The sequence below is a fragment of the Cnephaeus nilssonii genome (genome assembly GCF_951640355.1).
Source record: "Cnephaeus nilssonii genome assembly, chromosome: 24".
NCBI classification, from domain to species: Eukaryota; Metazoa; Chordata; class Mammalia; order Chiroptera; family Vespertilionidae; genus Cnephaeus; species Cnephaeus nilssonii.
In genome coordinates this window covers 6,094,064-6,341,676 of record NC_137095.1, presented here as the reverse complement: position 1 = coordinate 6,341,676, position 247,613 = coordinate 6,094,064, and the positions used below count along the sequence as shown (strand labels likewise).

Genomic DNA, 247,613 nt, shown 5'->3' with positions numbered 1-247,613 from the left:
CCTTTTGTCAGGCCCTACCTTCCCTACCTCGCAAGGTGGTTGTGAGAGCTTAGCACGTACACACGCACGCACGCACGTGAGCACTTTGTTGTTAAACCATAAAGTGTAATATCTCTAAAGTGACAGCATTGTTGCAAATGTCTTTTTTTCCCCCCCGAGGAACTCTGGGTAATAATTCTCCAGATGTCTCATTTTCTCTCCTAACGACAGGCTTCCTTTTTCAACTTGTTGAAAACCTAAGGCCTGAAAAATGCCAAACCGCTCGCTGTGGATCACGTAGTTGACAGAAGAGCCAGACTGTGGCTGCAGATCTCCTGTCAGCAACACAGAACCGACCAGCTCTGGGCTCTGTCAGTGTCTCGTGTTCTATCCATCAGGCCGCTCTGAATTTGGAAATGATGGAGGCGCGTAGCCTAAGTTCCCGGGAGCTTTACAGGATTCTGGGCTGGGGGTCCTTGGTCCTGGAGGAGTAAGAGTGGACAGGTAAGGGCAGATGCAAGGGGTTAAGGAAGGTGTGTCTTGGGCGTTTAATACTCTAGAGCAGGGGTCCTCAAACTTTTTAAACAGGGGCCAGTTCACTGTCCCTCAGACCGTTGGAGGGCCGGACTATAGTTTAAAAAAAACTATGAACACATTCCTATGCACACTGCACATATCTTATTTTGAAGTAAAAAAACAAAACGGCAAAAACACCCGCATGTGGCCTGCGGGCCGTAGTTTGAGGATGCCTGCTCTAGAGGGAAAAGTCGTTGCCTGAAGGTTTTCTTAAAAGCCTTCCTGTGTTACTCAGACTAAATTACTACATCAGCCTTGGAACACTAATTTGTTCCCTTCCAGTCTGCAGGCTGACGCTCTATCCGCTGAGCAAAACCGCCTAGGGCAGTGGTCGGCAAACTCATTAGTCAGCAGAGCCAAATATCAGCAGTACAACGATTGAAATTTCTTTTGAGAGCCACATTTTTTAAACCTAAACTTCTTCTAACGCCACTTCTTCAAATAGACTCACCCAGGCCGTGGTATTTTGTGGAAGAGCCACACTCAAGGGGCCAAAGAGCCGCATGTGGCTTGCGAGCCGCAGTTTGCCGACCACGGGGCTAGGGCGTCTCTCCACTTTAAAACCCATGTCATCTCCAGGCCCTGTCAACTTTACCTGTCAGACTCCTCAGAACCATCTACCAGTCTCTCCATCTCCAATGCCACTCTCTAGTCCCGAATGACCACCATCTCTTACCTGAATCCCTGGAGTAGCCTCCTACTGATGCCCCAGATATTATTTTTGCTAATTTCTTCTCAGAGAAGTCAGAGTGATCTTTCAAAAACCTTAAATTGAATCATATCACCTAAATGCTTAAAATTGACAGCTTTTAGGATAAAGAACCAAATCTAAAAACAAGATCCACCCTGGCCGGTTAGCTCAGTTGGTTAGAACGTCATCTTGATATGCCAGGGTTGCGGGTTCTATCCCCGGTCAGGGCCCATACAAGCATTATCCATGAATGCATAAATAAGTAGAACAACAAATTGATGCTCTCTCTCTCCCTAAAAAAAAAAAAAAGAAAGAAAGAAAAAGAAAACAAAGGATTTATCAAAGCCAGGGTAGAGGTTGACTGAAATGAGGAAGAAGAATACTAAGTTTCTATTTCTTAAGCTGGGTTTTAAATTGTTTTTATTTAAATTAATTTGCATTCTTTATATCCTTTTTGTTTACAAGATATTTCACAAGAAAAAAGCGAATAGGGAAACAGAACACTCTGGCAGAGACTCACCCTTTCCACTCAAATCTCATAAAGTTGAGTTATACTGAGAAGAAAAAAAGGAGGGACGATCCACGTGCCTGGGCCTGGGCAAGCACGAGGCCAGTCCTTCCCCTTCTCTCTCCATCACACTTTCTCATTTTCCCTTCGGCTGCAAAACAAACCCTCCCTTTACGGAGCACAAAGAAACGTCCAGAAAGCTATAGGCCCTCCCGTCTATAATCAGCCAAGCTCGGACCTTCTGTCTGAATACAAGAGGCCCTGCTACATCAATAGACCTCTTGTGCAAACCTCCCAGAGAAAAATGTGTCCACAATTTGGAGGATTTCTACAGGGTGTGAACATTTTTACAGCTCTTGGTACTTCTTGCTAAATCGTTTTCTGAGCCAACTGTACCAACTGACCACGCTACCAGCAACAAATGAGCACCCGCGTCCCCACACCCTCATCCCTGGAAAACAGTTGTGCTCACTTAAGGGACAGGATTTGTACAGATGGTTTCCATTTGCATTGCTTTGATTAGCGGTGAAGTTGAACATTTTTTTTTTCATGTTAGCTTCTTTCTTTTATTTCTTCTGTTTGTCACTTTGCACTTAGCGTATAGGACCAGAATCCAAAAACTTTATTATTTGGCTTTAAGGAAGTCACTTGCTTTATTTCCTGCTCCCTTCCCTAGTCCCGAATGACCACCCTCACTTCTTCTTCTTCTTTTTAAAAATATATTTTTACTGATTTCAGAGAGGAAGGGAGAGGGATGGAGAGATAGAAACATCAATGAAGAAAGGGAATCATTGATCGGCTGCCTCCTGCACACCCCCTACTGGGGATGGAGCCCGCAACCCAGGCATGTGCCCTTGGTCGGAATCGAACCCGGGATCCTTCAGTCCACAGGTCGACACTCTATCCCCTGAGCCAGACCAGCGACGGCTCCCTTACTTCTTTATTACTTTTTTAGTTCATACATAATACATGTCCATTTTAGAAATATCAGAAAAATACAATTAAGCAAACCAAAAAATCACCTATTTTTATTCCACCTTGCAGAGATCACCACCACCATTTATTATATATCTTTTTAAACATTTTCTATAACAAAAATAGAAATATATCACCTAACCTTTCTGTGTATATAAAGAGAGAATACTCAAGTTGAGAATCAAATGAGCTAGCGTATGTGGAAGTAATTTATCAAGCGCAGGATGTTGTATAAGCGCAAGTTGGACACAAAATACCCTTTACTGCTGTTCTTATGATACAAATACCCTTTACCCCACCAAGCAGAGTGGGGACACGCCTTCCCTGAACACAGCCTGCCCTCCTCAGCACAGCTTCTTCTCAAAAATGACTTCCTGCCTCAATTTTTCCTACTGAACAGGTTTCCACTCTATTTGAAAAAATTCAATCTGTAAGATATATGGAAGGCATAAAGGGCAGTACAAACAGCAACCATGTATCTACCACACAGCTTAAGAAATAAAATTTTGACCCGAGCCGGTGTGGCTCAGTGGATAGAGCGTCGGCCTATGGACCAAAGGGTCCCGGGTTCAATTCCCAGTCAAGGGCAGGTAACTCCATTGGGTTGCAGGCTCCTCCCCAGCCCGGGCCCTGGACAGGGTGCATGCAAGAGGCAACCAATCGTTGTGTTTTTCTCACATCGATGTGTCTTTCTGTCTTTCCCTCTCTCTTACATGCTCTCCAAAAATCAATGGAAAAATATCCTCGGGTGAGGATTAAAACTAAATAAATAAATAAAATTTTGGCCCGGCCGGCATGGTTCAGTGGCTGAGCATTGATCTATATGAGCTAGGAAATCATGGTTTGATTCCTGGTCAGGGCACATGCACGGGTTGGGGATTCAATCCCAAGTGGGGGGCGTGCAGGCAGCAGCCGATTAATGATTTTCTCTCATCATCGATGTTTCTGTCTCTCCCTCTCCCTTCCTCTCTGAAATCAATAAAAATATATTTTAAAAATAAAATTTTGTCACCCTAATCGGTTTGGCTCAGTGGATAGAGCCTCGGCCTGCAGACTGAAGAGTCCCAGGTTTGATTCCGGTCAAGGGCATGTACCTTGGTTGCGGGCACATCCCCAGTAGGGAGTGTTCAGGGGGCAGCTGAATCGATGTTTCTCTCTCATCGATGTTTCTAACTCACTATCCTTCTCCCTCTCCCTTCCTCTCTGTAAAAAAATCAATAAAATATATTTAAAAAAATAAAATAAAATAAAAATTTGTCAACTACACTTTAATAAAACCTGAAAGAAAAAAACACACTTAGCCCTGGCTGGTTTGGCTCAGTGAATAGAGCGTCGGCCTGCGGACTGAAGGGTCCTGGGTTCAATTCTGGTCAAGGGCACATGCCCGGGTTGCGGGCTCAATCCCCAGTGGGGGGCGTGCAGGAGGCGGCTGATCAATGATTCTCTCTCATCATTGATGTTTCTATCTCTCTCTCCCTCTCCCTTCCTCTCTGACATCAATAAAAAAAAATAATAATAAAATAAAACACAGAAAAAACACACTATTTCCTGCAATTTGTAATTGTTTGACTCTTTCCTCAATCACAGCCCCTTCCCCAATCCTTCTTGCACTCTCCTGAATTATTTCTCACTCCTATGACTTTACACTTATTTACACTTTCTCTCTATATTTATATGCAAATATTGAGATGGATCCCTAAGTAATGTACAATATTGATTTGCATAAGTTTGTTTAAACTGTCTACAAATGGGTATCAAGGCAAGTATTCTATACTTTCCCTCCTCAATACTATATTTGTGAAAGACATCCATATTCAATGTAGTTGTCCTTCATTCATTTCCATGCTTTAATATTCACTATATAATCACACCACAATTTACCTGTTTTGTTTTGGTTTTTTAATATATTTTTGTTGATTTCAGAGAGGAAGAGAGAGGGAGAGAGAGAAACATCAATGATGAGAGAGAATCATTGATTGGCTGACTCCTGCACGCCCACTACTGGGGATCGAGCCCACAACCCTGGGCATGTGCCCTTGACCGTAATCGAACCTGGGACCCTTCGGTCCGCAGGCTGACGCTCTATCCACTGAGCCAAACCAGCTAGGGCTTACCTGTTTTTCTGATGATGGCTATTTAGATCACTTCTGGTTTTTGCTGTCACAGGCATTTCTGCGATGAGATTCTATGTCTGCTTGTGTACATGTGTAGGAGTATCTGGGTATGTATACCTAAGAGTGGAATTCTGAAATCATAGATTAAGTGCAAGTTTAACTAGATATTTTCAAATTATTCTCCCAAGTGGTTGTACTGGTTTCCATTCTCACAGTAGGAATTCCCTTCACTATTCTACCTTGCCAACTCTTTATTTCATCAGACTTTAAAATGTTTCTAATCTGATGGGTATGAATGACATTGCATTGTGGTTTTAATATGCATCTCTCTGATGAGCAGGGAAGTTGAACAACTTTTTACAAGTATATTGGTTGTCCATGTGACCACTTCAGGGAATTCTAGTTCACAAAGTACTCATTCTCAAAGCCCCTTTAAAACCCACCCTCTCCATGAAATATTCCAGATTTCTTCCATCAGGCAGATGGGATCTCTCTCTTTAAAATTTTTTTTAAAAATTGATTTCAGAGAGGAAAAGAGAGGAAGAGAGAAATAGAAACATAAATGATGAGAGAGGATCATTGATTGGCTGCCTCCTGCACACCCCCTACTAGGGATTGAGCCCACAATCTGGGCATGTGTCCTTGACCGGAATCGAACCCGGGACCCTTCAGTCTGCAGGCTGACGCTCTATCCACTGAGCAAAACCAAGTAGGGCAGGATCTCTTTAGGATCTCTGCAACCCTTTTTACATCTTGCATTACACTTACTTTTCATTTCATCTTGTAAAGTCATTCGTGTACTTGTCTAAAGGGCAGGGACTATGTTTAACTCAACTTTATGCCCTTGTTCGTACCTAGTGCAAAGCAAACATTTCATAAATTTTTGTTGAGTCAAATTATATCCCTCCCTGCTTTTAAAAACGTAGTTTCCTGTTAGAAGAGAGTTGAATGTCCTTAATGTAGAATTTAAGACCCTGACATGGGCTCTGGCGTCAACTTTCCTTTCCTGCTTCTTCTCCCGGTATGACCCTGCCTTCTGCCCCAGATACTAGAGTCTTTGTCCACAATGAGGTCCCAGCCTGCAAGTGTTTGGCTTTTCTGCCTGCGGCCAGGATGGCAGGTCCATCCCACCTGTTGTCGCTGCCCATCAGATTCTCTCGGAGACAATTCTAGGGATCCTGAAGCCAGAAGCTGGCTGTTATTACCAAGCATGGCTTCTGCTCTGAATCTGTCATTTGTGTGCTCAGTACAGGTTAGCTACTGTGGCTAGTGACCCACTGTCAGTCTATAGATGTTTAAATGCGTGCCACGAGGGAACCCTGCCCATCTCAGGATCGGTCTTGTGGAGGAATCTGGCGTTCTTTGCCCCATCTGCTTCTCTTTTCTGCATGCTTGGATCTGGCTTATGGTTCCTAACCACGTCTCTTGATGGATCCTTATAGTTACCCTTTGTCTTCAGCCTTGAGTCTGCAGCAGTGTCCTGTGGCCCATTCTAACCCCAGCCCGGAAACCAGAGCCCCAACTTCATTCTGGGCTGACTTCCTGGCTTCCTCCCACTACTGCTAGGTCTCTGCTGTCAGTTGTCTTTAGACCAGGACACGGGTGTTCATATGTGTTTGCTGAAGGCTTTTCAGAGACCATCTGGCATGGGCAGGAAGTGAATGAATATCTTCTCAGGGATAGGCTATCTATAAAGTGGGATGTGATGTTCGTGATATGCCAGAGATTTTAGGATCAGAAAGACCCGCTCTGATTCCTAACTCTAAATCGTATGATTTGAGCAAAATACCAAAATACCAAACCTCTGTGTGCTTGTTTTCTCATTTATAAAATGGGTCCTATGGAACCCTTCCTTCTGGGAAATTTCTACATAAGCGATAAAAAAGCAAATCTTAAAAATCCAACAGGAAGGATGTTACACTTGTTAACTATTCACATTGAGAGTATTTACCCATTTTTCTTCTTGGAGGTGTTTAGTGGTCTGTTGGGAAGCCTGGCCAGCTTGGCTCAGTAGTTGAGCATCAACCCAGGAGGTCACTGTTGGATTCCGGGTCAGGGCATATGCATGGGCTGCGGGCTCCATCCCCAGTGTGGGGCATGTAGGAGGCAGCCAATCAGTGATTCTCTCTCATCATTGATGTTTTTAATCTCTCTCTCTCTCTCCCTCTCCCTTCTTCTCTGAAATCAGTAAAATATATATATATATATATTTTTAAAAGGAAGATGGACAGGTAAATTGTAATTCAATGAGCTAAGTGCTTATAATAGAGCCATTTAAGGTGATACACTTCCTGAAATTGAAGACACCTTTAATTGTGGGATGCACCATCAATTTCCAACAGCTTTTTGGGACATTAAGAATACCTTACCAGCTGTAGCTGGTTTGGCTCAGTGGATAGAGCGTTGGCCTGTGGACTGAAGGGTCCCAGGTTCGATTCTGGTCAAGGGCACTTACCTCTCAATCCCGAGTAGGGGGAATGCAGGAGGCAGCCAATCGATGATGTCCCTCTCTCATGGATGTTTTTAACTCTATTCCTCTCCTTCCCTTTCTCTAAAAATATATTTTAAAAAAATCTTACCAAATGTATATGTTTTTTAAACATATGTTGTCTGATATACAACAGAAGAAATGTATCACTGGAGCCCTAGCTGGTTTGGCTTAGTGGATAGAGCGTCAGCCTGTGGACTCAAGGGTCCCAGGTTCGATTCCAGTCAAGGGCACATGCCACGTGCAGGAGGCAGCCTATCAATGACTCTCTCTCATCATTGATGTTTCCATCTCCCTCTCCCTTCCTCTCTGAAATCAATAAAAAAATATTAAAAAAGAGAAATGTATCACTGGAATTACTAGCCTCTTCTCTAAATCAATGTTGGAGCCAAGCTTTTTGTGAAGAGTCTAACTCTAGATCCATATAGTCATTCCTGAAATGTGAATCTGCCATCAATTCTAGCTCAGAAAGTTTTTTGACCTTTACCGATAATTTAAAGGTACACATCTGCAAGCAATGACAGTTATGTTACTTTTCCATTGACTTCCCTGTCTACCTGGTATCTGGTTAGTTTCCTTTAATACTGATTGTAAGACCTATCCTGATTCTGAAGTATTACAATGTGAAAAAAACTTGGGACTTATTTGTGAAGACAAATGGTTTTTGAAGTGCTCCGAGGGTCCTGGCTACGTAGCTCAGTTGGTTAGGGCATCGGCCCAATACCCCAAGGTTGCAGGTTCTATCCCTGGTCAGGGCAGGTACAAGAGTCAACCAATGAATGCACAAATAAGTGGAACAACAAATTGGTGTTCTCTCTCTCTCCCTCCTCCCTTCTCTCTTTCTCTGTCATCAATAAATAGTTTTTTAAAAAATATATTTTTATTGATGTCAGAGAGGAAGGGAGAGGGAGGGAGGGAGAGAGAGAGAGAGAGAGAGAAAAATATCAATGATGAGAGAGAATCATTGATCGGCTGCCTCCTGCAAGGGAGGCATGTGTCTTGACTGGTAATTGAACCGTGACCTCCAGGTTCATAAGTTGACCGTCAATCACTGAGCCACACCAGCTGGGCAATAATATATTTTTTATATTAATATATAATATATATATATTTTAAAGTGCTCCTGGGGGGGGGGGGAATAAAATAAAGTGCTCATGGGAAATAAACAAGGAAGTGATTAATTTAACCTGGGGGAGGAGGTGACATTTGAGTTGGGTCTGGCAAGTTGAGTAGGAGTTTCCCAGACAGATAAGAGGCTAAAGGGTATTCCAGGCCCAGAGAAGTCTCTATTATGATGCTTATCTGAAGTATCCTGTTCATATTGCTCCATTCCCATGAGTCTTGTAAATTCTTGAGGTCATGAACCAATTCCATCTCCCAAAATGACCGTGCAGCTCATTATTGCCATTTAATTTTATTTATTCATTTCATATTTACTAACTTTATACTTACTGACAAATAGTATTTCAAGTAGCTCATTGTAGAAAACTTGGTAAGTACAAATAAGTAAATACAGAAATCCTACACAAACCCACTTTAAGTTTACCACCTCAAGAAACCACTGTGACTATATTGCTTCAAGTTTTTCCCCCCTGTTCATATGCACATCTATATATATATATACTTTTAGAGCAAAAATGGTATCACAATCTATTTATTCGTTCATAATTTGTTATTTTCACTTAACCATCACATTAGAAATACTGATCATTGTTTGCCTACCCAGGAAGGAAATAATACCCATGGGGCTCATAGTTTTCTGTCCTTAACTGGCTGTATCCCCTGACCACAGTTAATTGAACTAAAAAGGATTGGTATCTGACCCAATGATTGGTATCTGAGACATAACCATGGGGTGAAAAAATGAGCTGGGTCAATCATATGACACTTGTTATGGAATTGGGCCACTGAGATTATCCTCAATGGAGCTGATGCTGAATTGAGACCATGGCAAGTCAAATAGAAACTGGAGATATGAGGGAGCATAAAAAACTAGAAGGGAGGAAGCTGGTTGTCAAAGAGAGGAGGGTCGAGCAGACCCATGGAGAAGCAGAGATGCACAGAGGGACAAACAAATAAGTCCCATGCCTTCAATCTTCCATTAGCCCTGTTTTTCCTGCTCCAGGTTCAGTCCGTGTATATCTGTCTGTATATATATAAAAGGCCAATATGCAAAGTGTCCCCTCAGGAGTTCGATTGCTTGCTATGACGTGCGCTGACCACTAGGGGGCAGCACGGAACATGGCAGGAAACCAGGGGCGCGGGGCGCTGATGGAGCGAGGGAAGGAGGAGGCGGGGAGGTGGAGAGGCCAGGACTAAGGGCCTCTAATATTTATTATAAACTAGCGTTCCCATTGCAGGAAAAATCCTGCAATAGGGTTTCCTGCTGCACTCTACCCCGCCCTGCCTCCGCTCCTCCCTTCTCCTCCCCCCCGCCCCCCCCCCGGCTTGCTTGCTTCTCCACAGCTTTGCTCCCTTCAGCATCTCTTGGCTTCTTTCTAAGCTGTCTTGATATGCAAATTAGCCGCCATCTTTGTTGGGGTAATTTGCATACTTGTCCTGATTGGTTGGTGGGCATGGCTTGGCTGGTGGGCGTAGCTTGGGCGTAGCGAAGGTGCGGTCAATTTGCATATTTGTCTATTATTAGGTAGGATGCCTCTCTTCTGGCCTTCTTTCCTTTAGAGATAAAACAAGTGAGTCTCTATTCCTTGCCAGAACCACTCATCATCACTGTTGTGGCTGTACAGCATTCCACTGTGTGGAGGTGCCATTAGATTTAAAAACCTAGCGATGGGTATTTCAGACATCCCCAATGAGTACCTTCATCACTAATTCTTTTCACAATGAAAAATAATGTTGTTACGATCTATTCCAACAGGTGGAATTCCCTGTTTGAAGGAGAACTGAATGATACCAAGTTGGACTTCAGAAAAGACTGTGCCAATTTACAACTCACCAGCAGGGCATGAGAGTGGTTCAATCTTTGCATATTGGCCTTTTATATATATACAGCCGGTCAATGAGTCTCTCTCATCATTGATGTTTCTATCTCTCTCTCTTCCTCTCTGAAATCAATATATATATTAGGGCTCTTCAGCAGTTTAAGGTAATCATGGGTAAAGTTACTCAGAAAGAGTGGACAAAGAGAAAAACGGAAGAGGTTCTGAGGACAGAAATCCGTCGAATAGCAATTATTTTAAGGGCAGCGCACAAGCTGCAAGGGAAAGAGCCCTAAAAGGGGCAAAAGTCACTTAAAAAGAAGAACGTGCAAAGATCAGTGGCAGGGGATGTAAGGGAAGTAAGTTTGGACAAATACAGCTCTCCTGCTTTAGCACCCACTTCTCAAATATTAGGAGGGTCAAGCAGTTCAAATCCGGTGACGACGGGCGCATCTAGGAGAGAACTGAGGCCAGACCGCCAGACCCTGCGGTCCCTCCTTGCGTCCAATGAGAACGCCCTGGGCCCCAGCAAAGGGCGCCCTCCTCAGAGGCCTTGGGTGCAGAGTTTAGCTCGGCAGGCAGGGGAAGGCACGGAGCCCACCTTTTCTATTTCAAGCCACCGCCAATGGCATCAGTTTTGTCCAAGATGCGGATGAGATGCCGGCCTTAGAGGGTAGGGCTCCAGGGCGGGGGCGGGCTTTCCTGGGCGTGCCGATCCGCTCGCGAGCCGGACTGGCGGGCAGGCTCTGCCCGCTTTCTTCCGCCTCTCGCCGGCCCCTAGAGGGCGCGGGGCGGGGCGTGGGCGGAGCTGGGGGCGGGGAATGCCTGTTAGTGCCCCGCCCACTTCCGCCTGCAGCCGACTGCGCGGCAGGGTGCGGCCGCTGGGGCGGGGCCTCCGGGGCGGGGCCGGCGATGTGGGGCGGGGCCTCGAGGTCCAGGGCGGGGCCTCGGGGTCCAGGGCGGGGCCTCGGGGACCAGGGCGGGGCCTCGGGACCAGGGCGGGTCCTTGGGGACCAGGGCGGGGCCTCGGGGTCCAGGGCGGGGCCTCGGGGACCAGGGCGGGGCCTCGGGGACCAGGGCGGGGCCTCGGGGTCCAGGGCGGGGCCTCGGGGACCAGGGCGGGGCCCCGGGGACCAGGGCGGGGCCTGAGGGCAGGGCAGCCCGCGCACTCTGCAGGAGCTGCAGCCACCGACGCCCGCGCCTCTGAGGTCTCACCGCTTCCTCAGCAGAGACCTGGGCTCGGCCGCCATGTCCGCCACGGACGAGGTTGACGGGCTGAGCGTGTTCCGGCCTCACTATGGCTGTGAGTACGGGGCTCCGTGGGGGGGGTTTGGGGGCAGGCTCTCTGCCTCCCAGGCGCCGTTTTCCCGGGGGGCTCGGCCAGGCGGGTGGGGCAGGGCGGCTGCGGGCCCGCGCGGACCCGGAAGAGCCGGAGCGGTGGGCGGGAGGGGTGCGGGCGGCGAGGCTCCCAGCCCGCGGCGCCCCTCGGTCTCCGGGGCGGCGGCGGTGGCGGCGGGGGTGGGGGGACCCGGGCGGCTCCCAGGCTGTAGCCCGCGCGCGGCGGCTGGAGGGCCTCCCCCCGCGCCGCCCGCCTCCCAGCTCGGCCGAGATTGAGGGGACGGCCTAGGCGAGGCTGAGGTGGCAGGAGGGCCGTGCAGGGCGTGTCCCGGGGACTGGAGACCGGGCTCTGCCCGTTCTTCCTGGGGAGCCGCTGCCCTAGGGCTGCTGCCGGCGAGGGGGGGACCCCGGGTCCAGACCTGCCCGGCCCCGGGCGAGCCGCGAGGTGCGGCCCTGGGCACGTCACTTCAGCTTTCTCCGGCTCGGTTCCCCCGGTCAGCATTTCAAAAGTAATAAAAACGAGAAAACCCTCCGACTTCCTCCTTTTCTGGAGCTGTGTCCCCGGGACGTCATTGCACCGCAGGCCGGGTAGTTCCCCCTGGCCCAGGGAGAGTCCTTTGGAGCCTGGAGGTGTTCGATTCTATTTTATGCTCTGGGAGTCATGTTGAGTTTTTAAGATAATTTTACGCATCCACAGTTAAATAGTGAGGCATTGTGTCAGGTGTGTGAAATTCAAGGTAAGACCCAGTCCCTGCCTTCAAAGAACATTTTAAATCAGAGAGACGGACAGGTGTATGTACCTCCCAGTGATGATAAGGTGCAATAAAGATAAAAGGTGCGTGAAAAAAAAAAAACTCAGCATAAAGAGGAGCATGGGTGAGGACCAGCCTGGGGAAGTGGGGGTTGGGGGGGGGGCGGGCATAGGTAGTGACATTTGAACAGAGCAGTATGCTGTCAAGATTGATGGGGCCATAGACGTCGCTTGAAAAGAGGGAAGAGCATAAACTGAGATATTGAACAGCAGAAAGGCACTGGGAATTATGGAGTGGAGTGCACGATGGTGGGAGGAGGGGCAGGGAGAGGGGAGGGAGAGTTTCCAAAAGTAGTTGGAGCTAAATTGGGAAAGGCCTTGAATGTCCACCCCCCCCCCCCAGGAGTTAGGAATTTATCCCGTACCCTGGGTGCCCAAGCAAGAGGTAGGTGGCTTCGAGGTGAAGCTCACACACGGGCTTTTGAGATAGGCTGCCTAGGTTTGAGTTCGGGCCCCACCACTGGTTAGCTAGCCGTGGGGCAGAGAGCACCCTGCCTCAGTTTCCTCATCTGTCAAATGGGCGCGATGATCACAGGACGGCTGTGGGGCTTCAGTGAGAGACTGCCTGTAAAATGCTCAGCACAATGACCATGCTCAGTGACTGGACTGAGGGCTTTGGTTATGAATGAAAGAGGGAAATGACATTTTCAGCTCTATTTAGAAAAAGTCTGGCGGATGGACGAGGACAGACTTGGCCCCAAATGTCAACTTACTATTTTTCCAAGTTATGCTAAGCTATAGTACATGTTCATATTATCATACTTTTTTTTTTTTTTTAAGGGTAAGATAGGTATAGTTGAAACCCCCTACTTCCTGTTTTAGGAAAGTCATTCTAGTACACCTGTCTATCCCCCCATCCACGGGTTACCCTGACTAAGTGACAAGCAGGAATGTGATGATGTGGCGTTCTTTTATCGCTCAGAAAGGTTACGGATTCTTTTGTTCGCATTCTTTCATGTTTTAGCTGTCCTGGATAACGAGAGACTCACTGCGGAGGAGATGGATGAAAGGAGACGGCAGAATGTGGCTTACGAATACCTTTGTCATTTGGAAGAAGCCAAGAGGTAAAGATCGGCTGGCTGGAAAAAAGATTGGGAGAAGGGAGCTGATAGGATGTGAATGCAGATAAAGATTTCTCTCAGTATGTTGTAGCTGTGTCTGAGGGAGGCTGGTGGTGTGAAGGAATAAGTCTAGTTAGGGGATTTATTCATGGGAGCAAGTAACCTTGGTGGTAGTTTATTCATGAAACACGGATGGACATTTAAAAAAAATTTAAATCCTTTATTGTTTAAGGTATTACATATGGTGGACGTTTTTGTTTACTGAAAAATGCCCAGATTTGTGTTGTTCTGATTTATGCCCATGGTGCCTGTTTGAGGCACTCCCAGCTCTGGGGGAAGAAAGAGCATTTTTAGGATTTGAAGTTCTTGGACTTTAATGTTTCACCAGTTCTTCATGCGTTTTGATTTATCTGTGAGTTGGGTTCCTTCTCTCCTTGAACCTATGCTACGAGTAGCGGTCCATCTGTTGGGCAATCCTCAGAGACAGCTTTCCAGAGGCAGCATCCTCTGCATTTTTTTAAAAAAATATTTTATTGATTTTTTACAGAGAGGAAGGGAAAGGGATAGAGAGTTAGAAACATCAATGAGAGAGAAACATCGATCAGCTGCCTCCTGCACACCCCCTACTGGGCATGTGCCCGCAACCAAGGTACATGCCCTTGACCGGAATCGAACCTGGGACCCTTCAGTCCGCAGGCAGACGCTCTATCCACTGAGCCACACCGGTTAGGGCCTCTGCATTCTTTGTGAAGTGAATGTACAGCTGCTCTTTTGCTCCATCAGCTGTCCGAGGCCTTTTGTGCCATAGTCTGAGAGTCTCGATTTGCTCTCCCCGTGGTTCATTCCTTTTGTTCCGGTGCCGTGTGCCTTTGAAGGTCCCGGGGCAGATAGATGTAATTACGGATCAGGTATCCTATAAGCGAGCTTTGGCGGAAAAGGCCAGCAAGGGATAATGACAGGTATTCGTGATCCATAGGCTGATGAAAATCATAGATGTTTTAAATGTGACTAATAAAGAAGATTTTTGTTTTGTTTTTGGTTTTAATTCTGAAAATATAAAAACACTATAGGAAAGTCCAAGGACAATACCGCACACATACATGCATTTCAGAAGGAACACATGTTAGCCCTTCAGATCTTTCTCTTTACTCTCAAAAAGACCCCGTCACTCTAACCGGTTTGGCTCAGTGGATAGAGCATCGGCCTGTGGACTGAAGGGTCCCAGGTTCGATTCCGGTCAAGGGCATGTACCTTGGTTGCGGGCACATCCCCAGTAGGGGGTGTGCAGGAGGCAGCTGATCGATGTTTCTCTCACATCGATGTTTCTAACTCTCTATCCCTCTCCCTTCTTCTCTGTAAAAAATCAATAAAAAATATATTAAAAAAAAAAAAAAAGACCCCATGGAGTTCCCTTTGTGCCCCTTCCTGGTCCTATTCCCCTTCGTCCTGTCCCCGGGGCTACCACTAACATGCATTTGGTGTATCCTCTTGAATCCAGGCTTTTTTTTTTTTTCCCGGAGCTTGAAGCTCTTCCAGGAGACGGTGGGATTAGTGATGATTTAGGTGGGGAGAAATGTTTTTCTAAATGGAAGGTTAGACACCAGGCGAGGATGTTATTATAAAAGGGGTTGGTTTCCCATACAAAGTTGGTAAGGACCTCTTGAACAAGAAGGTGCAGTCCTCTGCGCCTCCAGGTGTGGACTAGACCTAGCTTTGGAAGGTCAGGGAGTTCGCAGGCTGCAGCTGGTCTGAGAGACCAGGCTGTGCTCTTGCTGATTCCGTTGAGGTGAGCTGGGGATGAACAGGGAGACTGAGCCTCGACTCACCTTCCTTCCCGCATCCAAAGCAGTTCTGTTTTTTGTTTTATTTTATTTAAAAAATATATATTTTTATTGATTTCAGAGAGGAAGGGAGAGGGAGAGAAATAGAAACATCAGTGATGAGAGAGAATCATGGATGGGCTGCCTCCTGCACGCCCCACACTGGGGATCGAGTCTACAACCCGGGCATGTGCTCTTGACTGGAATCGAACCCAGGACCCTTCAGTCCACAGGCTGACGCTCTATCCACTGAGCTAAACCAGCTAGGGCTGTTTTATTTTTAAGTGTATTGACTTTTTGAGACAGACAGACAGACAGACATTGATTTGTTTTCCACTTATTTTAAAAAATATATATTTTTATTCGGAGAGGAAGGAAGAGGGAGAGAGAGATAGAAACATCAATGATGAGAGAGAATCATTGATTGGCTGCCTCCTGCAGACCCCCCCACTGGGAATCGAGACCACAACCAAGGCATGTGCCCTTGTCCGGAATCGAACTTGGGACTCTTCAGTCCGCAGGCCGATGCTCTAGCCACCGAGCCAAACCAGCTAGGGCTCCACTTACTTATGCATTCATTGGTTGATTCTTGTCCTGATGGGGGGCGAAACCTGCAACCTTGGTGCATTGGGACAATGCTCTAACCAACTGACTTACGGGCCAGGGCTCTGCTTTTTTTTTAAAAAAATATATTTTATTGATTTATTCAGAGAGAGGGAGAGGGATAGAGAGTCAGAAACATCGATGAGAGAGAAACATCAATCAGCTGCCTCCTGCACACTCCCTGCAGGGGATGTGCCCGCAACCAAGGTACATGCCCTTGACCGGAATCGAACCTAGGACCCCTCAGTCCACAGGCAGATGCTCTATCCACTGAGCCAAACCGGTTAGGGCGGGGCTCTGCTTTTGTTTTAATATTGGGTTTGACAGTAAAACTTCCTTGTTACACAGGGTGTCTTGGCTGACACCCCCTTTGCCACCACTAATCTAGTTCAACTGTCTCATTTCAATGAGGTAACTGAGGCTCGAGTTTTCATGGTCTGTGTGTAGTTTTCTTGGTTGAAGAATAATTGTCATCATTTTGTAGAGTGGTTCTTAACTAGGTGTGGGCATTAGCATCACCTAGGAAACTTCCCCAAAATACAGGTATCCAGGCCTTACAGAGATTCTGGTTCCGTAGATCTGGGCTGGGAGGTCCAGCCACCTGTATATTGTAAATGCTTCTAGTGGTTCTGATGGTCCCTCCTCGCTGAGAAACAAGATTTAAATGTTTTTAGAAGTCTCCATGCCCGGCCGTTGTGGCTCAGTGGTTGAGCATCAACCTATAAACCAAGAGATCATGGTTCGATTCCCGGTCAGGGCACATGCCCCGGTTGAGGGCTCAATCCCCAGTAGGGGGTGTGCAGGAGGCAGCCGATGAATGATTCCCTCTCATCATTGTTTCTCTCTCGCCCTTTCCTTTCCTCTCTGAAATCAATAACATATATATACTTAAAGTCTGCCTATGCTGGGATATCATAGCCTAAATAGAATGATGCTTTTATAATCACATTTCCTTCTTCAGTTGCTGCCCTAGCAAGGTATTTCATTTGTCAGGTGTTTTTTTCCAGTATAAGGAAGGTAGCCCATTTTCTTTAAAATCCCTCCAGGGGGCCATGATCACCTGGGGTGTTTTTCTAGTTGGGTGTTTTTGCATACTTAGTGAGACATTTGTGATAGTCTGTACTTTTTTATGCTTTGGCTATAAGAGAGAACAGAATAATGGCAATTACTTGCCCTGGTACACGCTGCCTGCTGGCCAGGCATTGTGGAAATGTGCTTGGTTTATTTAATTAAAAAAAACTTTTTATTAATTTCAGAGAGGAAGGGAGAGGGAGAGAGAGAGAGAGAGAGAGAGAGAGAGAGAGAGATATCAATGATGAGAATCATTGATCGGCTGCCTCCTGCATGCCCCCTCCTGGGGATGGAGCCCTGATCCTGGGCATGTGCCCTGACTGGACTAGAACCCTGACCTCCTGGTTCTTAGGTTGACGCTCAACCACTGAGCCACACTGGCTGGGGCGTGCTTGTGTTTTTTTTTGTTTTGTTTTTTTATGGAAGCAATCATATAAAATCTGGACATGGTGAATTTTTTGTTTAAAGGTTCGATTAGAAAATCAACTTTGGAAGCCCCTGTTTAGATTTTACAACTCATCAAGGTTAGGGAGAGAAGCCTGGAATGTCGTGCTGAGAAGAGAGGGCTGGATCCCTACCGGCCGGCACCCGCTGTGTTTGAGGTGCACAGCAGGCAGATCACATGCTCTTCCTCATGAGCTTGGGGCTTCAGCTCCAGTTGTATCTCGTTTATTTATCTACTCGAGGCGCCATGCACGAAATTCGTGCAAGAGTAGGCCTTCCTTCCCCCGGCTGCCGGCACCAGCTTCCCTCTGGCACCCGGGACCCGGGCTTCCCTCGCAGCCCCGGCTTCGTCCGGAAGGTGGAAGGACGTCTGGTGTAATTAGCATATTATGCTTTTATTATTATAGACTTATTTATTTATTTATTTTTTTAAATTGATTTCAGAGTTAGGGGGAGAGAGAGAGAGAGAAACATCAATGATGAGAGAAAATCATTGATTTGCTGCCTCCTGCACGCCCCCTACTGGGGGGAGGGGAAGGAAATCGAGCCCGCAAGCCGGGCATGTGCCCTTGGCCGGAATCGAACCTGGGACCCTTTAGTCCGCAGGCCAGCGCTCTATCCACTGAGCCACACCGGCCAGGGCCCCAGCTGTATCTCTTAACCTGGAGAGCTGGGCTGTCCCTTCTGTGCTGCCGGGGCCCCTCTTTCCCCCTCTAGCACAAGCCCCGTTCGCCTCTTTGAATTGGCCCCGTCCTGTTTTCTTTGTAACCCTCACTCCTCCCAAACTTGGAAGAGCCGCCGCCAGGGTCTGGAATTTACACCGGTTCCAAGGCCAGGAAGAAAGATCAGAGAGATCCCGGGGAAGAAAAGGTTCCCCCCTCTTTGGTTCTATTTATAAGACTGCTACTCCTCCCACTTAAGGCTCCACCTGGCAGTACAGTGGCCCCATTGTGTGGCCCAGGGCACGCCGTTTCCCCGTGTACCTGCCACAGAGCGCTTCAGGGGAAGGAGAGGCGGGTGTGCAGAGAGGGACTGTGACCGTGTGGAGACAGTGCGTGTACGTAGGAGTGTGCGCAGAGAAACGAGAGAGTGCTGTGGGTGCGGGATTGTGTTTCCCCGGAAAGTTAACCGGGAACATTTTAGGAGTGATTCCACAAAAGTACGCACTGGGAGTGGTTGGGAACTAGAAAATACAGAGTTTCTGCTTTCTTTATTGTTTGGACAGTAGCTCCAATGTGGAAGTTAAGTTATTGTCCTCATGAAATATTATCTAAGGATACAGAGCCGATCAAGGACTCTATAAAGGGAGCCATCTGAAATTCCCTGTGTATGCTTCAATGGAGGTTTATTTTTATCCTTTTGCCTGTTCTAATTGGGCTTTTCATTTGTTTTGGCTAAGGAGCCGGAGGAATGAACAGCATTGTCACTCAAGGGAAGGAGGGGAGATTTAAATATGTGAGGTCTTGCACAGGAAGAAGTAATAGATCAGAAAAAAATAGATCAGGTCGAAAAAAAGGAAGAGAACGTATCGGGTAGAGCAATCTGAAGATAAGGAGAGTAGGACCGGAAATGGGATTAAATTCAGGCCTGGCCGTCCTGGCTCAGTAGTTGAACCAGGAGGTCACGGTTTCATTTCCAATCAGGGTACAAGCCCGGGTTTCGGGCTCCATCCCCAGTGTGGGGCGTGCAGGAGGCAGCCAATTGATGATTCTTTCTCATCATTGATGTTTCTTTTTTTTCCAAATATATTTTTATGGATTTCAGAGAGGAAAGGAGAGGGAGGGAGGGAGAGAGAGAGAGAGAGAGAGAGAGAGAGAGAGAGAGAGAGAGAGAGAGAAACATCAATGATGAAAGAGAATCATTGGTCAGTTGCCTTCTGCACACCCCACACTGGGGATGGAGCCCACAACCTGGGCATGTGCCCTGACCGGAAATCGAACTCTGACCTCCTGGTTCATAGGTCAATGCTCAACCCCTGAGCCACGCCGGCTGGGCTCATCATTGATGTTTCTCTTTCTCTCTCTCTTCCTCTCTCTCTCTCCCTCCGCTCTGAAGTACATAAAAATATATTTTTAAAAAATTCCATTAGGTTAAAGGTCACAGGTGGAAGGTTAATTCCAGGTTATTTCCAGCACTCTCCCAGTTTGCATTGAGGATCCTTCTTTTAGAGGCTTGCTGGTGTGCCTTTTCAAGACTGTCACGAGCCCTGGCCGGTGTGGCTCAGTGGATCCAGCGTCTGCCTGTGGACTGAAGGGTCCCGGGTTCAATTCCAGTCAAGGGCACATGCCCGGGTAGCGGGCTTGGTCCACAGTAGGGGGCGTGCAGGAGGCAGCTGATCCATGATTCTCTCTCATCATTGATGTTTCTAACTCTCTCTACCCCTCTCTTTTCCTCTCTGAAATCAATAAAAATATATTAAAAAAAAAAAAAAGACTGTCCTGAGCCACCTTTTTCCTCCTCAGTCTCCATACCCCAGCTCCAGGAGTAGGGCACCCTTATATAGAGGGAAAGTAAGGGCTGTGGCCGGTTAGAGATGCTCAGAAACCACGACAGTAGCACTAAATAGAGGCACTTTACCTTCTGTAATGAAGGGGAGTTGGAAAGTGTCTTGGAAGGAAAGCAGGTCCCGAGAAGAAATTCTCTTCTGTGCATGTGTCTTTGTTGCTGGCATCGAACCTTTTCTGGGACGAACTCTTCAGATCTCCTCTCCGCCAACTGGGATCTGCATTTCAGTCACATCTGGCTAGATCCAGGCTGTGGCCCACTGTGATCCCAAAAACAGAAGTTAAAGACATTGAAGAGGCAAGGAAATTAAATGGCTAGGCGAGCCCAACCGGTTTGGCTCAGTGGATAGAGCGTCGGCCTGCGGACTGAAGGGTCCCAGGTTCGATTCCGGTCAAGGGCACGTACCTTGGTTGCGGGCACATCCCCAGTAGGAGGTGTGTAGGAGGCAGCTGATCGATGTTTCTAACTCTCTATCCCTCTCTCTCCCTTCCTCTATGTAAGAAATCAATAAAATATGTTAAAAAAATAAAATAATAAAATAAAATGGATAGGCGAGGTAACTAGGAAAGACAGCTTGCCCACTGGCTTCTAGCATTTTCCAGTGGAGGACTCTCACTTAAAGATGGAGGGGGACCGTTTTTAGGAGATGACGCAAGCTCTTCTTTAACAGATGAGAAAACCGGTTTCATCGCCTCGGGAGACCCAGTGTGATTAAGGGGCTACGTAGCTCGTGGCTACTTAGTGGCACAGCCAGCTGGATGCATTCATGTATGCATAACTATCAAGGGAGGAAGTATGGTGTGGGGTTTATTCTTAACTCTCTTTTAAAACGGCGACATAAATGAAAACCTCTGATCTCTCTTCTGAAACTTAGTGCAGCTGCATTCCATAGACTCCGTGGTAAGAAGTGGATTGCATTTAAATAAGAGTGTATTTGTTATAAAGTGACTCAAAAATTGAGAGTGCTTTCCACATAGTAACAATGTTATAAGTGCGAGGAGGTTAGTTCCTAGTGGCCTCAGAAAGCTTTTTACCTAACTGTGTAGCTGAGACTGTTAGCAAATTTATAATTAAGATATGTGAAGAGGCCCCAGCCGGTTTTGCTCAGTGGATAGAGCGTCAGCCTGTGGACTGAAGGGTTCCAGGTTCGATTCCGGTCAAGGGCACATGCCTGGGTTGCGGGCTCGATCCCCAGTAAGGGGTGTGCAGGAGGCAGCCGATCAATGATTCTCTCTCATCATTGATGTTTCTATCTCCTTTTCCCTTCCTCTAATTAAAAAAAAAAATATGTGAAGAGCAATCTGGTAAATATTAGGCAGTCAGCTAGTTAGTAGCTATCATTATTACTAAGAAAAGTTTTGCCCTAGCCTGTGTGGCTCAGTGGATAGAGTGTAGGCCTGTGGACTGAAGGGTTGGGTTTCGATTCCGGCCAAGGGCACATGTCCAGGTTGCAGGCTCCATCCCAGTGGTGGGGCGTGCAGGAGGCAGCCGGTCAATGATTCTCTCTCATCATTGTTTCTATCTCTCTCTCCCTCTCCCCCTCCTCTCTGAAATCAATAAAAATATATTAAAAAAGAAAAGAAAAGTCATATGACTATAATCTCATAATACTAAATACCAAGTAAAACAGAACTGGAAAAAGTCTGATTCAAACCTCTTTGAGAGTCTTGACTTCAGTGATACACGAAGTGAAAAGAATGAGAGCTTTCAGTTTTGGCAGGCGTGAATTCTGAGTCTGCTTTTGCACGTTGCTTTAACCTCAGGGATGAGCCTAAATGTGTCCTTTGCAAAGTGATCTCCCGTGCATCTTAGGAGTTGCTGTGAGCGTGAAGTGCCTGGCACAGTGGCTAAAGCACAGTGGGCATTCATGAAACGTATTCTTTATCCGGGTCCTTGCTGGCAAAGCCAGTTTACTATAAAGATGATGACGTATTAGTAAACTTTTCTGGGCACTTTCAAGGTCCTCAAGTTTGGCAGACCTGGTTTTTCCACTTCAGACTTAAGCGCTTGTCTTAAAAAGGAACACCAGAAACAGGTTACCTCTCTAGGAAGCAGGATAGAGGTGAATGGTCTGAGAGGACTGTTCCTTTATATTTAATGCCCTTCCGTATAGTTAAATTGCTTTTTACAATGACCATGAATCCTATCTAATAAAAGAGTAATATGCAAATTGACCATCACTCCAACACACAAGATGGCTGCCCCCATGTGGTCAAAGATTGCTGTCCCCATGTGGACACAAGATGGCCAGCAGGGGAGGGCAGTTGGGAAGGATCAGGCCTGCAAGGGAGGGCAGTTGTGGGCGATCAAGCCTGCAGGGGAGGGGAGTTGGGGGCGATCAGGGCTGCAGGGGAGAGCAGTTGGGGGGGACCAGGCCTGCAGGGGAGTGCAGTTAGGGGTGACCAGGCCTGCAGGGGAGGGCAGTTAGGGGTGACCAGGCCTGCAGGGGAGGGTAGTTAGTGGTAATCAGGCTGGCAGGGGAGCAGTTAAGCATCAATCAGGCTGGCAGGGGAGTGGTTAGGGGGTGATCAGGCTGTCAGGTAGAAACGTTTAGGGGCAATCAGGAAGGCAGGCAGGCGAGCAGTTTGGAGTCAGCAGTCCTGGGTTGTGAGAGGGATGTCCGACTGTCCGCTTAGGCCCTATCCTACTGGGATTGGTCCTAAACGGGCAGTGGGACATCCCTCAAGGGGTCCTAGATTGGAGAGGGTGCAGGCTGGGCTGAGGGACACCCCCCACCCCTTGCACAAATTTCATGCACCGGGCCTCTAGTTTTAAAATAAAAGAAAGAATTAAGAAAAGGGAAAAACAGTCTAACATAATTTTAACTTATTTATTATTTTATTTTAATTTTAAATATATATATATATATTTATTGATTTCAGAGAGGTAGGGAGAGGGAGAGAGAGCTAGAAACATCAATGATGAGATCTGGGGATCGAGCCTGCAACCCGGGCACGTGCCCTGACCGGCAATCTAAGTGTGACCTCCTGGTTCATAGATCAACGCTCAACCACGGAGCCATACTGGCCGGGCTGTCTAACATAATTTTTAGATTGTAATCACGCATTTAGATTGTTTAAATTGCTATAGTGCATATTTAATTACTATTTTCAATGGGTGCATAATGTTCATACTTTTATTTATTCCGGTTTAATATTATATTGCTTTGATGGCTGGAAAGGTTAAATATTTCCCTACATATTTGTTTACCAATTTTATTTTAGGTTGTAATCTTCTGGGGTTATGATGTTAACTTTTGTGAGTGCCCTTATAATATGGATGTCCTATGAGTTAATAATACTGTATTGCATTTTTGACAGTGGCTAAGACAGTAGATCTTATCTACTCATCACAGGAAACATATTTTCTCTGTAACCATGTACGGGCATGCGTGTTAACTAGACTTACTGTGGTGATCATTTTATAATATACGCAAGAATATAATCATTATGTTGTACCACTTTTTTTAAAATTACTTCATTGATTAAGGTATCACATATTTGTCCTCATCCCCCCCATTCCCATCCCAAACCCCTCCCCACGCATGCCCCCACCCCCGTATTGTCCGTGATCACTGGTTAGGCTCATATGCGTACCTCTTTTTTTTGAAGTGAACATATCGAGATCTTATTGTCATAATAAAACAAAATATGAAGCTTAGAACTGGATCCCTTGACCCTTTCTCTCCTTATCTCCTCCCAGTTGGAAATGCTTGCATCTCTTAATAGCCAGCATTCTCTTAGATCTGCTGTTGGGCTCAACGCATTCAAGCCTCAGCACAACCTTCTTTGTAGTTTTAGCCTTTTTTCGGAAAATCGGCTTAGTCTGCCCACCATGGCCACTCTGCTTCCTGTTTTTTTTTAAAACATATTTTATTGATTTTTTACAGAGAGGAAGGGAGAGAGATAGAGAGTTAGAAACATCAATGAGAGAGAAACATCCATCAGCTGCCTCCTGCACGCCCCCTACTGGGGATGTGCCCGCAACCAAGGTACATGCCCTTGACCGGAATCGAACCTGGGACCCTTCAGTCCGCAGGCCGACGCTCTATCCACTGAGCCAAACCGGTTTCGGCGATCCTTGCCCTTGCACTGTGTCACTTTGTGGGGTCGATGCTTCTTGCTGACAGTTCGGCGGGTTTTAGGGACGTTCACCACGTTTGCGAGTGCTATCGGCAGGGAAAGCATGTTGTACCTCTTGCTAATACAATGTTCTATGTCAGTGGTCGGCAAACTGTGGCTCACGAGCCACATGCAGCTCAAGAGCCGCGGTTTGCCGCTCTGTTGACTAATGAGTTTGCCGAACACTGGGATAGGGGCTTAATCACAAGGAACAACAACAGCCTGTAATTATTGGAATCAAAGTCTAGGTCAGTGGTCGGCAAACTCATTAGTCAACAGAGCGACAAACCCGACCACTGTTCTATGTCACTTATACCTCAATTTACAAAAAGAATCTGAACATCAACCTCTGTCATATTTGCTACCAAATTTCCCACTTTGTTATTTCACTGTACAGTTTTTTTTAATTGATTTTTTTTACAGAGAGGAAAGGAGAGGGATAGAGAGCTAGAAACATCGATGAGAGAGAAACATGGATCAGCTGCCTCTTGCACACCTCCCACTGGGGATGTGCCTGCAACCAAGGTACATGCCCTTGACCAGAATCGAACCTGGGACCCTTCAGTCCGCAGACCGATGCTTTATCCACTGAGCCAAACCGGTCAGGGCTCACTGTACAGCTTTAAATTTTGTCACTTAAATGTTAATCTTTCTGTTTATAATATCTTCTAAATTCAAAGTTTAGACAGTTTAACTTCTCTACAGCCCTGCTAAAATTTGAAGTTTTATATTCTGTTATCTTTTCCCTGATTTAGTGATTTAATGTTGTTTAAGAATCTAAGTATTTAAAATTCATGATGTTTCTAAATTATTCTGGTATCATTTAAAAACAGTGTTATTACTACCTATTAACAGTTGATTTCTGCTTTCTCAGATGTTAGATTACATATAGTTTTAGGCTTTTTATTGTTATGGTGAACTCTATTTCATTTTTCCTGAGAAAATAGATATGATTTAATTTTCTTGTACTTACTGAGAAATAATATCTGAAGCTAGCATGATTTTATTTATTATTTTTAAAAAAATATGTTTTTAGCCCTAGCTGACTGGCTCAGTGGATAGAATGTCGGTCTGCGGACCGAAGGGTCCCGGGTTCGATTCCGGCTAAGTGCACGTACCTAGGTTGCAGGTTCCTCCCCGGCCCGGGCCCTGGTCAGGGTGCATGCAGGAGGCAACCAATCGTTGTGTTTCTCTCACATGGATGTTTCTCTCTGTCTTTGCCTCTCTCTGAAAATCATGAAGAAGAAAAAAATTCCTTGGGCGAGGATTTAAAAGAATATATGTTTTTGTTGGTTTTAGAGGGGAAGGGAGAGAGAGAAACATTGATGTGAGAGAGAAACATTGATTGGTTGCCTCCCACACAAATGCACCTGGATCAGGAACCAAACCCGAAACCTGGGCTTGTGCCCTGACCAGGAATTAAACTGGTGTCCCCTCGGTGCACGGATGACACCCAACCAACTGAGCCACACCGGCCAGGGCCGAAGGGAGCTTGATTTTAGCTGCATGACAGGTAACTTCTTTTTACACTTTTCATGACTTGAAACTTGTGAAATTCTTGTTTCTTGAGGTTTTTCCAACTTATATATTAGAGTTGATGTCAGCTTAGTAATTCTGCTGGTAATGAGACTCTTCTTGGCTTATGATATCCTTTTTGTTTGTTTATTTTAGCTCTGGGAAATGGTCTGTTATACCTTGATTTGGTTCTGATTCATTAGTTCTGTCTTGGGGGTGCCTATTGTTAGGTTAGATCTGCACAGTCTGTTTTATGGCTGTTCTTCATTTTGTTTATCTTAGTTGAAGCAGCATTCTAGAAGTCTAACATATGTCTTCTGCCTCACTGACTTGATTTTCTACCATCTTGATTTTTTTCATTGGTTCGGTTAATGGTATTTGCTAAGCCATGTGGTATTGCAATTTTCTATTTGAACTATTAACTCCTTTTTCCTCTCTGCTCTTTTTAAAATTTTAAATATATTTTTATTGATTTCAGAGAGGAAGGGAGAGGGAGAGAGAGAGAGATAGAAACATCAATGATGAGAGAGAATCATTGATCGGCTGCCTCCTGCACACCCCACACTGGGTATTGAGCCTGCAACCCTGGTATGTGCCTTTGACTAGAATCGAGCCCGGGACCCATCAGTCTGCAGGCCGATGCTCTATCCACTGAGCCAAACAGGCTAGGGCTCCTCTCTGCTCTTGATAATTAATCACATGGTCTCTGATTAGTTCATGAAGAATAGTGTGACACATAGGAACCCTTTTAGGTGGAAAAAAGGGGATGGTAGCCAAGAGAATTGAACTTAATATTTTCAGTAAGTCTTGGAGTGGATATGACCACAGGAAACCATTGTTAACTGGCCAGGTTGAGTGTATGAATTGTTCACCAAAGTTGGGAAAGTCTGACTAGGCTAAGTGGATCATTAATTTGACCTAATTTGGCATATATTTCCTTCTGTTCTTTTGAGGTCAGAGCAATAATAGTGTAAATGAAAATATAGTAAAAAAATAAAAAAAGAAACAAAGATTTTAGGGCCTACGTTGGCATGTTCTAGGAACTTAATTTTCTGGCTTTGCTTAGTGAGCTGCCTCTGACTTCTGCAGAATTCCTTCTGCTTCCCAGTTAAGCAATTCTGCTGATCTGTAGGTAGTAGAAACTGAATTGAACATTTTAAAGCCGTGTGGTGTTTGATGGACTCCTGGTTGTTTCCAATTGTGGCTGCTAAAGAAATCCTCTCATAGGAAGAATTTGTGTAAGAAAGTGCTGGTAGGCAAAGTGAGACCATCCGGAAATGATTCATATTATTGGGGCTGTTTATTTAATGTGTGGCTTGGTTGCTTAGCGACTATCTTTGAGCAAGCCGAGGGAAGTGACACTTCTGTGGAGGTCCCGTTGCCTACCTGACCAAATCAGGACTCTGCTTCTTTTTTTAAAAAATATATTTTATTGATTTTTTACAGAGAGGAAGGAAGAGGGATAGAGAGCTAGAAACATCGATGAGAGAGAAACATCCATCAGCTGCCTCCTGCACACTCCCTACTGGGGATGTGCCCGCAACCGAGGTACATGCCCTTGACCGGAATCGAACCTGTGACCCTTCAGTCCACAGGCCGACGCTCTATCCACTGAGCCAAACCGGTCTCGGCAGGACTCTGCTTCTTGATTTTTCTTCTGGAAGAGCCCCTGGTAATCTGATGGATCCCGTGCTTTTACAGCGTGTGAATCAGACTCTTAAACATTCAAATGGAAGATCTGGTTAATGGTTTATTTTAAAGAGAGTTTAGTTGCTTAAGCTTGAATGTTTGTGTGTTTTTTTTTAAATTTTTGCTTATACTTATATGTTGGGAAAAATTAATTTATTTTTCAATAAGGCATTTTATTTTAGAAACCTTAATACTTCAAGTAAGCCATAAAAGCCCTCCCCCCAATACAAAAACCCAATCCTGCTGTTTGCGCCAATGTCAGTATTCTCCTTCTCCCTGTTTTCATCATTGTTAGCACCTGTATCATTTATTCAGCACTTCTTATGTGCTGGGCACTGTGCTAAGCACTTTATATGCATTGTCTAATTAGCTATTCTTGCAGTTCTAGGAGGTGCTTATTCTTATCTGCATTTAACAGAAAAGAAAGCCAAGCTCAGAGAGGCGGACCCGCCCGTCTAGTAAGTGGTTGATCCAGATTTCAGGTTTGGCGAGGACTCCAGAGCCCTCTTCGGTACTACGTCTGCTTCTAAAAATAATAATGACAGCAGCAGTAACCACCAGTGATTAACAGGATGATGACGTCGTAATTTACATACAGCATTACCGCGAGAGAGGCATTATTTTTTTCTTTATTTATTTTAAGTTTTCATTTCTTCAATTTCTTCTGGGCTGTCTTTTTTTTTCCTTCTGTGCAACCTCCTCTTCTGGTTTAGGAACAATATGCTCTTTTTCAGTAAGGATCATCTCTTTAAAAAAAAATTTATTGATTTCAGAGAGGAAGGAAGAGGGAGAGAGAGAGAGAAACATCAATGATGAGAGAGAGTCATTGATTGGCTGCCTCCTGCACGCCCCACACTGGGCATGTGCCCTGATCAGGAATTGAACTGTGACCTCCTGGTTCATACGTTTATAGGTTGATGCTCAACCGCTGAGCCACTCTGGCCAGGCGGCGTTATTAAAGAGGGAAAAAAATGAGTTCGTATCCCTTGTCTCAAGGTCGTGGAGCTCTGTGGAATTCAGACCCCGGTCTGGGTGACAGCACTAGGCGCTGGTGTCACCCTCTGTGGGCACCGACAGCCTTCCCCCTGCCGCTCTGACTGCCTGAGCCCAAGTCTCCCATTTCTGTGTTTCTGTGTCTAACTACATTGTTGGACTTTGTCATACACTTTTTTTTTAAATTCACTCAGAGCTAAAGACAGTGGCAGGCTTACCCGAGTAGCGGTTTGTTGATTGGTGAAAGATGTGTGCATCCGTGCTTATAAGAAATACAGCTCACGCAAAATCTCAGTGATTTCTGTGGGTGTCTAGAAACGTGGTGATTGGCCTCCGATGAATGTGTGTATTTCACTTTTTTGACCTCGCTTCTGCTCACTGAGGCGGTCTCCCTGCAAGCGGACGTGGAGGCAGTAGAGATTATGTAGTTACATACAGTGACTCGGGGAAGCTGCCGAGCTCCCGATCGGTTTTCTTTCTCATAACCTGGTATCTGCTCTTGATTCAGTTTAGAAAGGCTTTCCTTCTTGCCCTCCCCAGGTTGGCTCAGTGCACAGAGCGTCGGCCTGCGGACCGAAGGCCCTGGGTTTGATTCCGGTCAAGGCACGGGTCAAGGGCACGTACCTCGGTTGCAGACTCCTCCCAGGCCCGGGCCGTGGTCAGGGCGTGTGCAGGAGACAGCCAATCGATGTGTCTGTCTCACATCGATGTTTCTCTGTCTTTCCCTCTCCCACTCTCTCTAAAAAATCAATGGGAAAATGTCCTCAGGTGAGGATTTAGAAAACAAAGAGAAACAAAAAGAAAAAGAAAAACTTTACTTCTTCCCAGTTGCTTGTGTTGTGTGAGTGTGTGTGTGTGTGTGTGTGTGTGTGTGTATGTGTGTTTAATAATGACCGCATGCAGACAGGAGTGGCAAATTGGATTGGAAATTGCCTCGGATCGTTTGACGAGATCTGTATTTTTTAGTGTTGTGGGTGGAGGGAAGGCCCGTCTGAAGGCCTCTATTTCTTCTTTACTCAGAATACCTTCCTGTTGACTCATTGGAAATCATAACGAAAAGCAGAAGGGAGCCTTGGAGAGAGGCAGCTGCCAGCCCAGGGCGTGGCTTCTGTTAGGACAGATGCTTGGGGACTGAGAGGACTCTGGTTTTCAGAGAAATTGAGAGACTTTGTAGAAGAAGGAAATACTATTATTGTGCTATAAATAGAAAGTATCAGTCTGTTTGCTAAAGGCCATTAATTAGCAACATAGAAAACAAAAAGTATTTTTTTTGAATAGGATTAACGAGTGTTCCTAGAAACACTGAAGCAGAAAGAACTGAGTATAAAAAGAGGGAATGGGGCAAGATTAGCTGTCTGTGGAGGTTGTCCTAGTTGACATGTTCCTCAATAATATATGAGGGCTGCTTTCTTCATAATTTCATCAACTTAAGAGTATCCTATATAATAAAAGGCTAATATGCAAATCGACCGAACGGCAGAGCAACTGGTCGCTATGATGCGCACTGACCACCGGGGGGCAGATGCTCAGTGCAGCAGCTGCCCCCTGGTGGTCAGTGTGCTCCCACAGGGGCGTGCCGCTCAGCCAGAAGCTGGGGTCACAGCTGGCGAGCGCAGTGGTGGTGGCAGGAGCCTCTCCCGCCTCCGTGGCAGCGCTAAGGATGTCCGACTGCTGGCTTAGGCCCGCTCCCTAAGACGTCAGTCAGACATCCCCCGAGGGCTCCTGGACTGTGAGAGGGCACAGGCTGGGCTGAGGGACCCCCCCTCCCCCCACCCCCAAGTGCATGAATTTCATGCACCGGGCCTCTAGTTAGTTTTAAAAAAATATTTGTGAGTTTGTGAATTTTATAGGTGAAAATAGTATTTCATGGAAGTTTTACTTTTTAGATGATTTAATTCTGAGTGAAGCTGAGCATCTTTGCATATGACTAAAAGCCATCTGTATTTCCTTTTCTGTCCATTGTCTTGGCAGAGTCCTTTGCTCACGTAGAAAAAGGAGTCTTTTCTTCCTGATTTGTAAGGGGTCTCTATCTATTGAGGATACTGACCCTGTGGATGCCATATGTGTAGTAGATAATTATTCCAGTTTGCTCTTTAACTTTTGACTTTAAAGTTTTAAAATAGTTTAGAATCTTAAAACTCTTTGTTATTTTTAGCTTTTGGGCTTTATGTTACTTGTACAGAGTTCTTATCTATACCGAGACTTTACAAAAACATTCCCCCGTTCTTTCTTCTAGTATTTTTAGTACATAAAGAGTTTTAACAGTTGATCCATTTGGAATTTATGTTGGTGTGAGGAGTGAAGTAGAGATCCTGCTTCCCCCCCCCCCCCTTTCTCTATATGAGATTTGGAGGGTATCTTAAATGATGAGCATTATCAAAGGCTCCTTTATGAATGTGCGCTGGAGTTTGCCATACTCTCTAATCTATGAATTGAGACCTTAATTCTTTTCAGGACAAGGCAGCTGCAACTGTGGAGATTTTTGAAACAGATGGCATACATTTCCTTTTAGAGAAATTGACTAGAATTTTCCAGAGTGCCTTCAAGCAAGATGTATTGTGATGTTACAAAGATTAATAGTATGTAATGAAGTTGGCATTGAGAGAACAGGTTTCAAGAATTTATTTTAAAAAATTAAAAAAATATATTTTTATTGATTTCAGAGAGGAAGGGAGAGGGTGAGAGAGGTAGAAACATCAAGGATGAGAGAGAATCATTGATCGAGTGCCTCCTGCACGCCTCCCACTGGGGAGGGAGCCCGAAACCCTGGCATGTGCCCTGACTGGGAATGGAACTGTGACCTCCTGATTCAAAGATTGATGCTCAACCACTGAGTCACACTGGCCCGGCTATTTTTTTATTGATTGATTTTGGAGAGAGAGAGAGAGGAAGGGAGGGAGAGAGAGAAACACTGATTTTGTTGTTCCACCCATTTATGCTTTCATTGGTTGCTTCCTGTATGTGCCCTGACCAGGATCGAACCGGAAATCTTGGCATAGCGGGACGATGCTCTGACCACCTGAGCTATACTGGTCGGGAAGGGAACAGGTTTTAGATTAACCGCTTGCACATGTGTGCTGTGAAGAGATGGACAGACTGGCCAAGCTAACAGAATCCATTCTCTGTGTTGGGATTTGAATAGTGTGTGGCTGACTTTCTACGTCCCTCTTTTTGATGTGTATTCCATTAATGAGAGTTTGACATTAAGGAAGAAAGGGTTTCATGGTCAAATAAGTTTCAGAAATACTGGATTAAGCCCAGGTAAACAGATTGTTTAACCTGTGGGTATCTAGACTCTTTATCATAGGCTGCAAGTTCTGAGTCTCCAAGGAAGAGGCGAGTGTCAGACCCGTTCTCACAGATCATCTTTCTTAGGACTGGTGTTCCAGGGTACACTGGTTTGGGAAATACTTTTCTTGTCAGAGTAATGGATTTGAGGGACTATTTCAAGTAAGAATTTGGGACATGTTCATGGCCAGTTGTCACCAGTTTTATGTTTTATTTGTAGTTTTTTTTTTTTCCCCACTCTCCATTGAGTTCTTACATTCTTGGCTTATAGAGCTTAAATTAAAGCCATTATTGTACTAATTGTACAGGTATAATTGCCACACTGTTGCAGGATCTTAAAGGCATTGTGAAGAACAGGAATACATTTTTTAAAAATATATATTTTATTGATTTTTTACAGAGAGGAAGGGAGAGGGATAGAGAGTTAGAAACATTGATGAGAGAGAAACATCGATCAGCTGCCTCTTGCACACCCCCCACTGGGTATGTGCCCGCAACCAAGGTACATGCCCTTGATGCCCTTGACCGGAATCGAACCTGGGACCCTTGAATCCGCAGGCCGACGCTCTATCCACTGAGCCAAACCAGTTAGGGCAGGAATACATTTTTTTTTTAAAGTAGGGGAGTGCAAATGTACTAATTATTAAAAAGGAAAAGAAGACAATCACAGATTTCAGTCCAGTGAACTAGTCTCTGGCAAAATTTCATGGCATATTATGAAATGGCTGGCTGATGGGCACTTAGTGAGAAAAGCAGTGATGTGCAGGGGTCGACCAGGCCTCCCTGTAAAGGCTTTGTCAGAGTAACATCATTTCCCTCTGGACAGGGTCGCCAGATTGGTGACTCAGAGGAACACAGTAATGTCTAGATTTCAGTAGGGCCTTGGGGAAGTATGGCCTGTAATACTTTTGCAGGCAGGTTGGGTAAATGTGGACTAGATTGTAATGCAATTAAAGCGTGTCGCCAGCTGAAGAACCCGTATGCAGAAAGAGCTGCTGGGTGGGGAGTGGCTGCTGAGTGGGTGTGGGGTGTCTTCGCGGTGAAAATCTCCTGGAATTAGAGTCATGGTGGTTGCACAACTTTGTGAATAAACTGAACACCACTGCGCTTCCTACTTAACAATGGTTAAAGACGGTGCATTTATGTTACATGAATTTTGTCTCAATAGAAAAAGGCGCTGCTAGGTTTTTAATTCAAAGACAGCTCTTTTTTTTAAATTACTTTATTGATTAAGGTATCACATATTTGTCATCAACCCTCCCCCCATTCCCATCCCAAACCCCCCCCACACGCATGCCCCCATCCCCCGTGATCACTGGTTAGGCTCAGATGCAAGCACACAAGTCCTTTGGTTGATCTATCTCCCTTGTCCCCACCCTCCCCTACCTTCCCTCTGAGGTCTGACAGTCTGATCAATGCTGTTCTCGTTCATCAGTCTATGTTGTTCATCTTTTCCCCTAGATGAGTGAGCTCATGTGATACTAGGAATACACTTATAGGAACTGAAAATGAGATAAGCAATAATGGTTATGCTGAGAGGCAAATGAATCAGTCTATAGTGAGTTTCTTTTTGGGCCAACAGTTCTTTTGAGTCCCGATTTCTATGTCCAATAGTTGTTTATGTGTACATAACAGCAATGATATTTCAGTTCTGGATGGTGGACAAATGGTGGTAATGCATCAAAGACAGCTCTTTAGGGTATGTTTCATAGGAGACATTTTTAGTGGGACTTAAGAATGCATAAATGATGTGTTGATCACACTTGAGCTTGGCTTGTTACCTGAGGGATGTTTATTTTTGTTTATTTTATTTTTTGGTTAATCCTCACCTGAGGATGTTTTTCCATTGCTTTTCAGAGAGAGAGAGTGAAAGGGAGGGACGGAGAAAGGGAGGAAAAAGAGAGGGAGAGGGAGAGGGAGAGAGAGAGAGAGAGAGAGACATTGATGTGAGAGAGACGCATAGATTGGTTGCCTCCTGCACGCACCCTGACTGGGAGTGGGGAGCAAACCTGAAACCCAGTTGTGTGCCCTTGCCTGGGAATTGAACCCGCAGCCCTTTAGTGCGCAGGCCAGCACTCTCACGACAGAGTCGCACCGGCCAAGTGCCTTGAGGAATGTTTCATTTAATACGCTGCATGCCAAGTTCTGTTTTCAAAATACCTTGAGTCTTTGGGGTTCAAAAAATGGAGTGTCTAAGTACAGGCTAGAGACGTAGCATTCGTGGGAAAATCAGAGAAAAGGAAACAAATCTGAGGTGTGTATGAACTCGTGAACCGAATGTGGAGAATGCAGCAGAGGAAGGGATAGATGGTCCCGTTGGCCTCTGTGCTGATCAGAGGTCCCTGCAGTGGGAGGCCGTGCTTGAAGGGGGACATTGATCGTCTAGAGCAGGGATGGTAGCTGTGTGGTGGGATTCTCCCACACCCACGGCCAGGCGTGGTGCCTCAGGTGGGTGTTGGTCCACTCGTTGAGTTGGTTATTGCTGCAGGACTAGAGCATGCTGTGTGAGCAGGACCACGCTAATAGAGGCTCTCTACATTCTGATGGATGAGGGATCATGGAAAGGAATGAGATGACGTAACACAGAAACAAGATTCAGATTTATTATAGATTTATTATCTATAATTAATAAAAGCGTAATATGCAGAACGACTATCCCGACGACCACGCTATGACACCCACTGGCGCCAGGCCAGCCAGGGCGGGTGTGATGCGATTGGTCTGGGGCGGGGCCGTCGCCCTATGATCCGCCCCGCAGATGGAGGCCCAGGCCACCGACCAGCGGGCTGTGGGGTGATCCATCGATCGCGGGGCTCCCGGACTGGGAGAGGGCCTGCGACTGTGAGAGGGTGCACGCTGGGCTGAGGGATCCCCCCCTCTTTGCCCCCCCAGTGCACTGGGCCTCTAGTAGAAACATAGAATCTCAGTTCAGTCTATCAGCCTGTATAGTAATTCGTTCAACTGTTAACTTCGTGCCTACATTATTATTTTAAAATACATTTTTATTGATTTCAGAGAGGAAGGGAGAGGGAGAGAGAGATAGAAACATCAATGATGAGAGAGAATCATTGATGGGCTGCCTCCTGCACATCCCACAGTGGGTATTGAGCCTGCAACCCAGGCATGTGCCCTTGGCCGGAATTGAACCTGGGACCCTTCAGTCCACAGGCCAACTCTCTATCCACTGAGCCAAACCGGCTAGGGCTGTGCCTACATTATTAAAAAATTCCTGGAAAATGGAAGAGGGGTTCAGTTGATCGTGTGTGGTGTCAGGAACAGAACCAGACAATGGAAATCTGCCTACTAGGAGGAACTTTATAACAATAAGAAAATTCTTAAAAACGAAAGTCCCCAAAAGTGCTTTGGAAAAATCCATGTTGCAGGTTTTCAAGCATAGACTGTGTAACAGTGAGTGGAAGATTATGTTCTAACCCAAGTACTTTCTCTTGTTACTTAAAACAATTTTTATTTTCATTTCCTGTGTTATCCTTAAAAAGTATTTTTGTTTTGAGTGGCTTGATAATATTCCATTGCTCGTTCTCTATTGTTTTTTTTTCCTCTTTTCTCTGACATGGGGCTAAAAAAGTTGGAGAAAACACTTTCAGTGAAATGAAACGGGTAACACACAGTTCTGCGCCCCCCCCCCCCCCTCCCATCATTCAGGACCTTCTGGCGGGACTGGAGAAGATGTAAAAGTGTGACCCAGTCCTGCCCTTAGGGGGCTGATGGAGTGACTGGGCAGACAGGGCATAGCCATTTGAAAAGTTACTCAGCATCAAAGGATGAAGGGTCTCACTGGTGCCGGAAGGCAGTGTATGGTTGCCAAGGAAACGGTGCAGTAAATGTGTGAGCGTTTAGATGAGGGAAGGTGATTTTATGGCTGGGTTTGGCAGGATCAGCCGAAATGGTGTGGGAGAGAGAGGGAAAGCCCACGCACACAGATATTGGTCTTATTCTTTTGCGTTTCTTCAGGGTTGAGACCGTCTTTTTCTGCTTCTTGGTACCCACACCTCCTTACACAGGGCTTTCCCACCAAGGGGAGCAGGTGCTTAGGTATCTTGTTCAGTCGAAGTGGTGCAGTCAAGGGCACGGACCTCAGCTGCAGATTCCTCCCCAGCCCGGGCCCTGGTCCAGGCACATGCAGAAGGCAACCAATCGAAGTGTCTCTCTCACATCGATGTTTCTCTCTCTCTCTCTGTCTCTCCCCCTCCCTTCAGGAGGTCATGTGGGGGTTGTGGTGGTGGAGAGGATTTCAGTATTGTGCCTCGGAGAGCTTAGGGGAATTTCTATTTCTTTTATTATTTGGTAACCATGGAGACCAGAAACAGTCTGTGTCATTCAGTAGTTATTAGTAGAGCACCATGCTGCAAAGGTAAATCGGAAGAGGGTTCCACCCTTATGTATTTAAATAACTGCATTCAGTGGTAAGGAGATACAGAGTGCCACAGAAAAGGTGACAGCAAGTTTGGTGGAAAAAGAGATTATGTCCAATGGTAGATCATGGAAGAGTTCATGGAGGAGGTGACTTTTTTTTTTTAAATGTCTTTTGTAGAGTTTTTTCTTTAAAAAAAAAAAAAAATTATTGCCGAAACCGGTTTGGCTCAGTGGATGGAGCGTCGGCCTGCGAACTGAAGGGTCCCGGGTTCGATTCCGGTCAAGGGCATGTACCTTGGTTGCGGGCACATCCCCAGTAGGAGGTGTGCAGGAGGCGGCTGATCGATGTTTCTCTCTCATCGATGTTTCTGACTCTGTATCCCTCTCCTTTCCTCTCTGTAAAAAATCAATAAAATATATTTTAAAAAATTATTTTTTAAAAATCCTCTCCTGAGGACATTTTTCCATTGATTTTTAGAGAGAGTGGAAGGGAGGGGGAGAGACAGAGAGAGAGAAACATCGATGTGAGAGAGACACTTGATTGGTTGCCTTCTGCATGTGCCTGGACCAGGGCCCGGGCTGGGGAGGAATCTACAGCTGAGGTCCGTGCCCTTGACGGGAATCGAACCCGGGACCCTTCAGTCTGCAGGCTGACGCTCTACCCACTGAGCAAAACCAGCTAGGGCGAGGAGGTGACTTTTGAGAGTAACATTTGAATTGTCTGAGATAGATGAGGCTGAGCAAAACTTTTAGCCAAATCTTTTTTTTTAATGTATATATTTTTATTGATTTCAGAGAGGAAGGGAGAGGGAGAGAGAGACAGAAACATCAATGATGGGAGAGAATCATTGATTGGCTGCCTCCTACACGTCCCCTCCTGGGGATCGAGCCTGCAACCCGGGCATGTGCTGTGACCTCCTGGTTCATAGGTCAATGCTCAACCACTGAGCCTGCCGGCTGGGCTTTAGCCAAATTGGATTATCAGTAGGCATCTCCATTTCTAGCTTCCCATTTGATAGCTTGATGACCTCTCTTTCCTCTACAAACTCTCAGTTTTTCTCTCCCTAACAAATTTGCCCCATCTCATTTAACACACCATCTTGACCTCCTTCCCTGTAGCAGTGGGAGAATTATCTTTCTTCCTAAGACTTAGCCTTCCATCTGTGGTCTGGATCCTCTTTTTTTTTTTTTTGTCTCCTAGGGTTCCTGTTCCGTATTAGTTTCTTCACTGCCATTTCCATATTTTCCTTCGAATGCTTTCTCCTTAGCACATAAACATGCTGCCCCATTTAAGACGCACTCCCTTCATACGAGACCGCACTGCGATTACTGTCCCTTCCCTTTAGGGAGAACTTGTCTTGACTGCCTCCACCCTCACTGCTTTACCTCGGGGCATGTGGGTGTGATTCACGGGCCTTCCTTTCCCCCCACTGAAATTTCTCTCGCTGATATCACCCATGACCTAATTGCTGTAGCCACTGGAAAGCTGCAGTACTTTCTTTCTTAATCTCAGCGGCATATGACCCTCTTGTCTGTTCCCTTCACGAAATGTTCCTCCTTTTCACTGGGGAGCCTTTTATACTTTTTGAATTTTGACGTGTGTGTGTGTGTGTGTGTGTGTGTGTGTGTGTGTGTATATTTTTAAATACATTTCTTTATTGATTTCATAGAGGAAGGGAGAGGGAGAGAGAGATAGATACATCAATGATGAGAGAGAATCATTGATTGGCTGCCTCCTGCACACCCCCTACTGGGGATCGAGCCCGCAACCCAGGCATGTGCCCTTGGCCGGAATTGAACCTGGGACCCTTCAGTCCACAGGCTGATGCTCTATCCACTGAACCACACCAGCCAGGGCATGTAAACATATATTGCCTAAGAAAATAAATGCAGGTAGCACCTCCTGCAGGAAGCCTACCTAGATACCCACTCTTGTTTCTGCAGCACCCCCCACAATGTACCTTTATTGCAGCTTTTTAAAAAATTTCTTTTTTAAATATAAGTGCCTTATACTTTTCCTTAATGGACTGTTAGCCTCAGAGGGCAAGGGCCTTGTCTTTGATGAGTATCATCGTTAATCCCTCCTCCCGGTGTGTTCTTACTAGTAACTAGACCTGAATATGAAATTTTTGACCTAGCACTTGCTCTACAGGCTCTCCCTGTTCCCGTGGGCTCCAGCAGCTGCCAGTAGGCAGTGACGCTCAGAGAATTGCTTTCGCGAAGAAATATGTACCTGTCTTTCGCCTTGTGGAGGACTCCCCTGTTTCTTTTCTCCCATGCTGCTCACAACCAGCAGTGATTAGACTGTAGCTGCTGAGGCTTAGCTATCATCAACGTTTAACTCAATTTGAAGATTAAAATTTTTTTATAAATATATACATATATATATACATATATCACATATAATCCTATATAATAAAAGGCTAATATGCAAATTGACGGAACGGAGGAATGACCGGTCGCTATGACATGCAATGACCACCAGGGGGCAGACGCGCAACACAGGAGCTGACCTCTGGTGGTCAGTGTGCTCCCACAGGGCAAGCACTGCTCAGCCAGAAGCCGGGTTTAAAAAGTAAAAAGTCGGCAGCACTAAGGATGTCCGACTGCTGGCTTAGGCCCGCTCCCCATGGGACATCCCGCTCCCATCAGTCGGACATCCCCTGAGGGCTCCCAGATTGCGAGAGGGTGCAGGCCAAGCTGAGGGACACCCCCCTCCCCAACCAGTGCATGAATTTCATGCACTGGGCCTCTACTATCCTATATAATAAAAGGGTAGTATGCAAATAGACCGAACGGCAGAACAACCAAACCACCAATCAAAGCGTAATATGCTAATGATATGCTAAGGCTGCTCAGCCACTCGCTATGACATGCACTGACCACCGGGGGGGCAGACAGTCAACCGGTCGACCAGTCCCTATGACGTGCACTGACCATCAGGGGGCAGATGCTCCAACCGGTAGGTTAGCTTACTGCTGGTGTCTGGCCAATTGGGACTGAGTGAGGTGGGCTGGACATGCCCTGGAGCCCTCCCACGGTCCCTCCCTGGCCTAATTGTGCACTGGTAGTGTCCCTCAGCCAGGCCTGTGCTCTCTCGCAATCCAGGACCCCTTGGGGAATGTTGGAGAGCTGGTTTCAGCCCAATCCCGCAAGCCACTCCCCTTGGGAGGACGTCAGACACGGGGCTCATGGCTGGCGAGTGCTGCTGTGGCAGTGCGAGCCTCACCCAAACGGGATTGATTGGGCACGAGCCTATGGCAGGCACAGTGGGGCGCGAGCCTGCGGCAGGCACAGTGGGGCGCGAGCCCGCAACAGGCACGGTGAGCAGGAGTGGCAGGTAGGAGCTGCAGGCAGCGTTGGACTGCAGGTTTCGGCCCGGTCCCTGCAGGCCACCCAGAGGGACCCCACCCGTGCACGAATTCATGCACCGGGCCTCTAGTATGCACATATATACACACACACACACACACACACACACATATATGTATATATTTCAGAGAGGAAAGGAGAGGGAGAGAGAGCTAGAAACATCAATGATGAGAGAGAATCATTGATCAGTACGCCCCCTAACTGGGGATTGAGCCAGCAACCTAGGAATTGAACCGGATTCATGGATCAGCACTCAACCACTGAGCAACACCGGCCGGGCTTGAAGATTTTTTTGTCCTTTAAGGTTAAAAGATCCTTCTTGCTTCATGATAATGTGTTCAAGTAGAGCTGGATGAATAGAGAGCTCAAACATGGTACTGTTTCACTAGGCCAGTGATGGGCAACCTTTTGAGCTCGGTGTGTCAAACTTCGCCAAAAAACTGAGCATAACTCGGGTAGTGTGTCACTTTGAGGAAAAAACTAACTCCAAGACTCTAGTCGCAAATGTTTCATCCTCAGAAGCAGCAAATGTTTCATCCTCGGCATGCGGCCGCGTGTCATCAGAAATGGCTACGCGTGTCAGTGCTGACATGCGTGTCATAGGTTCGCCATCACTGCACTAGGCTCTGCATCTGAAGGCCTGGTCTGGGAGTAAATAGCCCAGGGAACTTGTAAAAAGCGTCATTGAAATATAATTGACATGCCGGAAAATTCTCCCATTTTTCATGTACAACTTAATGGTTTTTGGTAAATTTACTGGGTGGTGCAACTATCATCATAGTCTAGTTTCCATCACCCCAGTGGACTCTTCAGAATTATAACAATTAGATGTTTAATTTTGGCAAGTAGACTTGACATACCATGTCAGATTCAGAGAGTGAAATGATTTGCTCGGGGAAGGGTCTGCATTAGGCATCAAGAAACATAGAGCTTAAATAAGCTAACTTAAGGAGAAAGAAGTTTCCCTGTGGTGTCTCACTTATTACGATAGCTGTTCCGATTGGTGTGATTTATACTCAGAAGTTTCATTTAAAACAGATACCATCAGGATGTCTCATTTTGCTTAACATGGCTTGGGAAACAAGACTATATCATTTCTTGCCTGGATCACTGAAGCTAGTACTTCCTCAGCTCTTACTGGTCCTTCCTCCTAACCCAGTGGTCTGCAAACCGCGGCTCGCAAGCCACATGCGGCTCTTTGGCCCCTTGAGTGTGGCTCTTCCACAAAATTAGGAGTACCCTAATTAAATGAATAACAATGTACCTACCTGTATAGTTTAAGTTAAAAACATTTGGCTCTCAAAAGAAATTTCAATCGTTGTCCTGTTGATATTTGGCTCTGTTGACTAATGAGTTTGCCGACCACTGTCCTAACCCATACTGCTTGGAGTGATCCTTTAAATCAGACTCGATCGTTTCATTCCTGTTTCAGATCCTTCAAAGGGTCTGCACATTCTCCTCCCTCCATATCCCTGCATATCTCTCTCTCTCTCTCTCTCTCTCTCTCTCTCTCTCTCTCTCTCTCTCTCACACACACACACACACACACACACACACACACACACACAGTCCTCGGTGCCATTTTCCCTGGGAAACCAGCCCTAATCGCCCTCTCTCTCCATGTGACCAGGAATGCTTTACTGAATACTCCACATTCCTTTCTCTCAAGGCGTGTTCCTATCACACTGGATTGAAATCGCCAGGCTGTTCCCAGGGCCTAGAAGATGGTGCTCAGATGGATTAGTGGCTTCCAGTCCTACTTGCGAGGAAAGATGGCCCAACTTGGGGGGGGTGGGGGGTTAGCACCGAGTAACCCTGCCGTTTGGGGCATTGGCCCTGCCTGCGGGGCGTGGCGGCAGGGTGGTGCGCCTGGAGGAACCGAATGTCAGTGGTTTGGAGTGGTCAGTTCCGGCATTGGCAGGTTCCTCTTCCGTATTGCACAGAGCTGGGAAACCGCCGAAGTCATGTGCTCCGCGGAACTCGCTCAGCTGGTTTCCCCTGCACAGACCCCTCCTTCGCACTGATTCCGTTCTCCAAGTGCTCTGGGTCCGGACTTGTCTTGGGCTTACCACAGTGGAGTTCCCCACATAGTCATTTCTTTGTCTCCCCGAGTGACAGAATGGGTAGGGCCTCGTATGGCTGCTCCCTCTGACAATTGTAATCCGCGGGACCAGGCAGACAGGTATTATTGCACAAGTTCCTGGGTGTTCGACTCGAGGAGTAGGTTTTACCTCTGGGATCTGGCGAGCTCACACACATACTCGCAGACACACATACCCCAATGCAGGGCTGTCGTCACTGAGAGCCTGCTGGTGCTTGTGTGCATTCACTCCGTTAATCTTGACAGTAATCTTATGAGAATTAGGTGCCGCCCCTAATCCTGTGTTGTAGACGGAAAACCGAAGCTCGGAGAGGTTGGCTGGCTGGCGGGCATTCTTGCTCATTCTCATTTCCTTCCCTCTTTTCTCAGAGAAGAAGTGGGCATGTTCCTTGCCATAGCTGGCTGTGGGATCTTACTTTCTTTCCTTTATTTCTTGTGTCTTTAGTCCCTCCTTCACTTGTTCTTTTCTTGCAGGCTTCAAATTAGTCTTCTTCATGGAAAGAGGGAGAGAGAGAGAGATACTGTAAGAGAGACACTCCTTACTTTGACATACCACCTCTTCAGACTAACTCTTTCTTTCCTTTTTTTTTAAAATATATTTTATTGATTTTTTACAGAGAGGGATAGAGAGTTAGAAACATCGATGAGAGAGAAACATCGATCAGCTGCCTCTTGCACACCCTCTACTGGGGATGTGCCCGCAACCAAGGTACATGCCCTTGACCGGAATCGAACCTGGGACCCTTGAGTCTGCAGGCCGATGCTCTATCCACTGAGCCAAACCGGTTTCGGCTCTTTCTTTCCTTCTTAAACCTCTTGAAATCAAGAAGTCTACATTTGCCCTAGCTCTGCATGCCTCATTTATTTGGCCTGTGTTAGCCTTTGAGTTTGACATGCTTGCCCCCCGGTTGCGGGCTTGGTCCCCAGTAGGGGGCGTGCAGGAGGCAGCCGATCCATGATTCTCATCATTGATGTTTCTCTCTCTCTCTCCCTCTCCATTCCTCTCTGAAATCAATGAAAATAAAAAAGTGGAATCAAGGACATTTAAAAAAAATGAAGTCTACAGGTGCTAGTTCCCCACTGCGAGGTACTTTGCTGGTTAAGTAATCTGACTCCTTCGCCCCACTCCACTGAGACTCCCCTCATTGGGGTCACAGGTGACATTCTCCCTCCCGTGCCGTGTCCTTTTCTCCTTGCCACCCGTCTCCCTACAGCATTTGAAGTTGGCCACCTCTCCCAGCTTCCTGGACAATTTTCCTTCCTTGATGGCTGTCATGGGATCCTCTCGTGGTTTTCATTTTATTATAGCGACTTTTCTTTCTGTGCATTTGCCTCTTAAAAGTCATTGTTTTCTTTCTTTAAAAAAATACATGTTTATTGATTGTAGAGAGGAAGGGAAAGGGAGAGGGAGAGAGAAATAGAAACATCAATGATGAGCATCGTTGATCAGCTGCCTCCTGCACGCCCCCTACTGGGGATGGAGCCCACAGTCCTCGGACGCTCTGTCCACTGAGCCAAACCGGCTAGGGCACAGTCACCGTGTTCTGAGGCACAGTCCTTGACCATTTTTATTTCTCTGCCATCTGGGTCTCTGGCGAGCTCATCCACTCTCGTGGTCCCATTTTTCTTTTTTTTCTTTTTTTTAATATATTTTTATTAATTTCGGAGAGGAAGGGAGAGGGAGAGAGAGAGAAAAACATCAATGATGAGAGAGAATCATTGATCAGCTGCCTCCTGCACGCCCCCCACTAGGGATCGAGCCACAACCCAGGCATGTGCCCTTGACCGGAATCGAACCCAGGACCCTTGAGTCCACAGGCTGACGCTCTATCCACTGAGCCAAACCAGCTAGGGCTTTGGTCCCATTTTTCAAACTTGGGTTTCCAACCTGGTCTCCCTGAGTTGTCCAGACTTACAGTTGCACCTGCCTGCAGGATGTCATGATCTCCCCCCCCTCCCCCTCCACGCTTGCATTTCAACCTGGACATGTTTCAGGCATGAATTTAGCATTCTGGCCTGCTTCTCCCGGGGTCCCCAGCCTTGTTTGATGGCATCATTGTTTATTTAGTCATCCATGCCGCAAGTCACCAAATCATCGTTTAAAAATAAAGCAGTATTTTCCCTTTTATAGAAGTTTCTGCCGGTTCACTATAGAGGGTACATGTTGCCAGCTTTTCTCTGGAACTGTGTGAGAATGTGGGGTTTTCCCACATAAGGAATGGTAATAAGCTGCTATTATTCTTTTTTTTATCTTTGCCAGTCTGATAGCTGAAAACGGTGTTTTTGTTACTTTCATTTGCCTTGCTTTGATTCGTGGTGAGTTTATGAGTATTTCCTGTAATGACTGACCATTTATTTTTGTTAATCCTCATTCGAGGATATTTTCCCCCATTGATATTCAGAGAGAGTGGAAGGGGAGGGGTGTGAGAGAGACACACAGATTGGTTGCCTCCTCCCTCAGCCCTACCAGGGCTGGGGATCAAACCCAGGTACATGCCTTTGACCAGGAATTGAACCCAAGACCCTTTGGTCCACAGGCTGAGGCTCTAACCACTGAGCACACCAGCCAGGGCACCAACCCTTTATAATCTTTGGTGAACTGCCTTTTTGTGTTTCTAACCCATTTTTCCTAGGAGAATATTTGTTATTTTATTTATTTCAAGCATTTAAAATGTATGTAGAATATGAAGATTATAGGAGATTATTCGTTCTTTGTTATATGTTACAAATTTGCCCTCCGGTTTATTTCTCCGTTTGATTTTTAAAAATATTTTTATTGATTTCAGAAAGGAGGGAGAGGGGAGAGTTAGAAACATCAATGATGAGAGAGAATCATCCATCAGCTGCCTCCTGCACGCCCCCCACTGGGGATGGAGCCCGCCACCCGGGCATGTGCCCTTGACCGGAATCGAACCCGGGACCCTTCAGTCCCCAGGCCGACGCTCTATCCACTGAGCCACACCTGCTAGGGCCCATTTGTTTTTGTTTCTTAATTGACTTTTATAGACCTTTAGCTGCTTTTGGTGTAGCCAGTTGTTTCCCTCCTCCTTTATGATCTCTGCCTCCATGGTTTTGTTTGGAAAAGCAATCGTCCAACCATTCATCTATATTTTTTGCTTCCTTTTTCATTTTTAAAATCTCGAATCCATTTGATGTTTAATGTCAGTAGCGGAATGTGAGGTCAGGGGGTAACTGTTTTTTTGTTCTTTCCCGGTCGTCAGTAAAGCCTTCATCTTCCCGGATGCCCTTCTCACCCCCACTCCCCGCTGTCTAACAGGTCCCAAGAGGCTCCCCGCCTCCTCTGTGATTAGTCACCTTTTCTCTTTCTGTTCCCATCATCACCCTGGTTAGCAACCTCATTCTCTCTCACCTGGGCTCCTGACATAGTTGCCTAATATTTCTCTCTGGAATCTTGTCTTCCATGCTGTTGTCCTAGTTACTGTTCTAAAGTCTCAGATCTGACCAAGCCACTCCTTTTTATTAATGTATTATTTAATTAAAATTTTTAAATTATAGTTGGCCAAGTCATTCTTTTTTTTTAAAAAAAATATATTTTATTGATTTTTCACAGAGAGGAAGGGAGAGGGATAGAGAGTTAGAAACATCGATGAGAAAGAAACATCGATCAGTTGCCTCCTGCATACCTCCTGCTGGGGATGTGCCTGCAACCAAGGTACATGCCCTTGACCGGAATCAAACCCGGGACCTTTCAGTCCGCAGGCAGATGCTCTATCCACTGAGCCAAACTGGGCCATTCTTTTTAAATTTTTATTTATTGACTGATTTTAGAGCGAGCGAGAGGAAGGGAGAGAGAGAAACATGGATTTGCTGTCCCACTTATTTATGAACTCATTGGTTGATTCTTACATGTGCCTTGACCGGGGATTGAACCTGCAACCTTGGCGTAATGGGACCACGTTCTAACCAACTGAGCTATCTGGCCAAAGCACGGCCAGGTCATTCTTCTGTTTGAAAATGTTCATGGCTCCCATTGCCTGCAGATGAAATACCAGGCTCCAGACATCTCCGTCTCCACCGAGCCCTCCAGCACGATGCTCTGTCATTCCCTAAATATGCCATTTGTTTCCATGCCTTCGGGCCCTTTGCTTATGCTATTTCCTTTATCTCAAACATCTCCTTTCCCCATTGTTTACCTCTAAATACAGTTTATCTTAAACAAAGCCAGTTCAGCCATCATCTCCTAGGGTAGCCAGTTGGTTAAGCATCTCTGTCCCAAGAGGGTGATCTCTTTAAAGGTGAGGGCAGGTATTCAGCACATTTTATAAGCGTTGCACAGAGTGGTCCATTAAAAATGTTTCCTGAATGAGCTGGTTTGGCTCAGTGGCTAGAGCACCGGCCTGCGGACTGAAGGGTCCCGGGTTCGATTCCAGACAAGGGCACATGCCTGGGTTGTGGGCTTGTTCCCCAGTAGGGGGCATGCAGGCGGCAGCAAGTCAGTGATTTTCTCTCTCTCTCCCTTCCTCTCTGAAATCAATAAGAATATATTTTAAAAAATGTTTTCTGAATGGATGTGAGTAGATTTGTTTTGGAAAATTGATTTAAAATATGTATATAATCAAAGCTTTATAAAAGTAGTCTAAATATGAAAGGGATATAAGAATTATTTGTGAGAGCCCTAACCGGTTTGGCTCAGTGGATGGAGCGTCTGCCTGCGGACTGAAGGGTCCCAGGTTCGATTCCGGTCAAGGGCATGTACCTTGGTTGCAGGCACATCCCCAGTAGGGGTTGTGCAAGAGGCAGCTGATGGATGTTTCTCTCTCATCGATGTTTCTAACTCTCTATCCCTCTCCCTTCCTCTCTGTAAAAAATCAATAAAATATGTTTAAAAGAATTATTTGTGAGAGCCCTGACTGTGTAGTTTAGTTGACTAGAGGGTCATCCTGATGTGCCAAGGTTGCAAGTTCTAACCCCAGTCAGGGCCCATACAAGAATCAGCCAGTGAATGCGTAACTAAGTGGAACAACAAATCGATGTTTCTCTCTCTCTCTCTCTCTCTCTCTCTCTCTCTCTCTCTCTCTCCCTCTCCCTCTCCCTCTCTCCCTCTCCCTCTCCCTCTTCCTCTCCTTCTCCCTCTCCCTCCCTCCCTTCCTCCCTTTCTCTTTCTCTCTCACAAATCAATAAAAAATAATTATTTATGAGAATTATTATGTAATTATAGGAAAGACAAGCTTTTATATGAGCACTCATTTTTCACACTCATTGTGTCTGCTTCACCAGTGTTTAATGTTTAATATGGCGCTTGATAGAGTAGGACGGTGAATGAGGTCATGGCTTGTGGCGTGGGATGCTTCAGGAAGTCCCGTTTCAGAACCTGAGCATTTGCTAGTGAGTGTTCAGTAGGTGGTAGCTGTCATTTTTTAAAGAGGCAATATGTTGTAGCAATGGAGTTTAGGCTTTAGAAGCACACCAGCTTTGGTTCAAGAGTGAGCTTAGCCTGGCCAATGTGGCTCAGTGGTTGAGCGTCAACCTATGAACCAGGAGGTCATGGTTCAATTCCTGGTCAGGGCACATGCCCGGGTTTACAGGCTGGATCCCTAGTCGGGGGGAGTACAAAAGGCAGCCGGTCAGTGATTCTCATCATTGATGTTTCTCTATCTCTCTCTCTCTCTCTGAAATAAATAAAAATATATTTTTTAAAAAAGAGTGAGCTTAGCCACTTACAAGCTCAGTACTTTGGGAGAGATTATTTTACTTTTAGGAGTGCATGGTTTCTGTATCAGGAAGAGAAGAACAATATTACTACTTACCTTATGGCTTTTTGCAAGTATAAGTGAAGGTAATTCATACAAAGTATTTAGCTTATTATCTGCCATGTGGGGTTAGAGGTTATATTTTTAATGTTACTTGTATTGAAAATGAGCCATTGAGGAGGATAAAATGTTGAAAGTTTCTGTCCCCCCACCCTCCCCCTCATAGCAGGCGTCCTGCCCCGCTCCGCGCCTGCATATGCAAATTAACCTGCTATCTTTGTTGGGTTAATTTATATACTCACTCCTGATTGGCTGGTGGGCTTCGCGGAGGTACGGCCAATTTGCAAATTTCTCTTTTATTATAGATTGATTGATTGATTGATTGAAATAGATTGATTTCAGAGAGGAAGGGAGAGGGAGAGAGAGATAGAAACATCAGTGATAAAAGAGAATTTTTGATCAGCTGCCTCCTGCATGCCCCTACTGGGCATCGAGCCCGAAACCTGGGCATGTGCCCTTGACCGGAATCGAACCCAGAACCCTTCAGTTCGCAGGCCGACTCTATCCACTGACCCAAACCGGCTCGGGCTGATATTAATCTAGTAATCCCAGAGGAGAGGAAAGCCCACACAACTTTGGTAACTGGCTGATTCAGGCAGAAACACTTCCTGTGCTGTTGATTCATCGTCTTCCCTGTGTGGTCACCTTATTTTGAGAAGAAAAGTAATCTTTTCTTCATACTGTTACGTGGCAAAGAGCTGCTGCTGGCTTACACTGGAGTTGTTCTCGGGTGTCCCTGTTAATGAGGGCACAGGGTAGACTGCCCCCTGAGGGCTGGGTTGCCAGGAGCTGTTTGCTGTGTCCTTTCAGCAGGAAAATATTAGAGGGATGGCTGTCTGACGTTTGTCCTGAGACTACACCTATTTTTCCCTACCCATAACCTACACTGTTTTCCCCAGTGTCCTCTGGTCTCTAGGCTCCTCCTGAAGTAGAGTTTAGACTTTGTAACTGTTACAGATTGCTATCTGATTTAGGTACTCCGGCATCTCTTCTGGAAAACTCATTTGTTTCCTGGTGCCTCCCCCCCCCCCCCCCCTCCTCCCCTCATCCCTGACATTTAAATTCTACCTGAAAGAGAAGTCAGAAGAGAAAATGATTATCATTGAATTGAGGAAATGACCAGAAAATTCTCTGGCCCATTCATATATGCAGGCAGTCTTTATTTAAGGGTCGACTATGGGGCAGACAATATGCTGGCTGCTTTAAGAGTGTAACAGATTTGAAAATGAGGTTGAGTGACTATTCTATAGAACTTGAGAAAAACGGGAAATTGTTGCTTTTCCTTATTTTTAAAAAATATATTTTTATTGATTTCAGAAAGGAAGGGAGAGAGGGAGAGATAGAAATATCAGTGATGAGAGAGAATCATCAATCGGCTGCCTCCTGCACACCCCCGACTGGGGATCGAACCTGCAACCTGGGCATGTGCCCTGACCAGTCCACAGGCCGACATGCTGTCCACTGAGCCAAACTGGCTAGGGCTCCTTATTGTTTTTTAAAGATTCTGAGCAGTAGCCCCAGTTTGAAAAGGTAAAATTAATGCGAGAAATGTTATTCTTAATTAGGAAAATAACAATTTGTAAAAGAATAATATGCCCAGCCTGGTGTAGCTCAAGAGGTCACCGGTTCGATTCCCAGTCAGGGCATATGCCCAGGTTGTGGATTCGATCCCCAGTGGGGGATGTGCAGGAGGCAGCTGATCAATGATTCTCTCTCATCATTGATGTTTCTAGCTCTCTCTCCCTCTCCCTTCCTCTCTGAAATCAATAAAAATATATTTTAAAAAAAGAATAATATAAGCTCTATTTTATATATTTCAAGCAACTTTTATTAGAAAGAATTATATAGAAACATAGATAAGTGGGATCATAAATACATTTACATGTTATTTGGCCTGTTTTTCTATTGGTATGTTAGTGTTTTCATGGATTTATGTGCCTGTGTGTATATAATATGGCATATTTAAATGTTTCTTACAATTTTATTTGCCTTTTAAACTAAATTTCTATGCATCACTGCGCATTATAAATGTTTCATTTTTATGTTCTACTTGGCAGTAAATTTAGTTTTTACTTTAGTCGGTTGCATCTTTGGATTTTTTTCTCATTGGCTTTTCAAGATTTATCACTAGTGAAACAGACCAGGCCACATCTAGTGTGTAGATGTTTAAAACCCCAGGTTGGTAAAGATTGTAGGGATAGCATCAGCTTTGTAAAATTTGAGTAGAATAGTTTTAAATTAGGGGTTTTAATCTGGAGGTAAATGAAATCTCTGAAATATATATATAAGTATATGCACATTTTTTGGGGGGTGGGGTGGGGAGGACCTATAGTGTTCCTTTTTAAAAAATGTGTTTTTTATTGATTTCAGAGAGGAAGGGAGAATGAGAGAGAGATAGAAACATCAATGATGAGAGAGAATCATTGACTGGCTGCCTCCTGCACGCCCCCTACTGGGGATCGAGCCTACAACCCAGGCATGTGCCCTTGACTGGAATCAAACCCTGGACCCTTCAGTTCACAGGCCAGCGCTTTATCCACTGAGCAAAATTGGCTAAGGTGTCACTGATTTTTGGGATCATATAGTGTTTCTTAGATGTTCAAAGGATTCTGTGACTCAAAAAAAAAATGGTTTAAAATCATTGCTTTAAATGATTATTAGTTACATACCTTTCTGTTTGTAGAAAACATATGCAATTCAACTCTGATTTGTTTTATCTTGGGCTTCCCTGAAATCGTGCGAGAAGTGTTCGAGGGACAAAATATAGTTTTCCTTCCGTCTTTACAACCTCTTCTCCCTCTCTGAAAAGCACTGAAGAATTCATTTTTACTGCTTTCATTAGAGGTACCTTCAGTGTTTTAGCCAAGATAATTGACTATTTTGGCAACTCAAAACAACCATAAAACCTTAAACTTAGAAATTCACTGTGGGTTCTGAGTGCTAAAACCAGGAACTTCAGCAGTAAAACAGTGGAGATGGTGGCTCCAGTTACAAATGGTTTTTTGTAGGAGTTCCTTAAGGAGTAACCTAAGGACTGAGGGAACGGATCCCAGGTTCATGGGACAGTCAGGACCTGGCGGCCAGCTGGCTCTGTGGCCGGGAGAGGAAAGTAGGGTAGAGAAGAAGGTTGGCATTCATGCCCGAGAAGTTTTCCAAGTTCCCTGCCTCAGATCTGACTGGGCCAGGACAAAGTGTGTGAAATTGGATCTTTAAAAAAAATAAATAAATTTTTTTTTTTATAATTGATTTCAGATAGTCAGGGAGAGGGAGAGAGAGAGAAACATCAATGATGAGAAAGAATCATTGATCGGCTGCCTCCTGCACGCTCCACAAAGGGGATCGAGCCCACCACCCGGGCATGTGCCCTGACAGGGAATCGAACCCGTGACCTCCTGGTGGATGCTCAACCACGGAGCCACGCCGGCCGGGCTGAAATTGGATCGTAAAGGAGTGTTGCTTATGTTCATCCTAAGCCTCTCCCAAGGAGAATGGAAATTAAACTTGAATCTTCTGAGGAACGCTTCCGTCCTCCCCGCCTTGTCTCAAGTCCTCTCTCCTGTGCAGGTGGATGGAAGCCTGCCTTGGGGAAGATCTGCCTCCCACCACAGAACTGGAGGAGGGCCTCCGGAACGGCGTCTACCTCGCCAAGCTGGGAAACTTCTTCTCTCCCAAAGTGGTGTCCCTGAAGAAGATCTACGACCGGGAGCAAACCAGATACAAGGTGAGTCCTCCCCGGCGTGGTGCGAACGCGACCGGGAACTTGAGCGAGGTTAGCATACGTTCTCCTGTGTATGAGTTACTGAGAAATGCGTTTACGTGTGTTTGTTCCAACAAAAGTGGAGAAAATAGTGCAAAGTCAAGATATAGTAGTAGAGGAACTTCAGCGGTTTGTATTTCTGATACGTTTCTTACGATGGTGGGTATCATCATGGTCCTTGATGAAAAATTTTTTTTTTTTTTAATCCTCATCTGAGGATATTTTCCAATGATTTTTAGAGAGAGTGGAAGAGAGAGGGAAAAGACAGAGAGAAATATTGATGTGAGAGAAACACATTGATTGGTGGCCTTCTGCACGTGCCCCGCCCAGGGCCTGCAACCGAGGAATATGCCCTTGACCAGAATTGAACCCGGGACCCTTTGGTCCACAGGCCGACGCTCTATCCACTGAGCCAGACCGGCTAGGGCCTTGATGAATTTTTTATTTCTTAGAAGGTAGCGGAAGTAACTAGGGGAACTACTTTAAATCTAACTTTAACCAAGTCCTGAGATTTGTTGGCAAATTGAAAGCATTAGCAACTTTAGGGAAAAAGGATCGATCTGTGATATTAGAGTTCAAGGTAAATTGAATTGGAAAGCGATCCAATTTCAGGAAATGGAGGTAAGTGAAAGGGTTTGATTCCTGTGGCCCACGGCCCTGAGAAAGAAAACTGCTTAGTTCAGTTGACAAGGACCAACATTAGTCGTCTAAGAGCTTCGGTGGGAGCTTTCATGAGAGCTCTTATTTGAAATAAGGATGCAGATAAGATAGTGGAAGATTGCACAACCAACAGCGAATGGAAGAGCAGTTGACTGTAATAATGAGCTAAGGATGAAGATGCAATCAAAAGAGATTTTTATGTTCAAATTTAAAGCCAAAGCCAAATTAAAAATCTCAGATAGAAACCTTTCTTTTTAAAAAAATCTATTTGATTTCAGAGTTGAAGGGAGAGGGAGAGAGAGATAGAAACATCAATGATGAGAGAGAATCATTGATCAGCTGCCTCCTGCACGCCCCCCCACTGGGGATGGAGCCCGCAACCCGGGCATGTGCCCTGACCTGAAATCGAACTGTGACCTCCTGGTTCATAGGTCGGCACTCAACCATTGAGCCCCGCGGGCCGGGCCTCTCCGGATAGTTGTTAAATGAGAGGAGCGGAGATGTGGATCTGGCTTTTTGGGATTGGAATGTGAGCATAATGCTATAGACAGACCTTGAATTTAAGGGGACCTTGTAAAGTCTCTCAAGGAAACTTGCAAGAGAGTTTTTATTTAGTATTGTGTCACTATTGCCAATGGTGGTTTGTGTTTTTTTTTAATTAAAAAAAATTATTAAATTGATTGGGGTGACACTGGTCCACATGAACATACAGGTTTCCGGTGTGGGTTTCTATGTTACCAGATCTGTATGCCCACCACCCAAAGTCAGATCTTCCCCTGTCACCTTATACTAGGACCCCCTTCTCCCCCGCCTAATGGTCTTTTATTTGTTCTAGGCGACCGGCCTCCACTTCCGCCACACGGATAATGTGATCCAGTGGTTGAATGCCATGGACGAGATTGGCTTGCCTAAGGTACTTCACGTGAGAGTCATAGTTCTGGCCTCGCTCTGTCCTGGCATAAGGGTTCTCACTCTAGTTATGAAAGTATTCTTTATCTTCAGTGGAATCTTTGGTGATTTTTTTTAAAGAAGTACTTAAGATCTCTTTCTTCTGTTTCTTTTAGAAAATAGTTTTGTTCTTTTTGTTTTATATTCCTCATCCCTGCTTCACCCTGCCTTAGAGAAATTCCCTGCAATATCATTTACTTTTACTGCATCAGATTGTAGACTTACATTAAAATTCACTTACCATGATATTCTGCCAGACACCACAAGAATTTTAAAGTATATACTTCAGTGGTTTACTATTATTATTAGTAACAATGTTGTTTCATTAAAATTTGGCTTTCAGAAATATTTTAGAAATGTTATCTTCTAGCTTCAGAATAACCAAATATAGGGTGTTTGAAGGATCATTTTTAAAAAAATATATATTTTTATTGATTTCAGAGAGGAAGGAAGAGGGAAAGAGAGATTGAAACATCAATGATGAGAATCATAGATCAGGTGCCTCCTGCACCCCCCCACCCCCACTGGGGATCGAGCCTGCAACCTGGGCATGTGCCCTTGACCAGAATCAAACCTGGGACCCTTCAGTCCACAGGCCGAAGCTCTACCCACTGAGCCAAACCAGCTAGGGCTGAAGGGTCATTTTATATTTCAAATTATAGAGGCAATATAATGACATTGACTCTTATATCTAGTTTTGGTGATGGCTGTAATTTTTTTAGCAGGTTTATTGACGTATGATTGATGTACAAACAACCACATATATTTGATGTATGCAGTTTGATGAGTTTGGAATGATGGTTGTAGTGCTGATAATGGGAGTGAGCATCCCTGACTTTTTAAAAAATATATTTTTATTGATTCAGAGAGGAAGGGGGAGAGAGAGAGAGAGAGAGAGAGAGAGAGAGAGAGAGAGAGAGAAAGAAACATCAATGATGAGAGAGAATCATTGATTGGCTGCCTCCTGTATGAATCCCACTGGGGACTGAGCGGGAAACCCTGGCATGTGCCCTGACCGGGGATCGAACCGTAACCTCCTGGTATATAGGTCGACACTCAACTACTGAGCCATGCTGGCCGGGCCATCCTTGACTGTTTTGCTCAGGAGTTTATTTAGGGCTGCTCATAGTGAAATTGCCATCTCTAGCTACCCAGTCCCACTGGAACCCGTAAAGGCTATTCTATATGATCCTTCTTACAGGCCTGGGCATCTTTTCCCACTCCCCCACCCCATACCTTTGACCTAAGAGTCCTTCTAGGAAGGTGTCCCTCCACCATAATCAGACAAGCCCAAAAGATGTATATGTAAGGATTTTTCAGCCTTGCTTTTGGTAGAAGAAATTGATAGCAAACCACACGTTCCTTCCCTAGGGAATTAATTGTGATGCAGACAGTCCGATCCCAGTGCAGCCATAAAAAAGGATGACGTTACTCTGTATTGACAAAGGCCGTTGTCTGGGATGTGCTAAGTGGAAAAATAACGTAATAGGCTAAGGTTAGAAGAGTTTGTGTCCTGGCTAAGATGAGATCACTATTTTTGTGTAAAAATAAAGTGAATATTCTCGGGAAAAATCTGTTAGGAAATACAGTTTTCATTTCTGTGTGATGGGATTAGGGGTTGGCTTTTTAAAAGAAATATATTTTTATTGATGATAGAGAATCATTGATTGGCTGCCTCCTGCATGTCCCTTACTGGGGATTGAGCCGGCAACCCAGGCATGCGCCGAACCGTGACCTCAGGCTGGGCTGTTTTTTTCTTTTTCTTTATACTGTCCTATAGGCTAAATTTTTGTAAACAACAACAAAAAGTGAAGGGGCGGCCGAAACCGGTTTGGCTCAGTGGATAGAGCGTCGGTCTGCGGACTGAAAGGTCCCAGGTTCGATTCCGGTCAAGGGCACGTACATTGGTTGCGGGCACATCCCCAGTAGGGGGTGTGCAGGAGGCAGCTGGTGGATGTTTCTCTCTCATCCATGTTTCTAGCTCTCTATCCCTTTCCCTTCCTCTCTGTAAAAAAAAAACAAAAAAAACGTGAAGGGGCGAAAAGGGAGACGTGGAGTGTTAGGAAGTGCCTACAGCCGATTGTAAATGTATAGCACAGCGCTGACCTCACTGTTGCCTATCTGTCTGTTGAACCGAGTTAAATCCAGAGCTGAGTCTTTGCAGCAGACACGTTTTTGGCCTCGTTTTTTCAGAGCAGAGTGCTGAAGCTGTCTCCCCTGCACTGGTGTGTGTGAGAATTAGGCCCCACAATGTCAGGAAGTGCTGTGCGTCAAGTCCTGACAGCTACTTGGCCTTGCTGTGCACCTGTAACTTCCTGTTCCTGTTTTTGTGTGGTGTGCCTATTGGGCAATGATGACTTAACCTCTTTTGAACGGTACCCAGGGCCTTGTTAATATTTGCCGTTGCTAGTAGTCGTATTGCTATTATAAAATGCTTTTTTGTTGTTGTTTTTTGTTTTTCGGTTAATCTTCTCTCGAGGATATTCCTCCATTGATTTTTAGGGAGAGTGGAAGAGAGAGGGAAAGACAGAGAGAAACACCGATGTGAGAGAAACACATCCATTGGTTGCCTCCTGCACGAGCCCCGACCAGAGCCCAGGCCTGGGAGGAGCCTGCAACCGAGGTACGTGCCCTTGACCGGAATTGAACCCAAGACCCTTTGGTCGGCAGGCTGACGCTCTACCCACTGAGCCATGCTGGCCGGGCTAAAATGCTTTTTTCATGATTGACTTTTATTACCTCTTTTTGTTTACTAACAATAGTGCGTTGTCCTGGACCACAGTTACAGCAAACATGGAAACGCCAGGGCTTTCAGGGACAGAAGGGTTTTCCTGGCTGTCCGTTTTGAAATGTCCACCCTTCACGATTTAGGTCCAGAACACTTCTGAGTAATGTAGACTAAAGACACTCAGCCTGAAAATGTATTGTTGGCCGTGGTATAACATATGATATATAATCAACAGTACATATTTAGTATTTATTGGGATGTCTTTCCTGATCTCTTTATATGGTACACACAGGTTAATTATAGAAACTTACTGTGATAATATTTTGGTTCTTATCCTTTTTAAAAAAAATATATTTTATTGATTTTTTACAGAGAGGAAGGGAGAGGGAGAGAGAGTTAGAAACATTGATGAGAGAGAAACATCAATCAGCTGCCTCCTGCACACCCTCTACTGGGGATGTGCCCGCAACCATGATACATGCCCTTGACTGGAATCGAACCTGGGACCCTTGAGTCCGCAGGCCGACGCTCTATCCACTGAGCCAAACCAGTTAGGGCGGTCCTTATCCTTTTTGACTGTTTATTATAATTGGTACTATTGGCCACCTCCTCCTTGAAATATTTTTGTAATTTTGAGTTTGATTTTTTTAAAATTGTTTTTAATCTGCCCAACTAGTCCTCTGTTTTCTTCAACTATTCTATCTTCCATATCCTACTAGTGGGCATTCCTTAAGATGCAATCCTTATTTTAGCTACATTCTCTCATTCTCATGGTTTCAGTCATTTTTATTATTTAAAAAATATTCTTGTATTGATTTCAGAGAAGAAGGGAGAGGTAGAGAGAGGAGGTAGAAACATCAATGATGCGAGAGAATCATGGATCGGCTGCCTCCTGCATGTCCCATGCTGGGGATCGGGCCCGAAACCCAGGCATCCGTCCTGACCAGGAATCGAACCGTGACCTCCTGGTTCATAGGTCGACGCTCTACCCCTGAGCCACGCCAGCAGGGCGGTTTCAGTTATTTTGAAGACTCTTTGCTGTAAGATGAACACAGTATCTTCAAGTGGACATTTCTCCTCGGATAGCTTTCTAGCACCTAAAATTTCTCACGTCTGAAGCTAAACCTACCTTTTCTGGCACGTGAACATCCCCTCCTCTGTAATGAATGGAACCTTGTTATCATTTTCCCCGTTACCCAGGCTCCAAACCTTGGCCTTCCCTTGGCCTCCTAAATGCAGTTACTCCCCCAGCCTCCCTCCTTTATTTATTTTTTAAAATATATTTTATTGCTTTTTTTTACAGAGAGGAAGGGAGAGGGATAGAGAGTTAGAAACATCGATCAGCTGCCTCCTACACACCCCCTACTGGGGATGTGCCCGCAACCAAGGTGCATGCCCTTGACCGGAATCGAACCTGGGACCCTTCGGTCCACAGGCCGACGCTCTATCCACTGAGCCAAACCGGTCAGGGCCCTCCCTCCTTTATTTGAAGTGCCTCTTTTATCTGCTGACACAGCCTGCCAGCGGCCTCCTTCGCTTGCATCTCCTCACCGTTCTCTGCCTCCTGTGTCTTGTCTCCAGTCAGATCTTCCCGGGGCTCCGAGGCTCTGCTTTCACTCCCTGGCTCCAAAGTGAGGACTTCTCTGTGGCCTGCGTATCAGGTTCAGACGTGCCTGACTCTCCAGGGCCTCATAATCTGATTCCATCCCACCTGCCCCGCCTTCTTTTCCTGTTTCTGAAATGGATTCTCTGCCGTTTTCGGGGAGATTGCTCACTGTGACGGGGATTTTCACCTTTCAGGGGGAGGACATAGCTCAGTCTTGGGAAGTGAGCATGTGGAGCTGGAAAAATTATCCAAAAGGATGATTCTGACCCTAACCGGTGTGGCTCAGTGGATAGAGCATCGGCCTGCGGACTGATGGGTCCCAGGTTCGATTCCGGTCAAGGGCATGGACCTTGGTTGCGGGCACATCCCCAGTGGGGGGTGTGCAGGAGGCAGCTGATCCATGTTTCTGAAAGATGAGACAGAGGGCTGAAAACCATGACTATAGGCCTTATTAGAGGAGAAGGACCCCTGCCGGGCTGCCTCCCAAAGGAAGAGAGCGCATGTGCAGGGGTGAACACGCCTTTTGAGGGGAGGAATGGGACGGGATGGGGCTTAGGGTACTCGACACTCGCTGATTGGTGGTTTCATATAAGGCACATGATTAGCACTTAGGTACTTAGGAATCGGGGGCTTAGTGTATTTGGCAGGGGCGGATTGATGGTTCAATGTACAGTCCATATAAGGTGCCTGGTTAGGGGCTCAGGAACGTCTAGGCCGCAGGTGCAGTTTACCTCATACTCCGTCCATCAGTTGGGGGAAGGGAGGATCTATCAGTTTCTCTCCCATCGATGTTTCTAACTCTCTATTCCTTTCCCTTCCTCTCTGTAAAAAATCAATAAAACATATATATATTTTTTAAAAAGGATCATTCTGATACATCCCATTTCTTGGGGTGGGGGGCCGGGCAGTTCATTCCAGTGGAGAGGAATGATGATTGTGGGACGAGCATCAAAACAAAGAATTGGCCCTAGCCGATTTGGCTCAGTGGATAGAGCATCGGCCTGCGGACTGGAGGGTCCCGGGTTTGATTCTGGTCGGGGGCACATGCCTGGGTTGCGGGCTCCATCCCCGGCGGGGGACATTCAGCAGGCAGCTGATCAATGAATCTCTCTCATCATTGATGTTTCTGTCTCTCTCTCCCTCTCTCTTCCTCTCTGAAATCAACAAAAATATATTTAAAAAACAACAACAAGAAAAAAACAGAGAATTGAACACAATGTATTAAGTGCTGTAATAGATACCTAGTACTGTAGCATCTCCCACTGCCTTGTCAGAATTCTTCTAATCACCTTATAATTCAGCCTTTCACTTCTCCAATCCACTGTTATTCCTTCCCCACCAAATTACAGGTTGAGTCTTGTGTGGTGCCTCATTACCATGGGAATAGGTTTTGAACTTCCAGGCTATTCACGCTCTAAAGCTCCTCTGTTCCTATTCCACCTCATTCACAAATGCATCAAGTATGGAGCTCCTTCCATGACCTGGGCGCTGGGCTTGGCATGGAAGATCCAGCAGTGAGCAGCCCAGACCGGGTCCCTGCCTTCATGTGGCTTGTAGGCTGGTGGAGGAGTCAAGCAGATGATAGCCCAAGTGATTGATTGATTGTGCTAAGTGCTGCCAAGGAAAGCGACCCATCACCCACAGTCCCACACATGGACACCCTCTATTCTGGCTACTTCATCTCAGTATCTTCCCACTTCCCCCAAGCAGTATGGCACAGTGTAATGTTTTATCATTTTTTTCAGTGTCTAAATGTAGTGGTTTGTACAGATGGAAGCACTTCGTAAACGTTCTGTGGAATTCCTACTCAGTCTAGGCATGGCAGATAGTAACCGGGAAGATTACAATCCTTCAAAGCCAGTGTTTTATTTATTTATTTTAAATAATCCTTTATTGTTGAAAGCGTTACATATGCCACCTTTCCTCCCCATCGGCCTCCTCCAGCCTACCCCGCCCCCCACCCCAGGCCCTCACCTCCCCATTGTCCATGGCCATGGGCCATACATGTATGCATACAAGGTCCTTGGTTTACCCCCCAGTCACCCACCCTCCCCTGCCTTCCCTCCGAGATTCCACACTCTGTTCCATGCTTCCATGTCTCTGGATCCACTCCGTTCGTCAGTTTATTTTACTTAGATTCCACATATGAGTGCGATCATGTGATACTTGTCTTTCTCTGACTGGCTTATTTCACTTAGCATGATGCTCTCCAGGTCCCTCCATGCTGTCTCAAAGCAAAGCCAGTGTTTTAAACTGGACTCGAACTTGGGTTTGATTTGACCATTACTGAGTCTGTCACTTTCACATACCCAGGGTCATTCAGTGGGTTGACCAAATAAGGCTTTTTGAAATAGTGTTTTTCGTTCCGTATTGTAGCATTTTATTCCTTGCATTACTTATGGTTAAATGTTTTTTCACCCTAATGAAGTTATTTGCTGAATGCCACAATGTTTGTTAATTGTCTGATGTTTTATTCGTATTATTGATGATTGGTGAGTGATCAAAAGAAATCCAATGGATGGATACTTACTCTACTGCTTTTATTTCTCCTCAGATTTTTTACCCCGAAACTACAGATATCTACGACCGAAAGAATATGCCACGATGTATCTATTGTATCCATGCACTCAGGTAACCGGGTTTTCTTGGTAAAATAAGCAGTGCACAGAGAACAGATTAGTGGTTCCCAGAGGTGGGGGTTGAGGGATGGGTGAAATGAGTGAAGGTACAAACTTCCAGTTATAGAGTAATTGAGGCCTGCCGATGTAATGTGCAGTTGTTGTGGTGTAACCCCCATCTTACAAAGGACGCCTCAAAAGTCGAATTATGGAGTCATTTATTAAAGGCCGGCGGCATACGAGGGGCTAAAGCTCCAAATCTCGCAGCCCCGAACAGCTTGCCACTTCTGGCTTATATTGGCAGAATATCACAAAAGTATCGATTACATCTTTGGGTCTGGAATGAGGAACCTGTTTCACGATTTTACAGAAGTGAAACTGAGCAAGTTAGTTATCTAAAGTATCTATGAATCACTGAATCGTCAGAAACACATTATCTGGGACCACCTGGACAATTTAGAATAATTGTGCTGTCCAGATTCTGGGATCACTGAGTAGCTACTATCTGTAGCTACTGAGGCAATTTAGGATCATTGATCTGTCTTGGGTCCCAGGAATGTGCTTCGATGACCAGTGAGATCACAATCAATGGGACATTCAAACCATCATCAATGGAGTATTGGGATAGCATACATAAGTTCAGAAAATCAAAATAACTTTTAAATGAGTACAAAACCCAAAACAGCAAGGTTAAAATACTAAACAGCAATTTTTACCCAAGTATGGTTGCTACCATACTTCACAGTGTAGTGGCTATTCTATATAATAAAAGGCTGATATGTAAATTGACCAAATGGCAGAACAACTGGTCGCTGTGACACGCACTGACCACCAGGGAGCGACCACCAGGGGGCAGACGCTCAATGCAGGAGCTGCCCCCTGGTGGTCAGTGCACTCTCACAGGGGGAGCGCCACTCAGCCAGAAGCCAGGCTCATGTGTAGCGGTGGTGGCAGGAGCCTCTCCTGCCTCCGCGGCAGCGCTAGGAACAGCGTGCCAAGCGGTAAGGAGCAGCAAGCAGGCGGGCAGTAAGTAAGGAGCGAGGGGTCCTGGACTGTGAGAGGGCACAGGCTGGGCTGAGGGACCTCCCCGAGTGCACAGATTTCGTGCACTGGGCCTCTAGTAGTTAACAATACCGTGTTGTATATTTGAAAATGGCTAAGAAAGTAAATCTTAAAAGTTCTCATCACAAGTAAAAAAATTTATAACTATTTTTGGTGACAGATGTTAACTATCATTTCAATATTATATCTATGAAATCATTATGTTGTACACCTGAAACTAATAATGTATGTCAGTCATCTCAATTTTAAAAAGCAGTTTAGGATTAACATCTGAATTGGCTATGTAGTTTTTTGTCTATGGTGTAATGAAAAAGATTGTGCATTAGCTTCAGAATTTTTAAGTAGAATAGGATACTATTATTTTAACAAAATGGTGAGAAACAGCTGTGTTTTTCTAGGGCGCAGGGAGAAAGGAATCTATTATTATAGATTCCTATAATCTATAATAATAAAAGCATAACATGCTAATTAGACCGGACATCCTTCCGGACAACCTTCCGGACGAAGCTGGGGCTATGAGGGAAGCCCGGGTCCCGGGTGCCAGAGGGAAGCTGGTGCCGGCAGCCGGGGGAAGGAAGGCCTACTCTTGCACAATTTTGTGCATTGGGCCTCTAGTAAATGATAATCCTGGTGTGAAAACATAGTATAATCTTTCATTATTGATCTAGTGTTTCTGTGAACTCTGCATTTCCCACAGGATACAGTTCCTTTTTAATTAAAATCTCTTAAAAATTATAAAAAATATATACATTTGAAAACTTTCATTGTTTATCATTTTGTTTCATGCTGATAAGCTGAATTACAAAATAAACTATGTCTTGATACTCTTTAGTAGTACAATCAAATTTTGTCAACATCTATATTTGATATATAAAAGCCTAAGCGACCGTTACAACTGAATGACCGGAATGACCGCTCAACCAGTCGCTGTAATGTGCACTGACCACCGGGGGCAGACGTTCAACACAGGAGCTGTTCCCTGGTGGTCAGTGTGCTCCCACAGCCAACCTCCCCTTGGCCGGCCCCCCATTCCCAGTCTGCCCTGATCGGGGGGCGGGAGGGGCCCAGCTGGCCAACCTCCTGTGGCCCCTCCCCCCCACCCGGCCAGCCAACCTCCTGGGGTCCCTCTCCCCAGCCTGCTGGCCCCCTGATAGGCCTCAATCACCAGCCAGGCCGAGGGACCCCACCCACATGCAAATTCATGCACCGGGCCTCTAGTCTTCAGATAATACCAGAAAATATCAAATGGTTAATTTATAATTTATTTAGTTATTTAGGTCCTCACCAAGCCATTTGTTCATTAAATAAATTTTGTGCCAACACAAATAAATAGGAACTGAAACAAAAATTTTTTTCACCATTTTATAGTAAATTTGGAAGATGACTTAGAATCAACAAAGTACAAAATTAGAAGGAAGAGACGATCTATATGGAGGCGGGTTTAGGATGGGATGGGAGTAGGTGCTTATAATAGTATTTCAGAGTGGTCCCCATGTACATGATGGCTGTGGGACTACAGGAGAAGGTGATGGGACATGTATGTGAGAGTTTGCTTGGGCTGCTCATTTTATGTAGCATGCTGTATGTGTGCTTCATGTTAGTTATATTTACATGAATGTATGTATAATATTGTATAATAAGAAGCCTGTTGCCTTCAGCTAGATCAAACATGTGCCAGATGTTGATTATCACCAGAACCCCCAAAAGTGTGAAACCCACAAAAGAAAGACTATCCCTCAGGACTAGGGACTCTCTTCTGTGGACCAAGGCATTAGCCTCCTTTCTGGAAGGTTCCCTCCGTCGGCTCTTTCCTCCGGGCCCATCTGCCACCAGAGCCATCTTTCCAGAACAGCCCTGCTTGTATCAGACCCTCCATAGAATACTGGCTGGCTCTGTTCCAGGCTCCCCCGCAGCCATTCCCTCCTCTGCAGCCGTGCGCTGGTCTTCCTTCCCCACGTGCTGTGCCGGTTCCTTTGCCAAACTGCCCTTTCTCCCCCTAACACCTCAGATACATATTTTGATACATTTTTTTTAACTTGTTATCTTTCAGGCAGAATTAGCTACTTCCCTGCTTTGTGCTCCTCTAGCATTACTTTGTAGAAACCTCTTCCTTCAAGAAGAGTGCTTGTTACATTGTAGGCTGGTTATTTGTTCTTATCTGTCACTTGTGTTTTTTTTTTTTTTTAATATATTTTATTGATTTTTTACAGAGAGGAAGAGAGAGGGCTAGAGAGCCAGAAACATTGATGAGAGAGAAACATCGATCAGCTGCCTCCTGCACACCCCCCACTGGGGACATGCCCGCAACCAAGGTACATGCCCTTGACCGGAATCAAACCTGGGACCCTTGAGTCCGCAGGCCGACGCTCTATCCACTGAGCCAAACCGGTTTCGGCATGTCACTTGTTTTTTTTTTGTGGACTCCTCGGGGGCAAGAACTATATCCTTTACTCTTTCCTTATCTTTGTGTCTGTAGCACTTAGATGCCTTGCATATTGTCCAAATCATACATGATAACAAATGTTCCTGCCCCTCCTTCAGCTCAGGGGGAGACTCTCTGCCCTATAAATAAGTGTACAAGGGAAGTGGTACTTTCCCTTTATCAGATGACTTCATGTTTGTCTTGGCTGAGCCGGTCAAGTCCTCGCTCCATTCCCACTGTTGTGTGACATTTTATGATTTCTCCAGCTCATGCCTTCGACTAAACTCCTGTAGTTTGCTTCTTGGTTTCATTAGTTTCGTGGGTTTTTTTTGTGTGTGTGTTTTTTTAGTTATATGTTATTTCTTCCATAATTTTACTCTTTTCTCCCTGTTACATTATTAGCATCTTAGGGACAGAGGTCATGCCTTACATTCCCTACCCCCCACCCCCTCCAGGGCACACAGCATAATGTTGAACAAACAATGGTAACATGAGAATTCTCTGAAATGTTTAGGAATGGGTGCTATCTAGGGGCATTTTCATATTGTAGCAATTTGAAACGTATGTGTCTGAGTCAAAACCAGATGCGTCCTTTGGATTAAATTCGTGTTACGAGAGGTTTGTCTGTCAATAGCCTGGAGAAGGCTGTGCCTCCAGAGGGGACCTGAACTGGGCAGGCTCAGAGGCCGCGCTGGCCAATTCCTCTCCGCCAGCTCTGTAGCCACTGGTCCCGGCAGTGCGACCTGGGTCCCGGGTCCTCAGATTCTCCGAAATGGAGACGAAGAGTTAACTGTGCCTTTCTAATGACGGAGCCCGGAGTCCGACTGAGAAAGGGAGGAAGTCGGCTATTGTTCGCCATTTCTCTTCCGTAGGCAGTCCGTGCTGAGAAAGTATAAACAGGGCCGTGTTCTGCTTGGCGGTTTCTGATCTCTTTCCTCCCTTAAGAGTGATTTTCCTGGAGGGTGGGTGGCAACACTTGATAATATGTCGGAAGTGTGTGTGTACCTGCTTGGAGCCTCTTTCCCATAAAACACAGCCTTGTTCCAGGCAGGCTCTTCCCCGCACGCCACTGGACAAGGCACCGCCCCCTTTTGGGTCAACAGCAACAGACAAGCATCGTCTCCCTGTTTTTCCCTTCCTCCCTCCCCGGCCTCTAAGTCTTGACTGGCATTATTCCAGCAGTAGTCACTGTATTTAGTCACCTGAAAGAAATTTCTCTTGTAGATTACATTCTACTCTCAGATAAGACCCCCATTCTCCATCATTCCAAATCCATTTATATTTGTTATCTTTCTAAGAACTGATTTTGCGATCATACAGACCCACAGATCTTTATCTTAAATAATAATAATTAGCCGAAACCGGTTTGGCTCAGTGGATAGAGCGTCGGCCTGTGGACTGAAAGGTCCCAGGTTCGATTCCGGTCGGGGGCATATACCTTGGTTGCGGGCACATCCCCAGTAGGGGGTGTGCAGGAGGCAGCTGGTCGATGTTTCTCTCTCATCGACGTTTCTAGCTCTCTATCCCTCTCCTTTCCTCCCTGTAAAAATCAATAAAATATATTTTAAAATAATAATAATAATAATAATTAAAAAAAACCTAAAAGCCCTGAGAACTAAGTTTAAAACTTTGGTTCAACCTCATTTGTTAACAAAATCTGATCAGAATTCGTTGAGGTTGTTTAGAATTCACGTACTTGGTATGATTATATGGATGTTTCTCGGCAGAGAAGTAATGTGTTTGTTTAAGAGGGCTGCCGCAAAGCTTGCTGGGGTTGTTTTATAATCCTGTGTACACTGTAAAACCTTTCCACTATCTGAGAAGCCCTAAATTCACATCTGGCCCAAAGATTTTAGATACGGGATCGTGGGCCTGTACTAGATTCTGCTTCCTAATCAGCTGCTGTGTTTGTGTTTCAGAGCCTTTATTAATCTTTTTTAAAAAGCATATTTTTATTAATTTTAGAAAGAAAGGGAGAGGGAGAGAGAGATAGAAACATCAACGATGAGCGAGAATCATTGATTGGTTGCCTCCTGCACGCCCCTTACTAGGGATCGAGCCTGCAATCTGGGCATGTGCCCTTGACCGGAATTGAACCTGGCATGCTCTACCCACTGAGTCAAACCAGCTAGGGCTATTAGTCATCTTTGAGATTAGCATAGTGACTTCAAAGTTACTCTGCTGTCAGCAAAGATAACTGGAATCCAGATAGGCTAACACAGCTTCTTTCTCCCCATTGCTATAACATACCGCTTAAATAGGAAAAGAGAAACGGAGAGGAAATCTGAGCTCCATTACAGGCTGATGGGCCTGGGTACCTAGCAGCTTATGTGTAAAGTGGGCACGGGAGGGCGGGAACAAAGCCTGGGAAGTGAGGTTGACCGTTAGCATTTGTGAGGTCCCAGCTTTGAGGTTGAGTACTTTCGATTTGGGGCAAGAAGATCTCGGTGGCCATGACGATTGCATCCCTAGCCTGAGCATCTCCTTAAAACTTTCCTAGTACTCAAAGCGAGATAACAGAAAGATGGTGCCCGGGCCTTCCCGTCTCTACTGTTACAAGCTGGTGATGTTGTAGCACCTTTAATTTACCGCTGAGGACATTGAAAGCTAACACGCTTCTTAAGGCTGTGAACGTGACATTCGCTTTCCTGCTTTAAAGTAGGAATAAGAGGAAGAAATTCCTGGAGAAAAATAATTCAGAATTCAGGTGGCACCTATTACGTGGGTAAAATACAGAAAGGAACATTTTCTATGTACAGGAAGTTAGTAGCTTTTCTGGTTTGGGAAATTTATTTAATAGATTTAAAATCTTCTGAGAGAGGAACCTTATATAGTTCCATCTTGAGCATTTTACTCTGAAGAAAAGCACTTAATCATAACATGATTTATACTTGTACTGACCTGAGAAAATTATTAGCTACTGTGGATGCATAAATTGGAATGTGTGTTCAGAACATTTGTGGGGTTTTTTTTAGATTATACTTTTTTTTTATACAACTTAAGTTCTGATCAGTTCTGTGAATGTAATATGTGTTATACATATTTGTGTTTAGATAATACTGAGGCTTATAGATTATTTGCACACCATTTTATTGAGTTTCTGTGGTTTGTTTCTTAGATACTTTTAAAAAAAAATTACTTTATTGATTAAGGTATCACATATTTGTCATCAACCCCCCCCCATTCCCATCCCAAGCCCCCCCACACGCATGCCCCCATCCCCCTGTTGTCCGTGATCACTGGTTAGGCTCATATTCTTAAGATACTTTTTAAAAAGTATATATTTTTACTGATTTCAGAGAGGAAGGTAGAGGGAGAGAGAGATAGAAACATCCTATATAATAAAACCCTAATATGCAAATCGACCAAAAGGCAGAACGACTGATGGAAAAACCAGTCACTATGACGCGCACTGACGACCAGGGGGAAGATGCTCAATGCAGGAGCTGCCCCAAGTCGGGGGGTCGGGGGGCAGCTCCTGCATTGAGCATCTGCCCCCTGAGAGGGAGGCGACTGTTGGCGGTGGCGGGGAGCGGGGCCAGAGGGGGGGGCGGGGCCAGGCTGCCAGCCAAGGTAGGTGCCAGCGGGGGGGGGGGGGGGGGGGGGCCTGGATTGCCCCGCCCACCGGTCACCCCACAGATGGCCCTGATCATGGCCAGGCCTTGGGACCCTACCCTATATATTGGGAACAGTCTCTTAGATTTAAAAATTAAAACCTGGCAAGGCTACTCTAACACTGAGAAAACAGGATGATGCAGCGATGACATGCATGGACTCTGGCTTGCACATTTTGTGGTCAGCCCTGATTCTGACACTTATAACTGTGTGACAAAGTCAATTACTTAACTTCTCTCTGCTTCAGTTTTTCCACCCATCAGATGGGGAAAATGGTACTACTGCCTCAGAAGGATCATGTTATGTGCTACTTTTTATAACCAGGGCAAAAAAATGTAGCTGCCCATACAACAGCAAGATGCCTTTCACCTGTATGAAAAGTGTCCCGGATTGCGAGAGGGATTTCTGACTGCCGGTTTAGGCCCGACATCCCCTGAGGGCCCTGGATTGCAAGAGAATGCAGACTGGGCTGAGGGACCCCTTCCCGCCACCCCCCCCCCACCCCACCCCCGTGCACTAATTTCATGCACTGGGCCTCTAGCCAATAATGAAAGAGAATCATTGATCAGCTGCCTCTCGCACACCCCCTGCTGGGGATCCAGCCCACAACCGGTGTGTGACCTCCTGGTTCATAGGTCTACGCTCAACCACTGAGCCCCTCCGGCTGGGCTCTTAGATACTTTTTATGTCCTCCCTTATTGCTGGATTGTCAGTGTCTTGTTCATGTCCATCCCTATAAACTGTCCTTCTGATGTCTTCTCATTTATTGATTCTGATGTGCTGGGGCCTTATAACGCAGTTAACTTAACTCAGGCTTATAGGCGTTTATTTATTCATCCAGCCCCTCTGAGATATTGATTGATATTTATTAATATACTAGAGGCCCGATGCATGGATTTGTGCACCGGTGGAGTCCCTCGGCCTGGCCTGTGCCCTCTTGCAAATCCGGGACCCCTCGGGGGATGTCCGAATGCCAGTTTTGGCCTGATCCCCGAAGGCCAGGCTGAGGAACCCCACTGGTGCACGAGCGGTTGGCTGGTTGCTTAGGCTTTTATATGTATAGATGCAAGGCTCTGAGTAGACATTGGTGAACAAGGCTTTTATTTATAGTCCCTGCCTTCGTGAAGCTGGGAGTCTAGTAGATTTTAATTTAAAGAGGAAAGTATATATAATATGTACTCTATTTAAAACTTTTAAATTACCTGACACTTTTTCATTGGTAATAAGAATTCAGTTTAAATATGTTTTTTTAATCGGAATCATTTTCATGAGACTTCTCTAAAATGTCTCGTTACTTCAAACATTGATTACAGGAAGGTAACCCAAAGTGAAGATTCGTCTCTTACATTAATTACATTAACATTTATTTATTTATTTATTTATTTATTTATTTTTATATTTTATTGATTTTTTTTACAGAGAGGAAGAGAGAAGGATAGAGTTAGAAACATCGATCAGCTGCCTCTTGCACACCCCCCACTGGGGATGCGCCCACAACCAAGGCACATACCCTTGACTGGAATCGAACCTGGGACCTTTCAGTCCGCAGGCCGACGCTCTATCCACTGAGCCAAACTGGTTTCGGCTACATTAACATTTATTTTAACATTTAATCACATACTGGATTCCTACTGGAACTTGGATTTGAACTTGTGTCTACTGATTCCCAGCTCAGTGCCTTTTGCATTACATTATGTGAATTTTTAGGACAATGTTATTATGTAAAACTAAAAAAAAAAGGCTCTGAAGTAAAGTATGGTAACTGTAATGGGTAATATTGTGGTGTCCTGGGAGTCTCTGTTCAGAATGTTTCTGTTCTTTTTATTTATTTATAAATATATATATTTTATTGATTTCAGAGAGGAAGGGAGAGGGAAAGATAGATAGAAACATCAATGATGAGAGAGAATCATTGATCAGCTGCCTCCTGCACAACCTCTACTGGGGATCGAGCCCACAACCCAGGCGTGTACCCTTGACCGGATTCAAATCTGGGACCCCTCAGTCTTCAGGCCGACGCTCTATCCACTGAGCCACACCGGCCAGGGCAGAATGTTTGTGTTCTTTATGCGGATTTTCCCCTTTAGGAGCAGCAGGGGCAGGTATGGCTGGAGGCCTGACTCTTTGCATATTTGTGTTTTCTAGTTTGTACCTGTTCAAACTTGGCCTGGCTCCTCAGATTCAGGACCTGTATGGAAAGGTTGACTTCACCGGTAAGGAGTTGCAAACCCAGCAGGAAATACTCGATTTATGTGCAAATAGCCTGGAGAGCCAACAAAACCAATCTTCCTGACGCGGGGCTTTAAAAATACTCTGGCATCAGAGATGAAAGCGGTATAAATAGCATTCTCCTCGGGATGGTGAAAAGAACACTAAAATTGGGATTTCAGGCTCTTTCCTCTCAGTTAGGACCTGGGTATGATTAGTGAGTCTCGGTTTTCTTATATCTAAGTTGGGGATAATATTAGCGCATATATATATATTTTTATATATATATATACACACACACACACACACACACACACACACACACATATATATATTAGCGTACATATATTAGCATATATATTAGCACATATATTAGCATACATACATTAGCATATATATGTAGTATTACATATATTTATTGTTTTTTCTTATATCTAAGAAAATAGATTTATTTATTTTTATTTATTTCTTCTATTTTTTCATTTATTTATTTCTTATATCTAAGTTGGGGTAATATTAGCGCATATATATATATACATACATATATATATTAGCATACATATATTAGCATATATATATGTAGTATTACATATATATTTTGGGACATATATTAGCATATATATATATATATATATATATATATATATGTAGTATTAATACGTAACTTTAAGTGAAAAGAGCCACTCCTCCAACCCTTTCCTTCCGACAGGCACCTCCTGGGGGCAGAGCTAGGGTGGGGGAGTGAGATGAAGCAGGGATGACACTTCTGTAATTGGTACTTATTTGGATAATTTTAGTTTATTTAGCTTACTCTGAGTATCTGCTGTAGTCAGATGCTTGAAGAGATGGGGCTCGGGGAGAAAAAGATCAGTGGTGATAGTGGTTAGGGGTAGGATAGATTCAAATCTTTCTTTTTTAAAAATATATTTTTATTGATTTTTTTACAGAGAGGAAGGGAGAGGGATAGAGAGTTAGAAACATCGATGAGAGAGAAACATCTATCAGCCGCCTCCTGCACCCCCCCGCCACTGGGGATGTGCCCGCAACCAAGGCACATGCCCTTGACCGGAATCGAACCTGGGACCTTTGAGTCCACAGGCCGATGCTCTATCCACTGAGCCAAACCGGTTAGGGCTAGATTCAAATTTTTCAAACTGGGGATTCTTTTATACGCCTGGGAATATAAAAAAATGGCAACAAAACTTCTATCTGCTATTTTTCCTCCCAGAGAAGTCGTTCACCAGACCTGGGGCAGGGGCCTGACCTTCCATGTTGTTTTCTTTATCACGGGGCTTCCTGCCGTAGAAACGAAATTCTTTAGAAGTCACTAGTGATTTTGATTGTAAAAGTGGAGATACCGACCGGCTGGGAACTAATTCCCTTCTCGTGGCGTTTCCTTTGATGCCGCTCCACTCACAGGTTCATGGTGGGAAATGCCATAAGTAGCGGTTTGGAAAAGCTGTTTTCGGCAGGGCCATTCTCATGCCGTAGTTAATTTTTAATGCTCTTGATAATAGTAATAGTTTACTCCTACTGAGCGCATGTTATGTGTACCAGGGAGTGTGTTTAATGCCTCTGCATGCTGTCTCATTAATCCTTTTAACAACCCTGAGGGGTAGAGTCTATCTTAATCCAGTTTTTGTAGTTGAAGAATCTCTTTCCTTCTCTGAGTTTTGGAAAGGCGCTTAACTTGTCTGCCTGGGTCTCGCTTCTCTCCTGCAGAAGAAGAAATCAACAACATGAAGATTGAGCTGGAGAAGTACGGGATCCAGATGCCTGCCTTCAGCAAGATCGGGGGCATCCTGGCCAACGAACTCTCCGTGGATGAAGCTGCATGTAAGAGAGAAATGGGATTCAATGGGATTGTTGCCACCACTTTCGGTGATGGATACGATCATGATGATCTTGGACATTAGGACAGTGGTCGGCAAACCTCGGCTCGTGAGCCACATGCGGCTCTTTGGCCCCTTGAGTGTGGCTCTTCCACAAAATACCACGGCCCGGGCGAGTCTATGTTGAAGAAGTGGCGTTAGAGGAAGTTTAAGTTTAAAAAATGAGGCTCTCAAAAGAAATTTCAATCGTTGTACTGTTGATATTTGGCTCTGTTGACTAATGAGTTTGCCGACCACTGCATTAGGAGTTTCGCTAGCAAGCTTAGGTCAGTAAATCTAGGTGGTTGTTGTTTTTCTGTTATTTTTTTAAAAATATGTATTTATTGATTTTAGAGAGGAAGGGAGAGGAGAGGGAGATAGAAACATCAATGATGAGAGAGAACCCTTGATCAGCTGCCTCCTGCATGTCCCATACCGGGGATCGAGCCTACAACCCGGACATGTGCCCTTGACTAGAATCAAACTTGGGACCTTTCAGTCCACAGGCCAACACTCTGTCCACTGAGCCTAACGGGCTAGGGCGAGTAGATCTAGTTTTCAACACTTCTATAGTCTTTTATGCTATTGTTTGGAAATAAGTGATTGATTTGGATAATACAAACACTCAGACAGTGAGGTCCACATTTCAGTGCCTCTTGGAGGTGCTTATTTTTTTATAGGATTTACATGATGGTGAAGGGTGATCATTTCCCTAACACATCCTCCTTGCAAGGTTCCCTTGTGGATATTTCCCTGTGAGTTTCCAAATTCAGCTTCCCAGGTGTGGCTCAGAACGTGGGCTTCATGTACCCTGAGGAAGGGACCGGGCTTACAGGACTCGGGGAGCCACTCCTCCAACCCCAGGTGTTATTTCTCCATGAAAACAAGCCCCCTCTGTCCTGTTGTGTTGCAGGGTGGTTTTGTAGGTGTAACATGTATCCTATACTCTGAATCACTCGGTGCTCTGCATTTTTAATTTATTTTCAGTACATGCTGCCGTTATCGCTATTAACGAAGCCGTGGACCGTAGAATCCCAGCTGACACATTCACAGCTTTGAAAAACCCCAACGCCATGCTTGTCAATCTGGAAGAGTCCTTGGCTTCCACCTACCAGGACGTCCTCTACCAGGCCAAGCACGACAAAATGACAAATGCCAGAAACAGGGTAAAAAATGGAACATCTCTTCTTTCTAACTGATTTATGTTCTTTCCTCGTTTGATTTTAAAAATCCGTTTTATTGAGGTGTAATGTACAGGATAGTGAAATGCACTCATTTTAAGCATACGGTGTTGACACATATATGTGGGGAACCATCACCCAAAACATCCCAGGGCCCCCACAATAAAAGTCTGTCCCCCACGCCTCACCCCGACCCCAGTCACCTACCAATCTGTTTTTTATCACTATAGATTCCCCCCCTCCCCCCCCCCCCCCGCCGCGCCCCGGAAATTCATATAAATGAAATGGATTTACACAGGATGTAGTCTTTTGGCCTTAGATTCCACTTTGACTTCTACTTTCTTCTTGAATTTTGTGCAAACCAATGAGAGGGTCTGAGAGCTGGTCCCTGGATGGGCCCGTTCTGCTCAGTCTGAGGCAGGGCCGTGTGCTCACGAGTGGGCAGGACAGGTTCGCCGGAGCTTCCTTCTCTCGCCTGCCCGGCGCTGGGAGAACCTAGGACTTGTCCTTAAGTGGACCTGCTTTTTATGCTTTAATTATAGTCCTATAGCAATCCACTTGGTTCTCTACTACGGAATTTATTCTATTTTTTTAAAAATCCTCACCCAGGGATATTTTTTCCATTGGTTTTTATTTATTTACTAGAGGCCCGATGCATGAAATTCGTGCAAGGGGCTCAGCCCTCACAGCTGCAGCGGCTTGCCTCGGCCCTCGCAGCCCCAGCTTCATCCAGAAGGTCATCCAACAGGATGTCGGGAAGGTCGTTCGACTGTCTGGTCTAATTAGCATATTATGCTTTTATTATTATAGATTTATTTATTATTTTTTTAAATACATTTTTATTGATTTCAGAGAGGAAGTGAAAGGGAAAGAGAGAGAGAAATATCAGTGATGAGAGAGAATCATTGATTGGGGGATTGAGCCCACAACCTGGGCACGTGCCCTTGACCAGGGAATCGAGCCTGGGACCCTCAGTCCATAGGCGGAACCACCAAACCAGACCAGCTAGGGCTCCGTTGATTTTAGGGAGAGTGGGAGAGAGAGGGAGAGACAGAGTGAAACATGGATGTGAGAGCAACACATCAATTGGTTGCCTTCTGCACAAGCCCCGACCAGGGCCTGGGCCGGGGAGGAGCCTGCAACTGAGGTGCGTGCCCTTGGTCAGATTCGAACCCAGGACCCTTCGGTTTGCAGGCTGACGCTCTATCCACTGAGCCACACCGGCTAGGGCTTTACTACAGATTTTAAGTCACCTCCTTTCCTTGCTCTTGGTTCTGTTCCGGTGGGGGAGGAGTTCAGTGTCTCTCCGTGGTCTCCTCAGGGAGCTGAGCTAATCTAATGACCCTTTTAACTCGTTTTCAGACGGAAAACTCGGAGAGAGAGAGGGACGTTTATGAGGAGCTGCTCACGCAAGCTGAAATCCAAGGCAACGTAAACAAAGTCAACAGTAAGTGTGACCCTGAGCCAGGCACCTGAGGGGACAGCAGAGGAGTGTGAGTGTTGATCTGTTCTGGACGCATGACTCAGTTTATTTACTGTAGGCGCTAGTGGGCTTGTTTAGGAACTGCTGCTTATGACTGTGTTTTGTATTCGTGTGTTCTGTTCGCTGCCGCTGTCCTCGGGCGGGTCCCCACCCCACCCGCTCTCATTGCTGTAGCTTCTAGACCAGTGGTCCCCAACGTGGGCACACGCCCCACAGGGAGGCAGTTTGATGTTTAAGGGGGACAATTCGAGAATGAGTTACTAACCGGGAATTTTTTGCATTTCTTATGGTTCTAGGGGCCTCATATACAGTATATAAATATACGTATATTGTGACATAGTTATACATTTCAGTTCTGTTATATGTTTTGAAACTTTATTTGCTATTTTTTCATATCACTTCATGTTATTATTTTTAAACAATTTCTTAGCGATTTCTTCCTCAGTCCTTCAACTGTCCTTCCGTTCTTTTATTTTTCTCTCTCATGGATGCCATGTTCTTTGGAATCTTGTTTAGACCAAGTTCATAGCCTTTGAGGCTTCCTCCACGTGAATAAGAGTTCACTTTTTGAATAATGAGAATTCTAGGTCACAGGGGGCATCAGGATGTTAGAGATGCTTAGGTGGGGCGTGGCCAAAGAGAGGGTGGGAACCACGGATCTAGACTGATCATTTTGGCTTGTTTCACTCTTTCACCCTGTGTTATACATGTAAAAACCCTGAAGAGCAGTTTTATTCTTTTTATTTTTACAATAATGTACAGTAATAGCTTTGTTTTTCTTTTAAAGACTAGTACAAGTTATCTAGAGGTAAACAATAAACAAAAAACCAGACCCCTATCACCTAGAAATAACCACTATTGATTTTTTATGCACATCCCTTTCAAAACATATATTTGAACACAAATGAGATTGTACTATTGATATTTGCATATGTGTTGCACACTTTTGAGAAATTTAATTTCTTTCTTTTGAAAAAATTAATTTCTTGGAAGTGTTATTTTCATTTTTGTTTCTCTTCTGCTGAAGAGCCTGCATTGGTTCCTTATGACTTGCCAGACCAAATGCAGAGCCTTAGTGTACAACTCCATAGAGACCCATTTACCCAGTCGTCTCCTATGTTGATTCTATTCATTTCATGACACATTAAGAATCTGGCTCTGCCGAAACCGGTTTGGCTCAGTGGATAGAGCGTCGGCCTGCGGACTGAAGGGTCCCAGGTTCGATTCCGGTCAAGGGCATGTACCTTGGTTGCAGGCACATCCCCAGTGGGGGGTGTGCAGGAGGCAGCTGATCGATGTTTCTAACTCTCTATCCCTCTCCCTTCCTCTCTGTAAAAATCAATAAAATATATTTTTTTAAAAAAAGCATCTGGCTCTGGAGTTGGACAGACCTAGGGTTTGGTCTCTTGTCCTCCTAACAGCGGTGTGGCATTGGACAACTGGAGCATAGAATCATGCAGATGATGAGATAATGTATGTAAACTGCCTGGTACTTAGTAAGTACCCAATATTAGTATTATTATTGCTTTTTAAAAAAAATCATGTAATCTCTCTACTTAAGGCCTTTATATCTTATCTCTTTTCTAATCCGAATTGTATGTGCCATTCAAGATCCAATTTAATTCTGACCTTAGTACCTATTCCAGCTCACAATATACATGCCTTTTTAAAAATATATATATATTTTTATTGATTTCAGAGAGGAAGAGAGAGGTAGAAACATCAATGATGAGGAAGTGTCATTGATTGGCTGCCTCCTGCACGCCCCCCATGGGGGATTAAGCCCGCAACCCAGGCATGTGCCCTTGACTGGAATCGAACCTAGGACCCTTCAGTCCGCAGGCGGATGCTCTATCCACTGAGCAAAACCAGCTAGGGCAATATACACGCCTTTCAAATTTCTCACAGCACAGACAGATTAAACCACACAGTATTTTTTAAATATATTTTTTTATTGATTTCAGAGAGGAAGGGAGAGGGGGAGAGAGAGAGAAACATCAATGATGAAAATCATTGATTGGCTGCCTCCTGCACGCCCCCTACTGGGGATCCAACTTGCAACCCGGGCATGTGCCCTGACCAGGAATCTAACCGTGACTTCCTGGTTCATAGGTTGACACTCAACCACTGAGCCACTCAGGCCGGGCCAATTTTCAAATTTCATAATTAAATTTTTGGGGTAACAATTTTAATAACGTTCTGTAAGTTTCAGGGGTACAACTTGATCCTAGGGCATCTGCATACTCGATTGTGTGCTCACTACCCGAAGTCTGATCTCCTTCTGTCACCAGATCCTTGACCCTCCTCCACCCTCTTCGTTCTCCCTGACAATACATTTGAAACAAAATTGCCCAAAGATGTGGCCCTTTCTGTGGGAGACCTTCTCCTGTTTAGTAGTTTGCTCTAGACAACCACTTGGCATTTCTGAGGGAACTTGGGCCTGTATTCGTGTCGATTGGTGCCCCTGACTTTGATCCCACAGCGGTGCCAGGCTGTCTGCATCTGGAAGCTTTTAAGTAGGCCCGCGGCGTGCGCTCCAGGAATCTGTTACCCCTGATGGGCAGCCTGGCAGGAGCCCCCGGGAGCTGGATGGCTTCAAGGTTCTTTCCAGTCCCCAGATCTTAGGCGGCTGTGACGGCCCAGAACAAAGCCGGCCCGATTCCGTTCCCTAATCTGAGTGGAGGGGTTGGTTTGGGGGAAGGAAAACTATCCTGGGCTGTTCATGTGAACACAGTGTTTTCTCAAAGCGCCTGCCTTCTTCCTCCGCAGCGTTTTCCGCGTTAGCGAACGTGGACCTGGCTTTGGATCAGGGAGGCGCCCTGGCCCTGTTCCGGGTTCTGCAGTCCCCGGCGCTGGGCCTCCGTGGGCTGCAGCAGCAGAACAGCGAGTGGTACCTCAAGCAGCTCCTGAGTGACAGGCAGCAGAAGAGACAGGTGAGAGGACCCGGGTCCCGCCTGCGGGGTTGGTGCACCAGCCTGACCCCGTGCTGTCGGGTGAAAGACACTTCCGAGCCATCTTTTCCTAGCGTGACTTTTCCTCCTGCATATAAATTAGGTTTTTATGTTTACTTATTTTCCGTTGTTTTTTTTAATCCCCACCGAGGATATTTTTCCATTGATTTTTAGAGAGAGTGGAAGAGAGAGGGAAAGACGGAGAGAAACATCCATGTGAGAGAGACACATCGACTGGCTGCCTCCTGCATGAGCCCCGACCAGGGCCCGGTTCGGAGAGGAGCCTGCAACCAAGGCATCCAACCCGGGATCCTTCGGTTCCACAGGCCCACGCTCTATCCACTGAGCCACACCAGCTAGGGTTAAATTAGATTCTTAAAATGTCCTCAGGCAGCCCTAGCTGGTTTGGCTCAGTGGATAGAGCGTGGGCCTGTGGACTGAAGGGTCCTGGGTTCTGTTCTGGCCAAGGGGCGTGCAGGAGGCAGCCGATCCATGATTCTCTCTCATCATTGATGTTTCTGTCTCTCCCTCTCCCTTCCTCTCTGAAATCAATAAAAATATATTTTAAAAAGAAAGAGCTGTTTTTTAAAAAAATAAATCCACAAATAAAATGTCCTCAGGTAAAGTACACATGGTCTTCAGCTGTGCTTGGTTTTAGAGTTGGAAATCCCCTGAAAATAGGTAATGCCCACCTTCCCAGTCGAACCACCCCTTCACCCGAAGCCTTCGCCTGCATCCCCCACCAGAGCCGTCGGGAAAACTGGAGTTTTTTTACACTCTCACTTCAGGAATTTCTGCTTTAACCCTTTGCACTCGCTTGCTTTTTTTCTCGATTCCTTTATTCTACTCGGGATTTAATTTTTTAAATACCCCAGATTTTACAAAGCGCGGCAGTACAATAAAAAACTGGAGTTTCTTTTCATACAAACTTATTTATTTGGATTTTTTTACATTTCAAATTATTGATACATTCAAAGAGTCATTTTCATCTCGACATCCGAGTGCAAAAGGTTAAAAAAAACTGCTCCTCAGTGTGTCCTCTGGGGAGATGCTCACTGTCCAGCAGACTGTGTGACTGTTCTGGGGGGGCCAGGGGGCAGGTTTCAGAACAATAAGAGGGGTTTTCTCTTTTGTCCCACAAAGGGCAAGCGTACATTTTACAAACTCGCAGCGCGTATTGGCCAGAGTCAGTGGCATACACGTGCTAGTGATTCTGTAAACGTTTATCTCAGGACGTTTGACGCTTCTCACAAAATATTTCTTTCAATGGACGGGTATCCAGAAAGTCACCCCCCCCACCCCCCCCCCCCACCCGCCCTGGCATGGCCAGGGCTGCCACTTGCCCCCGTGGCTCTCTGTCCCCATGACCGCTGCGGCAGGAGGGGAGCGTGGCGGTTGGCAGAGGCGGGGTCCTGTTGACATGAAGGTCCTTTGCTGTCCTCAGGGCGGTCAGGCGGATGCGCTGCAGAAGGAGGAGCTCCAGGCCGCCGTGGATGCCGCCAACACTGCCGCCCAGCAGTACCAGCGAAGTAAGCCCCCGGCCGGGCTCCTGGGCTCCCGAGGCGGGGAGGGAAGTGGCTTCATGGCATCGGGGGTCTGAGGTCACCCTTCTGAGCGAGAAAGCACCGCGGCCGGTCAGGGAAACGCCTGCAGCAGGCGAGAGTCGGGGATCGATGGGCGAGATTTGGAGGATGCAAGAGGAGAAGGCTGTTCCTAACACATTGCAGAAAGATCACGAGAATTCTCGTGTGTTCCTATTACACAGTGTTGTTTTTTTTTAATTTTTATTTTAAATATATATTTTATTGATTTTTTACAGAGAGAAAGAGAGAGGGATATAGAGTTAGAAACATTGATCAGCTGCCTCTTGCACAGCCCCCACTGGGGATGTGCCCGCAACCAAGGTACATGCCCTTGACCGGAATCGAACCCGGGACCTTTCAGTCCGCAGGCCGACGCTCTATCCACTGAGCCAAACGGGTTTCGGCTATTACACAGTGTTTTACAAAGCATCATACTTTAAAAAGATATTCGCTTGTAAGAACATGTAATAAGTAACTTCAAAATGCAACGGGTATTTAATTTGAAAGCGTGCCTTGAACGTGTATGTAAAAACGCTTTTTGTACTCGCTCAATAGACACACTTACCTGGCCACTGGGTAAAGCTAGCAATGAAACTACTGGGTCCGAAATGTGCTAACGTGGGGCAACAGGGGGAGGGAGGTGTGAGCAGAGGGACCGGAGGTGAGAGGTGTATGGAAGGGCAGCGCTTGGGATCAGGTTTCTGGAGGTGTTTGGTGCTGGGTGGCGTAAGGTCAAGGCCTGGGAAGACGGTGGAGAGCGTTGAGCGGCAGCTGAAGAAGCTGGTGCCTTGCGGGCGGCCGCAGCGGAAGGAGGAGGTTTCAGGGAGAGGAGTGGTGGCTGCGGGTGATCTGGAGCAGAAAGAGGGCCTAGACGAGGAGGCTGCTTTTTTTTAACTGGCTTTGTTGCGATACAGTTCGCCCCCTGCCAAGGAGACTGCTCTCTAAGATGGGAGTTCCACTTCGGGTGACGTGGCCAGCAGGTCACCCGCGGAGCGGAACTTCCAACCGTGACAGCTGGCGTCGCCTTCCCCCGGGGGCTCCCTCCGCCAGCCGTGTCTCTGACCCCGTTCTCTGCCAGGGCTGGCAGCCGTGGCAGCCATCAACGCTGCCATCCAGAAGGGCGTGGCCGAGAAGACTGTTCTGGAACTGATGAACCCCGAAGCCCAGCTGCCCCAGGTGTATCCCTTTGCTGCCGATCTTTATCAGAAGGAGCTGGCTACGCTGCAGCAACAGAGTCCTGAGGTAAGTGAGCAAAATGCAACGGGAGGGCCCGGCCGGTGTGGCTCAGTGGTTGAGCATCAACCTATGAGCCAGGAGATCACGGTTCGATTCCCAGTCAGAGCGCATGCCTGAGTTGCAGGCTTGATCCCCAGTAGGGGGCGTGCAGGAGGCAGCTGATCAGTGATTCTCATCATTGATGTTTCTAGCTCTCTCTCCCTCTCCCTTCCTCTCTGAAAACAATAAAAAAACACAGAAAGCAGTGGGAGGGAATTGAATACCCATGTCGTGGTGCAGTTAGGGACACCAATTTTTTAAAAAATATATATTTTATTGATTTTTTACAGAGAGGAAGGGAGAGGGATAGCTAGAAACATCAATCGATCAGCTGCCTCCTGCACACTCCCTACTGGGGATGTGCCCGCAACCAAGGTACATGCCCTTGACCGGAATCGAACCTGGGACCCTTCAGTCCACAGGCCGATGCTCTATCCACTGAGCCAAACCGGTTAGGGCAGGACACTAAGTTTTTTAACCAGAAACTTAGACGCCTTGGTACTCCTTCGCGTCTCTCACTCTGTCCCCCTCTCGCTCTCTCTGCAGCATAGCCTCACCCACCCCGAGCTCTCCGTGGCCGTGGAGATGCTGTCATCCGTGGCCCTCATCAACAGGGCGCTGGAGTCGGGGGACATGAACACGGTGTGGAAGCAGCTGAGCAGTTCCGTGACGGGCCTGACCAACATCGAAGAGGAGAACTGTCAGAGGTGGGTGCCGAGTGGACTGGATCCTCCGACTGCTGGAACCTCCGTTGTGGGTCAGCCGTCAGCTCTGGTTTTCTTCACGGGCTCTGTGATCGTCTTTTTTTTTTTTTCTATTTCTATTCATTTTATACTTTATCATATACCCTGACGAAAGCCGTAATATTCTGGAACATCCTCTGAATCGAGTCCACCTTCATACTTCCTCACTTGTTCCAAGACTCTTCAGCTGGTTTGTTCAAACCAGGATCCGGTCCGGGACCATGTGTTACCTCTGTCTGTGTGTCCCTTCGGTGTCTTTTAGCCCAGAATTGTCCCTTTCTTCACGACACTGATTTGTCAGAGAGATGGGGCCGGTTGGCCTATAAAATGCCCCATCTTCTGGTTCTGGTTGCTTCGGAATACTTGTCTTATTCCTGAAAACTGGAAATTATGTCTAAAGGCCTGTCGAGATTTAGTTGAACATTTTTGGTAATGTGTGTGTTTCTCATTTTCTCATATCAAGACTCCTGTGAAATGTACTGTCCTGCCATTAACAATACTAAGACTGGTCTGTAGGGGAGAGCTCATCCCTCCAACAGATATCTGTGTTTCTCTCTCACCAGATCGTAATCTCTTTGCACCTTTTGCACCATGAACGTGCGCAAATTAACCTTTGACTTAATAGCTTGACCCTTGATAATCCTTGCCTAAATCGGTGCTTCAGCAAGAGCTGCTGAATGAGGACTTGTTGATACATCATTCCTCCTGCATTTCCTAGCTGGTGGGTGGCCTTAGTTCCTTATCTTGGAGCTGCTGCCTCTCTCTGATTCTAGAGTTGGTCTTCCTTGGAATTGAGAGGCTGTTAAGAATAGGTGCTATCCTTACATTTTCACATTTTCTGTGAGGTCACTCAGTCCCGGAGCTGGCCTCTAAACTATATCAAAACTGTTGGGTACCTTAACTGTCTGTGTTCTTGGATACTTTGCCCACTGTTCCCTCCCTCGCCCTTGCCGTCCTCCCCGCCACCCCCCCCCCCCCCCATGTCTTCTCATTCCTGTCACCCACAAGTGGTACTTGAAGGTCCCTTTTATTCTGTGGCACTTCATTGTCTTTGTTATTGGGGGATGGGGCAGGTATCTCGACGAGCTGATGAAGCTGAAAGACCAGGCACATGCAGAGAAGAACGAGTTTATTACGTGGAACGACATCCAGGCTTGCGTGGACCACGTGAATCTGGTGGTGCAGGAGGAGCACGAGAGTGAGTAACCCGGTCCCATCCCCCCATGTGCCACGGTGCCAGGCGGCGTGATGCCATGAGCCGGTTCTAACCATGACTCCTGGGGGGGGGGGTTAGAAAATTGAAATAGATGTGTAACTCAAAAGCTAAGGTTGGATATTATTTTCAAAACACCAGGCAACTGCTATAATCAGGTATGTAGGTCATAACTAATTCAGGAGATGGTCCTGGCTGGTTTGGCTCAGTGGGTAGAGCGTCGGCCTGTAGACTGAAGGGTCTTTGGTTCGATTCTGGTCAAGGGCACATGCCCGGGTTGTGGGCTTAATCCCCAGTAGGAGACGTGCCGATCAATGATTCTCTCTCATCATTAATGTTTCTCTCTCTCTTTCCCTCTTCCTTCCTCTCTGAAATAATATATATATATATATATATATATATATATATATATATATATATGTATATATATATATGTGTGTGTGTGTGTATGTGTGTATATATATATATATATACACACATATGTGTGTGTGTGTATATATGTGTGTGTATATATATATGTGTGTGTGTGTGTGTATATGTGTGTGTGTGTGTATGTATATATATATATATATATATACATACACACACACACACATATATATATATATATATATATATATATAAATTTTTCAGGAGATGAATTGAACATGATTTTTCATTTTTAAGTGCTCTTATAACAAGTAGCTCTGACACTAGCTTCCTGGAGTCGGGTCGGGTTGATGGGCTGAGGGCACAGTCCTGCCACTTCAGGCATCAGCTGTGGGTTCTGGGCCTCTCAGGTCACAACACATTTCTGAACAACTTGCTATAAATTCAGGTGTTTCCTCCCCTCACTCAGGTTCAGTAATATCCTAGATTGACTCTCAGGACTCAGGGAAGTGTTATACTTACAACTCTAGCTTTATTAGAAAGGATGCAAATCGGGACCCACCAAAGGGAGAGCCCTGCGGGGCGATGGCGGGCAGGGCGTCCTCAGGCTGTGCCCCTGCCGGCACATCGCTGTGTGGCACAGCCGGGTAAGCTCACGCGTGCTCCGGGGAGCCGGCATTGTTATCGGGGCCTCCTTACAAACAAGTGATGATTGTACCATTGGCTGTGTACTAGTAACTGAACTTAATTCTCAGACCACCTCCCCTCCCTGGAGATGGGGAGACTGGGCTAACGTATCACATGGCTCAGAGCCCCAGTCTTCTTCTTCTTCTTAGTCTTCTTCTTCTTCTTTTTTTAAAATATATTTTATTGATTTTTTACAGAGAGGAAGGAGAGGGATAGAGAGTTAGAAACATCGATGAGAGAGAAACACCGATCAGCTGCCTCCTGCACACCTCCTACTGGGGATGTGCCCGCAACCAAGGTACATGCCCTTGACAGGAATCGAACCTGGGACCTTTCAGTCTGCAGGCCGACACTCTATCCACTGAGCCACACTGGCTTCGGCAAAGCCCCAGTCTTCTAACCACATGGTTGGCCTTTCCAGGACGGCCAGCCCCCATCCTGAAACTACCGAGGGGCCCACCGGACTCCCCTGGCTAGCGTACACTCAGGGGTGGTTCCAGGGGCTCGCCATGAATGACAGAGTTATTCTTGTCACTTGGGAAATGCTAAGGGTTTAGAGCAGTGGTTCCCAACGTGGGGCATACGCCCAACATGGGAGCAATTTGATTTTTAAGGGGGGCAATTCGAGGATGAGTTATTAACTGAATTTTTTGCATTTCGTATGGTTCTAGGGGCCTCATATATTGTGACGTAATTATGCATTTCAGTTCTCTATTATATGTTTTGGAACTTTATTTGCTACTTTTATATCACTTCATCTATTATTTTTTTTTTTAAACAATTTCTTAGTGATTTCTTCCTCAGTCCTTCAACTGTCCTTTCGTTCTTTTATTTTTCTCTCTCATGGATGCCATGTTCTTTGGAAGCTTGTTTAGACCAAGTTCATGGCCTTTGAGGCTTCCTCCACGTGAATAGGAGCTCACTTTTTGAATAATAAGAATTCTAGGTCACAGGGGGCATCAGGATGTCAGAGATGCTTAGGTGGGGCGTGGCCAAAGAAGGTTGGGAACCACTGACCTGGAGGCCCTTTTCCAGGCAAAGACCAGCACACGTTTTGATTGCAGAGTCCTGACTGAAGGAGCACAGCTGACTGAGATGCCATGCGAGTGAACGTCTGTAGTTTACTCTGTATTCCTTGTGAGAAAGACTCCACTGATTTAGTGGGAAGAACCTTGCCGTGGAGCAGGGCGCCTCGGGCTTGGGTCCTCCGCATACCACTGGTGTGCTGTACGATCTTGGAAGAGATCCCTAAGCCTCATCTTTTTCCTACAATAATGTTGAATTAAGTGACTGTTTGAGATCCCTTGAACTCTGACTTTTTGTAAGTCAAGAATGGTTATGACTACACTTTGACATGTACCTGAAAACTATACTATAAAGCCAGTTTCATCAAAAGCTTCACACTTTAAAAAAATATATATATTTTTTAATTGATTTTAGAGAGGAAGGAGAGGGAGAGAGAGCTAGAAACATCAATGATGAGTGAGAATCATTGATAGGCTGCCTCCTGCACATCCCCTACTAGGGATGTGCCCTGAACAGGAATCAAAACGTGACCTCCTGGTTCACAGGTTGACACTCAGCCACCGAGCCATGCCGCTGGGCAACATCTTCACACTTTTAAGTGAGAGCAATTACACATAAAACAAGAGGACTTGAGCTTTCAATAGGAATATGCGCATAAGGCCATTTATTTTGAATGAAATAAACACTAAATTTAAAGAGACCATGCTGCTCAATATCATGGATGACCCATTACGGTTTGAATCATGGCGGTGCTTGGGTGGATTTATGCGTCCTTAGCATGCTTACAGACAGATTTGTTTATGGAATGTCTTAAAGAAATGACCTTTGTTTCTCCACCTTCAGGGATTTTAGCCATCGGCTTAATTAACGAAGCCCTGGACGAAGGGGATGCCCAGAAGACCCTGCAGGCCCTGCAGATTCCTGCAGCCAAACTGGAGGGCGTCCTGGCAGAGGTGGCCCAGCATTACCAAGACACGCTGATCCGAGCAAAGAGAGAGAAAGCCCAGGTGAGTGGCATCGAAAGTGTCGCCGCTGTTCCGAGAACTTCCTCCCTCCAAGCACCAAGATCCAGGGACTGCTCCTGGGCACCTCACATTCAGAGCTCTGTAGGGAACAAGGGGTGAGGGACATAGACTCTGCCTCTTGGAAGCTTTGCTGTTTTACACATTTGGCTTTGTTGTTGTTGTTGTTGTTGTTGTTTGTCAACACATCTCCCTGTCTCTAAGTAAATTCTGCACTGAAATATAAGACCCAAAAATGCATAAGTCAGCCCTAGCTGGTTTGGCTCAGTGGATAGAGTGTCGGCCTGCGGACTGAAGGGTCCCGGGTTCAATTCCAGCCAAGGGCACATGCCCAGATTGCAGGCTCAATCCCCAGTAGGGGCTGTACAGGAGGCAGCTGATCAGTGATTCTCTCTCATCATTGTTGTTTCTATCTCTCTTTCCCGCTCCCTTCCTCTCTAAAATCAATCCTCTATAATAAAAGCCTAATATGCAAATCCACCGAACGGCAGAACTACCAGTCACTATGGCGCACATTGACCACCAGGGGTCAGACGCTTAATGCAGGGGGTGCGCCGCTCAGCCAGAAGCTGGACTCACTGCTGGCAAGCGCACTGGTGGTGGGAGCCAGTCCCTCTTCCACGGCAGCTCTAAGGAGCAGCAAGCCGGCAGGCAGTAAGGAATGAGGGGGTCCCAGACTGCTGGAGGCAGCTGATCAATCGATGTTTCTAACTCTCTATCCCTCTCCTTTCCTCTCTGTAAAAATTAATAAAATATATATTTTTTAAAAAAATGCAGATTCCTAAGATTTATACTCTTGTTTCTGCTTATTCAGAATCTCTAACTGGGGGCCTGGCTCTAGTGATTCTGTCTAGACCCCAGTGGTAATGTTTGCTTTTGCTGCCATATAAGTCCACAAGGAATCTTATTATGTTTGATTGACAGAGAAGTGGACTTTGGGAAAATGAACTAGGCCAGGTTCCATGTCTAAAAAAGGAAACTAGATTGAGGCTATAACTTGTACCTGCTCTCACTCACGCTCTGAGCCCTTTGGTAGGGTTGTGGGAGTTAAACTGTTAGAGGATGTGACTAGAGTTTGAAGCATTTCCGTTTGCTGTGGAATAACTTTTCAGAGGATGGGGGGTGGGGTTAGAGGGAATTTGCTTAACACTGCCAGGCCCACACATTAGATGGAACAGCCTTTTTTAGGCCTCCGCTTAGCTTGTAACTTTCCTCCGGGCCATCTTGAAAGTGGTTTTAAAAATAATCTGATTTCCAAATTTATCAAGCAAAAGGTCTTACTTTCGCTTTGACCTGTTGTTCTCTTGTGGTATCTTTGGGTCTAGCTTTGGTGTCAGGGTAATACTGACCTCAGAGAATGAATTGGAAAGTTTTCCTCCTTCTTCTTTGCTTTAGAAGAGTTTGTAAAGGATTGGTGTTAGCTTCTTTAAACATTTGGTAGAATTCGCCAGTGAAGCCATGCGGTCCTGTGTTTTGATCTTTGTTTTTTTGTAGGATGTGTTTTGATTCTTATTCCATCTCTATATTTTTTATAGGTCGATTCAGACTTCCTTCAAGTGTTCTTTCTGCCTCTTTTTCTTTCTTCCTGTCTTGGGGATTCCATTATGCATACATGGATATTATCGATGGTGTCCTCCGGTCTCTGAGCCTTTCTTCCTTTTTCTTCCTTCTTTTTTCTTCCTGTTCCTCAGACTGGATCATTTCAGTGGACTGATCTTCAAGTTTGCTGAGTCCCTCTAGGAATTTTTTAAATTTCAGTTATTGTATTTTACAACCCCCAAATTTCATTTGATTCTTCTTTTAAAAAAAAATAATTTTGATTTCTTTGCTGATCATGCTCTATTTGGTGAGACCTTGTTCTTATATCCTTTAGTTCTTTGAACATATTTAAAATAGCTGATATAAGTCTCTGTCTGCCATGATCAATTGAGACAATTGCGGCTGTCAGCTTTTCCCCCTTTTTGGACCAGGCTTTCTTGTTTCTATGCATGTCTTGTAGTTTTTTTAAGTCAGAATGTCTATATATATATATGTATATATTTTTTAATTGATTTCAGAGAGCAATGGGGGGGGGGGGAGAGAGAGAGAGAGAGAAACATCAGTGATGAGAGAGAATTATTGATCAGCTGCCACCTGCACGCCCCACACTGGGGATCGAGCCTGCAACCTGGGCATGAGCCCTGACTGGGGATCGAACCATGACCTCCTGGTTCATAGATCGACGCTCAACCTCTGAACCACGCCGGCCGGGCTATCTTGTAGTTTTTGAAAATTGGACATTTTAATAAAATAACAGGGCAGCTCTGAAAATCCGATTGTACTCTCCCTCCTCAGGGCTGGTTGTTGTCCCTGATGGTTGTCATTATTTGTTTAGTGGCTTTTCCTTCTGTTAAGTCTGTGCTCTTTATCCTGTGTGCCCACTGAAGTCTCTGCTTGGTTAGCTAGTGGTCAGACAGAAATGGTTAGACAGACATTTCCTCAGGTTCCCTGGGTTCCTTCCCAGTTTGCTCCTTTTGCCCCTTCTCGCTGCTTTTGACCTCCTGAGCCACTTGAATTCGTCTTCGCATCTTTTTTTTTTTTAATATATTTTATTGATTTTTTACAGAGAGGAAGGGAGAGAGATAGAGAGTTAGAAACATCAATGAGAGAGAAACATCGATCAGCTGCCTCCCGCACACTCCCTACTGGGGATGTGCCCACAACCAAGGTACGTGCCCTTGACCGGAATCGAACCTGGGACCTTTCAGTCCACAGGCCGACGCTTTATCCACTGAGCCAAACCGGTTTCGGCTCATCTTCACATCTTTATCACTTTATCTGAAGCATTTCTCTCGTAATCTTTCACCAGTTTTTAAAAATATCTTTTTATGGATTTTTTTAGAGACGAAGTGAGAGGGAGAAAGAGATAGAAACATCAATGATGAGAGAGAATCATGGATCGGCTGCCTCCTGCACACCCCCTACTGGGGATCGCGCCCACAACCCGGGCATGCACCCTGACTGGGAATCAAACTGGCGACCTCTTGATTCCTGGGTCAATGCTCAACCGCTGAGCTACACTGGCCGGGCTTCACTGTGTTTTTTTTTTTATTCCTGCTTTTTCCAGTTGACTATTCCATGTGTCGCACGTGTTTGAAACTTCCTCCATATCTAATCGGGTCTCACAAGCCCCTTTATCCCATGAGCCCTGATTTCATGGCTCTAAAATGTTACGTTGCTTGCCCTAACTGGTTTGGCTCAGTGGATAGAGCGTCGGTTGGCCTGCGGACTTAAGGGTCCCAGGTTCGATTCCTGTCAAGGGTATGTACCTTGGTTGCGGGCACATCCCCAGTAGGGGGTGTGCAGGAGGCAGCTGATCGATGTTTCTCTTTCATTGCTGTTTCTAACTCTCTATCCTTCTCCCTTCCTCTCTGTAAAAAATCAATAAAATATATTTAAAAATAATAAATGAATAAATAAATAAAATAAAATAAAATAAAATGTTACGTTGCTTTTCACGGTGCACAGGAAACCCAGGATGAGTCCGCCGTGTTATGGTTGGATGAAATTCAAGGTGGAATCTGGCAGTCCAACAAAGACACCCAGGAGGCACAGAGGTGTACGTATCGCTGGTTTATTTCTCCCGGTGGAGGGCAGGGTGGCGAGGTGCTCCTTGTTGTGCAAGGCAGACCAGCATGCGGGGGGAACAGCTTGCCAGCAGGCATAGCCAGTGAACCAGGGTACGCATGTAGGGCTTCCTAAGCCATTCCGGTGACAGTTCTCTTCCGCGACAGTCGCCGTAGGAATCTTCGCCATTAACGAGGCCGTGCAGAGCGGCGATGTCGGTAAGACGCTGAGCGCCCTCCGCTCCCCGGATGTCAGCCTGTACGGAGTCATCCCTGAGTGTTGTGAAACGTACCAGAGTGACCTCGCGGAAGCCAGGAAGAAGAAGCTGGCGGCAGGTGCGTTCAATGAAATAAATGTGTGCCCTGAAGCCTAGAGCCTGAGTGTATGAGGGGACCGAGGTGGAGGGAAGGGCAGTCTGCAGAGAAAGATAACTTTTGTGTAGAAGTGCATTATCTGGAGTTTACTTTAAACTAGAGGCCTGGTGCATGAAAATTTGTGCACTCGGGGGCGGTCCCTCAGCCCAGCCTGCACCCTCTCACAGTCTAGGAGCCCTTGGGGGCTGTTCACCTGACAGCTTAGGCCCACTCCTCAGGGAAGTGGGCCTAAGCTGGCAGTCAGACATCCCTCTGCCAGCCTGGGAGCCCTCGGGGGATGTTGGACATCCTTAGTGCTGCCTAGGAGGCAGGAGAGGTTCCCGCCACCCACCGCTGCAGCTCTCGCGCCCTCAGCCCAGCTTGTGGCTGAGCTGCGCTCCCCCTGTGGGAGTGCACTGACTTTGCCGCTCTGTTGACTAATGAGTTTGCTGACCACTGACCTAGACTCTCGATTCCCATAATTACAGGCTGTTGTTCCTTGTGATTAAGCCCCTATCCCAGTGATCGGCAAACTCATTAGTCAACAGAGCGGCAAACCGTGGCATGCGGCTCGAGAGCCGCAGTTTGCCGACCACTGGGCTAGGGCATATTTTCTTTTTATAATGTAGATGTGAGTGAGCTAAATGAGGTATTGCAAAGCCATAATGTAAGGGGGACTTAGGATGCCCTTTTGCTCTCATTCATCCAAGGAACGGGATTTTGGCATGGTCTTCAGGGAGATTGGTGAACCTGGTCAGAATCATCCTGTCGCATTGGACACGCGTGTGGGGAGCGTGGCTCTGGGTCCCTTTTAACCTTTCTTTCCTATCCGCCAGGCGATAACCACAGCAAGTGGGTGAAGCACTGGGTGAAAGGTGGATATTATTATTACCACAATCTGGACACGCAGCAAGGAGGATGGGACGAACCCCCGGGCTTTGTGCAAAACTCCACGCAGCTTTCGCGGGAGGAGATCCAGGTAGGTCGCCTGCCTTCGGGGAAGGAGCTGAGAGCAAGCGTGTTGGAGCCGAAAGTGTGTTTGGAGGACCAGGCCTGTGGTCAGAAGCCTTAGCCTAAAATTGAGGCTCCGTAATGAACTGGTGCAGAGTAATTACTTGTCTGGTGGTTGGGGGAGTGACTTAAGGCCTAAATTAGGAAAACACCAGTATTGTAGAATTTCAGTCAGAGACAAATTGTATGCTTGTGAGAGAAAACGTAGTTGCCCAGAAAAGAAGAATGAAAAGTTGCTCTAACTCCTCATTAAATGTAACTACTGTTCATCTCTCCCAGTTTACATTTTCTCCCTCTTTTCGGACCGTCCCACCCACTCCGGACTGTGCTGTGTTAGACCATACGCTGTCCGTCACAGACAGGCTGGCCATTTCCCTGCGTGTCCTCCACCAGGGGCTTCTGGGACTGGGTACTCAGCCCCTGCCGGCCCCTGTTCCTCTGTCCTCTTTTTTTTTTTTAATGTATTTTTATTGATTTCAGAGAGGAAGGGAGAGGAAGAGATAGAAACATCCATGATGAGAGAGAATCATTGATCGGCTGCCTCCTGCACCCCCCACACTGGGGATCGAGCCTGCAACCCAGGCATGTGCGCTGACCGGGAATCGAACCATGACCTCCTGGTTCCTAGGTCGACGCTTAACCACTGAGCCACGCCGGCCGGGCTCCTCTGTCTTCTTGTCAACAATGACCCACGCACGGTGCCTGGCACAGTCAGTGTTGGGCAGATGAGTGGGTACATAGGAGGTGAAAGAAGATCAAGTTGTTTTTTTTTTTGTCTGTGGCTTTTTGGGGGTATGAGAGCAACCTGCCCTGAAAAATAGACTGAAGCCATTCTCGTTGCTCGAAGATCTGGAACGGTCCGAGAAAGCAGTCAGGGTTGGTCTGTGCGCTGCGGACGATACCGCGCTAAAATTTGTGTCCCTTCTCACCTACGAATGTCTGTCTTCCCCGTGACCACGTGCCTTTCAGAGTTCCATCTCCGGGGTGACAACTGCGTATAACCGGGAGCAGCTCTGGCTGGCCAACGAGGGCTTGATCACCAAGCTGCAGGCATGCTGCCGCGGGTACCTCGTCCGACAGGAGTTCCGCTCCAGGTTGAATTTCCTGAAGAAACAGATCCCCGCCATCACCTGCATCCAGGTATTCCAGAGCCCAGGACACAGGCGGCGGGAGGGCGCCGAGAGCAGGGCTCAGAGACCGCCAGTTCTTAGGGGCGAGTGTGTGTGTGTGTTTTCCTCCTGACCTCTCGGTCTCATCCTTCTTCGGACTAGTGTTTGCTCTTTGCTGGCACCGTCATCAGTGTGCCTGATGCGGTGCGTGGAGCTGAGCCGCCAGCCCAGGGGCAGTTTTCTTTCTGACGGGCAACATGTGCCATAGAGAGAATTCGGAGATGGGCCTCGGGGCTCCCCACTGCCCGGTGGTGTGAGCCTCTCTGTTTGCTTCATCCTCTGTGAATGGGGGTACTAGTGTTTACCTTCCCTTCCTCACCTGGTTTATTGTAAGGATCCCCAATAAAAGACTGTGTGGAGGCCCTTTTATTTATTCTTTCATTCATTCATTCATTCATTCATTCATTCATTTATTTTTAATTTTCACCTGAGGATATTTTTCCATTGACTTTTAGGGAGAGTGGAAGAGAGAGGGAAAGACAGAGAGAAACATCGATGTGAGAGAAGCACATCGATTGGTTGCTTCCTGCACAAGCCCTGACCAGGGCCCCGGGCAGGGAGGAGTCTGCAGCTGAGGTACATGCCCTTGACCAGAATCGAACCCAGGATCCTTCATTCTGCAGGCCAGTGATGATTTATCCACTGAGCCAGACTGGTTAGGGCAAGGCACTTTCTAAAAAAAAAATATATATATATATATATATTTTATTGATTTCAGACAGGAAGGGAGAGAGAGAGGGGGAGAGAGAGAGAGAAACATCAATGATGAGAGAGAACCATTGATCGGCTGCCTCCTGCACGCCCCATACTGGAGATCGAGCCTGCAACCTGGGCGTGTGCCCTTGGCCGGAATCGAACTGTGACCTGGTTCATAGGTCGACCTCTGAGCCACGCCGGCTGGGCTGGAGGCGGTTTTAGAAGGTGTGACGTGCGGTGCTCACACCAGGGAAGTGGACGCTGGCCACTGTGCTCTCCACGTGGTGGCACAGCCTCTGCCCGCACTCCCCAGTCACCGGAGGACGTGGTCCTCTCTAGACCGCGTCAGGAATTGCCCGTGGACAGTAGGTCGAGGAGAGGTGTTGGCATTTCCTCTCTTCCCTGGGAAACAATGTGCCGACTGTACTCTGTGATGGTTTCAGTCGCAGTGGAGAGGATACAAGCAGAAGAAGGCCTATCAGGACCGGCTAGCGTACCTGCGCTCCCATAAAGATGAAGTCGTGAAGGTACGGTGGCCTGGGCGGGTCACTCCGTGTGGGGGGCCAGAATGGCCTGTGTTGAGGTGAAGGACTTTTGTAATTTCCCGGGCCCTGTGTCCACAGATCCAGTCCCTGGCGAGGATGCACCAGGCGAGAAAGCGCTATCGGGATCGCCTGCAGTACTTCCGAGATCACGTGCGTTCCCTGGGGAAGCGGGGCCCGTGGGATCCGTTTTGCGGTCTTTTTGGTGGACCGATGACCAACAGCGTTTCTCCTCCTCCGTTCCTTAGATAAATGACATTGTCAAAATCCAGGCTTTCATTCGGGCAAACAAAGCTCGTGACGACTACAAGACTCTCAGTGAGTAACTGTGGCCCAGCAGAGGCGGAGTGGAGGCCCTCAGGGTCTGGGTATTCTCCACGGATCTCTCTTACTTCCTGCAGGCAAGCCTGGGGGTCGGGGGCTGCTTGCGATTTAACCCCCTTTGCTAACCTGTGGCTGCATGTCCCGTTCTCCACCGTGTCAACCTTTGTCGCAACATAGCGATAGCGTGACCGAGAACACTGCGCCCTCGTGGTTGTCTTTGCTCATCTCACTGTTAAACAAACACCTGTGACTAGAGCTCATCCATAACCCTGACCTTCCTCGGACCGAGAACGTCTCCTGGTAACCCCGTTCTCGTCTGACACGTGCTGTCTTTCCGCCAGTTAACGCCGAGGACCCTCCGATGATCGTGGTCCGGAAGTTTGTCCACCTGCTCGACCAGAGCGACCAGGATTTCCAGGAGGAGCTGGATCTGATGAAGATGCGGGAAGAGGTCATCACCCTCATTCGTTCCAACCAGCAGCTGGAGAACGACCTCAACCTCATGGATATCAAAATCGGACTGCTGGTGAAAAACAAGATCACGCTGCAGGTGCGCGCAGAGCTGGCGGGGCCACGGGGCCTGTCCCGCTCTGGTTTCCCTGCCTCACCCTCGCTGATGCGTGGGGAGGGAGGAGGCTGGCTTTCTCCTTGAATGCCATAAACTTTGAAAAAGTTACAGAGGAGCCCTGACCGGTTTGGCTCAGTGGATAGAGCGTCAGCCTGCGGACTGAGAGGTCCCAGGTTCGATTCCGGTCAAGGGCATGTACCTTGGTTGCGGGCACATCCCCAGTGGGGGGTGTGCAGGAGGCAGCTGGTCGTTGTTTCTCTCTCGTCGATGTTTCTGGCTCTCTATCCCTCTCCCTTCCTCTCCATAAAAAATCAATAAAATATATATTTAAAAGAAGTTACAGAGGAAATGAAATACTGTGATTTAATAGCAAAATTTAAAATAGAAGAAGGTAAAAACCATCCCGTAATTCCACCACCGCACAATCATTTCGTATCGGACATTTTTACTTCATATTAGAAGAAAAAATGTTTTCCATGTGATAAAGTCATCATATTATTTTTTAAATATATTTTTATTGATTTCAGAGAGGAAGGGAGAGAGAGAGAGAGAGAGAGAGAAACATCAATGATGAGAGAGAACCATGGATCGGCTGCCTCCTGCGCGCCCCACACTGGGGATCAAGCCCACAGCCCAGGCATGTGCCCTGACCGGGAATCGAACCGTGAACTCCTGGTTGATAGGTCCACGCTCAACCACTGAGCCATGCCGGCCGGGCAGTCATAAATATTATTTCTAATAGCAGTATTATAACTAATTAGAAGATACACTATAATTTACCTCTATCTCCCCCCAACTATTTGACCAGTTTTTATTATTCCAGATAACATTGCAGGGAATGTCTTGATGTAAACGTAGCTTTTATCGTATAGAAGGCTTTGTCTTTCAGGTAGATTTCTAGGAGTTGGCTTCCTGAATTAGTGGACGTCTTTGTGGATCAGGTTCTTTATAGGAAGATGAGAGTAGGACTGTATTTGACTGATGTATTGAGAACAGGAGAGACTCCATCTGACTCGAAGGAATCTGCCAGTGTGGCGAGAGACCCACAATGCCCAGCTTTGTCTCTGAACGCTTTTTGATTTGTGTTGTTTTTTTTGTTCACAGGATGTGGTTTCCCACAGTAAAAAGCTTACCAAAAAAAATAAGGAGCAGTTGTCTGATATGATGATGCTAAATAAACAGAAGGGAGGTCTCAAGGCTTTGAGCAAGGAGAAGAGAGAGAAATTGGAAGCTTATCAGCACCTGTTTTATTTATTGCAGGTGAGTGGCTCCTGGAAGTGGTACCGGAAAATGTAGCTAATTTTCTTTTCCTTAAGACAACCTTACCTGTAGACCTCTGTGGGGCTAGTTCTGATTTCCACTGAGGGGTGAGCAAAGAGCTGTCTTATTTTTCTTCCTTTCTTTACATCTTTCTTTCTTCCTTTACTGATCTACATTCTGATCCTCCGAGTTCACAGAACCCTGAATGTTTGTGCCAGCCCTCACATTAATTATCCAGAACTGACTAAGTCCCTTGGCTTCGTTTCAGACCAACCCCACCTATCTGGCCAAGCTGATTTTTCAGATGCCCCAGAACAAGTCCACCAAGTTCATGGACTCTGTGATCTTCACCCTCTACAACTATGCCTCCAACCAGCGCGAGGAGTACCTGCTGCTGCGGCTCTTCAAGACGGCGCTCCAGGAGGAGATCAAGTACGGAGGGACCCCCCTCCCCCCGCCGCCTCACGCCCCCCACCCCACCCCCCGCCCCCGACCAGAGGCTCAGGGCTGGACAGTCAGGCTGCCCGCATCGTACGCTTCATGCTCTCGGCTAAGGCAGTGATTTGTGTGAACTACTCGATAGAAGCATCTACTTGTTGAATTACTGATAGAAAGTGTTATTGCAGATGCTAAGGAGGTGATAAAGTAATCAATTTGCTAAATTAATTTTAGGAACATTTCTATATTAAAATACAATTTTTTTAAAAGTCTGACCTTTAAAAAAATAAAAATAAAATAAAGACTGACCTTTAACCTTTTTTTGTTTTATTATTATTTTAAAAATATTTTTATTGATTTCAGAGAGGAAGGGAGAGGGAGAGAGAGAGAAACATCAGTGTTGAGAGAGAATCATGGATTGGCTGCCTCCTGCATGCCCCACACTGGGAATCCAGCCCACAAATCTGGGCGTGTGCCCTGACCGGGAATCAAACCCGGGACCCTTTCGTCCACAGGCCGATGTTCCTTAAAATATAATTTTTTAAGAAGCTGATCCAAACACCAAGATTCCACATTTGTATCTGATAAAGGACCCATTGTGTTTGCAGCAGCAGAAAGGTGTTCTGTGTTTAGACAAGCGTTTTCCTTCCCATTATTTGTGTCCAGGAAATGGGGTCGTTAAGTAAGAAGGATCTTTACGCTCATGGATTCTGTGTAGTTTAAACTCCGTTTGTTTCTGATGTTTTCATAGGTCAAAAGTAGACCAGATTCAAGAGATCGTGACAGGAAACCCTACCGTTATTAAGATGGTTGTCAGTTTCAACCGTGGTGCTCGGGGTCAGAACGCCCTGCGGCAGATCTTGGCCCCGGTCGTGAAGGAGATTATGGACGACAAATCCCTCAACATCAAAACCGACCCCGTGGATATCTACAAGTCGTGGGTTAATCAGATGGAGTCTCAGACAGGAGAGGCAAGGTATACAGCCATGACACCCTTTTCTGTCCTGCATTTCTCTCTCTCTCTCTCTCTCTCAGCAGTTGACCTTTGATTTACAAGCTAATAATTGTTCAAATAGCTTTTCCTTAGAAACCTCTTTATTAAATTGTGGACCTGGTCATATGTTCATTTATTTAGCAGGTGTTTACTGAGTTCTTACTAACGGCTCTCCCTGGCTTCTAGGAAAGTCCAGACGTCTTAGCATCATATGCAGGGACCTGCGTGACCAGGCCCTGCTTACTTCCCCGCCCTCATTTCTCCTCTTCTTTTTCTTGGCATTTGCTCTTCCTTCCTAGAAGACCCTTCTTCCTTTTTCCCCGAGCCCCTTCCTCCTGGAAGCCCTCCTTGATTCCCCCAGTCTGAGTAGAAGCTCCTCTGGCCCCCGCAGCACTGTGGTCAGCTTCTTACTTACAGCACAATATGTTTTGTGCTTTTTTTTTTCCTTTTACAATATACAAAATAAATCTATTCCCAGATTGTAGATACAAAATAAGAAGCCATTTACACAGCACAATATGTTTTCAATAAATGCCCGTTTGTCTCTCCCACCGGGTAGTTAGAGACTCAAGAAGCTATCATGTCCCATACACCGTTCATCCCAGGTGCCTGTCATGGTGCCGGGCACACAATTCAGGGCACCCAATTCACAGTTGAAAACCCGGGTTCAGGTCCTGGCCCCCTTATTTACCGGGTCAATGAACACGAGCAAGTTGCCTCTGAAATGCATGGCCCTGCCCCAGGCACTGCCCGGCTTCTGGTCTAACCGCATTGGGGGTCATTTCTGCTTTCCCAGCAAACTCCCCTACGACGTGACTCCCGAGCAGGCTCTGGCTCACGAAGAGGTCAAGACACGCCTGGACAACTCCATCAGGAACATGCGCGCCGTGACAGACAAGTTCCTCTGCGCCATCATCAGCTCCGTGGACAAAATCCCGTGAGTGCCTTCCGTCGTGACCCCGCACACAGCCCAGCGCGAGCGCCCTCCTGCCCCCCCCCCCCCCCCCCCGGCCCCTCTCACGCGTTGTGTCCGTCTCACAGCTACGGGATGCGCTTCATTGCCAAAGTGCTGAAGGACTCATTGCATGAGAAGTTCCCCGATGCTGGTGAGGATGAGCTGCTGAAGGTAAGACTCGGCCTGGCCCTTCCCAGGGGTCCTCAAACTTTTTAAACGGGGCCAGTTCACTGTCCCTCAGACCGTTGGAGGGCCGGGCTATAGTTTAAAAAAAAACTACGAACAAATTCCTATGCACACTGCACATATCTTATTTTGAAGTAAAAAAACAAAACGGCAAAAACACCCGCATGTGGCCCGCGGGCCGCAGTTTGAGGACGCCTGCATTAGACCTTTGAGGAAACAGTGATACAACGAGGCCTGACCACAGACCCTTAGTAAGAGCCTGAATCCCGGCAGTAGCTCGCCACGGATTGTGATTGTAAATAGTCAACGCCACCTCTTCGAGTTTCTATAGGGTTTGAATGGCCCACATCAATGAAGTCCAGGTGGATTCTTCTTGTCTTGAGATAGATTTCCGAGTCCTGTCTTTTCGCTGAAAAATAGCTCCCTCTGCTGGTGGCCAGGGGAAGGGGACCAAGCCCAACTGTTTCTGCCCTGGCTATGGCTCGCCTATGCGCCTTTCTCTCCTCCTTTTTTTTAACCTCAACGCCTTTTTCTTCTCTCTCCTAGTTCTTGTGCTTTTCTACAGCGAGGCCTCGCTTCTAGGCTTTCTGTTCAGGTGAATTCATTTTGTATTTTTAAATGATGACTCCAGGGGAAATGCTGTGACTTGACTGTCCTTGACTTCTGGGCAAGAGTCGTGTGTTGAGTGACTTGAATTCCCGAGGCATGAACTTGTCTACCTGTGACGTCTCTCCCGCATGGGCACGATGGGGCTCGGACAGGGCGCACTCTGCCACTTCGGTCCTGTTGAAGGATTTATTTTAACTACCTTCGCTCGCCTCTCCGAGTGAACGCCCGCCCACAGGAAAGCGAAAAGTGCGTGTGGGTGGCAGCCTTATCTGCCGCCGTCACGTGAGAGCGAAGGAGGCCCTGCAGTGCTCAGTCACAGACGCTACGTCTGTCATTTCCCCCTGAATCTGTCCTTCCTGTTGTCGTGCTTTTCCGTTCTGTCTCATTTTCTTTTCCTCTGCACCCCAACGAGGGACGTTGGGTCACGTTAGGGTCAGACCTTGAGAGCTCAGGTGTGTGTGCATGCGTGCATGTGTGTCCGTGTGTGTAGTGCGTGTCTTCCCCCACAGGACTGCGTTTTCTCGTTCCCTGTGCTGATAGAGTCCTCTGTGGCTTCCTCAGTGGAGCGGCCTTTAACACCCATCTTTCTTTGTCGTCCGTCCCCAGATTATTGGTAACCTGCTGTACTATCGATACATGAATCCAGCCATCGTTGCTCCGGATGCCTTCGACATCATTGACCTGTCGGCCGGAGGCCAGCTCACCACCGACCAGCGCCGCAACCTCGGCTCCATTGCCAAGATGCTCCAGCACGCAGCTTCCAACAAGATGTTTCTGGGCGATAACGCTCACTTAAGCATCATTAACGAGTACCTTTCCCAGTCCTACCAGAAGTTCAGGTAAGGGGCAGGGGTCCAGGTACGGGAAAGACTCTGTAGGTGTGTGTCTGTCTCCGAAGGTAAAGGCAAGACTAGAAGCCACACCTCGTTCTCCCTGCGCTGCCGCATTGCAGGACGCGTGTTGGATAGAGCTCCAGGGCGTGAGCTATAAAAACGTGTACCTACCCCGGCTGGTGTGGCTCAGTGGATAGAGCATCAGCCTGTGGAGTGAAGGGTGCCGGGTTCAGTTCCCGTTAAAGGCACATGCCTGGGTTGTGGGCTTGATCCCCAGTAGCGGGTGTGCAGGAGGCAGCTGATCGATGTTTCCCTCTCATTGATGTTTCTAACTCTCTATCCCTCTCCCTTCCTCTCTGTAAATAAATAAATAAATAAATTATATTTTTTAAAAAACACGTGTACCTGCCCTGGCTGGTTTGGCTTGGTGGATAGAGCATCAGCCTGTGGAGTGAAGGGTCCCGGGTTCAATTCCAGTTAAAGGCACATGCCTGGGTTGTGGGCTCGATCCCCAGTGGGGGGGCGTACAGGAGGCAGCCAATCAATGATTCTCTCTCATCATTGATGTTTCTATCTCTCTGAAATCAATTAAAAATATATATTAAGAATGTGTCTGCCGAAACCGGTTTGGCTCAGTGGATAGAGCGTCGGCCTTTGGACTGAAAGGTCCCAGGTTCGATTCCGGTCAAGGGCATGTACCTTGGTTGCGGACACATCCCCAGTAGGGGGTGTGCAGGAGGCAGCTGATCGATGTTTCTAACTCTCTATCCCTCTCCCTTCCTCTCTGTAAAAAATCAATAAAATATATTAAAAAAAAAAAAAAAAAAAAAAGAATGTGTACCTGTGAAATTGTAACCAGAAGAGAGTTAGAGAATACTTTTTTTTTTAAATCACTGCACTGTTTTTCTTTTCAATTGTTTTCTTTTGTGTGTGTGTGTGTGTGTGTGTGTGTGTGTATATAAATTTCAGAGAGGAAGGGAGAGGGGGAGAGAGATAGAAACATCAATGATGAGAGAGAATCATTGATCAGCTGCCTCCTGCACGTCCCCTACTGGGGATCGAGCCCGCAACCCGGGCATGTGCCCTTGACCATATGTGAACCCGGGACCCTTCAGTCCACAGGCCGGTGCTCTACCCACTGAGCCATGCCAGCTGGGCTGGAGAGCACTTTCAATATCTGTAAATTAAACGTTTAGTTGTGAGTTCAGGGCATCGGCTTAGACTGGGTTCTCCCGGTGACACAGGTGTTTGGTTGAGCGGGTCCTATGGGTAGAACTAAACCTGGGCGGGGAGAGAAGTGCTTAAAGCCCCCGGCCCGAGGCTGCCAGGCCCCGGGGAACGCACAGCACTCAATCCGGAATCCGCTGTCGGGACTGGCTTCCGCTCGAACGTTTTTCTCCCGAGGTTTGTGGGCTGTTCTCTCGCCAGCTTCTCACACACGTGTCACCTGTTGGGGTCTGGCTCTCGTGTTTCTTTCCAGGCGGTTTTTCCAAACGGCTTGCGACGTCCCAGAGCTGCAGGATAAGTTTAATGTGGATGAATACTCCGACCTCGTGACCCTCACCAAGCCCGTGATCTACATCTCCATCGGGGAAATCATCAACACCCACACGGTGAGGCTTCTTCTCCAGTTGCTTCATCTCATTGCTCTGTCCTTACCCGCCTTCCCCGGCTGCTGCTTAACTCCCTCCAGAGCCAAATAGCTCACTTCCTTTGATGGGTCTTCCTGACATCGCCTCTGCCTTGCTGTTTGTTGTGAACACTATTTACTGCCTTTTCATAGTGACCCCTGGGCCACCTGCAGCAGAATCAGAGTACTTAGCTGCCTTATCCTATCCTATATAATAAAAGCCTAATATGCAAATAGACCGAACGGCGGAACGACGGTTGCTATGACATGCACTGACCACCAGGGGGCAGACACTCCCTGCAGGAGCTGCCCCCTGGTGGTCAGTGTGCTCCAACAGGGGGTGCGCTGCTCAGCCAGAAGCCAGGCTCATGAGTGGTTGGAGCCTCTCTTACCTGTGCTGCAGGCAGGCAGTAAGGAGCAAGGGGTCCCGGACTGCGAGAGGGATGTCTGACTGCCAGCTTAGGCCCGATCTCTGGGGGGATCGGGCCTAAGCCAGCAGGCAGACATCCCCCGAGGGGTCCCGGACTGTGAGAGGGCGCAGAGGGACCTCCCCCACACCCCAGTGCATGAATCTCGTGCACCGGGCCTCTAGTTCGCCAGTCAGATGCTAAAAATGAAGCTGCTGAGCCCAGCTGGCATGGCTCAGTGGTTGAGCGTTGACCTGTGAACCAGGAGGTCACGGTCTGATTCCCGGTCAGGGCATGTGCCCGGGTTTCGGGCTTGATCCCTAGTGTGGGGCGTGTAGGAGGCAGCCAATCAATGATCCTCTCTTATTGATGTTTCTATCTCTCTCTCCCTCTCCCTTCCTCTCTGAAATCAATAAAAATATATTTAAAAATAAAAAAAGAAGTTGCTGAGCCCCCCACAGGCCTCCTGAACTGGAACCCCCCGGGGGGCCCCAGAACCTCCTTTGGAGTGCTGACCTGGGGACTTGATAACATACTGGTGCCTGTTCCTCCTTCTTACCCCAGCTTTTACTTCTTTTTACTTGTGTAATTTTTCTAACACGAATAGAATATCGGCTTTTTCCTCTTTGTCACCTTAGAGTTACTTTTCCTTGGATGCTCCCTTTCCCCCCAAATATCTTTTAATTCCTTCCTTTCCCCTTTGGTGGCATATAGAACAGGAAATGGGAAAACATATAAAATGTAAATGACATTTCAGGCATTGTCATTTCTGAGGATCTGATCCTATATAATAAAAGCCTAATATGCTAAGTGTCCGGTCAACAGGTCAGCCATTCAACCAATCAAAGCGTAATATGCTAATGATATGCTAAGGCTACTCAACTGCTCACTATGATGTGCACTAACCACCAGGGGGCAGATGCTCCGACTGGTAGGTGAGCTTGCTGCTGGGGTCCTGCCGATGAGGACTGAGCGAGATGAGATGGGCCAGACACACCCTGGAGCCCTTCCGCAGTCCCTCCCTGGCTTACCAATCTCCTGCGTCCCTCCCTGGCCCCGATCATACACTGGTGGGGTCCCTCAGCCTGGCCTGCACCCTCTTGCAATTCAGGCTGAGGGACTCCCTGCCCCCCCACCCCCACCCCGAGTGCACGAATTTCGTGCATTGGGCCTCTAGTTTGAGATAATAATCTAACGGCTTTGCTTGAATGCCTCCAATGACAGCATTGCCAGGGCGTACTTTGCTCCGAGTTAAAGGTGTTGTGTACAGGAAACAGGAAGGAAACGTGTGGCTGTGAGTGGTTTGAACTGGTCGCAGGGCACATGGGTGACCTCGGATGTTGAAGTCTGAGGGCTTCCTTGTTCTTTCTGCCATCGGGTCCGTTTAAACCCCTCACACTCAAGGCTGCGAGAGGGCCAGTGTTTGCCCTCTATGCATCACAAGTCCTCCAACCGGCCAAGGGTGATGCCTTTTCTAAAAAGTCTTTTTGCCCTGACCGGTGTGGCTCAGTGGATAGAGCGTCGGCCTGCGGACTGAAGGGTCCCAGGTTCGGTTCCGGTCAAGGGCATGTACCTTGGTTGCGGGCACATCCCCAGTAGGGGGTGTGCAGGAGGCAGCTGGTCAATGTTTCTCTCTCATCGATGTTTCTGGCTCTCTGTCCCTCTTCTTTCCTCTTTGTAAAAAAATCAATAAAATATAATTTTAAAAGTAAAAAACCTTTTTATGAACTTACTGACCATTTGCATGTCCTCTTTGGAGAAATACCTACTCAAGTCCTATATTTTAAAAACACATTTTCATTGATTTTAGAGCACAAGGGAGAGGGGGAGAGGGATAGCAACATTGATGATGAGAGCGAATCATTGATCAGCTGCCTCCTGCACACCCCACACTGGGGATGCAGCCCACCACCCGGGCCTGTGCCCTTGACCAGGAATCGAACTGTGACCTCCTGGTTCATAGGTCGACGCTCAACCACTGGCTTGGCAAGTCCCTTTTTTTTTTTTTTTCAATCCTCAACCAAGGATATGGTTTTTTGTTTATTTGTTTTGTTTTTGGTAAGTTTATCTCTATCGTTGAAAGTATTACAGCTGTCCCCCTTCTCCCCTCTTTGACCCTCTCCTCCCTACTCCTGCCCCCTCCGCCGGCCTTCGCTGCACTGCCTGTGATGCTTACGTATTGCTGGTTCGGGGAGGTTTGCTGAGGATCGGCTTGTCAGCCCTTTGAATGTCGGAGCTTTCCATCTAACCTTTTGTGCTTGTGGGCAGTGCGGGCAGGGCTGGGGCCGACGGGCTGAGTGTGTCGATTGAGTTGACCCCGTGGTGTTCGTGCAGCTCCTGCTGGATCACCAGGACGCCATTGCCCCTGAGCACAATGACCCGATCCATGAGCTGCTGGATGACCTTGGCGAGGTGCCCACCATCGAGTCTCTGATAGGTAAGGTTCCGACTCAGCTGACAGCAGTAAGAGGGGAACACGACAGAGGCGGGTTGTGATTGGCGCCTGCACTGTTCAAGCTCTGGATACGCATTAGGGAAGAACATGCGAGTGATGTCCGGCGGAGGGGGTCCTTTTAAATGTGTCTGTACAGCCCTCGCCCTGAAAGGTCCCGGGTTCGATTCCGGTCAAGGGCACATGCCCAGGTTGTGGGCTCGATCCCCAGTAGGGAGCATGCAGGAGGCAGCCGATCAATGATTCTCTTTCATCATTGATATTTATAGCTCTCTCCCCCTCTCCCTTCCTCTCTGAAATCAGTAAAAATATATTTAAAAAAACAAACCTTCATATCTTAAAAAAAAAAGTGTATCCTATATAATAAAAGGCCAATATGCAAATCAAACGGCGGAACAACCGGTCTGACATACTGACCACCAGGGGGCAGACGCTCAATGCAGGAGCTGCCCCCCGGTGGTCAGTGCGCTCCCACAGGGGGAGCGCCGTTCAGCCAGAAGCCGGGCTCACGGCTGGCAAGTGCAGCGGCCGTGGCAGGCAGGCGGTAATGAGCGAGGGGCCCCGAACTGCGAGAGCGATATCTGACTGCCAGCTTAGGCCCCATCCCCGGGGGGAGGGGGGGTTAGGAGGGGGGGCTTAGGGCTAGGGTTAGGTTATAATGCGGTGTCGAAATGACTGTCAGACATCTGTGAAATGAGTTTACTGTGGACCCTGCCTTTCTCACCGGGCATGTGTTTCCTCCTATTTCTCAATCAGAGGTGGCCCTGCCCCAGGGTCACGCTGGCTTATTCAAGCATCTCCTTACGCATGCATCATCTTCTCTGTGAGTTTCTGTCTCCTCTCCCATATCTCCTGTCGTTACTATACCGATTCTCCCTACCCTTCCAAAACCTTAGGAGAAGGCGCTGGCAGTCTCAACGACCCCAACAAGGAGGCGCTGGCTAAGACGGAAGTGTCCCTCACACTGACCAACAAGTTCGACGTGCCTGGGGACGAGAATGCGGAAATGGACGCGAGGACCATCTTGCTGAAGTGAGTATCCGAGGTGGGAAGCATGAAGCCCGTGGACTCCAGCGACCCCTCGGCCCCGGTGAACACGCCCGCTTGCTTATACCCTAAATGGTGACCTTGGCCTTGGGAGCCTGTCATAGTGGTGGGCCCTTCACATATGACACTCGGCCTAGGACTGATCGGCCTTGTTTGCCAATAAGATGCTCAAGTGAAGTGTCCGTCTCGAAGATCCCCGCCTTGGCACCCGCTCTGTGAGAGTCGCACGACTCAGTCTGGGGTCTTGAGAACCAGGAGGTGGTGACTCTGCCGCTGCTGCGTGGGCCGTGGAGAGGAGGTGGGACACCTGCTAATATTGAAATGTTCCCTCCGTTTCCGCCCAGCACAAAGCGTTTAATTGTGGACGTCATCCGGTTCCAGCCGGGGGAGACCTTGACTGAGATCCTGGAAACCCCAGCCACCAACGAGCAGGTAAAACCGAGGGGTCTAACGTGGACTCTTAACAAGGCAAAGAGGTGCCCCCGGGCTGGGGGGGGGCACAGGTCACACGAGGTGGTGGCCTGGGGTTGGACAGAGGGTGGTGCTGGGTAAGGCTCGTTGAGAAGGTTGTTGGCTCCTAACACCAGAGGCAGCTCACTGGCGCGTCCATGCTGTATGCGAGTGTGTTTTCACTTAACTCCAGGCAGAATCAGTGCATCTGCCCGGTAGTTTATTGAGTATTAATTATATCGTTAGAATTTTGTTAGGTGCCTTGGTAGATAGAATAAAAGTACAGGATGTGGCTCCTGAACTCCACCAGTTCATGATCTAGCTGGGAAGATGTGAGGTATACACTGAGTGGCCAGATGATGATGATCTCTGAACGCATAATCATCTGGCCACTCAGTGTATATCCTATAGAATAAAAGGCTAATATCTAATATGCAAATTGTCCCCTCGACCATGAGTTCGACCAGCAGGCAGGCCGGCCAACCGCCCATGTCCCCTCCCCCTGGCCAGGCTGTCCGGACCCCACCCATGCACGAATTCATGCACCGGGCCTCTAATACATATATATATATATATATATATATATATATATAGAGAGAGAGAGAGAGAGAGAGAGAGAGAGAGAGAGAGAGAGAGAGAGCTACACACACACCCAGAGCCACACACACACACACACACACACTGAGTGGCCAGATTATTATGTGTTCAGAGACCATAATAATCTGGCCACTCATTGTATACCAGAAGTGATGAAGGAGCCTTCAAACGTTACCTGAAGCACTGGCTGTGAACGTGCCAGACATTCAAGAAAGAGGCCGGCGAGGAGCAAGGCATCAGAAAGAGGTGGAGCTGGAGCCACGCTTAGAATGGATAGGATGTGAGGCAAGAGGGGCGGGCAGTCCAGGCGGGGGAGCGTGGGAACCGAGGCACCAAGGGCGGTGTGATGTGGCCAGGCCTGCATCTCTAGCAGGGAGGCCTGTGGGGAGGGGAGCAGCGAGAGCTAAAACCTGAGGACAGAGGATGTAGCACCAAAACCTGGACAGGAACTTGGCACTGGAGAGAAAAGGAGTGAAGAGCCTTTGTAACCGTGGGGACCGCTTGGTGCCGATTAATTTGGTAGCGCCATCAGAGCAGATGGCGGTGAGTCATCCGGGTGTGTGATAAGGTCCCAGGCCCGGGTGCTGGGGGGCGGCGTGGCAGTGGGGAGGAGTGGATGAGTCACTTCATGTTTAAGGCTCCTGTTTCACGTTCTCATAAAAGGAGAGAAGTAGGTCAGGGCATTCGTTTTCAGATTTTGAACATACGAATCCTTTCCATTAAATGACAGTTTACTTGGAAGCCTAATTAAAAATATACATGTGAATATATATGTGTGTGTATGTTGTGTGTGTGTTTATTGATTTTTAGAGAGAGGAAGGGAGAAGGATAGAGAGATAGAAACATCGGTGAGAGAGGAACATCATTGATTGGGTGCCTCCTGAGCGCCCCCTACTGGGAATCGAGCCCGAAACCCAGGCATGTGCCCTGACCAGGAATCGAACCAGCGACCTCTTGGTTCCTGGGTCCTCAACCGCGGAGCCACACCGGTCTGGCTGGAAGCCCAGTTTATAAAGCAGGCAGAATTGGAGCTTCTCTGACAGCTGCAGGAATGGGGCCCCGGGAGCCCCGCTTTCGGGAGCCCTGTGGCACCTCTGGGCGTCCCTTCAGGCTGCACAGAGGACTGTTTAAAAACACTGTTTTAGCCCTGGCCGGTGTGGCTCAGTGGATAGAGCGTCAGCCTGCGGACTGAAGGGTCCCAGGTTCGATTCCAGCCAAGGGCATGTACCTTGGTTGCGAGCACATCCCCAGTAGGGGGTGTGCAGGAGGCAGCTGGTCGATGTTTCTCTCATTGATGTTTCTAACTCTCTGTCCCTCTCCCTTCCTCTCTGTAAAAAATCAATAAAAATTAAAAAAATAATAATAAAATAAATAAATAAAAACACTGTTTTAAGTGAATCCTCCGCTTTTAGCAGCTGCAATGGATCACTGAAGAGATAGGTGTGTGTTGAGGGGCAAGAAAAGAGGCAAAGAGACATCACCAACAACGGCAACTTGTTGAACCTGCAAGGAAGTTAGACGTGAGGGAGGGACCCGTCTTTACTGAGGACCTGATGCTCGTTGGTGCCTTCCCCGCGTTCCTCCTCCATTGAATTTTTGCCCTTTCCCCAGGAGGCGAGTCTGTTTGTCCTCATGTTACAGGCGAGTTAACTGACTTGCCTGCGATCATCTGATCGTCGTGGCAGAACCAGACTGGGCTCCCGCTGTCTCACTCCAGAGTGTGCGCTCGTTGCCCTGGGTGCTGCAGAGTAGCCTGGACATCGGGGGGAAGGCAGAGTGGGGAAGGGAAACGCGCCAGTTCGGGGGGGATGACAAGCCATTCCACATGTGAGCCTCTCAGTACAAGCAGCTCAGAACGTGGCACTGGCGCCCTAATGACAGCGATTTGGGACCCGTCAGCACGGAGGTGGTCACTGACATACTGAGAGTGGACATTACAGAAAAGTGGCCACCGGTCACTTGCAGGGCAAGAAGAAAATGCAGAGCCCTAACCGGTGTGGCTCAGTGGATAGAGCGTCGGCCTGCGGACTGAAGGGTCCCAGGTTCGATTCCGGTCAAGGGCATGTGCCTTGGTTGCGGGCACATCCCCAGTAGGGGGTGTGCAGGAGGCGACTGATCGATGTTTCTCTCTCATCAATGTTTCTAACTCTCTATCCCTCTCCCTTCCTCTCGGTAAAAAATCAATAAAATATTTTTTTTTTTTTAAAAAAAGAAGAAAACGCAGAGACGAGCGAGGTGAAAACTAGGAAAAAGATTTGGGGGATGGTCGTTGGTGATGAGAGTGGCAGATGCAGAAGCCCGCTTGCAGAGTTAAAGACGAAAGTGCCGAGTGAATTGAACAGCAGGTGTGGGTCCTGTGTCGGGCAGGGACAGACTGGGCAAACATTGGGTGTTGACTGGGAGACATAGAAGTGTGAAGGGAAAGTCTTTGTATTCTCAAGATCCTGGCCTTTGCAGCGTGTTTAAAAGCAGAGGGAAGGCCGGAGCGTGATTCGGCACGGACAGGTGGCAAAAAGAATCAGCAAGAAGAGACTGAGCCCTGGTGTTGCCCTGGTGTAGTTATAATATTTATCGAGCTGCGTTTCAAATAAAATGAGGCGGCTCCCATGTCTCAGCAGGTGATAGGGGAGAGACGGTGGATTTTGTAGCCAGTAGAGCCCAATCTCCCGATTGTACCTAAGAGTCCAGGACAGAAGCCCTAAGAAGCCAGGTGATTCAGAGATGTAAAGCAGCCCTAGCCCGTTTGGCTCAGTGGATAGAGCGTCATCCTGCGGACTGAAGGATCCCAGGTTCGATTCCGCTCAAGAGCACATGCCCAGGTTGCAGGCTCCATCCTCAGTAGGGGGAGTTCGGAAGCAGCTGATCCATGAGTCTCATCATTGATGTTCCTGTCTCTCTCTCCCTCTCCCTTCCTCTCTGAAATCAATTAAAAAAGAATAAAGGTTAAAAATATAATTAAAATCAAACAAACAGATGTAAAGCAATCTGCCCCTGCTTGGTGCAGTTTCTCTGTCAGCTGCCGGCTAAGCGTGTTCCCCGTTGCCAGAATGCAGTGTGGGAGCTGTGTGCGTGAATTCGGGGCTGGGACCGGGGCACTGAGGTTACCGGGAACTTCTTCCCTGTAGGAAGCAGAGCATCAGAGGGCCATGCAGAGACGCGCCATCCGCGACGCCAAAACTCCCGACAAAATGAAGAAGTCCAAATCTGTCAAGGAAGACAGCAACCTCAGCCTGCAGGAGAAGAAGGACAAGATCCAGGCGGGCTTGAAGAAGCTCACGGAGCTGGGGACCGTGAACCCCAAGAACCGGTACCAGGAGCTGATCAACGACATCGCCAGGGTACTACTGCCCGGGGACGGCGGGGGCCTGGCCACATTTCTCCCTCTCCCGGAGGCTCCTAAAGAGACAGTAGCTATTCAGATGGCAGCGTATCTGCAGTTCATGGCACACCAGTGTCCTTTCGCCTGAAGAATCGTCTCTGATTCTTCTAACACGAGGACCTGGTCCGCCCTTTGATAACTCATTTCAGAGACTAAATTCATAGAAAGAAGACCGAACTAGAGCTTCCATGTCTCTATTTGTCTTTGACCTCTTTGGAAGTTTCCAGATCTTCCTAATGATTTCTGTGAAACCTAAATTGACATTGAGTTGATCATCAACTCCTTATCTTCTTCTCCTTCTTCTGACAACCTATTTAAAAGGCTTAACCAGCTTTGCATGTAAATTCTAAGAATGTGGAAGCCCATAAAAGTAACACATTTCCCCACCTTTAGAAAATACAAATCGGGGGGGGGGACATGGATGCGATCTGAGTTTCCTTGTTAATTATTGAACATGAATTGCTGCCTGTTAAGAATGGGTGGTCATGCAAGGCACAGTTTAAGCACCACTGGGTTCTACTGTTAATGATTCCAGGGGCACAAAGATATCGGACATGGTGTTGTTGTTTTTTTCATTTTAATACTTGTGTCCCAGGATATCCGGAACCAGCGGAGATACCGGCAGAGGAGGAAGGCCGAGCTGGTGAAGCTGCAGCAAACGTACGCTGCTCTGAACTCCAAGGCCACGTTCTACGGAGAGCAGGTGGATTACTATAAAAGCTACATCAAAACCTGCCTGGACAACCTGGCCAGCAAGGGCAAGTGAGTGTTTCTTTTAAAGATTTATCCACATCGGGGCGGGGGAGGGGGGACAGGGGTGTGTGTGTGGGTGCGGGGGGGGGGGGGGGGGGAGCCGTAGAGGCAACTGAAGTGACATGGGGATTTTTTATTTATTTTTCATCCTCACCTGAGGACATTTTTTCCATTGATTTTTAGAGAGAGTGGGAGGGAGGGGGAGAGAGGGAGAGAGAGTTCTATCAATGTGAGAGAGACACATCGATTGGTTGCCTCCTGCACGGACCCTGATCGGGGCCAGGGATGGAGCCTATAACCGAGGTACGTGCCCTTGACCAGAATTGAATGCAGGACCCTTCAGTCTGTAGTCCGACGCTCCGTTCCTGAGCCAAACCAGCTAGGGCTGGGGACTTTTTAACTTAGAACACACTGGACCTCTTTATTGCATTCGTTCTTCATTTTGCTTCTGATCTTCTAATCATTTGTGTAAATTGCTGGTCCCATTTGCCACTGTAGGATGCAGATAAGCACTGTGTGGGGGGTTTTACAGGTACTTCTTTCTAAACATCTCTTGTTCCGAAATGGCTTCCTAGCCCCAGAAATTAAAGAATCAGGATGGACATTATCTTGTGGCCACACCCTGTCTGTGCCTCAGGATCGCTTAAGGAATATTAAACATTGCGGTTCCTCAGCCTCACCCTGTAGCTCCTGGGGACGGGGTCTCGGTCCCTGACTTTCCTGGCAGCTGAGGAGTGTGTTGCACCAGCCGAAACCGTTAGCCTGCCCCTCTGTGGGGAGGGAAACTAGAAACCCAGAGAGGCGAGCTGGTCCGTGTAGGTCCTGCTTGTAGGTTAGTTTCTATTTTGCTCCTAACTTTTCATTTTAAGAGTTTCCAAGCTTCAGGAAAGTTGAATGAATAGAACAGTAAACACCCACATACCCTTCGCCTAGATTCTTCTGTTCTCATTTTGCCATATCGGCTTTCTCTCTCAACACCCAGGTCCCGTTCACCCGGCTGGCAGGGCTGGTGCCTGTGATCTTTTGACATGCCCCCGTTGTTCTTGAGAACTTCCTGACTTTATAGCACAAGGTGTTCCTGGTTCAACTTGTACTTCCCCTCCCCAGGCTGGGAATTAGCTTTTTCTCCAAACATCCCTGGTTCCCTTTAGAAGAATGGTATTTAGACACCAAGATCTAGGGACTAAGTGTGCGCATTGCCATGAAGTCGTCATTGCTTCTAGGTCCACTAAGACAGCTAGGGTCTCGTTTCCTTTTTAAATAGTATTCCACTGTGAAGATAGATATAACAACTGGCTCAATAAATTCCCCATTGGTGGGCATTTACGTGCTTTCCAGTTATGTATTTTTGAAAATTCTGCAACAAATAACTTCTTGTACATATATCATTTTGCAAATGTGAACATATTTTTTTAATATATATATATATTTTATTTTATTTTTTTAAAATATATTTTATTGATTTTTTACAGAGAGGAAGGGAGAGGGAGAGGGATAGAGAGTTAGAAACATCGATGAGAGAGAAACATCGATTCAGCTGCCTCCTGCACACTCCCCACTGGGGATGTGCCCGCAACCAAGGCACATGCCCCCGACCGGAATCGAACCTGGGACCCCTCAGTCCACAGATCGACGCTTCATCCACTGGGCCAAACCGGTCAGGGCTAAATATATTTTTATTGATTTCAGAGAGGAAGGGAGCAGGAGAGATTGAAACATCAGTGATGAGAGAGAATCATTGATCTACTGGCTGCCTCCTGCACACCCCCTACTGGGGATTGAGTCCGAAATCTGGGCATGTGCCCCTGACTGGAATCAAATCCAGGACGCTTCAGTCTGCAAGCTGGTGCTCTATCCACTGAGCCAAACCGGCCAGGGAATATATTTTAAATTAATTTATTTTTTATTGTTGACTCTGTAAAAGATGTCCCCCACCTTTGCCTCCCTCTGCCCTGCCCCCGCCCCTCCTAGGCTTTCACCACATTATTGTCTACAAGGATGTCCATGGGCTCTGCATATATGCATATATGTATGTTATGTGGTTGATGTCTTCCCATGCTCCCCACCCACCTCCCTTCCGAGATCTGTCCGTTCCATTTATCCATGTCTCTGGTTGTGGGCATATTTTTAAAGATAAATTCCTAGAAGTGGAATTGCTGGGTCAAAAGTTTTGTCCAGATGCGATTTTGATAGATATTTCAGTTTCCTTCCAGAGGGATTATTCACATTTCCACTCCTGCCAGCATTTCTGCCCCATTTCCTGAGACGCCCCTCACCCCCTTTGGAGTCCCAAATCCCTGGTTTTCATTTGTCTCTATTTTTCCTTTGCTTATTTTTCTTATCACTTCTTGCCTCAGTTATCCCAGTAACTTCTTTTTTCTTTAAATATGTATTTTATTGATTTCAGAGAGGAAGGGGGAGGGAGAGAGATAGAAACATCAGTGATGAGAGAGAATCATTGATCGGCTGCCTCCTGCACTGGGGATCAAGCCCACAACCCGGGCATGTGCCCTGACCGGGAACCGAACCATGACCTCCTGGTTCATAAGTCAACACTCAACCACTGGACCATGCCAGCTGGGCATCCCCAGTAACTTCCAATATCTGTTTCTTTTTCCTTGTTCCCATTCCTCTGTAATAACTATGCAGGCTTAAACTCTTTTTTTGTTGTTGTTGTTAAAAATTTTTTTTTGTTGATTTCAGAGAGGAAGGGAGAGGGAGAGAGAGATAGAAACATCAATGATGAGAGAGAATCATTGATCGGCTGCCTCCTGCACGCCCCCTACTGGGGATCGAGCCTATAACCTGGGCATGTGCCCTTGACCGGAATCAAACCTGCGACCCTTTAGTCCGCAGGCCGGCGCTCTATCCACTGAGCCAAATGGGTGAGGGCCAGGCTTAAACTCTTTTAAAAAGTACTTATTCTGAGATGTTTATATTCTTCCCCTGCACAGCCGAGGGGTGTAGAGTGACTCCCTCAAGCTGGCATTAGGAGCCCTCACACTTGCTGGTAGGTGCACATAGAAAGATGAAGACACTGTCAAATTCATGGTGTGTTCTCAAATGTAATTTAAATTAAAGAGAAAACCAACTTCGTAATCTTTCCCCTGTTTTGCAGCGATATTGCTTAGGCTAATCCTAATATTTATTTGCCATTTTAGAGTTGATGTTATTTATTTACCCTTGTGTATGGGAAGTTCGTTTTCTGATCCCATATTTTCGAATTACCAACAGAATCAAAGTAGATAGTTATAGAAAGTGACACGATGTCATCTTCACAGGGTCTCCAAGAAGCCCAGGGAAATGAAAGGGAAGAAAAGCAAAAAGATTTCTCTGAAATACACGGCAGCAAGATTACATGAAAAGGGGGTCCTTCTGGAAATTGAGGACCTACAAGTGAATCAGTAAGTATTTGCTTTTTAACTTTATTCTGTACATTGATTTTTTAAATTTATGCATTTACTTATTTACTTTTAATTTATGCATTTATCACATCTTTATATTATTGCCTTTATTTCTCTTAGCAGGATGATCATTTTTATACTTTTCTATCTATTTATATATATGTATATATGTGCAGAATTAGAGCCAATACTCAGAGTTAATTGTCTGTTATCAGCAGGAAGTATTTCTTTTCCTTGTTTGTGGAACATTTGTCTCGGGACATTTTCACACCTGCTGTGTGGATCCCATTTTAATTTTTCCTCTTTAAAACAGGAAGCCATTTCTCCCATTTCTTCTGTTTCTAAACAAAGACAACTTGTAAAACTGAGTCTCTGGCCCTGTTCCGCTCTCACATTGATGTTTCTCTCTCCCTCTCCTTCCTCTGTCTCTCTCTAAAAAAAAAAACGCCAATAAAAATATTTAAAAACAAACAACAACAAGAAAAAAACCCTGAGACTCTGAGCCCATTAAATAATTTATTCCCATTTCTAAGCCCCGGGCAGCCACCATTCTGCTTTTCTGTCTTATTTTTTCTTTTTTTTGTGTGTGAGTGGCTTATTTCACTTACCATGCTGTCCTCACAGGCCATCCATGTTGTAACATGTGACATTTCCTTCCTTTTTTTTTTTTTTTTAAATATATTTTATTGATTTTTTACAGAGAGGAAGAGAGAGGGATAGAGAGTTAGAAACATCGATGAGAGAGAAACATCGATCAGCTGCCTCCTGCACACCCCCCACTGGGGATGTGCCCGCAACCAAGGTACATGCCCTTGACCGGAATCGAACCTGGGACCCTTGAGTCCGCAGGCCGACGCTCTATCCACTGAGCCAAACCGGTTTCGGCTTTAAGGCTGAATAATACTCCATTGTGTATATAAACCACATGTTGTTTATTCATCCATCCATCGATGGTCATTGGGTGGTTCCCACCTCTCTGCTATTGTGAATAATGCTACCGTGAGCAGGAAAGTGGAAATGCCTCTGTGAGATCCTGCTTTCAATCCTTTTTGGATAGATACACAGAAGTGGGATTGCTAGGTCATTAGATAGTTATGTTTTTAGTTTTTTGAGGAACTGACATACTGTTTTCCATATTAATTGAAAAACTGTTTAACTTTTTTATCTATTGCCAAAATATTTTTCACTTGTGTCTGAAATGTGCATGAAAGTGCTTACTTATCTCACGACTTCCTTTCCATCAATGAATAATAAAATAATCGTTGATGTTTTTGAGCTTAGTAGTTTAAAAAAAGAATCTCATTTTCAAGTTTTGCATTTCTTTGAATTCTGTGTGTGTGTGTGTGTGTGTGTGTGTGTGTGTGTGTAAAACGTGGCTTATTGTCTGGATTCTCTCTGGTCATTGTTTCAATTAGGGATCTTGGTCTTTTGGGGCATTTTTTTTGGTTGGGTACTTTATGCATTTTTCATTTCATAATATTTATTAGCTCTTCTCTTATTTCTTCATCATTTCCCACTACTGTTCAAGTGCCTGCCATTATTTGCCTCTCTTACTTCTTTTTAATTTGCTACCATGGGCTTAGACACCAGATAACAAAAGAAGTCAGTTAAAATAAAATTGTCACATAAAATAAATATCTCTAAGGAATGACCTGTGAGGCTCTCCCGTTGAGTAAAATGCATGTGTTTTAGGGCCTGGATTTTGTGACCTCTCTTAGCCTCTCAGTCCCTCTTCTTTTGTTGTTGGTTTTGTTTTAAGATTTTTCAATGCCTTAGTATTTTTTTAATACATTTTTTATTGATTTCAGAGAGGAAGGGAGAGGGAGAGAAAGATAGAAACATCAATGATGAGAGAATCATTGATTGGCTGCCTTCTGCACACCCCACACTGGAGATCAAGCCCACAACCGGGGCGTGTGCCCTGACCGGAATTGAACCTGGGACCCTTCAGTCCGCAGGCTGACTCTCTATCCACTGAGCCAAACCAGCTAGGGCTCAGTGCCTCTTTTGCATCTTTCATGGTCTCAGCTCTGTTCACAATACAGTAGGTCCTCGGGTTACGTCGGAGATCCGTTCCTACGGTGCAACGTAACGCGATTTTTGCCGTAAGTCGGAACCCACCTACCTAAGCACCTACGTCACTCACATGGAGCACATACACAGCAGTAATGAAGTGAAACAGTAAAAAAATTCAAAAGAAAGATAACAATTCCTGACCTTTACTTGTGGTAAATAAATGATAAAAAACAAAGCACATGTGTACATACATCGAAATGACAGAACTTTTTTTTTTTTTTTTTTTAATAAATAAATGGGAGATGGCGATGTAACCACGAAACGACGTACGTCGAGTCCGACGTAACCCGAGGACTGTCTGTAGATAAGGTTGCTCCACAGTTGAGTTCTGGAAGTCTGGGGTGACGTGTTTTGATCACTTGGAGAACAGCGTGTTCCCACCTTCTTCTGGTGCCATAAAACTTGCGGGCGTGTAACATGTTGAGAATGAATGATGTCTTAAATAGAGTGTTCCCCAAAAATTGTATATACACTTTAACAGCTGATAACTCACTTAGTTTTGAAAATAAATTGTATGTTAGTAATCATTGACATTATAATCATTCAAAGTACGTATACGTTGGTTGGGGGACGCCCTCTATGTTCAATAATCGCAATTATCTATGGTGATACTCGGTGCATGTGTATCTGTAACACCCACTCTGTCCAGAAAACCTCTTCTCTTCGCTCTTTTTGTTCCGACCCCCTCTTGTTCATTTAATCACTTCTTCCAGTCTTTTTTTTTTTAATATGTTTTTTATTGATTTCAGAGAGAAAGGGAGAGAGAGAGAGATAGAAACAGCAATGATGAGAGAGAATCATGGATCGGCTGCCTCCTGCACGCCCTCCACTGGGGATCGAGCCCGCAACCCGGGCATGTGCCCTTGACCGGAATCAAACCCAGGACGCTTCAGTCCGCAGGCCGATGCTCCATCCGCTGAGCCACACCGGCCAGGGTGCTTCTTCCAGTCTTCAAACATGTGTGCGTTCTCACACACCCTCTTGTCGCCCTCTCCTCCCAGGCCAACTTGCTCTTGATTCTCCTTCTATCCAGGTTTCGGCAGTGGCCACGTGGCAGGCCAAGCGCATTCCTCTGACATCACCCCTTCAGTGGCCATTGGCGGCATTCCTCAGTGGCTCCTCTTTCAGTAGAAAGCAAGAGAGCTCTGGCCCTGACCGGTGTGGCTCAGTGGATAGAGCGTCGGCCTGGGGACTCAAGGGTCCCAGGTTCGATTCCGGTCAAGGGCATGTACCTTGGATGCAGGCACATCCCCAGTGGGGAGTGTGCAGGAGGCAGCTGATCAATGTTTCTCTCTCATCGATGTTTCTAACTCTCTATCCCTCTCCCTTCCTCTCTGTAAAAATCAATTAAATATATTTAAAAAAAAAAAAGAAAAGAAAAGAAAGCAAAAGAGCTCTGGGAGGATTGGGGGGGGGTGCGGGGGGGGTGCCATTCTTCTCTCCAAACCCAAAGCCTTCCCACGCGGCTTCACCTGCAGACGTCCTGGGACCTTGACCTTGTACCCCTGTGTCACTCCTGAAGTCACTGTTCATCTCCTCCTTTGCATTTCACAGGATATTTTTATATGAGAACATCAAAATCACCCCCTTCTGATGTTATGTCTCAACAGGTTTAAGAATGTTATCTTTGAAATCACTCCAACAGAAGAAGTGGGAGACTTTGAAGTGAAAGCCAAGTTCATGGGAGTCCAGATGGAGACGTTCATGTTACATTACCAGGTGGGTGTGCACCAGGTGGAGCTGGGAGCCCTGCGTCGGGGGTGGTCGTGTTCTCATCCAGGTCGGAGAGACGGGAGACAGAAAGCAGTCGGTGTGTGGCGGCGAGCTGGGCTCCACTGCGGAGAGAGGCGCCGAGCCCGGTTTCTGTGTGATGTGGTCTGTGCGCCCTGGCATGTGGGAATCCTCAGAGAGACGCTCCCTGAGGCTCCCATTCGTGTTGCCACTCAGTGCAGCTGATACCTTGGACGCGAAGAAAATGCTTAAGTGTACGTCTTGACAGTACACCATTGTAAGCCTACTCGAGCTCCATATCCTTTTTTACTTTAATTTTTTAAAATTATTTTATTGATTTTTTACAGAGAGGAAGGGAGAGGGATAGAGAGTTAGAAATATCGATGATAAAGAAACATCGATCGGCTGCCTCCTGCACACCTCCTGCTGGGGATGTGCCCACAACCAAGGTACATGCCCTTGACTGGAATCGAACCCGGGACCTTTCAGTCTGCAGGCTGACGCTCTATCCACTGAGCCACACCAGTTAGGGCTAATTTAATTTTTTTTATATCCTTTTTTAAAGATTTTGATTTGGTAAAGGTGCTTAAAGGAGTATTTCTAACAAGATGTGCGTAAATTGCATCTTTGTGAACTGAATCCTTTTTTCAAGTTTTTATTCCTTACCCGAGGATATTTTTCCATTGATTTTTTTTTTTTTAGAGAGAGGGAAAGACAGAGAGAAACATCGATGTGAGAGAAACACATCGATTGGCTGCCTCCTGCACGAGCCCCAAACCAGGGCCCAGGCAGGGGAGGAGCCTGTAACTAAGGTACGTGCCCTTGACCGGAATCGAACCCAGGACCACTTGGTCCGCAGGCTGATGCTCTATCCCAGTGATGGCGAACCTATGACACGCGTGTCAGCACTGACACGCGTAGCCATTTCTGATGACACGCGGCCGCTGAGGTGGCTGCATGCCGAGGATGAAACATTTGCTGCTCCTGAGGATGAAACATTTGCGAAATAATGTTTTTTCCTCAAAGTGACACACTACCCGAGTTATGCTCAGTTTTTTGGCGAAGTTTGACACACCAAGCTCAAAAGGTTGCCCATCACTGCTCTATCCACTGAGCCAAACTGGCTAGGGCTATTTATTTTTTAAATATGTTTTTATGGATTTTTTTTTTTTTTGAGAGAGAGGAAAGCAGAGGGATAGATAGAAACATCGATGATAGAGAAACATCAGTGATCAGTTACCTCCTGCACGCCCCCTACTGGGGATTGAGCCAGTAACCTGGGCATGTGCCCTGATCAGGAACTGAACCCGGACCTCCTGGTTCCCGGGTCGACACTCAACCATTGAGCCACACAGGCCGGCTGCTCCACATCCTTTAGAGGAGCCTCCGGGAGGGGCCGACTTATTTTCCTCTCACCCCCAACCGTGAACCTTAGGAACCCGCAGTATTTCTTTGTTTCCTTCTCAATGACTTGTAGACCCTCAAAACGTGTTGGCTGGTCCTGGCCAGTTTGGCTCGGTGGATAGAGTGTCGGCCTGCGGACTGAAGGGTCCCGGGTTCGATACCGGTCAAGGGCACATGCCAGGGTTGCAGGCTCGATCCCCAGTGAGGGGTGTGCAAGAGGTAGCCGATCAGTGATTCTCTCTCATCATTGATGTTTCTCTCTCTCTCTCCCTCTTCCTTCCTCTCTGAAATCAATGAAATCAATTAAAAAAATTAAAAACAAAACAGGTTGGCTGAACAAATGTGAAATGGATTTGTGAAACACATAGCTGACTCAGTACTTACACAAAAAGATCCTGTCCTTCCCTCAGTTTCCCCAAATTCTTCCAGGCCCCTGATTCCGCCTCAGGTACTGCATTCCTCCATGCACACATTCACGAACTATGGAATGACTGCCCGTGCGAGGTTGTGTGTTAGGTGCAGGTGACACACCAGGGTCCTGGCCTTCATGAAGCTGCTAGGATTTTTTAAAAAAAAAATAAACTGGTTGCTCTGGCTGGTTTGGCTCAGTGGATAGAGCGTCAGCCTGGGGACTGAAGGGTCCCAGGTTCGATTCCGGTCAAGGGCACATGCCTGGGTTGCGGGCTCGATCCCCAGTGGGGGGTGTGCAGGAGGCAGCCGATCCATGATTCTCTCTCATCATTGATGTTTCTCTCTCCCCCTCTCCCTTCCCCTCTGAAATCAAGAAAATACATTTTTTTTTAAATGAACTGGTTGAACTTGAGGGGTCCTTTCGAGCCCTTTGACTCCTGCTTTCTCATCACCGCCCTTCGAAAGCTGAGGCGTGAGACCAATCCGATTTCCTAAGTCTGTTCCGGACGGTGGAGGGCGGTGGGAAAAGCAAGGGTTCCGGGTCAGGCCCAGCTTCAGCGTCCAGCTCCGGGCTCCTGGTCAAGTCATTTCCCGGCCGAGCCTCGTCTTTAAACTTGGGATTACCACCCCCTTGGGGTTTTTGTCAGACTTAAAGAGACACTATATAACGTGCTTATACAGTGTCGGCCATGTGGTAGACACCTGGTAAACATTTATTTATTATTATTTTTAAAAATATATAAATTTTATTGATTTTTTTTACAGAGAGGAAGGGAGAGGGATAGAGAGTTAGAAACATCGATGAGAGAGAAACAATGATCAGCTGTCTCCTGCACACCTCCTACGGGGGATGTGCCCGCAACCAAGGTACATGCCCTTGATCGGAATTAAACCTGGGACCCCTGAGTCTGCAGGCTGACGCTCTATCCACTGAGCCAAACCGGTCAGGGCATATTATTATTATTTTTAATAATTCTTTATTGTTGAAAGTATTACATATGTCCCCTTTTCCCCCCATTGGCCCCCCTCTAGCCTGCCCCCACCCCAGGCCCTCACCGCTCCATTGTCTGTATCCATGGGCCATGCATATATGCATACAAGGTCCTTGGTTTACCCCCCCCCAACCCCCCACCCTTCCCCGCCTTCCCTCCGAGATCCTGCACTCTGATCCACGCTTCCATGTCCCTGGGTCACTCCGTCCGACATCTGATAAACATTTAGTCCTCTCTTTCCCTCGCCTTCACAGTATATAAGCTTTTTTTTTTCTTTTCTTTTTTATATATATATTTTATTGATTTTTTTACAGAGAGGAAGGGAGAGGGATAGAGAGTTAGAAACATTGATGAGAGAGAAACACCATTCAGCTGCCTCCTGCACACCCACTACTGGGGATGTGCCCGCAACCAAGGCACATGCCCTTGACCGGAATCAAACCTGGGACCCTTCAGTCCCCAGGCCGACGCTCTATCCACTGAGCCACACCGGTCAGGGCATATAAGCTTTTTCTTGTGAGACAGACACGAAGGCTCTAGTAGCTGCTGTAGCGACAACATTGCCGGCCTGGTCCTGGCGGCGATCAGTGCATTTCACCGGGGATTGGCATCCTTCACCTTCTCCAGGTTGACCAGCGCTCCGACCCACCGGAGACACGTGATTGTGTGTGACAGCTGAACATGCTGCTTTTTCTTGGCGTGTTTTGTGTATTTTCATTCGAGCCACCTGCCTTCTTCCCTCCAAACGTCCCGGGAAACTGGGCCGACCGGCCTGTGCCTTCCCTGAGCTCCCAGGTGGCTGTGCTGTGGGCAGGGACGTGGGCCAACGTCTTTCCCAGCCCGGTTCACCCCGGCACACGAGGTCCTTTCCACGCCACGTCCTTTCTCTTCCTGTCCCACGGGCCTGATTAACCGTCCAGACGTTTCTCTCTGAACAGGACCTGCTGCAGCTACAGTACGAAGGCGTGGCCGTCATGAAGTTATTCGACAGAGCTAAAGTGAACGTCAACCTCCTGATCTTCCTCCTCAACAAGAAGTTCTACGGGAAGTAACGGACCCGCTGCTGCCAGCCCGGAAGGGGGGCGGAGAGAAGCCCTTCGCGGCCCTTCCTCACCGCTGGCAGCCCAGGGCCAGCCCGCAGCGCGCCTCCGCTGGGTGCACGCCCAGGGCCGCCCCCTGCCTCCCGCTCTGGCTGGACACGGGCGGCCCCGGTTGTCATCGTGAGGTTTCAGGTTTAGTCTGACCCTTCTCGTTCCTTCATTTTCTTCTGCCGCTTACGAAAGATCGGGAACTTTGCTTAAAACCTCTTGGTGTGGTTTCGGCCTTAGAGGCTGCATGCCTATACGATAAGCTTCGGTGTTTGTCTTGTTCAGCAATATTAATGGTGGGATTTGAAATCTTGTGATTTAAAGGGAACGCTTAATAGCATCACAGACATACACACACATAGAAGACACACAGTGAAAATGTCAAGTTATGTATCCTATTAGGTTGTCCTTTAAAAAGTGAAGTTCCTTTATATTTTTTGTCCCGTCAGTAAAATTGAAGGATACAGGAGGTTGTTGGTCTTCCTCCATTCTGTTTCTCATTATGGGTGGAAATAATTAATAGGAGTCCCTGTCTGTGTTCAAAGCAAGCTTTTCCAGAAAGGCGAGATAAAGAAAAAGAAAAGAAAGGGGAGATTAAAAAAAAAAAGAAAAGAAAAAGGAGATCATGCTTTTAAGTCTCGCCATTAAAATAAAATTTGACGGTTCTGTTAGTGTAACTCTCTTGCTGTGGATGGGAGAGTCCCACTGAGAAAGTGCAGCTATTTAGGTAAATTTAGGGTGTTCTGAGGCGTCCCTCCTGGGTGAGGCGCCTGCTCGCTTGTTGCAGAAATTGACGAGATTCGGGACGACCTTCCCCTCCTGCCTATCACAGAAGAAAGGGTTAGCCCGGTATAGGATGTAATTTTTTCCAGACCGTTTTATATCTTAAGAGTGCTTATTAAAGTGTAGATTTATTTCTTAAAATGTGGGTGACAGGAATTTTAAAGTTTTATATAATGCTTTAAAGTCTTTAGAATACTAGACAGAAAGGTGTTTGTTTTTTAATTGGCTTATTTGTATATCTGAAATCTTCAAACTTTCTTATAGCTAAAACACTAGGATTTTTTTACCTGCAGGGTCGCAGAGAGATAATCCTGTTTTAAATAGATTGAAGAAAAAAAAATTATACCAAGCCAGCCAGCGATGTCACACTTGATATTCAAATCTACTTTTTTCCCATTTCTTTCTCTTTTCTCTTGCTACCCACACTGCTTTTATTTTCTGAACTCTGGTTTTCTGGATTTAGTAAAAATTCAATTCTGAACATTGAATTTTTAGGAAGTTTTTATTAGATAAAAAGCTATCTACTTTTTAAAGAAAATTTGTTTATCCAGGAAAGTATATTGAATCATGCTACTGAGCCTCCATTTTCTCTGATGTTTTGGTTCAGTATTCTTTTATCATGACATAAACCGTAATAAAATAAACTAACCTTTAAAAATTTAACCAATGTATATTTAAAAACCAATAAACTGTTTTGTTAATAACGATTTATGTGATGTGTCCCTGTTGCAGATGTTAAGTATCGGAGCCGTGTTTTTTTGTCATTGACTATTTACGGGGTCAGGTCCATGCCAGCACATGTAAACTGCATGAGTCTTTACACCCTCCAGGCAGCCCCCAGGCAGGCGGGGAGGGACCGTGGGAAGTGCCATTGTAGGAGAGTCCGCCACCTTGACCTTGTTTGTGTTGTATTTTGCAAGATAATTGCTTATTCAAGATCGTCCTCGGTTTAAAAGAAGATGCTATTCAACAAGTAGTAGCATCGCCTCAAAAACTGGGACCAACTGAAGTGTCCGCCCGTTTACCTCCAAAGAGGATGCTCCTCCCAAACGCTTGTCGGGCCCGGAGGCCACATCCATGACAGACACGGAGACGCGGAGCCAGCTTTGCGACTCCTCAAATATTGCACGGCTTTGCAGTTATGTGTAAGGATTCTATTCCCTGGACGCGGCTTTCGATGCGAGATTGCACAAAAGGCACCCCAGGCATTTTGATGGGAGCTATATATAGAGTTAGGGTTTTAGTCGCATTAAAAAGGCCTGGACAAACCCAATGACATGAAGCCCTGCAGCTCTGATTACGTTTCTCTGTTAGCTCCACGGTCTCTTCTGTCAGGTCTCTCTCCTCCTCTGACCTTCTCTTCCACCAGCCATCATGACATTTACCGGGGATTTACTCCCTCCCAGGAATTCGGACTGCCCAGCAGATCGGGGCAGTACACAATTGCCTTTGTATCTCTTTGTCTGAAATAAAAGGTCATTTGTTCATGTTTGTGTTTATTTTTCTCAGTTTCATTGTTAGCAGTTCCTGCTAAACAGAGTGTTGATTAGAGTGAGACTTAATCATGGAAAACAACCCTTTATAGTCTTTTGAAGGAGCAAACACAAGTCAGCTACCAAATCACTGAATTATCTCAGAGAGACTTTTTAAAAATATATTTTTATTGATTTCAGAGAGGAAGGGAGAAGAAGAAATAGAAACATCAATGAAGAGAGAGAATCATGGATTGGCTACCTCCTGTACGCCCCCTACTGGGGATCAAGCCCACAACCTGGGCATGTGCCCTTGACCAGAATCGAACCCGGGACCCTTCAGTTCACAGGCTGACACTCTATCCACTGAGCCAAACCTGCTAGGGCTCAAAAGAGATTTTTAACATGTGAGTAGCCTTCTTTAAAGTAATATGCTTAAAGTAGCCTCAACATAAAAAGAAATAGGGGGCAGGGAAAATAAACATTACTAAGTTCTGATTGAATAGTGGCTGAAAATTTAAAATTGCAGCTGCATTTAATGTAAGTGACAATCCTATATAATAAAAGGGTAATATGCAAATCGACTAAATGGCGCAATGACCGGTCGCTATGACAGGCGCTGACCACCAGGGGGCAGACGCTCAACACAGGAGCTGCCCCTGGTGGTCAGTGCGCTCCCACAAGGGGAGCCCCACTTAGCCAGAAGCCGGGCTCACTGCTGGACAATGCAGCAAAGGTGGCGGGAGCCTCTCCCACCAGCGCTAAGGGTCTCCCACTGATGGCTTAGGCCCGCTCCCCGCTTCTGGACTGTGAGAGGGCGCAGGCCGGGCTGAGGGACACCCCCCCACCCCCGCCCAGTGCACGAATCCCATGCACCGGGCCTCTAAGATTACATAAAGGGAAATGGAATAATTCTAAATGAAACATAAGTGAAAACTTGGGGGTGATGGTCTGTGTGAATGGCTGGTGATGACCCCACCCCCCTCTGAGGAAGAGCGAGGTGCTGAGAACGTGGGTTTCCCTGGCCACGGGCCCTGGAGGGAGTTCCTCTCGGAGCCTCAGTCTCCTGCTTTGGAAACGGGGATGATGCTCCCTGGTGGGTGTGTTCCCGGAACCTGGAACAGACTCCGGTAACTGCCTGTGCTCTGCACTGTCCTGCAAAGAAGTCAGTGGCGTCAGAAAGGTGCTTGCCAAGGCATCCCGATGTTGGATGTGGAAGCCAGAAGAAAGGGGAAATAGGAGGGGGAGGGAAGATGGAGCCTGGAGGGATGAGTAGGCGGGGAATGCTGAGGGGTCCCCTGCTCCTGGGGGGGCAGCCACAGCAGCACTACTCACACATCGAAGCCCAGAAAGAATTTGGGAAAACTATACTTCTACCCTTTAACTTTCCCCTTCCTCCTTCCTTCCTTCCTCCCTTCCTTCCTTCCTTCCTTCCTTCCTTCCTTCCTTCCTTCCTTCCTTCCTTCCTTCCTTCCTTTATCTATCTATTTATTTTTATATTTTATTGACTTTTTACAGAGAGGAAGGGAGAGGGATAGAGAGCTAGAAACATTGATGAGAGAGAAACATCGATCAGCTGCCTCCTGCACACCCCACACTGGGGATGTGCCCGCAACCAAGGTACATGCCCTTGACCAGAATCGAACCTGGGACCCTTGAGTCTGCAGGCCGACGCTCTATCCACTGAGCCAAACCAGTTAGGGCTTTATTTATTTTTAATATATATTTTTATTGATGTCAGAGAGGAAAGGAGAGGGAGAGAGAGAGAAACATCAATGATGACAGAGAATCATGGATCGGCTGCCTCCTGCACATCCCACACTGAGGATCGAGCCTGCAACCCCGGGCATATGCCTTGACCCGGAATCAAGCCGTGACCTCCTGGTTCCTAGGTCAATGCTCAACCATTGAGCCATGCCAGCCGGGCTCCACATTTAACTTTAACATCTAATTTTTTTTAATGTTTAAACTGTAAAGTGTGTACTTGCCAACATGCTATGAATTTCAAGATAAAAATGACCTCCCTTTTGAAGGACTCCCATGTAACCACCATCCATTTGTAAAGGTATGTGCGCAGAGATCTTTGTCAGGTGAAAACTACATCTTTCTTTTTTTCTTCAAACTCATGTTTCTAACCCACTTCTCTCAGATTTTTATCTTAATGTAATATTTTAAGCATAAGTCTTATTTTTGGTTATCCTGTCACAATTATCTGTAACAAAATTGTTTTATTTCCTCTAACTATAAGGCTGTTTGACTCAATCCAGAAAACTATTTTGCATCGTAAGTATTGTTAGTGTGTATTTGATCAAAGCCACATAATATATTGTCTTGATGAAGAATTCTAAATGCAAGATTTGAAATGTATTTCTTAATGAGGGAAATGAAGGTTTAATAATCATTACTACTTGCTAGAATGAGATGGGGCTCATAACCCATTTTCTTCCTATTTTTCATTTTTGTAAATGTAAGCTGAGAAACTTTGCTGTCCTAGCAAGCATATGGAAATGGGGAGTGTTTTGTTATAGCAAAGTCACCCATTTTTTACTATGAATTATACTTGTAACCTTTTGACTTACAGGCAACTTGTTCAACCCAATATGCTAAAGATGCTTTGGGAAAATAGAACTATCTCAATGCTCCTTTTGCTCTACAATATTTATTTTTTATTATGAAGCACTTCTAACATATAGTTAATAGTACAAGTAACTCCTGTGTGTTCACTACCCTGTCTCAACAGATATGGACACATGCTGAACTTTCTCTCTACCACCCCACACACACCGTGGGTTATTTTGACAAATCCCAGATATAGTATTTCAACCATTAATACTTAAGTAGCCCTAGCCTGTTTGGCTCAGTGGATAGAGTGTTGGCCTGTGGACTGAAGGGTCCCAGGTTCGATTCCGGTCAAGGGCACGTACCTCGGTTGCAAGCTCCTCCCCAGCCCAGGCCCTGATCAGGGCGTGTGCAGGAGGCAACCAATCGATGTGTTTCTCTCACATTGATGTTTCCCTCTGTCTTTCCCTCTCTCTTCCACTCTCTCTAGAAATCAATGGGAAAATATTCTCAGGTGAGGATTAAAAAAAAAAAAAAAAGACAGGTTGTGCTAGATATCTTCTATTCGTCCCTCCAGGTCCCCTCTGTGCCCTGGGAAGATGGCCACCTGGGCTGTACCACTGTGTCCCTCCAGCTTCTGGTTGGTTTGGTCAAGGAGGTGAGGTAGGATTTATTCCTCCAAGTCACTGAATTGGGAATCTCTCCCCAACCAGCCACCCTCCCCTGTGCCAGTAAGCAGTCCCTCCAGGCTCTGCCTCCTAGCGATCCCTGCTCTACCGAACCCCAGGGGTACTGCATTCTCTCCCAAGCCCTGCCCGGTCTCCTTATTAAGCTTTCCTCACATTACCATCTGCTTCCTGCTGAGACCCTGCCTCACAGGGAGACCAATTAAGGTCTCAACTAGTGAGAGTTTGGTGACCTGAATGGGAGAGTGGCTGTTAGGATGGAAAGGGAGGGTGGTGGATGCCGGAGATATTACTGGGAAGTAAGGTTGATTTACTGGGTGTTGGGGGAACTGTGGATCTCATTGGAACACCCGGCCAGCAAACGCTCCTTGGAAGGATTCTGTGACCAGAACGTTTGGGAAGTGCTGTATGCCACCATTCTATTTTTGAGTCTCGACACACATTAGCATGTTAAAACGCTTTGCTAAGCCCTAGCTGGTTTGGCTCAGTGGATAGAGCGTAGGCCTGCAGACTGAGAGGTCCCGTGTTTGATTCCAATCAAGGGCACATGCCCGGGTTGCGGGCTCCTCTCTAGTCCAGGCCCTGGTCAGGGCTCGTGCAGGAGGCAACCAATCGATGTGTTTCTCTCACATCGATATTTCTATCTGTCTTTCCCTCTCTTCCACTCTCTCTAAAAATCAATGGAAAAATATCCTCAGGTGAGGATTAAAAAAAAAAAAAGCTTCGCAAAGTCCCACAGTGGAGAAATCTGCTGGACTCTGTGTTCCCTGTCTTTCCCCAAATGTATGACTGAAATCCCAACCCCCTTTGCAGGAAGCTCCTGTTAGCGTTTGTGAAGCTCATGTTCCATGAAACACACTCCAAAATGCTGGAGAAAGAGGCTAGACTAGATCCTGACTTCAAACTTTTTTTTAAAAATTATTTTAAAAATATATTTTATTGATTTTTTTACAGAGAGGAAGGGAGAGGGATAGAGTTTTAGAAACATCGAGGAGAAAGAAACATCGATCAGCTGCCTCCTGCACACCTCCTTCTGGGGATGTGCCCGCAACCAAGGTACATGCCCCTGACCGGAATCGAACCTGGGACCCTTGAGTCCGCAGGCCGACGCTCTGTCCACTGAGCCAAACCAGTTAGGGCTGACTTCAAACTTTTAATAACTAGTTAGTATGACTTAGAAAACCCTTCCCCACCCCCCAAATTGCAGACATTCTCTATTTAGCCTCTAGTTGTAGGAAATAATCTTCTTATGAATATGTAAGACAGCGCACTTGATAAAAATTGTACTTGCTCAGAGCCCCTGGCCTTTGTCTCGGGGGAAACACATTCCCAATTCTTGTAGGTACAGAGGCACAGAGATCTGGAGGTCGGTGTTGAAAAGGAACATAGAAAAGATGATGAGATATGAATTCAAGGGTAACGCCTCTCATGAACAGCCCACTCTGAGAGAACCAGCTTCCAAAAATAAAGAGAACCTGGCCAGGTAGCTCAGTTGTTTGGAGTGTTGTCCTAAATCGCCAAAATAGCAGGTTCCATCCCTGGTCAGGGCACATGCAAGAATCAACCAATGCACGCTTCAATACATCGATGGCACAGCAGGTCAATGTTTCTCTCTCCTCCCCCCCTCTCTCTCTCAAAATCAATACATAAAAGTTTAAATAACAAATAAAGAGAACCAGTGCTCAAACATTCCTTCCCACTAAAAAACAAAGATTGCTTGGAGAACTGGCTGATTCTGGAGCTGGGTAGAAAAGTGTGTGATGAGCCCAGATCATCTTGTGCCCAGAAAGAAAAGAAAATATATAAAAAGTGGATGGAGCCCTGGCTGGTTTGGCTCAGTGGATAGAGCGTTGGCCTGTGGACTAAAGGGTCCCAGGTTAGATTCCAGCCAAGGGCATGTACCTGGGTTGTAGGCTTGATCCCCAGTAGGGGGCGTGCAGGAAGCAGCCGATCAATGATTCTCTCTTATCATTGATGTTTCTATCTCTCTCTCTCCCTCTCTCTTCCTCTCTAAAATCAATAAAAATATTTAAAAAAATAAAATAAAATGTGGATGGAGACATGTTAAAAGGACACAAAGCCAAGATCTGGAAACAGCCCAAGCGTCCATCAGTAGATGAGTGGCTAAAAAAACTGTTGGAACATTTACATAATGGAATAAAAGAAGAAAAGTTTGCTGAAACTGGTTTGGCTCAGTGGATAGAGCGTTGGCCTGCGGACTCAAGGGTCCCGGGTTCGATTCCGGTCAAGGGCATGTGCCTTGGTTGCAGGCACATCCCCAGTAGGGAGTGTGCAGGAGGCAGCTGATCGATGTTTCTCTCTCATCGATGTTTCTGGCTCTCTGTCCCTCTCTCTTCCTCTCTGTAAAAAAACCAATAAAATATATTAAAAAAAATAATAAAAAGAAGAAAAGTTTATCCTTTGTGACAGTGTAGATGGCCAGTCAGAGAAAGACAAGTACCATATGATTTCACTCATATGTGGAATTTTAAAAATATATTTATTGATTTCAGAGAGGAAGGGAGAGGGAGAGGGAGAGAGAGAGAGAAACATCAATGATGAATTTTGTTCTCTAAAAATGAACCCAGACAATATAACAGGAAATCAGAAAATAAAATATTAAAAACACGATAAACAGAACAAAATGAAACAGAAGAAATCAATTACAATTTTTAAAAACTAAACTCCAGCTAATAGAGATATGTTGTCACATTAAAAAGTCTAAAAAAATCCAGCTAGGTGCTGTATATGAGACACATGAAAAACATAATGAATTACTGCACAGTAGTTAAAACAGATGAATCTCAAAAAAAAAAAGAAAGAAAAAAAAAAAAAAGAAAGAAAGAAAATGAAAAAAGCTGGCCCCTCAGGTGTGGCTCAGAGGTTGAGTGTTGACCTATGAACCAGGAGGTCAAGGTTGGATTCCTGGTCAGGGCACATGCCTGGGTTGTGGGCTCCATCCCCAGTAGGGGGCGTGCAGGAGGCAGCTGATCAAGGATTCTCTGTCATCATTGATGCGTCTATCTCTCTCTCCCTTCCTCTCTGAAATCAATAAAAAAAAATTTAAAAAGCTGCAATAGGTTATTCAGCACGTCATTTTTGTAAGATTTAACAACAAAAATTGGCATTCCATACGCAGTGGGTAGGCCCAGCCATCAGATGTACGAAAAGTACAAACACATGAAGAGAAATGGACTGAAATGCACTAACTTGAGCACAGTGACTATCTCTAGGGAGGACGGAGAGTGATGAAGGGTGGGGCGTTAGTTGTTCTAATTTTGTATGTCTTTACCAAATACCAAGTAAGTGAAGCAAAATGTTTTGATAGGTTTCATCTTGATGGTGGAGGGCGTGGGTTGTGCATATTTTCTGCACTCGGTCGGCATGCCTCTGCTATTTCCCCATGTGTAAAACAGACACACTCTCAGAGCTGCCCAAGACATCAGCATTATGCACATCAGCATCTACACTGAGCAGCTTCTGAAATACTTAAAAATTCTGGAGGCCGACAGGCGGGTTCTCCAAGGTGAGGATGACAGTCAGCTGGAAGCCAGTGTTTGCAGAGGCCACAGGGAGACTCGGAAAGAACCAGAGAAAGGAGCCTGCGCTGAGGAGGGAAGAGGTTTGCACCAGGGCGGGAGATGGTGTCGCAAGTCCGTGCAAACCAGGAGATGGTTTTTAAAAAAGATCCGGATGAAGCAACTTTGACTTGGGTGGGCCTGAGCAGACGGTCAGCGACACGAATCGCAGGAGGGAGCGAGCTGGGAGCCAGAGGGCCGCAGTGTGGGACCTAAAGGAGAGAATTGCTCCAGCTACAGTCACGCCAGGAAGTAAACCATCCTACTTTTGGGGAGAAGGGTGTTACAAGTGTTCTAAAATTGTAACGTAAATACAGAAGCCAGGCTGTCCCCAAATGGCAGCGTTTCCGGTGAAACAGGAGGCTAGCTTCTCCCGCACACACGGGGTCCGTTGGCTTGGCTGATGGGGGGTGTCCTCGGGGTCCACGCGCAGCGCGGTGCGGAGCCTGGAGAAGCCTGGGTTCCGCTCAGGGCCGGTGGGCGTTGCCTGGCGCCTAGGGGCGGGGCCTAGCGGGAGACACGGGGCGGGGCCTGGCAGCGTGGGGCGGGGCCTAGCGGGAGACACGGGGCGGGGCCTGGCGGCGTGGGCGGGGCCTGGGCGGGGCCAGCGCGCAGGGGCAGACCTCGCGCGCTCCCGGCCGCTCGCTGGCTCTGGGGCCGCGGCGGCTCCTCAGCGGGGTCGCGCCGGAGGAAGGCCCTCGGGCGGCGGCGGCGGCTTGGACGGCCTGCGGACGGACGCGCGGACCGACGGGTGGGCCGAGCCGCAGGCCCCGCGCCCGCCGTCTCGCCTCCGCCAGCGCCGGGCCGCGCTATGGCCTCTTCGCCGGGCTCGGGCAGCGCCAACCCGCGGAAGTTCAGTGAGAAGATCGCGCTGCACACGCAGCGCCAGGCCGAGGAGACGCGGGCCTTCGAGCAGCTCATGACCGACCTCACCCTGTCGCGGGTGAGGGCCCGGGCCGGTGCGGGCGGGGGCGGTTGCGGGCCTGAGGCGGCGGGTAAGAGGCGGCGGGCCTGAGGCGGCAGCGGCGTCGGGCCGGGGCGGCGCCCGGGAGCGGGGCCGGCGGCCGCGGCCTCGGCACTTCCCCGCTTGCCGACACCGCGCGCCGTGGAGGTGGGAGGTCGCGGGGCCGGGCTTGCGGGGAGATGGGCCGGGACCGCGCGGGCGAGGCGGGCGGCCTGCAGGGGAGGGTGAGCCGGAGCCCGGGAGGAAATGCCAACTGCCCGGCGGCGCGCAGTGCGGCTCCTCGCCGCTCCGAGCGAGCGGCCGCCACCGGCGAGCCCTCCGGGGCGTCGGGGCGCGGGCCCGAGAGTCCCCCCGGCCGGGCTCCTGGGGTCTGGGGACCGCCTTCCCACTTGCACTCCTCGGAGGTGCCTTGTGGGCCGGCCCAGTGGGTTCATCCCGGGTGCTTCACGAGGGCGGGCAAGGTGCACAGCGTGGCTGCGGACCGAGGGGGGTCCCGGAGGAGTGAGCGAGGCCCGAGCGGGAAGACACCCGGCGGGATTGAGCAACTGCGGAGGGAGGCCGGGGAGGATGGAGAGCCGGGCTGCCCGCAGGGCGCGCGCGGGACTGCGGAGGAGGCGGCTCAGGCCTGGGGGCGGGGCGGGGGGGGGATGGACCTGGTGCTGACCTTGAGGGACCCTCGGACCCTCGAGGGGATGGAGGAGGAGGGTACAGATGCTGGGGCGGGGAGGCGGCTTGCAGGCGGGCTGAGTGCAGAGTTGCAAACCGGTGGTCCAGCTCACTGAGCTGCAGACGCCTTATTTTTTATTTTTTAAATATATTTTATTGATTTTTTACAGAGAGGAAGGGAGAGGGATAGAGAGTTAGAAACATCGATGAGAGAGAAACATCCATCAGCTGCCTCCTGCACACCTCCTACTGGGGATGTGCCCGCAACCAAGGTACATGCCCTTGACCAGAATCGAACCTGGGACCCTTCAGTCCGCAGGCCGTCGCTCTATCCACTGAGCCAAACCGGTTTCTGCTAGACGCCTTATTTTTTGATCAGCACAGTGTTTGGGGAAAATTTTCTTGAATCTGTTGCCAGAATTTTTTTAATTGGGAGATCTTCGCAGAAAACCAACGTTTTTCACAGAAAATTGACTTGTGCATTTCTGTATAGAATATTTATGTATTTCTATATATAAAGTATTTCTTTTAAGTAAAGATACATATTTGATATAGTATTATATATACGTTTAAAATTGTCAGGCATTCATCCTGAATTCCCATATGACAGCTAGTGGCTGGAGCTGGGTGGCTGTCCCCCTCAAATGGAGCGTGAGTTCTCTTAATTGGCCACAGTTCACACCACTCACTGTTGTGATCCCCCACTGAGGCTAGGTGTCACTTGCCAGTTATCATTAAAAACATTTTTATTGATTTTAGAGAGAGAGAGGAAGGGAGAGGGAGAAAGAGATAGAAGCATCAATGATGAGAGAGAATCATTGATCGGCTGCCTCCTGCACACCCCACACTGGGAATCGCCTGCAACCTGGGCATGTGCCCTGACCAGGAATCGAACCGGTGACCTCTTGGTTTAATGGTCCACGCTCAACCGCTGAACCACACCGGTCGGGTGTCATTTATCATATTTTTTATAGTGCTTCCTTTTAGTGAAGTTAGGGGAAAAATATTCTTATATTTAGATTTCTATCACACTCAGAAATATATGGATAAAAGCAGGCTGAGGATTTCAAGAAATTTTTTTCTCATGCCCTGACTCCATTCTTTTATTACCTGCCTGGTGTCCACAGGCATTTACATGTGACCTTGGTTGGATTCAGGGATGAGCATGACATGACAAGCTCAGAGCACATTGAGGAGAATGGGTAGAAGTTGCGGGATTTAATGCTGGGGTCTGTGTCCTTTTGTGTTGTTTAGGTACATAAATTATGTATGTACAGGTACATGCATTCTCTATGACTGTGTACCTGGAGTTTATCCAGTTTCTCACCCAATACACGACTCCCCTTTAAAACATCCCTGAAACTATTAGTAAGATACAGACTTTTTATTTTTTTTTAATACTAGAGGCCTGGTGCACAAAATTCGTACACTGTAGGGGGGTGGTCCCTCAGCCCAGCTTGTGCCCTCTTGCAGTCTGGGAACCCTTGCTTCTTACCACCCGCTTGCTTGCTGCTCCTTAGCGTTGCCGCGGAGGTGGGAGAGGTTCCCGCCACCACCACTGCGCTCGCCAGCCCTGAGCCCGGCTTCTGGCTGAGCAGCGTTCCCCCTGTGGGAGTGCACTGACCACCAGGGGGCAGCTCTTGCATTGAGTGTCTGCCCCCTGGTGGTCATTGAGCATCATAGTGACCGGTTGTTCTGCTGGATCCGCCTTAATGGTCACTTAGGTTTTTATTATATAGATATTTTTATTGACTTCAGAGAGGAAGGGAGAGGGAGAGTAAGACAGAAACATCAATGTGAGAGAGAATCATTGATCGGCTGCCTCCTGCACACCTCACACTGGGAATCGAGCCCGCAACCCAGGCATGTGCCCTTGACCGGAATTGAACCTGGGACCCTTCAGTCCGTAGGCCGAAACTCTATCCACTGAGCCAAACCATCTAGGGCCAGACTTTTTGAAAAACATATTTTATCGATTTTTTTACAGAGAGGAAGGGAGAGGGATGGAGAGTTAGAAACATCGATGAGAGAGAAACATCGATCAGCTGCCTCCTGCACACCTCCTACTGGGGATGTGCCCGCAACCAAGATACATGCCCCTGACCGGAATCGAACCCGGGACCCTTGAGTCCGCAGGCCGACGCTTCATCCACTGAGCCAAACCGGTTAGGCCAGGGCCAGACTTTTTTTAAAGGCAAAATTTTTCACAGATCCTCAGTGTTCACTTAAATGAGTTTGATGATGTCACTCAAAAATGTTCAAACATAAACCTGTATGTAATGTTCTTTGCTTATAGCTGTGATACAACCAGAGACAGGATTGGGGACTTGATCCTAAGGACAATGGAGAGTCATTGAAGGGGTTGAACCAGGGGAGCTTTGCATTTTCAAAGAATGCCTCCAGCTCCAGAATGGTGGATAGAACTGAGGAGCAGGTGGCAGAGAAACTGGAGGTTGTAATACTCTTCTGGGAGGTGTGGTAGCAACAGGGAGGCAGAGCGGTGAACAGATTGGTACTTAGGAGGTTGAAAGGACACCCTTAGTGAGTTTACGAGGGGGATGAGGGAGGGGGAGGACTCACGGTTGAGCCCCAGCTTTCAGACTTGAGCCATTTCAGGGTCTCCTCCATTGAGAGGGGGAGCACTGGGCAGGAGCAAGGTGGGAGCAGACTCCTCAGTTTGATGCCCGGCCAGCAAGGCTGGGTGGTTGAACATTGACCCATGAACCAGAAGGTCAAGGTTCGATCCCCAGTCAGGGCACATGCCTGCGTTGCGGGCTCAGTCCCTGGTGGGGGGCGTGCAGGAGGCAGCCGATCAGTGATTCTCTCTCATAATTGATGCTTCTCTCCCTTCCTCTCTCTCCCTCCCTCCCTCCCTCCCTCCCTCCCTCCCTCCCTCCCTCCCTCCCTCCCCCCTCCCTCTCCCTCCGTCCCTCCCCCTCCCTCCCTCTCCCTCCCTCCCTCCTTCCTTCTCCCTCCCTCCCTCCCTCTCTGAAATCAATACAAATATATTTAAAAAAGAGAGAGAGAGAGAGACTGAGTTTGAGGTGCCTGTGGGGCATGTGCGTAGTGATGGTCCAGCTAAGTGGTCCTGGAGCTCAGGAGGGAAGTCCTGGCTGGTGATATAAACGTGGAAATCTTTGTAGCTTCAGCTGCCAGGGAAGAATTTCTAAGATAGATCTTTCAAATTGGTGTCCTAAATTCTAATTTGGCCCTCTGACATGTTTTTAATTTGGTTGGGGTGCCCAAATGTGTGTGTGTTTTTCCCCCCAAAATTAGGGCCAACAATGAATATTGAAATTTTACATTAAAATATGGACTCTGGCCTGGCCAAGGTGGCTCAGTGATTGAGTGTCTACCTATAAACCAGGAGGTCTCGGTTCAATTCCTGGTCAGGGCACATGCCTAGGTTTTGGGCTCAGTCCCTGGTGGGGGGACGTGTAGGAGGCAGCGGATCAGTGATGCTCTCTCATCATTGGTGTTTCTCTCTCTCCCTCTCCCTTACTCTTTGAAATCAATAAAAATTAAATAAACAAACGAAGCAGCATGCAAAAAAATATATATGGACTTTGGCCTCTTGAAAAATGAGATTTATCTAACAACACTCATCCTACATTTCTTCAGGCAGCAGTTACCTGGAGCTGAATAGTGGCTGCCACTATTAGATAGGACATGCATATGTTCTTCACTTTGCCACAGTCCCCACCCCTCCCTATGGCGTTCCTCACAGGGATTCTAGCCCACTTTGCTTAGTTATCTTTCATGCTTGGCACCTATAGGCATTTGAGTTCATGAACCCTGCTTTAGAGGGAGATGCACAGAGGGCCTAGGAGAAGCCCAAGGAGCTCCCGAGTTCAAAGGGGAGGGAGAGGAGGATGAGGAAGAGGCGCCAGCAAAGAAGACTGAAGAGCCACTAGACAGAAAAGCAAGGAGGGTGACTGCTAAGAGGAGGGAATGTCAACAAGCCCAGCCCAGGGCTGCTGACTTGATCTAACATGATAAGGACATGTCCTTTGGTCTACTAGTCACGTAGAGGTCATTGGTAACCTTGGTGAGAGCCACTACATTGGCCGGGAGGGAGGTTGTAAGGCAGTGAGGAATGAATGGGAGAAAAATGGAGACAGGCTTGGGAACTTGTTCAAGAAGTTCAGCTTTGAAGGACAACTTGTAGTATTGAGAAACCACAGGATAAACTCAGCACGTCAACCTGGAGCATTAATTAGGCTTGACTATTTGTAAGAAACATTATTTTTAGCTTAAAAATAGACCGAGGAGACTACAAAGACTAGGTTTGGGCTAAGAATTGAACATTATCTTTTTGCTAGGCAATGTACTGATCCCCTTAGATTCCTTATCTCATGTAGTCCTCACGACCCTATGGAGTATGTTTCTAGAATGTTCTTTATTTTGCAGGTGAGCAAGTTAAGGCTTGAGAGGGAAGGTTGCATGGCTGGTAAGTGGTAGAGCTGGGGTTTGAATCTGGCTGTCACACTGAATGGATGTCTATATATTAACCACTTTAGAAGCATTTGTTGAAGACACCTTTCTTTCCTTACTGAATTGCTATGACACCTTTTGTCAAAAATCAACTGGCCATATATGTGTGAGTCTATTTTTGGACTCTCTTCTGTTCTGTTGATCTCTCTATCTCTTTTTTTCACAATAGCGCACTGCCTAGATTACTGTAGCTTTATAGTGAGTCTTGAAATGAAACAACTCGAGTTCTCCATCCATGCTCTTTTGAAAAATTGCTTAGGCTATTCTAAGTTGTTCACACATCCATCCGTTTTAGAATTACCTTGTCAATTTCTGTAGCAAGGCCTGCTGGGATTTTGTTGGAGATTGTGGTGACTATTAGGATACTTTTTCAAAAAGGCGTTAGTGAGGGTTGGATCTCATTTCATACAGACCATGAAGGAAATGTCACTGAAGTGTGACTACAGTCTAAAGGTTGCTGACTCTAGTTACAGGGTAAGGCCGGTGAGGGAAATGAGTGGAGGGAGCGGAATGGCATGATAAATAAATAGTAGCTGATCTCAGGCTGCAGTGGATGAATAATAAGGTACAATGAGGACTCGGTCAAATAGGAGAACCTATGTCCTGCCTAAGGGGGCGGTCACTTCTCGGCTCCATGCATTTTGCTGTGCAAGAATATGGGTTTAGTATTGTCTGGTCTCAGTGAGGAGAAGCTGGAAATCCAAACTTTTATGCAGTCTTCCAATTTTTAAAATTAAAATTTTATTTTATTATTATTATTATTATTATGATTATTATTTTGTTTTAAATCCTCACCTGAGGATATTTTTCCATTGATTTTTTTAGAGAGAGTGGAAGAGAGAGGGAAAGACAGAGAGAAACATTGATGTGAGAGAAACACATCGATTGGTTGCTTTCTGCACGCGCCCTGACCAGGGCCCGGGCCAGGGAGGAGCCTGCAACCGAGGTACGTGCCCTTGAACTGAATGGAACTCAGGACCCTTCAGTCCACAGGCCGACGCTGTATCCACTGAGCCACACCGGCTCGGGCAAAAATTAAAATTTAAACTTGGAGTGGTTCAAAGTCACGTGGGTCAAACAGAACTCTCTAGGCCTGCCAGTCTGTGACCTCTGCTTCACACTGATCGTTCTTTGGTTCTCATTTGCATCATCGGTGAGCTGTCAGGACAGTGTCACAGACAGTCAGTCTCTGAGGTTCTTTCCGGTTCAATGGTTCTCCGTCTCAAAAGAGAAAAATACCAAAATTGCTCAAGGGTTTAGGGGTAGTTGAGAAGATCAGCAATAATGATATTTTGGGAAGCTGCCCAGAGCTTTACATTTTGCATACCACTGTCATGCCTCTTCTTCCTTTTAATCCTTTCAGCGTCTTTGTGAACTAGACAGCAGAGTAATTGGCCCAGCCGCGTGGTAGTTCCAGGTTACACGGTCAGGTCCCCTAATTCCAAGTCCAGAGCTCTTTCCGCTGGGGTGCAGCAGCCTCCGAAGGCCCTAGAAAGAGGCGCTTTGGGAGGGAGAGCAGATGAGGGAGACTGTGAGCGGGTCTTCATCTCAGCAGGCGGCAGAGGTCTAGCTAGATGTAGAACTTAGCTTGGTTGAAGTGTCAGGCTTTGGGGTAAGAGTTGAAGCCTTTGTGAGAACTGTCTGAAGGCAGGCACTTTGGTACCTAGTCAGATTCATAGGCCACTGCCTGACACAGCACCTGACACATGGCATGGCTCAGTGATTGAGCGTCGACCTATGAATCAGGAGGTCACGGTTCGATTACCTGTCAGGGCACATGGCCCGGGTTGTGGGCTCCATTCCCAGTGGGGGGGAGGGGGTGCAGGAGGCAGTCAATCCATGATTCTTTCTCATCATTGATGTTTTTCTCTCTCTCTCCCTCTCTGAAATCAATAAAAAAATATATAAATACACAAACACACACATATTTTATTTCAGAGAGGAAGAAAGAGATAAAAACATCAATGATGAGAGAGAATCATTGATTGGCTGCCTCCTGCACTCCTCCTTATTGGGGATCAAACCCGCAACCCAGGCATGTGCCCTTGACTGGAATCGAACCTGGGACCCTTCAGTCCGCAGGCCGACACTTTATCCACTGAGCCAGACCAGCTAAGGCAAAATATATGTATTTTTAAAAAGTTTGTATGTAAGTGAACAAATGGACAGATTGATGGAAGAAGGAATCAAAGGCTCTAGGTCAAGAAGGGTGAGAATTCTGTCTAGAGAATTTCAAGGACAGCAGTCAAATGCTTCTGGTAAGAACTTTGAGCATGTTAAGATCAAAAGCTGAGACTTTATTCTTATAACTCAGCTGATGGATGGGAAAGCTCACCATGACCTCCTCCTCTCATTTGACTCTCAGATCTGGGTTTTGATTAATAGGTCATAACCGTCTCCCAGGGAAGTATGTTTGAGAAATAAAATTCTGTAGGTCAAACAGAACTTAAAGAAAGTAAGCCTGCCCAAGGGTTTAAAACTTCCAAACAGATACAAGTTCTTATCTTTTGGAGAGGATGTTGAAATATGGAATATGATTCCCGGGATTTCTCTCAGTGGACTGCTGTGGGCAGTGGAGGAGGTAAAGACGGATCAAGATTAGACATAAGTTGGGAACGTTGTTGAAGCTGGAAGATGGCTCGATGGGGTTTCATTATGCTTATGTCTATTTTGTATATATTTGAAAGTTTTCATAACAAATGGAAAAAACAAAAAATCAGAGGGCTTTATGGGCTCAGCAATGCTTTTGGTTAACCGAACTTCACTTTTCTCTAAGCTTGTAAGCAGTAGGGTCATTGAGAGAAATGAAAAAAAAAAAAAAAAAAAAAAGCAAAAGAATGTGGCAGAAATAAGAGAGAATATGGGTTGCCCTAGCTAGTTTGGCTCACTGGATAGAGCGTCGGCCTGCAGAGTGAAGGGTCCCGGGTTCGATTCCGGTTAGGGGAACATGCCTGGGTTGCGGGCTCGGTCCTCAATGGGGGTGTGTGAGGGAGGCAGCTGGTCGGTGATTCTCTCTCATCATTGATGTTTCTATCTCTCTCTCCCTCTCCCTTCCTCTCTGAAATCAATAAAAATATATTATAAGAAGAAAAGAAAGAATATGGGTTTTTAGTTAGACCTCCATAGCTCGGCTTGCACAAGACCTCCAGAGACCTTGCACAAGCCTCTGAACTTCCCTAAGTCTGGGTCTCCAGGTCTAAACGCAGCCTCCCTGGGAGGTGGCGGCGAGGGTTAGAGGTGAAGTGGGCAATGGAGACTCTGCTCTGGTAGTGCTTTTAATTAGACAGAGAGAGTAACGAAAGGGTCAAAACCTGCCTCGGGGTTCCCAGCCACCCTTTCCTCCCAACGTGAATCATAAGTGCCAAGCGTTACATAACCGCAGAGGTCATTTATTATTTTAGAAAGAGAACTCTTAAAAACCAAATTGGACCACTTTGGGGTTTACAAGAACTGTAACCAGTTTATTGCCTTTTGAAAAACGAAGCAAGGGACAGCTGGCAGGAGAAAGGCATGTTGAAACTGGAATGCCATCTTGTACCTGTTCAGTCGGCCTCCCTTCTTACCCCAGTTCATGGTCTTATCCAGTGTTGGTGAGGTTTTTGGTGAGACTGTTCTCTCATATGTCCATGGGTATACCTTTTGGGAAAACATTTTGGCAGTATGTGTTGAGAGCCATTAAAAGGCCCGTACCCAGAGACTTAGTAATCACTCTTTGGAATGTGTCCTATGGAAATGATTCAGAAGAAGTGTTATGTTGCCATGAAATATGATTATGTAATCTAGAAAAGGCTTAAGAGTGTACCTGTGTTATGATTACAACTATGCAGTCTTTACACATAAAGGTGAATGAATGACTGGAGAAGAACATGGAGACGGGAGGGCAGCTAATGTCGCAGACTCCTAGACAATGGCTTAGTTTTTCTTCACGAAATTCCCTGCCCTAGCCGGGTTTGCTCAGTGGATAGAGCGTTGGCCTGTGGACTAAAGGGTCCCAGGTTCTATTCCGGCCAAGGGCACATGCCCAGGTTGCAGGCTCAAACCCAAGTAGGGGGCGTGCAGGAGGCAGCCGATCTATGATTCTCTCTCATCATTGATGTTTCTGTCTCTCTCCCCCTCTTCCTCTCTGAAACCAATAAATTAAAAAAATATATTTTTTAAAAGAAAGAAATTCCTTGTCGCTGTTAAAGATTGTGCCTGCTTGCCTACACATACACACTCAAATGTCTTGCAAGAGCACTGTCATGGCACACAGGACATGTGGAACATGAGTAAATTCTTTACAAAAATAGACAAATAAAAAACCACAAAGCACCGGAAACCTGACAGTTTTAAGTAGAGAAGAAATTGAAACCAAGACTTCCCACTCTTGAACCCTTTCTCTACAAAACACCATACTTGGGTGCTTTCTTGAGACCTTTGCTGTCAGGTCTCAAAGGTGTTGAGTTTTTTTCTCTCTATTTTGTGTGTGTCTCAAAGTTTTTTTGAAATCTCTTTGTTTCCAGGTTCAGTTTCAGAAGCTTCAGCAACTGCGCCTGACACAGTACCATGGCGGGTCCTTACCCAACGTCAGCCAGCTGCGGAGCAGTGCGTCGGAATTCCAGGTACCCCGGATATTTGCTTCCTCAGGCTGAGTGGACTGTAAAAATATGGGCAGAGATTATCCTTAAAAAGATTAGATCTTGAAGGGTAAACCTGCCCTAGATCTAGTTCAGTGTTTTTCTGGGAAGTCCATCTTTATTCTCTTCCCTAGTTCCTGCAGCATAACAGTGTGTGATTTCACAAATGGCCTAAGGCAGTACTGTTCAGTGGAAATATAATTCGAGCCATATATGTGATTTAAGTTTTTTCAGTAGCCACATTAAAAACAAGTGGATTAAAATTTATTTAAATTATTTAAATAACTAGAGGCCCGGTGCACGAATTAGTGCAGGGGCGGGGTCCCTCGGCCTGGCCTGCGATCAGGGCCAATCAGGGCAGTCTCGCCTAGTTCTGATTGGAGCTGATTGGTCCGGCTGGCTGTGGGGAGGGACCACGGGAGGTTGGCTGTGGGCGTGCACTGATCACCAGGGGGCAGTTCCTGCGTTGAGCGTCTGCCCCCTGGTGGTCAGTGCATGTCATAGCTACCAGCCGGTCATATGAACAGTCACTTAGGCTTTTACATATATAGATTATTTAACTCAATATATTCAAAATATTATTGTTTCAACATATCAATATAAAAACATTACTGAAATATTTCACATTTTTTATTTTTCCTGTTAAGTCTTTGAAATCTAGTGTGTATTTTATTTTTTAATTAATTAATTATTATTTTAAAAAAATATATTTTATTTTTTACAGAGAGGAAGGGAGAGGGATAGAGAGTTAGAAACATCGATCAGCTGCCTCCTGCACACCCCCTACTGGGTATGTGCCCGCAACCAAGGTACATGCCCTTCCTTGATCGGAATCGAACCTGGGACCCTTGAGTCCGCAGGCCGATGCTCTATCCACTGAGCCACACCGGTTAGGGCTATTATTATTATTTTTTAATATTTTTGTTGATTTCAGAGAGGAAGGGAGAGGGAGAGAGAGACAGAAACATCAATGATGAGAGAGAATCATTGATTGGCTGCCTCCTGCATGCCCCCTATTGGGGATCGAGTCCTCAACCAGGGCATGTCCCCCTGACCGAAATTGAACCTGGGACCCTTCAGTCCAAAGACATTCTATCCACTGAGTCAAACCGGCCAGGGCTAGATGTCTCTCCATTTTAAAAGTAGTCTTTTTTTCTTGTGAAAACTGGGTTGACTTGTTTGATGATGTGCCATAATGCAGAAGTATTATTTAAATTGGAGACTTCCGTTTAAGAGGGCTAAAAGGAACTCTGAAAAATAGCGGTGATTATAAAAAGTACAGTATGAACAGATCTCTACCTATTCCACTGGAATCTTGACTTTAATATACATTGGCATCTCATTTTAGTACTGCCATTGCTAGCGGTCTACTTCTGTAGATCGAACCTCTTGTCTGTTGGCCTATTGGATCATTCTGTATCCAAATAACATAGACCTCTGTGCTGGGCTGGATTTCATGCTTCAGAAAATAAAGCATTGTCAAGGGCAGATGTTTTAAGGTCCCAAATCTGTGGCACTTTATTGTCAATTTTAGAGGAATACAGATTTCATTGTCCTGTCCCTCTCCTGTTGCATTGGGGTATGGGATGACGTGACAGGCCTTGACTATCCCAGGATTCTTTCTTGAATACATTTTTTTACTCTGAAACAATCACAAACTTACAGAAAAGTTGGAAGTACCATACAAATAATTTTCCTACTTTGATAATAAGTTGCTGACCTCATGCTGTATCACCCCAAAATATTTCCCTGTGTATTTCCTACAAGCAAGGACATTGGCCTACATAAAACCAAAATAGAGCCATTAAAATCAGGAAATGAGGAGCGATAATTGTTACCGTCAGATCCTCAAACCCCATTTAAGTTTCATCAAATGTCCCATTACTGTCCTCTGTAGCAAAAGGGTCTAGTTCAAAATCTCATGTACTTAATTATTGTCTGTAGTCGCCTTCAGTCTGGAACAGTTTTTCAGTCTTTTATTTTGACATGAAAAAATTTATTTTTGACCTTCGTGGCCTTGCCACTTTTGAAGAATATCCCTTAGTTGGGGTTTGTCTGATGTTTTTTGTGATTAGATTCAGATTATGCATTTTTGGGAGGAATAGTACAGAAGTGATGTCCTTGTATTTCATTAAGTGAGTGACTTTCATTTGTCCTGTTACTAATGGTATTCATTATAATTAGGGTGGTGGCCCTGGCCAGCGTGGCTCAGTTGGTTGAATGTCCTCCCATGCACCAAAAGGTAGCCTGCCTCCAGAGTCCCCCAGTCCCCTCAGCCCCCAGCTGCCCAAGGCCAGCCTGAGGCGCAGGCAGGTCTCGGATGATGGCTGCCCAGCTGCCCAGGGCCGGCCCAAGGCACAGGCAAGCCTCGGATGGCTGCTGCCCAGCTGCCCAGGGCCGCCTGAGGCTCAGGTAACCAGGGCCGGCCGAGGCTTGCGCTGTCGGCAGTGGCAGCAGCAGAGGTGTGATGGGGGCATCGCCTTCCCCTGATCGCTGGGTCGCCTCCTGCCCATGAGGGCTCCCCGACTGTGAGAGGAGGCAGGCCGGGCTGAGGGACTCCCCCACCTCCCCAACCCCCCACCCCCACCCCCGTGCTAGTTTTGATAATAAATCCTCTTCCTAGGATTCTTGACAAACTGAGGGTAAAAGGGAACCCAAGAAGTAGTGGTTTTTTTTAAGTAAACATTTTTTTTTAGGTATAATTTACATACAGTACAATTGACCTTTTTTAGGTCTACAGTTTTGTGTGGAATAATCTGCACCACAATCAAGATACAGAACAAATCCTGGCCCAGTAGCTCGATTGGTTAGAGCATCGTCACGTGGGTTCGATTCTGGTCAGGGCACATATAAGAATCAACCAATGAATTCATAAATAAGTGGAACAAGAAATCAGTGTTTCTCTCTCAAATTAATTAACAACAATAACAACAACAACTTATATTCACATTGTTGCACACCAATCTCCAGAACTTTTTCATGCCATGAAACTGAAACTCTGTATCCATTAAATAACAACTCCCCATTCCCATTCCCAAGCCTCTGGCAACCACCATTCTCCTTTTCTGTCTTTGTGAATTCCACTACTCTGGGTACCTCATATAAGTGAAATCATGCAGTACTTACCTTTTTTTGACTGGCTGTTTCACTTAGCATAATGTCCTCAGGCTTATCCATACTGTAACATATGACAGGATTTCCTTCCTTTTTAAGGCTGAATAATACTCCAATGTATGTATAAACCATGTTTTGTTTATCCATTCATCCACTGATGGGCATTTGGATTGCTTCCACCCCTTGGCTATTGTGAATAATGCTGCTGTGTACATGGGAATGCAAATATCTCTTCCAGAACATGATGGCAATTGTTTTTTGAGTGGATACCCAGAAGTGGGATTGCTATAGATTGTATGGTAATTCTATTTTTAATTTTTTGAGGAACTCCCACACTGTTTTCCACAGTTGCTATACCATTTTATAGTTTCACCAACAGTGTGCAAGAGTTCCAATTTTTCTACATCCTCCCCAACACTCGTTATTTTATGGGATTATTTATTTATTTATTTTTAAATATATATATTTTTTTATTTCGGAGAGGAAGGGAAAGGGAGAGAGAGATAGAAACATCAATGATGAGAGAGAATCACTGATCGGCTGCCACTTGCATGCTCCCTACTGGCGATCAAGCCCACAGCCCCGGCATGTGCCCTTGACCGGAATCAAACATGGGATCCTTTAGTCCGCAGGTCGACGCTCTATTCACTGAGCCAAATCAGCTAGGGTAGGATTTTTTTTAATAGTCATCCTAATGGATGTGAGATGGTGGCATTTCATTTTAAAAAATTTTGGTCATTCTAATGCATTGTGGTTTTAATTTGCATTTTCTTTCTTTTTTATATATTTTTAAATATATTTTATTGATTTTTTTTACGGAGAGGGAGGGAGAGGGATAGAGAGTTAGAAACATCGATGAGAGAGAAACATCGATCAGCTGCCTCCTGCCCACCCCCCACTGGGGATGTGCCCGCAACCAAGGTACATGCCCTTGACCGGAATCGAACCTGGGACCCTTGAGTCCCCAGGCCGACGCTCTATCCATTGAGCCAAACCGGTTAGGGCTAATTTGCATTTTCTTAATGATTAATAACGTTGAGCACCTTTTTATGTTCTTATTTGCTATTTTTGTATCTTCTTTGGCGAAGTGTCTCTTCAAATCTTTTGTCCAGTTTTTAAATTGAGTTGTTAATTTTCTTATGAGAATTCTTGATATACTTTGGATACCATTTCTCTATCTGATATGTATTTAGCAAATATTTTCTACCAGTCTGTGGCTTGTCTTTTCATTTTCTTAACAAAAGTCTTAAAGAGCAGATGTTTTTAATTTTGATGAAGTCCAATTTATCATTTTGTTATTCTATGACTTGTGCCTTTTGCGTCTTTTCTAAGAATTCTTTGCTTAACTCTGGGTCAAAAAGTTGTTTTTCCTATGTGTTCTTCTAAACGTTTTATAGGCCCTAGCCAGTTTGGCTCAGTGGATGGAGCGTCGGCCTGCGTACTGAAGGGTCCCAGATTCGATTCCGGCTAGGGGCACGTGCCTGGGTTGTGGGCACATACCCTGTAGGGAGTGTGCAGGAGGCAGCTGATGGATGTTTCTCTCTCATTGATGTTTCTAACTCTCTATCCCTCTCTCGTCCTCTCTGTAAAAAATCAATAATATATATTTAAAAAAATAAAATGTAGGACAAAGTAATGGGTTGAGGATCACTCTTTTTGCATATGGGTGTTGACTTCTTCCAGCACCATTTGTTGAGAAGGCTTTGCTTTCCTTACTGAATTGCCTTGACAATTTTGTTGAAAATCACTTGACCATGTACATGTGGGTCTACTTCCTGACTGCATCTTCTGTCCCATTGGTCCCTGTGTCTGTCCTTTTGCTAACACCATGCTGTCTCAATTGCTGTACCTTTCTAGGAAGGCTGGGAATCAGGCACTGGGAATACTCCCACGTGGTTCTTTTTCAAAGTTGTCCTGCTTGTTTTAGTTTCTTTGCTTGTCCATCAAATTTTAGAATTAGCTTGTTGATTTCTACAAAAGAGTCTGCTAGGATTTTAAATGGGTCGCACTGAATCTGTAGAACAGGCTGGGTAGAATTGATAACTTAATAATACTGAGTCTTCTAATCCAGCGGTCGCCAACCTTTCGGACCTCACGGACCACTGTTTGGCGACCGCTGTTCTAATCCATGAACATGGTACAGAAGCAGAGATTTTGATTCAAGTTAAGTTGCTTATAATTATTTATGTAAACACAGTCCTCTTCCTTTTACATGTTAGATCACTTGGGAGCTTGCAAAAAATGCTTTCACATCTGTTATTTTATTTGATCTTTACTACAGCATTAGTTGCTAAGCATAGTACTATTTTAATACTGGTTAAAGACCAATTTCCCATCCTCATGGGGAATCAAAAGCACATTCTTTTCCTGTAACCGATTGGGCCTTATCAGAGAACACAGACTTAATCAGATGAGTAAATCAATGCCAGCTTTTTTTGAGGGTTTATGAGATTTACTCATCTGATTAAGTCTGTGTTCTCTGATAAGGCTGCCTTCTGGTAATCCTTAGCCAGGGGCAGGCCATCAGTCAAGGATGGCTCGGGTCCTAGCCCTCATATCTCTAGGCAGGGTCTGGCTTATGGACATGGAAGGCAGAGAGGAGGAAGTGGGTATTACCTCCTTCTCGGAGAGCTGGGCTGTCTCTTCTGGTTAGGGGACCGGTAACTGTTTTCTAGTATGTTCCAGCTGCCAGGGCATCTGTTGGCTGTGTGGCCTGAAGGTCAGCCATAGAGAGAGGGCCAGGGGGCTTCTCTCTGTATTGGGCTATCTGGGTGTAGTCGTAGCCTTTTGTAGCCTTTATATAACTCACCTAGTCCTTTCGGATTTCACCACTAAAAATGAATCACACTTTATACATTTCTGACTGCCACATTTTATTTATTTTTTATTATTGTTTTTAAACAGTACATTCGTTTTTTGTTTTTAATATATCTTTATTCTCAATAAAAAAAAAACGAACAGAAAAAAAAATAAAAAAATATATATCTTTATTGATGTCAGAGGGGAAGGAAGAGGGATAGAAACATCCATGAAGAGAGAGAATCAAATATATATATTTTTATTGCTTTCAGAGAGGAAGGGAGAGGGAGAGAGAGATAGAAACATCAATGATAAGAAAGGACCATTGATTGGTTGCCTCCTGCACGCCCCCTACTGGGGATCAAGCCCGCAACCTGGGCATGTGCCCTTGACTGGAATCGAACCCAGGACCCTTCAGTCTGCAGGCCGATGCTCTATCCACTGAGCCAAACTGCCCAGGTCCTGACTGCTACATTTTAACAAAATTTTGCCACCTTATTTATAGCTGAGGGTTTATGAGTTTTAACTCTTGAAGCCCACCACCTATATGAGGCCTAGAGTCTGCATAGCAAACATGTAAGAGAACTAGAACTTATCAGTCATCTTTGACTCCTAGTTCAGTTTCAATGGCTTTTCTTTGCTGCATTTTCTCTTAAATTTTTAAGATTCTTTTTAAGAAAAAAATAAATAGCAAAAGATATGTCAGTTAAATTCAAACAAATGGAAACATAAATACCAATATTCATCTCAAAACTACTGGTAATAATAGCCAACATTTATTGAGTACATGTCTGTGCCAGCCACTGTGTTCAGCTTTCTACATACATTATTTAATCTTCACAGAAACCCTTTGGAGTTGGGATATGTATTTGGTAATTGTCAAAGCATCATTTGATTTTTATATGATGAAATAACATGGTAATAATTTTTTAAAATATATTTTATTGATTTTTTTTTTTTAGAGAAAGGAAGGGAGAAGGATAGAGAGTTAGAAACATTGATGAGAGAGAAACATCAATCAGCTGCCTCCTGCACACCCCCTACTGGGGATGTGCCCGCAACCAAGGTACATGCCCTTGACCGGAATCGAACCTGGGACCCTTGAGTCCACAGGCCAACACTCTATCCACTGAGCCAAACCGGGTAGGGCAACATGGCAATAAATTATGAAAAGCAAAACCTAGTAAAATGAGGATGTGACAGAAGCACAGCTATAGATTTTTAATTTGCTATAATGGTTGAGCCAATATTCAAAACAAAGATAAAGAAGAGTGATATCATTGTCAAGTCAGAAACACTGTATACAAAAATTTATTCTCTAAAAAGGCAGATACCTTTTTAGATATTCATAGACAAATTTTTAAAATAACATTTTTTCCTGATTATAATTTTGAGACTAGCTGATTATAGAAAGCAGATAACACCCCTTTTCACATTTTGGCTTTTTTCTTTCAATAGTTCTAACAAAATCAGCAGCATACTGATTTTGCCAGCGGGGCTTGACAAGGGTGTCACCAGCCAGGTCTGGATCTAGCCCAATGCGGGGGAGCCAGCCAGGTCTGGGTCTCACGTGATTTTGAGGTGCATGTGGGTGGGCAGGGACTTGACACTGGGTCCCGTGGTGCTCCCCAGACTCTGACAGGAGGAAGATTTTCATATACATTTTACTAATTTTCTGTCATCTCTGACACTTCTATTATAGAGAAAGGGCAAATAGCAATATTAAAATATTTCCCCTAATTAATCCCCTTTTATGTGCATGAATTTCGTGCACTGGGCCACTAGTTTTAATTATAATTAAATTTAAATTAAAAAGGCAACCACTTGAAAAAATTTTAAATTATTAAAAAAAACTTATTAGAGCCCTATAGCTAGTTTGGCTCAGTGGATAGAGCGTTGGCCTGCTGAAAGGTCCCAGGTTCAATTCCGGTCAAGGGCACATGCCTGGGTTTCGGGCTCAATTCCCAGTAGGGGGCGTGCAGGAGACAGCTGATCAATGTTTCTCTGTCATCATTGATGTTTCTATCTCTCTCTCCCTCTCCCCTCCTCTCTGAAATCAATAAAAATATGTTAAAAAAACACACACACACAAACTATTAGATATGTTATCAGTGGCAAGTTAGATAATACATAAAGGGGAAAATAATATATTTATAATAGTTTAAAATATGTATATATGTACAAAACACTTACTTTACTTAAGAAATTTATAAGAACTATATGAAAAACACTATAAAGCATGAGAGAAAATTAAGAGCTAAGAGACTTTCCTTTACTTTGAAATCTGATGAAAGCTCTGGCTTCCTCCTGAGAAAAATAAACATGTACACGTGCTCTCATTTACTTCTTTTAAAAGAAAGTTTTTATTGGGGAAAATTTCTGATATTTCACACTCATTTTTCATATGTATTTTCATCCTTTGTCAGGAACTCTTGGTCTAAGATGATTTACATTTATTAATGCTTTTATTAAATACTAGAGGCCCAGTACATGAAAATTCATGGGAGGTCCCTCAGCCCGGCCTGCCTCCTCTCACAGTCTGGGAACCCTCAGGGGCTGGAGGCGACCTGGTGATCAGGAAGGCGACGCCCCATCACACCTCTGCTGCTGCCACTGCTGGCAGTGCAAGCCTTGGCCGGCCCTGGTTACCTGGCCTCGGGTGGCCTGGGCAGCTGGGCAGCCGCCATCCGAGGCTTGCCTGTGCCTCAGGCTGGCCCTGGGTGGCCAGGGGGCTGAGGGGAGTGGGGGACTCCGGAGGCAGGTGTGCAGAGCATGCCTGCCACCCTGGCGGGGCTGAGGGGACTGGGCGCCGCCATCTTGTGGCTGTGGGTGCCACCATCTTTGAGGGCGGGGCAGCAATTAGCATTTTCCCTCCTAATTGGCTGTGGGTGCCACCATCTTTGAGGGCAGGACAGTCAATTAGCATATTCCCTCCTAATTGGCTGTGGGTGCCACCATCTTTGAGGGCGGGACAGTCAATTAGCATATTCCCTCCTTATTGGCTGTGGGTGCCACCATCTTTGAGGGCGGGGCAGTCAATTAGCATATTCCCTCCTTATTGGCTGTGGGCGCTGCCATCTTTGCGACAACATGAGGGTCAATTAGCTTATTCCCTCTTTATTAGATAGGATTAAATATTAAAAACTAGAGGCCCAGTGCACAAAATTAGTGCACGGGTAGGGTCCCCATGATCAGGCCCGATGAGCAGGGCCGATCAGGGCCTTCCAGCTGCCGGCCGGGAACTTCCTTCTGGCTGCCGGCTGGGGCCTTTCTTCATTCCGCACCTCTCCTGGTGGTCAGCGCACGTCATAGTGAGTGACCGAACTCCCGGTCTCCTGGTCGAACTCCCTAGGGGACAATTTGCATATTAGGCTTTTATATATAGAGATTAAATATTAAAAAATCATTTTCCTTAACTTTTTGTGCCTGGTTTCTGAATGTGTAAAATGTAGCCAAATAAAATTGTGGAAAATGTTTCGGTAGCTTGGTGCAAGATGAGAGGCAGAAAAGGAGTTGACATACCTGGGCATTCTTTCCATCTGTCAGCCTATTTTTCACATGTAAAATAGGGATAATAAACCCTATTTGGGTTGGCTCAGTGGACAGAGCATCAGCCTGCAGACTTAAGGGTCCCAGGTTCCATTCCGGTCAAGGTCACGTACCTGGTAGCAGGCAATCAATCGATGTGTTTCCTCACATCAATGTTTCTCTCTGTCTTTCCCTCTCCCTTCTACTCTCTCTAAAAATCAATGGAAAAATATCCTCAGGTGAGGATTAAAATATAATAAAATAGGGATAATACTAATTGTCAAATAATAATAATAAACTGAATAATGGGTGGCCTGGAGGCATGGGCTAAAGGGTTTGGGAGCTGGAGTGAGTTAAGGGAACTAGGATGGAAAGATAACTGATTCCTTCCCAGGCCACTAGCTAAATTCTGTTTGTGTAGGACCATTCGTCATAGTTTGTGGCTTTTGTGGCATAGTCATCTGCTCAGAACTTAAAAGTGAGAGGGAATTTTGTTTCCAAAGTCATAAACCTTAGCCAGCCCCGCTCTTGGGTACAGCATGCTCTCTGCCAGCCCTGAAACAATGCCCTTCTATCCAGTTACTGTTAGATATAATGAGATAGGGCAGTGACCTCGGGCTTCCGCATGAGGCTTAAAAGACCACATTTACACATTACTTTAGCATGCGTTATTTCCAGGGAAGGTTTTCACCCATTACTAATACCTGTTTTATGTTATGTCTTAGTTTCCTTTTCAGAAAAACGGTATTTTTCTGACCTAGTCCCTAAATTCTGTCTTGGAGTCCGTACCTCCCAAATCACGTGCACTTTGCAGCTGTGACTTTTTTACCACCTCTGTGTTTGATTTGCTCACTGGTCTGCCTTTGAGTTTTGACTTCCAGTGGCATCTTCTCTTCTGCCTAAGGAAATAGTGAGAATCACAGAAAGTTAGGGGCTGACTTCATAGCTTTGGAATGTGCATCTATCCCGAGAGGAGCTGTGACCAGGAATGCGGGTGTCACATTTTTAATGCATATTTGAGGAGTACTTTTTCCTTCCTTTGGATCTAACCATATGTGTTGAACAGAAGCCTCACAGAATGAAAGGGAAAAGTAGACAACCCGTGAGTTTCTAGCAATCGGGAATAACGGTCTTTGAAATGGTGGAAGGGGCGAGGAGACACTGGCCCATGCACTGAGTTAGGAACATCTGCCTCTATGAGAACTTGAACGAGAACCGGAACATTGTCATTCTCCTTCCACCTTTCACCCATTAGTCAGGGTCAGCACGGGCCTCCAAATGGTGCTTTAAAAGGCTGACATATTCCATTAATTTTAAGGTTCTAAGCCAGGGAAGTTGGGAGAGGTGGGAACTTCTGAAAAGTCCATCCTGTGGATGAAACCAGAGATCTATCTGCAAAGAAATACCGCGAGGACTGACATGCCAGTGTATGTTTTGTTTGAAAGTAAAAGCTTTGGGGCAATACCAACGCTGCATCGTATGGTGGCCAAAAGGTCAGACTCTGATTCAATTCCGGCTTCTGCCACTTTCCAGCCTCATGACCTTGGGCACATCACTTACCAGCTCTTTGCCGGTGTCCTCGCCTGTGAAATGAGGATGGTGGTGATGGCAGTATCAGAGTTTTGTCGTGAGGAATAAATGAGTTACAGGTAGAGGCGTTTTCTCTCATTCTCGGCATTGTAACTATGGCCACTGTAATTACTCTGCCACCGCTGCCACGTCCGGGCCCCAACTACACCCTGGGCTTTGGCGTGATCCTGGCTTAGGTTCTAGCCACTTAGCAGCTGGGTGTTCTACTTAAGTCTAAAAGCATCTGTTTCTAGCCCTAGCCGGATTGACTCAGTGGATAGAGCATTGGCCTGTGGACTGAAGGGTCCCAGGTTCGATTCTGGTCAGGGGCACATGCCCGGGTTTTGGATTCGCTCCCCAGTGGGGATGTGCAGGAGGCAGCCGGTCAATGATTCTCTCTCATCATCGATGTTTCTATTTCTCTCTCTCCCTCTCCCTTTCTCTCTGAAGTCAATAAAAATATATTAATAAAAAAAAAGGTCATCTTAAAAAAATAAAAATAAAAGCGTCTGTTTCTATATTTGTAAAATAGAGGTGTGAATAGCATCCATTTCACAGGGTTATGGTCAGAGTGAGCCGGGTGATGCCCATGAGCTTGAGCACAGTCCCTGGGGCAGTCAGTGCTTGCTGCTGTGTTATTGTCACTGGGTGGCTGTCAGTCAAGGTGTCGCCCACAGCAGGGTGTGGGTCTCCATTATGACTTGTGCTCCAGGTAATTTGTTCTTACTAATAAGCACAAATTATAAGTGTCATTTTAGTAAGGAAAATATATTTTTAGAAAGTCGTTAAAGCTAAGTCAGAGTTATCCTCAGCACAACCTGAGTGCCGTTCACGTCCATTTTGAGGCGTGGAGAGTGCTTGGAAGAGACAGCCCTAGGCTCACCTGGGTACACCTGTCGGACATAAGGATTGCATTTGAAAATTGGGTGTTCTGTGTGGGGGCAGAAACAAGTCTGAGAACCGCTGGTCTTGGGGTGCTGTCCTGTCTGCCACAAAGGGTACTCTTTTTAAAAATATATATATTGTTTTCAGAGAGGTAGGGAGCGGGAGAGAGAGATAGAAACATCAATGATGAGAGAGAATCGCTCGGCTGCCTCCTGCACGCCCCCTACTGGGGGTCGAGCCCACAAACCGGGCAGGTGCCCTTCACTGGAATCGAACCCGGACCCTTCAGTCTACAGGCCAATGCTCTAGCCCCTGAGCCAAAGCAGCTAGGGCCACAAAGGGTACTCTTCACACTCTTGTATTCATGCTCTTCCATGTGGCATACCTCTGTTCCTGTGGCTTTCCAGACCGAGGGTCAGCCCCGCCCCCCCCCCCCAAGCCAACCCATTTCTATCCTGTCCAAACATGGAGATGCCAGGAAAACACTTGTTTTGACTGTTAAAATCACTTTTCTGTTACTTTAAATAGCTACTGTAACTTGTCCTGACTTTTATTCATTAATAAGTATTTATGGAATGCCTGTTAGGAGTGAGGTATTGGAATATGTCCATATTGAAAATGGATTTATGGAGATAATTGAGAGAATGTCCATTAACGAAGCTTATAATCAAGTTTGATAGACAGGTTGTGTACGCAAGAACTATAGCAGAAAAGCGTTGCCTCCAGTGTTCCTTTCCCCCTTTTTGTTTCCATTTTTAAGCTTTTACATTCAGGAAAATACATTGAATTTGTTTATAGCTTGGTTCTTAATTTGTTGTTCATTATAAAAGTATTACATGCCCACTTATAAAACATGAAAATATATAAAATTAAAAGGGACAGCAAATGATCCATATTTTATCAACTAGAAATTACCATTATTAATGTGTTTTTTGTTGTTATTTTTCAAGTAACTTTTATACAGGTGATATAATTCTTTATATTTATATCCTGTTTTCTTTTTCTTTTAGTCATTATGTTATTAAAATTCTTTGTAAGTGTAATTTTAATACCTTAATAATTCATCATATATGACTTATAATTTATAAGCACTCCCTATATGCTGGACATTTTGGTTGATTCCAGTTTTTCTTAGATCATAGATTTCCATAGATAGATTTATTCAGTCAGAGTACAAATATTTGTAAGGTAATTAATACATGTGGCCTTGTTGCTTTTTGGCAAAGATAACTTAACCTAACAAAATTGTTGACTCTGCTTGACTTGACTTGACTATTTATTGCCTTAACTACAGGAGATCCTTAGCCTTTGCAGACCCAACATTCCAAGTGTTGACTATTCAAGAATGACTCCAAAGTTCATGACATAAAGTAGTTTGCATATTTACTGAAGCACAGGATTTAATCACAGGGGCCTGGAGGCTGCTGTGCAAGGTCTGAGTCCCTCGGCTGGTGAGTGACCAGGCTGCCTGGCCATTTCCCGGGGGCTTCATCCTCTGCAGTACCTCTCATGTGTTGCTTTAAATTAAAAAAAAAAAAAATAATAATAATATAGAGAGCTTTGCCCTAGCTGGTTTGGCTCAGTGGATAGAGTGTCGGTCTGCGGACCAAAGGGTCCCAGGTTCGATTCTGGTCAAGGGCACATGCCCAGGGTTGCAGGCTCGATCCCCAGTAGGGGGTGTGCAGGAGGCAGCTGATCCATGATTCTCTCTCATCACTGATGTTTCTATCTCTCCCTCTCTGAAATCAATAAAGATATATTTAAAAAATAATAATATAGAGAGCTTTCATCAAAACTGAAAAGGTCATTAACTCATGGTGTACACATATGCATAGAAAATGTATGACTGTCAGAGAAATGTGATTGAAGGAAAAAAACAGAAAACAACAACAACAAAACACGAAAAAAAGAAAAAAAACATGAGTTTGCACAGATATTTCCTAATTAATGAAAGTGAAGATTAGCAAAGGTCTACTCTTTCTAATTGCTTGATAGTATGTATTAATCTGTCATTTCTAGAAAATAAATTGAATTTCGTTTTTATTGCCAACTATAGAAACGATTCTAGTTATTTATTTTTTAATCCTCACCTGAGGACATTTTCATTGATTTTTAGAGAGGGAGGGAGGAATGGGAGAGAGAGAGAGAGAGAGAGAGAGAGAGAGAGAGAGAGAGAAGTATTGATGTGAGAGGAAAACATTAATCTGCTGCTTTCCCCAAATGCTCTGACCTGGGGACCAGGATCGAACCTGCAGCTTAGGTATGTGCCCTGACAAACCTGCGATCTTTAAGTGTACGGAATGACACTCCAACCAACTGAGCTACACCAGCCAGGGCAGAAATGATTCTCTTTATAATAAATCATGAAATGATACTTATCTTTATAATAAAATATCAAAGTAAATATATTAATTAAATCATCAGGCAGTGAACTGCTACAAATATTCTCCCCGTACTTGCTTTAATTTTTAAAGAAGTTCTTTGGCCTGGCTCGAGTGGCTCAGTGGTCAAGCATCAGTCTATGAACCAGGAGGTCATGGTTTGATTCCTGGTCAGGGCACATGCCCGGGTTGCAGGCTCAATCCCCAGTAGGGGGTGTGCAGGAGGCAGTCGATCAATGATTCTCTCATCATTGATGTTTCTATCTCTCCCTCTCCCTTCCTCTCTGAAATCAATAAAAATATATTTTAAAATAAACAAACAAATAAAGAAGTTCTTTGTATTTTGGTGGAATGTCTTATACTCAAGCTAGGAAAGAAAGTGTGGGAAACAATTTAGTCAGTGTCTAGGATCCTGAGAACAAACTTAGCACAAGAGACATTGCTGAGACCAATCACAAATTAATCTCTGCTTAACCTTGCACTTCTACGTGGAACCACGCATCCCGCCAGCTCCAGCATCCCATTCTGAGAGCAGCTCCCTCCCCTCTTGTTTGAACCATTCCCCTGGAGGTTGCTTTCTCTCCTTTTGGGGACAGTGGGGTGGTAGCCACAGTTGCTATCGTCTGGCCTCCACAATATTTTTTGCTTTTATTTCACAGTCCACTGGCAAACTAGCACCCCAGCTCTTCCCCTCCCAGGACCTGCCTCTCCCCACCTCTTGGAGGGACTCAGATTTCTGCACGCCTGGACTTCTCATATGGTGATCTGGCCTTGTGGCCCTGCCCAGTATGTTAAAGGCCGAGAGTCTGTATAATATGCCAGCATCACCCTGATAAAGCTGTGGATGCAGATGGAGTCAGGGCTCTGGTTTCTGGCTTCTGTTGTAGCCTTTCCCAGGCTCCGGGGGCCTCTTGGCCCCTGACTAGCCAGCCTCCAGCCTGTCTCCAGGACACAGCCCCATCTGAGCCAGAGGCCCGAGGCCGCCTCTCACTGTCGTTTGGCCTCAAGTCACCATTGTTGGCCTCACGCCTCAGCTCCAATAACTGGGCTCTTGTCTGGTTCCTGGGTGCCAGAATCCCATGGTAACCTGCCTCAGATCCCGGGGCCTTGTTTTTATCAGCCTCCCTCCCAGGGCCTGAGTCCTGCCCTACAACACAGTGACCAGTGCACTTGCCTGGTGGCAGCTGCCCATTTGCCCTCTGGTTGGACTCCAGGGCGCCCCAGATTTCTCATCGCCCGGCAGTGCCTGCAGGCGGGAGCCTCCGTTCTGGACACTTATCTCAGCAAATGGCAACTCCGTTCTTCCAGTCGCTCAGGCCAAAACCTGCGAGTCATCCTTAACTCCTCCTGTTCTCACACAGCTCACAGCTGAGCCTTCAGCAAATCCTTGGTCCTCTATTCCAGGCTCTCCAGATTCTGACGAGCCTGCTCCGAGACAGTCATCCCTGCCCTGGATTCCTGCACTGGCCTCTGATTGGTCTCCTGGCTCTTGTCCTTCTCCCCTTTCAGCTGTTGTCAACACAGCTGTCTGAGTGATCCTTTTAAAATATGAGCCCGATTATATCACTTCTCTTCTCAGAATCCCTCTCACTCAGTGTAGAGCCAGGAGGCAAAGGCCCCCTTGGTTACCTCTCTGCTCCTCCGTACGACACACCTGTCCAGCACCCTTCCTCGCTTTCTCCACTGCAGCTGCGCTCGCCGCCTTCTCTGCTCCTTGAGCCCTTCCTAGGACCTGTCTGCCAGGAGGCTCTTCCCCCAGGGATCTGATTGGCTCCTCAGTTCTCGTAGCTCTTTGTTCAAACATCTCCCATCAGGGCGGCCTGCCCTCTCTAAAATCCCAACCCCCTCTGCCTTCTTTCTTGCTGAATTTTTTCTCCTCCTCACTAGCCAGCACACTATATATTTCGATTTATTTATCTCATTTATATTTCGTCTCCATTAAAATCTAAGCTCCATGAGGGCAAGGGCAACTTTGGTTCACTGGTGAGTTTCCGAAGTCTGGAACAGCGCCCAGCCAGAATATGAGTTCATTAGATATTTGTTGAATGAATGAATCAGACTTTTGAATATCTGCCATGTGTCATCACTGTTCCAAGTGTTTTGTTTTATTTTCTTTTTAGAAAAAATATTTTTACTGATTTCAGAGAGGAAGGGAGAGGGAGAGAGAGAGAAACATCAATGATGAGAGAGAATCTTCATGCCCCCTATTGGGGATTGAGCCTACAACCTGGGCATGTGACCCTGACTGGGACTCAAACGGTTCATTGGTCGACACTCAACCACTGAGCCACACCAGCCAGGCCCAAGCATTTTTTATGTATCATCTCATCTAATGTTACAGTAATTCAATATGATGGGACTTTGTGATTCCCATTGTGCCTATGAGAAAACTGAGCCTAATAAGAGAGGTTAATTGACTTGACTAAGAGGATCTGAGCTGTGACGCAAATATTCTGAGGGCAGCATGTTAGAGCGAACATAGACTTTGTTGTTAGACAATCTGAGTTCAAGGCCCAGCTGTCAACTACTGGTTGAGTTATAACCTCTGCAAGCTTTAGTTCCTTCAGTTATAAAATATGGACAATGATTCTCCCTCTCAGAAGGATTGCATGAGGTCATGGGTATGTTATTTTCATATGTATTTTCCTTATTGCTGGTGAGGTTGACAGGTTTTTCATGTATTTATTGGCTATTCAGATTTCTCCTGGGAATTTCCTGTTCATAACCTTTGCCCAGTTTTCTTTTTTCCCCTATGAAGTTGCAGAAAGTTCTTTGAATGGTAGACATACATGTTGTTCTATGTGTTACAGTTTACCTCACACTATCATTTGTCTTCTTTAAAAAATACTTTTTTTAAATTGATTTCAGAGAGGAAGGGAGAAGGAGGGAGAGAGAAACATCAATGATGAGAGAGAATCATGGATCGGCTGCCTCCTGCATGCCCCCTACTGGGGATGGAGCCCGAAACCCGGGCATGTGTCCTGACCGGGAATCCATAGTTTGACATTCAACACTGAGCTATATCGGCTGGACCATTTGTCTTTGGATAATGTTCTTGGAATCTTTGATTGATCAACTCAGTGAGGATACAGATTATTCATTCAACAAATATTTACTGACTACTAGGACTCTGTAGGATGTCCATTCAATCAGGACAGCTCTTCGTCCTGACCTTCAGTTTGCGTCACTGATGGTGGCTCTCAGCTTTGGTTTTAGCAGATTTTTGAAAGAGAGTGTGTTTTCTCAGAGTCAAGTAGACCCAAACATTTCCCAGACTTTGGCCACATCATTAGAAATTTCAAAAGAGTTCTGGAATTTATGGGCTTGGCTCCAAATGATCAGGCCTACGTTTTCTCCTCTGCGGGCTTAACTCCACCTTCCCTGCAGCTCCGAGGCCTGACGAGGGAAGACGATAGGACTACTTCAGACATCCGGTGGGGTAAACTCTAGACACAGAATTCATCCGGTCAGAACCTGAGAGGCTCTTCTGAAAATCGTGTGACATAATATCAGGCCACCAACTCGGCAGAGCCTCAAAGGTCTGGGCGTTGCAGCTCCAGTGTGAGTCTGAATAATAAAGGTCCCTTGAATGAGTCACCAGTGCCCCTGGCTCACCCTCCAGATTCAGGGTCAGTTTGTGGAGATGCCTCACATGAGAACTGCCTTGTAAGCCGTTTGGGGGGCTTCTCCAAACCTTTAATACCACGCAAGTCCTTGCTTTGAAAAAGCAGCGGCAGTAAATCTCTCCCATAAGTCTCCACAGCCCTCCATCAGTGCATCCAAGTAAACACAGCTTTCACGCTCTGCCTTGCTGTCTCCGCTGGGCGTCAGGAGTGTGTTCCCTGGAGCCCTGGCTGGTCTGGCTCAGTGGATAGAACGTCGGCCTGCGGACTGAAGGGTCCCGGGTTCGATTGCAGTCAAGGGCACATGACCGGGTTGCAGGCTTGATCCCCAGTGGGGAGGGGCGTGCAGAAGGCAGCCACTCAATGATTCTCTCTCATCATTGATGTTTCTATCTCTCCCTCTCCCTTCCTCTCTGAAATCAATAAAAATATATATATTTTTAAAAAGAGTGTGTTCCCTGGGGTCAGACTAGGGATCTGATGACCAGTGTCACCACGAACTAGCGTTGGGACCTGAGACAAGAGCCTTAACCGATCTATGCCTCAGCTCACTCATCAGCGCCTAATATAAAGCTGTGAGGATTAACTTAGTGCACGTATATCTTTAGAACATGTATATGCCCATCACCTAGTTAGTGCTCAATAAATGTTGCAGCCCTTGCTGGTTTAGCTCAGTGGTTTGAGTGTTGGCCCATGGACTGAAGGGTTACGGGTTCGATTGCGGTCAAGGGCGCGTACCTCAGTTGCAGGCTCGATCCCCGGCCCCAGTCAGAGGGCATGCTGGAGGCAGCCAATCAGTATGTCTCTCTGACATCAATGTTTCTCTCTCTGTGTCTCTCCCCCTCCTACTATTCCTCTCTGAAATCAATATATATATATTGATTTCAGAGAGGAAGGGAGAGGGAGAGAGATAGAAGCATCAATGATGAGAGAGAATCATTGATCAGCTGCTCCTGCACGCCCCACACTGGGGATCGAGCCCACAACCCGGGCATGTGCCCTGACCGGGAATTGAACCATGACCTCCTGGTTCATAGGTCATTGCCCAGCCCCTGAGCCACGCTGGCCGGGCCTACCACTCTCTCTAAAAAATAAAATCCATGGAAAAATATCCTCAGGTGAGGATTAACAACAACAAAACAAACCCACAAAACAAAACAAACAAAATAAACGTTGCAGAGTGCTTGGTACAGACTCTCCCGTTGAGTGAAGTCCCAGAAGCAGGGCCTACCAGCCTTCTAATTTGACTTCAATGAGTTGTTGGGACCATCTTTCCCTCTCTCATCGCAGGTGCCCTACCTAGGGCTAGAGAACCAGATCTTGCTGTTCAGATAACACTTCTTAAATCCAGACAGTCTGTTACATCCTACTCCTTCTTCTCTGACTAGATAAAAACGCTCTTGCTGAAAGTCTTCAGAGCCATTTCCGGGGGCAACAGCTGGATGCCGATGCCCAGACCCAGGGCAGCTTCCTGGGGAGCAGGGGGGGCCCAGGGAGCAGACTGGCGGTGGCGGCAGAGCCAGCAGCAGGCCAGAGGCAGGTCTGCGTTCCCTCGAGTTTGGATTCCATGTTAGGTTCCAATCATGCTAACAAGGAGCCGTCCTCTTGCCTTTCTCCTTGAATCCAGCCTCTGACTGCCAAGTCAGAAAGGGAGGGAGAGCCCTGGCTGGTGTGGCTCAGTGGATAGAGCGTCGGCCTGCGGACTGAAGGGTCGCAGGTTCGATTCCAGTCAAGGGCACATGCCCGGGTTGCGGTCTCGATCCTCAGTAGGGGACGTGCAGGAGGCAGCCGATCAGTGATTCTCTCTCATCCTCGATGTTTCTCTCTCTCTCCCTCTCGAAAATCAATAAAAGTATATATATATATGTATATATATAAAGAAAGAAAGGGCGGGAGGGGCACTGCCTTTAAAGCAGTGATTGTCTCTAACTATAACTAAACTTAAGTTCGCGCAGTTTTTGGCAGGAGAACCAGCCAAAGTTCTGTTCCAATCCCCTGCAGTTTCACAATAGCCAGAATTGGTCCCCGTGTTACGAAACAGCCCGTTTTTATACTTTAAACCTTCAAATGAAGCTGCAGTTGTTTATGAGTACTTGGGACATTTTCCAAGAGTCAGCGTAACATCTGTGGCTGATTCTACACAGGCCTGGATGCCATCACCAAAGTGGTTTCCCTACTCAAAGGCAATGGTCTGTGCTTCAAGGAACTCCCTGGGTGTGGACGTTGACAATAGCTAGCGAGCCTCTTAGCCCTTTTCTGTCTTTGCCTCCAAGCTCTTGGGGATGTGACTTCAGAAAGCTCTCCCCACCCCATTTTTTTCTGCAACCTCTTCGGAGGCAGTCACCACAGTAACCACCTGCTTCCTGCCAGCTTTGCTTGAGTGCCCGGGAAAGCACTTCCTCCCAGACACTGACCAGGGAGCTTCCCAGGGTGAGGGGACTGTACAGCTGCGGAGTACCTGACTGCTCTGGACCTGTATCATTTAGTCCTCACACCAGCCCGCTGAGAGCAGTAGTATTATGTCCATTGTACTGATGGTTAAAGAGTAATGTGCCTACCCTAGCCAGTTTGGCTCAGTGGACAGAGCGTCAGCCTGTGGACCAAAGGGTCCCGGGTTCGATTCCAGTCACGGGCGCGTACCTTGGTTGCAGGCTCCTCCCCGGCCTGGGCCGTGGCCGGGGCTCATGCAGGAGGCAACCAATCGATGTATTTCTCTCACGTCGGTGTTTCTCTCTCTTTCCCTCTCTCTTCTACTATTTCTAAAAATCAATGGGAAAATATCCTCAGGTGAGAATTAACAACAACAAAACGAGGAATGTACCCCAGCTCACACAGTGGTAAGTGACAGAGTTTGGACTCAAACCCAGAGTCATCTTTCTCAGGCTTTTGCTCTCCTTTTGCCAATTAAACAAGTATAGACACACAGAATCAATTTGTTTTCCGTTAGGAAACGTGTTTTGTTCTTTCTTTTTCTCGGTCTGGCTAGATGCCTTTTTCCTCGTCCCATGGGGCCCCCAGGTGCCCAGTTCAATGTGACTTTTGCTTGGTTCCTTCTCTTAGATGATGTTCTGATTGTTCACTCCCTCCGCTACCTGAGAAGTCCTTTTGCTGGTTTAATCCTGCTTTCAGTCTTCCCCTTGACTATCTAGGAAATCTGTCATTGGGTTAGTTAACTCTCCCCTGGACTGAGATTTTCACACTGGCACTTTGCCAGGAAAGGCCGGCCTGGGAGGCTAAAGCCAGGATGGAAGAGGGGAGACAGTTAACAAAGGAAAGAGCTGGAAAGCTCAGAAAAGCAAACAGGGTCCAGAAGGTCAGAGCCAGTGAGGAGGGGGCGCCCCAGAGCAGGTGTGGCCGCACAGGGTGCCCCGCGTTGCTGTGTGCGGTGAGTCTGCAGGTCACCTGCGGCCCAGCGAGCTCAGGGACCTGCTTCTGAGGCGGAGCTGCGCTTATCTCTTCTCAGCATCGCCCACCCACCCCTGCCTGTCATTTATGCAATTGCTCAAGAGATGCTTTCTGCCAGCCCGTGCCTGTCCCGTCTCTAAGTCGTTTGGAGGGTTACTTTCGAGTGAATTAACTCAGAACTATCCTGTAAAAGGTTGGACGCAGCTTGTAAGTTAAAGTGTAACTCAAACTGAAGCAGAGAGAAGAATGTGAAAGGGGACACATTTATGGGAAACAAAACATAGCCTGGCCTGGGCTGCTGCCAATAACGGACGGCTCTAACTTGGAACCGAGATCTTTCCATATCGACTACTTGTCCTGGCAGATGAATCAGAATTTTCACAACCAGAATTGACCCTGTCGCTCTTTTGATGCGATGCTCTCACTGCAGAGGTCAGAAGATTGGAAGGAAAAAAACAATTAGGTGATTCACTGGTAAGTGGCTGGTGGAGCTTATGGAGTTGTCAGCGAACACTCCATCCCCCATTTAACCAACACATTTGCCTTTTTTTTTTTTTTTTAGATCATTATAAGTTACCGTATTTTCGGGTGTATAGAAGATTTTCCTGGGTTAAAAAGTCGTCTTATATGCCAGAAAATACGGTAGTGAGCTGTGCCATTTTGGACAAGGCAGTGTTTTTTTGTTTGTTTAGATTTTAATATATTTTAATGATTTCAGAGAGGAACAGACAGAGACATAGAGATAGAGATAGAAACGATGAGAGAGAATCATTGATCAGCTGCCTCCTGCACACCCCGTACTGGGGATCGAGCCTGCAACCCGGGCACGTGCCCTGACCGGGAATCGAATCGTGACCTCCTGGTTCATTGGTTGACACTCAACCACTGAGCCACGCCAGCCGGGCTGCCCTTTGTTTCCGAATGCAATGGGAAAGGAAATTGACTCCTTCCTTCTCAAGAAGATCACTCCCATTAGTGTCAGCCCTGGTGCCCCCGCTTCCACGACCACTATTGGTGAAAATACACTGAATTTGCACCGTGATCAGGCCCTGTGGCTAAGTGCTTTGCACACATTATTTAATCTTCCCAGGACCCCCCAGAGTTCGGTACTGTTACTGTCTCTATTTACAGGGAGACAGGGGAGGCTGAGAAAGATTGAGCAACTTCCCTAGACCACAGCCCTAGGCGGTGGAGCCAGACTTCAGCCCAGGCTCTTTGATTCTGGAGTTCATGCTTGTAACTGCTAGCTGTCCTTCCGGCCTTTTTCTTCTTCTTCTGTTGTTGGATTACTAAAACAGAACTTATTTTCTCCGAATGCAGAAGTCGAAACTTGTTGAAGAAATTCACCCAGACTATTTCTTGAAGAAAAACAAACCGTTTCCTGATTTCTTCACTTGGTAACCCTGTGACGTCACCAGGGCTGGTGCCAGCAGCTCCCTTGCCTTCACGCACAGAATGAAATGGAGATAGTCAGACCTCAGTTCTCGACTGTTTCCCATCACGAACAGTTCGGTTCTCGACCAGGCTGTTCCCAGGCAGATGTCTCAGTTGGCGAACAAAACTTCGTTTCTTGACCCGACAACCCTTTCATGCTGATACCTGTGTATCGATCAGTCAGTCACATGTCTCTCTGGTGACAGACAAAGGAGAGAATGCGAGAGTATGAGTCAGTTTACCGCTAAACCTCGCATTGTTAACGTCTTAGGAAATTGTATTGTGAATGTTTTCGTGTTTTTTTTGCTTTTGTTGCTGCTTATTATTATTTTTAAAAGGTGTTTATTTTTTAAATTAAATATGTTTTTTAAATTGATTTTTAGAGAGAGAGGAAGGGTGAGGGCTAGAGAGATAGAAACATCATCGACTGCCTCCTGCACACCCCCTTCTGGGATTGAGCCTGCCACCCGGTCATGTGCCTGGACCAGGAATTGAACCGGTGACCTCTTGGTTTATGGGGAGACACTCATCCACTGACCTGTACTGGCCGGGCTGCTTGTTGTTATTAAATACAGTTTAGTCACCTGGGTCCTAGATAGGTTAATGGCAGCAAAGTAAAAAGGAAAGTTGTGAGAATAACAATAGAGCTTAGACATGTATTGTATGTAAGAAAGGTTAAAACAGAATCATTTGGGGACCTGTGGCCGACTAATTCAATTTACATTATTTCTAATGGGAAAAAGTGATTTGGTTTTCGAACAAATTGCTCTCACACAGCCTTCTGGATTGAATTAAGTTCGAGAACTGAGGTTCCCCCATAGTTACTTAAGGAACTCCTGAAGCTGTTTCGAGGGCTAGCAGCTCCATCTTCCTCTTTGATTTTCTCTGCCCAACATCTGGCTCCGATACCTGTGGAACGCACCGTCCCAGCCATTGAGTACAGGCAGGCAGCACAGGCCCCGGACTAGTCCCTGCAGTCACTGTAGAATTCTCTTGTTGACTCCGATCTGCTTTTGTTCCAAACCCTGTCCTGCCTGTTGCCAAAACCGTGGCTCTGAAACCCCACCTTCGAGGCCACCTCTGACCCTTTGGACTCGCCACGGATAGAGAAATCAGGAAATAGGAAATTCACCCGGGAAAGAAATCCAGGGGAGTATGTGTGTTGTCACTATAAGCAGGGAGTGACATGTGGATTGAAATAATAATGCGATACCACAGCATATGGATGGCTTGGATTCAAAGTCTCCTCCACCCTCTAGGAGCTTTGCATAATGTTAAGCTTTCTAAATTTGAGTTTCCTCATCTGTAAGGTGCGATAATAATGGTACCATTTCACAGGGTTGCTATGAAGATTAAATGAGATAATGTATAGGAAGCATCTAGCACTGTACCTGGAACAGTGTGATGCATTCAAGGTTGATTATTGCCAAAGTAGTAATTTAGCCATTTTACTCATTAAAATAGGAAAATGTTTGAGTTAATACTCAATGTTGGTGAGGGAGTAATGAAATTGGTTCTCGTATACATTATTACAGATATTGTAAATCGGTATACATATTTTTGAAAGCAGTTTAGGAATATGTAGGAAGTGTTACAATATTCGTATTCTTTGAAGAATTCTACTTTTGGGACTCTAAAGTAGAAAGTAATTCAAGGTATGAAAAGAAAACGTTAGGCCTGATAATGTTGCAGTATTATTTACCATAGTGAGTAATTGATTTGAATAAACTGTGATGCATCTGTTCAGTACAGTTTAAAATTATGAATGTAAATACTGCAGCTACATGGAAAAAGTCTTGTATTATTATGTTAAGAAAAAAAATTTAAAGGAGGTAGAAATTTTTATGCACTCGTTATAGATGTCTGACACTTTCACCCAGCTGCTTGGATGTTGCTGGCCGGTTTCTAGGGTTCCTTTGATCTGCCACACTGACACTACTTCTTTTTGCTTTTAATGTGGCTTAAAAAATGATCAAGTAATGAGCAAAACAGAACCCGATCCCATGCCTGAGTCACCTCCTCTCGGGCTGGGGGTAAGGGGTGGAGGGGAGGGACGGATGAGGCAGGGCTCAGAGATGCTCAAAGAAGTCACTTATATCTTGTGTGGGTCTCTTCTCAAAGTCTTGAACTTCTCTCTGTAGATGGTTGGGAGGGACGTTGGGAGGGATAGTGAGTATCAGTATGATCTCTTACCTTGACACCATCCCATTTTAGGGACTGTCAGTGAAAATCCTAACAATTTCTTTAGTCAGGCATACATTATGTTCATGTTCTAACACTTCTTGATGATGATGATTTGGGGGAAGGAATCGTCATTTTTAGAAGTGAATGCAGTAGGCTATAAACTAAATCATTGCTTTTTAGAAAATTACAATAGTGACCCATCCTCCTAAGAGTTCAACGAATCCAGTAATTAATGAAGTACAAAGCCAAAGCCCCCAGGGCTGAGTGGTGGGTTAGTGAGGAGAAAGGTCGGTGGTGTGTCCGCGGTCTGTTGTACACATTACTTGATTATAAAAACAGTCATCTTTACTTTGGCTTATAAAAGCCTCATGTTTTGACAGGGTGCAAAATGTTCCCCGACCAAAATGACTGTGTCAGAAGGGGCTTGTCAAAATGTCCAGCTTGGGAATACAGCTATGAAAAAACATGCCAGGGAACAAAAACACTGGATGAAAACAGGGCAGTGTTTGGATGGTAGGATTATAATTCTACCTCCCCCCTCTGTGTTCCTGAATTATCTGTAATCTGATTATATATTACTTTTGTAATAAAAGTCTAATTTGACAGATATTTATGGACCATCATCTCTGTGCCCCACACTGTGCTTGATGCTGGAGATAGGACAGTGACTCAGACAGGCACGGTCACTGCTTGGTGGAACTTCATTCCAGTGGGAGAGGCAGATCTATTTGCAGGTCATTGTCAGACCGACTGATAAACCCAAGTAGAGACTTCAGAGATCAGCTGGAACACCACCTGAGTGGTGCCTAACCCAGACCGGGTGGGGAGCACCCGGGAGGGCTTCCTGGAGGAAGAGGTGTCTGAGTTGGACCTGAGGGCTAAATAATTAACTGGAGTTTGGAGTGGGGAGTGTTCCAAGCAAAAGCAACAGCACTTGGCAAAGCCGGGAGGCAAGAGAAAAGCGTGTCCTGTTTGAGGAACTGGAATTTTGGTGAGACTGGAACATGGATTGAGTGTGAAGGTGGGGGTGGTGACAGATCAGGCCAGAGGGTGAAGCAGGCACCACATCATGAAGGACTTTCCTGCATTTGTAAGGAATTTAGTTTTTGTCCTGAGGGCAGTGGAAAGCTGTTGGAAAAATATTTATTTATTTGCTTGATCACTTATTCTTCCAAATTAATTTTTTATGTAAAAGTAATACATGTTGGTTGCAAAAACTCAAATAATTCAGAAGCACATAAACGAAAAGTAAAAGTCTCCCTTCTCTTTTTTGCACTTTCACCCAATCTAATCCCCAGTCACCCACGGCTAAGTGTGTCTTTTGCACCCTTTCAGAAGTTTTCTGCGTGTATCCATGCAAGCACACAAGTGGAATCATGCCACACTGGATAACTTCCCCCTGAAAAACAAAACAAAACTTGTGCATTGTGGACATCTTTCCATGCCCTTGACCGGAACCGAACCCGGGACCCTTTGGCCCGCGGGCCGATGCTCTATCCACTGAGCCAAACTGGCTAGGGCCTAACACTTCTTTATGATGATGATTTGGGGGAAAGAATTGTAATTTTTAGGAGCTAACCCAGAAGGCTATAAACTAAATCATTGCTTTTTAAAAAATTATAATAGTGATCCACCCTCATAAGAGTTCAACCAATCCAGTAATTAATGAAGTACAAAGCCAAAGCCCCCAGGACTGAGTGGTGGGTTAGTGAGGAGAAAGGTCGGCGGTATATAAGCTGTATACTCTTTTCAGTGGTGGCTTCGCATGCCTTTCTATAGCTGTCCTATCATTTAAGTCTCTTATTGCGGGACATTTAGCTGCGTCGTTTCTCACTATTACAAAGCAAGACTGCAGTGAACATCCTTGTTACATATATCTTTGGGTATTTATATAAAGGTATCTGTAGTACATGTTCCTACAAGTAAAATAGCTGGGGAGGAGGGTTTGTACACTTAAAATTAAGGTAGATATTCCCAATAGATGTAGTTACGCTTTCTGTTCCCATCAGCATTACGAGAGTGTCTGTTTCTTCATACGAACTTCATCCTGGCACACATATATCCGTTTTTTAAAAGTTGTGGTAAACAACACATCACATAAAATTGACCATCTTGACCATTTTTAAGTGGGCAGTGTTAAGTATATTCACATTATTGTGCAAACAGTCTCCAATACTTTTTCATCTTGTAAAACAGAAACTATTCCCATTAAACAACTCCCCATTTTCCCTTAGCCCCGCCATGGTAGCCACCATTCTACTTTCTATTTTCTGAATTTGATCACTCTAGGTACCTCATGTAAGTGGAATCATACAGTATTTGTCTTATGATGGCCGGCTCATTTTACTTAGCATAATGTCTTCCAGGTTCATTTATGCTGTAGCATGTGACAAGATTGCCTTTTTCTTTTTTTAAGACTGAATATACTCTGTTGTATGTATACACCACATTTTGTTTATCTATTTATTCATCAAAGGACATTTGAGTTGCTTCCGTCGCTTGGCTATTATGAATAATGCCGCTATGAACATGGGTGTGCAAATATTTCTTTGAAATCTTGCTTTCAACTCTTTTTAATATGTATTTAGAAGAGGGATTGCTGGGTTATATGGTATTTCTATTTTAAATATATATTTTTAAAATATATTTTTATTGATTTCAGAAAGGAAGGGAGAGGGAGAGAGAGAGAGAGAAACATCCATGATGAGAGAGTATCATTGATTGGCTGCCTCCTGCACGCCCCACACTGGGCATTGACCCTGCAACCTGGGCATGTGCCCCGACCGGGAATCGAACCAGGGACCCTTCAGTCCATAGGCTGACGTTCTATCCACTGAGCCAAACTGGCTAGGGCTATTTTGAATATTTTAAAGAACAGCCATACTGTTTCATAGAGTCTGTACCATTTATATTCTCACCAGTACTACACAAGGGTTCCAACATTTGTTATTTTCTCTGTGTGTGTGTGTGTGTGTGTGTGTGTGTGTTTTAAATAGTAGCCATCCTAATGTGTGTGAGGAGGTATTTCATTGTGGTTGTTTGCATTTCTCTAATGATTAGTGATGTTGAGCACCTTTTTATGTGCTTATTGGCAATTTGTACGTCATCTTTGGTGAATGTCTATTCATTACATACATCTTTTTAATTTTTGCCAACCTAATGGGAAAAAATGGCATCTTGCTTTAATTGGCATTTCTTTAGTTATGAGTGGAAGGTATCCATTTATTCAGTAAGTAAATATTGAGTGGCTCCTACGTGTCTGGCACTGTTCTGAATTGCTAAGGACGTAACACAAAAGATAGGTTGAGCATCTCTTTTTAAAAATATATATATATTTATTATTGGTCTCAGAGAGGAAGGGAGAGGGAAAGAGATAGAACCATGAATGATGAGAGAGAACCATTGATTGGCTGCCTCCTGCATGCCCCCTACTGGGGATCCAGCCTGCAACCCGGGCATGCGCCCTGAGGGGAATTGAATCCTGACCTTCTGGTTCATAGGTCGAAGCTCAACCACTGAGCCACACCAGCCAGGCGAGCCTCTCTTTATGCTTATTTGACCATTTGTATTTCCTATTTTGTAGACTGTTTTTAAGTCTTTTGCCTGTTTTCCTATTGAATACTTTATCTTCTTTTTGGCTTATAAAAGCTCTCTATTATATACAACCATGTGCCGCTTAATGATGGGAATACGTTCTGAGAAATGTGTCCTTAGGCGGTTGTGGGGTTGAGCGAACATCCTGGAGTGCACTCGCACAGACCTGGCTGGTCCCGCTGCTGCTGTGACTGGACCTGTGAATGCTTTCAGCTTTGTTTATACCCGCATCCACAGACACCTGAATAATTGCAGTGATGCCTGACGCGACTTCTCTTTCTGAAATGCAAGTGCCTGCCTTCAGCTTTGATTAGGCTTCTCAGCTTCAACAGAGGTTATTTCTGTTTCCCACGAACACACTGCCAGTTCCACGACTAGATAGAGAGCTGGGGTGCCTCCTTTGTTTAGATCTTGGTTAATATGATAACCGACCATTGGGGCTTGTTTTTCCTCTCCCCATGCTTTGAATTCCCACTCTTCTGTTTTACATTCACCAATTCCCAGTGACCACGTGAAACCCTAAGCCTCACCTTTGACCCAAATAAAAGGAGAGACCCAGGAGCCTGCCTGTGCTTGCGCATGCGTTTGTGGGCACGTGTACATGCGGGCGCTAGGGGCTTGCGTGTGTCTGTGCATGCATTGGGGGAGGATGTACGTAGGTGAATGCGTGCTTACCTGCGTGCATGCGTACGTATTTGGAGGCATGCAGGGGGGCATGTGTGGGTCTGCCCGCATGGGGGCATGTGTGGGTCTGCCCGCATGGTGGCATGCGTGATCTGCATGTGTGGGGATGAGTGCGTGCATGTGTATGTGAGAGCATACGTGGATCTGAGTGCATTCATGGGCTTCATGCGTGGGCATGGGTGTGAGTACGTGAGTGCATGGGAGTATGTGTGGTGTGCGTGTGTGAGCGTATGTGAGTGCGTGCGTGGGACCTGGATGGGCAGGCGTTCTCATACATCCGGATTGATGTACATTTATTTACATGTTTCTACTTCTCTGTCCAGTGGTCAGTTATCAGATTAACCAAGATCTAAATAAGTCAGAAGCTGTTTTTCTTCCAAGTTTCTTAGCCGTTGTTGCTGAAAGGCATCTTGCTGTGGCTCCGTTGTCACAGGGCTTTGGAGAAGGTCTTGGAAGCTTCCCGCCCCAGGTGAGCGCCCCCAGACGTTCCTGTGGACTGAGTGAGAGGGCACACAGGAGCACTTCCTTGCTAGGGCCTTATGAGGACACGTCTCTAGGCATAGGAGTTCCTCAGCTCTGTTACAATCTTACTAGAGGCCGGGTGCACAAAATTTGTGCATGGGTAGGGTCCCTAAGCCTGGCCGGTGGTCAGGGCTAATTGGGGCCTTCCTTTGTTCCGCACCGCCCCCTGGTGGTCAGCGCACGTCATAGCAAGCAATTGAGCTCCCGGTCCAACTCTCGCGGGCACAATTTGCATATTAGCCTTTTATATATATAGGAAATTGGGCGACCCTCCTATGTGGGGGTCCATTGTTGACTTAAATGTAGTCATGCGGTATTAAGGAAATTGTACCTTTGTGTGTTCGTTTTCTATTGCTATGTAACAAACTACCACAAGCTTAGTGGCTTGAAACAACGCACATTTTATTACCTGACAATTTCTGGAGGTCAGAAGTCAGGGGCTTTGGTGGGTCCTCTGCTTCCGGTCTCACCAGGCCGTGCCATCCGTGTATTAGCCGAGGTGGGCCTCATCACGGGCAGGCCTGGGAATGGGCTGCCAGGCTCCCGCCAGGTTGTTGGCAGAGTGTTTTCCTGTGGCGGCACGACTGAGGAATCAAATCTTTGCCAGAGGCTCCCCTCAGCTCCTTTGGCCACTGCGCTTCCTTGCCAGGTGCCTTCTCCAGCGTGGCCACTAATTTCATGGCAGCGATTTCTTCCAGGCCGGTAAAGAAATAGCGATCCACTCCACTGCCCTAGCCTGCTGGTTAGAAGAAAGTCATGAGTCCTGCCCCTCCTCAGCAGCTGGGAATTACAGAAGCTTGAACTTCAGGAAGTGGGGATCCGTGGCGGATGCCTTGCATGCAGTCTGTGCACCACAATCTGCCATATATCTATACATTTTCCTCATTTAGTAATTTTTATTGGGGGGGGGAGTTTTCTGCTCTAATTTTTATGAGGCAAATGTGTTGGTCTTTTCATGGCTTCCGTTATAATTTATAGTATGTTTATAATGGCCTTCATTACTTCAAAATTTCTCAAACATTCACCCATTTTTTTTAAACCCATACTTTATTCTAATACTGTGATTACTTTGGAATATTGATGTGAGACTTGAAACAGAGATTCCACTTTTTTCCCTCTGGCCAACCTATTTTTTCAATTCTCAAATAGTTTATTTTTTTATATGGTTCTTTTTGTTCCATTGATGTAGCTTTTCCTCTGTCCATTTCCACATCAGTGTAGCTGCTGTCATTTTATAATATGCTCTTTGACTTTAATTTTAGTTATTTGTTTTTGATAGATATATATACATTTGTGTATGTGGTTCAAGTTGAAAGATAATGCAAAGACTGTGCAGAGAAAAATAATCCCTTTCATCTCTGTCCTAGTCACCCAGCTCACTTCCCCACAGACAACCAGTGTTGTCACGTTTGTTTATTCTTTCAGGGCTATTTTATGTAGGTGTCAACAAATATGAATATAATCCACTTTACCCCATCCTTTTACCCAGAAGGTAGGTAACCATACTCGTTCTGTACCTTGCTTTTTTCATCTAGCATCTCATGGCAATCTCTCCATATCCACTCCCAAAGGACATGCTTATTCTTGTTTTTGTTTTGAGTGTACAGTATTCTATTATATGGATTTCTCGTAATTTATTCAACCAGTTCCTGATTGACGTACATTTATTTACATACTTCTAAAAATGTACAAACTTTGTTGCAGTGAATAACCCTATGCACCTGTAATTTTATACACATGCAGGTGTAGCTGCAAGAAAAATTCTGGAAGCGGAATTGCTGTATCACTGAGTACATGCATTTGTAGTTTTGGCAGTGTCAATTCGTCTTCTGTAAAAGTTGTACCAATTTCACAACCCAACTTGCTATGTACGAGAGTTTGCCCACATCCTCCCCAACTCAGTGTTTATCAAACTGATCTTTGTAAATTTTATAGGTAAAAAAAAAATCATATTTCTGTGTAGTTTTAAATTGCATTCCATTATTCTGGGTGAGGTGCATTTTTTTTGTTTATGAATCATTTGTGTTGTCTTTACTGGAAACAATTTGTTCATATCTTTTGCCCTTAATTATTTGAGGTAGTTGATCTTTTTCTTATTGATTTTTTTTAGGAGCTGTTTATATTTTAGAAAAAGTAGACTTTTTCTGTGATATAAGTTGGAAATATTTTCCCAATTTGCCATTTGTCTCTTGACTTTCTTTATGATGAGTTTTTTTTCCATGCATACATTAATTTTTAAAAAATATTTTATTGTATTTTTGTCATGCTAAATATTCTTGATTTCTTGTAATACTTTGTGTCTTCATTTTTACATTTAAAATCTTTGATCAGTCAGGAGTTTATGCTAACCTAAGATGTGTAGTGTGGATCTGACTGTTTGTTTTTCCAGTTTGCTAACCAGTTGTCTCAACACTGTTTATGAAATAACTAGTGTCCTAGAGCATGAAATTCATGCACGGGGGCGGGGGTGTCCCTCAGCCTGGCCTGCACCCTCTCCAACCTGGGACCCTTCGGACATCCGTCTCACAACCCGGGACCACTGGCTCCTAACCGCTCACCTGCCTGCCTGCCTGATTGCTCCTAACCATTCTTCCTGCTGGCTTGATCAACCCCAACTGCCCCCCCTTCCCGCCTGATCACCCCTAACTGCCCGCCCTGCCGGACTGATTGCCCCCCACCCCCCCGCCAGCCTGATCGCCCCCCAGCTGCCACCCCCCGCTGGCCTGCTTGCCCCCAACTGCCATCCCCCACTGGCCAGCTTGCCCCCAACTGCCCTCCCCTGCCGGCCTGATTGCCCCTAACCGCCTCTGCCTTGGCCCCACCACCATGGCTTTGTCCAGAAGGATGTCCGGAAGGTCACCCAGAAGGTCCCCCGGTCTAATTAGCATATTACCCTTTTATTAGTATAAATGACTTTCCCCCACTACTTTAAAATTCTGCTTCTGCCATTTACTAAATTCCCACATATGTTAGATTATGTTTTGAGACTTCCTATTCTCTTTTCTTGATTTGTGTGTCTATTCATACAAGAGAACCACATTGTTCCAACTGATTATTACAGCTTTATATTACATTTCAAAATTCTGGTAGGGTTAATTCATTCTCATGCTTCTTTGCAGTGATTTTTCCAGGCTATTCTTGCATGTTTATTTTTCCAGATGAACTTTAAAATCAGCTTGTTAAGATTTTTTAAAATCCTATCATTAATGGGTTTTGTGCATCTGAGTGATGTGAGCAGATTGGTGTTTTAGGAAGATTATTCTGACTGCAGTGTGGAAACCAGGTTGGAGGAAACAAGGTTTGAGACAAAAAGACCAATTAACAAAGCTGTTGCAGCAGTCCTGGATGGAGTGGATAGATAGGGAATTGTGGGTTTGAGAAGTGTTTAAAAGGTCGGAGGACCAGACTTGGGATGGAGAGGGGTGGGGGCGGAAGCGCTCAAGGATGACCCAAAACTTCCTGGGTTAGGCACTTGGGTAATGTTATTCCCAGAGACTTAAAACACATGAGAGAGGGCTGCTTTGGGAGGAAGATGACAGATGCACTTCTAGACATGTTGGGTTTGAAATGCCTGCGGGCAGTTCCTAGAAGAGTGGCGCAGCGGGCTGTTGAACATACAGTCTGAAGCTCTGGAGAGAGATCTGGGCTGGAGATAGAGTGGCGTGACAGAGCCCTGAGGAATCCCAGCATTTTAAGGAGGCTGGAAAGTGCAGGAGTCTGGAAGGAAGACTGCGAAGGAACAGCCAGAGAGACAGGAGAACGCGGAGAGCATGGAGTCACTGAAGCCCAAAGAGAGGGAATCGTCAATGAGTTTAGAGCAGTGGTTCCCCATGGGGGCACACGCCCCACAGGGGGGCAGTTTGATGTTTAAGGGGGGCAATTCGAGAATGAGTTATTAACAGTGAATTTTTTGCATTTCTTTTAGTTCTCGGGGCCTCATATGCAGTCTATAAATATATATTATGACATATTTATGCATTTCAGTTCTCTATTCTATGTTTTGAAACTTTATTTGCTACTTTTTCATATCACTTCATATTATTATTTTTTAAAACAATTTCTTAGTGATTTCTTCCTCAGTCCTTCAACTGTCCTTTCGTTCTTTTATTTTTCTCCTTCATGGATGCCATGTTCTTTGGAAGCTTGTTTAGACCAAGTTCATGGCCTTTTAGGGTTCCTCCACGTGAATAGGAGTTCACTTTTTGAATAATTAGAATTACAGGTCACGGGGGAGTGGGGAGGGCATGAGGATTTTAGAGATGCTTAGGTGGGGCGTGGCCAAAACAGGCTGGGAACCACTGATTTAGATGCTTCTGAGAGGTCAAGTAACTGAAGAGCTGAAAAAGTCCAGTTTGATTCAGTGACAAGGAAACTCCATGGTTATCTTGGGAGTAGGAATTTCACTGGAGTAGAGGCGTAGGGGACTGGGGTGAGTGCGAGTCGAGGAAGTGGTTGAGGCAACTCCTCCATCATGAAGCTGGGCTGTGAAGAGGACACGGCCTAGGAGGAGGAGAATGATGCATCGTTATATTTCAGACTCCTCTGTGGGGGAGGCGTGGCTGTAGTTAAATGGAGAGGGTGCGAGGCTTGTGATCCTAGACTTTGGGGACCAAGAAATACTGAGATGGATATAGAGCTAGGAGATATTGGCCAACATGAACCGCCAAGAAGAGAGTAATCCAATTATAGTGTTGGTATATGTTCTCTGACAGTTTTTTTTAAATTTCTTTATTGATTAAGGTATCACATATTTGTCCTCATCCCCCCATTCCCATCCCACATCCCTCCCCACACATGCCCCACCCCCCTGTTGTCCTTAACCGCTGGTTAGGCGCATATGCTTGCACACAAGTCCTTTGGTTGATCTCTCCCCTTTACCCCCACTCTCCCCTACCCTCCCTCTGAGGCCCGACAGTCCGATCCATGCCTCCTTGTTTCTGGGTCTGTTCTTGTTCATCAGTCTATGTTGTTCATTATTTCCCCTAGATGAGTGAGATTATGTGCCATTAGAAATACACTTATAAGAACCGAAAATGAGACAAGCAATAATGGTTATGGTGACAGGCAAATGAATCAGTCTGTAGTGAGTTTCTATCTGGGCCAACAGTTCTTTTGAGACCCAATTTCAATGTCCAACAGTTCCTTATGTGTACATGTCAGCACTGACATTACAGTTCTGGATCGTGGACAGATGGTGGTAATGCAGGTCCGACTCTCTGGTTTGGTCCTGGGCAACCTGCAGTGATGCACAGCTGCTAACTGCTAGTATGGGAAGGCCACATCAGTCTTCCGTCTCTGGACTGCTTCTCTTCTGTCTTCATGGCTGGAGTAGTCCTGTCGATTCCTCTCTGTTGCCGGAATCCACATGGTCTCGGAGTTGTTTTCTGTCTCTGACAGTTTTTAAAAAATATATATTTTTATTGATTTCAGAGAGGAGATTAGAGGGAGAGAGAGATGAAAACATCAATGATGAGAGGGAATCATTGATCGGCTGCCTCCTGCACGGCCCACACTGGGGATCGAGCCCACAACCCGGGCATGTGCCCTGACCAGGAACCGAACTGGTGATCTCTTGGCTCCTGACGCTCAACCGCTGAGTCACACCTGGCTGGGCAGTGACTTTTAATTTTATTGAGTTTTCTAATATTTTTGTTTGGCTCTTTTTATATTTTGAGGATTTAGAGAAAGAACTGAGAAATTGAAATCAGTTTTAGAAATTTAATGGAAATTAAATTTAAAAGTAAGGTTCAGACAGTGTATTAGTATGCTACCATTTGTTAAAAAAGGAGGCGAAGTAATATATATTTATATTTGCTGTGCGTACATAATTAGTATTTGGAAAGAGTCACAAGAAACTAACAACCTGGCTACCCATTGGGAGGTGGAAACTAGATAGAAAGGAAACAAGAGTTTGAGGTTGTCTCTTCACTGTCCATCTTTATATTTTTTACTTAAGGATGAAAATGTATTACTTCTAAAAATAATTTGATCTAAGCTGGTTGGTTATCTTTAAAAATAATGGTTTCGACAGGCCCTCAATTTTCTCAGTCACTGGTGGCTCTGAGTGTCTGATTTCTCGGTTCTTCTGCGTCTGTGAACCACTATGGAGTGCACTTTGGCTTTGTGATGGTGAGATGTGAGTGTGTGTCTTCTCCCTCCTTCCCCACTGGGGACCAGCAGCGCTGGGGACGTGGACAGTCCTGGATCTTGGGTCAGGGAAGAGGTCTAGGGCACGTCCTGGGCCTGCTAGTCACAGCCTGACCTAGTGGGCCTTTTGATTCTGTGCCCAATTTCACCATGGAGGTATGGGGGGGGGGCGGTTCCCCACACCAACAAGCAGTTTTCCATCAATTCAACTAAGTTCTGACACTGTCTACCAGGAAATAGTATCAGATTCCACAGATTAAGGGCTCAATCCTACACATACTTCAGATGCCAGTCTCAAGTTCACGTCCCCAGGTTATCCATGTCTTCTGTCCGACTTGGCTGCAGCTGGAGGTTCCCATGGCCCCTGCCTTGATTCAGTAAATTTGCTATAAGAGTTCACGGAACTGAGGGAGACACTTACATTTACCAGTGTGTTATAAGAAGATAGAATAAAGGATACAGGTGAACATGCAGTTGAAGACATGCATATGTAGGGGAAGGTATGTGGGAAGGGACAAGCAGCTTCCATACCCTCTCCGAGAGCTCCATTCGCCCCAGATCTCTTATGTGTTGAACCCCATCCTCTTGGGCAGTGGTCGGCAAACTCATTAGTCACCAGAGCCAAATATCAACAGGACAATGATTGAAATTTCTTTGGAGAGCCAAATTTTTTAAACTTAAACTTCTTCTAATGCCACTTCTTCCAAATAGACTTGCCCAGGCCATGGTATTTTGTGGAAGAGCCACACTTACGGGGCCAAAGAACCGCATGTGGCTTGTGAGCCGCAGTTTGCCGACCACGGCTCTTGGGGTTTTATGGAGGCTTCATTACATAGGCACCATGGATTAAATCCGAACTCACAAAGGAGGGGCCTGGCTTAGCATAGCTGAGTAGTTGGTTTTGTCTCCTCAATTGTAGGCAGACATGGGCACTTGCAGATTTTAAAAACAGGCTTCCTCCTCATGAGTCCTGCCAGATGTACCATTTGGTTGACAAAAGGAATGCCAAACCAACTTAACTTGGAGTCTCCAAACAAGCAACCAGACTCCTTTGCAGTTTTAACTCAAAAGGAGAACCTTTTCTTCCACTTTTGGTGGATTGCTTCCGCATGGAAGAGACGGACCTTACAGTAATGAATTTTTAGAAACCTCTCGTCTGGGCAGATTCCCCCAAGGACGTTTGCTGACCAGCCTAAGGGAAAAACCAGAAGCGTGGCTGCATGACAAGGGAGTGGCCGGCCTGGGAAAGCAGCGGTTCCCATCTCGGGGCGGCTGGGTGGCCCTGGGTGAGGAGACTGCGCAGTTGCTTGGCTGACCTGGGAGGGCGGTCCTCACTCTTGTGACTGTCTGACCCAGACGGGGCAGGACGCTGTGTGTGCTCTTCGTAAGCAATAGCCAGATGAAAAGTACCCTGGGCTCTTTTAAATCAAAAACAGGATGTACTTTTTTTTTTTTTTTACTCAATATGCTTTATTTAGAATTGCCATGTGCTCTTATATCTAACTAAATATTCCAGATTATTTTATTCCCTCCAGAATATTTTCTCCTATGATACTTTTCTAGTTCCTTTGTGAAATTAGGTATTTATTTGTCCTGTAAAGTCATGTAGACAAAAGCATTTTAATATTTTTGCTGGCTGTATGGTAGACAATTTAGCCTTTATCCCTTTTTTCCTAACTAGAGAAGTTATTGGGTTAAAGCTAAAAAACAAAAAAAACAAAACAAAACCCCACACCCTTAATTTATTAGTGTCATAATTTTATTTTTAAAAATATTAAACTTTTTAGCTAGAAATTTAAAGTATACCCAAAAGTAGAGAATAGGATAATGAACTCCTTTATACTTATTACCAGTTTCAATAATCTTTACCAGTTTAATTTACCAGAGATATAATTGACATATAACATTGTATTAGTTTAAGGTGTACAACATAATGATTTGCTACATGTATATACAGTTAACCCTTGGGAAACGTGGGGTATGGGGCACCAACCCCCATGTATTCGAAAATCTATGAGTAACTTTTGATTTCCAAAAAGCTTAAGTTGTCCCTCTGTGTCCATGGTGGATTGGTTTCAAGAGCCCCCTTGGATACCCAAGTCCAAGGATGGCTCAAGTCCCCTATATAAAACAGCATAGATCGATGCATACCATCAGCCCACTGCACCCACAGACTCCCAACTGTGGATCAAAAACAGTACAAGTATTTATTTTTAAAAATGTTTGTATACGTGGACCCGTGCATTCAAACCTGTGTTGTTCAAGTGTCAATAGGTATTGCAAAATGATTGCCATAGTAAGTCTAGTTAATATACATCACCTCACATGCTAGTAGTTATAAATTTTGTTTCTTGGGATGAGAACTTTTAGGATCTTCTCTTTTAGCCATTTTCAAATATATAATACAGTATTGTTAACTTTAGTCACCATCCCTACAACTTATTTATCTTAAAATGGGAAGTATTTTGTGTTTTTAAAAAAATACATTTTTATTTATTTCAGAGAGAAAGGGAGAGGGAGAGAGATAGAAACATCAGTGATGAGAGAGAATCATGGATCGGCTGCCTCCTGCACACCTCCTACTGGGGATTGAGCCTGCAACCTGGGCATGTGTTCTTGACCGGAATCGAACCCGGAACCCTTCAGTCTGTATGCCGATACACTATCCCCTGAGCCAAACCAGCTAGGGCAAAATGGAAAGTTTGTACCTCTTGGCCACCTTCATCCATCCCCCCAATAACTTTCAACATGTTTTAATTTTGTTTCATCTATTTCCCCCCCCCCCCATTTAAAAAAAATCCAACTTACAGATCTCTTGTAAACCCAGCGAAGGATCTTACCAAGTTCAATGGCAGTGGTGGGTCTGGTATGATTCAGATTGCAGCAAGACTGGAAGGAGGGGGCAGGTGGTCAGTGCCAGCAAGTGACTCTTTCTTATGTCCATTTCCTGCGGCAGGAAGAGGCAGGTGATGGGATGAAACTAGGGGTCAGGCACTTTGACTCCTTTCCTACTTGACCTAAACTACCTACTTGACCCTTCTGGCCTCTGAGGACACCTTTGGCCTTACTCTATTGGACAGTTGCTTTCCTGTTTAACCTGCCTCCAGGCCAGGCGCCTTCTGCCTGTCACTGCTCAAGTCTTAGCCCATGAAAAACACCCCTTCCCTTTACAGTTTCTGTCCTTTATCGGTCATCACCATGAGAAGCAAACCAGCTCCTTCTGGAGGAAAGAAATGGACAGACCCAATTTACCCTCATCTGGTTTCTCGAGTCATGATTTGTTAGTAGAGTTAAAAGGGGAACTCCACTCAGCGGAAGGCCTTTCTCTCTACACACATCGCACCAGCAGGAAGGTGGGGGTGGGGGATGGGCAATTAAAACTGCTACCTCTTTTGGGGCTTGTGTGGCACTTTCTGGAAGCCAGTAACAGGCTTTATTATTATTTTTTTTTTATTGATTTAGAGAGAAAGGGAAACATTGACTCATTGTTCCACTCATTCATGCATTCATTGGCTGATTCTTATATGTGACCTGCAACCTTGGGTATCCAGACAACCCTCTAACCAACTAGTTACCTGGCCAGGGCAACAGTGATAGGTTTTTTTAGAGGCTTGGTGTCTACCTTAACCCCTGCCAGGCCCATGCTCATCCCTGAGTTGAAATTCTTCATTTTATTATGAAAAAAATTGAGCTGTCCACCGATTTCAGTAATTACCAATATTTTTTCATTTAAACTTTTTGATCATGCATCCAAGAGTTTTGTATACCCAATCTGGGTATGCTTGTTTATAAATTACATACATGTACCACTCTACTATTACATGGTATACACAGAAAACTAAATGGAGACAGAGCTTCTAATGTCTTCTTGCCGCCCTCTTCACATCCTGTGTACCCCCTGGGGGGCACATGTACTGTTTGCAGCCCAATGATTTAGAAACATAATAATAATTTACCAAACATGTATTGGGGCCTGCTGTCCCAGACGCTGCAGGTGCTGAGAGGGACAGTGCTGGGCATGGGCGTGGTGACAGGTCCCCCGCTGCAGCCCTGGGCCAGTAGGATGTCATACTGACCCCTCCTGGGGAGAAGCATTCGCGAGCCCTGCCTGGGACAGTGACTTTCTCATCTGCTTTTTACTGAACAGGAGCCCCAGCATGAACCCTAGACCCTGTATCCTGAGCATGTTTTTTATAGTTTGTTGTTTTTTTCTTATTTTGGCAGATGAGTTAGCCTGGACCTCTGAGACCATTTTGATTGCTTTGAGTGTGTGTGTGTGTGTGTGTACACGGATCTTTGCTGCCTTAAAAAAAAAAAAAAACTATTTTAGAGTAATATTTTAGCTTAGTTTTCTTTTTTTTAAAAAATATATTTTATTGATTTTTTTACAGAGTGGAAGGGAGAGGGATAGAGAGCCAGAAACCTCGATGAGAGAGAAACATCGATCAGCTGCCTCCTGCAGACCCCGCACTGGGGATGTGCCCGCAACCAAGGTACATGCCCTTGACCGGAATCGAACCTGGGACCCTTCAGTCCGCAGGCCGACGCTCCATCCACTGAGCCAAACCGGTCAGGGATTAGCTTAGTTGTCTTATTAACGTTACTTCCCTTTTACCTTTCAATTCAAAGTAAGGACTAGGACGGGGCAACACAAGGGACATGGTGACAGGTTAGGTCTCAAGTGGGAAGATTGGGTGCCAGCATCTCCGCTGCTCTGCTCTGCTCTTTACAGCCTCTTCATCCTTACAGCCTCTTCATCCTTACAGCGGGGCTCATTTGGCCCTTCAGAGAAGGCTGCACCCCAATTCAGTTGGTCAAAAAAGGCGTAGTCTCCAAGCTTCAAAACAAAACAAACAACAAACTGCTGGCCCCTGCCTAGCAGCTCAGTTGGTTAGCATGTCATTCAGATACGCCGATGTTACGGGTTCTATCCCTCATCAGGGCACATACAAGAATCAACCAATGAATGCATCGATAAGTGGAACAACAAATCGATGTTTCTCTCTCTCCCTTCATCCCTCTATCTCTTCCTCTCTCTCTCTCTCTCTTTCTCTCTCTCTCTTTCAAATTAATAAATTAAAAACAACAAAACAACTAACTACCCACCCCGGTGACTCATTGGCTCTGAGGCTTCAATTACCCTGCAAGACTGGGCTAAGACTAGCCCCAAGATCCTGTAGCCCTTGCAGACTGTGGGGAGGAAAACCTTGCCTTGTTCCCAGAAGTTAGGGGCCTTACAGGAGTTTTGTGAACTTAAGACCTCGCCCTCTGGCCTGTATAAATAAGCACCAACTCCTGCCCAGGTCTGACCCCGCAGAGGGCAAAGGAAGAGGGTGGGGACCCGCAGGCAGGGAGGGCTGGCAAGACTCCAGGGGCCTGACCCAGGAGATTTGTAAAGTATTTTGACTTTATCTTTAAGGGGCTTTTTTTTTTTTTTATGGCGGTATAATACAGTCTCTACCCAAGCTCTAAAATCCATTCATTCTACTCAATTCATAAGGTAGAATTAAATGGTCCTTTTAACCTCAAGGCAGTGAGTTAATGGCCTCTTCTTTGTTGTGGGCAGGTCTTCAGGACCCCCTCATCATGAAAACCAAAGGAGGTACTGGCTGTGGCTGGAATGATCTCCAGCTGGGTTCCACGTGAGGCACGGTTGTCGCTTTGTTAGACTGACTTACCCTTTTTAAGAGAGGGCCTCTGATGTCTCCCATTAATTGGAGCCTGCATATAAGTCAAATGCCCTGTGAAGCCCAGGCACCTGCCTTCCTTCCTGCACCTTCCCCAAGAGAAGAGTATTCAGTACGAGGGGCTGGTCTTTCATGCACTTACCGAGATCTGAAGAAGTAAAATTCAGAACTAAAGCACCATCACAGGCCAGCAGGAGAGCCTGCAGAGCAAAATAGTATGCGTGTGACCTCAGGCCCAAGCATTAGCTCACTCTCTCTAGTACCTTTCCAGCCGTCTCCTATGCCACCTGAATGCTACTGGAGAGAGGGAAGCAGACGTGGACTCAGCTACCAGCAGATACAGGAATTGAGAATGACAGCCGGGGCTGAAGGCGCACCCACTGCTTGAGACGGCATTCTCCTGGCAGAAGGGAGAGGATGAGGATTTTGTTTGACAAGATGTCCATCGCGTTTGCTCATGAGCCACTGGCTAAAGAAAGTCACGAGGCCCTGCCAGCGTTCATTTCAGCCATCCTTCCCAGGATGCAGCTTTCACAGTGACCTGGCGTGGGCAGCAGGTGGATGTCTGACAGATCTCCGGCCCTTAGGGGGAGACTGCGAGGCTCAGAATGCTGGGGAGGCCCATAGCGTTGATGCTACTCTTGCTGTCCGCGAAAGGACTCTGTAGGGTGGCCTTACCTCTAGCAAAGTGCTTCCAGTGTCAACTACCTGGACATCCATCTTCTAAGACCCAGTGTATGGGTCAGCTGAGGCTGCCCTAACACAATCCCATGGCTGGGGGTCTTAACATTTATTTTCTCACAGTTCTGGAAGCTAGAAGGCCAAAACCAAGGTGTCGATAGAGTTAGTTTCTAAACCAAGGTGTCGGTAGAGTTGGTTTCTGGTGAGGACTCTTCCTGACTTACAAATAGTCACCTTGCTGTGTCCTTACTTGGCCTTCCTTCTGGTGGTGTCACTTCCTCTTTCGTTTTGTTTTGTTTGTTAATCCTCACCCGAGGACATTTTCCGTTGATCTTCTTGAGAGAGTGGAGGAGAGAGGGAAAGACAGAGAGAAACATCGATGTGAGGGAAACACGTCGATTGGTTGCCTCCTGCAGGCTTCCTGACCAGGGTTTGGGCTGGGGAGGAGCCTACAACCAAGGTACTTGCCCTTGACCGGAATCGAACCTGGGACCCTTTGGTCCACAGGCCAATGCTCTCTCCACCGAGCCAAACCAGCTAGGGCTGGTGTCACTTCCTTTTAATAAGGACACTAGTCCTATTGGATTAGAATGCATCCTTATGACCTCACTTAAACCTCAAATACCTCCTTAAAGGCCCCATATCCAAATACATTTCAGGTTAGAGCTTCAACCCATGGATTTTGGAGGATACAATTCGGTCCATTAACATCCAGGATCCCTGGGGTAGGGCAGCATTTGCAATACATAATTTAGTGTTCTCAACAAGCCTGCAAGGAAATTATCAGCATCATCATTTCCACTTTACAGATAAGGAAGATGAAGTAACTTCTCAGTAAGTGGAGGATCCTGGACTGGAACTGTTGCTTTGATTCCAAATCACATGTTCCTTGAACTGGAACACTGAATGTTGGCCTCATAAACATGGGAAATGAAATACTGACTAAAGCTGTAAGGGTTATGTAATATATGGAATATTATTTGTAAAATGATGTTAAGAACAAAAATAGATCACAAAAATACATGTTCTCTGTGGGAACAACCATGTAAAAACTATAGATAAAAAACTATGGATAAAAAAGCCCAATCAGCATGGCTCAGTGGTTGAGCGTCGAACTATGAACCAGGAGGTCATGGTTCAATTCCCTGTCAGGGCACATGCCCGGGTTGCGGGCTCGAGCCCCAGTGTGGGGCGTGCAGGAGGCAGCCAATCAATGATTCTCTCTCATCATTGATGTTTCTTTCTCTCCCTCTCTGAAATCAATAAAAATATATATTAAACAACAAAAACTATGGATAAAACTTGAAAAGGAACAGAAAAAAATGAAGTACAGGGTGGGGCAAAAGTAGGTTTATGGTTGTTCATACGGAAAATAATACAATCATTCATAAATAGTAATCCTATATAATAAAGAGCTAATATGCTAATTAGACTGAACAGCCAAACAACCTTCTCGGATGACCTTCCGGACGACCTTCCGGATGAAGCTGGGGCTGCGAGGGCCGACCAGGGCTGTGAGGGCCGAGTCCCTTGCATGAATTTTATGCATGGGGCCTCTAGTACAAGAATAAACTCTGCTTCATGTTCTCATAACTATAAACCTACTTTTGTCCCACCTTGTACTTGGTCTTCAGGGTGGCAGGGTTTTCTCTCTCTCTCCCTCTCTCTTTTTTAACTTGACTTAAGAAATGTACTTTCCAATAACAGAATTTTAGCTCTAGCAAGCAAGACAAGTTAGAAGTCGGTGGAAACAGGAGAATCATGTGTCTGTCTGTCACTAGCTTTTTGGGGTCCCCAACACCGTAGTGCTTGATGGGCTCCTTCCCTCTGAAACCGCCTTCAGCCCCCAGCTTCCCTGACTGGACAACTGCTCTAACTCGTTTGATGTGCGAGAAAGGTCCCTATGAATTGATAATGCCGAAGCCACATATAGTTGGAAGATCAGCTGCTACAGAGGCAGAGAATTGAAGCTGCGCCATGCTGAGGAAGAAAAGAAAAGATCATATGTAAGCACAGGCTGCTGCCCCAAAACTGAGTCCCAGCAGTACAGGATTTGGGCCAGCAGCGGATAATGCAGAAAAGGGAAGGGTAGTAGGAAATCGAGAAGACATTTCCAGAGCTTTCTAAAGACCCTCGGCCGCTGCAGCCTGGCCTCTGGAAACCCAGTCTGGCCATAGTTGTACTCGACTCCTAGGTGAAAATGCTATGTTTTCAAGTACATTGAACATTACTAGAGTGAATATATGATCTTTATTTTTTTATTGATTTCAGAGAGGAAAAGAGAGGGAGCGAGAGATAGAGACATCAGTGATGAGAGAGAATCATTGATCAGCTGCCTCCTGCACGCCCCACACGGGGGATCGAGCCCACAACCTGGGCATGTGCCCTTGACCGGGAATTGAACCATGACCTCCTGGTTCATAGGATCGAACCCACAACCTTGGCATATCAGGATGATGCACTAAACAACTGAGCTATCTCGCCAGGGCCTATATGATTTTCTTACCTGAGAATCTTCCATTTTTCTTTATCCTGGAACAGTCATCTGTCTCTTAAAATCGCGTATATTTTGTAAATGGGTTCTAATATAAAGTGTGTTGTGGTGCGCATCCTCTTGGTTAACAAAGGTGTTTCAAGGTATCACTCACATCCAGCTTACCTGTCAGAATGATAATTTTTCTTCCAGGCCCAGAACTTGTTCCTCAGTAAGACCTCTTTGTTTTAGGAGTTAATAGACTTAGATTGTAAAACAGATTGAAACAAACTAAATGAGCCCAGACATTTTATCAGCTCACTCAGGAGAAATAGGAGTAATTCCCAAATCCAATATGAGAAAATCCATATGTTTAACAAAGAAAAATGAGCCATCAATTCTTAGCTAAAGAACGCTCCCTATAAAAACATATTCCAGCCCTAACCGGTTTGGCTCAGTGGATAGAGCATCGGCCTGCGGACTGAAGGGTCCCAGGTTCGATTCCCGTCAAGGGCATGTACCTTGGTTTCGGGCACATCCCCAGTAGGGGGTGTGCAGGAGGCAGCTGATGGATGTTTCTCTCTCATCGATGTTTCTAACTCTCTATCCCTCTCTCTTCCTCTCTGTAAGAAATCAATAAAATATATTAAAAACAAACAAACAAAAAAACATATTCCAGGACTGGCTGGTGTGGCTCAGTTAGTTGGAGCAGCATCCTGGACACCAAAACGTCGAGGTTTCGATTCCCAGTCAGGGCACATACTCAGGCTGCAGGTTCAAAACCCAGTCAGGCCGCGTGGAGGAGGCATGATCTTAGGTGAAGCTTAAAAAAAAAACACCACAGGGTGTCCCCCAAAAATGTATACACATTTTGAATGATCATCAAGACAGTGTTTATGAAAATACATTTCATTTTCAAAATGTAATAGAATCTACAGACATTGTGTGTACATTTTTTGGGGACACAGAATGTTGGCCTCAGAGGACTCCTTTCATAGTAAGTGAGCTATTTGACATACCCAATTTTTTTTGACATATTCAATTGTAACTAAAAGTCTGTTTTTACCTATTTCATAAACATTCATCCCTGTGTATGCAGTGTGCATACATATCACCTCATTATGTAAGCTGTAATGGTCCAGCCTGGGGTTTATTCTCTGACAACCAAAAATGTCCTTTTTGGTGCCATTCTCAAAAATGTTAAGAATATACCCCAGGCACCCTTAAAGTATTTTTGATCTAATGACCATGGGTTTATCTTAAATGTGTTTATCCTTCATTCATGCCTTTTGGGAATCATGAGTTGCAAGTTTTCCACTTGTATCTAGATAGTGTTCTTTTTTCTCTTCTTACCCTCAGGTTACAAACTCAAATATCTGACACAGTGAGTCCATAAAGCACAAGAGCGGGCTTCCTACTTACAGAGAGCAGCCACTCTGTTTCACCCATTATTGCCACGTGGGATCCGTGTGGCCAAGATGTTCCGATTTTGCCCTAGAAGCCCCTAAGTCTGAATGTTTAATACTGTCAATTCAATCAAAATTATAAATAGTCCCCAGTCTATAGCTGTTCCATTTTATTTATTTACTAGAGGCCCAGTGCATGATTGAATCATGCATGTGTAGGGTCCCCTACACGCTTTCGCTTTCGATTGCAGTGGAGCTGGGTGCCTTCTGAAAGGCCTGGTGCCGGAGCAGACAGGCACCCAGCTCCCCCGCTTTTGATGGTCTGTGGCGGGACGTGAGCTCGCTGCCCCAGAGGCCCCTTCTGTTCCGCAGCACAGCCATGGCTCCCCCGCCTGCCCAATCGGCTACCCCGGCCACCCCGAGTCCCGCCCCCTGCGCCTCCCTCTGGCCCAATCCTGGGCATAGTGGAGTGATGGTAATGAACATATTACCATTTTATTAGGTAGGATAGAGGCCTGGTACAGGGGTGGGGGCCAGCTGGTTTGCCATGAAGGGTGTCCCGGAACAGGTGGGGGTTCCCTTGGGGTGTGGGGCAGCCTGAGCGAGGGGCCTGTGGTGGTTTGCAGGCTGGCCACGCCTCCTGGCAACCCAAGCGGAGGCCCTGGTATCTGGAATTTATTTTCCTTCTACAATTGAAACTTTGTAGCCTGGAGCAGAGCCAAGCCTGGGGCTCCCTCCGCGGCGGCAGCCATTTCTGTTGGGGTTATAATTGAAACTTTGTAGCCTTAAGCGGGTGAGCCCGGCCAGGGTATGCGGAAAGCTTTGCTTCCCGTGTTGCTGGTGGCAACCCTGGCCTGCTCTCTCAAGCTCCATTCTGAGGCCATTTCTGTTTGAATTTTTTTACCTTCTATAATTGAAACTTTGTAGCTTGAGTGGAGGCTTAGGCCTGGCAAGGGCAGGCAGAAAGCTTATTTCCCTCTGTTGCCTGGGAAACCTTGCTCTCTGTGGCTGTAGTCATCTTGGATGGGTTAATTTGCATACCCGCTCTGATTGGATGGTGGGTGTGGCTTGTGGGTGTGGGTTGTGGTTGTGTTGGAGGTATGGTCAATTTGCATATTTGTCTATTATTAGGTAGGATTTATTTTCCCTCTAAGGACATGCTTAGAGAGAGGAAGGTAGACACACACACACACACACACACACACACACACACCGATGTGAGAGAGAGAGACATTGATTGGTTGCCTTCTGTCCCTACGGTAATTAAACGTGCAACCCAGCGATGTCCCTGACCAGGAATCAAACCAGCGACCTTTGGGTGCACAGGACGATGATCAGCCCGCTGAGCCACTCCAGCCGGGCCCATTTTATTTCTGATACTATATCTGTATTTCTGGGCTCTGGGGACTGCAGGTATCCAGCTTATTTCTGTCTTAAATTTCACATCTTTCACATTTCAGGTGTTCTTCCTAGCTTCTGGGATTTGATGTATGAACCCATAGTCCCCTGATTCTCCACCTCCTAACTGCGACAACGTATATTAACATAATTATTCTTTCAGCTCCATCTTAATACACTAAAGATTATTTTTTAATATTTTTTATTGATTACAGAGAGGAAGGGAAAGGGTGAGAGAGATAGAAACATCAGTGATGAGGGAGTATCATTGATTGGCTGTCTCCTGCACATCCCACACTGAGGATCGAGTCCGCAACCTGGGCATGTGCCCTGATAGGGAATCGAACCGTGACCTCCTGGTTCATAGGTTAACGCTCAACCACTGAGCCACGCTAGCTGGGCAAGACTATTTTTACTTATTCTGCAACTAGATAGAAACAGCTTCGCGTGCTACGTTATTTTCTTTACCTTGACTCGGGTATAGTCATCGAGTAAAGTTATAAAAGCACTCTTTCCCTGTTTTGTTAGCCGTTGTTCCCGGGCGTGAGTGGCAGTTGCAAGGTCACAGGCCAACCTTCTCCCCTTCTCTTTGCAGCCGTCCTTTCATCAAGCCGACAGCGTGCGGGGCACCCGCCACCACGGGCTGGTGGAGAGGCACTCGAGGACCCGCTTCCACCCGCTCCACCGACGGCCGGGAGACAAGCCGGGGCGGCAGATATCCTTTCCCACTGTCCAAGGGGATTGGGCACTGTGAAATGTTTGGGAGGCTTTCAGGATTTATCTTCCCTGCAGTTCCTCTTTGGCCTCAAAGTCGTCGTTTTATCTGGTGAGTGGACGCAGTGGAAGTAAGTAAGTTGGAACCTGGAAACACCTCGGCCGCCATCGGGAAGATGATTATAGGTGTTTGCCAGAGCATCACTAAGGTTCCGCTTCATGGAGCAGCTGGACATACACAACATGTCACTCAGCCCCATTGCGAGGCTTTTGCTGCATCTGCTTGAGAAATCAGGAACGTCGGGGTTAAACCTGCCTTGGAACCAGCGTTGAGAGATTCCGTTATCTCGCTGCAACAGATACACAGATACGTGATTTAGTTTTATTTATGTTGACCTGCTGTTAGAACTGACAAACAGGATTTCATAGGGTTTTCTATTTATGGACTTTCAAACTCAGTAAAGGACAAGTGAAATAGATAGCTGGTATTTAGGAAAATTCCTATACACTCCAGGCTGTTAAGGAGGACTAAAGAGCAGAGGTGATGATCTCACCTGACAGTTTCATTTGACCGGTCCCTATCAGGGCTGGAGCTGGCGTGCTGATGGGCAGCCAGCATTGGGCAGAGGGATCTATGGGCACAGAACCGAGCTGGACTTTGTGGGCTACGGCATGGCATGAGCATGCCAGGAGGGCCCTGCTCTCTCCCTTCCCTCCTCACACATGGAGGTGGAGGAAGGCGCAGAGGCGGGTGAGTCTGACTGCAGACCCGAATTCCTGGCAGTGATGGTAGAATTGGCTTCAGGAGCCTAAAAACCAGGAAGTGGGGGGAGGGGCACTCATGTTTACTGAGCACCTACCCATGCCAGGCACTGTACTGGGCAGTTCATATGTCATTTAGTCCTCAAGGCTTACTGAGTAGTTTGCTTTTTTAACCCCCATTTTCCACGGAGGAAACTGGATGCCAGTTACTTGCCTAAGATTCCACTGCTGAGGTTGGAGGGGCCCGGATTCAGCCCAGGCCAAGCTGACTCCCAGCGCGGGCCCCTCCCTGTACCACACGCATCCACTCGCTCATGACCAGGACCGTACGCAGGGCAGGCCCGTCGAGGAGTTGCAGGTGCACAGGCTGCTGTCCTGGCCTTCAAGCTCCTGGCAGGTTTTCATCTATTCAGAGCAAAGGCTGTACCCCCGGGGGCAGTTATTGCTCCCCTCTTTCTGCCCCCAGGGACATACACCTCATTTGGTCCACTGAGATACTCCGACTCCTAGGTTTGTTTTTTATTTTTATTTTTTAAAGGCGTTATTTTATTTTATTTATTTATTTGTAAATCCTCACCCGAGGATATTTTTCCATTGATTTTAGAGAGAGTGTGGAAGAGAGAGGGAAAGACAGAAAGAAATATCGATGTCAGAGGAACACATCGATTGGTTGCCACCTTCATGTACCCCGACCAGGGCCCGGGCTGGGGAGGAGCCTGCAACCGAGGCACATGCCCTTGACCAGAATCGAACCTGGGACCCTTTGGTCCGCAGGCCGGTGCTCTATCCACTGAGCCAAACCGGCTCGGGCCTGACTCCTAGTTTTGTATGGTACGTGGCCATTATTAGGGAAAGTGAAGATGACAACTGATGCTGAGAATTCCTTTCTGGAATGTGCGGTAACTTTTACGTAGAATGCGGGAGGGAAAGGAGAATTGAGGCAGTTCTTCAGCTAATTCACACAGGTGGGTGGAGCAGTACGTCAAACCATTGTGCAGATCACTTGGAATTTTCAAGCAAAAGCCTTTGAGTGTTTCTTCGCTTGATTTAACAATATATCTTTTTCTGATTTCTCAATTTCCTCTTTCTATGTAGGTGCTCTCTCTAAATATCCTGAGTGTGTATGCGGGTGTGTGGTTATCTCAGATCCTTATTGCAGCAAGGATGGTCTAAATATATACACATGCTTACAGCTGTTATAACCAAAGGAATAACTTAGAAGAGAAGGGGGTTGAAGAAAAGCCACAGAGAGGAATATTCATTCACCCAATGATTTAAGTATATGCTAGTGTCAGGCACCATTGTAGACATTGCTGATATTATGCAAAAAATATTATGGTCCGGCCCTAGCCAGTTTGGCTCAGTGGATAGAGCGTCCGGCCTACAGACCGAAGGGTCCCGGGTTCGATTCTGATCAAGGACACGTACCTCAGTTATAGGCTCCTCCCTGGCCGGGCCCTAGTTGGGGGCATGTAGGAGGCAACCAATTGATATGTTTCTCTCACATCGGTGTTTCTCTCTGTCTTTCTCTCTCTCTTCCACTCTCTCTAAAAATCAATGGAAAAATATCCTCAGGTGAGGATTAAAAAATAAAAAATAATATGGTTCCTACCCTCAAGTTGCTGATAGTTCATTACGAGAGGCAGCGAGGCAAGGATGTGGTCACAGCATCAGTGTGGTGAGTAGAGTGAGGCAGCTCGGGCGGGGTGAGCTCATCGGGGCAGCCTGAACCAGTCTTGGGGGGATGGAGAAGGCATCCTGGGGGAAAATCTGAGGCTTGAAGGATAAAAAAGAAGTAAGAGGAGAATGAGTTCATGTATCCGACAGATATTTACAGAGCTTCTTCTCTGGGCAAGGCACTGTGGTAAGCACGGGGGACTCAGAGGTGAGTAGACAGACATGCCCCTGCCTTCTTGAGTGTACTGTCCTGTGGGAGATGACAAACAGCAAACAGGCAAATAAGTGATTAACCAGTTAATTGCCATGATATTTTTTAAAATGTATTTTATTGATTTTTTACAGAGAGGAAGGGAGAGGGATAGAGAGCTAGAAACATCGATCAGCTGCCTCCTGCACACCCCCTACTGGGGATGTGTCCGCAACCAAGGTACATGCCCTTGACCGGAATTGAACCCAGGACCCTTGAGTCCGCAGGCCGATGCTCTATCCACTGAACCAAACCGGTTAGGGCGCCATGATATTTTGAATTTAATTTAGAAAGGTCCGCCGCTTGCGTCATAAACACTATGGCAGTTAACTGGTTAAGGAAACAATTTCAAATGGTCGTGAGTGACAGAGAGAGAGGCAAAGAGCTGGGAGGGAATGTTCCAGGAGAGGGAGAGCTTGTGCAGAGTCCCGGAAGCGTGGGCTACTCTGTGTGTTCAGGAGACTCTGTCTCTTTTCAGGGGAAATAGCACAGGATATGACTGGGCCCTAGATGTGTGTCACTGTGCCAGCCGATGAATTCCTAAGGGAAGGAAAAGCAGGAACCCAGTTAATACTCAGATAAGTGAAAGTTGTTCAGCATGCAGGACAAGTCTGATCCGCAGATCATGAGATTTCTCTAGATTCTCTTCTTAAGCACCTAACTGGGGTCCTGGGACTGGACAGCTGAGTCAAAAAGTGTTCTTTTAAAAATATATGTATATTTTTATTGATTTCAGAGAGGAAGGAAGAGGGAGAGAGAGATTGAAACATCAATGAGAGAGAATCACTGATTGGCTGCCTCTTGCACGCTCTCTACTGGGGATCGAGCCTGCAACCTGGGCATGTGCCCTTGACCAGAATCAAACCCGGGACCCTTCAATCCGCAGGCTGATGCTCTATCCACTGAGCCAAACTGTCTAGGGCCAAAAAATGTTCTTTAAACATGGGCCTGCCCATTAATGAACAGCGAGTCTCTTTTGAGGAATCAAGGGACTATGCGTTCCAGTTAAATACAAAAGTGAAATGGTCTTAGGCGGAAGATATTAATTAATTCATTCAGGAGAACCCGGAAGAAGAGGGCTGTGATCCACCTTGCCTTTCGTGGGCTGCAATCATTTGATTGTGAAAGAATTTGCTGCCCTGGCCGGTGTTGCTCAGTGGTAGAGTGTCAGTCTGCACACCGAAGGGTCTTGGGTTCGATTCCCAGTCAAGGGCACGTACCTGGGTTGCAGGTTTGATCCCACATGAGGGAGGCAACCAATCAATGTGTCTCACATCAGTGTTACTCTCCCCCCACCCCTTCCGTTTCTTTCCTTCCCCCTTTCCACTCTCTCTAAAAAACAATGGGAAAAATATCCTTGGTGAGAATTAACAAAACAAAAAAAGAATTTGCTTAAAATGGTTGCCTTTGACACTTGTCTATTACCTCCTTAGCGAAGTTTTTTGTTTTTTTAAAAAATATATTTTATTGATGTTTTTACAGAGAGGAAGGGAGAGGGAGAAAGAGTTAGAAACATTGATGAGAGACAAACATCAGTCAGCTGCCTCCTGCACACCTCCCACTGGGGATGTGCCCACAACCAAGGTACATGCCCTTGACTGGAATCGAACCTGGGACCCTTGAGTCGGCAGGCCAACACTCTATCCACTGAGCCAAACTTGTCAGGGGCCTTAGGGAAGTTTTATCATTTGAAAGTATTAACACTGATTTGAATCCTTGTTCAGACAAAAAGAAAAATTGCATTCAGAATTCTGTCACAGCTGTTTCTTGGCTGGGTGCTATTCTAGAATAGGCAGACTGGCCCAGACAGCAGTTCAGTGCTCTGATATGGTGATCGTAAATGAAACGAACATTGTTTAACAAATATTCCAGCTTCCTCCCAGAGAGGGCAGCCACACCAGCAGAGCTCTGGTCCGAGGAGACCCCTCCTGCAGTGGGCGGCCATCCCCGCAGAGGAGGCTGGTGCGTGAGCCTGGCTGTTGGCATGGGTGGGCACTACAGGCAAAGACCAGGGCACTGCCCAGCAGGCTTCTGGCCGGGGCCACACTCACGGCAGGAGAGAGGCACTGCCTGGTCCCTGGCGAGACCCGGGTGTCAGAACTCGGGACAGGAGCTCCCCTCCCTCTGCAGCCGCTCGTCTCTGGCAGCCCCTCACTGCTCAGTCCTCACAGGCAGTAAACACGTATCCCAGATACCACCTCGTTGAATTTCTGAACTATTAACATAAATTTACAGCAGATGTATTAGTATCTCAGACCTGTGGGTAATACACTGAAAAAGAAGGGAAACACGGATGAATTATAGAAACTGGCTTCCTGGAAAAGAGACGTGCTTGCCCTAGCTCCGTGGTCGGCTCGCGAGCCACATGCGGCTCTTCGGCCCCTTGAGTGTGGCTCTTCCACAAAATACCACGGCCTGGGCGAGTCTGTTTTGAAGAAGTAGTTAGAAGAAGTTCAAGTTTAAAAAAATTTGTCTCTCAAAAGAAATTTCAATCATTGTACTGTTGATATTTGGCTCTGTTGACTAATGAGTTTACCGACCACTGCTCTAGCCGGTTTGGCTCAGTGGACAGAGCGTCAGCCTGCGGACCAAAGGGTCCCCGGCTCGATTCCGGTCAAGGGCACGTACCTGGGTTGCAGGCTCCTCCTGGCCCCGGCCTGGTCAGGGCACGTGCAGGAGGCAACCAATCGATGTGTTTCTCTCACGTCAATGTTTTTCTCTGTCTTTCCCTCTCTCTTCCACTCTTCCTGAAAATCAATGGGAAAATATCCTTGGGTGAGGATTAGCAATAAATAAATAAATAAATAAATAAACAAATAAAGATGCGTTTTTAGAAAGAGTAAAGCAAATGTTTAGAACATTTCTGATTTATATTCCCGAGGAGGTTTAAGAATGTACTGCATCTTTTTTTTTAAAATATATTTTATTGATTTTTTTACAGAGAGGAAGAGAGAGGGATAGAGAGTTAGAAACATCAATGAGAGAGAAACATCGATCAGCTGCCTCCTGCACACCCCCTACTGGGGATGTGCCCGCAACCAAGGTACATGCCCTTGACCGGAATCGAACCTGGGACCCTTCAATCCGCAGACCGACGCTCTATCCACTGAGCCAAACCGGTTTCGGCAATGTACTGCATCGTAACTAGTGTGAACAGCCGGGAAGAGATGCCTTAACACCTGGCGATTAGGAATGGCTCTCCTCTCTGGAATGGCCTGGCTTTGATTCTTTTCACACAATGAGATGGAAATTTTAGGGTGTTGGTTTATAGAACACCATTCTTTGAAGTGCGTGGTCTGTTACGTTTGAGAAACACTGTGCTCTTCCTCAGTAGGAGGGCTCTAGAAGCCCGCCAGTTAAGAAACCTCTTTGCCCGGTGGGTGTGGCTCAGTGGTTGAGCATCAGCCCCTGAACCAGGAGGTCACTGGTTTGATTCCCGGTCACGGCATATACATGGGTTGCAGGCTGGTAGCCGATTGATGGTTCTTTCTCATCAATGTTTCTATCTCTATCCCAACCCCTTCCTCTCTCTAAAATCAATTAAAACTTTTTTTTTTTCGTATTCTTATCTTTAACCCGGGTTTTCCAAAATTTATTTGATCACAAAACCCAATTTTTTCCTCACACTCACTAGAGATTTTCATCTCAAAAGGACAAGGAAATGCTGGTTTTTAGAGTTTTAAGGGGGAAAATATTCAGATTTCAAAATTCTACCTGCCACCGATTTGTCACTCGCACGCTAAGAGAAACAGGACGCTGTTCTCGTGTATGCAAAGACTCCAAAAGATGCCACGTTTGACTTTCAGATGTGTCCTGCTAGTCAGCGTTGGACGGAAAAGGACCAGAGGAAGTAGAGTGATGGTGAACACGTGGGTGGAGAAATTAGAAGGCCCCCGGTTGGGACCAGTTTTATATATTAAACCTGTCCCTGGAACTCATCGTGCGGGGTGTGTGTGTGGGGGGGGCGCGGGGGAAGGGTTGGATTAAGCAGACTCCAAGTTCCCATCCCACCAGCTGCCTGGAAGGCCACAGGCCTGTCCCCAGACTCCGCCCCTGGTAGAACAGGGTGTCAGAGGGTAGGAGAGAAGACGGCACCCCCGCTGCCTCCGAGGGCAGTTCCCGAGCCGCCCCAGGTGCACTCGCCGCATGGAAACAGGAAGCCAAAAGGAGAAGGCTGCTCTGGGCACCAGCCACGGGCAGGCCGCGCCGAGAGGCAGGGTGGGGCTGGTTTGGAGCGTCTGTGGCTCCGTGGCCCCACCCGCGTGCAAACACCAACAGATGTCTTCTCTTATCAGCACCAGGGCTCCTCCCCTTCCTTTGGGGGAGAGTGAGTAAGAACTTTCCCTCTAACACTCCCCAGGGGGAAGGGTAGGAGTCCCCTGGGGATGGATTGAGGCTGGAACGTAGAGGGACTTTCCCCTAGAGGACTGCAGAGACATGGGGGGAGGGAGAACGGATGCAGGGGGCCCTGAGGTTCCCAACTGGAGCACCCAGGTGGATGGTGCCCTCCATTAAGCACGATAGACCATCGCATGAACGTCAGAAAGGCTGCGATGCTGACTAGACCACCACGGTGGAATAACCAACCCGTGGTTGATCATGGGGTTACTGTCACTCCGCTGCAGTCTAATTTGTATTTCCAGGACTGGATCGTTGGACTCAGTGACTTCAGGGATGGCAGGGTGCTGAGAGAGGTGGTGAGCTGCTGCTTGGTGAAATTAGGCTTTTCTGGACACACAGTCGCCAGATTCTAAGGGAAAAGAGAAAGATAAGCACAGGTTAGAGATTCAGAAGCTGCTGCCTGATGGTTCTGCCGGCTGAAAGGCTGACCTGCTCCGTCTCTGAGGGCCTTCTCACTTCTTTTCTTTTCTTTAATTATTACTTTCTTTTCACTTTTTATTTTTTTATTTAATTTTTATTTTTTTATAATTCTTTATTGTTTAAGGTATTTTTTTTAAAATATATTTTATTGATTTTTTACAGAGAGGAAGAGAGAGGGATAGAGAGTTAGAAACATCGATGATAGAGAAACATCGATCAGCTGCCTCCTGCACAACTCCTACTGGGGATGTGCCCGCAACCAAGGTACATGCCTTTGACCGGAATCAAACCTGGGACCTTTCAGTCCGCAGGCCGACGCTCTATCCACTGAGCCAAACCGGTTTCGGCTATTGTTTAAGGTATTACATTGAATCCTTTTTCCCCCATTGACCTCTCCCCACTTGTTCCCCTACCCTCCCGCACATGCCGCCCCCCCCCCCCCCCCCCACTGACTGTGTCCATGGGTTTTGCTTATATGCATGCATGCAAGTCCTTTGGTTGATCTCCCATCCCCACTCCCACCCCCCCCACCCCCTTCACCCTCATTTTCTCCCTTCCCCCTGAGGTTGTATGGTCTGTTCAATGCTTCTGTGTCTCAGGATCTATTTTAGTTCATCAGTTTATGTTGTTCATTATATTCCACATATGAGTGATATCATGTGATACTTCTCTTTCTCCGACTTTAATCCTCACCTGAGGAAACTTTTCCATTGATTCTTAGAGTAGAAGGAAGGAAGGAGAGAGAGAGAGACAGTGAGAGAGACACATCGATTGGTTGCCTCCCGCATGGAGTGGGGATCGAGCCTGCAACTGAGGCACATGCGTCCGACAGGAATTGAACCCAGGACCCTTCAGTCTGGGGACCGACGCTCTAGCACTGAGCCAAACTGGCTAGGGCGGACCTTCTTATTTCTTTACCACTGTTTCCTCTTCCGTCTCCTGCGGTCTCTTCCAATCTGTCCTTCCTACCATTAAGCCTAATAGTTAATGTTGAAGAAACGTCTCTCTTGGAAAATCTGTTTTCTTTTATTGACTCAATTCAGATTAAGCAATGAGATAACTAGACAAGACACAGCTAATACACAGGAAGCGAAACTTGTGATCAGAATGCTTCTCCTGGCAAGGGGAACATTTCACCAAATCGTTAGGAGCTCATTAGCTCAGTGCCCACATTTCACCTGGGGGCCCAGTCTCGCCTTCGTGCCACTCCCTTCTCCATCAAGGGTCCTATTTCCTCCTGAGTCCAGCATGATGACTTTTTTTTTAAAGATATATTTTTATTGATTTCAGAGAGGAAGGGAGAGGGAGTGAGAGAGAGAAATATCAATGATGAGAGAGAATCATTGATCGGCTGCCTCCTGCACACCCCACATGGGATCAAGTCCCACAACCTGGGCATGTGCCTTGACTGGGAATCAAACCGTGACCTCCTGGTTCATAGGTTGACACTCAACCACTGAGCCCCTCCCACTGGAGATCGAGCCCACAACCCGGGCATGTGCCTTGACTGGGAATCGAACCATGACCTCCTGGTTCATAGGTTGACACTCAACCACTGAGCCACACTGGCCAGGCATGCTGGCTTCTTTTAAAGAGAATCATTGAGGGTTTTTGAGCAAGAGGGTGATATGATTAAGCATGTTTTAGAAGATTATTCTTTGGGTGTAGTGACTAAATTCACCAAAATTTCTCGACTGCATTGTGGGTGCAGGTACAGGGGCGTGCTGGTTTCTCCACGTGTGTGGTGCACGCTCCAAGGTGTGGGAGGCCCACGGAAGAACAGAATCTGTGGAGCGGAGTCCCTGACCACTTAAGGAAGTTCCCATCTCTCCACAAGCTGATGGTTATTAGTAACAGGACTTCCGTGACGACTTGAAAAAGGAAACACCGGCTTATGTCACCCAAAGGCTAGACCCAAGGATTCACGCAGCAGCATTGAGACTATCAGGGAAGTGCCACCGCTGTGCTGATGTCATGCGTAGACAGGCTTTCACCCCCTCAATTGGGGGAACCCCTTCGTCTTCCCCTCAAAGCACTCTTTGGTCCTGTTTGTGTCACAAGCTCATCCCTGAACCATTCGCTGTTTCCTGGAGCGTCAGGTACCTGGCTGGGAAGACCCGGCCTGGGTCCCTCGAGGGGCAGGGAGGCCTGCGCAGAACGACAGTCCTTCCAGGTTTGGGTGGGGGTGGAGGGAGTTCTTAAAAACAGGAGCTCCTGCAGACATGAAAAATCAGAAACGCCCACGTGAATCACACGAAGACGGCCCTGGTGAGGTGTGGACGCTCCAGGGGAAGTGATAAGAGCACCCGAGGAAGAGCTGGTGGGTGGAGAGGGAAAGATAAGAGCCAGAACCTCCGCAGTGTAACTCTCCGTAATTCCCCACCTCGTTTCTGCTCCACCTTTTCATTAAGTTTATTTTTCCTTAATTAAAAATTCTACTTTGATGGTAGCACTTTTGGAGCCAATTACTCCTCACAGCCCCTGGACGAGAGTTGGCCAAGGTAAGCAAACCCTATTTTAAAGATAAGATGGGCATGTGTTCATTTTAGAAACTTTTGCTCTATTTTATCTGCCTTGAATGCTGTTCCAGAAATTTCTCATATAAAACAGAATCTTGTTTGCTCTTACAAAACTTAAGTATTTTCATGTGTAATCATAGGCTGATATGAAAGTCTAAAATGAAAAGTTATTTAGATCTTCACTTTTAAAACCAAATAGAAACATATTTGGAATATATTTGCCAATAGAATACTCTGACTTATTATTCTTATACTAGAGGCCCGGTGCATGAAATTCAAGCAATAAAAATAAATTTTTTAAAAAGGTTTCAAAGATGTTTGTTTGCCCCACACCTTTTTATTTATTTATTTTTTTAAACATATTTTTAAAATATATTTATTTAATGATTTCAGAGAGGAAGGGAGAGGGAGAGAGAGATAGAAACATCAATGATGAGAGAGAATCATTGATCGGCTGCCTCCTGCACGCCCCCCAATGGGGATCGAGCTCGCAACCCGGGCATGTGCCCTTGGCCGGAATCGAACCCGGGACCCTTCAGTCCACAGGCCAACACTCGATCCACTGAGCCAAACCGGCTAGGGCTGCCCCACACCTTTTTAAACTCTATATGCCCAGCTAGCTAGTCTCATTCTCACAGGTTTGGGGCAGTTTTATCATAGAAATCAGAAATCCTAGGAACCAGAGAGATCATTCAATCTGACCTCATTTTCATCGTGATGAGCAACACGGGCATTTTGAAGGGACTTCCTGAGGTTGCACAGCCAGGCGAGTGGAAAAGTCAGTTCTCAGACCCACGTCTGAGTCTCTGCTTTGCTTCTTGTGGATTGAACTCCTTTTTATCTTATTCTGGTGTTTAAAGGCAGCAGCGTCCTTGGAAAGAAGAAAAGCATCCTGGGTTCAGGCTGACATCTGCGCTTAACAGGTACAGGCATTGCTTCCTAATAGAAATAACTTGGAAAGAAACCAATCCGTTTGATTGCCCTGATGCTCTTCATATAGTGCCTAGTTGCCAGAGTCTGTTCATAACTAATTGTGTTTATATGAAGTGTTAAGAAAACAAACCTCAAACCCCTCACCATTTATTGAATGTCCACTGAGGACAGACTAATACAGTTAAGAACATGAGGTCTGGGATGAGACTACAGCAAGCATGTCAAACTCAAAGGCTAACACGGGCCAAATAAACGAGGCATGTGGCCTGCGGCCTGCGAGTTTGACATGCTTGGGCTACAGGGTTTGCCTCTTTCTATGTGACCTTGAACAAGTTATTTAATTCTGTTTTAATAAATAAATTCTGCTCGGTTTTCTCATTTGGAAAAGTGAGATAATAGTATCTGCATTAAGGGACGGTTATGAAGATTAAATAAGAGAATACATGGGAATGGTATGTATTCAGTAAGCGTTAGCTATTGTTAGGACTCTTGGGGTATATGTTATTTAGTCAATCCTGATAACATCCTCTAAAGACGAGGTTTTGTGTGTTGTTTTTTGTTCTAAGAGATTAATGACTTGTCCAAGGCCACTTAGCTAATACGTGATGAAACTGGGATTAAAAAAAAAAAAAGCTTTTTATAGTGCAAAATTTTAAACATACACAAAAAGGAAAAGAGTTACACGAAGTCCCTTGTGCTCATCTTTCAGCTTCAGTCCTTAGCATTCTGCCATTTCTTCTCTAACCCCCACCCCATCCCACAGCTGGCTAGATACAATCTTTTACTATAAATGTATCTAACAGTATAAGGCTGGTAAGAACCTTTTACAACAAACAAAACGTAACCGCAGTTTCATTATTGCACTTTACAAATTAACAATAACTCATTAATACCAGCCAGTATTCAAATTTTCCCAGGGGGCCCCCTCTTAGCTGCTAGAGGGGATGCTGCCCGATTCATGAATCACTTCATAAAGCCAATTAGATCTTCAAAAGAGACAAACACAAAATCTCCCAGTTATCTCCCTGCATCTGATACTCTCTATTGAGTCTCTGTGACTCGAAAGGAGCTGGATCTGAACACAGGGCCCTCTGACCCGAGCGCATGTTCTTCCTGTTGCAACACGCAAGCTCCGACCGCCTCTCCCTGGTCTGGACACACAGCCACGGGCAGTGAGGCCAAGAGGCCATCACCTGAACAGGCCACAAAGACGCATTTTAGGCTGATTGGAAGCCCACACGTCCTTTTTATGGCAGACAGCTTGACCTGCATGAGACAACCATCATCTCTTGGAATCGAGGCTGTTTAGAAGTTGGAGCTGTCTGGGGAATTCCAGAAATACGCTCTAGACCAGTGGTCGGCAAACTCATTAGTCAACAGAGCCAAATATCAACAGGACAACGATTGAAATTTCTTTTGAGAGCCGAAAACCGACTTCTGCGCTTGGGCCACGAAGTTTCAATTGCACTGTATGTGCGCGCCCGCACGTGGTATTTTTTAAAAATATATATTTTATTGATTTTTTACTGAGAGGAAGGGAGAGGGATAGAGAGTTAGAAACATCGATGAGAGAGAAACATCGATCAGCTGCCTCCTGCACACTCCCCACTAGGGATGTGCCCACAACCAAGGTACATGCCCTTGACCAGAATCGAACCTGGGACCCTTGAGTCTACAGGCCGATGCTCTATCCACTGAGCCAAACCGGCTAGGACTCGCACGTGGTATTTTGTGGAAGAGCCACACTCAAGGGGCCAAAGAGCCGCATGTGGCTCGCGAGCCGCAGTTTGCCGACCACTGCTCTAGATCAGCGGTTCCTGAGTTTTTTGTCCTTTACCACCTTAGAAGCCACGGAGACCCTAGAGTGTCTGTTTGTGTCGGTGTATCTATGGGGATTTGTCTATTGACATTAGAAATTAAATTGAGAGATGTTTAAATGTTACTTATTCATGAATTTGAAAATAGCCAAGTAAAAATAATAAACCCATCGCATGCTAACATAAATATTTCTTTAAGGAACAAAATGACATTTTCCAAAACAGAAAAGTGTATTGAGACGAGTGGCATTGTTATCTCTTCTACGAATCCCTTGACCAAAGTTAGGTCCTCTGCCGATGCGTTTAGTCGGCAGTGACTTCACATGTCACACGGCTTCTGTCACTCTCCACTGTGCTCATCAGAACGAGCAAAGGGGCAAAGGTCATTCTAGTGTTAACTGCAAGTCCCTGGATTTGTACTGCCCCCGAAAGGGTCTGAGAACGGCTGCAACAGTGAGCCTTCAGACAGGAGTTCCTCTCAGTGGAGGAAGGATGAGCAGGGGTTGGAGGAAGCCACGCATCCCAGGCCTTACTGATCCATTTCCCAGGCCTTATTGCAGGGGTCCTCAAACTTTTTAAACAGGGGGCCAGTTCACTGTCCCTCAGACGGTTGGAGGGCCGGGCTATAGTTTAAAAAAAACTATGAACAAATTCCTGTGCACACTGCTAAGTCGGCTGCTAAGCAGGACAGGCAGCGGCGGCAAAAACACCCGGCGGGCCGGATAAATGTCCTCGGCGGGCCGCATGTGGCCCGCGGGCCGTAGTTTGAGGACCCCTGCCTTATTGAAATAGATCAGTAAGCTGTGCCAGCAGCTTCACGGTGTAAAGCTGTGCGAGCACAGATGACAGTCATGTGGAGTGTGGGTGATCTTCAGTGGCTGTCACTGATGTGAGGGACTTCAGGTAGGTCCAGATCCCTCATTGCGTGGATCATCGGCAAGAATCATCCTGACCTTCTCTCCCGTTGGTGATGTTCAGCAGAGACTATTGCGTTGTCACGAAGGAAAAACGGATTTTCAGCCACACTCTCTCCTCCCCCCTCAGGACCAATTCTGATTCTGCTCTTCACACGAGTGCTCTAAGCACCAAGCCCCAGGACCCCTATGGAGGAGGGGGCCAGTCGGCCTGGCCGGCCGCGTACATGGGTAAGACACACGGCCCTGCCCGCCGCGGCTCTGCTTCTGCCTGTCCTGGGGCATCTGGCCTGGCGCATGCCCTCCCCAGCCCGGTGGCCTCCCGAGAAGGAGCGGCGGGGAGGTGTGTGCGCTCCGGCGGATGAGTGGCGCTTACAGGTCACATGCTTGGTTGCAGCCTCTTCCATGGCAGGTTCTCCCCCCTCAGCAGCTCCGGGCCTCCGTTTCCTTTCTTCCTCCCACCCATCGTTTTCATGTGGACTCCTCGTGGCTTTCTACCCAGTCTCCTCACTTCCGGGCCTATATACTTCTCATCCAGTTTTACGTGATTTATCTGAAGGTCCTCTTTTCTCACCTAGGATCTGAGCAAATGGAGAAATAAAATCAGAGGTGACAGGTGAAGCTAAATGTCTTTATTAGTGAGACGAGGACGCGGATGCTCTCTGGCTCCATGCCCGTTATGACTGAGCCCACTGCCCGGCAGCGCTGGCCCAGGCCGAGTGCCATGGGAGGGTGAGGTCGACTGAAGGGCAGGCCGAGCAGAGAGGGCCCTGAGGAGGAGAGGGACTGGACTGGGGCTGGGCATCGCCTGCCCCGTTGTTCCCCATTTTGCCAGGTAGACCATCGTTCTGCCTCCAGAGTGAGTGAAGCGGAGGAGAGAGCCGGAGCGACAGGAGTGGGAAGCCTTCTCCTGCCGTCTGCTTCCAGAGTGAGCTCCCGTCTGATCACAGTCTCCTGCGTACAGTCCTCCGTGCCCCCTCCCTCCAGGAGAGCCCCAGTCTCAGCTGACACCCCCCCCCCCCCCCCGCTTCTCTCCTCACTCCCCAAGTCAGCCGTGAGGACCACATTGGGTCCTGCTAATGTGTCATTCTGTTCTCATCTCTTCCTCCCATAACTCACTCCTGACCTGCCTGATCAACACCCTCCGCTTTGTCATCATTCCTGTGGGGCCATCCTTGGCCTCCTCTCTTTGCCAGAACTATCCGTGTCCTTCTAACATCCCAAAGCTCCTGCGTGCAGGTGGCTCCCTCGGCACCTGTGTCACTCCCGTGTTCAGAGTCGGTTTCCTGAAGTCAGCATCTTAATGGTCTTACCTGCAGCACTGGGCCTGGCCGAGGAGCCCTCAGCGCTGGGAAGTGCGGAGAAACCACAGGGAAACTCGCTAGCATCGGCCTGCACGTGCCACAGGCCGGCTCGCTGAGACGCAGCCCGGCCTGCCTCTCAGGGGTATAATCTAGTAGGAACAGTGGCTCTGATGGCCCCTTCCATGTGCCAGTCCGTACTCCACATTGACCCTTGTCCGCAAACAGGAACGACGATGTGTTTGGTCTTGAAACGCAAATCAATCTTCAGCCAAGCTTTTCTGGATTCTTCACTTTTTAGTCAATTTAAAGCAGGGGTCCTCAAACTTTTTAAACAGGGAGCCAGCTCCCTGTCCCTCAGACCGTTGGAGGGCCGGACTATAGTTAAAAAAAACTATGAATACATTCCTATGCACACTGCACATATCTTATTTTGAAGTAAAAAAACAAAACAGCAAAAACACCCGCATGTGGCCCGCGGGCCGGAGTTTGAGGACGCCTGATTTAAAGCCTAATGGTCTGTTCCTTCTGATGAGAACATGGCTGGCCTTACGTTCTTGCACATAGTAGGACAGGACTTAGTACTAATTGTTCCCTCGTGCAATCAGAGGTGACCAAACCGTTGTTGCTTGTGAAGTGTAGGGTCTTTTAGAATCGGGGAAGGCCATCCAGCCGAGGTTCCACCCACGGGGACAGGAGAGGAAAGCGGCGGTCATGTCGGACTCGGGTGTGGGTTAGAGAAGCGGGTACCTGGGGCGGTGGGGAGGTTAGCTCAGGATGGGCAGAGATGGGAAGATATAAACAAAACCCAGCAGAATCAGAGCCGGCGATCAGTGGGGTCCCTGTGACTGCGGCAGGATCTTAGCCCCCCTGGACTGGGAGGGAGCCAGACCGATGGGTTTGGACCTGGGACCCCGAATGCAGAGCTGATTTCTGCCTCTGCCGTTCCTTCTGGCAGAGTTGACTCCAGAAAGGGCTGACGGCCTAGAGAGCACAGGAAATCCTAGGTAATTGAAGTAGGACCTTTTGAGGCTGCATGCAAGGAGAAAAGAAAATAACTAAAGAAAGTGCCGATTGAGGGAAGTGTTTATGCCAAGAGTGATGTGGCTTCAGAGGGACGAGGTGAGGAGTGTCAGGCGGTGAGAGGATGGATGAGAAGGCCAAAGAGTGTTGATCCCGGCAGACAGGAAGAGCAGAGAGAGAAAGGCATCCAGAGCAGGCTTTCTGGGGTGACTTGAGAATCAGGGGGCGCTCCTTGTCACCTCAGCAGTTAAACATTGTTGGGCCACGTATCTGACAGCCCGGAGGGCGGGCTGCCCTCCAGCTTGGACCGCGTGGCTGCTCCTGCAAGTATCGCAGAACTCAGAAACACATCCAAATATGGACGTGTTTACATGGGAAAGCCAGTGTGTTTAAAATATTAGTCAAGTCTCCAAGGATGGGAATTATTTCTGGAGAATTCTATTTGCTGGTGGGAGCTATTTTAAATCGTTTCATGCATTTTCCCCCTGTAATTCATTAAAGTTTTTCCTTTTCTTTTCCTCTTGGATTTTAAAAATATCGACTAGCTTTGCAAAAAGGTATTTCTTATTATAGGACCAACCAAATAAAGATGAAGCAAGTGATGGGAAAATGTAATTGGAGCCCAGAGTCGGGCTTCATAGCAGAAGCAACATTAACTGCTCTGCCTCTGGGGACCTTCCTGAACATAATGATGTAGCTTCGATTAGTGTTCCCACTCGCTGTTGTGAGTGGATGAAAAAGCATCTGCTTAACTCCATGAGCAGTAAACTTGGATGCATTAATGAGCGGTCTGTGTCCCAAGAAAACCAAGCCATTCTTCTGATACACGGGTAGTAATTTTCATGATGGTTATTGAGTGTCATGACAGTTCGATGTAAGTGATTAGCAGTTGAGATAAATGGCAGCAATAGACCTGGATACACCCAAACAAGATTGTTAGATTTTCTCTTGTTTAATTAGCCAGGATCTCTGAAAGGACATGTTGATCTTCGCCCTGGCAGCCCGTGCCGTTCAGTTACCATTTCACACGCGTACACACGGCGGCAGTGACGGGCTCTCTGACATGCCCTGTCCCAGCGCCCAGGACCGTCCCCTCACTCTGCCGGGCTCACGGCCGGCCTGGGAAGGAGGCCGGGGGGGGCCCGCGTCCTTTCAGAGAGTCCTAGAGCCCAGGCTGATGCGCGTCGGGTGCTTGTCTTCTGCACCCAGAGCTCTCGAAGCTGAGCATGGCCAACGCGGGGGCCACAGCCCTGAGCTCCTCCTCTGGGTCCGGTAGAGGCCCAGATGTCAGTGACCTTCAACATGCGGTACGCTTTGACCTGCCTGGTTAAGGAGAAGTTTCAAATGCAGATAACCCTGAAGGAAGTGAGCCTGTGCATGATGGGAGGGAGAGGGCAAGCATGCCGGGTCATAGAGAGGGCAAAGAGCGTCCCCTCGGTGGCAGGAGGGCCCACAATGAGGAGGCTGAGGCCCCAGGGGCTTCTTAAAGGACCCCCTCTGGTTAGAGCAGTGGTTCTCAACCTTCCTAATGCCGCGACCCTTTAATACAGCTCCTCATGTTGTGGTGACCCCCAACCATAAAATTACTTTCGTTGCTAATTCATAACTGTAATTTTGCTACTGTTATGAATCGTGATGTAAATATCTGTGTTTTCCGATGGTCTTAGGCAACCCTGCTAGCGGTTCTCAACACAGATATTTACATTACGATTCATTAACAGTAGCAAAATGACAGTTACGAAGTAGCAACGAAAGTAATTTTATGGTTGGGGGTCACCACAACATGAGGAACTGTATTAAAGGGTCGCGGCATTAGGGAGATTGAGAACCACTGGGTTAGAGCATCCACCTCTTGCTGCTCCTCCCCTCAGTGAATCAGGGCTGCGCTGGGAGTCACTCCCCATGTGTCAGGCTTGGGAGCCGGGAGAGGGGACACGGAGGAGGTCACCTCATGGCTCCGACCCAGGAAGTCTCACAGGTGCAGCCTCGGTCCCTGCTGTGCCATCCCCGCTGGACCGATGCGAGTGCTTGTCCTCTGTGCAGACCTCCCATCACAGCCCGCTCCTTTGTACTGGTAGCCCCTTGTTCACGGTTGTGTCATTCAGCGGCAAAAATCCTGGCTTGCATATGTTGGTCACGTGAGCTTGCTGCTGCCACCTCCATCTTTCTGGTCACCTAAACTCAAAACCTGGTGTTGTCTTTTATATTCTCAGTCGCACCCCTGTCACCTCTCAGCAGCCACCTCGCGCTCAGTCTACCCCTGCGGTGCCTCCACCTGCCCTCTCTCTCTCTCTCTCTCTCTCCCCACTTCCTGCCTTCGGCCTGGACCATTCTGTTTGGTTTCCACGTGGTCTCCCTGCCTTTCAGTCCTTCTCACACTGAGCTGTCAGAACCACCTCTCGAAAGCGTAGCTGAGCCCTAAGCGGTTTGGCTCAGTGGATAGAGCGTCGGCCTGCGGACTGAAAGGTCCCAGGTTCGATTCCGGTCAAGGGCATGGACCTTGGTTGCGGGCACATCCCCAGTAGGGGGTGTGCAGGAGGCAGCTGATCGATGTTTCTCTCTCATCGATGTTTCTAACTCTTTATCCCTCTCCCTTCCTCTCTGTAAAAAGTCAATAAAATATATTATTTAAAAAAGAAAGCATAGCTGAATCGCGTCACTGCTCTAGCGGAGACCCAGTATGTCCTGCCTTATGCCGACTTACTCCTCTCTCAGTGAAGCCTCATCTCCCCTCCTCGGCCTGTCTTCACACGGGCACATCCCTTCCCACCTTACTCCCATGTCCAGCCCCTCAGGCACAGCACGGTGGACATTCTGAAGGCGCACAGGCCACAGCCCTAGTCCCAAACTTACTTAGCAGTGTGACTGGGAGGGTTAGTACCTGCCTCAGAGCGTTGCTGTGAGGATGGCGTGAGATCACCTGTGTTAAGGCCCAGCACATAGTCAGCGGACAGTACTCTTAGCAGCTGTTATTATCATCCTCGTTGTTACCCTCAGTGTCTAACTCCAGTGCCACCTCCTCCGTGAAGCCTCCCTCGGTTCCAGTCTGACGGAGAGGCGGTGACACTAATGGCCTGTCGCGTGGAATGTCTGCTCCCCACTCGGGCCGTTTCACGAGGTTGAGTCCTCGTGTTGCAGGGACAGGTCAGCCTTGTTCATTAGACCCAGAGTGATGGGTTTCTTGGTGAGAAAGAGAAGCAATGCTGGACTGCTGTATAACACGAGGATTTTTATTGGTGATCGGGCTATCACTTTGTCATGATCAGAATGGTCACGTTCTCTGCCCTTGGCAATATGAAGGCCCCAAAACGTGAGTCAAAAGCTCCTCTTTCCTCCTTGTAACAGGGCCGACTGCAGAGCGGGCCCTTTGCCTCTGAACCTCATTGCCTGATGTTCTTCTGTTCACATCTCCTTTCTTCAGCTGCGTTAACGCACCATGAAGCGATGGCCTAGCCAAGTCTCTCATCGGCCAGGACCGTCTAAGGAGAGTCCTCTGGGGTGATTTAAAAAAACTAGATTCCTGGGCCCATTCTTACACCTTCTGAGGCAAAAAGCTTTGAGGATTGAGCCCATGAATCTGCTTTGAAAAGCTTACCCGAGTGGTCTTTATGTGCATTAACATAAAGTTTTCAATCACTGACTTAGATTCTGTTTCTATCAGCCTGAAAGAAATTCTGTCTCTTTTTTTTTAATATATTTTATTGATTTTTTACAGAGAGGAAGGGGGAGAGAGAGAGAGAGAGCCAGAAACATCAATGAGAGAGAAACATTAATCAGCTGCCTCTTGCACACCACCCACTGGGGATGTGCCCGCAACCAAGGTACATGCCCTTGACCAGAATCGAACCTGGGACCCTTGAGTCCGCAGGCCGACGCTCTATTCACTGAGCCAAACCAGCCAGGGCAGAAATTCTGTCTTTATGAATGTGCTCAATTTATTGACCTCTTCCTGCTCCCGGGGACTCTTGGTGCTGGCCAGGCACCCAGCCTCCACTAAAGTTTGGTATCTTCTGGCTGTAGAATTTGTCTCCAGGTTCTGTCTTCACCCCACACTCTGTCACCTGCCACGTCTAGCATTTAGTAGGAACTTAATATATGTTGAGTGAATGATTGTTAGATATTTAGTTTAGGTTTTATAGCCTAATCTGGTTAACTTACAGATTAAGCTTACTCCAAAACATATTGAAACTTTAAATAAATAAGCTTATATTTAAAGGCTTAGAACTTGAAAATTTCTCCTGATTTTATATTGAAAACTCACTTGGTATAATTGATGTCTCTAAAGAGAATAATAACCATACCTTCTTGGCACAAGTCTTTGGTTTTAGCCTAGAGCAATTGGATATACTGTACTTGTCATTAGCAGTGTATTTTATGGATTAAAAATACTTTATTCGGCCCAGCCGGTGTGGCTCAGTGGTTGAGCATTGACCCATGCACCAAGAGGTCACCGATTCAGTTCCCAGTCAGGGCATATGCCTGGGTTGTCGGTTCGATCGCCAGTGGTGGGCATGCAGGAGGCAGGCAATCGATATTCTCTCATTGATCTTTCTATCTCTCTCTCCCTCTCCCTTTCTCTCTTTCTTTAAAAAAAAAAAAAAAGAAAACGTATTTCTTTAAAAAGAAAAGAACCAAAATGTTTTTAAAAAAATACTTTATTTGGTTAGAAGATATTCAAAGTCAGATTTTTAAATTTCTGTGAATAGCTATCACATACACTTTTTAAGTTGACTGAGACTTCAGATAAATGATTTTTTTAGATAACTTGACTCTTTGCAAGAAATGTATGTATAACAACATACAGCATGGAGCTTCCCGTTGCTCCGCTAGGCCCGTGTGGCGAGTGGGAAGCAGTTACCTGCCCTTCCTAGTGGGCGATGCATTTGGAAGAGGTTTGGATCTTTACTTTATTTTGTAAGCTGAATAGAGGTTCTCCGATTTTGAAAATTGTTCTCTCAGGACAGTTTAAGAGTGAGATAATTTTAAAGGAGAAGAAAAGTAGATAGGAACCAACTCTAGGCTTAAATGAACCATATCTGTCTTAATTTTAGCATAAAGGCCCATGTATCTTAGCTGGACCTCAATCAGTGAACCAAAATGGATAGAATTTTAAAAATTCAATTTCAAATCAGAAAGAGCGACAAATTCATGAATAAAGGAAAAGGAAAGCGCCATATAAAAGTATCTGTTTTCTTTCCCACCAGGTTTCTGTGATGGTGAGAACAATGGACTTGGGGAAGGTACGGATTGGTCTTGCTACTGGGCTGGGCGGGATGCTGACGGCAGTTGACATGACCTCCTTTCAACATGTGAACTAATTGATGCTCATGTTTCAGAACTTCCCAAAATGCTGACAACTACAAATTAGTTGAGTTGTCTGAGATGCTCTATTAAATTAGGGATACTCATGACCAAGGCCACGAGAAAGAAAGCATGTGGTGAGATTGCATCATTGGGTTCCCCATAATCCCAGTCACAGGGGTATGCAGGGAGGCAAAGGTTGTCATCACATGAAAATATTAATGACTTGGTCGCCCTGGCCAGTGTGGTTCAGTTGGTTGGGCATCTTCCCCTGTACCTAGAGGTTGCTGGTTCTATTCCAGATCAGGGCACATGCCCGTGTTGCCGGCTGGATTCCCAATAGGGGGTTTGCAGGAGGCAGCTAATTGATGTTTCATTCTCACGTTGATGTTTCTCTCTCCCTCCCCCTTCCTCTCTCTCTAAAAATCAATAAGAAATCTTTAAGGAAAAAGAAAATATTAATGAATTGGCCACTTATACCATTAGTTATTTCAGTATTCCTCCGTCCTCAGCTGCCTGTCTCTGTCCATTTAAGAAAGTTTTGAGACTCTGTGATTGACACACGTAAATAAGCAGTGCGAGGAAACTGCAAATCGACTGCAAAATGAAACCGCAGAGATTGCAGAAGATACTGAGATTTGTAAAACCGATTACAGTGATATTGGAGATCTGCTGAAATGTCGCTCAAAGCCAGTGATAAGTGAGGATCTGACACAGTTCGTTTATTCATTCAGGGCCAGACACTTTTTCCTTTTCCCTAAATCTTCACCATCTGAAATTTAGTTTTTGCAATTTGAAAGTGAACAACTAAATTAGATTTATAATAAATTGCAGAGATAAGGACTCACGGGGAGTATGCTATATGAGGCGCATCTTGAACCAGAGGCATAATTCTCTACCGTCATCCTATTGAGTCCTTTTCCGGGCAAGCCATTTTAGGCCATGAATAACATCATGAAAAGTTGAAACTTCAGTAAACATCCACTAGGACAAATAAATACCGTATTTTCCGGCGTATAAGACGACTTTTTAACCCAGGAAAATCTTATACGCCCAGTCGTCTTATACGCCGGAAAATACGGTAATTGGCTTCAAGCTGCTTTTCATTCCCCCAATGGATCCTTTGAGGAATCCTCAACAAATCTTGGAGACGAAGACTAAAATCAGTGAATTTCTCTAAGGAAGCAGTCCTCTTTAAGGCCTTGGTCGGCCCCAGCCATGTTCCTGTGACCAACCTCTTATGAGCAGTAACCTTGAGGCACGAAGCCACCTCACTCAGCCCTTGAAACTTTTCCTATCATCCGTCAGTGCCGTAGAGAGCTATTGTTTATTCTCGAGTGCCTCATTGTATTGCTTTATAAAGGCTCTCAAACCTACTGTTCCCGCTGCCCAGTTTGAGAATCACTGCAGAGCCAGGGTTGAGCTGGCACTGTGCCCAGCACCCCAGGTGATGAAATGCTGCTGAATAAAATCAAGGCCCTGCCCTTGTGGGCTTCACATTTCCAAAGCCGTTCATAGTAAGAGTTAGACTAGGTAGCATTTGAAGAAAAGAAAATCAAACAAGGATGTGGACAAAATGAGTTCTTCAGAAGAGAGTGGCTTGAATATCACGATTAGGAGAGAGACCTGGGGCGGCTGATAAGCCTGGATATCTGAGGAGGAGCGGCGGCTGTCCTGACGGTGTGAGGCTGACTGTAAAGGCACCGCATCAGGCTCTGTTACAGCGCCTCCACCCTCCTTAACTCATTCTGAGAGGCCACCAATTCAATCAGATCCCGAGTGTTAGTAAAAATAAGATAAAAGAAACTTATTTTAGAGTTTCTTTCCATTTTTCAAATCTTTTTCTCAGAATTTACTCTGAAATTTTGATCCCTATTTTTTTTTTAAAATGTATTTCAGAGAGGAAGGGAGAGGGAGAGAGAGAGAAACATCAGCGATGAGAGAGAATCATTGATTGGCTGCCTCCTGCATACCCTCTACTGGGGATCCAGCCCACAGCCCAGGCATGTGCCCTGACCAGGAATCGAACCGTGACCTGCTGGTTCGTAGGTCAATGCTCAACCACTGAGCCACACCGACTGGGCTGGTCCCTGTTTTAAGTGACTTCTTTTTGGGGTTTGTTACCCACGGGTCTCCTGTGTGGGGCTAAAACAGACAGTCATGACATGACAGTCCAAGTGGAGCGCACGTGCTCACCAAACCCTAATTTCTAATGTTGAACCCCCTGCCTGGCATCAGGTCCCCTAATTCCTGAGGGCTGGCCCTTCCCTTGTCTTCTGGTCTCTCTCTGAGAACAACAATAAATATTTGTGAAATCATTTTTTTTTCTCTCAAAGATAATTTCTTTGGCCGGTGTTGGGATGGCTGCCATCTAATGAATGTGCTTTCCCCCACTTTAGCGATGTCTTTCCCTGGTTCACTGAAAGAAGAGAATCTGTTGAACGTTCCCAAGCCACTGCCAAAGCAACTGTGGGAGACCAAGGAGGTGGGTGAGCAGTTCTCACTGTGCTTGTTGTCACTGAGTGTTTGCCCTTCAGCAGTCCCTGCGGAGGGAAAGCGAGGAAATGGGGAAAAGGAAGGTAATTTCTCTGGGGACAGAGATAGGACGAACACACGAGGGAATGATGGTTCAAGTAAGAATGATCATATTTTGTTGGTAAGTTCATACAGTATCTCTTGGCTTCCTAATTTGCATGTGAATTGACTCATTAAAAAAACACACCAAACTATTGTTTGTGACCAACACCCTCTACCAGTGACCAGCTTCTATCCACCACTGCTGCTTCACCAGATATCCCTTTTTTAAGTCAAGGACACTTGACCTGAGTCCTCGGGGAGTCGGTAAACAAGTCATCTGTTTTATGATTTCCATGAGTATTTGTGTCCACTTGTGCTAGCTGACCCCCACCGTGCTCCCGCTGGAGGAGGGAGAGGTCCCACGGTACTGGGACCTCTTTGTGAATTCTTTGGTCCCATAGGGAAGCTGTGCTGCCTGTGAAAGAAAGCAGCTCACCTCCCAGCCCTTAGCGATGCTATTGCTCGTCTGGCCGCTGCACTTAACTGCCCGCCTGCCTAGCCTTCCTCCGTCCAGTTCCATTTCTCCTGCCACGTCCACGATGGTCCCCTTCAGCATTGGCGTGGGCCTGACAGGTCTTTTGTAAAAGCGAGGTGCATTTGATGTTTCATCATTGGGGGGAGGGAGAGAAGTGATTTAAAATTCATCTCCTTGCCCTAGCCAGTTTGGCTCAGAACGTCAACCTGTAGACCAAAGGGTCCCGGGTTCAATTCTAGTCAAGGTCATGTACCTTGGTTACAGGCTCCTCCCCGGCCTGGGCCCTGATCAGGGCCCGTGCAGGAGGCAACCAGTCAGTGTGTTTTTCTCACTTCCGTGTTTCTGTCTTTCTCTCTTCTACTCTCCCTAAAAATCAATGGAAAAATATCCTCCGGTGAGGATTAACAAATCAAAAAATAGCCCTAACCGGTGTGGCTCAGTGGATAGAGCGTCGGCCTGCGGACTGAAGGGTCCCAGGTTCGATTCCGGTCAAGGGCATGTACCTTGGTTGCGGGCACATCCCCAGTAGGGGGTGTGCAGGAGGCAGCTGATCGATGTTTCTCTCTCATCGATGTTTCTAACTCTCTATTCCTCTCCCTTCCTCTCTGTAAAAAATCAATAAAATATATTTTAAAAAAAAAAACAAATCAAAAAATAATAATAAGCTCTGTACATAAAACATTGGCCTTTCTGAAGGAAATACTATTCATCTAGAAGATAAATTAATAAAGCATCAAATTAAGAAAATTTTAATGTTCTGCCTCCCTTGTGCCTGGAGAAGTCTAGTCAGAACTTAAAGGGCCACTGAGTGAGGTGCTAACCCTCTCACTTGCACTGACTACAGATGCTTACAAAGACACTTGTAGGAGCTTGGATTTGGCTCTTCAGTGAGTAAGCCCAGCTTCTGTCTCTCCCCAGATCCAGTCGCTGTCAGGGCGCCCTCGATCCTGTGATGTTGGCGGCGGCGGGTAAGTGATGTTCTTTCTGTTCGTGGCTCGGGGATTGTCCCAAGGTTTTCCCGAAAGGACAGTCTTGCTACTTCGGCACAGAACTCTGCGAAACGGCCCTCGTTATGTGTGCATTGAAAGTCAACGGAATTTTCATAAAAACAACAGCTCTTTGGTCCTCAATGTTTCAGTTATTTAAAGTCGTTATATAACATAACTGCAATCACAAGACGGTCATACATATGTTTGCGAATAACACAACTGACTCTTGGTAAACACACGACTTGAAGCAGAAGCGTGCAGGCGTGGCGAGGAACCCGCCAGCTGCACACGGTGGGCGCTGGCCCCCTTTTTGACTGTTCAGAGCGTCATAACTTGCCTCTCTATCTCCAGCTCTGCCTCTTGCACCCCGGCCTCCACTCCCCCGAGTCTGTTAGCCACACTGTCCTCAGGATGACTGTGCGTGTCTCTCCCTGCTTCCCGCCTTCCACTGGCTTCTTGCCATCAGCGTGTACCTTTCAGCCTCATATGCTCTCTGCCTGCTTCTACAGGGCCGTCTCCCATCAGCTCCCGCCCCTCTTCAACTTGACCTTCCTGTGGTGTCCGAGTTCCTGGGCACACTGTGTGGCTTCGCGCCTTTCTGCTTTGCTCACGCTGTGAACTTGCCTGGAATGGTTTTCCTGCATAAGTTCACCATGTGAATTCTTTGGCCTTCCAACTGAACTCGGATGCCCCCAGGGAGCCCCCTCCAGCCTGCTGGTTGTTGTCCCCACGCCCGAGGCCACCAGACTCTGTACTACTGAATTGTATGATATTGCAAGTTCTTTCCTGTTTATTTATTTATCTGTTCGCTCATTTATTTTAAGCAAGTTGTTTTCCTTTGGGCTCTATCTCCCTGCTTTGTCCAAGTCTCTTGAGGCCCCATTATCAGTATCTGGGACCCGGGACGTGCTCTGCTGATCATGTTGTATTGAATGGAGTGTCCTCAATCGAATTCATCTCCTCCCGCCTCTTCCTGAAGCAGCCTTAGCTTCCGACTGGGTCTCCCTGCTGTCTTTCTGCTCCCTTAAGCCATCCTCCACACTGTCATTGAAAAACTATATCCTGGAAGGAATCTGGTTGATACAGAGATACTTTGTGTGTGTGTGTGTGTAGGAAAGAGAATTTAGAAACCTAGCAAAAGAACCGTGTAAATTGCACAGCAGTGCCTTTATATAGTGCTTTATAATTTCTGAAGTGCTTTTACATCAATTATTTCATCTGGTCTTGGAAAATATTCCTATAAAGTGGGTATAGATGCATCCTCTGTCCAACCCAGCAGGTTAGGAGTGGCCCTGCAGAGGGGGTAAGCCAAGGAAGCAAGTTCTCAGGATGAGGAGGAGGCCGAGCTTACACGAGGACTTGCTTTTATTTGACGAGGGAAAGTATCAGACATGTCCTATTCCCCAAAGCCTGATGATTTCAGAAAGTAATAGTTATCTTTCCTTTTTCAGCGCCTTTCCACACAACAGTCCAAACATGGGCCTCTCCCCCTTTCTGGGGACCCTGAACACCGGAGGGTCCCTGCCAGACTTAACCAACCTCCACTACTCGGCGCCGCTGCCGGCCTCCCTGGACACCGGCACCCCCCTCTTCGGTGGCATGAGTATGGGGAACAGTGTGGGCAACCTTCCAGCTGCTATGACTCACCTGGGCATCAGAAGCTCTTCGGGTAAGTGTCCCTGCTCCGTGGGACCCTGCCCGTGTCCACTGCGGGCTTCCTCTCAGCTGGTGCCCAGCCAGGCGGCCTGTGAGTGGAGCGTGGAGTGGGCACATCCCTGTTCTTGTAGCTCCTGACCCTGCTGCCATGTTGCTCTGGTGGCCCAGTGTCTGCTAGACACGATGCATCTGGAGCAGCTCTGCTAAGCCTCCCTCTTTAGCGTCTTCATCAGCCCTGTATCCCGGGGACTTGGAGAATAAGACTTGAGAGTCAAGAAATAAGTGCCCACTCGAGTCTGTGCTGGCCGAACAGTGTTAGTGGCTCGTATTAAATATCACGTGATGATATTCAATCATTACAGCCGTCTCTAGACCCCTCCAATTTCCCATTGGATTTCAAAAGAGAACCTTTTGAATTTTAGAAAATATGCAGTGAATATGATGACAATACTTATACTTAAATAGATGCGTGTATTTAATAGAAATTACCACAGTTCAAAATAATTGGCTCAAATTTTCAGAAGTGCTAAAAGATGTGGCATGTGGCTGTATTAACCCTTTGCACTCGCTTGCTTTTTTCTCGATTCCTTTATTCTACTTGGGATTTAATTTTTTAAATACCCCAGATTTTACAAAGCGTGGCAGTAGAATAAAAAATTGGAGTTTCTTTTCATGCAAACTTATTTATTTGGATTTTTTTATATTTCAAATTATTGATACATTCAAAGAGTAATTTTAATCTCGACATCCGAGTGCAAAAGGTTAAAATGCTATCCATAATGTGACTTGGGTGTTTCTATCTATACTAATAAAAGGGCAATATGCTAATTAGACTGGGAGACCTTCTAGACATTCTTCTGGACAAAGCCATGATGGCGGGGCCGAGCTCGAGGCGGTTAGAGGCCAAGACGGGAGGGCAGTTGTGGGTGATCAGGCCAGGATGGGATGGCAGTTGTAGTTGTGTGTGATCAGGCCAGTGGGGGGGGGCCTTTGGGGGTGATCAGGCCAGCGGGGGGGGGCAGACCAGCAGGGGGGCCACTTGGGGGCGAGCAGGCCGTCAGTGGGGGTCAGTTGGGGGTGATCAGGACAGCGGGGGGGTGGCAGTTTGGGGTGAGCAGGCCAGCAGGGGGCAGTTAGGGGCACGCAGGCCAGTGGGGAGGGCAGTTGGGGGCGAGCACACTGGCACGGGGGGCAGTTGGGGGTGATCAGGCTGCTGGGGGGGCAGTTGGGGGCGAGCATGCCAGCAGGCAGAGTAGTTAGGGGCCATCAGGTAGGCAGGCAGGCAGGTGAGCAGTTAGGAGCCAGCAGTCCCAGATTGCGAGAGGGATGTCCAACTGCTGGTTTAGGCCCGATCCCTGTAAACTGGCAGTAGGACATCCTTTGAGGGGTCCCAGATTGGAGAGGGTGCAGGCTGGGATGAGGGACACCCCCTCCCCCCGCGCACAAATTTTGTGCACCGGGCCACTAGTCTATAATAATAAAAGCGTAATTTGCTAATTAGACCGGATGTCCTTCCAGACAACCTTCTGGACAAAGCCAGGGCTGCGAGGGTAGCCTGGGTCCCAGGTGCCTGCTGGTGACCAGAGGGAAGCCCGGGTCCTGGGTGCCAGAGGGAAGCCGGTGCTGGCAGCCAGGGGAAGGAAGGCCTACTCTTGCACGAATTTTGTGCATCGGGCCGTTAGTATGAACATAAGTATCTACAGCTCAGACCCATGGGTCTGCATTTGCTTGAACCCTGACATGCGCTCTTGTCAGTATGTAGGCAGGCGTTACTACTCCCTCTCACACTCGGGGTGCGGTACAGCCCTGGCATAACGTTCCTAAGGATGTGTGGACCTTTGCAAGTGTCCTCAGTGCGGGGCTGTCTGTGGGAAAGTGCTCGCTGGTGTCCGCTCTGGGTTCAACAGGACTTGTCTACGTAAATCAGCTCACCGCTCACAGGAGAGGGGCCCTCTTCGGCTGGTCCCGGGAAGGCTCTGATGATTTGCAGTCGTCTGCCGTGGCGCAACATGACTTTGGGTTTGAAGAAGGGATTTCAGCGAGCACCTTTATTTTGGGTTCTTTTGGTCGTTTTTTTATCCTGCTGCTTTACTTATGTGACTCTGGTCATTCTCTATGAAAAAAGACACTCAAGGTCACATAGGTCAAGTCACGTCGGCATTTAGCAGTCCTGGGTCTTGGTATCGCCTTCAACACTGGGCTTCAATTGCAAACCCCGAGCTTAATCGCTTGCTGTTATTTCCCTCAAACAAGCATTACTTTGTCCAGAACGTGCCAGAACCAGCATCAGCTTTTTCTAGCTCCTGTGCATGGAACTTAAAATGCATGGGACACAGAGTCGCACAGATTTTTAAAGATGTTTGTGCTTTTTTTCTGAATGAGTTGGTTTTTTAAAAAATTGAATCATATCTGTAGCTCTAATTCTAATTCTTTTTTTTTAATCCTTAGCTGAGGATATGTTTGATTTGTGTTGCTATTGTTTTATATTTAGAGAGAGAGAAAGTAAGAGAGAAAGGGACATCGCTCAATTGGTTGCCTCCTTTACGTGCCCCGAACAGGGATTGAACCTGCAACCTAGGTATGTGCCTTGACTGGAAATCAAAGCTTTTGGGGTACAGGATGATGCTCCAACCAGCTGAGCCACCGGCCAGGGCTAATTCTAATTCTTATTTGACCAGCCTTATCTCCGACCTTTACATGGGAAGTTGAGTTGTGGAATACTACTTAGGGTTTATCAGAGACATCTTTCCTCCCTTTTAAAAGTTATTTGCCAGCTAAAAATGCTTTATTTCTTCCTTTCTTCATTTTCATAATTTTTATCTAACATTCAATTTAAAAAATATATATATATTTTTTATTGATTTCAGAGAGGAAGGGATAGAGAGAGATAGAAACATCTAATGAGAGACTATCATTGATCGGCTGCCTCCTGCATGCCCCCTACTGGGGATGGAGCCTGCAACCCAGGCATGTGCCCTGACCTGGAATCCAACTGTGACTTCCTGGTTCATAGGTCAACGCTCAACCACTGAGCCACACCGGCTGGGCTAACACTCAATTTCTTTATTAACATGAAAAAGTACCTCTTCACCTGCTGGTCCAAGAGTGATGGATGGGCTGACGCCCTAACTGGTTTGGCTCAGTGGATAGAGCGTCGGCCTGCGGACTGAAAGGTCCCAGGTTCAATTCCGGTCAAGGGCATGTACCTTGGTTGCGGGCACATCCCCAGTAGGAGGCGTTCAAGAGGCAGCTGATAGATGTTTCTCTCTCATTGATGTTTCTAGCTCTCTATCCCTCTCCCTTCCTCTCTCTAAAAAATCAATAAAATATATATTTTTTTAAAAAGAGTGATGGGCTGAGCCGTGAAACATGGGTGTTGCCAGTTAAGATACTCAGCAGCAGCGGCAGCACCATTCATTCGTGGAGTGAAGCCACTCTGTGTCAGGCCCCGTGCCAGGTGCCCAGGACCCAACAGGGCACAGGACAGTGCCCCTGGCCTCCTCCAACTTGTGCCCAGCTCCCTGTGTCATGGAAATGCCTCCCCCAAACTCCCTTGCTCATGCTAAAACTTACTACCCTCCCTCCAAAATAAAACTAAGCACCAGCAAAAGCTTCCTTTGCCCTGAATCGGAATAGGCTGTGATGAACAATTTCTTTGGAGCCAGAAAAACAAAGAGAAAGGAGCTGAGGGGCAGGAGACGTGGAGGGTGTCTCTTCCAGGGAGTCTCTGGGCACTCGGGATGTTTAAAGGCTACACTGAGGCAGCTCCCGAGAGCCACGCCTCCGTGGAAGCGTGCTCCCCGAAGTAGCATAGGGTTTGCAGTGTGCCTGGGACAGAGGCACGGGGGCTCTGAAATGGGTTTTGTGGCCCTGGCCGGTGTGGCTCAGTGGATAGAGCGTCGGCCTATGGACTGAAGGGTCCCAGGTTAGATTCCGGTCAAGGGCACGTACCTCGGTTGCAGGCTCCTTCCAGGCCCCGGCCCTGGTCGGGGCACATGCAGGAGGCAACCAACTGATGTGTTTCTCTCACATCGATATTTCTCTCTGTCTTTCCCTCTCTCTTCCACTCTCTCTAAGAATCAGTGGGAAAGTGTCCCTGGGTGAGGATTAAGAAAATAAAATAAAATGAACAGAGTTTGTGGTCCAGCCCTGGCTCCTCTCCCTGGGCTGGAGCTGAGCACACTGCACATTGGCCTCCATTACCCACTCTCACCTGGTCCTGCCCCCCATCCTCACCCCCTCCCTCCTCACCCCCCGTCTGTGACATGATCACCTTCCTCTCAAGAAAACCGTTCCCCGATGGCACCTTCCGTGCCGCTGGCACATCGGATACATGCTCAGTCGGAGTCTCCCAGGAGCTCCTCCACACACACAATCCTCATCACATCGTAGGAAGTGATGTTTTCCTTAATCTTTGGAAAATGAGCCATTTGGTCTGAAATGATGACAAGTAACTTGGAATCTGTTCTCTCCTAGGTCTCCAGAGCTCCCGGAGTAACCCCTCCATCCAGGCCACACTCAATAAGACAGCGCTTTCCTCTTCCCTGAACAGCCACCCGCAGACATCGCCCAGCGCCTCTGCTCTCCACCCTTCCCTGCGCCTCTTTTCCCTCAGCAACCCCTCTCTCCCCACCACCAACCTGAGCGGCCCCTCTCGGCGCAGGCAGCCTCCCGTCAGCCCTCTCACGCTCTCTCCTGGCCCCGAAGCACATCAAGGTTTCAGCAGACAGCTCTCTTCCACCAGCCCGATGAACCCCTACCCTGCCTCGCAGGTAAAAACCGCTTCGGCAAACAGACCGAAGATACGGGAATCGCTTTCCTTCTCTCTGTGATTTTGGATTGAGTCTATTACACCCAGTGCTGCCCATGAGGTCACTTCTATGTGGAATCGGAGCAGAAATGTGAATAATTCAGAAGGCATTAATGATTTCCCAAGAGCAGACCTGTGTGGATCATTCCTAAGCAAACATTGAACAGTTTGCAGGCGTTGTAACTCGAAGTCGGGGTTGGGGGAGAGTGGTAAGGTATAGAGGACGCAACCCAGGCCTGCCTCCCTTAGCGCAGGGAAACAGGCATGGCAAGTCAATCATTGGCTCTCTAAGTACTTTATTTATTTTTAAAAATATTTATATTGATTTCAGAGAGAAAGAGAGAGGGAGACATCTATGATGAGAGAGAATCATTGATTGGTTGCCTCCTGCACGCCCCACACTGGGGATCGAGCCCGCAACTGGACATGTGCCCTGACCGGGAATCAAACCGTGACCTCCTGGTTCATAGGTCAATGCTCAACCACTGAGCCATGCAGGCCAGGCAGCTCTCTACGTACTTTAACCACAAGGAAAAGCCAAAGAAGACCTTGAATATCTCCCTAACTCAGTGGTCGGCAAACTCATTAGTCAACAGAGCCAAATATCAACAGTACAACGATTGAAATTTCTTTTGAGAGCCACATTTTTTAAACTTAAACTATATAGGTAGGTACATTGTTATTAACTTCATTAGGGTACTCCTCAGCTGGCCTTTGCTAAAAACTCAAGGGGCCATAGAGCCACATGTGGCTCGCGAGCCGCGGTTTGCCGACCACTGCCCTAAAGCATTGCTATTAGACCTCTCCCTAACTGACTGCAGAGTTGAGAAACAGGACTTTTATTGCTCAGGAAATAGTAGGTGTAAGAAGGACCATGTCGCCATGAAAGAGCCCAAAGAAGCCTGTTTAGAAGGAGGCTGAAGTCCCAAGCCTGTTACAGAACCTCGTGTTTTCACTTGCTGACTGTTTATTCTAAGCTCTGAGGTGGTTCTCCTTACCAGAATCATCAGTGAATATATTTTTAACCTGTTGGTCACTCCCTAGATACATCATAACATCATTCACTAACCACTTCTCCAAAAATGAGTAATGACTTAGCGAGGGGGAGTGGACTGAACACAATGGAAGGATTGGCAATCCAGTTATTAGTCATTCTTTACCAGTTACCAGCTACGTACAGGATCTTGATTATATGAGTAATCCCTTTGGGGAGAGGGTATTTCATAATTGTTTCTTAATGGTTCTTTTTATGTTATTAATTTTATTTTGCAAAGTTATTCGACAGGCTATAAAAAAATAATACTCAGGCTTCCTAGGTACATTTTAAGGAGACTATAGGGATAGAGGCATCATCCTTTTTCAGATGTTTCCGTTTTTAAATTCGCTTTATATTTAGCTTTTTTAAATCAATGTTGTTCGTGCTTACAATTTTTTTTTAAATATATTTTTATTGATTTTTTACAGAGAGGAAGAGAGAGGGATAGAGAGTTAGAAACATCGATGATAGAGAGACATCGATCAGCTGCCTCTTGCACACCTCCTACTGGGGATGTGCCCGCAACCAAGGTACATGCCCCTGACCAGAATCGAACCTGGGACCCTTGAGTCCGCAGGCCGACGCTCTATCCACTGAGCCAAACCGGTTTCAGCCGTGCTTACAATTTAAAAAGTCAAATAGTTCTAAGGGACTTGTTCTGAAGTTAGAGTTCTTTCCCCTACCCCCATAGTTCTCTATCCCTGGAAATTATCACTTTCAACCACTTTAGCTCATCTCTTTGGTGTAACCACATTATTTCAAGCTAATTTACCCAACAATGTTAGTGTTAGGTGTTATCTAGTAACATTCTACCACGGAAGATTAGTGCTTTGTTCTTCAGCTCTCCCAGTCGTCCCACACACATACATACATATTTCCTCCTCCTCCTCCTCCAGCATGTGGTTTATTATGATTTTGATTAGAGCAGTACTCAGTGTGTAACGTTTCATAGTTATAATAATGTAGTCCGAGTTTACCTTAGAGTACACCATGACATAACAAAGTGCCATTTTTTTTCCTCCTGGGTTTTAATAAATATCTTACTTTGTTAGTTTGGTTCTACGTATATATTACTAATCCAATCCCAAATGCTTGGAATTGAGTAGGTCTCTTCTTAATACAACTAAAAACAAATCCTCCAGCCGGTATGGCTCAATGGTTGAGTGTCAACCTATGAACCAGGAGGTCAAGGTTCGATTCCCGGTCAGGGCACATGCCCGGGTTGTGGGCTCCATCCCCAGTGGGGGGCGTGCAGGAGGCAGCCGATCAGTGATTCTTTCTCATCGTTGATGTTTCTCTCTCTCCCTCTGCTTTCCTCTCTGAAATCAATAAAAATATTTTTTTAAATAAAAATAAAAACTTCAGTAGCTTTACAAAATAGAGTATATGGCATGATTTAAATGTCTTTATCCTCTCCACCATTTTATTGATAATTGACTGGATATAGAATGCTAAATTTGAAATAATTTTCTCTTGAGATGTGGAAGTTATTAATCCATTGCCCTTTTAGTTTCTAGAGAAACCCACTTTTATTCTGATTCTTAAAACTTTGAATGAAATCTCCTTTCTCTTTTTTTCTCTGAAGGCTTATAGGATCTTCTTTTTGTCCCCAGCTTTCTGAAATTTTAGAATAATATGGCTTGTTTGACATGAGTCTGGATATTCAGTGGCTTTCTTCAATCTGAAAATTCACATCCTTCTTTTCTGGAAAATTTTTTTTTCTTTTTTTGATTAATCTTCACCAAGCATATATTTCCCCCCCCACCCCCATTCATTTTAGAGAGAGTCGGGGGGGGGGGGAGGAGAGAGAGAGAGAGGGAGAGAGAGAAACATCGATGTGAGAGAGATGCAGCCATTGGTTGCTTCCTGCACATGCCTGGACCCAAGCCAGGATCAGGCTTGCAACCCAGGTACATGCCCTTGACCGGGAACTGAACCTGGACCCTTCTGTCCGTGGACCGATGCTCTAACCATTGAGCAACCAGCCAGGGTGGAAATTTTCTTTAATTATTTCTTTGATGGTTTCTTTACCTGAGAACCGAGTTGGGAGCAAAAAGTGGAGGGCTCAAGTTGAATCACAAGCTTTCTCACGAACGGTATTTTCAGGAAAGCGCCTCACCTGGCGCCGTGGGTGAGCCCTGCCTGGAGAACCTTCGTTGCCTCTCTCCAGAGTAGAGCCCTCCCCCCCTCCTGCAGGCCAGGGCTCAGAAGCCCGCCTGCTTCTCACCTAAACTTTGGTAAGATCCTCCTGGCTCCAGCTCTGCCCCCGTTCCCATGGGCTGCCTTGGGGATCCTGAGTGTAAATCAGTTGCGTCTTGGTTTCTCACTGCAGCGTAGCAGCGGCCTTCCCAGTTCCACCAAGCCAGTCGCCTCTTGACCATCTGCCTTTCATTTTCCAAATTGTGTAGGATTTCCTTCTCTCCTGGTATCTTTGTCCTCATGTTGTTTGTTATTTTGTTGTTATTATTGTTTTCGTGTTGTTTACGAATGTTTAGTGTCGCTTAATGTTGTATTAGTGTTTCAGTAGAGTTTTGGGAGACGGTAGAGTTAAATGCTTTCTTCAATCTCCCATCTTTAATCAGAAGTTACGGCTTAAAAACCAACAACATGGCTTTTACTGAGAAAACTGAGAGGAAACTGGTAAATGAGCTGGGTGTTTTGTTTTGTTTTGTTTTTTGGGACAATAGAAATGGTCATGGAGTGGGAAATGCTTTGGCGGGGGGGGGGGGGGGGGTGAGATGCGAGATACACTTTGAAGGAGCAGAACTAGCTTCTCCGCCCAGCACAGAAGGCCCTGGTGAAGGTCTCGGGTCTCTCCTCACCGTGCATCTCCTCATCTTAAAGGACTCGGACGAGGCGCTCCGAAGCTCAGCTGCTCAGTGCCTTTGTTTTTCAGATGGTGTCCTCTGATGGGAGCCCGCTTTCCTTCCTGCCCACAGAGGCTCAAGCTCAAGTGTCCCCACCTCCCCCGTACCCCCGGCCCCAGGAGCTCCCCCAGCCTCTCCTGCAGCAGCCCCACGCCCAGGAGCCCCCTGCTCAGCAGCCACAGGCAGCCCCGTCCCTGCCACAGTCAGACTTCCAGCTCCTCACGGCCCAGGTGAGTCCCGGCGGGAGCGCCGGGCTGGAGGGAAGGCTTATTTCACCCTGGCTTCCAACTGAATGCCCCTCCTCATTCCCTGAAGGGCTCGTCTTTGACCAGCTTCTTCCCGGATGTGAGCTTTGACCAGCAGTCCATGAGGCCGGGCCCAGCTTTCACTCAGCAGGTGAGTGATCGCCTGGGGACCTGCCTCTTCCCAGAGCGGGAACTGCTCAGCGTGTGGGACCCACACCAGGCGGACGAGGCACGCTCCGTCTCTGAATCGATGTGCTTGGATCTCCCCGAGCCCCGAAGTGACTGTCAGGCCTCAGCAGAGACACTGTGTGAACAGTGATGGGAGACGCGTGGTGGCGCTCTGGTCAGAACTGGAGCAGCGTTCATACTGGCAGGGGCCACAGCAGCCCACTGACCTGTCAGGTGTGGAGACCGAGACACCGAGAGGGGCTCAGCCTGAGGCCCCCTTGCTGAGCCCAGCGCAGTGTGTGGGCGCCCTCCCAGGAGAGCTGGGTCCTGGCGGGAGCAGTCCTTCCCTGGGTAGTTCCAGTCGGCCATTTGCTTTTGCTTTGCAATCTTTCCGTAACACTGGCCTTTTTTGAGAGAGAGAAGCATCAGTGATGAGAGAGACTCATGGATCCGCCGCCTCCTGTACGCCCCCTACTGGGGATCGAGCCCGCCACCCGGGCATGTGCCCTGATGGGTAATCGAACCGTGACCTCCTGGTTCATAGGTCGACGCTCAGCCGCTGAGCCACGCCGCTGGCCATTTTTAATATCCCTAGGTTTTAGAATGTTTAGTAAGTGTGGGCTGCCCTGGGATGGAGTAAGGACAGAAGGAGCACTTTCCAGCACTTAGCAACAGTGAAATAAAGACAGGCATGTTTCCTGAGGAGGTGTGGGAAAGCCTCGTGGTGAGAACCCGGAGGCTGCCTGGAGGAGCCGTGTTAATCTCATGGTCAGTGTCTCGCAGAGAAATGATGGAAACGCCTACTTTTGGGAGATTTTAAAAATAGTTTGGAAACTTAATTTCCGGGAAGGCACCTCGGTTCTGGCCTGTCTTCTTAGCGGTTTTCTCTGAGCGAGGGCCTCACCTGGGGCTCCTCCCTCCGAGTGAGAAGAAAGGGCTTCTGTTTTCTCGTTTTTCTGGAAGCCAGAGAGGAAAGGAACCTATTGGCTACATCAGCTCCTTGGGGAGCCTTGACAGGGTTCCCGCAGATGGCAGTCCCCCGAGCCTCCATGTGACCGAGGAGGGGCAGGGGTCAGAGGCCAGAGGGCACAGAAGCCACAGTTCGGTGTCTCCTGGGATGGCGTAGAGGGCCAGGCCGTGCGTGGATGGGGACAGGTCCCCACTGCGGACCTCAGGGGCCCTGCTCCACACTAGCCCCACCTGCATGGCCGGTGTCACGACGGCCAGGCACTCCGATCCCACAGGGAAGGGACTCCGAGAGGCGCCCCCTCTGGGTTGCCCTGGGAGCCATTGCGTTACTCACTCCTCGGCAGCAGGAGTCTTTCCTCACATTGTGACCTTTGACCTTCCAGGTGCCCCTGGTGCAGCACGGCCCCCAGGAGCCACAGGACCCGTTTCATTTGAGACCAAACCTGTATTCCAACTGCGGGAATTTCCCAAACACCCTCCTGACAGGTGAGTGGGGCCGCCCGCAGCTTCCTCATGGCTGTGGTTTTGCTGTGTTGGGACAGACTCCATTGCAAGGTCGTGTAAACGACAACAACATTAGATAAAGCAAAGCGGGGAAGCCCCCAGCTCGGCTTTTCCCATGTGACTTGCAGGTGTCCAGCCCAGGGACGGAGGCACTGAGTCTTTTCTGAGATACTTAGTTTTCAGTGATTGACAGCTGTACAGACGGAGAAAGCCTGCAAAATTGGGAGTTGTGTGCCTTAGCCGGTGTGGCTCAGTGGATAGAGCGTTGGCCTGCAGACCAAAGGGTCCCGGGTTCGATTTCTGTCAAGGGCACGTACCTCGGTTGCAGGCTCCTCCCCTGCCTGGGCCCTGGTTGGGACTCATACAGGAGGCAACCAATCGATGTGTTTCTTTCCCTCTCTCTTCCACTCTCCCTAAAAATCAATGGAAAAATATCCTCGGGTGAGGATTAAAAAACCACACCAACAAACAAAGAGTAGCCACTTTAAAAAAGGGGGGGCGGGGGGCGTGGGCGTTGCAGAACTAACTGGGAAGAACGTAGATTCCAGAACAAACTGTAGGCCTGGAAGCGGCTGGGACACAGCGATCATGGTCCTTCCTGGCTGGGAAGCTGACAAGGGTAGCGGTTTGGGGGTGTCATCAGTTTGTTGCCTTCACGCCTCCTAATCTGCCCTGTTGTTCCCTCTTGCTCTTTCTTCCAGAAGACGCAAGTGCCGGCCTGTTCAGAGACCTCGGCGGGGAGCTGGAGGGCATGCCCGAGGTCAGTCTGAACATGGACACCTCATTCCCATTGGACGAAGAGCTCCAAATCGAGCCCCTGAGCCTGGATGGACTCAACATGCTAAGTGACTCCAGCATGGGTCTGCTTGACCCCTCTGTCGAAGAGACGTTTCGAGCCGACCGACTGTGAACCGAAGGGAGCGGGGTGGAATAATTTATATCTGAACAGCTAACGTGAAACGGAACAGAATGGAGCCCGCGGCACCCCTGGGCTTTTGTGACCCCGGGCTTCTGACATGGAAAGAACCAATTCCACGGCTCCCAGCTTTCCGATGAGGTCCCGCCTCACACACAGTGACTCATCCTGGACCACAGAGCGAGGCCCCGCCTCTCGGGCCTGCGGTGCAGGTGCTGCCGCTGCAGGACGGCTCATTCGGGACTTCCAGTGAGCTGGTCATCACCGCGACCATCACCCAGCCGGTCAGCGTGTAAAAGGAAAAACGGTCACGGGCGGAGGCCCCACGTCAACACCGAGGAAGGACCTGCTGGGGTGGAGGCAGGTGGGGGCCCCAGGCCTCCGAGAGTTAGCTCAGCCTCGAGCGACGGTACCACAGCCCCAGACGCCTTCTCTGACCCGGCTGTGATGGCTGGGCCCCTGCCCGCTGGCGGCAGGGCTATTCAGGGCAGAATCGAGAGCCGCAGCTCTCCGATGCCTTAATTCTAATATGAAGAAGAATTTGCACCATGAGTCCAAGAGCAGACTCGAGTTGAGCAAGCTGAATGGTAGTTTGTTTTTTTCCCATTTATAATCTCCTTTCTGCTGCTTCAGTTCGCCTTTTCCTCTGGACAAGAGGAGAAGGAAGACGATTGTGTTCAGTCACTGAAGGAAACGTCCCTGAATGAAGGAGCAGTGCTTCTTGGGGACTAGAAGAACGAAGGGGGGCTGCAGGTGTCTCGCAGCCACGTGACCTCCTTCAGCCAAGCTCTGGACCAGCTCCAGGGGTGCAGGCCTCTGCGCACACACCACCTGGAGGGGACGGCGAGGTCTGGCGCAGACGCAGCCAGCAGCTGAGCAGCTGAGCAGCAGCAGAGCGAAGCTCTTGTCTGTGGACTGGGAGTGATCATGTAACTCCACTGGACCCTCCGCTCCTTGGGGGCAGCAGGGACTGTGCCTTACTCACCATTGAACCCTCAGTACCAACAAGTGCCTGGCACTGAGCAGGTGCTGTGTAACTGCGTGCTGAATGTGTGAATGAGTGAATGAATGAATGACTGCAGGAATGAATGCATCTGCCTGCTGTAAGGCAGTCTAATCTCCACTGTCCCTATTCCTCGCCAAATCTTCTCAGAGCTTTCGCTTTTCGGACACTTGTGCCTGTGGTTAGGTCACGCGTGCACTTTAATATGCTTTTAACACTAGGTGAGCAGACCCCCCGTGAGGCTGGGCCCGTCCTCCAGGGTGAGCTCCAAGCAGGTAGGTGCAGACCGTCTTCTGAGCGCGTCCCCGTGGCCAGGCGAGCTGAGGCCGCCCAGTGCTGGGCCCCCGGGGTCCGGCAGGCCTCCCCTCAAAAGTTCTTCCCTCTCAGATCCATGGTTTGCTCTAAATTGCTTTAAAATGGAGCTTCAGCCTTTGGAGTTGAAGGACCAGCTCACAGCCCCCAGTCCCTGCTGTTGAATTAGGAGCTCAAACCAGAGCCCTCCTTGCCGAGGGCTGGCTCAGGAAGGAACGGTGGGCCTCGCCTTCCCAGCTTTATTCCCAGTTGAACGTCCAGATCCCTGAAAAGATCTGAGAGGCCCGGGGAGTGACTGGTAAAGCAAAGGGCCTTTCCTTGTGAGGGCACACAGCACCCCAGGTGCCCAGAGAAGCCAGCTCCGGCTGCCTTCCCTGTGTCCAAGGCCCCCAACATCTGGTCTGGCCTTTCAGACAGACGGTTCTGATGTTATAAGAGGTTTTTATTACGAGTCGGGGTCCCAGCATAATTCACTCTTTGCACAGTGCCTTACCCATGGGGATCACCAGTGTCGGGGTCCCAGCTCTCTCTGTCTGCGAGGCAGCCCCGCCTTACAGTTGGGGACCCCGAGACCTACATGATGACGTGCGCTGCCCCAGGGGCTTCCGGGAAAAGCGGCTGTTTGGGGGAGTATAATAATGACAATAAGACTTAGCACTGAATTGAATTTGTCCTTAGGTCCATCAGCCCGATCTTTTCCTGTGGAAAGGTTTTGGGCATTGTACAACCCCCTTTGCTTAGATGGTGGCAAGGACAACCACGAGCAGGTGGTCGCTCTGACCTTCAGCGGGTAAGTGCACTCACTAGTGCCTTTAAGACAAGCCAGGCGCGATCCGCGGCCTCCGACGTGGCTGCATTCTAAATATTTTTCAATATTTAGTTTTGTTACAAGAAACCGATGCCTGTACTATCACTTACTAGGAGTTAAACAGCATAGAACTAAAACCTTCTCTTTCCATTTTTTCTCTCTGTACGGTTGTGGTTTTTAGGACATAAAGTGTTCGGAGAACATTTTCTTGATCATGTCAAGATGAACATGCATTCTCCTCTGTCCTGTTTCCTTTCTCCCAAGTCTACTGTATATCCCCTGAGCTGAACTGTTTGTTGTGTATTCCCGTCCATTTGCATATCTGAAGACATTTCCAGTTCTGACTCGCGTCGGCTCCTCTGATTGATGCGCAGATGGTTCTGAGCATGTTTTCATTGCTCATGACGGAACCATCCCAGCAACGAATCAGACTCCCCGCCAGTGTCCTAACTCCCAGGTCCCTTGTCAAACAATATTTAAAGATTGGACTTTGTATAAAGTAGCTTCCAAGTTTTATAATGCATCATTTTACATCTTTCGTAATTAAAAGCACAATGAGGTTGTACCTGCACTTGGTGTTTTCTTTGGCCTTGAATGTGGTGGGGGGAGGGAAAGCTTTCATCCTCGCCACCTCCTGTGCAGCGCAGCCTGCAGTTAGGGATTTCTGGTCCTTGGCTTGACAGGTCCTGCACTGACCTGCTTGTCATGCGCCCCCTCCTGAGAGAAGCTCCAAAACAAGTAGGGCCCGTGGTTCCTTGGAAGCTGTGAGTATCAGGAAAGAGGCTCATGGTAGCGCCTCAGTGTTCCACCTCCCTCTGGCAGCACCCCTTCCGGAGCCCAGGCCTGCCCTCATCTAAACCCTCCCTCCCCTGCTCGGCAGCTTGGCTCAGTGGTTGACTGTCAACCAATGAACCAGGAGGTCACAATTCAAATCCCAGTCAAGGCACATGTCCAGGTTACAGGCTCGATCTCCCATGTGGGGTGTGCAGGAGGCAGCTGATTAATGATTCTCTCACATCATTGATGCTTCTCTCTCTCCCTCTCCCTTCCTCTCAGAAATCAGTAAAAATATCCTATATAATAAAAGCCTAATATGCTAAGTGTCTAGTCATCCGTTTAACCAATCAAAGAGTAATATGCTAATGATATGCTATGGTCATTCAGCTGCTCACTATGGCAGACAGTCAACCAGTCGACCAGTCACTATGACGTGCACTAACCACCAGGGGGTAGATGCTCCAACTGGTAGGTTAGATTGCTGCTGGGATCTGGTCATTCGGGACTGAGTGAGATGGGCTAGACACACCCTGGAGCCCTCCCACGTCCTTCACCAGCCCTGATCATGCACCGGTGGGGTGTCTCAGCCTGGCCTGCACCCTCTCGCCATCTGGGACCCCTTGGGGGATGTCGGAGAGGTGATTTCAGCCCAATCCCACAGGCCAAGCCAAGGAACCCCACTGGTGCACGAATTCATGCACTGAGCCTCTAGTATTTTTAATAAAATAAAACCGGTCCCCTGTGGAGGTTCAGCCACGGATGCGCCTTCCTCCAGTGCTCCTCTTCATGGACTGGCCTTTAGCCCTGTCCCCACCACCCCCAGGACTTTGGCTTTGTTTTTACCCCCGCCTCTCCCCGTCCCCCACGTCCCCACAGGGCTCACAGGCCTGGCCTACCCAACAGCCTGAGAGGCCACCTTCTCAGCCACACCCACAGCTTGTCACAAAGGTGACTGCCGAAATCTCATCCAGAAATCCCATCTCTGGCCCTAACAGGTGTGGCTCAGTGGATAGAGCGTCGGCCTGCGGACTCAAGGGTCCCAGGTTTGATTCCGGTCAAGGGCATGAACCTTGGTTGTGGGCACATCCCCAGTAGGGGGTGTGCAGGAGGCAGCTGATCGATGTTTCTCATCGATGTTTCTAACTCTCTATCCCTCTCCCTTCCTCTCTGTAAAAAATCAATAAAATATATTTTAAAAAAAGAAAAAGAAATCCCATCTCTGGCCTACCTCCCTGAGCCATCATCTGTACTTTGATCCACACAGACCCTGTTCTTTGACCCCCGCCCCCGCCGCCACTGAGGATTCAACCCCTGCCCCTTCCTCTCCAGCTGCCCATTCTCTGCTGGCGTCCCTTCCTTCCCAGGCCAGTGCACTGGGTCCGTGGCCTCCATGACCCTTCCTGGCCCTCCTGCTCTGGCCCCTGGCCTTTCCCTGTTGGGAGCCCTGTGGAGAGAGACAGCCCCACACTATCCACTGGCACAGTCCTCCCCTGACACCCAGGGGCACTCCAGACCACCCCTCGGGGCCCTCATTCTCTTCTCACTTTCAGAAATTCCCAGGATCAATTATTATAAGTACTAGAGGCCCGGTGCATGAAATTTGTGCATGGGTGTGTGTGTCCCTCAGCCCAGCCTGCACCCTCTCCAATCTGGGACATCCCTCTCACAATCCAGGACTGCTGGCTCCCAACTGCTTCCCTGCCTGCCTTCCTTATTGCCCCTAACTGCTTCTGTCTGCCAGCCTGATCACCCCCCTACCCACTCCCCTGCCAGCCTGATTGATGCCTAACTGCTCCCCTGCCAGCCTGATTGCCCCTAACTGCCCTCCCCTGCAGGCCTCGTTACCCCTAACTGCCCTCCCCTGCAGGCCTCGTTACCCCTAACTGCCCTCCCCTGCAGGCCTCGTTACCCCTAACTGCCCTCCCCTGCAGGCCTCGTTACCCCTAACTGCCCTCCCCTGCAGGCCTCGTTACCCCTAACTGCCCTCCCCTGCAGGCCTGGTCCCACCCCCCAACTGCTCTCCCTGCAGACCTGGGTCCCCCCCAACTGCCCTTCCCTGCAGGCCCAGTCGCCCCCAACTTCCTTCCTTTGCCAGCCTGGTCACCCTTAACTGCCCTCCCCTGCAGGCTTGATCGCCCCCAACTGTCCTCCCTTGCAGGCCTGGTCCCTCCCAACTGCCCTCCCCTGCTGGCCATTTTGTCGTGGCCATCTTGTGTCCACATGGGGGCAGCCATCTTTGACCACATGGGGGCAGCCATCTTGTGTGTTGGAGTGATGGTCAATTACTCTTTTATTAGATAGGATAGAGGCCTGGTGCACGGGTCGGGGCTGGCTGGTTTGCCCTGAAGGATGTCCCGGATCAGGGTGAGGGTTCCCTTGGGGTGTGGAGCGGCCTGGGCGAGGGGCCTGTGGTGGCTTGCAGGCCGTCCACTCCCCCACCAACCCAAGTGGAGGCCCTGGTATCTGGGATTTATTTATCTTTTATAATTGAAACTTTGTAGCCTTGAGCGGAGGCCAGGGCAGGCCAGGGCAGGTGGAAAGCTTGGCTTCCTCCATCGCCTCCTGCTCGCTCTGTGGCCACAGCCATTTTTGTTGGGATTTATTTATCTTCTATAATTGAAACTTTGTAGTCTGGAGTGGAGTCCAGGGCTGGCCAGGGTGTGCGGGAAGCTTGGCTTCCTCCACTGCCAGGGAAACCCAAGCCTCCTGCTCGTTCCGTGGCCACAGCCATCTTGGTTGGGTTAATTTGCATACTTGCTCCTGATTGGCTTGTGGGTGTAGTGGAGGTATGGTCAATTTGCATATTGCTCTTTTATTAGATAGGACTAGTGGCCCGGAGCATGAAATTCATGCACGGGAGGGGTGTCCCTCAGCCCGGCCTGCAACCTCTCGAATCTGGGACATCCCTCTCGCAATCCGGGACTGCTGGCTCCTAATGGCTCACCTGCCTGCCTTACTCGTCCCCAGCTGCCCCCCTTCTGGCCTTCTTGCCCCCAACTGCCCTCCTTGCCGTCCTGATCGCCCCCAACTGCCCCCCCTTTCTGGCCTGCTTGCCCCCAACTGCCCCCCTGCCAGCCTGCTTGCCCCCAACTTCCTCCTCCTCCTGGCCTGCTTGCCCCCAACTTCCACCCCTGCTGACCTGCTCGCCCCAACTGCCCCCCACTGCTGGCCTGCTCGCCCCCCAACTGCCCCCCCCCCGCCAGCTTGATCACCCCCAACTGCCCTCCCCTCCTGGCCTGATTGCCCCTAACTGCCTCTGCCTTGGCCCCACCACCATGGACGTCCGAAAGGTCTCCTGGTCTAATTAGCATATGACCCTTCTATTAGTATGGATTATTTGTTACTTGAATATGTCCTTTCAAAGAAAGGATGAACAAGTCTTTAGAAATACTAAATTTGTATACTACTTGCTTTGAAATACCAAATCTTAGTGTCGGGGGGGGGGGGTATTTATTTATTTCATTAGTTTGTTAGTTAATCCTTACTGAGGATATTTTTTCCATTGATTTTTTTAGAGAGAGTGGAAGAGACAGATATTGATGTGTTTCTCTCACATCGTTAATTGCCTCTTGCATGAGCCCGGACCAGGGTCCAAGCCGGGGAGGAGCCTGCAGCCCAGGTACACACCCTTGACCAAAATTGAACCTAGGACCCTTTGGTCCGCAGGCTGACTCTCTATCCACTGAGCCAAACCTGCTGTGGCGGGAGGAGTGTTTTAAATTGATCTTTTTTCAGTCCTGTTTGCCTAATGAGAGCTGTCCCTTTTGCAAGTATGGAATTCAGGGTTTGCCATAAGCCAGTTATGGGGTAGTTTACAGTTGTGAGTGTGAAACAGTTTACTCTGGTTTTTATTATCGTATTATTTCCCACACAAACAACTGTAAACCTACGCTTGCCCCACCCTGTATGTGACTGTGCCCTGATTCGAACACTAGATGGAGCTGAGACCATGAGAGTGGCTATTAGGGCTCAAAACAGCCAGATGGATCTACCGGGCGCTCTCAAACTTAGCGGTTAGCCGGGCTGGCACTGCGGTTGGTAGAAACGCCTTCTCTGATGGCACAATGCAAACAGGCCTCTCTCGTGAGCATGAGCACTCCGCTGTGGCTGGGCTGTGAGCACATGACATGCCCCTCCCTGCAACCTGAGAAGCAGGCTGCTTGGGCTACAGATGAGGAAGCCGACCCGGGAGCACAGGCTCTGACTCCCAGGTGCTGCCTCCACACCTGCCGCAGGTCTCCGCCCCCAGCCGGACCCCCAGGGGGATGCAGGGCACCCCTCCCACCAGAGGGAACCGTCCCAGGAGGAAGATGCGGAGTGAGAGGTGCTGGCCAAGGAGCAAAGGAATTTCTCTTCCAGACATTTTTTTTTTTTTAAGAAAAGGCTTTGCTTTTATAATTGTAGGGCATGCTCATTCTAAGAAATTCATGCCTGACCCACGTGGCTCAGTGGTTGAGCATGGGACCTGTGAACCGGGGAGGTGGGGGAGGTGGGGGAGGGGGTCATCATGGTTCAATTCCCGATCAGGGCACTTGCCTGGGTTTCAGGCTCCATCCCCAGAAGGAGGCATGCAGGGGGCAGCCAATCAATGATTCTCTCTCATCATCATTATTTCTATCTCTCTCTTCCTATTCCTTCCTCTCTGAAATCAATAAAAATATATATATATATATTTTTTAAAGAAATTCATCTAACACTGAAGAGTATGACAGTATTGGAGATTCCTCCTTCCGCATGTATTCAGAGAAAAGGGCAGGTAAATGGATGGACATTTTTACCACACACACACACAAAAGGACACAAATACAAGGTCTTTTTGGAAAAAGTATTTAAATTCAACAGAACAAAAGGGAAGCCTAAATGAATCTAGAAACTGCCAAACTGCAAATAATTGTGCTTCTTAACGGTTTCTCTAAAAGGAAGGAAAACTGTCAAGAGGCTGGATTCAGTCTCTAAACCTGTTTCAACTGTAGATGGCATCTCTAGACAGCCCGAGACTTAGGATGAGGAAATGAGCTCACCCACTTCCTCCCTCCTGCCCCACTCCCCACGCTGGGAGTTCTTGTTTTCACATAGTCAGGGTTTGTGCTGTTTGCATCCTGTCCTGTAGCCATCCTTCCCACCATTGTTTGGCCCGGTTCATTGTGTGCGGGATCGCCTGCTCGCTGCCAGTCCTTTATGGGTTTCCCAGTCCCCCATTCCAAATTCTTTTTTTTTTTAAATTACTTTATTGATTAAGGTATCACATATTTGCCTTGCCATACTAGCAGTCAGCAGATGTGCGTCACTGCAGATTGCCCAGGACCAAACCAGAGAGGGTCGGACCTGCATTACCACCATTTGTCCACCATCCAGAACTGAAATATCATTGCTGTTATGTACACATAAACAACTGTTGGACATAGAAATCGGGACTCAAAAGAACTGTTGGCCCAGAAAGAAACTCACTATAGACTGATTCATTTGCCTCCCCATTCCAAATTCTTTATTATTATTATTATTTGTGTGTGTGTGTGTGTGTGTGTGTGTGTGTGTGTGTGTGTGTGAATCCTCACCCGAGGATATTTTCCCATTGATGTTTAGAGAGAGAGTGGAAGGAAGGGAGAGAGACAGAGTGAAAAACATTGATGTGAGAGAGACACATAGATTGGTTGCCTCCCGCACGCGCCCTGACCATGGCCAGGGATCGAGTCTGCAACTGAGATTTGTGCCTTGACTGGAATTGAACCTGGGACCCTTCCGTCTGCGGGCCAACGCTCTATCCACTGAGCCACACCGGCCAGGGCACGAGTTCTTTATTTTCATTTTACCTCTTGGCTTTGCCATCGAGGAGTCAATAAGAAGGGCCGTGCTGGTCACAGCTATGGGGGTGCAGCTCCTGGGCCGCGAGGTCGGAGACCTGAACCCCGAAATGGGGGAGGGCTGGGAAATTGGCTGGTTTATGCTCAGTGAAACTGGCATCGACCCGCCGTGTAGGGATGAGCACGACACTTCTCAACATGACTCTTTGCTGAAAACGGAGTCTTGAACTTGTGTTTGGTGACACAGAGTTGAAGTTTTAGAATTTCAACAAAGAAATGTGTGAGGGGCCCCAGAGAGTGCTGTGTTCAAAGAAGGGACATTCTGGGCTCCTAGCAAAGGGACCTCTGTGGCCAGCTGCCCCCCACAGCTACCCCGACCCCCCATTTCATCCCCTGACGGCAGTGCCATCTCCCGTCTGCACTAGAAAGCCAACTTCTCCTTCGGGGCCTCGGCCCAGGGACCCCGCCTCTGTGAGGCCTGCTGGGAGGTCCGGATTATTGTTTGACAAGTATTTCCTTCCTCTCCCTCCCGGTGGGAACAATGAGCCTCCAGGGCCTTCTCTGTTTGTTTGTTTGTTTGTTTGTTTGTTTCATTAACCCTCACTGGAGGCTATTTTTCCATTGATTTTTACAGAGAATGGAAAGGAGGGGAGAGACAGAGACACATCAGTTGGTTGCCTCCTGCATGTACTCCAACCAGAGCCTGCCACCGAGGTACATGCCCTTGACCTGAATCCAACCTGGGGACCCTTCAGTCCGCAGGCCGATGCTCCATCCACTGAGCCACCCCAGGGCGGGCTGCTCCTGGGCCGTTGCCCTTGGGCTGTGCTCTGGGACTTGAGGCATTTGGAGATGAGGCCTGGCGCAAACGCTTGACGGGGGCTGGATGGCAGAGCTGGTCTTCTTGGGCATCTGCCGTTGCCAGGAGCGCACTAGTTCCGGGAGAAGGAGAGACAGGGAACACTTCCACCAAACCCACGCCCGGGGCCAGGCTAGCCAGGCCCAGCTGAGAGGGGCAGGGCTGCCCCAGACACAGAAGCCACAGATAAAGGCTCCTGCCAGTAAGCCATGCGTTGTGGGTCATTGGCGACGTGGCCTTGTGGAGGCAATGGTTGGCTGATAACCTCTGTTTCCTCTGTTGTGTTTGAGGTGCACTTTGTTCCCACAGCGTCATCAACTAGGGGCTAGTTGTGTTGTAGAAACTCTGCCCCCCCCCCCCATTGCTTCCCCCTCCCCCCACTTCGGCCTGTGAGCAACGTGAGGCAAAGACTGTCTGATTCAGCCCTAGCCTGTGTGGCTCAGTGGATAGAGCATCAGCCTGCAGACAGAAGGGACCCAAGTTCGATTCCAGTCAAGGGCATGTACCTCGGTTGCAGGCTCCTCCCCGGCCCGGGCCCCGGTCAGGGCGCGTGCAGGAGGCAACCCATCGATGTGTTCCTCTCACATCCATGTTTCTCTCTGTCTCTCCCTCTCCCTTCTACTCTCCCTAAAAAGCAATGGAAACAAAAAAGAAAATAATTTTAAAAAATATAAATAAATAAATAAAAATTGCATTTTGGGGGAAAAAAATCAATGGAAATATATCCTCGGGGGAGGATTAAAAAAGAAAAGACTGATTCCGTTCTGAAGGGCACCCAATGTCATCCTCTCCCTCTCTCCAGGACGGCCCGGTGTGAGTGCAGAGCCCAAGGCCTCTGCTCCCAGGACTCCCCTGCAAGCTGGGACCAGAAGGTTCGAAACCCCTAAGCTCCGGGGCCCACCGCTAGGGAAACCGCTCAGGGCACAGCCGACCCTTTCCTAGCCGGGCTCAGGAGGGACAGGCAGGAGACCCTGGTAAGTGCGCCAGGGACGGGGAGCAGGGAGAAGCGGGGCTCTCTGTCCAGCTGACCTGCAGAGCCCCAGTGTCCAGGGGGGTGAGGGCCTCTCACTCACAGCACAGACCTGCCTGGGGGAACGGGCACGGGGAGCCAGAGCTCGGGGACAGGGAGGGGCAGTGGCAGCATCTTGTGTGATAATCTAGGTTCCCCCTGGCCTAGTTTCCTTACACGTTATCCTGCAAACCAGGATGCTCTTGAGATTGAAAGGCGGTCCTGTTAATAATCGTGCCAGGCCCCAGCCGGTCTGGCTCAGTGGATAGAGCATCGGCCTGCAGACCGAAGGGACCCGGGACCAAAGGGACCTCGATTCAGAGTTTGATTCCCGTCAAGGGCACTTACCTCGGTTGCAGGCTCCTCCCCCGCCCAGGCCCTGGTCGGGCTCATGCAGGAGGCAACCAATCGATGTGTTCCTCTCACATCGATGTTTCTCTCTGTCTTCCCGTCTCTTGTCCACTCTCCCTAAAAATCAATGGAAAAATATCCTCGAGTGAGGATTAACAACAACAACAAAAATAGTCGTTCACGTCAGCACGGCAGGTGTAAACAGGGATGCGTGGTCAGCCTGTGATCTAAGACCCAGGGGCAGTGCTGCTTGGGGTCTGGAGTCACAGAGACCCGGGGTCCCACGTGGCCTCCATCCGCCCCGACGGTGAAGCCGGGCAAGCCAGTGGCCTTTGTGCCTCCGTTTCTTTATCAAATGGGGTGAGAAGACCCACCTCAGTAGGTTGTGCCTGCCCCCAGCAAGTACTTCCGAAGTGTTAGCTATCATTCTCACTGTTATTCTTTGTATTAAATGAATACGTAACACTGCTAGACCTCAGAAACACAACGGAAGGATTTGTTGAGAAGACCAAGCCTGTACTCCGGCAAGAGCACTGAACATAGTTTTCTCCACCAACAGAGGGCCCCTGTCTGCGCCCCACCCTCCTGCTGAGGAGCTGGCTGGCTGGCGAACCAGCGTGGCCAGGGGACCAGCGCCCTCCTCGGGCGCCCGGATGCGCCAGCTTCCTGGCTCAGGAGCCTCGGGCCATCCTCAAGTGATGCTCATTCACCTGCTGGATGCCTGGCCTCGTGGGGCCTGAATCCCCCTAACTGCTCTCTGCAGGGGCTTCCTTCTCCTCCCCTGCAGGGGCCGGTTTTAGGGTCGCAGGCACAGCCATGCAACCTGGAGGGCCCTGCCCTCCCCGTAGCCAGGAGGGCACAGACCCCATCCCCTGCGATGCCGGCTCGATCCACTTGGCCAACCAGACGCTCTCTCCCAGGAATCTGAGGTTTGAATGGGGGTCGATGGAACTGAGCCACGTTAGTGGCAGTGGCCTGGAGAGAAGGTTCTGGGCAAGACCCCTGAGGGCCGGCCTGCCATCAGGGCTCCTGTCCCTGTAACTCTGCCTTCCTGTCTCTGGACCAGGCCATGGCAGTGGTCGCCAGTACAACGTGTCCCTTTTTAATCCGGGTTCTTTCTGAAGACGGGCCAAGCTTTGGGCAACTTTCTGTGTTACCCCACCACACACCTCTCGCCACTGCAAACGGTGCAGCCTAACCACTTCTCACCGAGGGTCCTGAATGCCAGCGTGCACCAGGACAAGGCCCGGCAAACACCAACTGTGCCAGATGCGAACACGGGTGCAAAGACGGGCTGCCGCCGCCGGGGACTGGCTGCTGAAACAGCAACAAGACGTCCTCACTGGAGGGTCTTTAAAGGGCCACCGACTTCCAGGAGGCTGACGTGGTCGTCGGCGTTGCTCAAACTTGTTGGACCTCTGAATCCTCTGGGGAGGCTGGCATTCTGTGGGCCGCCCTGGGAAAGTCGTGGAAACAGGAAGGATGCGGGCAGGATGCGGGAGAGAATGCGACGTTGAAAGGGGACAGGATGGAGCAAACACTGAGGGGGAGCACAAGGGAAGGATGAGAGGGCGCCCCGAGTTCCCAGCATGGACCAGGCCCAGGGAGGTCTGAGAGACGTGCCTGACCAAGCCATGAGTATTGTTATTACATCAATTGATTACCCATGTTAACATAAATACTAGTAAGTGACCGCGAGAGGAGCCACATCTGAGACTTTAATATTAACTGGAGAGAGGGGGCTACTGCCTGGAAAGAGCACCCCTTTTCTCCCACTGCCTTGTAGACACTGTTTGGGGTGTTCATCCCGGCACGAGCTGACCAGCAGCCTCTGGTCTGCAAGTTGATTTTTAAAATTTTTTTTTTCCAATTCAAAAATGTCTGGCAGGCCATCTAGTGTGTGTGAATGAGAGTGTGGCTCCCCAATGCGAGCTTGTTAAAACGTCTCTGGCAAAAGGAGCACTGTTTGCAAATGACATGATTCTAGGCCGGAAAGCTTGAAGAAAATCAAATTTAAAACCACAAGAGACAATAACCGAAATCAGTCATGTGATTATGTAAGAATGAATGGTGAAAGATGGAATCAAGACGGCAGCTTGAGCGCTTGTTCCAACCACCGTTCCAGCCGAGCCCTCTAAACATGACCGAAAGCATGTGTTTAAGAAATCCATCCTAAGGCCCTGCTGGCGTGGCTCAGTGGTTGAGCATCGACCTGTGAACCCGGGGTTCAGGGCACATGCCGGGTAGTGGGCTCGATCTCCAGTGTGGGGCGTGCAGGAGGCAGCCAATGAATGATTCTCTCTCATCATTGATGTTTCTATCTCTCTCTCCCTCTCCCTTCCTCTCTCTGAAATCAATAATAAAATAAAATAAAATAATCTATCATAGGGCTAGAAACTACTCATTACATGAGGGATAAAGAATCCTAGAAAGTTAAAGGCAAATAGATGGACTTGAATCCAAGGTAAAAATCTAACGGTAAATGCTTAGAAAAGGACACCTGTACAGAGAGGGGCTGGGCCTAGGGGTGTGCTAAGTATAGGGGAGCCCAGGGCTGATGACTGGTGAGGTGTGGTGAGGGCTTGCCCCTCCCCCTCCCACTGCACCAAGCCGCCAGCAACAGATGGACCGGCAGACAGCAGAGAGATAAGGACAGACTTGGGGAGCTCATTTACCACAAGGGCGAGGGACACGGGACTCATTTCCTTCATAAACAATGAGCCCTTTATCAGTAAGATAAAGACCAATAGCCAACAGAAAAACAGGCCAAAACAGCGTCCGTGAGTTCGCAGGGAAAGACATGCCAGTAAGCGGTCCCCACATGAAGGTTCTGGGTCTCCCTCATCATTAAAGAAATGCTAATTAAAACAATGAAAGGCATAGGGTTCACTTTTAGCCAAGACTTGGAAAGATTGTGGATGCTCAGGGTGGGGAGGGTGTGGAGAAAGAGCTCATATACCCTGCTGATGGGATGCCAATTGGTACAACTTTTCTGGAGGACAATTTGACATTCGCTACCAAACAGAATTCTTTTTTTTTTTTTAATATATATATTTTTATTGATTTCAGAGAGGAAGGGAGAAGGAGAGAGATATAGAAACATCAATGAGCCGAAACCGGTTTGGCTCAGTGGATGGAGCATCGGCCTGCAGACCGAAGGGTCCCGGGTTCGATTGCGGTCAGGGGCATGTGCCTTGGTTGCGGGCGCATCCCCAGTGGGGGGTGCGCAGGAGGCAGCTGATTGATGTTTCTCTCTCATCGATGTTTCTAGCTCTCTATCCCTCTCCCTTCCTCTCTGTAAAAAATCAATAAAATATATTAAAAAAAAAAAAGAAACATCAATGATGAGAGAGAATCATTGATGGGCTGCCTCCTGCACGCCCCTTACTGGGGATCGAGCCCGCAACCTGGGCATGTGCCCTTGACCGGAATCGAACCCAGGATTCAGTCCGCAGGCCAATGCTCTATCCACTGAGCCAAACCAGAATTCTTTTTTGTTTGATTGTTTCGTTTGTTTTTTGTTAATCCTCACCCAAGGATATTTTTCCATTGATTTTTAGGGAGAGTGGAAGAGAGAGGGAAAGACAGAGAGAAACATCAATGTGAGAGAAATACATTGATTGGTTGCCTCCTGCATGCACCCCAACTAGGACGGGGGCTGGGGAGGAGCCTGCAACCAAGGTACGTGTCCTTGATTGGAATCAAACTCGGGACCCTTTGTCCACAGGCCGACGCTATATCCACTGAGCCAAACCAGTTAGGGTCAAACAGAATTCTTAAGGTACTGAAAAAAAAAATACAATATTTTTTATATTATTGGAGTGGCAAAACCGAACTAAGCAAGACACAAAATCTAGAAGCCATGAATCTTTTTTTTTTTTTTAAAGGACAGACTTGACATCATAAAAATGTAAAACATCTCAAGGGCTAGAGACCATGGCAAAGATAAAAGACAAGTTTCAGAGAATGAGTGCAACATGCATCATAGGCCTAAAGGAGGAAGCTTTTTATTCCATTACAGAAGTAGTCAAAGGACAAGAACAGGCTGTTCACAGGAGGAAACATTAAAGTGGCCACTAGTTGAGATATGACGCTTACGCCCGCCGAGGGATCCGAGAAATGCAGATTTCAAAGTGGATCATATCTAGGTGTTGGCAAACGGGAAGGAACTGTGCTGGTAGAGTCCCGTTGGCATCATGTGCTGGTAGAGTCCCGAGGGGCCGCTGGAGGGACCTGTCTAGGTAACATCTGCAGATAAACTTCCAGGAATCCGTTCTTGGAAACACCTGCTCACCTGCGCATGGACATGTGGACAAGTACCCTCATCGCGGAACTGTGTGCATCGGGAAAAGCTGGAGATGATCCAAATAAGCAGAGAGCAGGACGAGAAAGGCGAGTTCACTTTGGATATTTCTGTATTGTTGGAGCTTTTTCTCTTCAATGTTTTTTTTTTTTTTTTATGAATGCCCAAAAGGGGGGAAATGCTACAGATCTGATGTCAGCAAATTATTAGAGAGAGCTGAAATCCCAACACCTCCTGCCCCTAAAGACCCTTAAAATGTCCTTGGAATCAACCCAAATGAACTCTCAGGCACAGGAAGAACAAAGGAGCCGCATGGCTCCTTATGACCCAGCCCTACCTAATGAGAAGAGGTGCCCGGCCGGCGTGGCTCCGTGGTTGAGCATCGTCATATGAACCAGGAGGTCAGGGTTCGATTCCCGGTCAGGGCACATGCCCGAGTTTCGGGCTCAGTGCCCAGTGTGGGGCCTGCAGGAGGCAGCCAACCAATGATTCTCTCTCATCATTGATGTTTCTATCTCCCTCTCCCTCTTCCTTCCTCTCTGAAATCAATTTAAAAAAACATATATATAAAAAAAGAAGAAGATGGAGGAGGAGGAGGAGGAGGAGGAGGAAGAAGAAGAAGAAGAAGGAGAAGAAGGAGAAGAAGAAGAAAAGGTGAAGAAGTGGACCTTCCACACAGCCCCATCCCACCGGCTGGAGAGGCTGATGTGGGGTGAGGATGTGGCCATGACTGCGCACAGGAGCAGGATGGAGGCAGCTTCTGCCTCCCACCCACCCCGGGGCCCACATTCAGGAGAGAGAACCAGGAGGACAGCCCAGACCTCCCACTTCAGGTGCAGAACGAGGAAGAGCACTCGCCCCCATCAGCCCACGGCATGGGGCATTTACCGTGAGGGCACCGCAAACCTGCAGACCCAGAGCGGCCCGCTGCAGACAGTCAGTCACGACCGTACTCCAGCTGGGCTGCGGGTCTTGGCTCCGTCTTCCTCCAAATAGCACGCGTGACTCAGCCCTCCCGGCGTGCGCTCCTCTCTCTGCCTCCACCATTTGGTCTCATTCATGACTCCTCTCTGTATCATTACTCCCACTGATAGCCAAAATACCGAAGCGGGAGCACCCGCCAAGCAAAAGAGACACCAGCTGGGAACAATGGATGGAGGTAACAAATTACCCCAAAGCTCAGTGGCTTAGAACAACAAACATGTATGACCTCACACCCCTCGGGGTCAGGAGTCCCGGGCTGCTTAGCTGGCTGGTTCTGGCTCAGGGTCTCTCATGAAGTTGTAGTCAAGATGTCAGCTGGAGTTGGAAGCTTTTGGAAGCTTTAATGGGGCCAGAAGATACACTTCCAAGATGTCTCATCAGGAGGCCTTGGTGCCTCACAAGCCAACCTCTCCACGGTGCTGCTTGAGTGTCCTCACAACATGGCGGCTGGTTTCCCAGAGGGAGCGGTCCAGGGGAGCAAGGCAGGGTCACAAGGCGGCATGACCTGTCCCCCCATCCTTCCCAATCTCATCAGGTCCCTCTTTCCCACGGAACTGCAAACACACCAACTGGCCACCTGTCCCTCCACGTCCCAAGTTCACCCTTTATATTTTCTCTCCTGCTGCCCAGATCTTTCCGTGGCTGGTTCCTCCTGACCTTCCAGGTCTCAGCTCACATTTCACCTCAGACAAGCTTCCCTGAGCACCTCATCCAAGAGTAGTCCTGCCCGGCCGGTGTGGCTCAGTGGTTGAGCGTCGACCTATGAACCAGGAGGTCACGGTTCTATTCCCGGTCAGGGCACATGCCTGGTTGCGGGCTCGAGCCCCAGTGAGGGGCGTGCAGGAGGCAGCCGATCCATGATTCTCTTTCATCATGGATGTTTCTACCTCTCTCTCCCTCTTCCTCTCTGAAATCAATAAAAAAAAACATATTTTTTTAAAAAGTAGTCCCTACTTCTGCCTGTCACTCTCTCTCCTGGCACCTTCAGGGTTTTCTCTCCCTGTTAGAAATGTATGGGCACTACCCAACGATACATAATTACCTTCGGTGGTTTGCCACGGGCAGTCAGAACCAATGTCACACTCCGCTTCCTTCATTCTCATCACCGTGTGGGGACTTCTTCCCAGCACTGGCCTCCGTCTGAAATCACCTTGTTTACTGGTTTATTGCTCTTCTCCCTCCAAGTACAGTGAGAGTCCTGGCGTACAAGCAAGACTCCTCTTGCTGGATTAAGCTGAGGAGGAATTTTAAAAATATATTTTTATTGATTTCAGAGAGGAAGGGAGAGGGAGAGAGATCTAGAAACATCATTGATGAGAGAATCATTGATCGGCTGCCTCCTGCACACCCCATACTGGGGATCAAGCCCGCAACCCGGGCATGTGCCTTGACGGGGAATCGAACCGTGGCCTCCTGGTTCATAGGTCGATGCTCAACCACTGAGCCACTGTGGCCGGGCATGAGGAAGAATAGATTAAAGGATATTAGGGGCCTCATAAAATCTCCAGTAGGCAGGGAACCAGGCCTGGAGCCGATTTGCATGGATCAGTCCTCATATAAGCCCACGGCACACCCACTGCCGTCGCCTGGGGGGCACTTGAGGGACCCCACTTTTGGGATGCCCGCTGCTGCTGCAGGGTCTGCTGTACTCCTCCCCAGAGAGGATCCTGGCACCTGTGTCTCAGGGTTGCTTCGCCTCATGCAGGTGCATCTGACTGGAGGTATCTTGGGTCACTTGCTCGGCTGGGTCTACAGGCTTCCACCCTGGGGAGATGCAAATTTGTGAGGCAGGGAATTCTCCAGGTTCAGGGCTGGGAAGGAGCCAGCAACCAAGGTACATGCCCTTGACCGCAATCTACCGTGGGACCCTTCATTCGGCAGGCTGACGCTCCATCCACTGAGCCAAACCGGCTAGGGCCGTGGTCGGCAAACTGCGGCTCGCGAGCCACATGCGGCTCTTTGGCCCCTTGAGTGTGGCTCTTCCACAAAATACCACGGCCTGGGCGAGTCTATTTTGAAGGAGTGGCGTTAGAAGAAGTTTCAGTTTAAAAAATTTGGCTCTCAAAAGAAATTTCAATCGTTGTACTGTTGATATTTGGCTCTGTTGACTAATGAGTTTGCCGACCACTGGGCGAGGGCTACATTTTCTTTTTGAGAAGCAGCTCTCGGCTTGGCCCTGGGTCCCACTGGTGTCTGTAAGGATGGAGGAAGTGGGGTTGATGGGGTTAAGTAATAAAGGGGTCGGCTGTGGAGGATGTATGTCATCAACCCACTTGGCTTCCCCACACGTCATGCTGTGTCTCTCTCACATCCATGTTTCTCTCTTGTCTCTCCCTCTCCCTTCCACTCTCCCTAAAAAAAAAAACAATAGAAAAATACCCTCGGGGAGGATTAACGAAAAAAAAAAAAAAAGAAAGTAGTTCCTGGTGACAAGAGGCCGCGGCTTTGCTCCAGAACCAGGCTGTCTGCCATCCTCTTGGTTGTGTGTGTGTTGGCTGCTCGTGCACTTATTTTTGCTTGCGAGAGCACCCTCCTGGGAAAGCACGATGAGGTCGGGGATGCGGTTCATCTCTATGGCTTCAATCCCCACACCGGGGCCTGCATGGCAGAGGTGCCCATGCATTTTAAGTCAGTGAGTTGTGTCCATGAAGGCCCTCTAATGATGGATGCGGCTTACCTGTAACCCACGGGAAACTGCAGCAATGACATGTGTGACTGTTAGGGCTCAGCTCCCGTGAATAACTGCCTTTTTTTAAAAATATATTTTATTGATTTTTTACAGAGAGGAAGGGAGAGGAAGAGAGAGTTAGAAACATCGATGGGAGAGAAACATCGATCAGCTGCCTCCTGCACACCTCCACCTGGGGATGTGCCCGCAACCAAGGTACATGCCCTTGACCGGAATCGAACCTGGGACCCTTGAGTCTGCAGGCTGACGCTCTATCCACTGAGCCACACCGGTTAGGGCTTTTTTTTTTTTTTTTTTTGGCTGTTCCCCATTTCAGATTCCAGAGACGGGGAAAATGTCATGGGCTCATCTTGTCTATTTGTACCAAGCCATAAGTCCCAAGGGGCCTTTATGTGGAGGCTCTGGGGAGAGAGATCCGCCCCACGTTAGTCAACCAGAGGGGTGGCGGCATCCCAGACTCTGTGATTGGCATGTCTGGTACCACGGGAGCACATCCTACCTGCGGATTGGGTTCTAAAACCTCCATGGAAGACTTTATCCCATGCAGTCAGTTATTCGTGAAAATGCCTTAAATGCCCCCTACATTTCTCTGCCGTACAGTAGCACCTGTCAAAATTCTTACAAAATTCTAGTTCAGCCAGTTTTCCTTTCCAAGTGGGAACAGATGGCTGTTTCTCTGGGTGAGCACCAGATGAAGGAGCTGGTTTGCCTTATGGGTCTTTTTTTTAAAAAAAAAAATTAAATTAAATTAATTAATTTATATGGATATTCAGATACAAGCGGAAGTTTATTTAGAAAGTCACAGAGGTAGGAAAAGTGAGCCAGCTGGGCTGCGTGGGCTCAGGGAACAAGTCACAGAGGCCAGAGAAGGGCCCCTGGAGCTCAGGAGAGAGAGCCAAGTTCAGGCCTTGAGGGAAGAAGAGGGGGAAAGGTGGGGGCATGCTCCAGAGAGAGAGAGAGTGGGCCAAGAGAGTGTGTTTTTTATTATACAATCACCATATGCTCAGTGTGAAAAATACAGAAAAGCTCAATGACAGACATCACAACTGGGCACCTACTATGTGCCGGCACTGCAGTAGGTGGTAGAGATGAAGCATCTAGGCATCTGCCTGCCCTGTGGGTCTTGCATGAAAAACACACGTCTTTCCACATTAGAGTCACACTCCTTATGATGAGATATGCCCACAGTATGAGGCACGTGGGACCCAGACCCACAGAGGACCCAGGCCCCTCACATCTTCCATCTCTGCTCACTGTGGGACGGGCACTGAGTAAAAGGGAGACGGGATCTATGGCACTATTTTTTAAAGTACATATTTTTATTGATTTCAGAGAGGAAGTGAGAGGGAGCGAGAGAGAAACGTCAATGATGAGAGAGAATCACTGATTGGCTGCCTCCTGCACGCCCCCCTACTGGGGATCAAGCCTGCAACCTGGGCATGTGCCCTGACTGGGAATCGAACCATGACCTCCTGGCTCATAGGTCGACGCTCAACCACGGAGCCACGCCAGCCGGGCTCTGCACTATTTAAGCTAGCCTCTCCTCTCCGGAACTCTCCTCTCCTCCCCTTCTTCCTGTCCCTCCTCTGTTTTGAATGCATATATACTACAAGGCTTGGTGATATATTTAAAAATCCACTTGTTCTTATTGGATTGACACATGAATTGCCAGGCAGTCTGAATATAAGAGGGAGAAAATGAATCTGATCCCCAAGCACTGAAGTAAAAGCAGAAAGCAGTGAACTTGGTGATAAGCCTATCCTCTGAAAAGACCTCTCCCTTGGAAATGAAAGAAGATTTTAGCAAACAGCTCTGACCTGCTCTCAGGCGCTTAGACAGGGACAGTGCCCAGGAACGGGGGGGGGGGGGGGGGGGGGGGGGGCGGGGGGGTGACCCTCACATGAGCCTGTCGCTGGGGCTGCGATTAATAGGATTACGGGAGATTGGGTTATTAGACAGAAGACAGACAAGAGAAATCTAGGTAGCAAATGGGAGAAATTAATGGAGAGATGAAAGGAAAATTAGGCGAAATGCCAGACTCTTAGGATAAAGTGTGAAGAATACGAGGGGGAAAAAAATCCCTGATGTTTCTGAATAAATCAAGTGGAACAGAATCAATAATCAAAATGTGTTTATTCCCCTCCCCCCTTTTCCCCTTCTTTACTGAATCCTCCTCAGAACTTACAAGAGTACCTACAGCCCTAGCCGGTTTGGCTCAATGGATAGAGCGTCAACCTGCAGATTGAAGGGTCCCGGTTCGATTCCAGTCAAGGGCACGGACCTCCGTGGTAGGCTCCTCCCTGGCCCGGGGCCCTGGTCTGGGCTCGTGCAGGAGGCAACCAATCGATGTGTTTCTCTCACATCGGTGTTTCTCTCTGTCTTTCCCTCTCTCTTCCACTCTCTCTAAAATCAATGGAAAAATATTCCCAGATGAGGATTAACAAAAAAACCCAAAACAAACAAACGTCTTCTTTGTTACAAACGCCACAAAAAGAGGTGCTACCAGAAATCCCTAGGGCAGGCCCCCCTCCATTGTGATGGTCCCGTTTGCAGATTTTATTTTATTTTATTTATTTTATTTTTTAAAAAATATATTTTATT

At 47.1% G+C, this 247,613-nt stretch overlaps 2 protein-coding genes across 3 annotated transcripts; both read left to right on the top strand.

Moving 5' to 3' along the window:
* Positions 1-11,413: 11,413 nt before the first annotated feature.
* On the top strand, positions 11,414-121,028 carry IQGAP1 (IQ motif containing GTPase activating protein 1). The gene is made up of 38 exons (XM_079764044.1): positions 11,414-11,573; positions 13,384-13,483; positions 50,712-50,868; positions 52,400-52,477; positions 59,401-59,477; positions 68,709-68,776; positions 70,494-70,607; positions 71,630-71,808; positions 73,186-73,270; positions 76,076-76,239; positions 77,702-77,786; positions 78,919-79,082; positions 79,662-79,822; positions 80,932-81,056; positions 83,997-84,160; positions 87,683-87,773; positions 87,949-88,116; positions 88,971-89,113; positions 90,115-90,285; positions 91,454-91,537; positions 91,634-91,705; positions 91,801-91,870; positions 92,218-92,426; positions 93,549-93,704; positions 93,973-94,136; positions 94,894-95,118; positions 95,933-96,073; positions 96,178-96,262; positions 97,493-97,725; positions 99,200-99,332; positions 102,091-102,193; positions 103,105-103,240; positions 103,600-103,687; positions 107,428-107,640; positions 108,277-108,443; positions 111,716-111,838; positions 115,525-115,633; positions 119,391-121,028. The coding sequence occupies exons 1-38, from the start codon at positions 11,519-11,521 to the stop codon at positions 119,502-119,504; spliced, it is 4,974 nt and encodes a 1,657-aa protein (XP_079620170.1). The 5' UTR covers positions 11,414-11,518; the 3' UTR covers positions 119,505-121,028.
* Positions 121,029-129,224: 8,196 nt separating this feature from the next.
* Positions 129,225-229,100, top strand: CRTC3 (CREB regulated transcription coactivator 3). Of its 2 annotated transcripts, XR_013813145.1 has the most exons (16): positions 129,225-129,561; positions 139,245-139,343; positions 187,468-187,587; positions 197,536-197,597; positions 198,476-198,538; positions 201,410-201,510; positions 208,808-208,843; positions 211,304-211,389; positions 212,875-212,924; positions 214,397-214,614; positions 219,078-219,373; positions 223,344-223,544; positions 223,630-223,710; positions 225,080-225,182; positions 225,902-227,394; positions 228,110-229,100. XR_013813145.1 is itself a non-coding variant. In XM_079764093.1 (15 exons), exons 1-15 carry the CDS (start codon positions 129,430-129,432, stop codon positions 226,108-226,110), a joined length of 1,857 nt encoding a protein of 618 aa, XP_079620219.1. In that variant the 5' UTR covers positions 129,225-129,429; the 3' UTR covers positions 226,111-229,099. The 2 variants fall into 2 exon arrangements, 1 of the variants encoding a protein (XP_079620219.1); XM_079764093.1 differs by having other exon boundaries at positions 225,902-229,099.
* The last annotated feature ends 18,513 nt before the right edge of the window (positions 229,101-247,613 follow it).

Excerpts from the sequence above, each read along its gene's own strand:
- CRTC3 (XM_079764093.1), top strand. The coding sequence starts at position 129,430 with ATGGCCTCTTCGCCGGGCTCGGGCAGCGCCAACCCGCGGAAGTTCAGT. Across the intron at positions 201,511-208,807 it reads CTGGCCGGCCGCGTACATGG|GTTTCTGTGATGGTGAGAAC; the intron begins GTAAGACACACG and ends CTTTCCCACCAG. Across the intron at positions 208,844-211,303 it reads GAACAATGGACTTGGGGAAG|CGATGTCTTTCCCTGGTTCA; the intron begins GTACGGATTGGT and ends CCCCCACTTTAG.
- IQGAP1 (XM_079764044.1), top strand. The coding sequence starts at position 11,519 with ATGTCCGCCACGGACGAGGTTGACGGGCTGAGCGTGTTCCGGCCTCAC. Across the intron at positions 11,574-13,383 it reads GTTCCGGCCTCACTATGGCT|CTGTCCTGGATAACGAGAGA; the intron begins GTGAGTACGGGG and ends TTCATGTTTTAG. Across the intron at positions 96,263-97,492 it reads GTGAGGATGAGCTGCTGAAG|ATTATTGGTAACCTGCTGTA; the intron begins GTAAGACTCGGC and ends GTCCGTCCCCAG.